This window comes from Lepisma saccharinum, chromosome 21 (genome assembly GCF_977018435.1).
Source record: "Lepisma saccharinum chromosome 21, izLepSacc3.1, whole genome shotgun sequence".
NCBI lineage: Eukaryota > Metazoa > Arthropoda > Insecta > Zygentoma > Lepismatidae > Lepisma > Lepisma saccharinum.
Window position 1 is genome coordinate 31121961 of NC_139249.1, and position 243793 is coordinate 31365753.

A 243793-nucleotide genomic window follows, 5' to 3' on the forward strand; every position below is an offset into this window, starting at 1 on the left:
GTATGTAAATTTGTGTATATATTACTAGTCAGTAAGCTAAACTATTTCCTTGTGGTTCGAAGTACCTTCGAACATTGGTTGTAACCTAGGTCATTAAATATTATGAGAACATTAGAAGTAATTTAGTAACAGTCACTATATTTACATTATAAGAAAATCGTAACTCGTACACGAAATAAGCTATCGGACTAGCAACACCGAAAACTTGACTAAATTTCTATTGCCAGGTTCAAAAATTTCCATTTAATCTACCTACAAGTCTCTTGTGAACACTTTAATACTGTAAAATCACTATGCCATGAAAACAAATGGAAATCAGCCTGCTGTTGCCTCGATTCAGCGAGGTTGGTCTGTTGCTGCATACTTTTCGGCAGGGAAATCTTTGATGACTAAACCGTTAATGGACACGTATGATCTTTCAGTTGTGTTTGCTACATACCTAGGTAAGAAATGGTATTCTGTTACATACCTAGGTAAGAAATGGAAACCTTAAAAGTTAAATAAACATTGTAGGGAAGACTGTATGTATGCAGCTCAAATTTAGATGAGATATCAACTGTTAATTGCAAAACGACCTCAAGGCTTCAACACTAACCAAGCGAGCTTCAAAACGTAATTTTTGTTATTTTAAAGATGGCGCCTACCATATTCACCTGCATCACTGAAGAGGGGTGGTTCCTTGCTCTCTGTCAGCCTAAAACTTACTGAAATTTCTCTGGAAATGAGAATTCAATATCTCTGTACATGCTTACCACTCCAGCAAGTCTACTAACGAAGGAGAAAGTTCGACAATGGCCTCAGTTTGCAGGTGGCTCATAACTGATTGTACATGAATCCCAAAGACTTATATTCTTCTTAACGTATACAGGCACTAACTGAAAGTTAAAATTAGTGTAGATCAGCAGTGTGCAGTGGCGTGCCAAGGATTTTCGAAAGGGAGGGGTTATGTATACTTTTTCTTGGTAGTCAGCCCTCATTTTGTCATTTTCCTACTTTGACGTTCTTTTTTTTTTAGGAATACTGGGCGATTTGATTTGATTTGATTTGGTGTTTTAAGTCCACTTTATGCACAGTAAGGCTAATCGGGACTGGATCTACAGTTTAAAGTGGGATCCGAACCACTTGTGCCTCTACCGGGTATCGAACCCGGGGCCCCTTCATTACAAGGCGACGACAAAACACTAGGCGAAACCGGGGGGAGGGGTTATAACCCCCATCAACCCACCCTCCCTTGGGCACGCCACTGGGTATGTGCTAAGATGCAGAAACTTGCGCAACCCCATGGGCGTCCGGAAGGGGGGCAAGGGGGGGCCGTGGCCCCCGCTGGAAAATGAAAGTCAACCAAAAATTATGTATTTCACACATATAATTTAATTTTAGCCAAAATAATATGTGTTAATTATTGCATTAACACCATAAATTCAAATTTAAGCAATGTTTTTTTAGGGTATTGCACTCTTTTGGGGAAAAATGTGACTTCTTTGCCCCCCCTGGAAAAGAAATACCTTCCTTGCCCCTCCCTGGAAAAAATCCTGCGGACGTCCATGCGCAATCCTACATACAGAAATTGACTAGACAAGGAACAAAAGCAAATTAAGGTTTTCATTGACTCTCCCTTGTATATGCTTTTAATTTCATTTTCTTTGAAGGGTATAAAAACATTCCTGGGGGAATCCCCGGCGTCCCTCTTCCCCCCGTTAATTCAGATATTTCTGTACATACACGTATAAGAAAAGAGTACAGAGAAGTTTCACATTGTATGTTTATGGTTCCAGGGCATCAGCCTCACAAGATACTTGACCGCTTCACACATAGCAGAAATGAGATCACTTATGGCTCTCATCAACACGCGATTGGTAAATGCAGAGGCAAGTATACGTTTTATCTTTCTTAATTGGAAAGAAACATTGTTATAGTTATAAGAATATGCATTAGGGAATCCTCTGTTTTGGCTCCAAGATTTCAGCAACATGGTTAACAGCAATCATATTAATGTGTCACAATTCACCGTTTACACAGACCAACGGCAAAGATAAGAGTAGGCAAAGCGTTCATTGCTATTTAATTTATTTTTTCTTGTTCATTCTGTATTTTTAGGAAATGGAATTGTAAAGAAGGATATTCAGTGAATCAGTAGCGTACGCAGGATTTCATCAAGGGGGGTGTTATTTAGAAAACTTTCTACAAATACACATTACCATTGTTTTATTATACTTTAATTAATAATAATAATAATAAATTAATTAATAATTATTATAATTAATTAATTAATTTAATTAATTACTACTAATAATTACTACTAATGCAGCTGCTATTTATGAAAGAAATACAACCAAATTACATTTCATTTGTTTCTTTGTTACAAAATAATTGTCTAGTCAACGGTTGTATATGATAAGTGAGACATTTTAAGTGTGAAGAAAATCCATAAAAACAAGCAAATATATTAAATTTATTGAAATAATCGAAATATGAAACTCATTCAAGGAGCCGCGCTGGTCTAGTCTGACAACTTCTTGGGATATCCGGGTTCGATTCCCGGAATTGGTTGGAATTTATCCAGCCTTGTCTCCGCACCCAGCCTCATAGCAATGAGTACCTGAGAGCAACCCTGGGGGATGAAGACTACCGGAGCATGGTGCTGATCACATCACCTGCAAAATAGTTCGAGATCGAGAATCTTCGGGGCCCACCACATGGCACGGTGCTATATGCATGGGGGAATTTACATTACCTTTACCTATGGAACTCGCCCAGGATGATGATGATGATGAAGCGCGAGAATACATGTTGCCAAATTCCACTGAGTCTATGTTTTCGTTGAAAAGTAAGTTTATAGACATTCCAACACATTTATCACTTCTAGGTGATTCACAAAGCACTTCTTCAACATTATTTAATGATGTGGATGTAGACTCAGCATCACTTGAGGAGTTCACAAGGGGATGTGAAATGAAGAACGTTTGCAATGAGGTCGGCACACTGCGACGAAGCAAGGAATTTTCACAATTCTCGCGAGAGTCACTGCGCGACTTTTGGCAAAAAAAAAATTTGCAAAATTGAACTTTGCGGCCGCTTAGATTGTGTTTGGAATGTTGTGTTTTTCTTCATGCTGCATGGGAATAATAATTCAAATTATTATTATTATTATTATTATTATTATTATTATTATTATTATTATTATTATTATTATTACTGTCGCAGATCTTTGACTGTGATAAATTAGCCATTTTTAATTTTTTCTACAGCATTTTCCATAATATTTCAAAAGCTCAAGGGGGGGGTTTAAACCCGGTAACCCCCCCTTGCGTACGCCACTGCAGTGAATAACTTCCTCCACCATTCATTGCGCGAAACCACGCTCCGCTGCCATATTTCGGGCAAACAGATCAATTCTTGCGTTGAAAAATTGCCGGTTAAGCATTGTGCTTATTATCTTTGCCGAAGTCATTCAAGGTATAATTATCATGATCATATGAGGAATGTGTACGTGTATAATATAGCAAATTTTCTCGCTGTAAGAAGGCTTCTCATAAGCTTCCTTTAACAAGTGCAAATTTGTTTGCCCGACTTCATGCTGTTTCTTCCCAAAGTGCATTGTGTGATGACGCCAACTTGAATATCATCCATTACGCGGGGCCAAAGATTGTCCTGCTTATCGTCGTATTTATTTCAATTCCTGAACCTCACATTTCGGAAAACAGAGTGAATGAACAATGATGGACAATTTGCCTCCTATTAGGTATAGTTGCCGTGGGTGAACAATTCTTTACGTAACCATGCGAGTGCAGAGTTGTCTGTTGCTTCATGTAAAGTCGTAAAAAAATCTTCTTACTGTTATCTCCTATACATATAATAATGGATGGATCGATTGATTTATTTTACTTCGCTTTTCTGCCACTTTTGGCTAATTGCGAAGATGAGGATAAGTGATCATATGATGAAATGGTGAAGGGACACTCACAAAAACACCTATGTCCAAGCTGGTGCCTATGGTGTTGTAGGCTGCTGTGCGCATAATAATGGAGCTGCTAGTATGTACAGTGGTAGATTAATTTTAGTCCCATGTGGGGAGCAGGTGACCTTATGTTTTCACTAAGTTCATTGATAGTATTTTGCTTAATATTTATTTATTATTATATTTATTGACGATTTGTCATTAAGCTTTAGGCATCAGAGGGGAGGGGACGATAGCTAATTCACCCTAAAAGTCTTTAAGTGGCTGCATCCTTATAGACAGTGTTTGAATTAACTTTTTTGTGCTTTCTTGGGCGATCCATATCCACTGTTGTGAACGAAACATCGAAGTGAAGAAAGGAATTAAGATAGATCTTTAGTTTGTCTTAATGACCTCTACACGCTGTGAAAGCTTGTCCAATGACGGATGTTTATAATACAGACCAAAACGATACAGGTATGTACAAATTGGATAGAAACCGAGACAATGCAACGTATCGTCCCGTCTCGTCTCCATTCAATATCTATACAAATGTGCCTATTACCTTTGATAGCAATGGATGCTTTGGGCTATTAGGATGGGATAAAGATCCCTCACATCACCAGTAAATTCGAATCCTTTTGCATCCCATCGCATTGCACTGTCAGCAAAAACAAATAGGACAATGGGTGATATTCAACGGACAACTTCCCCCATAATTCATTGCGCGAAATCACGCCCCGCCGCCATATTTCGGGCAAGCAGATGGGATCCTGCGTTGAAAACAGACCGGGTAAGCATTGTGTGCACGATCTTTACCGACGTGATTCAAGGTATGGTTATCATGATCATATGAGGAATGTGTACGCATAGCATATCGCAAATGTCTCACTGTAAGAAGACTACTCATATATTTTCTCTAACACGTGCGAATCTGTTTGTCAGTCTTCCCAAAGTGCACTGCGTGATGACGTCAAGTTGAATATCATCCGTTGTGAAGATTTGTTTATTTGACTTCGCTTTTCTGCCACTTTTGGCTAATCGCGAAGATGAGGATGAGTGATGATGTTAGTACAGCATACAGTATATAAAATCAGGGAAAGAGAGGGATATCGATTTCTGCTTGCTATGATTAATGAACACCTCCTGAATATGGCGTCGAGAACTCGCGGAATGTAGTGCTCAGTTAACACCTAACATATAATATGTTGCATTAAAGAAAAGAGAAGCAAATATCCCCATTGCTGTTCAGAGTACATCTAAAAAAGATTTAAGTTTTAGCACTCTACAAAATATGACCCCCTTGCATAACAAAAACCGAAGTTCTTATTGTTATTCTCTCTTGATAGCTGCACATAACATGGCGTGATAAGGAAGTGTGTGATTCAATGTCTTGGCCTCTATATGGATCTCTATATCCATTTCCACTCAACTTCATTCTCCCGTACAAAAAGAGAAGCCAGATTTTGAACCGACTGAAAATTCTTGGTTGGTATGACAAGACAAAATATGAAGTAAGTACTGTTTTAAAATTATAAATGATTGAAAATTGGGGAGAGCGGGTATGGTTATAAGTAGGGCTAGGATTTTGATGAAATTGCATCTTTTTTTCTGGTGAATAAGAAACCCAAATCTTTTAATATTTATATGTTTCATGTCGTGCTGAAACTTTTAAGCACTATTTGTTGCGACATTTTTTTGCATTTTTTGCCATTATGGGTTGTATAAGTCATTTTTTGGCATTTTAAGTCATTTTTTGGTCATTTTTTTTATTTTCTTAGTTTTCCAGAGCACTTGTACGCTGCGAGTGCATGGGCAGCATTAACGTGAAAGGATTAAGATGAATAAATATCCTATTTTTTTCATATCTTCCCTAGACAATTTAAAATATATGAAACCGCAGCTACCTTCCATCCGTCTCACAAGAAAATAAACAACACGAATATAACGATTTCCTTACAATGAAATTCAATTGTTAGAAGTTCAAAACAGCTCGCAATTTTGCCCCAGGAGAAGAAAGTCGTTGCCCTGCCTAATCTTATCTTCTAATCTGCTCAGACCAATTGTTGTGTTCCTTGAAAGTGAATGGATGGAACGTGTGATCTGGCCATTGTCGAAGTTCCTGTTTATTGCGAGAATTTACTTTGGTGCAGTGTTCAGTAGAGCAGGTTTTCGAAGCATTGGACAAGATGCCAAAAACCAAGCAAAGTACACAGTACAAATTAAAACAGTTTGTGTCCCAGTATGGTGAAAATACGTTCAGTACGGACGGATCAGTATTATTCTGTCAGCTTTGTGGTGTAAGAGTTGCTGCGGAAAAGAAATTCACGGTGGAGCAACATGTCAACCGCGAGAAACACAAGGCAGCTCTGAAGCAAATTCAAGATCAGAAGAGGACGGTGCAATTGTTAATGGGTGAGTGTTCCTCCAAATCCTCTGTTATTTCTGAAGAACTGTGCGACGCTTTTATTTCTGCTGACATTCCTCTAAGTAAACTAAATAATCCTAAACTTCGAGCATTTTTGGAAAAACATACTGGGAAATCGATACCAGATTCTTCCACGCTAAGGAAAAATTATGTCAAGAAATGCTACAACCAAACAATGGATCAAATTCGGCAGAAAATTCATGGTAAAAAAATATGGGTGTCAATTGACGAAAGTACCGACTCACTCGGACGGTACATTGCAAATGTAGTGATTGGTACGATGCAGGAATCCGAGTCTACTCAAGTGTTTCTAATGTGAATGTCTAGAAAAAGTGAATTATTCAACGATCAGCAAAGTTTTCAATAACGCGATGCAGTTATTGTGGCCCGACGGCATTCAATATGACAAGGTGTTGCTTTTCGTAACAGATGGGGCACCGTACATGGTTAAAGCAGGGAATTCTCTGAAAGGTCTGTACTCGAAAATGGTACATGTAACATGTCTTGCACATGCGTGTCACCGTATTGCTGAAGAACTGCGAAGTCACTTTCCTGATGTAGACCAACTGATTGCAAACATTAAGAAGATTTTCCTCAAGTCCCCATCACGAGTGTTAGCTTTTAGGTCTCATGCACCTGATGTGCCTTTGCCACCAGCTCCTATTCTTACTAGATGGGGTACATGGTTAGAGGCTTGTGGTTACTACTGTGAAAATTATAAAGTTGTGAAAGAAGTTGTAACCTCGTTCGACAGCAGTGAAGCATTGTGTATAAGACAAGCACAGGAACTCTTGGCTGATCCCGAAATGGAGGGAAAATTATGCTATATAAAGTCCAACTTCGGCTTCCTACCTTCTGCCATAACTTCACTCGAGACATCTGGAGCTACATTGGTTGATCAAGTTAATGTCCTTAACAAAGTTCAGGATAATTTGTAAGCAGTTCCAGGTACTGTTGGAATACAAGTGAGAGAAAAGATGCAGAAAGTGCTAGGGAAAAATGCAGGATACACAATAATATGTTCTATTCGTGACGTATTTTGTGGGAAAACGTTTTCATTGCCAGACTCTGAAACAGAATTAGAACCAAGTGACATTGTATGTTTTAAATATGCCCCTATTACCTCTGTTGATGTTGAAAGGAGCTTTTCTATGTATAAAGGTGTGCTAGCTGACAATCGTCATTCATTTCTTTTTGAAAATTTACAGAAAATATTCGTTACACACTGCAACTCAAAACTGAACAGTAACCGCTCATAATTTGTCAAAAGTTGCATACTAGAGTTGCTGTAATTTGAAGTGCAAATAAAATTTTACTTTGGAATTTTTAACAGTTTTTAGGTAATTTTTAAAGTCATTTTTTGGCAATTTTTAGGTCATAAATGCATCTTTTTAAGGGCATTTTTTACGAATTTTTAGGTCATCAAAATCCTAGCCCTAGTTATAAGTTATAACAGTTTTTTTTCTCAAGTATATTGCCGATGCATACATGCCAGTACACAAGAAGAAACTATATATTTTAAAAATATGCAATAACTACCAACAAACTAAGACGTTTGTGAGAAATTAAAGAACAAACGTAGCCTTGCAATTAGGCACGTAGAATAGGTAAGAAGATGGCAAAAGAATAGAGATATAACAGCGTGTTTTCATTATCTAGCTTACGACGTGTAGTTAAGGTAGCCAAAATTTGCATTAAAACAACTGCCCTGGCAAGGACATTAATGTCAAATAGATAACAAATTGAATATTTATTGACTAACAAAAAAGGAGTTAGATGCAACTGTCAAAAGTAAAGTTCCTGATTAATATTTTATGCATATTATCATAAGTAGTAGTGTGCATAAATCCTTGGAACTGTCATTCAAAGCCCTATGATTCCAATTCCTTGAATTCCAATAAGTTCGGCGGAAATAAATAACCATCGATTATATAAGAAATGCTAAAACAATTATATTTTCATTATTTCATTTTAATACATGGTAAGTCTTTCGAGGTGGTCCGGACCCCCTGACCTTCCCTTAATACGTCCTTGCTTGCAATTCTTACAACCTGCCCAACAAGGTGGTTGGTTGTAACACTGAGTGGGGCAAGTTGTAACATTCTCCTTCATAGATTAACACACAGGAATATCTGAATGTAAATGACAAAACACAAAATATGTTAACTTTTAGTGATGCCTATGAAGTACAGTAAAACAACAGAAAAACGACATATTAGAGAAACGTACCACAATACAATACCTACCATAAGAATTGGATAACTGCTTCACAGTAACTTTTAAAATAGATAACGGGACCATCACACCTCACCTCCACACGATTAGGTTCACGATAGAAATTAAGATCTTTGTTATTGTTATTTGCCTCAAAATAAGCTAAATTGACTCAATTACAATGCTGTAACCAAACCCACGCATTTTGTTACAACCTGCTACATAGTGCAATAGCCCATTTTTATCCTTATATCGCTAACATATAGTACATCCTCGTTGGAAATGAGTATCTTACTATAGAAATTTCACTCAATCATGTTGTTATCACATATCCAACCTATCTGATACGTATTTACAAGCAACACTATTTTCGGATAAAGCAACTTTTTACCTAGTCCTCAAAAAAATACCTGTCACCTCTAACTTAAGTCGCGACGACTTCTCTCGCTGAATGGACAACTGTGGCCCTGATGATTGCTGTCACCAGGCACGTATCCAGGAATTCCTTTCGGGGGGGGCTCAACACCATTTTTTTAAGGGATATAGTAAGAACCTCACAATTGTGTGTTTAAGACCAGAGGTGGCAATTCGGTTCCAAAACAGGGGGGGGGGGGGGGGTGTGCGGAGGGCGTTGCAAGGAAAGTTTACTTTCTCTTGGTAGCCAAGGCTTAACATTAAGGTCATAATGTTGAGGCAAAAAAATAAAAAATGGGGAGCAACTATCCCTTAAATCGTTGCCACTGTAAGGCTATCATTTTAATCAGAACGTGAAATCGGAACATTTTTTACCACTCGACTCCTCTGTTTCCATGCATTAATATTGTGTGCCGGAACCATCTCAGTATGTGGGTTTGTCCATTTCTTCTCATCAGGCATAGAAACATCTATGGTGTCTTTGAGTGCTTTTACGAAGCTGTTACACATGCACGGGATGGACAATCCACTCGACAACGCGAGATTCAAATTGTGGGCTGCGAACTGGACGCAGACATCTTTCGAATATTTCTCTCTGATTAGAACCTGAACACCACTAATGTGTCTTGTCCTCCCATTTTTTCAGCTCTTATAAAAGCCGAAACCCACCAAATTGTTCAGATTCAGGCCTTAGCACTCACAAGTGTTCAAAAATGCCTGTCACAGCTTCCGCTGTCTTGTCATATATCGCCACGAAACAAAGGAAATCTTCTCGAATACAGGTGGATCACGAAACAATTAATGCACAGTGAAAACCCTTCCGTTTCCAACACACCTAATGTTTCGTCTCCCAGTATGATGAAATGCTTACTCATTTATCTCCAGTGACGTGCCCAAGGGAGGTTTGGTGAGGTAATAACCCCATTTGACCCAGTATTCCTTTTTTTTAAAAAAAAAGAAAGAAAAAAAAAGAGGAACGTCAAAGACAGGGAAAAAATGGCAAAATCAGGACTGACCACCAACAATAGTATGCGTAACCCCTCTCTCTTCCGAAAATCCTGGGCACGCCTCTCTTTATCTTGGACACATTTTTTAAAATCAACTCACCAGAAGTTTTTATCATCGTATTGGAGATTGAAGTAAGATGCGTTCTTCCTGCAAGTTTGGATATGATCCTTTAGGGTGCTGTCGTCTGCCTGCCTTCACACCTAACCTTAACAAGGCCCTAATTTTCCATCCTTGTGACTTGGATTTTCAAGACTTAGGAAGGTTTCAGACTGAAGGGACACGCGATACATGTCGATTGGAATGGGCCAATCAACGCAACGTTTCACACCGTAGCGACACAAAAGGCCGCACAAACCTAATCTTCAGGCGACACGGCGTGAAATCTCCCTTATTAGGCCACTGTCATTGTCAGCTCTTGTTGACCACAGAAAAAAATATCCTCAACCGGTGGGAATGCTCCTCAGTTTTCTTCTCTCTCCTATATTTTCGTGCTTGTTCACTATACAGGCAACACCTTACGATTTGATATACACAGGACATGTACTATGTAGACATTTTAACGAAAAATCGGTTGAAGTCAAGGATGGCTAGGTGGCTCAGTTGGTAGAGCCCTGATTTGGGTCCTGGTAGGGCCTGCAATTTCCGCCTAAAATGTCTACATATGCAACATCTTCAAGCTTTCTCTTCTCGACATTCATAAAAATTTCGACTTTCTCTTTATGGTAGTTAAGTGTTTGAATGTGTTTCGAACCCAGTAGGCTTAAACAAAAGTATTTTTTATACCATAAAATTCTGGGACTGCATATACGAAATTTAATTCTGGCAAAACTAAATCATCACTCAGAATTTGATTTTCAGTTGATCTATGCAGTTTATTTCTGTTTTAATAAACCACTCCAATATCCGGTACTGCTGAAATATTCACTTTAGAGAGAGACCTTTGACCTCTTCGGCCCTCGAACGGAACTAGCACTACACTGACGCACCGGAAGTTCTGCTGTCGTCAATGTCTTCATTTTCGAATCACTATATCTTATAAAGCAATCAGAGGACGCTGACTGATCTGATCACCAATCGACTGTATGAATTGTCACACTTACCTCTGAAATCTCATTAACCGATTCTTTGTACAGATCAACCAAAAAATTGAATCCGCGTATTTATATCCTCATTATGTTCTAGAACGTTCCGCAGATAAAACGATTCGTTAATATCGCCAGTAGTTGACTCCTTCTCTCATTCAAGAACGTACCCTCTCCCGCCTTCCATAGATTAGAAATTACAACGAATCGCCCTACGTGTGGCGCTACCTTTGTTGTGCAGCTTCCAAATGCTGACAAGTTTCTACATAGTGCTCAAGTGCGCTGCGACAACACCGAAAGCGCAAGAAAAGTGTACGTGCAATATTATCAACAACAGGGTTATAGAACATTCTCCGTCTTGCCTCGATAATTGTCTATCTCCTTAAATCATCGTCACATTATTCAAAAAGCCAAAAACCTGATTTTATCTAGTGTAAAATAAAAAAAAATCCTGGGGGGGCTCAAGCCACCTCAACTCCAGCTTGGATACGTGCTATTAACAATAACAGGGTTATAGAACATTCTCCATCTTGTCTCGATAATTATTTCTCCCAAATTATCTTCACATTATTCAAGAAGCCAAAATCCTAATTTTATCTAGTGTAAAAAGAAAAAATCCTGAAGGGGGGCTCGAGCCTCCTGATTCCCACCTTGGATACGTGCTATTGACAATAATAGGGTTATAGAGCACTCTCCGTTTTGTCTCGATAATTATTTCTCTCAGATTTATAAATTTATTATCTTCACATTATTCAAGACGCCAAAAATCTAATTTTATCTAGTGTAAATTGAAAAATTTCCTGAGGGAGGGGGGGGGGGGAGTGGGGCTCGAGCCATAAACAATAACAGGGGTATAAAACATGCTCCGTCTTGCCTCGATAATTATTTCTCTCCTTACATTATTTTCACATTATTTAAGAAGCCAAAAACCTAATTTTATCTAACTTAAACTGAAAAAAGCCCCCTGTGCTCCATCTTGGATACGTGCTATTATCAATAACAGGGTTACGGAACATTCTCCGTCTTGCCTCGATAATTATTTTTCTCCTTAAATTATTGTCACATTATTTTCTTTCACACCACAAGAAATCAAAAACCTCATTTTATCTAGTGTAAACCTAAAACTTTCGGGGGGGGGCTCGAGCCCCCTAAGCCCCCCTCTGGATACGTGCCTGGCTGTCACCACCGCTGGAATTTCAACGCCATCTACCAAATAGTACCGAAGTTATTAGATGGACGCTTTACAACCAGATTCGCTCTCCCCTACAGGATAGAAATAACGAAAAACGCTTCCAGGGTAAAAAAAACAAACGAAAAATTGTCCACTTCTCAACTTGGTCAGCAAGTGTGTAACAAGGCCTGTGCAGGGTCTCTACTTACATGCAACGTCAACACGATTTCAGTTTCTCAGTCACTCACATGAAATGACCATATTGCAATCATACATTTTGCTCATACACATTCTAGGAATAATACGTTCAAACTATACCAAAGTTCCGCTTGTTAAGCACACACTTGCGGCTGAATACTGGTATTGTTTTACGATTCATAAGCTACGAACTGCCTTGTTATAAGAATGTATTGGCTCGGCCAACTAAGCCAGAGGTCTCATATTCGACCCCTTGTCAGGCATGGATGTATCATCATTCATCGTCGCAATAACCAAAGAGGTATAAAAAGCAACGTAAAATAACAAAAATGGAAATAGTGTGTGTGTGTATTTCACCTTCAACAAGGTTGTATTTATAAAATATGCATCAAGCTACGAATATTTTAATATATTGTTTAAGTTCTGTAGTATTTCTATGCTTTTAATAATATAATTGCATAATATTTTCTAGGTGCTAAATGAAATTTGGCTTGTTTGTCACACCTTGTCAGAGAGTTTACAAAACAAACCATATTTCTTTGGAGGGTGAGTAACATTTTAAGTAACTCCAGCTGTTTTTAACTAACATGCAAGGAATCAAATTAATATTTAACATATAAATTTAAGTAGCCAGCGGTTAAACAGCGATCAGGGTAGATGATGAATAGGTTCATTAATTTATTTAGATTCAAAATCAGACCAATATGCGTTTAGAGCTTAAAGTTGTTATTAGAAGTAGCTTTTTTTTTTGTTTGGAGTTTCGTAGTGTACTTTCATTTCAATTTAGTCATTAGAATAAAAGGTTGAGAGCTGGTTAGGAGTTTAAGATTGATAAATGAACAAATAATGCCCAGAATTTGTTTCTCGTGTCGATGTAGTCCACTTTCTTCTATTGCTTCTTTACCGTAGATCAACCTCCTCACAATTGATTTCATGATTGATATGTTTTATTTTACGTCATTTTTTACCATGAGGTTGAATATTGATATATAAAAGGAGGAGAAGGACAGTCACGACTCACAGAAGATTATACTGGATGCGAGTCCAGGCGCCAAAGCCTCGTTTGCCTGCAAGAGAGATAGAGTCGTTGACATTTGAGTGCCTTCCGAAAAAATAGTCCCTTACAGCTCCTTCCTAACTTGTGGTCACCCCTACACATAAACACTGGTGCGTGCGCATAATATATATTTTTATGCATTTTGATTTCTTTTCCAGGCCCACAGAATTGGATGCTCTTGCATATGGTCATCTTTTTGCTCTCATGATTACTCCTCTGCCAGATGATGAAGTTGCAAATCTTGTCAAATCATTTGAAAATCTGGTTCTATTCTGCGAAGGAGTTGAAGATGAACTCTTTCATAAACAAGGATGTTTGACAGTGCAAGGTCATTTTTGATAAATATTTGAAAAGGTTTCTCATGTTTGAGATGCTATGTTACTTCCACATTTACCACTAATTTAATTACTGAATCCAAGTTCCCTTATCATGTATTCCACTATTATGTATGTTTATTACTTGTGGGACCCCACAGGATATATTTTTTCTGTATAACTAATATGTAGTGTAAGATCATCGGATGTGCATTTTTGCTGTAACTTGTTAAACTATCCATTTACAGCATAATACAATCGCAACTCCGGCAAAATATAACTGCTTATCAATATATAATATGAATTAATATTTATTTATAAGTTCAAGGTTAAGCTTTAAATGTAAACTAGTAATCATGGTGCAAATGTATGACAGGGTATATGTAATGGTAACTATAACTCCAGGCCTTCCCAACCCGAAATTCCATAGACCTAAAAGAAACTAATTACCACTATAGAAAGCGAATTCATGAAGGTACTAAACTGGCAAAACCTATGCTTAAATCTGGTAAGGTATTAAAAATTTACTAAATTTTCCGTTTTTCATTTGAAATGCCTTTAAAGGTTTATTTCTCAAATATGGATTTCTTAAACGTGTATTACATCCTGTTAGTATTGTAGGCATATATATATATAAAAACTGTAAGAAGTTAAACAATCTTAATTTTAGTGTAAAAATTTATGCCAAATAAGATATGCAAGTGTTTGCAAAAAAAGAAAATAAAATATGCTCTAAGCCTTAAATACTCATTCACATGTGCTATAAAAATACGCCAACTTGATCCAAACACATTGAAATGAATTTATGCGCATAAATAAAAATTAATGAAAAAAAATATACATGAATGAAAACTCTACACTTCGCAAGTACTTGGAAACTATGCTTATATTTTGATTATCAGGTGGACAGGAAAGAAAATCTAATCGTCACAGTTAGAAAAAGAAAAAAACTCTGAAGGTGCAACTGGACGTTTGACCTGTTTCAGCAAAAAGTATTTCGAAAATTTCCCTCGTTTTGAAAAACCGTTAGGATGTTCCAAATTATGAAAATTTTCATCTCTTTAGAATTCCTTCTCGAACATTCAAACAAATTTATTTACGAGTGGACGAAGTATTAGTAGATTAATGAGAAGATGATGGAAAGAAGAAACTTAATATTCAAATCAGCAAGTTTCACACTTACCCAGCGTGCCAATAACGGGCAAGGGAAAGTATCTTTTTTCAATTTGGCTGACCATTTTCCATTTTAGGGGCCTCCCCGATGGCGGAGTGCTAACATCGTCGCCTTGTAATCAGTGGGTCTCGATACTCGGTGGAGGCACATTACACAGTGGTTCGGATCCCACTTTAAACTGTAGATCCAGTCCCGATTAGCCTTTCTGTGCATAAAGTGGACTTAAAACAACAAATCAATCAATCAATCAATCAACGTCTATTGTGTTATGTGCTTTGACAATTCCTCTCCGGATGTGAATATTACCGAGATACCCCTATTTAGGCCCTAGGCAGTGGCGTATCCTGAGTTCAACATCTAGACTATCTCGCTATGACACGTGGTTCTAGGCAACGGAGGAAGGAAGCCGATTACCGATTAGGCTCTCGTAAACACCATGTTTAAGTGGTTAGAAACTTCCATTTTGATCGTTCTCTGCACCTTCAAGGAAGACATGTTGCTACACCAACGCCAGCTAGGTTACCAACTCCTAAGAAATCAGGTTGCCATCTCCTAAGAAATCAGGTTGCCAACTCCTAAGAAATCAGGTTGCCAACTCCTAAGAAATCAGGTTGCCAACTCCTAAGGAATCAGGTTGCTAACTTCAGAATCACCATCATCTTACTGATATGAACATTTTTATTCACACTTTATAGTTGATTTTCCTTCAGTACTTTAGTCTCTGGGGTTGAGTTTTCGCAGATAGCCTAGCAAGCCTAGAATATACGCTCCTGGCCCTAGGGTTCTCTAATTTAGTTTAGAGTCGCATAGTTTTTGTCGTTCGTGTCAGTTGAGACCCGGTGGTGACCGTATGACACATAGGACGGTTTACAGTTGAGGTTTGTCAGTGGTTGCGTGTTCTTTTTTCCCTTTTGCTCAACTTAGTACACGGTAATGGACAAGGATAGCATTTTGGATGAAATTTAGTTAGAAATATTTTGCTCTCCTTGGTTGTTCCAAAGTGTTCTCTATTTTCATGTCTTTATCATGCCTTGCGGATTATTCTACGTCTCTTTAAATATCGTGTGAAATTTTGTTATTGGAACATAGTGTGAGCAGATGGACTGCTTGTGCTGCTACTGCTATTGCTTCTGTGCTTCGAAGGTGAAGTTACATTTATTTACAAAAGTACCGTGCGTCCATTTCGATCTGCAGCCGAGAGATCGGGAGAAGCGTGGCGGGCGGCACTGACGGAGATGCCGACATTTGCGGCCTGAAATGCCCGCTTATTTTTATGGACATATGCAGACATTTATATAAATATTGCAAAACGAGCACTAACCTGTGTTATAAGAATATGGTTTTAATTTTAGTAGCTTAGTGACTGTATGTGCCGATGATTTTGACACGCCCACCTCTTGTGAAACACGGCGTAGAGGTTTGTTTGGAGAACGTTCTAACGCTGCACCAATATCATCGAGTTTTGCTTCGGTTAGAATCCGTCGTTTTTGCTTAGGTGTTTTAAAATTTAACGATACAGTTTCTCGTAATTTAAGGACAAGATGTCTAACCGTATCTCTGTGTGGAGTTGAAACGCATGGGAATTTCTGTACAAATTACCTACACACGTCTCGACACGAGTTTGTTTTCACGTAGGTACGTGTCATACATAAAAAAATCTTTGTTCTAACGTGAATCTTGCGGCTGGCATTCCAATCGTCTCACTGACACGTCACACATACACACTACAATAACACAAACAAGTAACTGCAAGTAACCAAGAATAACACTCTTGCGCACAGTACGAAATTAACACGCTCTTGGTTTACATTGCTATACTTACTATACTATATTTACAACTCTGTCTTCATCTAGTCGCGAAGGAACAAAAAACTCGAGCTCGGAGATTTCGGATTGCAAGGAAGCTCACGAACACTATTGACTTTTAACGGTTTCTTCTACAGCGTAATCTTGATACAGTGTTGCACATTCAAAACCTCCAAACGATCCCCATCGGCACAAAACTCTTTCAAGGATATAAACTTAAGCAGGACGTTACTGGTCAAAACTATGATTAAAATGTTTTATTATCTGTGGCTCTTAACATCGTTTCTAAAGCGTATTTTTTTGTGTATATAAGAGCAGAACTTGGATGAATTACATAAGAACTTTTGCGTGTTATAACACAGGTTAATGATCGTTTTGCAATATTTATATAAATGTCTGCATATGTCTATAAAAATAAGCGGGCATTATAACGACTTTGTCAGTATAATTCAAACTCAGTATCAGCACAATAGGTAGCTATGGTGCTATGTTGAAAAGGAAATTTAAATGTACATATACTGATAACTTTATAATTATTATATTGATAAAAATAAAAAAAAACTAGAAACAACATAAATTACAATAGCATCCAATTATGCATATGTTTACAATAACATTTATAATATATCAATGCTATACATTAAAAAAATATATCTTTGTTATCTCCTTCCAGGATAAAGCAAGTCTTTGTATCTACAATTCTGAGCTTCAATTTTGTAAATTCATCATCTGATCAGATCACCTCCAAACATAGAACATATAACTGTCACTCTATGCGACCTTCCTCCAAGCACTCATTTGAGGAACTGTAACATTTACAAGCCTGATCGTTAAGGAAGATGAAAACAGATACCTATTCACTGCTTCCAATTCAACATGGCATCTATTATACACATCAGTGTCATTTCACAACGTTCGATTCTTTATAAGATTATATCATATTCAAAGTTCATTCGAGTCATAAAAGGCTTCTATATAACTTAAACATCCAAGTTATTATAACATTGCCCAGTTTAATGCTTTAAAAGCAACAATTATTGTACAAATATATCACCATTCCATATTGCTAAATCTGTACTCATCTTTCTTACATCCTCAGATCCATTTTCAAGTCACAGACAACTAGTATTAGAGCAACTAGTTCAAGCCAGATTTTTTAGTATGAGTATCTTCAATTGTTTTTTTTTTGTTTTATATTTTTGTCCATAAGTGCTTAACAGCTTGAATGTTTGTGTAGTAAATGTACATATTTGCTCTGTTACAGCTATTTTACTATGTATATCACAATATACTTATCTAATGATTACAATTACCATTTTTTGAATGTTGATACAAAATACCAAGTATGACATCATATTATACATTGAACAATTTTAAAGAGTTGACCTTTGTATATAAACCTTGATGCCAATGCAAATGTACATAATTTCAATAAATTTAATTATAAATTTGAATGTATCATATCTTTCTTGTCTGAAAGAACACATATGATTTAAAATATTTGTTTTTTATTTTGTCAGTCAAAAATAACTGTTACGAATATGAATTCAACATATTGCACAATTTGATAATTTTGTCATTATATACAAATTGGCTTTTTAAACATCATATTTAATAAAATTAGTTTAAATAATAATTTCAGACATTTAATTGCATTATATGAATAAATTTTGAGTAATCATTTGACTAAATTATTATAAATATTGCACAAATGTGAAACTTTGAACTTAGCCTAACCATTTTCAAATGTAGTTATGACAATGTATTATTTTTATTGTCATACTGGCGCTCAACAAGGGACGAACCCACAACAGATCTGAGCACTACTGAGACTTTTAACATATAATAATTACTATAATGCCTCTATATTTACAAACTGTTTACATGTTTAGCATTATAATCAATTGAGTATAATTGAATATTTGTTTTCCAACAATACAACAAGAACTTGTTCATCATGAACCAATACAGTGCAACTATGCATAATGAATTTTTAGTACATAATAATATTGAAAAAATGAAATTCAAGTTCGACATACCAACAATTATTATCTAGTGAAGTACCACATGAATCATTTTTACATAAACAATGTACCTACCTAACATTATTATTTATTGTCAACCCATGAAGCACCATTCAGAACTTCATTTTCAACCTGAGAGCATAATTTCTATATTAATCTTTATTTAGCCAAAAAATATATTAATAATAATTTTTTACATGTAGAGTAAGTAACCTCTGATCCAACTAAGTTTCCCATTGGGAATTCATCCATTTATCTGGTAAGATCAGCTAACAAGACAAAAATCTAAGTCCCTGCATCAAGAAGCAAACATCCTCAGATTTACGGAGTGCTGAATATAAGATTTTTTACATCACAAATGAATTCATGCAAGAAATGTATAAATTATGATGTGCGCAGAAAAATTATAAATCATAAATAATTGTTGTTCCTGAACTCGCAGCGTCACGGCTCGAACTTACTATTCAGCCCTTTGTGAACGCATTTTGGAGCCATAATGCATTCTAGCATTTTTAAAGGAAACAACTACTTGACTGAAGCTTGGATCAACACGTGAATCACTTTGCTCTTTGTCAAGTTCATTCCTATTTGAGCCTACGATTCAATTCTTGGAATCTTTGTGCTCTAGTAAATATTTTTCAAGCCAAAGCTAAATCTTAGCATTCAAAATTATTATGCACATGCCATCACATTATATTATACATTTTTTGCACTCCAAAATACAAATAACAAAGAATATATGTTATATCAATTTTTTCCACCGTTCAACACAACTAAGGATCAAGAAATATGAATGAGGACCAATGTCGGATCATGAAGATCAACTTAAGGCAAACTTTACAGAGGAATACTTCACACCTGAACTAATGTTTCAAACTCAAGGAAAGAAGCACGAAAAGTGATAAAATTTTGACATTAACAGCCGACAATATATTGAAAAATTATGCTTAAAGTATTGTGACTCACAGTAAGACCTTTAACCAACAGCCTAAGAGAAGAACTCAACCAACCAACTCTCATGGGTATGGTTGTGATATGAAGCAGTATCTTTTGTCCTTCAAAACAACAAAATAAACAACATGTTAGCATAATCAATTTCATGCCAAAATTAATATATGAATAATTAAAAAAGTAAAGAACTGAGGTTTTATGTACCACCCTTGACACTCAGTCAATAAGAAACTCCCAACCAACCAACTCTTGTGGGTATGGTTGTGGAATGAAGAAGTATCTTTTGTCCTTCAAACCAACAAAATAAACAACATGTTCGCATAAGCAATTTCATAATGCTAAAATTAATATACAAAGAACGAAAAAGTAAAGAACTGAGGTCTTATATACCACCCTTGACACTCAGTCAATAAGAAACTCCCAACCAACCAACCCTTGTGGGTATGGTTGTGGAATGAAGAAGTATCTTTTGTCCTTCAAACCAACAAAATAAACAACATGTTCGCATAAGCAATTTCATAATGCTAAAATTAATATACAAAGAACGAAAAAGTAAAGAACTGAGGTCTTATATACCACCCTTGACATTCAGTCAATAAGAAACTCCCAACCAACCAACCCTTCACGCTTACTTAATCTTACATCTTCACTACAGAAATATCTGTTTCCTTTGAAGATCTGACAAGTATGTCATCTACCTTGCATCCTTGCAACAATCTCTTTATTAGCTCCTCATGTGACTTGTTGCAGTTTTGCAAAATTTCTAGCCATTTATACCTTTTGGCATTAGAACACTTCCACACTTTGATGTGTTCAATGGCCACTTGACTCACAGGATTACCAGTGTTGCATTCTAACAATGTAACTGTTGAATCATCATGATTCTCAACACACAAATAAGGTCCTTCAAACAAGAAGCAGTATTTCTTAATGGGATTATTTTCTAAATCTTTATGTCTGTTTCTAACAAACAACAAATCACCAACTAATATGGAAACTTTAGCTTGTTGTTTTTGGTTGATTTGGTTTGTTTTCTTACTTCTGGCCTCAAAACTTTTTAGATGTGCCATGTGAATTTTATTATCCCATGACATTACTTCATCTTCAGTGATATTATTGAATATGCTCATGTTAGGTTCCATATTTAATCGCAGTTCTATAGGGGCATAACCTGTTTGAGATGAAATTGCATTATTTAAATAATGAAGGGCAACATTAACCTTTTCAGGCCATAGGGTATGACTATCCTGACACAAAACTCTCATTAAGCGGTTAAGCTCTGCATGATATCTCTCAACCATATTGGAGGACGGATGATATGGAGGAGTGAACACTAACATAATGCCTAAGTGTTTCATTTTATCTGCAAACTGATGAGATCTGAATTGAGGTCCATTATCGGCAATCAATTTTTCAGGAATACCCAAATGGACAAAATAACAATTGATAAGCTTTTTGATGACTGTATTTGCATTACTGTTGACAATAGGATAAGCCAACAAGTACCGACTTGCAGCATCCAACACTGTCAACAAAAATCTCTCCCGCTTAGAACCCATGACGAATGGACCTTGCAAATCCACAAAAAGGACTTTTCCAGGTTTACTGGTCAGGTGTATTTTAACTAAATGTTTTGCAGGATGTTTATTGGGCTTTGACCTGACACAAGTATCGCAATCAGCAACATATTGTTTTATATCTTTAAACATGTTTTTCCATCGGAAATTTCTATATATTTGTGCCATTGTCCGAGATGCACCGAAATGACCACTCTCATCATGAAACTTGATGAGCATATTACCAATTAAGGAGGCAGGTAAGCATATCCTTAACTTTTCTGGTCTGTGAAAATCCCTGACACATAATATGTTCTCCCTGAGACAGTACTGTTTCCGCCAATTCCTACAGCGAGAATTATCAGTATCAACATCTCCAGAGAGATAGGAAATGATCTCATCCAATTCGATATCATTTCTCTGTGCATTCACAAGTTCCTTACAGTCACACAAAGGTTGCAGCACTAATTCCAACTCGGAGTAGTTGACATGATAATGCATGTCCAACTGCCAAGGAAAAGATCGACTTAGCAAATCAGCGATTACATTTTCCTTGCCTTTGCAATATTGAACATCAAATGAATACATCTGTAACTGGATGAACCAGCGAGTGAGGCGAGCATTCCACGTGTGGGCAGTTTCCAACCACGTGAGGGCTTTATGATCTGTAATAATGACAAAATGCCTCCCTTTTAGTATAGAAGCAAATTTGTCTATAGTATATAGGATCGCCAACACCTCCATTTCAGTAGATGTATAAGATTTCTCATAATCTTTTAACAATCTGCTGACAAATCCAAGAGGCTTGAACCCTCCTTCTATGATCTGGAAACAATAACCCGCTACTCCAATAATCGAAGCATCAGTTTGAACAAAGAAATTATGTTCAAAATCGGGAAATGCAAGCATTACTTGTTCAGCAATTTTTTCCTTCAAAAGCTGAAATGCTTCAGATGCTTCTTTATTCCAACACCATTTTTGTTTAGCTTTGAGAAGCTCATACATGGGTTGGGCAAACATTGCATAATTTTTTATGTATTTACTAATCCAATTTAAGGAACCTAATATTTTTTGCAATTGTTTAATTGAGCTAGGTTCCGGTAACTCTATTATAGACTTGACAAAAACTGGATCTTTATGATACCCTTCTGGGGTAATGATGTGACCCAAAAACTTTATCTCCCTGCAGCAAAATTTACATTTCTCTATTTTAAGGGTCATGCCTGCTTTCAGTAGACAATTAAATACACTTTCAACATGTGTCAGATGAGAATCAAAGTCTTTGGATCTTATAATGATATCATCCACATACACCACTACAAAATCCTTACAATCAGCCAAAACTCTATTCATTGCATCTACAAAGACAGCGGTGCCATTCACTGAACCAAATACAACACGTTTAAATTGATACAACACGCCTTCGAATGGAAATGCTGTATATTTTCTACTTTGTTCATCCAAAGCAATTTGCCAAAAGGCATTACCCAAATCTATAGATGAGAAATAATTACAACCTTGAAACTGTACTAATAACTCATCTATTTTTACGGGATGAATTTGCATCAACTTTACATGCTTATTTATCCCTTTTAGATCAACACACATTCTTATCCCTCCACCTGGCTTAGGTACAACCAATAGAGGGGATAAGTATTCGGAGTTGGACAATTCAATCACATCCCATTCCAACATGGTGTTGATCTGTTCTCTAACTTCATCCCGGTATGCAAATGGAATAGGATAGTTTCGACCTACCACGGGTTTGTCTGTATCCAGTTCCATTGTGTGCACATAATTTTTACATAAACCTGGTTTAATGGAAAACAATTTTTTATATTTATACAATATATTTAAAAATTTCTGTTTTTCAACTACCGACAACATCTCAGTTTGATCCAACTGACCAGAAATTTTTAATATTGTTTCATCACCCACCTTATTATCCTCAGAACTTGACACAAAAGAACATTCATAATAATGATCCACATCTACAGTATTTTCCAATGGAATGAAACGGGCAAGTACATCATATTTATCATTATCACATACAAGTGCCTTCTTAGAGAAATCTAAGGTACCTTGCAATGCATATAGAACATCTAAGCCCAAGATCATATCCACCTGCAGATTCTGAACCACTAAAAATTGTACCAACAAACTTTGCAAACCGATAACAATCATAAGCCTAGTTAAACCTAAAACTTTGTTCTTTTTAGAGCCTGTAAAATCCACTAGTCTAATGTTTTTAGTACTCAATAATCTTGGCCTACTGGCTGTAGAAGAGATATTTTTCCATACCTGATAGGAAAGCAAACTAATTTCTGCTCCACTATCACATAGAGCCAAATGTTTATGATCTAGTATATTAACCCAAATTTTTGCAGTATTCGAACCATTAGGAACATTATTGATTGGTCTGTAATTTTCTTTCATGTAATTTTGATCTTCAGTTTCTAAGCCTTTTTCCCAATCCCCAACATTAACAACTGCTATGGCAGGGTTTATAGCATACCCTCTGTCACCTGCCTCAAGGCAAAGGGAATTGACTAGTTTTTTTGATTTTCAGGAACATGAGATCTTCCCTGATTTAAGTGTCCAATCTTGTTGCGCTCTTTGTCACCTATCTCAGTTGCATGAACTGACACTTCAGTCTTAAAAGTATTATGCACACTTTTGACAGGCAACTGCATATTTCGGATGACACTCATACTATATAAAAATTGCAACAACTTGCACATGCCCGCACGATTCCAATGAATCATATCCAGACGATTTTGTATATGAGGACCAATGTACTGTTCATACAGAGTTTCATTTATCCTGTCATTATCATCATCAAAGAAAAGAGGAGCAATATTTAGCACTTTGACCTTATCCTCATCTTGAAGAGATAACAGGTGAGAATTGTACCTTTGCCATCTGACCCATTCTGGATCCCCTCTAGAATGCATAACTTTCGGAATTGGTGGTAAGGTAAGTACAATTATATTCCTTGTCTTATTTTTCATGACCTGTATCAGTCTGTTAAAGCTTTGTTTGATATCATCATCATTTCTCCGTTTCAGTAGATCATTCGTGCCAATCATTAACATTACCTGGTCTGATAACTTATTATAAGATTCCATTCTTTGTCTTAGCTGATCTATTGTTTGACCTGAAACACATAATCCAATGTGCCGTGTACCATCCTTTTCCACCTTCACAGGTTCACCTAAGATATTTTGTGAAAGTCTAAGCATCATGCTATCTCCTACTAATTGATTATTGTCAAGTATAGGAGTTAGAATGTCTGTTTCCATTGTGTTTCTATTATAGGCAAATCTATTCTTATTTGGAGGCTTTAATACATTATTAGCACCCATGTTACCTCCCCCAACATGAGTCCTCGTCAGTTTTCCGCTTGGGAAACAACACCATTAGCTACTGTGGGAATCTTATCTGTTCCGCAATTGTAGCTCTTAACTCCAAGGTTTGTTTTGTCATAGTTCCTATGAAAATTAGTTCTTGCGTAATTTGATTTGCGAGAGTATGTATTCTCTTTATCTGCACTAGATGCTTGTTCCACAGCCACTTGAGCTACTTTAGCTTTAAAGTTTCGATTTTTCACACCATATTCTGAATTGCTCATCCTAAGTGGGATGTCTCTAAGCGATTCAAAATTCTCTATGGCTTGCAATGCTCTTTGCAATGTCTCAACATTATTTACCACAAAGTGCTCTCTGATCTTAAATGGCAAAAGCGTAGCCACTTGTGCAATCAAGTGTGCTTCCTCCGCATGAGGCTGGATGGATTTGAGCAATTTATAATTCTTGTTTACAAATTTCTGTAAGTTACCATGAGCAGCTCTAGAAAATTGAGTATTCAGTATCCGAGTCAATGTGACACTCTTCCACCTAGAATTCTCATAGTGAGACAGAAAAGCCTTTTTAAAATCATGGTAAGTATTGAAGGAAGATTTATTCTGAGTGTACCAACTTTTTGCACAGTCTTTGAGTAACTTAGGTATATATTGCATGTAATCCTTTTCCTTGATATTGTAAATATCCATCATTTCCTCAACTTTCTCCAAAAATTCCGATGGCATACTGTCCATCGAGATTCCATCAAACTGTGGAAACTTGCACAATTCTTGTGGCTTTATGAAAGATTGTCGGTGCGCTAAAGAGTTGTCATATTGAGTACTAGTCACAAAAGTTGCACTTTGAGAAGGACCATTTACATCACTCTTATTTATGTACTTATTATGATGCAAACAAGAATCACCTTTTACATAATCTTGGCGATGACCAGATGGTGTTCCTCTACGGTCATTGGTAGAATCAAATAACTTTTCTTCTGAGCCAGATGACTCTGTTTCAGTATTAGTGGCTTTATCACATACCTTAGATACATGCTTGCGCACAACATCCTCATCAACACAACTATCAGAACTATTCACTACTGTAGAAACTCTTGCACGTTTTCTCTTTGTAAGAGTTCTTCTGCCAGCTGATTCTAACCGACACTGACTAATGGGTGACAACACTTCTTTAACCAATGTTAAAACTTCTAGCTTTACACCCATTATTTGTTCCTGCAGAACCTGGACCTGAGAGAGATCATTATTCACTAATTTGCAATCACTTGTCACAAGTCCTTGCATGGTTTGAATAAGTTCATTTGGCATATTTCCTGCTGAACCATCCTCTTCATTATGAAGCACTTTGTACTGAAATTGATCAGAATTCATCTCTTGGTTAGGTTGAATTTGTGGAGAAGAAGCACCATCACACACTGAAGGTTTAGGTAAACTTGAAAGAGAGGACAAAGTATTTGCTAAATGCTGTTTAGTTTCACACCATTCCTTTTGCATGTGTCTCATATCAACATGCAGTCGCTCTGCCAAATCTGCATGTGCTTCTTGTACAGCACCAACCTGCTTACCCAAATTTTCCATCTTTTGTTCCACAACACAGGATACTGCAGCAATATCAGTATCCACTTTCATGGATAATGCTTTTATATGAGATTCCACTTTCTCTGTTCTTATCAAACACTCCTTCTTATATTGAGCAAGATCAATTCTAATTTCTTTTAATTGAGCATCAGAAGTTTGCTGAAGAGTTGTCAGCCCAGATTTAAGCACTATCTGGCTAGCTTTCAGCTCTATCAATTGAGTATCAGTCTTTTCCTGATTAGCTTTGAGATCCTCCTGATTAGCTTTGAGATCCTCCTGATTAGCTTTGAGATCCTCCTGATTAGCTTTGAGCTCTGTTTGGCCATCCTTGATAGCATTGAGAGCAGCCATAACATCTGCCAAGGAGAAATCCCCCTTTGGATCTGACATATTTAAAGAAATAAACACCTAACCTCAGAAACAAGAACAAGATGCAAAACAATACAAAGATTATTATAAGCTTGAACCTTTTCAACTAATCACCTGACGTCTCATAATCTTAAATATATAACGACTTTGTCAGTATAATTCAAACTCAGTATCAGCACAATAGGTAGCTATGGTGCTATGTTGAAAAGGAAATTTAAATGTACATATACTGATAACTTTATAATTATTATATTGATAAAAATAAAAAAAAACTAGAAACAACATAAATTACAATAGCATCCAATTATGCATATGTTTACAATAACATTTATAATATATCAATGCTATACATTAAAAAAATATATCTTTGTTATCTCCTTCCAGGATAAAGCAAGTCTTTGTATCTACAATTCTGAGCTTCAATTTTGTAAATTCATCATCTGATCAGATCACCTCCAAACATAGAACATATAACTGTCACTCTATGCGACCTTCCTCCAAGCACTCATTTGAGGAACTGTAACATTTACAAGCCTGATCGTTAAGGAAGATGAAAACAGATACCTATTCACTGCTTCCAATTCAACATGGCATCTATTATACACATCAGTGTCATTTCACAACGTTCGATTCTTTATAAGATTATATCATATTCAAAGTTCATTCGAGTCATAAAAGGCTTCTATATAACTTAAACATCCAAGTTATTATAACATTGCCCAGTTTAATGCTTTAAAAGCAACAATTATTGTACAAATATATCACCATTCCATATTGCTAAATCTGTACTCATCTTTCTTACATCCTCAGATCCATTTTCAAGTCACAGACAACTAGTATTAGAGCAACTAGTTCAAGCCAGATTTTTTAGTATGAGTATCTTCAATTGTTTTTTTTTTGTTTTATATTTTTGTCCATAAGTGCTTAACAGCTTGAATGTTTGTGTAGTAAATGTACATATTTGCTCTGTTACAGCTATTTTACTATGTATATCACAATATACTTATCTAATGATTACAATTACCATTTTTTGAATGTTGATACAAAATACCAAGTATGACATCATATTATACATTGAACAATTTTAAAGAGTTGACCTTTGTATATAAACCTTGATGCCAATGCAAATGTACATAATTTCAATAAATTTAATTATAAATTTGAATGTATCATATCTTTCTTGTCTGAAAGAACACATATGATTTAAAATATTTGTTTTTTATTTTGTCAGTCAAAAATAACTGTTACGAATATGAATTCAACATATTGCACAATTTGATAATTTTGTCATTATATACAAATTGGCTTTTTAAACATCATATTTAATAAAATTAGTTTAAATAATAATTTCAGACATTTAATTGCATTATATGAATAAATTTTGAGTAATCATTTGACTAAATTATTATAAATATTGCACAAATGTGAAACTTTGAACTTAGCCTAACCATTTTCAAATGTAGTTATGACAATGTATTATTTTTATTGTCATAGCATTACAGGCCGCAAATGTCGGCATCTCCGTCAGCGCCGCCCGCCACGCTTCTCCCGATCTCTCGGCTGCAGATCGAAATGAACGCACGGTACTTGTAGTATGAGAGATCTCCACCATCATTGCACAAGGTAAGATAGAAGTTGTTACTATTACTTATAATTGCTTTACTAATGCACTATGTTTTTAAATATTATAGTAATAAATTGATATTAATTATGCTTTGTGAGTGTCCTCACGAAATGATCTGCAATTTCTGAGTCATTGCATCTACTGAAATTGCGTTCCAATGACGATTGAAAATTGGCCACATGGAGGCCAGGCTCTAGTAGGCTACGATTAGCAAAAATCGGAAATATTTGAATACGTTTTCTCCATCATTTGCAGAGCCAAATAATATTTTTTTTCAGTTAGTATATATGCGAGCTGATGGAGTTTTCGGAACTATATTCTTATTATCTGAGTGGATTCAAGTAGCTATTCGTTACAGTATTGGTGTGTTCAGTTCATTACATAGTAACATCCAGAGGCAAGAAAGAAACACCTTGCTTTTTGAATATTGCGTTAAAAAAGAAGTGGACAAAGGAAGGTAATATTTCAGGTTTTATTATTAGTATTATTATTACGAAGATATTTCGGATAGGTTTGAACCCGCTAACCCCTCGCTCGGCACAACCTTACTTGGCAGGTATGGTTCCTAATTCTAAATCCCATGTCTTAGGGGACCTGTGCTTCTTTAAATAAAAATAAAATACAATGGGTACTTACGAACTCTTTTTACACAACTTTAATTTTTAATATACTATTATATTATTACATAAATGGACACACAAACATGCATGGTAGGCTACAGTACTGTTATGTTTTAACTACAAACTAGTTCTGTATCCCACACAAAAGGAATTCACAGTAAAGCCAACTTTATTATTATTATGGTGGCTCAGTGGCGTAGTGGTTAGCACATCGCGCTACGACGCCGGGGGTCCCGGGTTCGAATCCTGGCTCGGACATGGATGTTTGTGATTGTCTGTCCTGAAAAGTCCTGAAATTGAAATATGAATGAAATGAAATGAGTGAATGAAGTGTGATGGGGAAGCTTCCGCATAGGGGCTTTCCTTTAATAATAATAATAATAATAATAATAATAATAATAATGATAATAATAATAATAATGATAATAAAAATAATATAAATAATAATAATAAAGTAGTCTGTAACGCGTCTGATTAACATGCTAAAGGTCCCGGGTTCGATCTCCGACCGGTTCAAATCCTGGAACTTTTCTAACGTTGGAAGCGGCCCCGGCGCCCACCCAGCGTCGAATGACATGGGTACCTAGGGAAAACCCTAGGGGGTAAAGGCGGTCAGGGGCGTGATGCTGATCACATCACCCCCACTCACGACCGGATCAAGAAAGTGTGGGGCGTTACCCCCGCACCCCCTAAATGCCTTCATGGCGTGGTGATAAGCACAGGGGAACACTTTACATTTTTATGGTGTTATCAATAGTTATGTACAGAAGCTTTTCATATTTTCAGCAATAATGTACCTCACCTGAAAGCTTGATTTCCTTTCTCTATGTATCTTAATCAATGAAGCTTATAGCTAATGCAAGTTTATTTTTCTTCACCCCCCCCCCTAAACACCAATGAATAAATGAACGAATCAATGAGGCCATCAGTCTTAGTTGAGCTTTCATTTTGCATTTGTTCTATAACTTTCTTTTTTTTCCCTCTGTTCATGCAGTGATTAAATTTATATTGTAATTTTGGAAGTATTTTAGTTTAAATTATTATTATTTAGGTTATTAAAATATAGCCAGGTTGATAGCGAGGCCATATAGTCAACTAGCGCCATCTAACTCTGTCACTTTAATATGTCTATAGAAAGGTATTAACTAATACAAATAGGTCTAGCTCTGTACCGTTGCAACAAAATGTTACGTCATTGCAACTGCAATGATGACTAAATTAGGAAGTAACTTTTCTTTCAAATTTATTGTTCTTTTTCGATAAAAACTCAATTAATTGTTGTAAAGTAAAATTAACTGGCTTTATTTCCATTTATAACTCCAAAAGCTGATAAGGAACGTGCAAAAGAAAGTATAACAGGTTGAACTTCTGAAGAACTGTAAAATGGCGGAAGAGGAAGCAGCAGGAGCTGGAGCAGGAGAAGGAGACGTAGTAGAAGAAGAGAAGAAGGAAGAAATTATCCGCACTAGGTCCACTCCTGAACGATGTCTTGCATCTGTAGAGGGGGGAATTATGGGGAATTTTGGAAGTAAGTGGAAGAATTATGTCAAAGCATTAGTAAAACGTTTGGCACCGTCTGCTTATGTCCCTTACACATGAGGCGAATCGGCTTGTATCGTCGTTGCCTTGCATGTATCTACATGTTTTGTGTACATGCACTGGTTTAGTGGGTTGTATTTATGTTCGCTAATTATTTATTCGTAAATACTTTGTTGTGCAGCATCAACCTTCTCAAGTCCTTACTTGTTCAAGGTTACCCGAGATAATACAACTGTTGTATTTCTATAACACACACAGACACCTCACAATATTTTGGGATGCAGTTTCAATTTGATACTTTTCTCTCTGCTTGGTGATTTTTTTTGTATATTTACCTACCTTTTCGGTAACAGTAGTATAAGCCGGAAACACATTAAACTCGTTCGTTTTCAAATAAAAATAATTGCTAATTACCTCATATGCATAGCGGAAGATTTTTCAAGCTGGAAATCACTTTTTTTTTTCATGAAAAAAGCGTTATTTTTAACATTATAATCATTTATTGGTCGTTGCTAATTCGGCGGGCAAATTTTGACTCACGTTGTCTATCGTCAGCTGATATGCAGTATCGTCAGCTGATGTGCAGTGTTTCAAAACTTATGAACCGATAAATTCCGCACAAACTATTCACAAAAGGTTTTTAAGCGAAAATTGAGGCTAGACTCTACGCCCTTATCTGCATGGTGAATGCTTCTTTGCGTTCGTGGTGCGGCACCCGGCATCTCTTCGGGTAAGTACCTTTTTCTTTTTACACTTTCTGTTCACGATAGCCCCACTATCCATTCACGGGGTCGAGGTATGCCTACGAGGTTAGGTTAGGCCTGTTAGGTTAGGTTCCATTAGCACTCATTTTACCCCTAAATATGTGCTTCATCATCTACAAAATTCCTCGGTACTTTCAATTGCGCATATCCGGACAACATCGGTTTTTCTCGATTTAATCCTTCAGGAAAGTTTTGCTCGCTTTGAGATTTAGGTTGTTGAATTCCTTATAAAATAAGCTTTCCAACGATATATGACACGTATTCCTTATGAAAAGGACGTAAACTAGAGTCTTACCTTACATTGGAAAAAAAAAACCTGCTCACACGTCATCTTGTCAAACTTCCGCGTGGTTGCTACACTGTGAGGGGGTTACATAACCGAACGCACGGAACATTTGATTCATGTAGTCGACGGTAATGGCGGTACGAGCTATCGTACAACGGAGATGCATGATTGACGAAAAATACCTTATTTACAGGCAAAATACGTTGTACGATTCTAAAAAACAATTTCCCTGGCTTCAGAAAGTCCTCAAGAACGCAATTCCGTAAGTACTTTCTCGTCTTTTCTCCTGTAAATTTTAAGAAATCCGTCTCCGGCTTATCCTACTGTTACCTGGTTTTCTATGATTGATCATTTGGAAAGGCTAGCTAGGTCAGAGAGGTATCTTGTTCGGCTATTGTTCGAAAAGTTAAAATGTGTCCTTCACACATTTTAATCTACCGTACACTTTTTAATAAATTAAGAATAATATACAATTCTGTTTCTGTTACAGAACAAGTTCAATGAATGTGAAGCTAGATAAGTTTTTAATATTTTCTTGAAGTAACAATGCATATTTATTTGCTCGTTTACATATGCATGTTATATTTCTATTTATCTGAAAAACCCTTTCCGGATTCCCCGATAGCGTGGTGTAAATCTGTCACCTTGTAATCAAGGGATCATGTGTTCTATCCCCAGTGGTGGCACATTGCACTTCACACTCTATATCCAGTTTCGATTAGCCTATCTGAGCATAAAGTGGACTTGTGGGGAAAACATTAGTGGTTGACACCCTTAAGGAATTTTCTCTTTGTAATTCTATTTCATCACGTGAGTTACGAGCGTTTTTTAGTCTGTGCATAAAGTGAACTTAAAACATAAACCTTTCTTCTCTCTATATTGCTAGTTTATTTATTTTGTCGTTCACTTCTCTATTTCTCTTCTCATTGCTATGCATCACCTTCCCCCCCCTCTCTCTCTCTGCATCCGGTTTCAGTAATACTCTTCCTTTCTCTGATTCTCCCACAGTCTTTCGATTTTGACTCCAATCGCAGAGTTTTTTGTGTGCACCCATGCTTATGAAATATACTGACGTTGTGATGTTTTATTTATTTCAGGTCCGCAATTTCCAACAGATTGTAAGCTCATCCAGCCGAGCGGAAGGACCCAGATCTTGTTCTACGAACACGCCAGTTGCTTGGCCGTGGAGACTTACCTACACATGTTGCATCTGCAATTCGATCTTGGATCAAAGAAGAATGTTGAATTTATATCACCAACAGGTAGCTTATAAATTTCAGTGTGACTTTTTTTCTATAAACTAATGAAATACACATACACAGATTAAGACACATTATTGTTAACTAGAAGTATAACTACAAGAAACCATTAAGATAATATCACTTTCACCAGGCACCGGTTTAGGAGGAGGATTTAGAGATGTATAACTCCAGACTTCAATGTACAAAAGGCGCTCGTGGGCGAGGGGGTGGGGTGTCTTGTTGTGAAAGGGTTCATAAAATGAAGAAAAATATATTTGAAATGTGGTGAAAATATTGAAAATATATTAATCATCTGGCACAACTTTATCTAAAAGTTATAGCTGAAATTGTATATAGGGAGGCCTTAAAGACAGATAAATCAGGACCTGCTTCACACAAGTATCTTTCCCAAATTCACACTGTTACTTTTGTTGATTTTCCGTATTTCATGAATTGTTATGGTATTTTTCATATGTGTGTTAGTCATGTGCACTTTCCAGAAGAGTTTAATGGGCCTCCCCGATTGCGCCCTGGTAACATCGTTGCCTTGTAATCAAGGGGTTCTAGGTTCGATACCCAGTGGAGGTACATAGTGGGTCGGATCCCATTTCAAACTGTGTCCAGTCCCGATTAGCCTTTCTGTGTATAAAGTGCACTTAAAAAACAAACTCAAAGAAACAAACAAAATAAATCATCAGCTCCGTCTATGTTATCCTTTTGGAAATTAAATAATGAATACTTAAGATATATTTCTGCAAATTCATGATATTTATTTATTTATTTATTTCAGAAATTGAACGCAACAGGTATATTTTCTATTTATGGCGTTCATTATACAATAAATTTGTGATAACATTATTGAAAAATTGCACAGGTCAATGTAGATAGACAGAAAACATTTAACAAACATACAAGTCTTAGGTTCTATTGTAATTTATGTAATTTTAGTATATTCCTTTTCAAAATTGCTGTCAGGCAAATTAAGTCTACACTGTTTTCACTTTTGATGGTATCATTAAATGTTTTACACATATTCCAAATTGAGGATATTGCCAGAGCGTTGGTTCTATTACGACGGAGGCTGTCACAAAGTGCTATGATATATTATGAATTTGTGACCGGCCTAAAAAAAAATACATTAAGCTACCATAAGTAGCAACTACATTTGCAATGTTGTGCTCTCATTTAAGTGATTGCTTACTCACTCAGTAACGACAAGGCAAGTACAGTTGTCTCTTCTTGCAGGATTCGTACCGGTTTTCAAGATTGGTACTCAGGTCATCGCAGAATTTGATCCAATCATCGCCTTCTGTCACAACAAGGTAAGGGAATACATTCAGTGAGCTTTTATCGAAATATTACTAAATTACTTTGTCTTTTAGAAATTACATAGAAGCATTCTGTCGATTACAAGTCTACCTCCCCCTTTCTCTTGGTTTCATTTCTGATTAACCACTTTTCTCTATTCTTTTTAATTTTTCTCTCATGCTTTCTTACTGTGTTCTTGCACATGCTCAAGTAACAACCTCTCATGCTTCCACTAACAAAAATTGCAATGTAACGAGGCTGTGGCGTTGGAACCATAGTCATAGCACAGACAAATGTGATCATAGTAACCATCTGTGTGCAGTTTCCATCCCCTTTAACTGCTACACTATTTTTACAAGCAGATAGACATACATGACTTAGGCAATATAGTAGCAATGTAGTTCTATGTTGTAGATATCACTAAAATAAGAAAACCAAGTCAAAAAATATTGACACCTGTCAAAATACTGTAGTTAAACATACTTGTTCACAAAGAGCATAAGTACGTACAGAGCGATATTTACCTCTGTATGAAGTTACTGACTATAAAGTGATATTATTGATTCATAAAATTATTAAATTGAATTATTTTAAAATTTTATAAAAATATAACCTTGCATATATACTAGATAATGAATTTAGAATCACAAAAACAATGAACATTATGCTTTTTAAAGATGTATACAACAATTCAAATTAAGAGTCCACACACAATACCGTGTCCAGAAATTTCGTAAGAACCGTAGATACAACTTGTCTTTTATGACAGTCAGTGCTATAGTTTATGATCTTTTCACATATCTTTTTTTTAAAAAAATTGACGATGTTTTCTTTCCAGGGTGTGAGCCTATCGACATCTCTAGATGAAAAGCAGAAGGGTGAAATGCGAAAGCACATGTCAAATATCACAAACACCTTGATGAACGCGGAGGTGAGTGCTCTGGCAACCATTGCGTCACAAAATTGACTTGTGACTTCATCACATCATCACTCATCCTCATCGACACGATTAGCCAAAAGTGGCAGAAAAGCGACGTAAAAATCCTAATTCAGCAAATCAAAAATAAGAAATCTATATCATTCGACTCAGTTTTCAAAACTTTCCTTTCCGACAGAAAAGAAATTATTGGCGAATGAAATGTCTTGCTAAAAACTACACGCTTACAAAAGAACGTTTAGATATGCACCTTCTCGTGTTGTATAACAGCTTAGTGGTAAAGACAGTAGTCTACGACTCTGTCAATTTTAGGTTCTATCCCTGACTGAGAAACTTTGGCTTTCCGATTTTTTTTTAGTTTTGTTGCGTTTCTAAAGACAATCCAACGCCGGCTCTCCACATCCATAAATTCGGGCCTTGTGTGTGTGGGTGTGTGTGTGTGTGTGTAAATGTATAACGAGTGTGCGAATTAACTGGGAGGATGCCGAGGATTCCTCCCAAAAAAAATTATCTCCGGCTAATGAAAATTATTTTTATTCCTGCCAGGAATGTTTTTATCCATCTCAAAGAAAATGGAATAAAGTGTCCAGAAGAAACTTGTACGTAGGTTAGAACTTGGCAATTGAAATTTGGACAAGTTTTCGGTGTTACTACAGTAAAACCTCGTTAATCTGGACTTATGGGGGGGGTATAAGTTGACCGGTTTAACGAAAGTCCGGATTAACTGAAATAACCTAAAAGAAGAGTAAAAAGTGCATTAAAACTCCGTTTGTAGCAACAAGACACGTTTATTATGATGTATTTAAAGGGCATAGACCTAAATACACTATACAGTACAGTACAAAGTCTGCGGGAAACATAATTTCATCAGTGGTTGACTGCCTTTTCTTTGGGAAGTTCTCTTGTTGACTTCTAGTCACATTTAAAACTATGCATTCTGCTCTTTATTTTCTTGCCTTTTGCCTGTCCGGATTAAGCGAAGTCCGGCTTATCGGGGTCCGGATTAACGACGTTTTACTGTATTTCGATAGCTCTTGTAGGAGTTTGGGTTTTCTCAGAATGTAAATACACAAAGTATTTTTAAATTACGTGTAAATGTTATCATAGTGACAGGTTAAAACCAATATATTTAGGTACTTAGAACCGCAAGGTAATAGTTTTGTTGGCATAACCCCCACCCCAAAATCTACCTCCCGAAATGAAATCACAAATACGGTATTGAATGGCCATCCTCCTCCCCCCAAAGCAAAAAAGCTTAATTCGCACAGCGTGTATAGTCAATACATTTATGGATAACCTACTTGGGAGAAGCCCGTTAGGTAAGCACCTCAGAAAAGGGAAAACAATTTTATCTACGATCACATTTACATTGGTCTGTCGCCCTTTCTCCTCAGAATTGTCCATATTCATTTTGTTCTTGCCGACATCATTTTTCTCAAGTGATTCTCACAGTGTGCTTTCCTTCTCACCAGCTCTACATATCCTGGATAGATGAAACGACGCTTGAAAACGTAACGTGGCCCCGCTATGGATCCGTTTTCCCATTCCCTCTCAATCTCATTCTCACCAGCAGGAAGAAGAGGCAGATCGAGGCTAAACTGAAGGAAGTTAAGTGGAATGAAAAGAACATAGAGGAGGTGAATATCATCTTGTATTTCCTGTCACTCGTTCACTTTGATTTGGAAGATAGGCTAAATTTAAATTAAACGTCAATGATATAATTAGTTAGCACTGTTTAAATAAAAGCAGAAACATTATATGCACACACGCGCGCGCGCATATTCATATAGGACATGGTTTCGGTAGTTTCTAGTTGTACAGCATTCAGTTTAGAAATTAAGAAAATATTTTCGAAGAATACAGTAAAAAAATTGATGTTTGATGCCGCCAACAGGAATCGAACCAACGGCCACTTGGTTACAAGGCTAGATGTTAGCGACAACACTATCTGGAAGGTCTCAGCAAAACGCTGAACAGGAAGACAACATACAACATGCAAAACAGTAATACCTTGGGCAGTCTGCAACATACACTGTATCCAGGATAGGAATATGTTTGTCTCCGTGTATTACTGGGTTGTCCGGAACATTCTAAGAGTTTTCGTCATAGAGAAGAAAACAAACATGATATTGCTAAAAAAACATCTTTATTCAGCAAAGCATTGTTAACTTTTGCGATGACATCGGTCCGTTGTTCTGGCAACTTCAAAATACCGTCAGCGCAGAACTGGGCTGGCTTGGAGGCGAAGAAATGACGATGTGCTGCTTGATAGCATTGGAGTCAAAGAATGATTTTCCGTTCAAAGAGCTCTGTACAGACTGGAATAAGTGGAATGGCGCGATATCCTGTGAACATGGTGGTTGGGGCAGCCTAACTCGTTAAATTTTGTGTGCGTGTCCAAAAACACGCGTTCTCACTAGTTCAGGTCGCTTCAGCTGGATGTTTCGATGCAGTTTTTCCAACTGGCCGTAATACAGTGAACGGCAAAGATAGGCAAATTGTCCATCACTATTTTCATTATTTTTTATTCCAAATCCTGTGTTGTTTTAAGTAATGAAAATCTTTTGATGCAAAGCAGGTGTAGCCTGCTGATTGACGATTTTATTTCAATTTATGATCATCACATTGTGGAGAACAGAATGAGTAAATACGACGGTGGACAATTCGCCTATTATTTCTTTAGCCGTTGGGTGGGCATGTCTGAGTTGATTCTTCGATTTTGTGGGAGTCGCACACAGTATACAGAATGCCCTTGAAATCCCGCCAGACACAGATTCTGATCTTCTGTGAATGAATGTTTGGCTTTGGTGATTCGTCTGCTTTGTTCTATGATCGTTCTCGCATACCTTTGTCATGCACGATCAACTTTTCTTCATCAGTCACCAGTCGCTTAAAAAAAAGGTCCGTTTTTTTTTCATTTCAGAAGCTTATCGCAGGTGGAATAACAATGAAGGTAGTTTTTCTCGTGCAGTTTACGTGTGACTTAACTGTAGCGAGATGTATGCAAATTTTAACAAATGTTCGAAAACAGTGCTCTGAGGTATGTTCAACGCCTCTACTATTAGTCTGGTCGACGACCTTAGGTTAGATACAATTTGTGCCTTAATTTGGTCGTCGTCCACTCTTAACGATCGCCCAGCACGAACCTCGCCTTCCAGGCTGAGATCCCTTGTTTGACTCTGGCAAACCATCTTCGAACAATTAATGCAGCTGCAGCATCGTCTGCGTATAGGCCTATGTCACAAATCTGTGCAGCGTTGCGTTTTCACCCTTTCTGTAGACGAATGACATAACTTCTTGTCGAAAATGCAAATTTTGACCATTCATGTTCAACACACGACACAGAAACACAGTTTCGGCCTCGCAGGTCCGTACTTCACTGACCGATACAATAGAATGTCGGCTCTTCAGTGCCACCGACGTCTCATCTGTTTTAAATATACTCGTGTCGAAAACGTTCAGAACTTCCCGGACAACCCAATACAACAAAATCATGAAATAAGCCATTTTGCAAATTTACCAAAATTGCAAGTGGAAACACTAAAATATAAACGAAATAATATTTTTCAATAAGAGCAATTAAATCTCACGTCTATATTCACAGTAGTTGGCAATTATTACTAAATAGAAATTATTACTATTACTGATTGGTTGTTTTAAGTCCACTTTATACACAGATAGGCTAATCGGGACTGGACCTACAGTTTAAAGTGGGATGCGAACCACTATGTGCCTCCAACGGGTATCGAATCCGGACCCCTTGATTACAAGGCGGCGACGTTACCACTATACCATTCGGGAGGCCCTAACACTTTAATCAAACTGGATACTAAGCAAACTGCATACAATAGATTGTGAATGTATGAACTTGTTTCATGAAACCTAACAAAATCAATTTATGGTATTCGTTTACAATTTGCAATCTTTTAGAAATTCTTATTTAAATTACCTGAAGTATAGTACATATTTCATTACGTTCTTTATACTTAAACATATTCGTAAGACATGTAATTTAGCGTTTACATGTTTTGTACTGATAGTGTTGTAAATGGAATATCTTACAAATAATACACTTTTATTTGTCATATTTACTGTAACTTCTTTTACTTCTATTCTAGGTGTTTGAAGACATGGAAGATGTTATCAGTAATCTGTCAGATGCTCTAGGGAACAAGAACTACTTCTTTGGAAAGTAAGTACTTCATAATGATCTAATCGTTCTTTATGAGACATAGACCATTAAGCCTACGTATACATGAACGTGCGTTCGTAATATTCCCATATTACTAGCAACAGTTAAGGAATTGGGAACAGAAACTTGAAGAAATATTAAAACATGTCTCCAGAACGCGCTATCTCAACATTCAATCACCTTGAATTTCCGCCGGATGCAGAGCCAAGGGGATGAGACATTTCCATTAGGTACTCTAAACTCGGCGAGTGGGAATGGCTCTTGCTAGGATTGATTGCACCTCCGTTGTAAGTTGCCATCTCAGTTGAAGGAGATTGCAGCTAGTCACCTGGAGGTGCAAAGTCCACACACCATGGCAATTTAGGAAGGATAAATACCCATGAAAATAGGAAATCGAGGGAACTTACAAAGACACGCAGAGAGATACCAAGGAACACCGAAACGTACGGAGCAGATCATCAGGCGATACCAAGAGGCGGAAGTTGAACGTCTATAGATTTCGGTAGGTCTAGTCCAACAGGATACCGATAAGTTGCAGAACCTGGGACTGGGACAATCCATCCTACAATAACACAGCGCCTGCGGTCTGGCTCAGGAGTCTGTGGAGGAACGCCGCGCATAACGGCAGAGAAGGGGTGGAAAGCGAGTGGGAGGAGCGAAGCAGTGCGCTCTCCTGCAAATGGCTGGTAGCTGCAGTCTCGTTTTCGCTCTCACACTTCTTCTCTCAAACGTTCATTGGTTGAGCCCTCTCGAGTCACTACTTGCGCACAGGACTTGTTTTCGATTGCCCATCTGACTGCCGCCTCCGTCACAGGGGGTGATGGTACTGCCCGTCACCAAGGTCTCCTATCCGGTGCTTCCTGCCAGCTCTACTCGACCCCGGAATAGCTAGTTCGAGTCCAGACGTCGCCAATCACCGCTGCAAGAATCCAAAGACGACCATGAAGCAAGTAGTGAATTAGTTTAAAACCCAACTTCCTTCATTATCCTCACTGATCAGGGCAGAGATAACCAGCGAGTCCCAAAACAGAATCTGTACCTTTATTAACTTAGCTACATCCCAGCGTGACTCAATCCCGATTCCAAAACCTGTCGTCACACTACATGATAGAGATTGCAGGCTCCACATCGTGGATTTTCAAAATGTTACGCCCCTTTCGCTGCAAAGAGCAGTGACGTCCGTAAATGTATCTTCAATCATAAATGAGTCATGCTGCAATACATATATCGTGCCATTTTCACATTCTCTAGGACACTGATGGAACACACTGTTCAAGTCACATTCATAGAGACCAGTGGCGGCGATTGGGTTTCCAAAACTGGCTGGGGGGCAAGGACAGTTTAATTTCCCTTGGTAGATAAGGTTTAGCATAGGGCGGGGACAAAAATGGCAAAAAGTGGGGGAGGGGGGCAACTGCCCCACGCCTCACCCTAATCGCCGCCACTGACAGAGGCACTGCTAGCGGTTTATGTTGTTCATTATACATGTACATTCACTTAACTACTTACTCGATTCTTATGAAACGATATGTCAGCATGGGTAACTAAAGTGAGAATCATAGAACTTCAGACCTTCTGTAAACAAAAGCACGTGTACCCTAACAGTGTTGCAAACTTATGTAAAATAATAATCCACATAGCTTACAAGGTGTAAAAACATTCCATTTGTCAACAGATGCGGAATAAGAAGTGTATCACTGATGACCTGTTGAGAGTTATTGAATGTATGTGAAAAAAAAATTAAAAATGTACATCTTGCCTGGTAGCCGACTTTCAGACTCATCACCGAAGTTCCGGCTCGGGTGTTATTTGTGAGTGGCCCTTCATCAATTTCATCTGACGATCATTCATTCTCATCGTCGGGATTAGCCAAAAGTGGAAGAAAAGCAACGCTAAATTAAAAAAATCAAATACAAAATTTACATCTTATCCCCCAGGAGTAAGACGGTTCCGTACCAAAGGATTAATTTTCTCTCATATTTTACTAAAAAAAACCTTGCTAGAAGAATGTGACACATTGAGATAAATTACGTTTTGAAACCGGGGTCTCTTCATTAAATTTATTTCATGTTTGAAAGTGTTATGATTTATTATTATAGATAATGAAAGTAAGCTAATACATATGATTTGATTGACTAAATTAATAATTATTAATTAGATAAAAATAATGGAAATAACTCATTTGGTTTGATTGATTTGCTTTATTTTACTTCCCCTCTTGTGCCACTTATGGCTAATTTGCGATGGGGATGAATGATGATGATATGATGACATCGATAAATGGACATTCACAAACATCCATGCCCAGGCCACGATTCGAACCCGGGGCCCCTGGCGTCGTAGCGCGATGTGCTAACCAGTCCGTCGCGGGGGCGGCTAACTAATTTGGAATTCAAATATCACCTATCCCTCATCGTCTCGTAACTAATGACAAGTGCGTGTCGATCTACACCTGAATGTCACACCTTCCAGTATCTTCCAGAGTGTACTTCAACATCTCTAAAGTTACTTCATCCAAAAACACACTCGTATGTCCTTTTCATCCCGTTCAAAAATGCTGGATTATGCAGCAAAGACACCAAGGGAACCTAAAACGGCAACTTAGAGAAGCATAAAAGTAGGGAAAGAAGACTGTAGAAGACATAAATATTTTGAGGCAGTCACATTTTATTGTACGCTACATATAAAATAAAATGCATATTTGGGGTTGAATTTTTAAATATTGTCACATTTTTCTTCTCTCTTGTTGAGAGGTGTTCATTTTAAATCAACCTCCCTCACCCTACGGCCTGCCCTCCTTCACCCGCAAAAGTATTCCGGAGTGTGAGGATGTCACCATGGGGATGGTAAACACCTCTGGATTATAGATCGACTCCTGTATCCCACCCCCTCCCCCATCCCCGGAGGATCGTCACTGACAATGTGAAATCACACTATCATATGCCGACATTCGACATACCACTTCCGTTTCTGTACTTGACTTAGTGAGAAGTATTGAGGTTGGCAACAGCCTAATAACGGATTTCTTCCGCATCATGTAGTCCGTTCTATGAAAGTAAGCTAATGGAAGAAGAATGTGTAAATTACATTGCATTATACATTTTAAAATATATTTTCATTAAAGGTTTCTGTCTATAATAATAATACATGGTTATTGTATAAATTACAATCGATCACGTGAACAATAAGAAAATAGCGCCAGTTTCGAACATGGCGACTTCCATGCGTGCAGGAAGGTCTCCCGTGTTTTCAGAGTAGTCTTTCGGAAATACAGCCGTTTGAAAAGTGGCAAGAAGCAGGTTGTTCTTAACGTTTATGTGACGTTGTGTCGGTGCTATCTAGAGCAAGCAGTGAAGTTGGTGTCCAAGTGTAATTGTGTGTCTGCGTCTTTGTGTTTTCGGTGTGGTGAAAGAAAGGAAAACGACCGGTCAAGTTGTGATTCCCGCGAAAAAAAACACGTTGTTGCTCGTATAAACAAGTACACCGATTTTGAGAAGCGCAATACAACGCGAGGTGCTTTCGTATTCTTTCAATCAAAGAGCCGTCCTGTCCACTGTGGGGAAGATGTTGATAGTGATGATTGATGACGATCTCCCCAATTTTAGCAGTCGACGTTAAATCGCCTCTTGTGCCACGTTGAGTTCCTTTTTGGGAAGCAAATTTGACAGACCGTACTTTGACAGGATGATGTCTAGCGCCGAAAATGCCTCAGTTCAAAAAGGAACTGCTGAATCAAGGTAAGAAAATACATTACTTGCATGAGACGTGCGTAAATAATGTGCTTATTATCGTCTTCTTGTTTTCTAGTGCACAAGAAACCGAGAGAAAGATAAACAATCTCTTTTTATTCCCCGGCTTATCTTTGTTTAGCTTCTGCTAAAACTTTCGGCATATTTGTTGCACAAAGGAGAAAACAATACTCTACATGTCAACAATGTTGGGCAATAATTTGGTGGAAGAGGAAGCAATAAAACCAAAAGGCTTGAATTTATTGAAACTCTCTTGTACGTATAACTTTGGCGCTGTCATACTGAGAGAGGAAGGGGGAAGGGGGATCTGTTAACCCAGTGTCAGATAAATGGGACTTTTGGCGTAGAAAAATAAGTTCATTCTTGAACAAGAACACGTATTTAATCACGTGTAGAAAATGTATTATACTTCAATGTGTAGATTATCAGTTAAAATAAGAATAAATTTTTCCATGTTACGTAAAATTAAAGGTTGCGAGTGAGCAGCATATGATGGCCGCGTCATTCACGAACAGCTGGCGCGGAGTGATACGTTACTCGAAGTGAGACGGTTGTTTACAGAAGGTCGGAAGGTTCGTGATTCTTACTTTAGTGCAAATAACAGTGTAAAGCAGGTTGCAAAATCCTGGGGGACAAGGGGATTTCCCCCACCAACAACCTTGTCTTGTCCCATGAAATCCCCACCACCAAACATTTCCCAGGGGAGATTTTTGTTGTAATTAAAAATATAAACAATTGCTTTTGAATTGAAATATGCCTCACCGAAAACACACAAAGCACGAAGGATAACGTCTGTCTCTGTGTGTGTTTGTGAGTATTCGTGCTCTCTCTCTCTCTCTCTCTCTCTCTTTCTCCTTCATTTAACAGGAGACCATTAAGGGCATAAGGGAAGAATATCCGCGTGGCCGTCCTCTCTCCGGCGGCTAGAGCACTGTTGCCAACTTAGCTTTTTTGAGCCAGGTCTGGCTCTTTTGTGAACTCGTTTGGCTGTGAACTGGGGCGCACGCCTCCCTGCCCCACTATGGTGCCATCACTGGCTCTGGCTTACATAGACAACTTTTGCCATAAGTATACATTTTGCACGTGATATTGTTATATTTGCTTCGTCTCCCTACCCCCTCTTACCTCCCCAGCTACTTTTTTTTTTATATAGCGCCTTGGCTGACGTGAAGTGGACGTAATATTGTTATCCGGGAATCCTTTATTTTTTATTTCATACAACCATCGGTGGATTTTTGAGATGGGTGATGCCGCTGGATATAGACGGTGAAAAATTAAGAATACATTGCCATCACTTTAAAGCTAACGGCAATAACAGCGCCCCCCGACCCCCACCACCACTCATTTGACACCTAAAATTACCCTAGGAGGCACTTTATACAGTTTCGTAAATCTAGTTCCTTGAAAGTTTTTACTCGATTTACGATGAAATTTAGCTCTTTTATGCGCATCATGTTTGGCAACACTGCTAGGATGTCCGTGGGAGGCAAGGAGAAGTGCATTGAGCTTATGGAAGTATTATTTTATTTATTCGCTTGGTAATATCAAACTTCCGATTGCATAGAAGAAGATATCAATGGAAAAAGTTCATACTGAAGTAGTAATTGACAGGCGGAAAACTCGAAACTTCTATTTGATTAGCCATAACTTACAGTTGAAGTTGATTCCCCATAAGGAATACATGGGTTTCTGAAAATTCTTATTCATCATATTTTTCGAACATCGTATCTAGCTTAATAATCAACTTTAAAAAACGCTTTCACTTGTAACATGTGGAGAAATTCATACTCTCTTCATCACCGGCGTTTTTTTTTCAGTAGCATTGCCCATTCGGACGATATTGAAATAAATGCACAACTGGTTCGAAATTGTCACTCTTCCCCTTAACATATCTACACCTATAACAATATATGCACAAAACAGTAAAAGAAGAATGCAAGGCAAATATGAAATCTAATTGGTTTAAAAATGTAAGAAATTATTTATAATAAAACCAATGCAAATATTTTGTAATTCTGTTACATTATTATCGAAATTTTTAACCAGTTGGTAAAATAATTAGTTTGCTACTACATAAATGTAAATATGTGAGATAATGCATATATATATATGAGAGAGAGTAAATATATGTATCCTATATTTGAATTATTATGTGATATTACATCCATCATGGCTTCAAGATTTCTCACTCTGGTGTTAAGTCCACTGGTGAATGGAACAGTGGCGTGCCCAAGGGAGATAGTGTGGCTCATAGCCTCCTCCCCCCCTTCTGGTCAAGAACGTTAAAGGCAGGAAAAGATGGCAAAATGCCTACACGTAACCCACCCCTGTTCGAAAATCCTGGGTAGGCCATTGGGATAGAGGTTAGCCACTGCAACATAGCACATAAGCAAAATGAAGCATTGTTGTGTTTTATTTTATAAAACACACACACACATACATTAATCATTCATACACAAGAATCCTCACTGGTTCATATTTTTAATTTTCTTTTATTTTATTACGAACTTTAGCGGACCGCTAAATTAAAAAAAAGTCTACATGTTTTTACATATATCCAGTTAAAATAAAAATTGTCTGCTTAGGCCAGCCGCACACTGGACCCGACGCGACACGACTCAACAAGTCACAAAGCGACACGACGAGTTTTTTTGTTAGCTAAAATCTGCTTGCAGATTTCGTCCATGTACGCAATAGGTCTATGTCTGTCTTTTATAATTTGGGAAGCTGGTTAACGATACATGATAACATTTTGATTTGATTTGATTTAGTTTATTTTACTTCGCGTTTTGTGCCTCTTGGCTAATTTGCGAAGATGGGGATGAGTGATGAAATGATGAAATTGATGAATGGACATTCACAAACAACCAAGCCCGACCGGGATTCGAACCCGGGACCCTTGATACATGATAACAGTTTACATGCAGAATTAATGTATCATTTTATATGTTGTATATAGATTCAGCTTTTAATATCTCAAAATATGACTTAATATCTTCATAAAGATACAAAAGGTAGGGACATCTTACTTTGGCCTTTAATAAAATCTTAATTCATAGGTCAAATAACAATACATAATCTATTTAGCTTATTTTCTAAGGAAACATTAATCTGGTCATTCAGATTTTCTGTTTCGGCGGTGTCAAAATATAATCACGTTAATTTGCAATTAAATAAAAATATCTCCGCCATGATACTGTCCCCAATTGCGGAAATTTTGGCCTGCAGTTTGCGGTCTGTAACTAGATGTCTGTTGCTGAATTGAATGGATTCGCGCATGCGCAGATCGTTTTGTCATAAGCTGCTTCTTGCGATACCAAATTCCCCAGACTTTCACTAGGGTCCCGTTCCTAAAGTCGCACGAGTTCAACGCATTAAACGAGTTATGGTAACTGGCTGTCCCATAAGTGCTTGCGTGCGTTTCGTGAGTTTCATTATGCTGTCCCAAAAGTCGCATTCCGTGCGTTTCGTGCAAGAACGAGATTCACCAAACGCACGGACCAGGAGGCTGGTTTGTTCAGTGAGAAACGTCTGCTGTCTACAGACAACGTGCGTACTGATAGATTCAAACTGCACTAGTTCGTAAAATATATTATAATTTTAACAGAAGCGATATGAAGCAACATGCACAAGATGATTATGCCTTAACCGTTCTTAGAATGTGATTAAAATGAGTAACAGTGTCCACAGTAGAGTTTATTTTTACCATAAGGACATTCCTTCCGCTGGACGCCATGTGAAAACTTTCTCTAAAGAAAACGCTGCGCCTGCACTTTCGCCTAGAGTGTTCCATAAGTCTGTAAAATAACTGGTTTCACCAGATTCACGAGCCCAGTTATTTTCGTTGAATGCGTTCGTTTCGTTAGGACTTTCGGAACGCACTCTAGGACATTTCGTCCGGTGTGCGGTTGCCCATAAGAGCCTCATGTTAAACCTTCCCCGAGTGGGTTTGCAACAAAAATGACTCGTCGCGTCGCTTCGTGTCGGATCCGGTGTGCGGCTGGCCTTATAGTGGATATTCGCCTGGGGTCAAAGAGATACTCTGCTCACCCCCGACGTGCGCTTCTCTTCAATATATTGGTAGATATAGACAGTAATAATTTACCCGTCATTAATTTTTAACACTATTATTTCAGACCAACTGAGTTGGATGCACTTGTGTTCGGCCACATGTTTGCCCTTATGACAACTCACCTGCCAGACACCGTCATATCTGACATCGTCGGATCCTATCCAAATCTAGTTGATTTCTGTCAACGAATCGAACAGGAGTATTTCCAGAATTAATGGAAAGTGACGGTTATCATGAAATTTAGCAAAGTTTGGGGAACATTTTCTGCTTTGTCACCCTCAATGGTTGGTAATTTTGTTTAATAGAGCAGAAATATAAAAGTTCATTTGCAACAAGTATTGCATGTCACAATTGTCCCCTCAAAATGTTCCCCCGACGAAATATAAGCCAGTTTCTGGCTAATTCTATATTTCTGTGTGTATTACCATTTTAATGCCCCATACATGTAATTGAATCTGTAAATAAAATTTCAATTTGTTAAGGAAGTGTTTGAATGATATCATTTACCAACTGTACTGCAAAGAATATGTGCAATTATCAAATGCCACAGACATATATACCGGGTGTCCCATAAGTCTGGAACCATAGGTATTGTTCATATTACTCTTTTTTCTGTTACAGGCAAACCATGGCACTGACTAAGGAGGAGCGAACCCAAGTTATTTTGCTGGTGGGGACTTTGAACACATTCTTGAATTGTATTGTATAATAATTTTGTTTTTCCCCTATGGTTCCAGACTTATGGGACACCCGGTATAAACTGTGCTTGAAATTAAAGAAATGCGGAGGGGTAGTTTCAAAACACTATAATTATGCTTGGAATATGGGAATACTTTTCCTTTGAATTTTGGGAAATTCAAGCATACATCGAGAGCACGGCTAATGTGTTAAGAAGGTGATTAAAATATTTTTTTCTTTTTTTCAGAGAACATTCCCCCCCTTTTCTTAAATCTATAGGAATTGAAACCGACTCACATTAAGTAGTAAGGTTAATTCTCTCACATTTAGTTTTCGTTTTTCTATTTCGTTCTGAATATTCCTTTGATCGCGAGTTCTGAAGTAAAGTACATATATACGTATATTAAATATATCTACAATTTTCCCCAAATCTTGGAGCTTCAGGTGGCCTTATTCCTCTCCAGTCGCGGCTGGGAAATGACCACTATCAATTACTATGTTTATAAACGATATAACAAATTTAGCTAATTACACCAAAGTTGCAAATAGAATGGAATTTTGAACTCAGTAGAAGCAACCTAGTGAAAGTATAAGTTCTGAACTTGCGCCGTAAAATACGGTTGTCTGCTCTTAAAGCCTACCAGTCTTCGATAATTTTTCTTTCACGGATTCCTTTCCTAAAAACTTGCAACATATAAGTGGCAAAAACTATAGATCAAATTGTCTCTATTGCAAACGATAGGGGATGTATAATAGGTTTATATAAATTGAATCTCTTTGGCTGACGGTTGTAAACTTATCAATCGATCATAATGCTTGTGTGGGCCTCCCTGATGGCGTAGTGGTAACGACATCGCCTTGTAATCAAGGGACTCCCGGTGGAAGCACATTGCACAGTGGTTTGGATCCCACTTTAAAACTGTAGATACAGTCCCGATTAGCCTATGTGTGCATAAAGTGGACTTAAAACAATAACTCAACAACATAATGCTTGTGGTTTTGTGAGTAGCGGTAGGATGGAATTAGAGAAGGAAAGACTATAATTAGTCGACTTTCAATTTCGTTTGCTTTCTGCAGTAACTTTAACATTCTGTTCATTTGAAAAATTTTGTTACAGCACCAGTGGCGGCGATTAGGGGAGGGCGAGGGGGGGTAGTTGGCTTCGCACTATGCTAAACCTTATCTACCAATGGAAAGTACGCTGTCCTTGCCCCCCTAGTTTTAGCACCTTGCCCCACCCTCAGTTTTGGAACCGAATCGCCACCACTGTACAGCGCTAACACAAAAATGAGTTTATTGAGAAATTTTCACACCGAAAGTACCCCTGAGAGGCATTGGTGCATGTACATTACAAAATACAACATGTTGACATCGCTCATAATATACATATATATCTATACATCAATTTGGCAAAAAAAAAAATTAATAATAATATAACATAATATAATAGTAAAACATACAATGACAAATTATTTCTTGAAGTGAACTAGTGCTGTAAAAGTACATATTATATAGTGTATACAATCTAAATTTATTTTATAAAGTTATTTAATTCCTGAAATTCTTGAACTGAATATAATGTGTATTCCAATAACAATTTTTTCACTTTACTTTTAAAGATTGTGGTTCTTTCAAAATTTTTGTAACTTTTTGGTAACATATTGTATAACTGGATGCCTGAGTAAAAAGGTCCTGTTTGGTATGCAGTTAGCCGCACTTTGGGAATGTGGAAGTTATCTTTTTGTCTGGTATTGTAATTCTAAGTGTCTATGTTCTTTGGAGAGGTGGACAAGAATAGAAGAAACGTACGGAAAGGCAGGCAAGAAAACAGTTACTAAGGAAACAGTTTATTTTTCTCAGATAGGTTAATTGGAACTGGACCTACAGATTCAGTTGGAATTCGAGCCACTATGCCACCAGCGAGATTGATCCCGGAACTGCTTTAATACAAATCGATTGCGTCAGCACTACGCCATCGGAGGCATCTAAGGAATAATAAAGATAGAATGGTTTTAAAAAGTAAGGGTAAAATGCAGACTATAAATACAGAAAATGAAAAGTAGTAGTAGCGAATAAAACGAAGAGACATTTGAAAATAATAAAATAAATGGAGGAATGAAATACAGACAATAAAAACGGATGGAGAGAAATTATGTGATACATATTTTAAGTGGAAAGGAAGCAGTGAGACTTTTTCTTGATCCAAAAGGGGATACGGGTAAAAGTTATTGTTTTAATTATAATAACAATATCAACATATGGGTAATATTTGATGTCTCGTTATAAAAATTTGCAATCCATTTTGCACAAAAATATTTAGTTACATGGCATTTATATTAACAGCAAATTTGTCATACAATTACCAGTGGCGTAGCGTTATATTACGCCCGTACGCCCGGCGTTCCCAGATTTAAAATTTCAAAAATGCGTAAATGCTGTGAATATAAAGTAAAACTTGACTAATTTCATATATGTTTGACCTTCATGGCATTATAATAGCTATTTTTCGCAATCCGCTTTCAACGCTCCACTCTCAACACTCGTTCTAGCATCTTTTTTCAATGTTTTTCCTGGCCGGACGCCGAGCAGGTTCGGCGTAAAAGACTCTATATTCCTTGCTGCCTTTCTGGAGGGAAAGCTCCGATGTCTACAGCACGCGCGTAAATGCTCTCTCATACGCCAGCGTACGGAGCAGCAGAGGTCGGTCTACCGTGATTGGTTCATGTGACCCTTCCAGCCTTCTGAAGCAGACGACAGCGATAGAATTCCTACCTGGTTCTTCGCGCTCATGCAACTCGTGCTGAGTGATGCTACAATACGCAATATTGACTGACGTAACTTTACCAATCTCAAATACACAGCTTCTTAATGGCCACTGCATTGTATAATTTATCGCACGAACAGCGATGTGCATTAGAAACTAAAAGATCAACACAGTTTTTGTCAAATAATTTGGTGAAGTCCTCGTGGTAGAAATTCAGCCTGTGGCTGCTCTACCACTTAACCCGCAAAACTATTATTTTTTTATTATTATTTTTTCGTTATTATCTAACTGCTTAATATTGTGTCAATGGAAATGATTAGCATTCATTTGAAAACTCTTAACATCGAATGGTCTCTGGACAAAATTATTTTAAAATGTTTATCAGCATTCTCAAGATGTAATAAACAGTGGTCTGAATTACCAATCGGCACTGTTACGTCAGTAGAGTGTACGATATTTGGATCATCCACCCACCTCCGTGTCAGAATGCTTTGGACAGTGCGCCAAGACGACAGAGGTCCCTGGTTCGAATCCCGGCGTGAGCACGAGTGTGTTTTTTGTCAGTATCCCTTCATCAATATTATCACATATTCATATTCGCGATTAACCAAAAGTGGTAGAAAAGCGAAGTAAAATAAACCAAATCAATCACTAGTTGGATCATCCACAACAATGACGTCTACTGTTGTGCAGAGGCGTTTGTGATTCAGGTAGGTTTCTTAATGACTTGCGTCATGCAGAAAGATATAAAAAAAGGTATAAAACACCAGAGTTCAAAACATTTGTGGCATAGTGAGGCATGTAATTTTCTAGCTAAAACATGCATGGATGATGTTTTATTGAAAACCCAGCTGACTTCAGGCAAATAAACAATACCTGTGGCGACTAATACCATAAGTAAATTATTAAGCAAGAAAGGGCCGACCTTTCCTTCGGACTTGGCGTTCCCACCCGAAATGTCTATGCTACGCCACTGACAATTACCGCTTCTTCTAAAGTAAACTTGTTTTTATGCATTTACTTAATAAAATATCAATAACAGAATAATAGAAAAATGATGCTAAGAGAGTGTACCAGATGAGGGAGTCACTAGTTGCCTTTAGATTTGATGGTGACTGAAATCAAGAACTGAAAAGGTTGTTGGTGCAAGCTGCACGTAGCACACTGTATCTATCATGTCCAGAAGGTCTGAACTTCATTGCATATTTATTTTCTTTGGGACCTCAGTTTGTTCAAGTAAGTATATTTTTCTTACTACTACTACTTCTTCTTTTTCATCCCCTTCTGCCATTGCATCAGGTTCCATCATTCACTTCCTGTACACTTTTTGGTTCAAGGCTAATTTTCGGACTTCCGGCATGGTTTACCTTTCTTCTTTCCTATCTTTTCCACATAATCTTCCCATTGAACTCTTGGTCGTCCTCTTCCCCTCTTGCCTTCTGGTCTGGCCTCAAGCACCTGTCTAGGTTTGCGATCCTCCTCCTCCATTCTTGTAACATGTCCAAACCATTGCAGGTTTTTGCTGTAACTGGTCTGTAATGGTGGTACTTCTAATCCTATCTCTTCAAGTCTTTCCTACTACTTCTCGTAGGTGTCTCATCTCCACTGCTTGAAATCTGCTATTCTGTTTTGGTAATATTGTCAAGCTCTCTGTTCCATACATCAATGTGGTAATGTAGATTGTCAACATCATCTTTGTTTGTTCACTTATTTCCTTTTTCCAATATATGTGTTGTTGAGTTGATAGTACACTTGACTTGCCTTCTGTACCCTATCATTCACTCTTCATCCATTCTTCCATCTGACATTATGGCTGTTCCTAGGTATGTGTATCAGCTGCTTCTTTTTCAACTGTATATTTAGGGGTACAATTTCTCTTTCTTTTGTCACCACCATCAATTTACTCTTATCCACGTTCATGCTCATTCCTTTGTCTTGTATTGTACTCGCGCATTCAATTACTGCCTTCTGTAATTCCTCTCTATTCCTCGTCACTAGGGCAATGTCATCAGCATATACAAATGATTGTTCTTGTACTGGTCTCATCTTTCGGTTTCCTACTTTATATCTCCCAGTTCTTAGTTTACATTGATGATCTGGTTCATAAGGATAATAAACAGTAGGGGCTCAGGCTGTCTCCCTGTTTTACTCCTATTTCTATCTGAGCATTTTCCTGCTAATCTGACTGTTCCTTTCACTCTCTTGTATACACTTTGTATTCTCTGTACAAGTGCAGGAGATGTTCCAATTTTCAACAGTGCATCCCATAGTTGTTCTCTCTCCAGGTTGTACCGTATTAAAAGCTGCTCTCAGATCCAGGAAGGCTACATAAGCTTCTCTTCCCTTATGTAATGCCTTTTCAATGACTTGCTTCAGTGTAAATATATGATCCTGTGCCTGACGATACTTTCTAAATGCAGATTTCTCTTCTTCTAGTCTGTTTTCCACTTCATTTCGTAATTTCATTTCCAGAATTCTTGTGTAGACCTTCATAGCTACTGAGGACAGGCATGTGGCTCTGTAATTTTTGCACTTGATTGTACTACCCTTCTTGTAAATTAAAAAAAGAGAAAAGAAAAAAAAGTTATTTAGTTTTTCAGAATGTAAGGATGAGGATGAGCCGTGATGAGAATGAAATTGAGGAAGACGCGCACAAAGAGCACCCGAGCCAAAGCCGGGATTTAAACCCGGTGGCTAGATCGGCAATGCACTTGTTTTTACTGTGTGTCTGAATGATTTTGAGTAAACAACTTTAAATTGTTACAATATTCATATTTGTGAGTGTGTAAATTTTGACATTAATGTGTTTTTATTTGTCTTGTGTAGTATCGGTGGTGTGTATGTATGTGTCTTGTGTTGTAGTTGTGCTGTCTAGTATGTTTGTGTAGTAGTTGTGCTGTCTAGTATGTTTGTTTTGCGTAGTAGTTGTGCTGTCTAATTTGTTTGTGTTTGTCTTGTGTAGTAGTTGTGGTGTGTTTGTGTTTATATTGTGTTATAGTTGTGATGTGTTTGTGTGTGTCTTGTGTAGTAGTTGTGCTGTCTAATGTGTTTGTGTTTGTCTTCTGTAGTAGTTCCTCCATTCATATTGGGGGTTAGGCGTAGAGCTGACAACTCTGCACTGTAAAAAGCCATGTCAAGAATCAGCAATATAAGGCCATGGATGTTCCCAAGGTAAAATATTCCGGAGGTAAAATAGTCCCCCGTTCGGATCTCCGGGTGGGGACTACTTTGGGAGGTCCCTGGACTAAGGATAAGATCTACGTTAGGAATAAGGATATTAAATTAGGCACCTGGAATGTTCTGAGCCTTTACCGGCCTGGGGCATTTCAGTGTACAGTTAATGAGATAGTCAAGTATAAATTAGATGTAGTAGCTGTCCAGGAAGTTAGGTGGCCAGGAGAAGGGAATTGTAAAACTAAAAATTATACTTTTTTCTATGGTGGTACTGAAAATCATAATTTTGGAACAGGCTTTTTCATAAATAATAGAATTATCTCAGCTCTTAAAACAGTAGAATTTATTAATGATAGGATATCATATGCAGTTTTACAGGGTAGGTGGTGTAAAATTATTTTAATAAACATACATGCACCAACGGAAGATAAAGATGATAATACTAAAGATGATTTTTATACAGAGTTAGAACAGGTCTTTGATAAATTTTCTCAGTATGATATGAAAATTCTGTTAGGTGACTGTAATGCACAGATTGGCAAAGAAGAGACATTTAAACCCACAATTGGTAAAGAAAGTCTTCATGAATTAAGTAATGATAATGGTATAAGATTGATTACTTTTGCAACCTCAAAGAATTTAATTGTGAAAAGTACCACTTTTAAACATAAAGATATCCATAAATATACCTGGTCTTCTCCAGATGGTAAAACTCATAATCAGATAGATCATATTCTCATTGATAAGAGAAGGCATACTAGTATAATTGACGTTCGTACACATAGAGGTGCTGACTGTGCCAGTGACCATTATTTAGTAATTGCTAAATTAAGAGAAAGACTCTCAGTGATAAATCATAAGCAACAAAATCTAAAAGTTCTAAAATTCGATACAGGAAAGTTTACTGATGAAAGAATTAAGAAAGATTACCAAATTAAACTGTCAAATAGATTTGATGTTTTGCAGGATTTAAATGATGATGAAAATATAAATGAAACAGACGTAAATAAGAATTGGGAGCACATACGTAATGCAATAGAATCAGCAGCTAAAGAAAGTATAGGATACCATAAACCGAGAAAAAGTAAGCCATGGTTTGATAATGAATGTCATAATCTAATAGAAATAAGAAATCAGGCTAGACTTAGGTGGTTAAATAACTCTGATGATACAAATCTAAACAATTATAATAGAATAAAGCGAGAAGTTAACCGCACGTTTAGAAGTAAAAAAAGAGATTACTTGAAAAGCAAAATTAACGAAATTGAAACAAACAGCAAAAATAAAAATATCAGAGATTTATATAAAGGTGTAAATGAGTTTAGAAAGGGGTGGCAACCTAAAGTAAACTTGATAAAAGATAAAGACGGTGATTTTCTAGCTGACCCAAGCGATATTCTAAATAGATGGAAGAACTACTTTAATGACCTTTTAAATGTCCATGTAGGAGATAAATCAGAAGTGAATGAAGTACACACAGCAGAACCTTTAGTTCCAGAACCTAACTTGGCTGAAGTTAAAGATGCTATTAAAAGGCTAAAGAATAACAAAGCACCTGGCATTGATTTAATACCAGCTGAGTTAATTAAATATGGTGGAAATTCATTAATATGTCAAATTCATAAATTAATTTGTTTAATATGGAATAAAGAAGAAATCCCTCAACAGTGGAAAGAATCCATAATTGTTCCTGTGTTTAAAAAAGGTGATAAAATGAACTGCAATAATTACCGTGGAATTTCTCTACTCTCAACAACATATAAAATATTATCTAACATTCTTTTAACAAGACTAACCCCATATGCTAATGAAATTATAGGTGATTATCAATGTGGATTTAAACGTAACAGATCAACTACAGATCAAATTTTTCACATCAGACAGACACTTGAAAAAAAGTGGGAATATAATCAAAATGTCCATCAGCTATTCATTGATTTCAAAAAAGCATATGATTCGGTCAAAAGAGATAAATTATATAATATATTAGTAGAGTTTGGAATACCTAAGAAGCTTGTTAGTATGATAAAAATATGCACCAGTGAAACAGAAAGTAAAATTCGTGTGGGTATTAATATGTCTGACAAATTTACAATTCATGATGGGTTAAAACAAGGAGATGCATTATCTCCATTGCTCTTTAATTTTGCCTTAGAATATGCTGTTAGGAAGGTAAACGAAACTAAAGAAGGACTAAAATTAAATGGTGTGACTCAGTTGTTAGCATATGCAGATGATGTAGACTTACTGGGGGATGATGTGAATACAATTAAGAATAATGCTAAAATATTTTTCAAAACTGCTAAAGAGATAGGTTTGGAAGTTAACAAAGAGAAAACTAAATATATGCTTACAGGCCGAAACCAAGTGTTAGGTAATAATCAAAATATAATTATTGATAACAACTCGTTTGAACCAGTTTCCAAATTCAAATACTTAGGAGTAATATTAACAAATGAAAATTATATTAAAGAGGAAATAAAAAGTAGGCTTAATTCAGGAAATGCATGTTACTTCTCTCTTCATAAACTTTTGTCTTCTCGTTTAATATCTAAGAAACTAAAAGTTAAAATATACAAAACAGTAATTTTGGCTGTAGTATTATATGGGTGTGAATCTTGGTCCCTTACATTGAAAGAGGAACATAAATTGAGAGTATTTGAAAATAAGATCCTTAGGAAAATATTTGGACCTAAAAGGGATGAGGAGACAGGTGAGTGGAGAAGGTTACATAATTTAGAACTACATAATTTGTATTCATGTCCAGATATTATTAGAATGATTAAATCAAGAAGACTTAGGTGGGCAGGCCATGTGGCACGAATGGGAGAGGAAAGAGGAGTTTACAGGATTCTTGTTGGGAAACCTGATGGTAAGAGACCTGTAGGAAGGCCAAGACGAAGATGGAGGGACAACGTTGAGGAAATCGGTAGGGATGGAAAAGAGTATATAGATCTTGCTCAAGATAGGGACAGATGGAAGGCCTGTGTTGCTGCAGCCATGAACCTTCGGGTTTAAGAAGGCTAGAGAGTTAGTTAGTTAGTTAGACGCAAGAAAGATTTGTGTCACTAACTCATAATTGCCGGTCTGAGAATAGATGTCTGTGAGATAATGATCAAATCGTGATTCCCTTCTGGTCACAGGCTGCAACTGTAATTTTTATTGTAAAATTAGTAAGCAAAGGTTCAGCAAAGAAAAGAGAAATATGTTTGTGTAATTTGATTTGTAAAACACAAACACAAAATTGATTTGTGAACAATTCTATGTATTTTTTGTACAGAATTTGGAAAATTGTGTTTTATAAAAATGAGAGACATTTTAAAAAAATACCATCGAAGTATTCCCAAGGTCGAGTGGCCAGGTATATAAGTTCACGTGATGGTCTATTTCATGACATTAATAAAGTGCATTAAGGCCTAACGTTATATGAGAAGATAGAATAGCGGCTATTTAGCTAACAATGTCGCCTTGTAAGCAATGATTCCAGTACAGTGGGATGTACAGTGGGATCCATGAGTATTACCGTGCAAATTGTCCATCACCATGTTCGTCTACTTTATTTTATCCAATAAGAGCTTCAAGAATTAAAAGAAAGCTCAAAACAAACTGTTGACAACTTCTGCACCAGCATACATAAATATCCATCGCATAAAAACACATAGGAAGTAAGAGAGAAATTAATGAAAATAGTCATGGACAATTTGTACGGTAATACTCAAGGATCCCACTGTACGTACACTTCGCAACATCTTATTTGACCGCCCTGAAAAATTTCAAAGTCCGGAATTCGTAAATTTGGCAGCATAGCGCTTCAGAGCCAACTAAGAGTAGCCAACTTTGCAACATTTCTTCTTCATGAATGAAAACGCTCGTGATTTTTTTTTCATTCTTTCACATTCCATAAAGTAAAGATACCCTAAAGCAGTAACAAAATATATGAGTAGACAAGAGAAATGTTAAGTAGAAATACGAATGTTGAAAATATTTCAAGATTCTTCGTTCTGAATTTGAAAATAGGAAAATGTATGTGCATTGTGAAACACTGAACAGGTTCTCATCCACCTGGAAAGAATTGCGGTCACATTTGAATGCAAGAAGGCAAATTTATGTTGATTTTATGCGAAATGTTTAGTAAAGATACCTTGCACAACACCAAACGATTCTGCAAAGTGTGTCTTTTCCTTGGTTCTTGGTGAAAAATGGTTCGAAACTCCGGCACAATGTTGCTTCAACTGAGATTAACGTGCTTTACTGACATTTCTGTTAGCAATCTCCTGGAGTAGTTGGTTAGATGACAGCACTTTCGTTCTTTCACTGTTTTCGTCAAGATCGAAACATCGTAGGTTCAAATCCCACCCTTTCCTTATTATTTTTTCCTTTTTATTTGCCGAGTACGAAGTGTTCCAATAACGTAATATAATATTATATGATATTACTGTAAATATTTATGCGATGCATGCTCAGTGGCGGCGATTGGGTTTCAAAACTGATGGGGCAAGGAGGGGGGAGGGCAAGGACAGTTTCTTTCCCTTGGTAGATAATGTTTAGCATAGTGCTGGGTCATCTGCCCCTCCACACTCCATAATCGTCGCCTCTGTGCATGCCTCAAGTAATGCTTCTACTAATGTTTTTAATCTTTCAGTGATTGGCAGGATTTTAGGAAATACTTTTTCTTTCATTCAGCTGTTATAAGTTAACACATATTTATGCACTCGGTTCGGATTCCACTTTAAACTGTAGGTCCAGTCCCGATTAGCCTTACTATGCATAAAGTTGACTTAAAACACCAAATCAACCAATTCTTCTCCTTTCAGAGTGGGCCTTCTATGATAATGTAGTCAGCCAGCATCCGAAAATACAGTTCTGCTTCGCGTATACCAGAGTATAATTGCATTTAATATTGAGACAAATTTTACTTTAAAACTACAGATTAAAGCGATAATAGGGTTCAGAAAAAGAACCTCAAAGTAGATCTTCACACAAAGTATTTTAATCCATTGCCAAACATTTCAGTTAAGAATAATATTATGATTTTCCATTGACCGTATTTTCGAATCATGGTGAATTTGCTAAAAGAACCATGTCAAGACATCTAAATATGTAAGTTTTACTAGTAAATGCATTTAAAATGCACGAAACAACAGGGAAGGAGAAAAATAAACCTCAAAAATAAGTAAAAATGCAACAAAAACGGTTAAAATACTGACAAATAAACTAAAAGCCAAAAAAGGCCGAAAAATGCAACAAAAAAAATGTAAAATAGAAAGTGTTTTCCGGCTCTAACTGAAGAGAAACGGACATGATATCAGGTTTAGCATTGTTTTTAAGGGTCAGAAAAAAATTTGATTTTTCATCAACTTCCGGACCCTAATTATGACCATTGAAAAACTTGCAGGTAGCTTACTTAAAATTCTCTTGCTGAGGGATCGTATCGTCCCATATCTCCACTTCATAATACAGAAAAACATCAAGTTCATATTTCGAAAATGACTTGGAGTTTTCTATCACGAAAATATGTTTTTCATAGTTTGAAGTTCGTTAGTATTATCTTTCAAGATTTCCATTGTTTTAATTTTACACATATTTTATATTTCATACGTTCCTCTCTCTTTTCATACAGTCTTTGGAAAAAAGCTGAAGTTTCTTGTCAAACGGAGTCTGGTTTAAATGACTCCTTTTCGCTCTCCTGTTCCTACTTTAAACAAACAACATACTTCGTAACTAAACGATTGCTTGTTCAAAACACGTAATTTTTACACAATTTACAAAATATGACAAAACGCCAATAGATATGTTCATCATTTCTCCCTTTCAGTGTTTCTCGATTTTATCTGAATTCGTTTCCTCATGAAAATTGCCATGAGGAAATTAATGATATGACATTATGTGTGCATTGGTTTCTTCAAACTGGTAGCAAATTTTAACATGAGCTACCTGGAGAAGTGGTAGCGTGCTTGATTCTTACGAGGGAGGTCGTAGGTTCGGTTCTCCACCTAGGCAGAGTTTTTTTTTCAGGAGTATATCGTTGGGTGTAAAGTTTATCCACCGTGCTAAGAAGTTAACATTGGTCTCTGTATTTCACGAGAGGAAAGGAAATAGTAAGAGGAAGTTATTTCGATGATAGGAGGAAGTCACATGCCACGTGGAATGCGCAGAATCAAGTTACGTAGAGCTAAGTCTGTGATGGTGGTATCGAATGTTGCAAAGTTAGTGGGAAAGTTTGTTATATCTGACACTCGTACTTTCTGTTCAAAGAAGACAAACATTTTAGATACAAAGCAGTGAGGAATTAACGATCATTATGAGGTTTTGAATTTTTTGTTTGTCACTCACTATATAAATACTTATTAGTAGTTTCTTATCGAATCGGCCTTCGTCGCAACAATAATTTATTTGCCCGACCCTGTGGCCGAGCGGTTAGCACATCGCGCTGCGACGCCAAGGGTCCCGGGTTCGAATCCTGGTCGGGCTTGGTTGTTTGTGAATGTCCATTCATCAATTTCATCCTTTCATCACTCATCCTCATCTTCGCAAATTAGCCAAGAGGCACAAAACGCGAAGTAAAATAAACTAAATCAATCAATCAATCAATAATTTATTTATGTTAATAAGCGATTTACTATTAGTTTTAGACGCATGGTAAGATGCTGGTCCGAGGATTGACAACAGTCATTACGAAGGAACGGACATAAAATTACCAATCTTAGCAATTTGAACTCATTAAACGCTCTCCTTCGTTACAGTACTGCACTACATCACTACTTAACATAACTGTGTATCTTTTTTTAGTATATCGACATCAAATAATCAATATTTTATGTATCAGTGAAGAACAAAAATACATAACTTAAATAACATTACATTTTGCATCCTGAATACATATATGTGATTTGTGAATTAATCATGATGTGTGTGTTAACACAGCATATGAACAATAACTAAAATGAAACGTTTTAACTTTAAATCCTGGAAATCTCCAACTTCTAAGGGGAAATATGCACAGAAGGGACGGGACGTCCCTCAAGTGTGCATCGGATTCATTTTTTAAATATTCTAATATCAACGGTATCTGTTCAGCAAACAAAAAAAAAGAGAGAGGAGAGGGTGGGATTTGAACCCGCGACCTTTCACGCTTGATGAAAATTAAAAATAGCAGCGCCTAACCAACTGCTCTACGTTAACTTAATGACGTTATACTCTTAAAAACATGTTGACGTTTATGAAAACTCCCACCTTCCTGTGTTTCAAGCACATTTTCTCGACAAGTCGTGTAAAATATATGTTTTTGAGAACTTTTCGATATTATGCAAGGTATTGTAAATAAAATGTCGCATAAACTCCTCACAAATTTGCTTCTTTCTGCACAAACTTGATGGCAATTTCCTCCAGGTGAAGAAAAACTCTATTCAGTGTTTCAAACCCCCCAACTTTCAAGTCGAGCAAGCAGAATCGTAAATATCTCTCAAGGTTATTTTTCCAATTTATTATATCTGTTTGATTGTGTATTATAATAGCGGTTTATAGTTTCTAAGTTCATGGAAAGTGTTAAATTGAAAACCTATCACCGCAGCGTTTATCGTCTAGTGGAAGGACCTACTCAAAGTTGGCTACTCTCACCTGAAGCTGAAGTGCTATGTTGCCAAGTTTACGATTTCGGGACTTAGAATTCTTTTGGGGCGGTCAAATAAGATGTTGCGAAGTGTACAAGTGTTGCTCTGCAAATTCTTGAAGCTCTTATTGGGTCAAATGAAGTGCACGAACATGGTGATGGACAATTTGCATGGTAATACTCACGAATCCCACTGTACACAGAAAAGAGAGAATAACCAACACAAAAACTGCAATAAATCCACTGTTAACTTTTGATCAGATAATTCCAACCGCATGATGGCGTTGGTGATTTCGGCAAACGCTCATCGCAAACGATTCATCCTTAGAGTACATAGATTGTTCCATATTAAGTTACCTTGAGATTGTTCTTGTCTTAATTTAAATTTTGTATAATTTGTGGTTTAATTTTTCCTGGCTCGGAGAAGAACTGAGCTTGAAGTCCGGGATTATCTAAAAGTTCTGGAAGAAATTATAGACGTGTTGGAAATTTCAGGCAAACTTGATAAGTAAATCGAATATTGTGAAGAGGGCATTTTTATTTAGTCGAGGCAATGAGTGAAACGACAGAGGAAACAGTAACAGTAACAGAAGATGAAACCCAATCTGTAACATCAGATCCAGATAACTTTCGACCCTTATCTGCTAACTTGACATGTATGGCTCATGTGGGAGGAGAGAAAACAGAAATGGATAGTAAGTTATTTTGGGGAAGATTCTTGTAGAAACAGTACTCAGTTTACCTACCCTGCCAGCATGTTAATACTAAGATAGAAATGTATTGAAGCACTAAGTTAGTGATGATGCCGAAACAACATAACTACGTTTCAGTAAAATACTGCGAATTTCATATTTTATGAATACAAAGCAAGTGTCCCACTTCGACTTTCAAAATGTTCTGGTTACTTTAGCCTAACAGGAAATATTACCCTGCGTGACAGTATTCACCTGCGCCCAATAAGTATACTGCCCATAATGTCGAAAATTTTAGAGCGTATTGTACACGAGCAGCTGTTCACACACGTAACAGCTACATCTAGTTTTCCAAAGCATCAATCTGGTTTTCGGCCAAATCACAGCACCACAACAGCCATTCTGAAAGTTGCTGACGATGTACAAAAAGCTATCGATGAAAGCAAAATCACCTTACTTGTATGCCTTGATTTCTCTAAAGCATTCGATTGCGTGAACCATGAAGTTCTACTCGCTAAATTACACAGCATTGGGGTAAACGGCATAACCCTTGATTGGTTTGCATCGTACCTTTCTGGCAGGAAGCAGCGTGTACAAATCAGAGGCAAAAATAACTGTTCCTCTGGGTGGTTAAACATTCGAAATGGAGTTCCCCAAGGAAGCATTCTTGGACCTCTCCTTTTCTCCATTTATGTAATGGACTTACATAAGAACCTCTCGCATGCGCAGTATCACCAATATGCTGATGATACTCAGATATACATACATACAAGGATAGAAGAGTTCTCAAATGCAGCATCACAACTACAGAAAGACCTGAACGCCATAAGTGAATGGGCACAAACTAACTTCCTAAAATTGAACCCAACCAAGTCAAAATTTGTCATAATGGGAACGAAATTTCTGGTAAAAAAGCTTAGCCAAAACACAGATAACATGATTCTCCCCAAATTGAATAGCCATCCGTTAAACTTAGAAAATACTGTAAATAACCTTGGCGTTGTCATGGATTCCCACATAGAATGGTCAGGTCATATTTCAGAGCAGATGAAAAAAGCCAACAAATCTCTTCGAGCATTACATCACTTGAAAAATATTGTAGGCATTGAGGTTAAAAAAAAATTGTGCGAGAGTCTAGTTTTATCACGATTAATCTACGGAGCCACGGTTGCTTACAATGCAAGCAGCTCCATAACTAATAAGCTACAAAAGCTACAAAATGCATGCATAAGATTCATTTACAAGCTGAAAAAAAGGGACCACATTTCAAAATACTTATTCAATTTGAATTGGCTTAACACCAAGAATCTCGCGAAATACCAATTATTAACTTTAACACATAAAGTACTAGGCAACAAACAGCCTGCATACCTCTTTGAAAAACTGAACACAAATTCGAGCAGACATGAACATGTAACACGACGAAATAAATTATTGTCAGTCCCAGTACATAATACGACCACCTATGGAAAATCATTTACTGTAACTGCCACTAAAGAATGGAATTCCCTCCCAACCTCCCTAACATCCATCAACAACCATAAGCTATTTAAAAAGAATCTAAAACAGTATCTACTGGCAAGGCAGCGAAATACTCATACTTAATCACGAGCAACTTTTCATTCATAAAAATACGCATTGTAACATTTGGCAACTGTGTGCACATAAATCTTATAATTTCATAATTTTATTTCACTTCATTATTACTATTATATTTTCTATTTTTCCAGATTACTAAATATATATGAATGTGTACTAAAACAAAAGCAAAAAAAAAAAAAAAAGATACCTATGTTCAACAATTTATAGGTAAATCTGTCTTTCTTTTTCATTATCTATATATATATCCTAAGCGTATATACCTATATATTTAATTATTCTTATTTGTATTGATATGTAATCCTTTTCATGTTTTTATTTTTATTTTTTTTCTGAATGTATTTTTTTCTCAATGTACTCTTTATTCCATTGTACTAATCTTCCAGACAAGGGTCTGTTGTAAGAACGGCCCTAGAGGCCGAAACACGCCCGCTCCAATAAAGGCGATTTTATTATTATTATTATTATTATTATTCATGTGATCAAAGTATTGAAATTTGCATTACAATATGTAAATATATTTTTAATAAACGACGCTTCTCTTGAAATAATTTATCACTCATCCCTCTCCTCACATTACGGTTACTTCCATTTATTGTTACGTTGCTGCACATGGCAAGGTCAACGATTCTCGTAGCTATTGACGTGCTGAGTTTAATATTGACAATGATTCATCACTAATTTCTTCCTGAATTCCTTTCAATTGTGGAATGTCAGTCCTAACTCTCCCTTCCATAAACGAATAGAAACCCGTGAGTCAGGTTGGCCGAGCGGTCTAAGGCGCCAGATTTAAGCTCTGGTTCCCGAGAGGGAGCGTGGGTTCGAACCCCACACCTGACAATAAGAATTTATCTTTTTATTATTTGTAATCCATAGGTGAAAATGTTCAGAAGTACTTTTGATATTACTATAAAAAAGTAACGTATGTATATCATGCTATGCGCTCTGCAGTCATAAGAAAATTGCCCTTGTTATGGATTCATAAAATCTCGACTCATTTCTGCAGATTCCTGAACAATGATTAATTTTGTTTGAGTCAGTTTTTTACATGGCATCATGTCTACCCTTAGAGTGGCGTTACTCTATAATACAAAAGTGGTAGCTATGTGATATAAATATTACAATGTAAAGAATAAAGAAAGCTGATTTCTAAAGCTTTATTATTAGTGAAATTACTCTTGAAGTTATTTCTGGAGGGTTGAATCCCCAATCCACCCCTTGGGATGCCTCTGATAGTAATAACATTTTTAATATCTGCACATTTCAGTGGCGGCCAAATGCACCGATTTGACGTTTTTCCAACCGCTTCAGGAAGAACAGATAATACTGCCTGACGTGGCCAACTGCCTAGCAGTGCATGCATTCCTCAGGATGTGTGGATTGAAATTTGACATTGAAATGAGAAGTAACGCGGAATTTATGTCACCCTCAGGTTAGTTGTACCGAGTTTAATGTCTTATTCTTTAAATTTCTAAAAGCTTCACATGCATCAGTAGTGTAATTGGCCCTACAACCAGGACCGGAAAGTATGAGCCCCCCTCTGGCAGATTTGCCTACACTTAAAACTTGCTCAACATGCCCATATGAGCTTTTTGCTCAAGTGTGGAACCCTGTCTAATCCAAGATTTTTGTAAAAATGCCCTCGGGAAGTTCCTGAGAAAGTATGACCCCCCTCAGATTGATTTGTCTACACTTACAAAAGGCACTTCTGTCAGATTGTTGTCCATAAATTTGTTAAAAATATGCCCCTCTTGATATTTTTTTTTGCCCACACCTAAAACTAAGCCAAACGTATTAACACACACACACCCACACAACCACACATATTTACCTCCGGTTTAAGTTCAATTGGGCACCAGCCTCAACTTGTATATCTAGTATTAAGATAATGTAATTCTTCTAGAATTGTTCTGTGACTCTCTCATTTCTTACATCATAAACATATGATTTTTCACCTATGAGAATAACACTACATATGGTGTCATCAGGTAATGCCTCATGGAATTCACAGATAATTTTAATATTTGTCCTATCATTAACCACAACTTGTTTTCTTTTTGAAGTGTTGATGACAAACATGGGTCTCTGTGCTTTGAATTCATCTGGTGTGTAATACATGTCAGTAGTGCCAGTAGTGACCCTTTTGTATGCTGTAAATGCTTCATATAATTTAAGGAAATCATCCTTGGACATGTCTAAATTATAATTTTCTCTAGGGAATACCTTATTTCTGCAATTTTTAAGATATATGTTCTTGATGTTGCAGCTATCAAATTTACTTGAATTGTTTTCCTGATTGTTGTGTCTTCCAGTCTGAAACAGTACCACCACAAAATCCGGCATGTCATATTGTATACTGGAGAATGAATTTGAAGCATCAAACTCATAATAAGTACCAGCGGCAGGCTTCTGTACACATTGATATGTATAAAATTGTAAAGGAATCTGTGGATTTTTTATTATATCTGCTTTGTATTTAAGAGCATAACTGGCTTCATATTCAACAACTGGGATTCTTAGCTCCATAGTCTGAATAATGCATTTGCCTTCATCAGGTAGGGTATTGGGCAGAGCTTCCCCTGTAGAGTTTAATGTGCTGTACCTCATCAAAGCATTATTATCATTGGCAGCTCTTCTAAATGTGATTCTTAAACTACCCTTCCACATAATATCTTTGTAATCTGAGAAGAATCCTGGCAACAGGCGCATAGGAAACAGCACTGTGTGGCTCTTGGATAATATTTTATCACCAGCCTCAAATCCACCTATTTTGTAGTAAGAAGCCTCGGTTTTGGATAATTTTAGTGTGGCCAAAGCTGTGGGGTAATGCCGGGATAATCCACTCTGTTTATAACAACACCATGCTTTCTGATCTCAATTTCAGAGAACAGATGCGGCACAAAATTATCCACCAATCTTATATTTGAATTTGCCGGATAATCTGTTCCATCGAGCTTTACAACATCAAATTTGATGTATAGATCTGCTCTGTGGGGGTGTATAAAGCCATCCCCTACATCAAGATCAACCTCAATTTCTGTGTTGGGTTGATTTAAATTTGCAAATGTCCTCCTGTTTGGAGGGAATGATTGTAGCTCATAACTCTCAATATTTTCCATTATTTTTTTTGTATGTATTTTTATATAAATATTAATTTCTATGATTGCAGTTGTTGTGGCTCCAGCAAAATCAACTAATTCTTCTTTTTCATTAGTGACCATCAATTCAATGTTATCTATTCTATTATGGCACACAGGAAAATATAATGTTGGGGATGGAGTGTAGATGATGGGCTCCATAAATTCAGAATTAGGTTTGAATGTTGCAATGATGCCAGTTTGTTTGTGAGTGCCTATGCCATTTGATTTGGAGATCATGCCCTCAGCCACATTACAGTGAATATTCAGAGTCTCTATGGCTAAGAATTTAGGTATATTAATAGCAGTGTGTTTGATGGCTGGTTCAAGTTTTGTGTTGTTCTCAAAGCCTAACAGCTCTCCTATAGTACCCAGATCCACTGTTTCTGTAGCAGATACAATCTCTACTCTGTGAGTGACAGAATTTTGACTTAAAACTACACCTCTGGGTAATTGAGCATTTAGAGTGGACAGATTATACTGCCCTGGAGTGATGACAATTTTTTGATCCCCTACTGCAATTGTGTTGTTGTGGTGTGTAATATTAGGGATCAAGTACATGCCATAAAATGCTCTGAGAGCTATTGTTTTGGGATACACTATGTCATCATGCAATTTGAGTTTCAATATTGAATTTTGGCTGGTGAGATGGAATACCCCCATGATGTTTCAGATACCACAAGGCTTTTTGAAAATTTTCAATTGATGGTTTATTTATTTGAGACATATATCTAAGAACAGATAAACACAAATGTCCACAATTAACATCTTTGAAGTTTTGAACACGGGCATTATTGTAATAAAGATTAGCTGATTTTAGATATTTTACTAAATTTTCAGGTGGAACACCTCCAAATGAATCAAACACAAATGCCTCATCTTTTAAATATTTAAGATAACAAATCCAGTGAGTGGCCTGATTTTTGTACTTATCCAAATTAACAATGCCACACTCTTTGTTGAGTGGTTGTTCTGGTAAAGAATCAGACATGTACACACCTCTAAAATTTTTGATGCCCAGTGGCTTGATTAAAGCTTCAATATCTTGGTTTGTAAGCGGCTCTTGTTTTTTTTAAACTTATTCATGGCTCTCTTAACACCTTTGCCTTGTTTCTCCATGGCCAGGTTATGGCGCTTCAATTCATCTAATTCTGCCCTATTTTTCTTGGCATCTATTACTGTTTTTGCTATGGCAGCTGATCCCCCAGCCAAGCTCCCAACAGCCCCAAGTGCTGCTAAGATGGCCGGGATAGTAAATATGAAACCCCCCACATGTGATTTTTTTCTGGATTGTTGTAATTTTTTTAATTGGGGGGTACTAAGCAACAATTTCATACCATGGCCCTTTGCAAGACAAGAATTTTTTTTCTTGCGCTGCTTTTTGGTTAAAAGACTATCAATAGTTTTAAGAGATTTAAGACCTGCATAAGGTATTTGATACATAACACCCTTGGCCTTCATTGTAGGTTTATTATATACATATTCACAGCCCCCACCCCAGTTTTTGTTTGGTGTTCATAGCTATGGTGGTTCCCAATGCTGCTATTTTTTCACTTAAAGAAGCATCTTTGCTTACAAATCTACCAAATGCAGCCTCTTCTAATTTCTTGTCTGCAACATGTCTCTTGTCAAGATCAGAATGTGTGTTGTATGCTATGTCATGGTCTCTACAAGCAGCATCTAGGGGATTAACACCAGGATCACCTCTGTTTAATCTATGGTCCAATTTTGTGCCTGGACCACAATACTGATAGCCTGGAATGTGTAGTTCAAATGGCAGCTTGTTTATAATGTCATTAACAAGCCCCCGGCCCTCAGAAATATTCCAAAATTTAGGTGGTAGAGTATTAATAATTTTTATAAGATATCCAATCCCCTTAGTGTCATTCACTATAAAATTAGACAATTTTGTGCTTATCATGTCCATAATTCCAACCTTTTCATTGTAAAACTTGTGGTTGCCAGCATTTTCCTCCCCAGCTATCACCAATAACCTATCTACAAGTTTCCTAACATCATCAACCCACACAAATTCTTTAGGCAGGGTGTTGTATTGTTTGATTCCACTGCCAGTCTTGATCTGTAACCATATGGGCTTGATTAAGTTGTTATATTTTGCTCCACTGCTAGACTTGACTCTTTTTTGTGTGGGATCATTGTTCTGGTATAGAGCATCTGATTTTATTAATATTTCTTTGTAGCGCTCATAATCTCGATCTGTATAGCTGCCAGGCCTTTTCCTAGTCATCAGTTCCCACAATCCAGGTGTGCCAAGATACTTAACAAAAGCACCTCTTTCTCCAAGATGAGATTCTGAATATACAATTATATCATCTCCCATAAATGTTACTCTGAAATTACCAATTCTATGTATGATGCTACCATCACGCTCTGTGTCAGCATATAAGCCAAAGACCTCATCTTTGTTGTCTTTAGGTGTGCTTAAATATTTTTGAGCAAGAAGACCCAATTCAATAGGATCCAGAGTAGCTTCAATTCTTCGAGGAGCAACAGGACTAGGTGTATGAATACTGGAAAGTGGGGTGATTGGATAATCTAATATGTTCCTTGCAGCTACAGGTACAAGCTCTGTGATCAAATTTTGATTTTGCTCTGTAACAGTTTTGATATTTTTACCCAATTCACTAATAGCATAAATAATAGGCTGTTCTGTTTGTTTGTGTTGTTCATAAATTCCTCGGTTCTCTGATTTCCATCCCTTAAATCTTTTTACAAGATAATCTTTTAATTTAAGATCATCAATGATTGGCCTTTTCATGGTTATTTATATATGTTTCAATGTCTAGAAAATTGTTGATTTTATTTCTGTATTTGCCACTATTGGGTTTTCTTGTCATATCAATTGTGACAAACCCATAACTGTCCTGGTTCCAGCACCTACTGCAAAACCTGGAAAAATCATTGTAGCTCAAGTCCCCACCTACATATTCATCATGTATGTGTTTGAGGTTGGTATGATCTTGATGAAACACACATATAAAATTGCTGTTGTCTCGGATCAGCTGCTTCGGAATTTTAGAAAAAGTCTGTGCCAGGTAGAAACAATCAATGTTTTTGTGTCGGCCCTGTGTAAAGAAGTTTCTAACCTTGTTTTGATTATCCAGTATAATGTCATCAAACACAACAACAGAGTTATCAAGACATTCATGAAGTGGCTTAACATCTGGTTCAAAAGTGGCAATATCCAATCCATCATATAGTTTCATCAGCTGCTGATATTTTAATTGTTCCAAGCTCTTAGAGAAGATATACAAGTGCCTGTTTTTCCAGTCTAACCAGCTGGGTGCCAATAAAAAATTATCAATCATTAGTGTAGTTTTACCACAAGCTGATGGCCCAACAATAAGACATCTAATATTTTCAGGCAGCAACTTGCCATTTCTCTTAATCTGCTGTTCAGGTTCTGGCAGCCTTTTATAACATCCCAGGTGCTCATATTATCACTTTGTCTGCATCGATCCAGCTGTGTTCTGGAAGTCCTAGCCATTTGACAAATAACTTGCTGCCTTTTCTGCGGATGATTTTTTCTATGAGATATGTGTCAGGCTGTTTAGTTTTGCTGAGTTCTTCTTCATAGAATCTGCCTTTGAGAATTTCTCCTCGGTGGTCTTTTATTATATATGTGTTAAGGGTCCCAGGTTTAACTTGAACCACTGTAAATAATTCAGTGCTCCAGTTTCTTGTAAAGCCTCTTTTGAATAAGTGCTTATATTTGCTGATTCTTACTTGATCTCCCACCTTGTATTTGGCCCTTCTTGTTGTTGGCTGGTATCTAGGATAATAAACAGTCCTGATGAATTTTTGCTCATCAGATGGAGTTACTTCAGAGGGTTTCATGTTGATTGTGGAATGGACGAAGTTGTTATATTTATGTAGAAGTTCTGGAAGAATATTAATCCATTTATAATTACCTTGAAGTGTAAATTGTTTATACATAAGATTTTTTAGGGTTTTGTTGAATCTCTCTACAATTGAGGCTTTGAGATCACTGTAACTCGAATAATGTTTTATTGACTGGCTTTTAATAAATTGTTGGAACACAGAATTATAAAATTCTTTGCCATTATCTGTTTGCAAATAGCGCGGTGATCTTCCACTCTGATTGATGATTGTCCTGATGGCTTCTGTAACACATTTTCCAGTCTTGGATTTGAGTGGCACAGCCCAGGCAAATTTTGAAAATGTGTCTATTACAGTGAGTAGATACTTGTAGCCCTTGTTGATTTTGTCTAAGTTTTTCAGCTGTCCACTTGCCATCTCAATCAAGTCGCTCTGCCATAAATCATCTATGCCTTTTGTGACTACTGGCAGTCTCTTAAAATTGTCTGGCTTGTCTGTGTAATTCATCAACAATAATTTCTCTAGACATAATATGAAAACAAGAATATTGCAACTATAGGGTGTTCAGCAGCTGATACTACAGGATTTTCTAAATATAATTTGTCCCCTATTTGTATTTTAAATTCCAGAGAGCCATCATCTTCAGCATAGGCTGTTTCTAATGTATTGGGGTCTGTAAAATCCTCTAACTCTACACTGGTGATTTTTGGTTTGTTGTCAGCATTTGTTATTGATAAGGTGGGGTAGTGGTGTGCCTGTGGTTGAAGCCAATATTTGATCTTGATTGGTCTCAGTGTGCCCCCAACAAAAAACTGGTAATAAAATTGTGCAGGGGACAGCATATATATTTTGCCACCTGGTGTAAATGGTGATTCATATTCTTTGTTGGGGATGCTGTACAATTCAAGAATTACTGTATGTTTTGGATTCTCAATTATGCCGGTTATTTCTTTTTCTGCTGTAAGCAATCTGCTTGTTACAGATTCAAGGTGCTCATTGATAGTCCTAACAACATCATCATGGCCTGGCTTGATTTTTATGTCCACAACAAGTTTCTTGTATTGTTGCACAATCTCTTGAAGCTGGGTGGCAAAAACAGACAGAGCATTTGCTTGATTGGATTCCATGGTCCCTAGCTGTTGCTTGATATTAGCTACAATTTGTTGCAAATTTTCAATAACTGCCAATTTTGAATTTTGAGCAGTAAGATCATGGACCTGTCTTCTGATATCCTCAAACAGGGCATGCAGTTCATTAATATGTTGATTAGTTGGTAGAGTGGCCACTGTCTGAGTAAGTTGTTTGATCTCTGTCTGGATATTCTTGATATCTTCTGATTTCAATATGCGATTCACTGCTCTCTTAATATTTTTAAGTTCCTGTGATGTAGGCAGATTTGTTACAGTATTTTGCAAAGATTCAAGTGCCAATTTTACATTGTTTAATTCAGAAGCATCAGCCACATTTTGCATAGCATTTTGGAGCAGGGCTATATCTGCCTGAGAGGGTGTTGATTGTTGTAAAATTTCAAGCTTTGTTTGGATATCATCAATCAAGTGATGAAAATAAGATAGCTCAGATTCAGTGTTGAGGTTTTGAAGTTTTGTGATCTGTTCCTGGACACTAACAAGGGTATCTACAATACCGGGCAGGCGGGATTCTAGAGATTCTTGTATATTTGTCAAATCACTTTGCACTGCTGCTATTGTACCCTCAAGATGGGTTATGGTACTTTGAATTTTTCCAAAATCTTCATATGTTTCAAGTTGCAGCTTGATGTTGGCAACACTCCGAGTTATTGCACTCAAAGCATCAGAAGATGACAAATTGTTCATAAAATTTTCAAGTGTCTCAATTTTTTCTTTAACCTCGGCTATGGCATTGTTCAGAGGGTCCAGATTAGGTATTTGGAGTGATTGAATCTGTTCTTTTAGAGTGGAAATCACTAGATCAAAATCTTCTTGTGATTTTATGCTTTTGACAATTGTTTGGAGCTGTGTCTGGACATTACTAATCTGTTCCTCCAATTGCTGTTTCAATTGCTCAGAGTTGGTGGCCTGGCTCTTAAATTTGGCTTGAAGAGCTGCTACAGCTTCTTCTAAACTTTGAAAATTATCCAATGTGGCCAGGTCAGTATATTTCTGAAGCAGCAATTTGAGTTCAGAATCAATTTTAAGAAGAGGGTCCATGCATTGTGATTGTAAATTTGTAATTTCTAGTTGAAGACTGGCATTGAGTGTGGTTTGTAAAGCTTGTAAATCACTTCTTAATTTCTTGACTGACATCAAGCATCAGAATCTCATCACTGTGATCTTCATGCCTTGTATGGCCAAATATATCATTAGGCATTTTGTTTTAGTGGTTATTTATTATTGAATATCTGATTCTTAATTCTATAAAAAAGGTATAAGCTTGTCATATGACCCAGGGACCTCAATATATAAGCAGTCACCAGCAGAAACAGTATATACAGTGCCAGAAATCATGTTTGAGTGCTTAATTCTATAAATATTTCTCCCTACTGAAATCTTGACATTACCCTCAGGGGTTGTAATAAATTGCAATTGACCACCTACAGGTAATTGGTAATGATTTAAATTATTCTTAAATATGTACAATGTTTTACCTGTTTCATCATCAACATCTGTAAGTATGCTGTTCAGATGAATAATTAACAAAGCACTTAGTTTAGATATCATATCAGAAGAGGGTTGTGGTGTTGGCAGCTCCATAATAGCCTGTTTTTTGAACTCAAATAAGTTCATAGGCATGTTTATTTATTTCAAATCATGCTCTGTAATTGGGCATTGATTGCCATTTTTCAAATCACAATGCCCCCATGGTAGAGTATGTATGCCACATGATAAAATACATCTCTTATCATCATGTGGGTCCAGAGCCACTTTTCTTACAATATTGCTAGTCAATAAGTGATCCACACTCTGAATTCTATTTTCTGATGTTCTGATTGTGCTACATGATTTGAGACAATTTTTGTAATCCTCAAATTCAAGCTCTTTGTCAACAGTTACTCTGCCAATGCCCTTGGCCTTTTTGGCAACACCACCACTACATGTTTCAAAACTGTACATCTTGGCCCTTAACCCAGCAAATGCCACAATAACATCACCAAGTGTCTCATCTTTTAACTTGCCAGGCACCTTTTTGTTGTGGGGTTTAATTTTTGAATGTTCAGTGGTATCAAAATATTTAAACAATTCAGGCTGTGCAATATCTTGATAAACATCTTCTGTTTGAATATCAAGAACAAAACTATCTGTGTCCATGTACATCAGTTTTACACAATCACCATAAAAGGGCTTCAACACATCATAATACAATTTTAACATGTGTAATTTGGCCAATTCCAATATCACAGCCCCCACATAAATAGGCTTATCAAATTTGATCTTTGTTTTTTTCATGTTGAAAAGTGCCATATTTTCATCATAAATTCTTCTGTAATTGAAGTTGGGCTTTGCAATCAATTTTTTGCTCCGGCTGGGGTCGGTAATTATTTTAACATCAATATGTTTTCTGACATTTTCAATTGTTTTGCCATACACTGAATTGACCATCAATTTAAACAAGGTCTTATCAAATTGGCTCATTGCAGATGTTTGAAGCTCTGTGTTTGTATCAATATATGGCTTCAACCATGTTGAGTGCCTGAACCTCAAAACTTTTCCAACTTTGATCACTTGAACACCATGATGCATCAGGAACTGGAGGTTTTTGTAATATAAGACATAATCCTGTTTCGGCTCTAGAGTCATCATCAATTTCTTCTGTTTAGAGCCAGGTGAACACTTAACCTCAGGAATTGGGGGCAGATCAGAAAATGTGTTGTGTAAATCATCAGGAATTGTCAGATCAACCTCTAAGAACAGGCCATAGTGACTGTCATCAAAGTCCTTAAGATCTTCAATATTAAAATCTTCAACCCACTCAAGCCCTGCATATGGCAATTTATCCATCATAGCATAACCATACAGGCTGTTTGCATCCACATACAGTATATAATTTGATGGCAGTGCTGGATCATAATCAGGAATATATTTGTTATTTGCTCTGGCATATCTCTGAGAACATTGCACCATGCCTCCTCTTAGACATTGTTCCATAAACAGATACATGTCCTGATCGTGGATCAGATCCAATTGCATTTTAGTGTTCAAAAACATTGAAGACCATGCTAGGCCCGGAGCACTGTAAAAATACATTGGATCCAGCTTATAATTTTGCATGGAAGATTTTCTGAATGCCTGCAGTATATCAGCTAAGAGGGTCACATCAAGTTTTAAATAAGCCTTGTGATAATCACCAAATGTCTGGCATTTTAAATTGTTCCACATCAATTGGGCATGGTGATAATCTTCATCAGTGATTCCAGATCCTCTGATTTTGCTGTAAAACTCTTGTTGTGGTGGCAGAGAACACTCATCAAATTTAGAAAAATCTGTAACATAATCATATGGATATACACCCTTCCGCCTAATTAATTTCAGGTCCTGATTTGGAAACAAAGCACATGTAATTTTGAATTGATCATCAGATAATTGAGTGGCCAGTGTGGCCAGGCTAGCCGATAAAATTCTGTATGAATCAAGAAATCTTAAGTGAATAGGAACACCTTTAATTATTTTGCTAATAGCAATATATTTCTCATCATTTTCAGTTAAAATATTTAAATTCTGCTTGTCAAACCCCTCGTACCTGATCATATGATGAAAATCATAATTGGATGCTCCATGGCAAAATATGGGGACAAATTTTGGTCTCTGGATCTTAATATTACAGCTATTACACAGGGCCATTAAGAATTTACCATCTGTATGAGAATGGTGATGAACCTTGTTATTTGTATCTGAAAATTCAGAATTACATACCGGGCATTTTTCTGCATTGTTGAAATCTTCAATCTGTTTCTCTGTTAAAGGCAACATGGGTTTTGATTTTAATAAAATATTAGATGCTATGTTATGGCCAGTAATTGGAACGCTACATTTAAAAAGTAGCTTCGCTACAGCTACAGCTACTTTTCCAAAATGTAGCTTCGCTACAGCTACAGCTACATTTACCTAAAAGTAGCTCGCTACGCTACTCCTGTGCGCTACTCGCTACTTCGCTACTTTTTCGCTACTTCTGCATGAACAAAAAACAAGTCATGAAGAAATTTGAAACTTCCCAGCTGTTAGTTAGATAATAGGCAGTTATCACAATACCAGTCAATTGATATATTTTTTGAGTTACCATCTGACTTGTTTTAACATTTTTGGTGGCAACAATTAATTTTTTAATGAAAAATTATGAAGGAAGGATTTTGAACAAAAAGTTTCAATTGCATCTTTTCATAAACTCCTAAGAGAATTATCAGGAGCATGAACCCAGAGAACTATGACAAGCAATATCTAAATTTCCTACACATCAATCATTTAATTAATAAATAAATCTTTAGCAATTTGAATAGTGGAAGTCCAATATCCTCAATTTGGATGTCTAGGTACCTTTGTATAGTCATTGGATTACCTGACAGCATTTCGGCACCATGAATGTATAGTAGGAATGAACTGATACAGAGTCCCATGCATTGAATGGTATCATAGATGCTGACATACTTTTTCCTGAATCTGCAGAGGGTAAATATCCAGAGACATTGGGAGTAAAATGAATGAGGTGATCAAACAATCATCTTGCGTGAAAATCAATATTCAAGACAATAGCCTAGTTCCACTGGGGCAGTATCATAAAAAATATTACACATTCTGACCTACTTTGAATTATTACATCTTTTCAAGTATCGCCATTATGATGTATGTTGGCACTGATATTGATTCCAACTAGTATTGGCTTAGCCCTAATATATAGATAATAAAATTATTCAGGTACTTGGTAAACTATACACCTGGATGTATAATATCCAAATACAGTACTTGATTATACATCCTCTACATACTTATTTGTCAATGTATCCAGATATCAAATAACTAAAGTGTGCATACATACATTATCCGTAATATCATTACATCTATCATCTGGATGTCCTTATCTTGATACTAGCCTTCAGCACAACTAAGCATTATTGTCCACTTTTTTCTCTCTACCTATTGGGCTGCACCCTCACTCATTGCATTCTATATCAACGCTCAAGTTAATGATTCTGTATTACTGTTCTATATACTAAACTTTCACAATAGATATTTGGGGAAAAAAAATAAAGTTTTAAGGAAAACCTGTCCTGAAGCTAGTTGCTGACAAACTTTTGGTATGAGACAAGATATTAATTTTATAACACTATTGAAAGTCCTATTGCGAATGTACAAATCACTTTATTAACTGTGTATAACATGCATGTTTGGTTTGTCCAATACAAGTTTTTTAAACCAAATTCAACTGTCTGTTGAACTTTAGCAACAGCTGCATTTCGAAGTTCTGGTCGGTCAGCCGTGTCCTTCTGCTGGAAAACAAGTTTCCGCCAACACTAAACAAACGCTCAACAGCTCCACTTGACGGCATAACAGTGTTCAATTTTATGAAAATTTCTTTGAACTTGCTACTGTAACTGTGCAGTGTCTCCACAGGTTTGGGACCATCCTTTAGAAATCTGCACAGTTCTTGTAGTTCTGTTTCCGATTGTGTTTGCTCAAACTTGAAAAAATCTTCAAAATCGTCTAGCTGCTTCTCTTCATTCTCACAAGCTGAACTTTCCTTCGTATCATGAGATACAGCTTTCTCCATCCATCTGCGTGCCTCACTCCTTTTTTCCGATTCAAGCCATGACAATTTGAATCTGAAATACAATAAAAGTGCTATATCAGGGTATTGGTTAACTACACTGAAGACAAAAAAAACAACAAATCTTTGATGTCCACTTTGGGGCAACAATTTCAAGTTTATTGCAGGTTTACATTGAACTAATTGATTTTGTTTATTTTCAATATGAGAGGGAGATATTTGAAAAGTACAGCATGGGACAAAATAAGTGAGACAATAAATGACATATTGAGAGAGGGAGAGAGCTAATCGCAATCGCAAAGATGAGGATGGGTGAAATTGATGAATGGACAATCACAAAAAACACACAATCCCAGGCTGGGCTTTGAACCCAAGACTCCTGGGTATCATAGTATGCTTTGATAACTACTACTGCACCATGGAAGACAGCTGGTTTACATTTGAACACTGAAAAAAATAATAAACAACCATGTTATCAAGTTCTGGAAACTATAAAAGAAAACCTCTTAGGCTATTGAGAAACTGCATAAAATAATATATTTATAAAAAGAAATGAGTATGAGACAAATGTTAAAAAAATAGTGAAAAGAAACAGCTGAAATGTATACTTCACATAACAAGGTATTATTGGCCAAGACTAGATATCCGCCTCTCAACCAAAGACAAGTTTAACATTGGCATGCACTAAATAAAATACAGGTTGCCAAGAAATTATTTTGAACATCAAATAAAGCAACTATATTCTGATTTGTGCACATATGAAAGCACGTAATTGTTATCTTATAAGAGAAGTTAACAATGTTGATGTTTTGTTATGTAAAGTAAAACATCATGCATCTTTCATGTGAATAATCAAGATATAAAAGACACTGCAGTGAATTAATTCCAGATAACTTCTTACCTTGGATGGAAACAAGCAGCTAGCACTGTATCCTTATCCCATAAAATGCCTGCAAACCGTTGATTCACACCATCAACAATAGCTCTGGCAAGGGCATCACAATGTGCTACATCCCCAGAATCCAATTTCAAACCAAGTATCCGGAGAAGTTGGTGGAGTGTGGGAAGGAGATATCCAATGGACACCTTCTTGTCTCCCTGGAGAATGTCAATTGCTTTGGCTAGTGGTTGTGTAACCTCAGCATATTCCTTCAAAAATAAAATGTATGTTACTTTAAAACATTGTAGGAATTAATTTATTCATTTGTAAATATAATGTTTGTTATAGCAATAAACAATGGGGAAAATATTAAAAACAATTCATAAGCATGATTCCTTCATGTACTTTAAATGTAGCATATCATTCAAAGGAAATCCATTTTGGAAAAACACAGCAAACAGTTTCTAATCTCCACAATAAAAATGTACGTTAATAATTTCTTCTGATTCCAGCACATAAGTGTATGCATCACTTAAAATTTATGAGAAAAATATTATGCAAATTCTGCACTTTGGAATCTTAAAAAGTACACTATAATAATTGAAGGCAAAAATTAAGAATATTATAGCAGTTTGTAAGTACAGCTTGCAATGACTGAATAAGTTAAGAGTATGAAATGAGTGCCAACTACATAAGTAATTTTATCATATCGGACCTACCTTCAAAAATTCAATCTCATGTGGAGAAAATCTGCACAGGCCAACTGCATCAGAAATTGCATGCACTTTCCCCTCATGCTTTGTAAAATGCTGACATAGTGCCGATACAGCAGAATGCACTGAATTCCACCGTGTTGCATTTGGTACAATCAGACATGCACCAAGCTGTTTTTTCACTATGTCAGCAACCTGGGAAGACTGCCTGGATTTATTCCACAATGCCTGTGCTTTAGCGAAGGCACTTCGGAAGAGCCTTTTGTAATTTGCATCTGATGATGCAGCCTTTTCTGAATCTTTCACTGCAACAAGATGTAAAGTGTGTGATGCACAGCGAATGTGTGGTGGCAAAGTGCAATCTCCTGTGGCAAGAATTTCTGTAATTTCTTCTTCCACCACATCAGACTCTTGGCTGTCCTCCGGCTCACTTGCAGAAAACTCCTTGAAGGCTTTCACGAAGTTTGATCCATTATCAGTTACCACACCCACTACTTTATTATGAATGTGGTACCTGATAAATATGTCCTGCAGCTCTTTTGCCAAAACATCGTAAGTATGGCTTCCTATGAGACGCCGACATGCAAGAGCAGCAGATTTCCTCTCTAGAGACAGTGGATCCAACCAGTGGCAGGTTACTCCTAAGAAGGACCTATGATGTGCAGTCCAACAATCTGCTGTGGCTGAGACAAAACTGACCTTTTCAAATTCGTCTAACATTGAAGATTTCATTCTTTCATATTGCTCCCCCAACTTTTTCTTTAAGGTCGCAGAGTACATCAACTTCTTCTTTGTTAAAGACTGCCATAAGTCATTGAACGATGGTCTGTCCACCTCAGAGAATGGATGCAACCCATCTACTATCCACTCAAGCAACTTATTGTCTATACTCTCTTGGTTTTCCCCTACAAATGAAAGGATATGAAATTTGATTAATGCCATGAAAGATTAAGAATTAATTAAAAGTTTCAATATATAATTATAATTATCAGTATTCAACTAACATGCATGCAATCTTTAAAAAATAAAGGGAGGGGGTGTGTGAAAAGAACAGTTTACTTTCTCTTGGTAGATAAGGTTTAGCATAGTAACTAGCATAAATAGCAAAAAGTGGGGGGCAACTACACCCCTAATCGCCTCCACTGATTAACATAAATTACTGACTGAAATGAAATTATATATCTTTAGATTCACATCCATTTTCATGAGAAGCTGTGCCCCGCTCCCCCCAGCTTGAACTCCCCCTGGACGTCCATGATGATACTTATACTCCAAGAAATTTGTCATGCAGTGTAAACATTCAGATACACGTTGCAGTCTCATTGAACTATGTAGTGAAATACAAAATGAAATTATCCTGACCTTTAAAAACACAATTCTTGAACCTTTTTAATGTAACCAGTGGAGTTACAAAATACGATTGCATAGTACATTGTACCTTCCGTCTGCCACTTCAGGATAAAATCCCACCCCCAATAACTTATTCCAAATTTTTTTCGTGAACATTGGGCCTCTTCGTAAGAGTTTCTGAAAAAGCCTGAAATGGTACGTTTACTAGACATGTAATGTGGAACAAATACATAGAATGTATTAACAAGAAAACTACCCTTCACATTACAACTTGCTTAAATAATTTCCTGATAATTTGAAAGCAGCTGCAATTTTTGCTCCAGTAAGAGGAAGAACAAGTAGGCGAAAAATAAACCATTTATCAACAATAAAAAAACAAATAAAATAAAAACATAACTCACACCAAGCTATAGGGCAGTGGTTACCAAACAGTTCACTGCAGCACACTGGATGGTTTACAGGCACACCGCGAAATGTTCTATTTTACTGAAATGACACTCCAATGTATGTGCTTATTTAGTACTTTTTATTATGTGTAATATATTTCTGAATTTGATATATGTGTTTATTTTTTTTAACTTGAGGCATGCAACCTAACCACACTAACTGAGCGTTGCCAAGTGTTAGATAGGCCTACATTCTGACTTGGGCACCTCGGAAAAATCTTGAAACACTAAGGGTGCCGTGAACCAAAAAAGTTTGGGAATCTCTGCTATAGGCGATTATCGAAAACCGCATACAGAGCACTTAATGAAAGAAAGGAAGAAAACAATCATAACAACAATGCTGACTGAAGAAAAAAATCTGCCACTGATCTTTATAGAGGCTGCCGCTGCATCTCTTTACGTGCTTGTCCATTGCATACAATAATAACGGTCTTACTTCATTCAGTACCTGACATTCGGTGCTCAATGTGACATGACATAATATACACTCTAACAGTTAGGGTTTTCAGTTGAACGTAGGGGATGCGGAAGAAAATTAAGGGGCACGCAAGCACCCCCTCGCACTGCCCATGGTTGAAGACAAAAGAATTGTACAATAAAAATTATGAAATTGCCAGTCCCTATGGTGGATTTGCTAGCATTAGCATGCTACTTCACAGGGTGGCCACTCTAAGACCATGAAAAAATTCAAGTATAATTCCCGGTTTTCAAGGCAAACCTTCCAAAAATTCAAGGATGCAAGCAGAGGTTTTCTCTATTCCAAACTTACATACTACCGCCCCTCAATAAAAATATTAACAATATGAAGAGTGTGCGATTCCAATGAATCCAAAATTCCACATAATTCCCGGAACAAAATATTCATGCATAATTCCCAGAATTTCCGGTGAGTAGCCACTGTCCTTCATCAATTGGTTTGGATCGTGGGTAAAGTATGGATGTGACTGTCTCTTTCATTCTCTCCATTCATCACAGTCACAGTTCACTCATGAGTGGTATAAGAACAATGAAAACCAAAATAGAAATCCCAAACATCAATATGCTCTCACAAATAACTCACCTGAAAAAGAGAATCTTCCATCTTTGAGGCTGCTTAATTTTAACTGCTTCTGCCGTTGGTTGCTATCGCAGATTTCTCTTTTTCTCTTTCTGCTTGATTCGATGGATTTATTCAACTCTCCCAACTTCTGCTCATGTTTTCTCTAAAGAAAAATATATTATGACTATAGGTGCACAAATGAAGGTGCAGTGATACAGTAACAAGATTTAATCTCTGAAATTTTGAACTTCTTACAAAATACTTGGGATTTAAAATAATCACAGGAAATCTTACACATGTTACCATACAGTAAAATGCCACGGGACCATTTATAAGGTCCCGTTATAAGAATAAAAGTTGCCGAGACTGTCATGAATAAATACTGTGGAATTCCATGGCAACTTTCTCCCATGTTACCTCAGAAACTAAAGACGTGAAGTTGTCTTGAGATAAATAATTCTGCAATGGAAACAATATATACAATTTTGGTCCCTAGTGTTTGTGGGAAAACACTTCCCTTAATGTGAATAGCATGTCATGAGAGAAGACATTGGGTATTGCTTCTAGGAATTAATTTGTTTTTGCCTCATGTGTGTGCCTACTAGGGCTGAGCTGATACAAGTGGTATCTGTATCAGAAAGCATCTTTTCTATTTATCAATACTGGCAGATACTTTTTTGTTGTTTGATTGTATGCAGGATCCACATAAATGGCACAAAACACTTTCGCAGAGGCTAATTATCCTGGGAATTATGCAAAATTGGAAGTTGTGCCCGATTTATGTGCAAAAACATTGAATTTTGTATTAGCATAACATAAAATATTCATGAATATTTTAAAGCAAAAACTTTGGTAAATTTATGCAAATAATTAGAGCAGTATAATTTCTGATATCAATCAATATTTCAAAAAGCTTTTATCATTCCAATTCCCAAGCATCCAAGTGATATTGGCTCAGCCTTAGTGCTTACCCAATGGCAAAGTGGTAACATAAATGTTATGTTTGTTTTTACGTTAACGTCAAGTTTTACTGGGTTTGAACACTAGAGGATATCTGTATGGATATATTCTAGCTCTATGAATGTGCACACATTCCATTTAATAACGGAACTGAAATTTGAAGAATGCACTGAAGAAACTGATTAGTCAGTTTCATTTTTTGTCTAGCTATGAATTCCATATCAAAGCAGTATGTTAAATTTTAAAATAAGTGTTTAATTACACTAGAAAGAATGAAAGCTGTGAATAAGAATAATAATTAATAATTGTTTTATTAATTTCCAACCCTTGTGGGGAGGGGGGGGACGAGGGTCAAGAATTTTGATTCATACCTTCTACAGCTCTACTCTTTCATAACTTGTCAAAACACCTTATTCCACGAATTGAAAACCCAGGACCCCAGATTCATAAAGTAATGCAAATGTCTCCAAGTTTGTGAAATCAGATAATGAGAAAATGTCACTTCAACATCATTCCAGGCTATGGCTACTCGGATACCTATCTGTACACTTTACTCACAGTCTCAACATTTCACTACAAAAAAGTTATTCTGCCCTGAGAGATATTTATTGGAGGGGCAGGAAGAATATCAACTACAAGGCAGTGATTCTTATGAGGTTATGCAGTTATGTTCAATTGCTCTCAATACATTTTTTTTTTATGGAGTAACTATTTTCACCAGGTGGTGAAGCTAGCTTTGAAGCTATTTTCACCAGAATTTAATTCTCATGTGTATGATCTCCAACCTGGCCTACTACATGTATGTGTGCATTCCTTAATTGTTGATGTGTAAGAAACTTATGTCGGCGTGCATTTATTTTCGTATGGACAAGTAATTTTTCTTCACACTATGAAGTTTGAAAAATATCACAAGGTGTTCTAATGGGAGTGGGCCTACATTTTAAAATCTGAACTACAATGTACCTCCACTGGGTATCAAACATGGATGTGGGTAACTGCTTAGATTATTTTATGCATTTTTTTTTTTTTTTCAAATTATCCTAGCAGTAAGACTAATCTTAGAATTTTGGCAATCATTATCACACAAAATTTGAACCTTTGTTTGGATTTCGGTAAAAGTTATAAATGTTGAAAAAAACACTTAAAAATTACCTTAGGCGAGCATGCGTGCTTCCCACGGACAATGCATTTTCCATCGTGAAGCAACTTAAGTATTGTAGACTAGTAGAAGTAAATCGGAAGTTTAGTAGAATGCGTTTAGGACTTTATTTTAATGCTAAGAAAACCAAACCTGGCCCACCTAACATAACTATGAAAGCATACATCTTTAAGTAATCACTAAAACTCCGCAGTATGTGTTAACAGATTTAAATCTAAGCATATAAAAATTGCATTCGTAGAATGATGAAATCGCAATGTAACAAAAGAAACTTGCGCCAAATACAATGCTATGGTCAAGTATTTACATTTGTTGGTGAAAATAGCCTCATATGCTATTCCCACCACCTGGTGAAAAGAGTCACTTCCATTTTTTTATGTCTTTTGTGGTCATATCACACGTGCATGATATTAAATGACAATGAACACCACATTGACTTAAGAACTCCACATTGTAGTAGCTCCTGATTAGTGAAAAAGGTATTAAATTCATTATAACTCTAAATTTCAATTTTCGCACTGTGAAATTCTCTGCAATCCCTTTGAAAATTCTTATTTAAGCGGGGAAAAAATAACTTCGATTGAAGACGTCGATCAAAATTCTAAGCAACAAACATTTGGTCTACAATATTTTTTGCTCTTCCAAAAGGGTTGAAATAACAGTACGTTGGACAATTTGCAAAACGGCAGATTAGGCCCAAAATATTACTATATTAATGAGAAAATGATTCGGCCAAGCAAGAAGGTTAGATAATACCGAACTTTATATTCGGGTCTCGCTATTTACGGGCGAATGTTTCAAAGTTGAGGTTAACACACACACCTCAATTTTATGGGCACGGAAATTTGGAAATTACTTTCCAGTACGAAATTGGCGCACAGTTGGAGGTTTCTTCGACTAAAACTAGGTGCACGTTCTGCACAATTTTAAAAACTTATTTCGGAAACTTTCGCATGCTTCAATTAATCCTTCCAAAGTGATACATTGGACAGAAGTCGAAAATCTAGTACTATTTAATGAAACCAACCACTTACCGACTTCGGTGAGCACTACATGCCTTTGTTCGAAAGACTGTCCAAATAGCACACAGGAGAAAAACTGTGTAAAATGTACAAATGTATGATAAATGTTAATGGTTACCAACTGGCAGGTAAACAACGTGGCATGTAATTGCATTATTTCTACATTTACACACTTTCAAGAAATTGTAATGAAACATGTGACCGAGTTTATATCTCCCCTTTCATTATTATTATATCCTTTAATTTTACACTTACCTGTAAGTGAATTTTCATATTGTATGTGCTGGTCTTCGTCACCGACAATTCGTTTCCTATGCAGCAAAGATTGCAGCTTACAATGAAATTTCCATTTTTCCCTGTCCTCTTGAAAGTAAAAAACTTATTGTATTCTTCCCATGGCAACTTCTCGCGTGGTTTGCTTCCACAATCGTCGCTGTCGATATCACTCATAATAATAACGTGGTACTATAAAACAAAGGCGACGCACAAAATTAACGGGCTCACGAGCTTCCACTACCTCCAAAACAAAATACAAATGAGATCGAGAGACCAAAGACGAAGGTATTTATACTGTTTCCTTTAGGAACAAACAACAAAGTTAACGCGCTACACAGTTGCATGGCAACCTTTCTTCTTCTTCTTCTCTGGTAAACACTGTTGCCACGTAAACATTTACCTCAAAACTCCAACAAGAAAAGTAGCGGTAGCGAGGTGATTTTCGCTACAAACTACAAGAATTTTGTAGCGACGCTACAGCTACAGCTACAATTTATAAAATGTAGCGCCGCTACAGCTACAGCTACAAATTTTGTAGCTAGCTACAGTAGCGCCGCAACAAGTAACGCGCTACTTCCGACCTCTGGTTATGGCACTCATTTTCTATTCTATGTGCAAATTCTTTGATGGCATCTGCTCCCATGTATAAATATTCTTTACTAACAACACCATCCTGTACAACCACATAATAAAAGCTGGAAGGTTCATGTAATTGATATGATGTAATTGAAGATTCCTCAGGGTCTGGGCTGCAGAATGCAAGGGGTTTGAGATTTGATTCAAAATCACAGACTATATATGCTGGGTGTTCCAACAAGGCTTCAAATTTTTTGAATTTGGCTTTTTCACTTGGATTAGGCATCACCATATGAACAGGTTTATAATTGCCACAGTATTTCAGATGCTCAATTAACTTGTTTTTAGCAATTTCTGCATTTTTTTCACGAACCCCATTTATTATTTTTCTACCATCAAAAACACTTAAACATCTTCTGCACAACTTGAATATTGTCTTAGATTTGTCTAATTGTTTTCTGACTAAAGCTTCAAGACTGTGTATCAGAGTGTAATGATATGTGCCATTCCCTTCAATTAAGAGCAGATCAATCGGAACAGCAGAATCATCATCAAATGTACTGATTCTGAGAGGATCTATCAAGCAATTGCCACGGCCAGTAGAACAAGTAAATACATTAATAGATAATTGTTTACCATTAATATCCCTGGCCTTTTTTTTCAAATTTATCAATATTCTGAACAGACATTGGATATTCTAAACCCTCCATTGCCTCATCAAAATCATTTTCATGTTGTTTATAATAAGTTATTCTCTCAGGATGGCTTGAAACTGGATACAAAGCAGCTAAAATACACCACAAAAAGCATTTCTCATCATTATTTTTTATATTAACCACGGCTGTTTTGTTTTTGATATTGGCAGGTAATGGCAGATATGTAGATCCTTGTAATGGGCTGAATTCAGAAATATTAACATATAACTTGTGTGGAGAACCGCATAGGCTCCATCCAGACTCTTTTCCAGCAAATTCAGAGTGTTTAATATTTAATTGATCTATCAAACTGCTTATTATTTTGTCTGAATTTGCATTTGAGTATACAGGTACAGTTTCTGTTATGTGGGGCTGTGTAAATTTTGTGCCATTTGGCTTCTTATATTGTGTAAACAATTTGAGGGACAGCTTATAAGAGCCATTTTGTGCATTTAGAATTGCCTGCACATCAGGATTTACACTGTTCAAAAAATTCTTAATACCACATCTTGGCTCTGATACAAACCGGTAATCCCTTAATTGGCCATTAAAACTGCTATGGATGGGTTCATAGCGTGGCTGCTTTGCCGGTGAAGCATTAACAGGTGCTTCATGCTTTCTTTTCAGACCAGATGTAGATGGTTGTGGGGGCAATGTTGATGACTGTACAGAGCAAGTACCTTTATCTGTATATGGAAGTATTGCATGCTATATTCTCTATGGCATTTAGGGCAAATTTTTGTGGGAGTTCTGCATTTGTCTGGATTACAATTCCTTTGATGCTTAGCCCAATTGGGGCTAGATATATTCTTTTTGCATTGATTACAATATTTTTGATTTGGCATTTTTGTTGTTGTTTATTATATACAATTTCTTGGGATTCAAATCAAAATTCTATGCTTAATAAAAAATATCAGTTGGGTTCAGCAGTGTGCTTTGTATATTTTGTGTGTGTGTGTATGTGTGTATGTGTGTTAATATTTTTGGCTGTGGTATTTATATAAAATTTCTTGGGGTTCAAATCAAAACTCTATACTTAATAAACCTATGACAGGTTGTTAAAAATTCTGTATATTAAATCAAATAGATTTGTAATTCAATTTACACAAATCTGCAATATTTTTGTGTTTAAAAAATATGAGCAGCACTGCAACAACACACCCTTACTCTTCAACAGCTCTCACAATACTGGCTGATATGCAATACAAAATCTCTTTATATACGCTAAGCACGGACCGCATTGAAAGCATCTGAAACAATAAGCCAATCAGAATATAACGCATCATCACTTTATGTCATAAGCAACCAATCAGAAAACAACACATGTCTAATAATTTTTTGCATAATATTAGGTAATAATTTGTTGCAAAACATGATGCAATATAAATAAACCAGAAATAGGCCACAAGTTGACCAGAAATAGGCCACAAGTTGACCGGAAGTAGGCAAACCGGAAGTGGACCGGAAGTGGATCGGAAGTGAACCGGAAGTGGACCGGAAGTGAACCGGAAGTGGACCGGAAGTAAATATGTGTGGGTGTGTGGGTGTGTGTGTGTTAATACGTTTGGCTTAGTTTTAGGTGTGGGCAAAAAAAATATCAAGAGGGGCATATTTTTAACAAATTTATGGACAACAATCTGACAGAAGTGCCTTTTGTAAGTGTAGACAAATCAATCTGAGGGGGTCATACTTTCTCAGGAACTTCCCGAGGGCATTTTTACAAAAATCTTGGATTAGACAGGGTTCCACACTTGAGCAAAAAGCTCATATGGGCATGTTGAGCAAGTTTTAAGTGTAGGCAAATCTGCCAGAGGGGGGCTCATACTTTCCGGTCCTGGTTGTAGGGCCAATTACACTACTTGCATCTACTAATTATAATTCATACAGAGCCTATATGAAGGATACACAGTGAATACAATTACATATATTTCTGTAATATACATATTATATACACATACCTACATAAAAATACATTTAAAATTATTTCCTATATATATATACACACACACACACTTGATCACATATCATTTCATTAGGAAATTATGTGTTTAAGCTTAGGTCATTGTGTTAATAGTGGCTTTACTGAGGTCCCTTAGGTTCATAGAAAAGATGTCAATGGTGTTATTCTTGATGGCACATACGCATATATACGTAGTACGAGGGTGGTTCAGCATGCTCCGCCCCTGACCCATTTCCATTGATAGTAGAGACCTGTAATTTTATATGTAACATTGTTCATTCTTTAGACTAATATCCACAAAGTTTCAAGAATTTACAACAATTTCTCTCTTTGTTACACGTTGATGATCAGTAAGAAGTGTAGCCACATGTGATACAATGGAAAAATCTGAGGTCCGAGCAGTGATAAAATATTTACTCAAGAAAAATCTAACACCGAAAGACATCCATGCAGATATGGTGGGAACTCTTGGAGACTCTAGCAACTCATATGATCCAGTGAAGAGATGATGCCGTGAATTTAAATGTGGTCGGCAGACCTGTGAAGATGAGCATGGTGGTGGCTCATCTGCAACGGTGACCACAGCAGAAATGATTACAAAAGTGCATGACATGATTTTGGCAGACCGGCAAGTGACTGTCCGCCATATAGCAGACACATGTGGCATCTCAACTGGCAGTGTGCATTCAATTTTTCATCATCATTTGTTAATGGAAAAAATCTCTGCACATTGGGTCCCGAGAATGCTGACGGTCAACCAAAAGAGGACACGTCGTGTGACAAGTCAGAACCTGTTGCGGACAATAAAGGTTGACAAGCCAAAGTTTCTGAAGAGATTTGTTACAATGGATGAAACGTGGGTTTACCACTTCGATCCCGAAAGTAAACGCCAAAGCATGCAATGGAAACACCCCCAAAGAAATTCAAGGTTCAACCATCAAAGGGCAGAGTGATGGCATCTGTGTTCTGGGATGCAGAAGGAATCGTTTTGATAGATTATCTCCAACAGGGAAAAACAATCACAGGTGTTTATTTTGCAACCCTAATTGAAGAATTACGTACTGCCATCAAGGAGAAACGCCGCGGAATGTTCGCCCGTGGTGTGTCGTTCCATTGTGACAATGCTCCCGCCCGCACCTCCCAAGTTGCGGTGGCTGCAATTCATACAGCAGGGTTTGAAATTGTCCCTCATGCCCCTTATTCTCCAGATCTGGCCCCCAGTGACTTCCACCTGTTCCCGAACATGAAGAAACACCTTTGTGGAAAACATTTTGCCAGTGATTCCGAGGTTATGGATGTTGTGAATGCTTGATTGCAGGACCAACCAAAATATTTTTTTTCTGCTGGGATTGAAGCACTGGAAGGCCGATTGGAAAAGTGTGTTAATGTTGCAGGGGACTATGTTGAAAAGTGACAGTGATTTGGTTTTCCTACGAGGGTTCCTTCTATGTCAGGGGCGGAGCATGCTGAACCACCCTCGTACATACAGTATTTACAAATCATTGAAGTTTGAAACGATGTTATAGTGTTTTTTTAAGAAGTTGGCATTGTCTAATGTTACTGGTGCTCCTTATCTTGGTCAATTATAAGAAACCTTTCTCTTTCTGTTTTAATAGGACGTGTCCCTTTCATCAAATGCGGGCCTTTCATAGTATCAGAACTTGATCCAATCGTTGCGTTCTTCCGCACAAAGGTTAGAGCAATTAACATGGATAATTTTATATTTTAAGTCAAATAATTAATTATAATATACATGCTCAAGAAGTAGTGTCTAGAGCAATATATTGATAAGGGCTTATTATGTAACGTAAACAAGGGCCTTAGCTTCGTAGCCTAGTCAACAGGAGCATTGTAAGTGTTATAAATACAATTTTTTCCTTCGTAATATTCACTGTACAAATACATTAACGTACAACAGCGTTTCCACCTTAATCGTTTTTGTTTCCTTGTATTTTTCTATAACTTATTTCATGACATCTCATCGTCACGATTTCAAAACGACTACAATACAGAGTAATTACAATGATTATTGTACATCTTCAGTTTCCATCAACCGCATGCTGAACATATGGAAAATGATAATAGAAGATCAAGTATAATTTTGAATAAAGTTTGATTAGTGTATAATAACTGGTATAAGCATTTTTGTTAACCTGCGAGCATTCACATATACACATACTTGCGGGATTGTTTATGAACTGCGTTTCTTAGTTGCTTATCGTGGTACGATGTCAAAGGTCTTAGGTTCGAATCCTCACTAACATATGGATGGGGGTTAATTTTATACTTTATTTTTTATTTATCATCTTCAAAGATTAGTTTTCGTTAATTTTTCATTTGTACTGTGAAATTTTAGTTTTATGTGGTAATATTGAATTATTCATTTTGTAGTTTTATCGTGGAATGTCTGTTGGTGCAGGTATGAAAAGTGACGAGAGGGAAATTCCTCAGGTATAAATGTGCGGTCACTGCCGAGGTGAGCTAGGTGGTGATAGCGAGAAACGGAAGGGTTGGAACAAAAATGCAGGGCAGTTATCGGAAAGGGGTGAGATCAGAGCTGATATGAGAACAATCGAGAGGGGAGAGAGAGGTGCGTCGAAGGTAGGGCCGAGATTATACACGCACATGCACGCACAGGGTAAGTTCTATCGTCCCCCTTGACTTAAGCTGCCATTCTCAGTGACACAATGATGTCAGAGCTATAAAAAAAGCATTTTCATGTATTTCAAATTTCCTCTTACCATTATTCGCCGACCCGGTGGCCGAACACATTGATAGATTGACTCACAATATTGCCACCGAAGGGGTTCAAATCTTGTCCTGGGCATGAGAGTTCCTTTGCGAGTGTCCATTCTCAGCATAGTCCAAAATGGCACCAATGTGACGTAACATAAGAAAAATAAAAATTATCATTATTAATGTATTCCCCTCGAAAGGGTAGTGTACACTCCTGCTAAATTTGTGTAGTTTGCATTTCCTGTCTACACCTGAATCCAGCAAATTGTGTCAGTCTCCGCTCTCTCTCCCCGAAAGTAAAAGGCTAAAGCACACTACTGTTAATAATAAAATTTAAGGACATTAATTTCTTAAAAATAAAGCACTTCCTCTCACTTCTTCTATTCCAGGATATTTCTCTGTCAGACTCCTTAACTTCCGATCAGAGGAAGGAGATGAGAACTTACATGACTCTAGTGAATGGTGTGTTAGGAAGTGCAGAGGTAAGTGAACTTGTAATCACTTACTCCGCTAATAGGAAAAAAATGCTGCATTGTGGATGATAACAAATTAACAACACTAACAAATTTCAGATTGGTACCAACAGTCAGGAAAATATACAATGAAAACTAACATCTAGTGAAAAGACAGAAAAACATTAGAATTGGCGACTGTGGGATTGTGCGTTTTCTCAACAACAGACAATTAACCATCTTGAAACTGATTCAACAAACTATTGAAAGGGCCTCCCCGATGGCGTTGTGGTAACGTCGTCGCCTTGTAATCAAAGGGGGTCCCGGGTTCGATAGGCACATTGCACACTTTAATCTGAAGGTCCAGTCCCGATTAGCCTATATGTGCATAAAGTGGACTTAAAACGTCAATTTAATTCAAAACTATTCAATACACAAAACAACCGTATGGGGTGTGATATAATACAAACGAGAAGCTTGTGAAACTTTACCCATTATAAAATAAAATATAATTATATACGTACAGGGTGAGTCATAAGTATCCATACAAATGGTGAAAACGGTGACTAATGTTTATTTTTACTTTTCAGGCAGGTGAACCAATGAAAAAGAGATGCCACTAACGAAGGAAGAACGGATTGACATCATTCTGTTGGCTGGGAGTGGTACCACCCAGCGTGTAGCACGTACAGTCTTAGAAAAAAATACCTGGGCCACGGGACGTAGAATTTCGTAACGTCTTAAAGCCTGTTGTTTATGCAACCCAAATAACAAAATATTCGCTTAAGTTTGCCTGGTGATTCTGAGTTCTCGGGAAGGATTGAGCTTTGATAGCATGAGTCACATGACTCGTGCCCCAGCCACAACAAACAGCTGGGTGCTACGATGCCTCCAGAAGAAAATTTCAGGAACTGGTTTCTTGACAAGACCTACTCGTAAAGAAATACTATTCTTTCAAGTGATATTAGAGTCATTGTCAAGAGGTTCGCTGAAATGATGGTTCTCATCACAGACCACATGCCACACGTTAATTGTTTAAGTCCAGTTCATGCACTGGACCTACAGATTAAAATGGGATCCGAACCAAATGCCTCTCTATTTGGTATTGAATTCGGAAGCCTTTCATTACATGGCGAAGACGTTACCACTACGACATCAGAGAGGCAATGGAACCCCTTGAGAAAGAGATAAGCGAAAATTGCTACGTGACAAACCATATTTGCCCGTAAATTTTAAAAATAAGACAATATTTTGTACTGACAGTTTCGAACCGTGGGAGAGGCATATATTTTTTTGTACCATCGTCCATTTCACGAGTTTATAATTCTTCCTCACCGACACGAGTAACGCGAGTGGTAGAAGAAAAGCGAAGTAAAATAACTGAAACAGAAATAAAAGGAAAAAGCGAAATAAATTTTATTCATAATATTCTGCAGTCACTTGAGTTGTATTCACGGGATGCTATCTTTAAAGAAAGCCGTGGTCTCTTCCTTGTCTTTTTTGCTTTCTTTGTGCTCTTGCTTCCCCCGTCACGATTGGTCTAAAACTAATTAATGCGACGTTAATTAAACAATCCAAACAACGAAACAATGCACAATCAACTGCACAAAACAACATTCCAAATGTTTTCGAATCGGAAAACAATTGAGATGCTGTAAAATGACTTAAGATGCAGTAATAAAGTGGGAATTCGGTACCGTATAGAATTAAATCGGTAGAGATGTTCGATTTGATTGGATGTTTGTTATTTAGATTTGCTATTCTTTCACTTTTGGCAAATAGCGACGATGAAGATGAGTGATGCTATGATGAAATTGATGAAGGGACACTTACCAAGGACACCCACGCCCAAGTCGAGATTCTAACCAGGGACCCATGGCATCGTAGCGCGCTGTGCTAACCACTCCTCCATGGAGTGGACATTATAGCATATTTTGTGTGCTCAATTGGGATCAATCAATGGAATGACTAGGCATATTATATGAGTAATAAATTCATATCATAATACCACGTCATATTATTCGGCACGAAGTAACATCAGAGACATTCAATCTTGCATTTTTGCCTTTGAACTAATTCTTTGAATTCAGGTTAATCACAACAATAAGATAAATTACAAAGCAAATTATAGTGAATGTGGGATATTGACAGTTATTACGAATTACCTGAGAGAAACAACATTAAGCAGGCTCGGTGGTCAAGCTCATTAAGTGATTGACATTCGATATCGTCGCCAAAGTTCCCGGGTTTGAGTACCGTCCTTGTCGCGGGTGTTTGACTATTTCGTCATCAATTTCATGTAATGGTCACTCGTCCTTATCGTCGCGATCATCGAACAGGGAATAAAAATTATAAAAATAAATACGATGGAAGAGTACTTATTTCATCTCTCACGAAATCTCCTACAAAACCGGAATATATAAAATACATGTATATTCATTCACATACATTTTCGATTTCTATATTTAACTAATCGAGACCGAGAACGGGAGAGCAATTTTCAATTCGACAAACCGAGAGACGGAGAAACTGTCAAGTCTCGTTTCTTCTTGGCACCTCCGTAATCGAGTTGTTCTGTTTGTCATTGGCTTTGTATTGGCAATTATTGCCAGTATTCTTCCCCTGCAGGTAAACCATAATGATGAATTATGATGAAATGAAGCAGATAAAAGGGCAAGAACAAGAAAGTCATGCCTGTTCGGGACTCCAACCCAGAACCTTATGTAACGAGATTTGAAATTCTGGAGAAGGCGTCCGTGTTTCGCTTGGTTTTCTCTTTCCTCTACTTCCCTTATATTATCATACATGTATAATAAAAATGGATCTGATACGATATGTTGCGATTCATAATTGTGCTGGTTAGATGCTACAGATGTGAACTCCAAACTGCAATATATTATTCCCTTGTGTTTCGTATGTGGTTGAACATGAAATTTTCTTACACTGTGACAATTTCTTTCTTAGTTTTGGTTTGGTGCACAGATATGCTAATCTGGACTCGACCTTCAGTTTAAAGTGGGATACTAACCACTATGTGCATCCACCGTGTATCAAACCCGGGATCCACTGATTACAAAGCGACGACGTTATCACTACGCCATCGAGGAGGCCCCATGACAAAATGTTATTCACTCGATCACTACCATAATTTATTTCAGCATTAACATTTTCGATTTCTTCTTCTTTTTTCCTTTTGTTAACTACTCTTATACAACTCTTTTTGCGTCTTCGAATTTCTTCTTGTTTCAGGAAAAAATAATACATGCAGGCTGTATAAAAATCCCCCGTTCAAATAGATAAAACGTTCACTCTCGAGAACTAATTTACATGTTTATCACTAACGTAACCATTAGGAAACTATTGAAATGTTAACTGATATAACTGCAGATGAAACAATACTTACAGCCACTAACGAAATATCTATTCTTGTGTAGCCTCACAGACAACAAGTATCTGGTGAGTCATTCACTCTTGCCGACTACGGCCGAAGGTCACTGAACTAAAGGGTTGTGGCAAGCAAGCAGGCTTCTGCTCTACCAAAGACGAGGTCACGTGTTCCAGTATTCAATGGCGTACGAAATAAGGAGGAACACAGATATCTGCCGTATGTTTTGGTCCCGTCATTGCACTTTATCGTCGTGGCCTTGAAGTTCCCTCAGGGCACTCCTACGTAAAGGCTTCTCAGCTAGAAGGATATCTTCCCCATTGAGTGGAGGAAAAGTGGGTGCGTATACAGGTCCTTCAACTTTCGTATTCTTTTTCATTTCAGAACCCGTGCTGTATCGTCGACTTAATCCAATCTATCCTATGTAGGTTTTAGGTTCTGTTTCTGTTCGGTTATTTCACGTTGTCTTCCTGCTTATGTTATTCGCGACGAAGGTTCTGGATTCGATAATCTGGACAATAACGGGATTGTGTTAGTTGCTTGATTTGGTGTCTTAAGTCCACTTTATGTCCTGTTAGGCTAATCGTGAATGGACCTATAATTTAAAGGGGGATCCGAACCACTATGTTCCTCCACCGAGTATCGAACCCGGGATCCCTTAATTACAAGGCGCCCACGATCCCACTGCGCCATCGGGGATTGTGTTCGAAACGAATGAATCAAATTTGAGTGATATGATATGCAACCATTGGAAGACTATTGAAAGAAAAGCTATGGGAACCTGCCAGTTTTTCTACTGCAGACAGGAAACAATAAACATGGAAGAGAAGCTTATATTCTATGAAACCTGACGCTATGTGCTCGAATACTGGCTAAATATAATCCATAGAGGCATAGCAACGTTAAACAACCTCTTATATGATACATATAGGTTTAAAAAGGTCAAAATACAAAGATTGTGTGCGCCTCACTGATGGCGTAGTGGTAAGGCCTTGTAATCAAGGGGTCTGGGGTACGATACCAGGTGATCGCACATAGTGGTTCGGGTCCCACTTTAAACTGTATGCACTTCAGATTAGTCTATCTCTGCCGGTGACTCAGTCGGTAACGCGTCTCACTACCATGCTATAGGTCCCGGGTTCGATTCCCGGCCGGTTCAAGCCCGGGAACTTTTCTAACGTTGGAAGCGGCCCCAGCGCCCACCCAGCGTCGAATGACATGGGTACCTGGGGGAAACCCTGGTGGTAAAGGCGGTCAGGGGCGTGATGCTGATCACATCACCCCCACTCACGAACGAATCAAGAAAGTGTGGGGCGGCGTGATGCTGATCACATCACCCCCACTCACGAACGAATCAAGAAAGTGTGGGGCGGCGTGATGCTGATCACATCACCCACACTCACGAACGAATCAAGAAAGTGTGGGGCGTTACCCCCACACCCCCTATACGCCTTCATGGCGTAGCGCCAAGCACAGGTGAGAACTTTACCTTTTTTTTTTTTTTGCATACAGTGGACTTACAACAAAATTTCAACTTGCGATATAGATTATGATAAGGTATTAAAGAATTGGGTCTAACACATTTTTTTATTGTTTACCAATGACATTATTAACTAACATTCTGAATTTCAGTTTCAAGATGAAATCGGCTACGAAATAAAAGGAGTGGGTTCATATTTCTGTTACGAAATTCCACTTTTGTAGTAGACCTGTGCCACACTAAGTTGTGACAATAAACAAATCTGAGACACTTTCAAAGTATTAAATTTCTATCTACGTATTTGGGAAAAATCTTTCAATATAATACTTTTTTTGGACGCGTCAAATCATAGTATTTAATTCCTGTTTTAGCATCTTTAAGAAACCTGATTTTTTGGGGGGGGGGTTACAAATGCCCTTTCTGCTCCCGTCAAGTTACGCCTATGACAAACAGGAATTCAAAGTAAAAGACTGTCCCGACTAAATCGGGAGACACGTCTGATAGATTTACAATTGGGAAAATCATAATTAAGCGTGTAGTTGAAAACAACCTATTTTCATATATTGCATGCAGCTCTACTTTTTCTGCAATGTGGATCAAGAACTGGGGACGTGGAGAAGCACAACACTCTACATTACCAATAGTCACGTGACCCTCTTTGCTTTCCTGTCATGTTGACCTTCGCGTGGAACACATTTCTCGGTGTTAAGACAGGCAAAATCACCCGATCATCGAAGGGTGCAATATGTGTTGCCTACCCTCCTGCATTACTTGCTCCTATTAAAGCCTTATGGGGAAGAACGTTTTTCCATGACTGTACATTCAATGCAACCTACAGAACGCAGATAACCCGTGACACCGTGGCACCTGCGTTACCCTCCTTTCATCTGTTGCTGTCTTTGGTCTTCCAGGCCTGCTTTCGTCGGCGACGGAACCTATCCTTCTGAATTTCTTGATAAGTTTGGCCACGGTGTCATGGGTTATCTGCGTTCTGTGGGTTGCATTGAATGTACGTGCTACATGACGGGTGGTATCACTCCCAGCCAACAGAATAATGTCAATCCGTTCTTCCTTCGATAGTGGCATCTCTTTTTCATTGGTTCACCTGCCTGAAAAGGAAAAATAAACATTATTCACCGTTTTCACCATTTGTATGGATACTTATGACTCACCCTGTATATGTAATAAAATTGATGTAAATATCATAAACCATGGTTTAAGAAACACACAAAATGTCGGTGCTTGGGGAGGGGGTGGGCTGGCGAAACTACAATCCTAGTTTTTCATGCAGAAAAATTAACGGATATGAAAACAAAGTTTTTCAAGAGATGTAAAAGAATGTGTGTCAGTACTAGGGCAACATTTCCATCTTCTGCGACAAAAGTACACGATTACTTTACTTGTAATTGTGAAATATTTCAATTAAAATAAATCTCTGCACTTGAGTTAATGGGTTAGGCTAATTTCGCCGGTAAGCGGGGTACTTCGGATTAATACGTGGCATTTACTACATCCTTGGGCGACTATGTAGTGTGTGTGTGTGTGTGTGTATGTGAAGTGATTTTTTCTTTACTGTTTTAAAGTCAGTTTGCTATGGCAACATAGATAATTACGCAAAGTTAACGATAAGAATTCGTAAATATATGATATATTTATCATCGTTCGTGCATTCGATTCGTGGATATTACAAATAACATTTCTTTCGTTAACATAAAAATTATTAGTCCTTATTCTGTTATGAAAAGAGTGCTCTTACGTGGTACAATCGGCAGCCTCAAGAACATGTTAATAAAATATTATAACATGTCAATACCATATTATTAACATGTTCCTTACTGAGACTCCCTACAAAGGCTCACAATTTATTACATAGGCATTATATCTGCCTTCACTTTTACATTTGTTTTTAATTTTGCATTTTGAAAAAATCTGGCGAGTAACATGACCCTATCTATGTCTCATGAACTGGAAATGTTATTTTATTGCACGATAGATATCTTTGTAAAATAACGTATGCGAAGACATGGCTAGATGTTTTAAAGGTGTATCACACCACGCTTTATTGTTTCATTGGCAGTTGTACTTGTCATGGTGCGTGGGTAACATCAGGCGAAGAGTGACCTTCCCTCGGTACGGAAGCCCCTACCCGTTTCCTTTGAATATGCTCGTCTGCTGCAAGAAGGACAGGGACGTTCGAAAGTTCCTCCAAAGCACGAATTGGGCTTCAAAGTCAACAACTGAGGTAAGTTGATGCATCCATTTTTGACATGAGCTCTTCAATTAATTGTTTTCCGCGAGAGTAGCCATCTTAGAAACTGACACAATTGCCAATTTATGTTAAGTGCGATGTAGGACCTACAGTTCACACACAGATAAACGTATTATACATTAAACATCCATCCCTTCAGGGCAATGGTTTCGGTGACGTCAGGCTTAGTCCTTGACAGAGTTGAAATTTAGCAGTGCCATCTCTTGTTCTTTATTATAAGAAGAAGTGGAAACACGAGTGAGAGTGGCGCCTATCAGCGGATTATTTTGAAAATTCTTGCAGAGGGCAATTCCCAGCAGGGGTTCAGTGCAGAGATTTTTCCTCCTTGAGTTCCACATCTGCCAATAATATGTTTATCTGTAGTACACATTTGCATGAGTGGTCAGGAATTTTGGAAGGAAGCTCTGATCGTTTGGAGAGAATTGATTAAGTAGCAGCAGCAGTTGATGTAATAGTAATAGTGGTACTAGTAGTATTACGATCAATATAATACGATATTATGAAGGATATTATCTACAATTTAAATTAATTAGCTTTGAAAAGTCTTAGAATAGATTTCAACTTGTGGCCCAATATTATGTTTTTGTAGAGTATATTAATGTAAGGTAACTGTAGTGCTATTATAACTATTTTACTTCATATCAAGTTATTCGGAATATGTTGCATTCTACTTTGACAACGTGCTGTATCTGGCTAGTTGACTGTTCATGGAACTCAAATAAAACATCATCATCATTTATATTATTATTATAAAATTCCCAGATATTCCCGTAGGTACATCTCAATTCTTACATGTCTAAATAAGGCAAGAGGTTTAGTAGCTGATCTTGTGGAAACCTACAATTTGAATTTATGATGATGTGTGAGATTGTAGGATCCACTGTATTATTTTATAATCATGTATTCAATACTGTAATTGTGCATAACCAATTGTGACGTAGTATCATCATCATCATATCCATGGAGATACTTCTACTCGACAAGAGTTTATTTTATGCTCACCTTATGCACATATAGATTAATCGAGACTATACCTACAGTTTAAAGTGGGATGCAAACCATAGCTACTTCAACCGGTGATTGAACACGGGACCTTTTGATTATATGAAGGCAACGTTACAACTACGCCATCGGGGATATAAAATATCACAATGAAGATACTATAACTGGGTTAATCATTCCTTAACTAATGTATGCAATCAGGTAACCGTGATACGCATCTAGTTCTTTCTGGAGCTTATTGGTCTAAAGCTTACCAATTGTGGGAGCGGACCAAGGAGACACTGCACTCGATATGCTTGATGAGCGAATATCCGATACGTTTTTCTTACAGATTTTAAATGAGTTTTTACACTGTAAAAACATCCAAGTTTGTTTTAAGCCTAATTTATGCTCAGATACGCCAATCGAAATACATAGTTTAAAATGGGATCCGAACCTCTGTGCAAGGTGTCTTCACCTGGGATTGAACCCTGATCCCCTTGAAATTATTACACTGAAATAATAGCTGTTGGAGCCACTCATATATTGTTATAAAAGATTTACACACCTCAATAAAGGAAAGTCTGAGAGTTTTTGGAAACTCTTCCTGGTAAGGTAACTATTTATTATTTTTATTAATGTGGTAGAACACGAAAACAAGTTCTGAATTGGTCTCAGCATTATACTTTTTCGAGATCAGTTTTTTTTTTTGGGGGGAGGAGGCTTATTTTGATGGAATACTAATGAATTAAAATCCATTTCTTCTATCGACTATCGCGCTGGCATCCGTGGCGGAGTGGTATGAACAGCGTGTTATGACGTCAGGGGTTCCGGGTTCGAGGGCATGGGTGTTCTTTGTGAGTGTCCCTTCATCAATTTCATCATATCGTCACTCATCCTCATCTTCGCGATTAACCAAAAGTTGCAGAAATGCGAAGTAAAATAAACCAAATCAACAACTGTCGACTATGAAATAAACTATACCAATTTCAAGGGGAAGGGGAACGGTTAATGGTTTTTTGGATCTCAACTCTCTCTCGACCCCCATGCACAGTTACATTACAGATAAACGTGTTTGTATCCTAAATGTGCTTTCTTAATCTTTCTTCTGAATTACAAAATGAGATATAATATTTTTTTATGTTTTACTGTTTTCTGTAACTAAAACATTATCTTACAACAATTGATATGAAATATTGTTAACATCAGGCATCGTTATGTGTATAAAATATAATTTACATGGCTTGGAAAAGTACTCTGTTAAGTGCTGAAACAGTTTGTAGTGTAAGTTCAACAAGCAATGTCAACAAAATGAAAATAATTATATGTTTATATTTTTCCTTTCGCAGTTTTTCGTGCCAAGATTTTAAAATGAATTTTCCTCTCTTTTCTTTGTTAATCTTTTTTTTCACTACAAAATTTCCTTCCTTTCTTCTATTGTATAAATCGTTTATTTTTTTTCCATCCTGTAGGTGTCATATAGTGTTTTAATTAGATATTGATGTTCCTAAAGCATGTCGTGTACCCATGCATGATGGATATTACATATATTAGTGATTGTTGTTTGAGAACCATTTCTTCATTATTTTTTCAAGGTATACCGTCAGATAGAAATAGCACTTCGTACTCTATCAAGATTTCTGCAGAACAGGAACTTTTTCTTTGGAAAGTAAGTATGCCTAGCACCTCTCACCGTGTTTATCTCTTCCTCTCTCTCCCTTTCTAACCCTTTTCATTTGATCGCGGATAGCTTGCAGATTGTATCGAAATACCTGAGACTGTATATAATATTCCTCACAAAGTATTTATGGTTGACCAAGGATACACAGGTAAATTACAAAACCGCTGTTTATTGAAAACGGGGTGTTCATTAACAATTATGCAGTTAAAACCCTTCTCTTTTTAATCAAATGCTTCAGCTCACACCATCGAAGAGAATCACTTGATTAAAAAGAGAAGGGTTTTAAAAAGAGTCACGGGAAACATAGATTTGAATGTCTGGGAAGCTTCGTTCATTGCAGGAGAACACTGGAATAAATTAAATAATGAAAATGGTAACATAGACCCTCTATGGAGTTTTCTTTTTCACAAATGGAGTAAGCCACCATCTTTAACATTTAATGTAACAGAAAACATCAAGAAACTTTGTGAAAGCAATGATGACTTTGAATTACCTGATTATATTTGGGATTCATCATTTTTAAATAAGAAATAATGTGATCAAATTTTTTTATCTGAATTAAAAATAAAACAGACTGCTTGTTTTCACAATTAAGTTGTTACATTACAACAATGTAACATTGACAACATCCATTGTATAACGGATTATTTTTGTTCAAAAAATTGCTAACCATTGTTATAACTGTATCTTTAGTCAAACTAAAAATAAATGTCTGATGAAGGGAGCGTGTGTTCTCCTGAAACGTCACAACGAAAAACTGTGTTCTTATGCTTGTAATAACCGTAAACTACAAGAGAAATAATTCTACAATGCAAGCAATGCGTACGTACAAGAAAAATAAAATATTTATGATTATAAACGCGCATTTACTTTTTCTGTCTGGAAAATTGTGTTTATAGTAAAGTAATCTTCTAACTATGATCAGAAAAATATTGTAATTACATGAGAATTCATCAATGAAAATGAAATAAATGAATGTCAGCCTTCAGCTTAGCCAGTCTTAAGACACGATAAAACAATTGTGCCTTGTGCTCTACGTGATTAATAATCAGGGGGGGCCACTCCGCGACTTGCACGTTATTGGCTAGAGCTTGTGACGTCACCAAGCGGACACGAGCGGTTGAAAGCTATGCGTAGAATGTAGCAGATGGCCCATGAAACGCTGTGTTTTCATGCATCTTTTGATATTATACACCAAAGCTGTTAATTTGATTTGACAGCAAGAGATCAAATACGCGATAGAAGAATACATTTATTCCAAAACAATGCATAGTTTATTTTTTGCGTGATATCTTGTCCCTGCAGGCTGTAGTCCACTGCCGGCTTTTCTTTCCAGCTAACCTATTGCATTTATTTTAAATGTCTCATTCTAAGGAAAGTTCTTGTCCGGGCATATTCTGATATGTCTTTTTACTGAATATCCTGGAATTTCCCTTTAATATTTTTACGCTACTTTTAACATTCTCCAGTTGATCGCCACGATGAGGATAAATTTGTTTTTGTTATTTATCGTCTTCTTCCACTTTTGGCTAATCGCGACGAACAGGATGAGTGATGATTAGTTTAAATTGATGAAGGGACACTCGTAGCAGGCACGTATCCAAGGGGGAGCTTAGGGGGCTCGAACCCCCCAAAAGGTTTTCTGTTTACAATAGATAAAATGAGGTATTTGGTTTCTTGTGGTCGGAAATAAAATAATGTGACGATAATTTAAGGAGAGGAATAATTATCGAGTCAAGCACGTATCCAAGGTGGGAATCAGGGGTCTCCAGCACCCCATTCAGGAAATTACGCTACATAAAATTACGTTTATGGCTTCTTAAATAATGTGATGATAATTTGAGATAAATAATTTTCGAGCCAAGACACAGAATGTTCTAGAACCCTGTTATTGTTAATAGTGCGCACCCAAGGTGGGATCAGGGGGCTGGAGCCCCCCTTAATTTTTTCAGTTTACACTACATAATTTTTTTATTTTTTTTTTGGATTTGATTTATTTTATTTTACTTCGCGTTTTGTTCCTCTTAGCTAATTTACGAAGATGGGAATGAGTGATGAAATGATGAAAATGATAAATGGACATTCACACACAACCATGGCCGAGTGGGATTCGAACCCGGGACCCTTGGCGTCGCAGCGCGATGTGCTAACCACTCAGCCACAGGGTCCGGCAAAATTAGGTTCTTGTTTTCTAAAATAGTGTGCCGATAATATATAAGGAGAGATATACTTACCAAGGCAACACGGAGAATGTTCTATAACCCTGTTGTTGATAATATTGCATTAAAACTTTTCTTGCGCTTTCGGTGTTGTCGCAACACTATGCAAAGACTTGTCAGCATTTGGAAGCTGTAAACGTAGCGCCACACGTAGGACGATTCATTATATTTTTTTAATCTCTGGAAAGCGCGAGAGGGAACGTTCTTGAATAAGAGAAGGAGTCGAACTACTGGCAACATTAACGAATCGTTTTATCTGTGGAACGTTCTAGAATATAATGAGGTTAAAATACGCGGCTTCAATTTCCAAGTTGATCTGTACAACAGAATCGGTTAATGAGTATTCAAAGGTAAGTATGACAGTTCATACTGTCGATTAGTGTACAGTCAGTGTCCATTGGTGGCTTTATAAGATCTAGTGATTCGAAGATGAAAAGGACTAAATACCGTAAAGTAACGAAGTCTACTACTAGTTCCAGTTCGGGTCCAAACCAGAAGACATTAACGACAGCGGAATTTCCGGAGCCTCAGTGTAGTGCTAGTTCGGGTCGAGGGCTGAAGAGATCGAAGGTCTCTCTCTAAAGTGAATATTTAATCAGTAACGGGTATTGGAGCGGTTAATTAAAAAAGAAATAAGCTGCACAGATCAACTGAAAATCAAAGTTTTGAGTGATGAGTTAGTTGTGCCCGGACCAAATTTTCCCAGAATTTTAGAAGAGGAGGGTTATGCATACTATTTTTGGTGGTCAGTCCTCATTTTGCCATCTTTTCCTCTCTTTGAAGTTCTTTATTTTAAGGAATACTTGGTCAAATTTGGTTATGACCTCACCAACCTTCCCTTGGGCACGTCACTGGAGATAAATGAGTAAGCATTTAATCATATTGGGAGAAGAAACACTAGATGTGTTGGGATCGGAAGGGTTTTCATTGTGAATTAATTGTTTCGAACTGTATTCGAGAAGACTTACTCTGTTTTGTGCCAATATACGACAAGACTGCGGAAGTTGTGAGTGACAGACAATTGTGAACACTTGCGAGTGCTTAGGCCTCAATATGAATAATTTGGTGGGTTTCAGCTTTTATAAGAACTGTAAACATGGGAGGACAAGACACAGTAGTGGTGTTCAGGCTCGAATCAGAGAGAAATATTCGAGAAATTTCTGCGTCCAGTTCTCAGCCCACAGTTTGAGTCTCGCGTTGTCGAGTGGATTGTCCATCCCGTGCGTGTGTAACAGCTTCGTAAAAAACACTCGAAGACGCCATAGATGTTTTGATGTCTGATGATAAGAAATGGGCAAACACACATACTGAGATGGTTCCGGCACACAATGTTAATGCATGGAAACAGAGGAGTTGAGTGGTAAAAAATGTTCCGATTTCACGTTCTGAATAATTTGGCAGCCTTGAACAGTGGCGACGATTTTGGGGATAGTTGCTCCCCATTTTTTTGCCTTCACACTATCACCTCTTTATGCTAACCCTTGCATACCAAGGGAAGAGAAAGTAAACTTTTCTTGCACCCCCCCCCCACTCCCGTTTTGAACCCAATTGCCACCATTGGCCTTAAACATACAATTGTGAGGTTCTATATATACCCCTTAAAAATATGGTGTTTAGCCCACCACGAAAGGAATTCCTGGATACGTGCCTGACTCGCAGAGAAAACCTATGCCCATGCTGGGACTTGAACCGGGAACTTCGGAGGCGAAATCGAAAGTCGACCACTTAACGCCCTCGGCTACCGAGCCGGCGAATGAATTAGATAATGGCTATTGTATAAATGGTGTATTTTCGGGAAACATTCAAATAGCAATATTTCTTCCAGGTAATATATCCTAGGAACTTCAATCTTGCGGGCTTACTAGGTTCTGGCATGTGGGCCAACAATCTGTGTAGTACTCTGTACTGTTTGTGATCCACATGGATTTGTGATCATCCATTTCATCTACTCACCATTCATTTTCATCTTTGCGATTAGCCAAGGGGTAAATTATACTTGAAATAAAACAAAAGCAATACAAATACAAAACAAAAATAATGGAACGATTATGCTGTTACGTTTTCCTGTATTTTAGGCACGTCGCATTTATCAGCCAACAGTCAGAGATTGCTTTTCGGTCGAATGATACTTCTAATAATCGGAGGTAAATGCAAGCTGAGAATTATAATTTGGTCTCTTATCCACCTAAGTTGAGGATCTAAATTTCTCGATTTTATTTGTAACAATATTTACTACTGCGAGGAATTAAAAAAAAAACTTACGGCTAATTTCGTCACTGGCTTCCTATTCTGTAATAGTTACATTTGTTGTAAGAACATAATGCGTTAATTTACTTTGTATAAATATTACATTATCCATCGCTTTTCCTAATTAAATCTCATACCATATCCAACACACACATAAAATGTGTTTTACTAATAATAGAGTGCGCAATTAGAAAATAAGTCTTGTCAAGCAACACAAATATGGCCTCCACGATGGTCTAGTGGTAGCGCCGTCGCCTTGTAGTCAAGGGGTCCCGGGTTTGATACCCGGTGTAGGCACATAGTGGTTAGGATCCCACTTTAGACTGTAGGCCCAGTCCAAATTAGCCTTTCTGTGCAAAAAGCGGACTTAAAACACCAATTCAATCAAGCAACACAAATATGAAATATTAAATCTATTTTTTTATTTGGTTTATTTTACTTCACTTTTCTGCCAGTTTTGGCTAATTGCGAAGATGAGGATGAGTCATGATGATGAAATTGATGAATGGACACTCACAAACATCCATACCCAGGCCGGGATTCGAACCTGGGATCCTTGGCGTCGTAGCGCGATGTGCTAACCACTCTGCCACGGATGCCGGCTATTAAATCTACATGGAAATAGTTTCTGCAGTATGTTTGAGTTGAGTCAAACAAATTTCATAATGTGTATTCTCGCGGCATGTATTCAACTGTGTACTAATACAGGGCTAAGGCCTACCTACCGACTGCCGGCCTCACTTCCACCTGCCGAGGCGAGAGATCATCCAACCTGTTACGAGGTGACGTGTGGTCAGCACGACGATCCCCTCAGTCATTTCTCTAAGTTTCCATGGTTTCCATGACTGGATTACGCTACTCATTCGTAGCTCTCCAATTTCTTCACAATGGTGTGTGCCCACCGGTCCCATACACAGTCCGAAACCTCAGAAGGAAAGTTGTTACGCTTCTCCTAGAAGACTCGAACCTGCGCGTTCCGTAGCCAGAGCCCAAACCATGACGTCTCAGACCGAACACCCACGGTGTGCGACTAAATATGCACTAAGTTTTAAAAGCAAAAGTACCTTCTGCGTGTTGTAACATGCCATGAATGAATTTAGGGATTATGATTCACAATCCCGGTCATTTATGAAGGTGGTGTTAGCATCACGTTCCGGCCCCCAAAATACTATTTTTTTAGACCCCTGGTGAACCTCAAAGCAGTTTTCATGCAAGGACGTTGCTGAGAAAATCCCCCTCGAGACCAACCACCCTGGGGACAGAATCCTCGCCTTCAGCGTGACAGTCAGATTATTTACCGACTGAACCAACGAGGCTTTTTAAAGCAGATATAAAATAAATTAAAGCCAGCAAAGTAGTATTATATTTGTACAATATCTTTAAATTATAATATAATAGATGTGTATACAACATATTATATTGATAATACAAAAATCATTGATAAAATTGTCCTTGCTTTGATAAGTATGCTTTACATTGAATACAGGCCCGTAGCTAGAGGGGGACAGGGGGGCAATTGCCCCCCCCTGAGAGCCTCCTTTGCCCCCTGTGAAAAATACAGAACACATCCCTACCTGAAATCCTCACTAATGTTTAAAATTATATCATGTGTTACTCTAGCAAGATTGGGTGGGGGGGGGGGGTTAATTTCTCTTCCAGATCCAGACTTCGGGAAATGATTTCTCAATTTTCAGTATCTAGAACAGTTGTGACATTTTGAGTAGTCTTGTATTAATGGTGCCGAATGTGGTCCCATGTTTTTTCTTGGATGTGTTGCTATGAACTTGGAACTGCTTAAATTTTTGTTTCAAAAGTCTACCTTTTGGTAATAGTGATTCATGTGGTAGAGGGAGGGAGTGGAATGGATATTTGATTTTTGTTACTTAGCGTTGCTTTTCTGCCACTACTAGATAATCGCAATAATGAATGATGACGTGAAATTGATGAAGAGACACTCACAGACAGTGCTGAAACCACAGGGGGCAGGGGCCATATACCCCCCCCCCTCCCGACCTTCGACGGAAGTTCATTCTAGGGGAAGCAAATATTGAAGTAAAGAAACAAGACTAGGAGAATCTAAGAATAGCAGGACAATTGGATACTCATGATGGGATGAGTTTTTACGTGTTCCTTGGATTGATTTGATATTTTAAGTCCACTTTATGCACAGTAAGGCTAATTGGGACTGGACCCACAGTTTAAAGTGGGATCCGAACCACTTTGTGCCTCCACCGGGTATCGAACCCGGGACCCCTTGATTTCAAGGCGATGACGTTACCACTGCGCCATCGGAGAGGACGTGTTTTTTGCATTTTTCTTCGAGACGGCCAAGGGTACTTGCAAGGGCCACAGAGGGGCAATTGCACCCTTCGATTTAAAATTTTATACAAATAAAAACACATTTCGTAAAATTATCTTGCTTGCTTGCTTCGCTCACAATTTCTCCTATTCTTATAGTCCAAGTTGAGAGCCATAGCTATATGGGGCGGCGGGAGTCGGCGCTGGGAGCCCCCGTAAAATTATTTGTGCCCTATTAAAACAATTTCTTTCTATGAAACTTAATATCAAATATTAATGATGACACTGTAATCCAAGAAGTCATTGGTCAATCAAGGGATTCCTATTTTTTTCAGGTGTCGAAACATGTATTTCAACTATAATATAATACAATTCACACAATATTTTGCAAAATGGTTAACGTAACCAGTAGGCAAACATTGTCTGTAGTGATACAAGAGTCTCCCCTTTGAAGGAAATAGAGTCCGTGGTGGACTAAGGAACCCATGGTTTAATTCTTTAGCAAGGTCAAAAAAAGTATTACAATTTTTTCCACAATTCATCAAAGTGCAGATCCTAACAATTATTATGTAATTAATCCGATTTTGCTTGTACAACACAACACAATGGTGTTGTTGGATTGTCGATAGATTCCTTTGTGCGTAAAAAATCTTGCATACTGGAAACTAGAGGGAATCATTATGAAGCATGATTTATAAAGGGCTCCCTTAATCAGTTCTGCAGAGAGGCCCAAAGCTGTTGTTAGTCATCAATTAACATTATCGACCTGTAAATATCAAGTAGGGTGAAGGCACATAATGGTTCGGATCCCACTTTAAACTGTAGGTCCAGTCCCAATTAGCCTTAGTGTGCACAAAGTGGACTTAAAACACCAAATCAATCAATTACGATATCAAGTAGGTACAGTCCCTATTAGCCTATTTATGTTAAACTTTATATTCTTTGGCAACCTGGAAAGGTCATTATCGAAATATTGCTATTTGATGTTGCTCGAAGTTTTTTTTTTTTTTGGTTCGTTGCAGTTTCAAGATACCATCCCTTTTCTGTTACTTATAGCTTTTGGGGGAGGGGGGCAAGTACCTCTGTGTACCCTACCATAATATGTGCCAATGCGACACAATATGTTAAAAATTTGCCCCCTCTAGGATTGACTTCGCTCCCCCCCCCCCTACAAAGAATTCCTGGCTACGGGCCTGATTGAATAGCTTCTTTGGTCATTATTTACATGACAGCTCCTCTCATTGATTGACGAGAAGATTGAAAGGATGTGCAGGGGAGAAACGCCTGTCCTGTAAGTCGTACATTATATTTTCAGCACAATTTCTCAACAAACGCACATAAAGTAAAGTAACAGTGCAATTGTTAATTAGTGTTCGCTACCTACGAGATGTTCAAAGTATTATTTTCGCGGACGATGTTTCAACTTCAAAGCTAATAAATCTTATCTTGCACTCAATATTCAATGAAGCAATACTTAGAAACTGAGTTTCGATTGTGTAAAGGTTTTTGAAAGTTGCATACGTGATGATACGGAAGGCGAGTGTGGAAGTAAGGCCAGAGGCGCAACCACGAATTTTTATCTGGAGGGAGAAAGTACCAGGATAAACGTACCAATAATAATAATAGTAATAATAATGACATTAATAATGGCATTATTATTACTAGCGGTAGTAGTAGTAGTAGTATCAAATACGTTATTATCCTCATAAATTACGCAAAAGGGAGGTAGATGTCTGTGCTAAAGCATTTATTTGGAACAAACGATTTGAAATATTTTTTCAACACCAGGAATTTTACATTAGCTAATAATTGAAAACAAGCACACAAACTGTATTTTTGAATGGCAGAAAATGAATGATAAATGCATGCCGAAGATATTTGTTTGTACATATAACATGTATAACTTTCATATGTTTTACACATATGCAACATGGAGCGACATAAAATAAGAAAATACATATGCAAGATTCTAACACTAAATTATGTACGTATTCAAAGTTTTTTCATTACATATATTATATACAAAACATATTATTTACATACATCACATTACAAAAAACAATTATATTACGAGCGAAGCGAGAAAGAAAATTTTTTGATCCAATTTTTGCAATTTAAAACAATATTGATTTAATAAGGGACAAATAATATCACATGGCGCTAAGGCATTCTCTCTTTCACATTTTTTTTAAAATTAGATTATTTGGCGCCCATGGCCGACTCCCGACGCCCCCTAGCTACGTCTCTGAACTTGACGAGACTCAGAAAAGCTGGCACTGCAAGCGAAGCGAGCAAGAAAATTTTACGAAATGTATTTTTATTTGTATAAAATTTGAAATAGAAGGGGGCAATTTCTCCTCTGTGCCCCCTGCAGGTGCCTTTGGCCATCAATGTTCCCCCCCCCCCTAGAATTCCGTCGAAGGTTGGGGGACAATGCCCCTGCCCTCCCCTGTGGTTACACCACTGAGTAAGTCCGAAATTTGGAGGAACAAATTGAATCAATCCTGCTACAGCAACTTGTTTTTTGGGAAGCGATGATGACTTTATTCCAGGCGATTTTCTTCTATTATTATTGCACGTGGCAAGAGCACAAACAGGATGATTTGTTCTCATTCTACCGGCATTCAAGAAAAAGTGTGTATAAGTAAATAATAGACCCATTTATCTCAAGCTTCCGTATACGATAACGAAGTAAGTTCCATTCTGTCCGCTTAATGACGTCATAGCGCGCACAGCATCATGGGAATAAATCTCGGAACCTCGGGAATGGCATACCTTATAAAGGTACCTTGATTAATAATGACAAGCAAAGTTACGTACTATAAATTCTGCATTCTTCTTCCACTAAATTTGTTCTATTTTATGACTGTTCTTTAGATTACGTTGTCCATTTTTTTAAATGTTGAAAATCTGCTTTGTGCAAAATTGCTAAGAGATATTTCATTTTCTAGAGTGACAGAACTAGATGCCCTGGTATTCGGCCATGTTTCTGCTCTTGCGACAACTCCTTTGTCAGATACTCGTATTGCTGAGATGGTTGGAGAATATCCTAATTTAAACGATTTTTGTCAAAAGATCAGAACCAACTACCTCGCATAAGTGATGAGCATGAAAAAAAAACTTTGTGTATATGTATGTGTGTATGTCTTTGTGAAAATGTTGAAAATCATTTATTTCCTCTTGTCTATTTTTGTTATCTTGTATTGATTTTATTTTAAGAGATTTTTTTTAAAAATAAGATCATTCCTTTTGCTATATTTTTGTTTGTTATTGTTATGTTATTATTTACTGAATAATTCACGTGGAAGACTTATCATACTTGTGCTCATTAATTCTAACTTGATTGATTGCTTTGGTTTATTTTACTTCGCTTTTCTGCCACTATTGGCTAATCGCGACGATGAGGATGAGAGATGAAATTAATGAAGGGATACTCACAAAAAACACCGATGCCGGATTCGAAACCGGGACCCCCCCTCTCCCGAGACTGTGATAACCACTCCGCCATGGTGGCCGGTTATCTAGTTGACTTTTAAAACACTTACAGTATAATACTGGGTGGCCAGAATTTAAGTTACCAAACTCAGAGCCCTCTGTAGACTGTTTGAGGCATCGTAGAACTCTGAAATTTGGTGAATCCACTGTGCAGACCATGGGGAAGAGGATGGCGATAAAAAATGGTTAAATTTTCCGCCACCAGGTTGAAATGTGGCGCTGTACTTCTATTATGGGTTGTAATAATGACGTAAACTGCTCCAATTGGTTATGGATTTGCCTTTACCTTGCAATCTTGCAATAAAAGATTATGTTTTCGCAACTTCCAGCCACTAACAAATGTTGATTTGATTTGATTTAAAATTTGATTTGATTTATTTTACTTCGCTTCTTGTGCCACTTTTGGCTAATTTGCGAAGATGAGAATGAATGATGATATGATGAAATTGATGAATGGACACTCACAAACATCCATGCCCAGGCCGGGATTCGAACCCGGAACCCCTCACTAACAAATGTCTTCTAATTAATAACTCAGCTAATTAATAACTCAGCTAAATCACTTAACGTGATTGTTTGTACAACCCATCATGGAAGTACAGCGCCATATTTCAACCTGGTGGCGGAAAATTGAACTATTTTTTTATCGCCATCCTCTTCCCCATGGTTTGCATAGTGGATTCACCAAATTTCAGAGTTCTACGATGCCTCAAACAGGCTACAGAGGGCTCTGAGTTGGGTAACTTTAATTCTTAGCCACCCGGTATGTTACAGTCCGGCTGCCTTAGCTGAAACCATGGATAAAAGTGCGCATGCGCCAACTGGACTTGTTGAGTGTCAAATCAAAATAGGGGTGACGGCAGAAATCACATACCTCTAATCGCCTGATCCGATCGGAACACTTTGGACGTCTGAACGAACTAGCGGACATTGTGTCAAGGGAAGAACAACGTCGTAGGTATATCCTAGAAATACCTAGAGAAATCCCAACACAAACCCGGCCTCGGCAACTCCAACAAGATGCTCCTGGAAGATCAGAAATGATTCCACAACGCAGAAACATTCATCCATAAAAGCAAGAGGAGGGAGAAATGAAACCCGTATCGTCCAAAGAAGCTTCCCGGAGCAAACGCTACATCATCCCAGCTGGAGGACAATTGCGGCCCAATTTACAAGAGGAATCTAATGGCAGCGCTCAATAGGATTCGAGCCCAGAAACACTTGACATAAAATAAACAATCACTTGAATGCATGTAAACAAGACCTAAAACAACTCAATAATTAACAGCAAACAAAATCTAACATCCGATTATAAAATTAAGGAACTAACGAAATAATTAACACAAATAACTAACATTAATACATAATTCCCATAATTCCCGACATCCCCAAGGAAACCCTCCCTGATGCTTACTTCCGGGAACTCACATTTCCTTGCCGAGGCCCTCCCGGTAGGATAATCATTGCTGGTTCTCAGGAAAAAAAAACAAAAAAAAACATTAAACCCCTATCACACGGAACTGGATTTCTAGTAGGAATGCCGTAGTTGGCGCTGAACTAACTTTCTAGGTAGCAACCATGGCCGCCTGGCTGACTGCTTGACTGGTTTGGAGGAATAGGACATTTTCTAATTGCTACTTGCTTTCCTCGACTGGATTCTGTGGAACAGCCAATCAGAGCAAATGTTTCGCCATGTGAAGATAATCTGTGAGTGTGCAAAGGAGCGCTTTTGTCTGTGGTTTCCGAGTATTACTCCAGCAATGTATAACGTATACAGCATGAAAGGCGCGTTGAGTTACACCATCTATGCTGTAGATGTGCACGGTGTTTAAATTTGAATCAACTAAAATATTCTTCCATACGTGTACAGTAAACGTGGTAAAGTATGTATTTAAGCAGCGCCAGTGTTTTGTACCTAATAACGTTTTATACGAAACGTTATTCCTCTCGGTTGAATATGTATCGGCTTTTAAAAATGTGAAGTGATACATTGTTTACATCTCACGCGGCCGCCATTACAACTTCCCTCGTATGGGAACAAAAGTCTATCGACAAGTACGCTGATAAGTATCGTGTGAGACGAAAACTAGCAAATTGATAGCCAGTCCAGCGCAAACTAGGGCATACCTACTGGAAATCCAGTTCCGTGTGATGCGGGCTTAAGAAATGGAAAAAAATGATCAACTACTCTCACACTTAATCTGAATCCCCAAACTGAGTGGTGTGCTCAGGATTTTCGAAAGGGAGGGGTTATGTATACTTTTTTTGGTAGAGAATCATCCTTTTGCCACCTTTTCCTGCATTTGACGTTCTCTTTTTAAGGAATTCTGGGCCAGAGGACGGGGTTATAACCCCCACCAACCCCCTTCCTTGGGCACGCCACTGCCCAAACTATAATAATTTTTACCCTCATTCTTAAATAACTTTATTCTAGTTCATCCACTTTATTTTACTTAATTTCATGAACCAAATAAATGTCACTCACAGAAGCAATTCGTATAATGTCTTTTTCATTAAACAGAACATCCATTCCTCATTTACGAATAACCTAAATGAACCTAAACACACATTTCTAGAACTGAAACAAAACTAATACCAGATACTTAGCTCATAATCTCAAATTTCAATTTAAAATTAGAATTGAGATAAAATAAAAATAGGTAGTACAAACTGTGTGATATCCGACCTGTTTTTGGATTCCAGAATAGGCCAGGAATAATTGTAGTTGTAACATATTGTATTCACTTACATGTAAGCTCAAATAAAGTTTGTGAATAAATAAACGGGGGAACCGTAATTCAGAGAAAACTGACTCCCTGGTTTTTAGATAAAGGCACCCGGACATAAAACGCATACCCCTGACTGTATGCGGGAGGAGGCGGGCTCGTCAGGGGGTTCCTTTATTTTATACCTCTAACTACAGACAGAAAACGATGAGCTTTTGTTTGAAGCCGTGCATAGTCCTGGGGCTAGAAATATGGCGGAGATGCACATTAGAGCTTGTTAAGTTTTCATTTTTGTAAAGAATTTTTTTGTACTCACTTGTGGAGTGTAATACGTAGAGTTATATACTTCTTAGAAAACTTAAAAATTACAATCTTGTGTGGTGCAATGACTCACAATCTTCAAAATAGATGTTACAAGTAAAAATATGAAGGTATCCCCCTCTCTACGAATTTTTTGGCTTAGTTGACCCATATATAAAGACTCACGTTTCGGTTCTGGTACCTGGAGGTCTGTGGCAGCAATGACATTTTGGGAAGCCAAGGGTTCCGTGAAAATCGTTTGCTGTGGAAACATCAATGAAGTAAGTATATGTTTCAAATTATGGAAGGGTTCAGAATGAAAATAAAAAGAAGCAAATCTATATAAACGAAATATCACAGTGTAGTTTGGCTGGTGCTCCTACCTGCTTCCCCTCTCGCGTTTGGAATATACCTTTCCAGGCAGTTTTGTCTTCCCTGGCTGGACTGTGCGTACAATACATAGGGCCCGTTCCGAAAGTCGCACGAGTTTAACGCGCCGTTCCATAAGTGCTTCCGTGCGTTTCGTGAGGTTCATTATGCTCAAGGAATATAGAAGTATTTTAGGAAGAGCATTCCGAGACACGGAGCTCTACCATTGGCCAGAAGCCGCAACGAGCTCTGACGTGACCAAGGGGATCTGTCAAGTGGCGAGGCTCGCGTAGCAATGGAAGCTTACGGGAAATATTTTCATTTTTAATTGTCCATATCTTGGTTCTATTGACCATTTGCAGCAGAATAATAAGCAAAACGCAAGGAATAAGACCTAGGCAATAATATGAAGAAGTTTACAGCACGCAATTACAATAAATGGCGTTATACAAATCAAGCAAAAAGTAATCACGACTATCCTCTTATATCACCGCTACATTGAAATATGAAGTTGCGTATGGGTAAATAAATACAATTTTACGTATTAAATATTTCGCTACCACACCAATACTTATTATCCTTCATACCTTCAAATTTTCACAGATGTTTGTTATTAATAATTTGTTCATTATAATTTATATATCTAGTATACATAGGATGTCGCTGTCGCTGTTGTTATATGACGTCCCTTTTCTACGTATTTAGGGTAACCGCAACAATAAAAATGAATGATGAAATGATAAATTTGATGGGAGCGTAGGCTAGATGAGTGTGGCAAGCACTGGTGTACGCAGGGGGGGGGCTTAAGGGGCTGCAGCCCGCCAAAATTCTTAGAAAATAAAAAAAATCAAATGAAGACAGTAATGAAGTAAAAAAAAAAACTTTAAAATGACCCCCGATATTTTTTTTTTGTGTTTGAATAACTTTTTAAACGAAGGATTAAAATGGTAATTGGAGCTCGTATCTAATGAAAATAAAACAGCGACAACGGGATATCAGCGAAATTGATTTTCGGCGATACATTCTATGAACCAATCTCATTCTGTTGAGTAAAGGTTAGATTCATGGCACTGAACCCGCGTACAATTTGAATTGAATTAACATAATCCTTGAGTGAGATGGAAATAGGTTTTGGATATATTTTTTTTGTAGATGTGAAAATCTTTAACTAGTGATGCACACATGCTTTCGCTTACATTAAGGTTTACGCTATGGTAAAATTGCAGAAATATTCTACCTAAAATGATTTGTGTTTAAAATACCGTAACATCAAAATATGTTTTTTAGAAATTAATAAATAAATAATAAATGGATAAAATGCAATGTCGTTGGAAAGCGTAATCCCTTAAGAAATTCAAAGAAACTCGTGCCAGCGCGATGGCGAATCTGGTCAACCGCGTGTTCGACTTTGAATCCCATCACTGAAGTTCCCGACTTCGAGTCACGTCGTGGGCATTGATGTTCTTTTGTGCCTGCCCTTTCATCAATTTTATGTGACCAACACTCATCGCCGCGATTAACCAAAAGAGGTAAAAAAGCGACGTCAAATAACAAATACATGAACAATAGGCCTGGCCTCTGTCTCGGTTTAGCAATGTGATTTGTTAATCACTATACGGTGGAGGCCGAGGAGGAAATAAATATCAGTAAGATTAAAAATTCATTACAACTTACCATTCCTGGAGACTTATGATTTTGAAGACGATGCTACCCAGTGTCGTCTTTTTCTCGCTGCACTTGCTTCCATGGACTTGAGTTTCATTAGTTTATTCAAATGTCGAATTCTAATAAAAGTTCTTGTTCTGACATACAGGGAAATAATCTTTTCGTTAACTTCAGGAAATTTTGACTGAAGTACTGTCTTTAGAGTGTCCATAACTTTATGTTGCTTGGAAACAGTTGATCCATGGAAGGATGCAAACACAATCTCAAATTGAATAACTTTTTCCATATCCGAACCACTACGTGCCTCCACCGGGTACCGAACCCGGAATCCCTCGATTATAAGGCGATGACGCCACCACTACGCCATCGGGGAGCACAAGAATGTTTACCTTTGGCACGCTTATTCATGGTACAGACACCGAATACACGTAATACGACCTAAAATTACTCGCTTTAATACTCGTATTCAAGACAAACAGCACAAGCACTTCTGTAAACGAATACCTGATCGCTACTACTGGACCTGCAGATTTTTCTGACATCTGGGAGAAATCTGTGCCTCGAAGTTGGCTTATACCGAACAATGAAAGCCATGTCGCTTTCGGAAACTGGAAGCAATTACTTTCCATTTGAATGTTCCTAACTGCAGGTATGAACCCCCTCGGTGTACGTGAAATCGTCTATCGTATATCCCTTACCTGGAGAAATCGCTAGCGTAACGCTCTATGAACTCAGAAGCGAACCTTGGTTGAGGCATGTGTGTGTGTATCATTGTGTGTCTTATCTATTTCATCTTTCATTTTCATTTCATTGTCCTAGTTTGCTCTATATGTCAAAAAGCGACATGAAATATTAAAACAGATTGATTGAATTGGCGTTTTAAGTCCAGTTTATGCACATTGAGGCTAATTGGGACTGTACCTACAGTTTAAAGTGGGATCCGAACCACTACGTGCCTCCACCGGGTACCGAATCCGGGATCCCTCGATTATAAGTCGATGACGCCACAACTACGCCATCCGGGAAGCCCTCAAAATAGGAATAGATGAGAACGTTAATTGGTTCAGTAACGATCTCGCTACCCAGCGAAGGTTTAAGGCTCGAGTCCCGCCTGGACATTGTGTCCCTTTGCGAGTGTCCATCTATTTCATCTATTCATTACTCATCCTCGCCTTCCAATTAGGTAAAGGTTACAGGAAAGCAACCCAAAAATAATAAAAAAAAAATATTTGCCTCCTAATGACGCAATTTGCCAAGGACGCCCGCAAGATTTTTTCACAGGAGAGGCAGCAGTGCTCAAAGAGGGAAAGGTTTTGGAATGCTATCTCTCTAGTTAAGAAAATCCTCTTAAAGAAAATTCCCCCACTAGGATAAATTGCATAGACATCCTCCACCCACTATATTTTTTCTATGATTTTGCAATATACTCGTACTTATTATGTTATGCAGCAGTAACTTCAATTAATTCTTGTCAACAATAAGTCGCCCCTGCAAAGAAGTTGCTGAAATTCTACTGCTGGAAATTTTTAAAATACAACACTACCTGAATATATGTACAATATATTGACATAATTTGATGCATGTTTTTTCCGTATCAAAAAAAAACAAACACTACGTGTTAAATAAAAATTAAATAAGAAGGATACTGTTATAGACATTCGTATTATTGAAACTGATGGCAATATTTGCATTCATACGGCTTAGAAGTTTATTATTGCGTAACTGTAACTTCATAATAATAATAGTTTTACTCACACACACACACAACATCGACATTTTGGAGCTTCCCGTGGATGCAACTCGACAGGACCCAAAGACTACAAAAAAGCCTAAATATAGAGTCGTTACACACACCAACACACAATATATATACACACACTAGACTCTCGCTAATCCGGCCATTCCTTGCACATATGGGTGCCGGATTCGCGGAAGTGCCGGATTATTGAGAGGGTCGGAAATTACGTACTACTATGTAGTTTAAACACATAGGGACTATACAGGCTGTACTTTACGTGTTTCCTTTTAGAAGCCATAGTATGTACTGAACTTTACTGTAAGAAAGTCACAATTTCAAATACTGTACGTATGTATAGCATTGTTTAACATTTTTAACTAACAACATTGTTGAACACGATAATTCATTGTTTTGATTTTTTTTATTTGATTTAGTTTATTTTACTTCGCGTTTTGTGCCTCTTGGCTAATTTGCGAAGATGGGGATGAGTGATGAAATGATGAAATTGATGAATGGACATTCACAAACAACCAAGCCCGACCGGGATTCGAACCCGGGACCCTTGGCGTCGCAGCGCGATGTGCTAACCACTCGGCCACAGGGTTGGGCGATAATTCATTGTTGTGCGCGTCATTTCTGCTTGATTGACTACAGGCCGGATGTGGGCTGGACTGCTGAGAGGGCGGACTATTGAGGGCCGGATTAGCGAAAGTCTAGTGTATATATATATATATATATCCTGAATGCCCAATTGCATTAATTTCCACGTTGTACACCCTGGACTGTATTTTACATACTAGTGACTAGCGAGGCTCTGGCGTCTGGACTCGTGGCCATTATAATCCTTGGTGGGGCTCGTATTGTGTTGTCCTTACATGTTTATGATTGTCTCTTCATCCGCCTCATCTTATCACGATTCATCCTCATCTTCGCGATTAGCCAGAAGTAGCAGAAAAACGAAATAACAAATCAATATGTGTGTATGTGTCGTTTATTTAAAGACGAATTTCTACCTCTTGGGTTGATCGCTACTATGAGGATGAATGATGAACTAATGAGTGGAGAATGAGACAAACATTGCTATATGCCTTACTATGGTTCAAACTGGTGCCTCTAGCTTCCTAAAGCGTTATACTGTCATGGAGACCGGTTATATACATGTAGAGGGACTTACTTAATCCTTTCCGTTCAATCTTACTCTCTCGATCCTGTTTTAGTTATGTCAATTGGTATAATTAATTAAGTTAGTAATCTATTTGCATGAAAATATGCCCACGAGACTCTACCCCCACCCCATCCAGCACACACAGGCATTTAAAATGGTTTCACTTTACGATTTTTCGGGTGTTCTATCTATTGTGCTCGTCTCAAGATGAGACTCTCGTCTAATAATCATTTAACTTCATTGCTGTGTCTCGTAATCAAGGGGTCCCGGGGTCGATACCCGGTGAAGGTACATGGTGGTTCGGATTCCACTTTAACCTGTAGGTCCAGTCCCGATTAGCCTTACTGTGCATAAAGTGGACTTAAAACACCAAATCAACCAATCAACCAACCAACCAACTTTATTGCTGCGTGTAGAAGTGTAGACAAATAGTGTTAAAGAAGCAAAGACATTGATTCCCTTTTTGCTGAATTCAGCATGAATTTGTTCGTTTGCCATCCTCAGTTAACTTGAGAAGGTACGGGAAAGCAGTGAAGAAGAACTACATGTTATAAACATTGCTTCCCAAGAGTTATAATCGCCTCCATGAGGCGATAATCTTGTATGATTTTACATGTTATTAAGCGGCCCGCAGCTGAGGGTTCCCCTTTTTGACGTCACTCTAGCAGAAGACCTTCACGTGCCGCCGCAGCGCGGGAAGCCGGAATAGCACCCCCTGCATTACGCTGTCCCAAAAGTCGCATTCCGTGCGTCTCGTGCAAGAACGAGATTCACCAAACGCACGAGCCAGGAGGTTGGTTTGTTCAGTGAGAATCGTCTGCTACCTGCAGACAACGCGGGTGCATGATGGTTCAAACTGCACTAGTTCGGGAATTGTATTATAATTTTAACAGAGAGCGTTATGAAGCAACATGCACAAGATGAATGTGCATCAACTGTTCTTTCAATGTGATTAAAATGAGTAACAGTATCCGCAGTAGAGTTTATTTCTGTCAGAAGGAAATGCCTTCCGCTGGACGCCATGCGGAAAATTTTTATAAACAAAAGGCTGCGCCTGCGCTTTCGTTTAGAGCGTCCCATAAGTCTGTAAAATAACTGGTTTCACCAGGTTCACGAGCTCAGTTACTTTCGTTCGATTCGTTCGTTTCGTTATGACTTTCGGAACGCACCCATAATTATGTGTGGACATGCGTAAGAGATGAATGTAAGTATAAATATTACCAGAGAATTTGTCCATATTTTTGCAAATTGATGATCGCTTGAAGATTTTAATATAAACACAAATACCGTATAATTCTGTTCCTTAAAAACACAACACGTGCCATGTGAGATAAAAATGGGTAGAGATGAACAATTGGCAATAGCTTGGAGAATTAGGTGCGCCCTGACCAAAGATTAATCTTTAAATTCATATGGCGATTTTGGCCGCCCATATGAATACGATGGTTTACATCAAAAAAGGTTCGCTTCATAATTTTCTATAACGAGGGGTTACTCGAGCTCCTTTTCAGTTTCAATGGGGACCCCGCCAAGACGAATGGGGGCCCCACAAATTTTCAAAATCCCACCAATCGACTCGTCCTACGGGTATTTGTTTTATGGCGTAAATTTTTACGATTTGATCACAGTCTTCAAAACATTGGTCCGTTACGATGTTGGCGACTCATTGCAAGGATAAAACCATTTTTGGGTGACCATTCGGAAACCTATGTTTGAATTTAAGATATTTATCAAGCGAGGTGTGATCCAATCCCCCTATCATTTTTAGGTAGGTCCACTGGTTAATTATTTTTTTATGTAGGACTACTGGTTAATTTATAATTGGAGTCTAAACTCGAGTATACATAATTTTTAATCCGATAGTAATCATACTCAAAGCATTTTGGAAAATGAAATTCTACTACAACCATTGATTGTAGAGTGGGATGTATACGTATTTTATAATCAAATTATCAATCACCGCATTTATCCTTTTTGTTTTAAGCAATGAAAGAGTCAGGAATCGAAATAAAACCCCAAACAAGCTGTTCACAACCTCTCCGCCTGCAGACTTAAAAATCAATTCCTTAAAAACACATAGAATCCAAGAGATAGTTCAATGAAAATAGTCACGGACAATTTGCTAAGCACGATGTGAAATGTCATAATCTAAAATTGTGATTATGAGCTGAAGCTGTTAAAGGTTAATTGATGACAAAGGAAACAAGAACTCAACAAAATCCATTACTTTCAATATATTAAGTGCGGCTGAATTTATGGGTGATAACATTAGGCATTTTTAATTTTATTTTTTTAATCGATTCATATCCTAACTTTGGTGGCACTAAATGACTCATTTGGACAATGCGCCTGTAAGTTTTAGCATTTGTTGAGTGAAGACTGTGATCTGAAGATATAATGGCCGAAGCGGGAAGTAGCAACAGAAGAAATGAAACAAATAATGCCAGACAGAGATCTCTTCAGTCGCTGTCTGCCCATTTGGATTCTTTTGCTCACCTGGAAGGAGCTAGTCTTGCAAATATTGGTAAGTCTACAATCAGAAGGTGTCTCTTTGGAAAGGGAGCAAAGCACATTCTGCCCCCAAAGTATCTCAAGAGGACAAAGTTCCTTCCCTCGCACACGCTAAGTTATACAGTTTTGTTGTAAATGGATAGAGAGAATACGATATATACATTTAAAACATTGATAAGCTGTCCTCTTCTAAATCATCCAACCGTTTAGTAGATACTTTTAAAGCACAGGAGGCAGTGATGCCATCTAAAGAAATGAGAAAACAAAGTGGGTTTTTCACAAAACTTATATTTCAAGCAGATTTAGTCGCACTTGTGTTTATACTGTTAGTATATAAATGGGTATACTACTTTCGTATAGGTGAAACACGAATAAATCATTTATTTCGCACTTTTTCACATTGCTAGCGTACTATTCTGCATTGCGGAACATTTCTTTAGGTGTAATAATGAATTTCTAACGAGAATAATGTCTATATCTTACATTTACGAGTACTTACTGTTCTTCGTTATTTCGATTCTGTAACACACATTATGGCGATAGCGTACTGGTTCATCGCGCGTTGTGCGAGTGTTTTGTCGATTTATGCAGTGTTGCAACCTTGTTCACCGAACAATAACTACTTTCGTGCCCGGATTTGAAATTATGCTAATATCCCGCAAACCATTGACGTTAGCCCCACAAACCATTGACGTTAGCCCCACAAATAATTTCCCGTAAGGTAAGGTTAGGTTAGGTTTGGTTAGGCAAGCATAGTTTAAAAAAATGTTTAAAAATTAAAAATACTCGACAAGTCATGTTATAGTGAAAACACGGCGAGTTTGAAACACTTACTGGCGGTTACCTCATGTAACACACGGAACATTGTGCTCACGTGCAGAAAGCAAATGGCGGAAGCAGCAATAACGTGTCGCAGAGATATTTTCGCAGATAAACACATGATTTCGCATTAAAATGGATCAAAACTACATTCCCGAACTTCAACAACGCTAAAGAAAATGATTTGCGTAAGTTCTTTCTTATGTAAAGATTAAGAAATCAGTTTCCGCTATACGAAAGTGTTACCTATAAATGTTTTAAACCCGTAGTAATGTTTTCATTATTTTTTTGTTTGTATTACACACATGCACATACGTATATCGAAATAAAGTTTGTTAATTATTGCCCCCAAGTCACATGAAGTAGCAACGTTGTTTGCTCAGTAGTTTTACATGATAGGCACAGCGTAACTGTTCCTAGAATATTGAGTAAGATACGGGTCACACGAACAACGCTGTAAGCAACAACACTCAAATCCCATGTACAGCGAAATACAAATATTTGCAGGTTTACCTTTTCATCTTGGAAGAAGCGTGCGTCAAGAGTAACCAAGTCAGCCATTATTAATGGTGTGGGGAGGTAAAAAGCGTTTGATACACGCTGCATGTTAACATATTAAGCAGCTCGATAATAAATGCGCTTAATTATTTTTTTTCTGTATGACAGTAATGCATTGAAAACGTTAGCAATTTCCGTGTAGTTATAGGATTTTTAATTTATTTGTAACTTTTACTTGAAATATATTATAGTATTGGCTTACAGAAGAAATCAGATTATCTTATTATTGTATCAATCACTCAGCCTCAGAGGGGGAGGGTAACACAACTCATAGCAGCTGCTCTCTTAAAAGTGAGGTTTTTATTCCAAATGCGTATCCATTGTTGACGATAATTTTCTGAACAGAATACCTTATTATTATAATATATTTGTCTACATAGGTATTTGTATGTTGGGAGGGCTCCCATGATTTTTAAATATTTGGGGGCGAGGCCCCTCCTTTTTAATTATAGGGGAGTCGAGGCCACTTCTTCTAATATTGTGGGGGCAGAAAACGCCTTGACCCCCCCCCCTCCGAAGTTGCCACCTATTAAACACCACCGTCTATTAAACACTTCTGTAAAATATTTGAACAGTTTGATATATAGCTAGCTACATTTTTCTGTTTCTGAGACTACATACGAGTATATGAGCCTACTGTGGAAATGTTTGTTGAGTGTGTAAATGAAAGTATAGTAACTTTTCTTCCAGTGAAAATAAAACATTCTGTATGTACTCTATAATTGTAACTTAAAATATTTTTTAAGATCTTTGTAGCTGAATTTTCGCAGTTTTTTTAATGATAGTTTGCAAAAATATCAGCTACCATATTTATTTACAGTTTAATGATAATGACACTATTTATAGTTTAACACGATTAGTATTTTGTATAGGGCCTCCCCCATGGCGCAGTGGTAGCGTCATTGCCTTGTAATCAAGGGGTCCCGGGTTCGATACCCGGTGGAGGCACAAGTGGTTCGGATCCCACTTTAAACTGTAGGTCCAGTCCCGATTAGCCTTACTGTGCATAAAGTGGACTTAAAACACCAACTCAAACCAAGTATTTTGTATATTTTTCTACACAAAATGTTTGCTAATTTTGCCTATAAAAATGATTTAAATTTAAGTCAAGAGAATCGCGATTTAATTCAATTCCTTGCTGTCGCTGGATTGCCTACTAGGCTCGAAATGATGGCTGCTAGGCTAACTGGCTGACTGATTTTGGCGACTAGACCATGTTGTAATTGCAACTTCCTTCTCTGCTCTATTAATATTTATTTATTGATAGAGCTCAACAGGCTGAGCCAAATTATAGTGCTCTAATTACATAATATTACTACAATCGATTCAGTGTTCCAGTAATAGTATTTTTTAAATTGTATAAACTCATTGCAAAAATAGCAATTGTGTTATTTACACATGAAATTGTGTTGAAAGAGTTGCACACTCTCCACACCTGAGAGGTAGAAAGAATTGATATTTTTGCTCTCTGGCAATGAAAGATTTTGTGCTTGGGACGTGTTTTGAAACTGGGAACATTAAATGATACGGCTGATAATAAGTTGGAATAGTCTATTATACCGTTAATTACTTTATACAGAAAGAGCAGGTCATTTACTTGTCGTCGGGAGTGCTAGTTTGCTGAAGTTGGTCTCTGAGACTAGATTATCGTATGAATCGAATGTTGGATATTCTCCACACGCTTTGAATTTAAGATATCTAAGAAACTTGGGCTGAATGCGTTCTAGATTATGAATTAAGTCTATTTGAGTGGTGGAAGGAAGAGTCCATTTACTGGTAGGTATCAAACTAACATGTGGTATAAGTGAGAACCACCGGTTCTGTTTCATGGCGTATATACAGCAGTGTTGCCACTATTAAATTTCCATAGAGAATGGAGGTTGTTATTAAAAGCGTGAAATTTGCAGCGCACTACTATTGGAACAAATATTTACATCATGCTTCATCCAAAAGTCGTTTCGTAATAGTGGATACCATTTGTGGACATTGGATTCCAGATTACTGACGCATATGCTGCGGTAACAACAATTCAGAGCAAACGTTTGGTCCAAAGTGATTTTTGTATGTGGGTCCCAGGTTCGATCTCCGGTGAAGGCAAATTACACAGTGGTACCTATCCAGGTCTAGTGCCGATTAGCCCATCCGAGCATAAGTGAACATAAACAAATATTCAGTGGTAATGTTTATGTCATGCTGTACAGTGTCAACGGGTATAGTAATACGACGTGTTTTATGCAGTACATGCTGGTACACTTATATTTCGTAACGAGGTTAGACGTTTTTTTCATCTTCATTAATAATAATAACTCGTGACGCAACAGCCCTTGATAGCCTGAACCAGTGGGACTTACGTACAGACTTCATTTAATAAGAATGAAAACTATATTACAGGAAGGTATCGAAATTATGGCTCGCAATCGCAACATGTAGGTTGAATTGTATATTTTGCAAATTCGATGTATAATGAACCAAACTGCCGGAGTACTGTAAACTGTACAACAGGGTGCGAAATCACTGCAGATTAGTGGGGGGAGCGGACACACACACACACATTGGCGTACGCAGAGGAGGGGCTGATGGGGCTACAGCCCTCCCGAAATTTATGAAAATCAAAATTTTCAAATGAAAACAATTCAAAACTCAGGAAAACCAAAGTACCAATTACCCCCTATTCCCATTTTTGTCTTCGAACAACTTTTAAATCGAAGTTAATTGCGGTTACGAAATATAACTCGGCTATGTAATATCCATCTTTTAAATTCCAGTACCCTCCGAAATAAAATCCTGCGTACCCCAGTGCACACACACACTGTATGCCAATGCTACATGCCAATGTGTCTACTATTAAATAATGAAATGGAAGATTTGAATGTGGTACTAATGTTATAAACAATGATTTGCGTCACTAATGGGAGAGGGGCACAAATTAAGAGAGATTAAGAAGATAATAGTACCATGTATAAAATTCACATCTACTAGTAAATGCTGTTACGTGTTCTATTAATACATTAACAGTGACGTGCGGTGACGTCGACACTTGGCGTAGCAATCAGTATTTAGCGCCTTTAGCGCCCAGTATTCCTAAAAAAGAACGTCAAAGACAAGAAAGGATTGCAAAATGAGAAATGACTACTAAAAAAAGTAACTTCCACCCCCTTTCGAAAATCAAAAAGAAATTGATTTGACTAGTAAGTCCCAGATCCCGGGTTCGAATCCCGGCTTGACCATGGGTGTTCTTAGTGTGTGTGCCTTGATCAATTTTTTCGTTCGTCTTCGCGATTAGCCAAAAGTGGCAGGAAAGAGATGCAAAATAAACTAAATCAAGCAATTAATCAATGATTTGGTTTGATTTTTGTTACTTAACGTCCATTTTTTGTCACATTTGGTTAATCGCGAAGATGATACAATAAAATTAATGAAGGGACAAACACAAAGAACAGGTCGGGGTTCGAACCCGGAACTCCTGTGTCGTAGCACGCTGTGATAACCACTCCCCCATGGTTGGTTGATTTTGTGTTTTAAGTCCACATTATGCACAGAAAGGCTAATCGGGACTGAACCTACAGTTTAAAGTGGGATCCGAACCACTATGTGACTTACCAAAATATATTAGGACCACTTGCACTCCCCCACGGAGGTCGGCCGACAACAAAGACGGAAGGAAAGCGCTAACCATTCGGATACGTGGGTATTGGTAAAGCAAACTGCATTTTTCCTCAGTGGTAATTTTCAATTGGATTTTTGAAACATCATCTTTGTGTATGATTAACGTTTTTTCAAAAATATTGCATTCCTTGATTTCCCTAATTTCTCCATCTCGCGATCTTCGAACCCTGGCCTGTGCATGAGTGTTTATTTGTATCCGCCCTTCACCTGTTTAATTTAATCAATGTTCATCATCATGACAGAAGTTAGGATAAGTGATGGAAGAGCAATGCTAAAAGAAAAAATACAAATAATTTCCTCCCAGTGTATCTGCAGGGCACTGTGAAATCGGGAGTCCAGAGTTCTCTGTTTATGATTGTCCCTCATGACTTCTCATTAGCTACTTATCGCGATTAAATCTATACAGCTAGAAAAAGTGATGGGAGATGGCAAAGATTGATAAACAGGTAACAATACACACCTTTTTGTAGTTTCTTCATTAATATTCAATTGGCGTTTTGAGTTCTGGAATAAATTTTTCATTCCACATTATTTCGTTACTCACTTCATATGAATAAGAATACGCGCTCGTCACGGGTTCGAATCCAGACCTGGATTGTTCTTTGTGAGCTCTCTACATAAATTCCATCATATATCACTCTCAACCTCATTTTCGCGACAACCAAAAGCGTCAGAAAAGCGAAGTAAAATGAACCAAACAACAACAACAATAAGAACGCACGTTCTCTTGCCCAAACAAATACATCCGTATCTATGACTGTTTAGCTTACCTAATTGTTTTCATTGGAGGCCAAGAGATTAGTATATTTAAATAAAACACTACTAAAACGAGAGCGAGACAGAGAGAGAGAGAGAGAGAGAGAGAGAGAGAGCGTGAGCAAATATTTGTTATTTAATCATTATATATTCCATTTTGAAAAAAAAAAGAAAGCGTAACATTTCTGTCTGCACATAATACGTTCCCATTTCATAAATAATAAAACTACATCCCATATTGTACATACACATTTTACAACGTGTAAAAGGTTGTGGTGTAAATACAGAGAACATAAGTACTGCAGAAATCCCCCCCCCGAGTTCCTTAGGGGATTTACAATGGAATCAAGGGAAAACCAATCCCTTATCTGTTCCTATAGGAGATAGACCGGGGTACCTGAGAGCACGGGCTTTCAACCATTGCAGCCGTGTGGGGGGCGAGGGGGCAAGGGAGATAGAGGCAGAAATCTCCTCTTTCCCTTCCGTCGGCTGTTTATACCTGGAACTGGTGAGGCGGAGGAAAAGCCAGCTAGAGTAGCCTTCCAGCCTTGCCCGCAGATTGTGAAAAATAGTGTTGCATGTGGACTGTGTCTTCAACAAGACAATAAATATTGTGATTTGAAAATAATTAGAAATGTGAGATTGACTAGCTACACTTCATTGCACGTCACTGTACATTTATATTCTTTGTGGTAGCTGACGAGATGAGGAGATGAGAAATGGAGAAGAAATAACAAGTCAGACTAATTTCTGTATTCAGGGGATTTCTGGTTTCAGTGTCCTTAGAGACGAGGACTTTTGTTGTCCGTTCTTTGTGTATGTTTTCGATATTATTCCAGTAAAGTATATTCGACTCCCAAACTAATTGTTTATGTTTGTTGTTAGAACAAAAGGAGCAAATTAAGAATACCGGAAGTATCTTCAATTGCTTTAAAATTCGACATACTCACTAATTTTGACCTCGTAATAACGAATCTGCAGTTAAAATTTGGCTGTCACGTCTAGAAATTGCGAAATAAGTCGAAAAAAGTGGGTCCGTGAACGGAGTAAACACCATCCATTTTTTTGCAATGATAAGCGTTTCAAAACTATGTTTACGATCACCTTTAATTTTTACTATGTTTGCCAAACCTAATCTAACCTTGCGTGAATTGTTCGTGGGGTAAACATATTTTTCAACTTTACGCAAGACGCCATTTTCTCACATGCGAGAAACATGGTTTCCATGTTATTGCATAGCTGTTATTGACAAGCTTATTTCGCAATTTCTAGACGTGACCGCCAATTTTTAACTGCAGATTCGTGATTACGAGGCCAAAATTAGTGAGTATGCCGAATTTTAAAGTAATCGGAGATACTTCCGGTATTCTTAATATATACCGAACAAAAATTCTCCCTCCTCGGAAAAATTTGGTGGTTGGGGGGGATTTCAGGACAAAAACGTTGGTAGAGGGGAATTCCCCCCGTTCCTTCCCCGGAATTTCGCACCCCGCTGTACCTTGATCCATTAGCACTCCGGCAGTTTGTTTCTTTATACAACTTCGCGGCATGCATGCTGACCGCTCGATTGCTAGTTAATTTCCACTTTAGAACTGCGATTCTGACATCATTTCCGGGAAGCTTACATTACATTTGAAGTATGCTTTTTCCATGAACGTGATATTAGTCTTCAAAGAGGTATAGTTGTCTGCATAATCTGTTCCTTTTAGTGCCTGCGATCATTTAGTTCTTGTAATCGCGTTTTACTTTCTATCAAAATGTAGCGCATTATATTGATTGTGTTGGACGTTGGAGAGACGTTTCGAACATAACCACTATTGAATGACAAGTGAAACACGTTACCGCGTCTAGATGCCTTGTTACCACGTCTTCAGTCATATCACAGAGAAGATAATGGTCATATAATTTCCAAAAGCCAGAACAGGAATTTGTAATTTTAGTACCTTTTGTAAAGAAGAGAGAATGCCATTAGTTATTTGGAATGATTCATTTGAAGTGGTGATAGAGGGTAAGTATTTTGCCTGTTTTGTTACTTGACAAAGTAGATCGTTGAAGTGAAAACGTTCTATACTTGAACGACATCCAGATCCATCGACATCGAGGAAAACGCTGCAGGGCATCGGCGCGCTCAAAGTTGCCAAGAGTACACAACCTGTTCAACGATTTACATTGAGAAATTACATCATTTTCTCCCGAATCGGAAGACGGGGCGAACTGTTATTTACGTGGTAGATACTTGATACCTTTAACAACAATGGTCATTGGAAAAGGTAGAGGTGACACTTGTTTTCCTATTTTTTTTAGGAGTTTTTTCTATTTTTTTTATCACCCCAGCCACAACCTGTTATGAACATTCACCGATTTAGCGTAAAGTTCTCGACGCAATATCATGTTCTCGCCACAATTACAAAACGGAACGAACTGTCATTTACATGGTAGATACTTGATACCTTGTACAACAATATTCAGTGAAAAAAATTGAGTTGACATACTTTTCCTATTTTTGCTTACCCTATCGACAACCTATCATGAAATTTCTATTTATTATCACCGCAGCGACAACCTGTTATGAACATTCACCGATTTACCTTTTCTCGCCGCGACTACGACCGTATTTGGTAGACGGAGCATTTCGTAATTATCAGTGGTATTCTTATTTATATTAGTTTATATTTGTGCTTTATCTTCATCTTGTATTTTCAGTTTGATAAGACACGAAACTAGGATTGTTTAAAGGAGGAGGGTGTTAGATCCGAAAATGTGTAACAAAGAGAACAAGCATGCTGTAAGGGTCATTGAATTATTTTATTTTGCGTTGCTTTTTCTTCCAAGTTTGTCTAATTGTGACGATCATGATGAGCGATGATATGAAATAGATGACGGAATACATACTCATTTATGCAAGGGCAAAATTAAAATTTTTACAAATTTCGAAATCGTAGATGTCATTTTCGTATTTTTTTATAGGGTAAAAATATAATATTTCATAGTTCGAAGGGGAGGGCCCGTGACCCCAATGGCCCCTTCCATGGGTTCGGGCCATGGGCCCTACCTTCTTTACTAGGAGATTCATCTTGATGCCAGACAGCTCAAGCCCAGGACAAAATACCTTTCTGGTTAGAAGAAATAGGTGATTTGCAATGTCAGTCTAGCTTGGTACCTGGGATTTTCAGACGCACATATTTTGATAAGATTAAACTGGAATGCTGAGGAGGGACTTTTCCAAGAATCGCTGTATCATTCACCTGAGCTGTTGTCGAGTTGGAAAGCACACATATTCAGAGGAACTTGTTTCCTATCTCAAGACACAGGAATTCATTCTGAATGCTTAAACAAAGGCATTTTTAACAGCTAAACTATAGAGTTGAGCTCTGGTGGAAGCATGAGTGGCTTCTTCTCTGTTTGAGCGTTTATGCATAAAAGGGTGGAAAATGTACTGAATCTGTTGTCGGTGCAGCAAGATGGTGATATGGCATTCCACATAGTCCATTCGTAAAACAGGAAATGAATTTAAATAAATATCTTCCAATTGTCAAATAAATCGAAGCATTTCCTTTGCTTGATTGGACAATAAGCAAGAAGTCATTAGAAACAGCTCGTTCGATAGACAGCACAGATCTGGTTACCTGACTTCTAAACCACAGTGTGATAGTTCTTTCTGATCTGGAGCCTTTGTGTGCTAATCTCCGTGTAGCGCATCAATTTACATGGATGGCTTCTTGACATGGTGCGATGCAAATACAATAGCTTTCCTTTATATTATTTATAATGAAACAATGCTACTTGCCTTGTTTCTTTGTTACAATGTATAATCCTCTACGTCTCTTGTTTCCCCTTTAATACTAAAGAAATGAGACGAGGATTGTCTTATCGGCGCAGTGGATGATCATATATTAGGTACTTAAAGTATACAATTGGAACTTAATATTCGTTAACCCAATATTTATTACAAAACATATTAGTACTTATACTTTCCAAATACAATTAATTCAACAGAAATGTCTATGGATTATCTCCCAGTTAACCTAGTTTAATTTGTCCCATTTGATAGTCAGCAGTCAGTAAGTAAAGGCTACATGAGTCAGAGCAAATCGCAACCCAGCCCAAAACCCCCCACAGCCAACATGACCCGGAGCAATCCACCTAAAAAAATCTAAACTAAAACAATTTCCTTTTCTTGCACTTTTAAGAACTCAAAATAAATCAATGGACCTTAGGTAAATTACACCCGGCCATGAGGGCCTATAAAGGGCGATAGACTGCAATGCAATATACTCAGCCTGTCCAGCCAGTGTCCAGTTCGTCAGAAGTCTCTCGTAGTCGGCAAGGATCTGCCACGGTAAACTTCTCGCTCGACCAGCGCAGAAGCCCAGCCAATGGCAGAACCTTCCAGAGTCACCTGTCTGTTGAGTCTCCATCCGTCATTCATGAGCAATATTACACTATGGGCTTACAAATGTTAAATGTGTAGGTAATGTGACAAGATCTACTTGGGATTTTTGTGATCGGCAACAACTGAAATTTATATTTTCAGTCCACCGAATTTTACTGAGATAAACTAATATGAACTGGTCCCACTGTTCAAAGTAGAATTCAAATCATCCGAGCTTCCACAGGGAATCGAACCCGAGGCTCCTTCATTGCAAGTGTTACTACTCTGTCAGAAAAAAATAACAACATTCACGATTATTCTCTTAACAGTCAAATACTTTTCTGAGGCTTTCATACGCCTCCCCGATGTCGTAGTGGTAACGTCGTCACCATGGACGTCCGCAGGATTTTTTCCAGGGAGGGGCAACGAAGGTATTTTTTTTCCAGGGGGAGGCAAGGAAGGCATATTTTCTCCAATAATAGTGTTCTTCCCTCAAAAAACATTGCTTAAATTTGAATGTATCATATTCGTGCAATAATTAACATACATTATTGCAGCTAAAATTAAATTATATGCGAAAAATATATAATTTTTGGTTGACTTTCATTTTCCAGGGGAGGGCCACGGCCCCCCCTTGCCCCCCCTTCCGGACGCCCATGGTCGTCACCTTATAGGGGGCTTGGGTTAGATATCCGGTTCGGATCCCACTTTTAAACTGTAGGCCCAGTTCCGATTAGCCTGCCTACCAGTGCATAATGTGGATTTTTTTTAAAAAAACGCCAAAACAGCGGTAATGCCATAGATAGAGACAAAAATCAATTTTCCTCGTATTTGTCGTATGTCTTAGTACGATATTTTGTCGTACCAACTTTCGGTCTCTTTCATACATTCCAAATGGGTCACTCCACGTCAATTCATACAGGCCATGTCACCCACCATCCCCGATTTTGATGAAATTCGGTATACTTATAGAACTTTTGATGCTGATTACGAAAACGACAACTTTTTAAAAATTGGTCAAGGGGATCAGAAGTTACGCGCTTTTTAAGATCTCCGTGTACACCACATGCGGCTCCACTTTGAATGACACGCATTAGGTTATAAAACGATCGATCGTATCTTCCCTCGGGTTTGCCGTAGAAACTTTAAGTTTGTTTTCTTTTGTTCAGAATAGTATAAGCTTTCATTTAAATAACGTTTCAGATGAATGCATCAATAAACATGTATTTATATATACAGGGTGATTGGTAATTCGACCTATTCCTGGAAATGGGTAATACTAGAGCACATTTGCAACAAATTTGACCCTATGCACCAGGGGTCGGAAATCAATGGGTTTCGAGTTATTACAGTTTGTAGATTTTCGTGACATATTCCGACTTGCGACCAAAAAACTACTAATTGTGAAAAAACTACTACACACTGGAGTCCAGTGTGTAGTAGTTTTTTCACAATTAGTAGTTTTTTGGTCGCAAGTCGGAATATGTCACTGGACACTTAATCGACACATTGCTAACAGCTGACGAATGAGTGACTACTGGGGAAAAAATTCATGCCCAAAATTCCCATACCCACAGAAAGAAACAGTCAGTGGTGCACACGTCATGAAGAAATTTGGAAATTATTGTTTAAATCGAAGAGGATTACTCAAAAAATTGGTAACACACTTGGCGTAAAAATTACGGAAAAAACTTCCTCGTTTCATAAGCTCTCCAAAAAGATAAAAATGTTGTCAACTGACACACGGGTTGGGGGAAAAATCTGAATAAAAAGCGGAGAAGCCGCGTTGTACACATCTTTGTAAAGTGAAAAGAAGTTGTCGGTTGTGAGAAATAAAGTAACTAACGAAAATGAATGAAATAATAATGTTATTTACCATTCACATGATTCCAGGTTGTAAGAATTAACTATTACAAAAACTACAAATCCTGCGGCGTACATCAGACACAATCACTCGCGTTGACAATCTGTCTCTTATGTCTCAATTCTCTCTCTCAACTCTTCTTGGGAATCCACTGGTATACTGTAAACTAACTCTTTCATGTGACCCCAAATGTAAAAGTCGCATGCTATTGAGGAGGGATATCCTGTCAGAAGGATGGATTTTTGTCGATTTTTACTACATACCGACACTGAAGACCCCCATCACCTGACAAGAATTCTGTGGACGGACGAATCGGAATTCGACCGCGATGGTTTTACGAATTTTCATAATGCGCATTTTTGGGCCCCTAAGGGTCATAACCCAAGAAAATCTAAAGAAAATGCTCACCAGAAAAAATTCTCACTAAATGTGTGGATGGGAATCATCCACAATCATGTGATCGGGCCATTCTTTCTGCCACAAAACCTAAACGGCATTACCTGCGAAAACTTCCTAACGGAAGAATTGACGACGCTGCTGGAGGATTTGTAGCTCGCCACAAGAAGGGGTATGATTAACCAACATGATGGCTGCCCAGTTCACTTCCCTGGCCGGCGAGGAGTCCGGATTTGACGCCATGCGACTTTTGCATTTGGGGTCACATGAAGGAGTTAGTCTACAGTACACCAGTGGATTCCCAAGAAGAGTTGAGAGAGATAATTGTGACAGCCGCCCAATACATAAGAGACAGAGTGTCAACGCGAGTGACTGTGTCTGAAGTAGGTCGCAGGCTGTGTGCTTGCATACGTAACCGGGGGAGGCAATTTTAACAGGATTTGTAGTTTTTATAATAGTTAATTCTGACAACCTGGAATCATGTGAATGGTAAATAACATTATTATTTCATTCATTTTCGTTAGTTACTTTATTTCTCACAACCGACAACTTCTTTTCACTTTACAAAGAGGTCTACAACGCGCCTTCTCCGCTTTTTATTCAGATTTTTCCCCCAACCCGTGTGTCAGTTGACAACATTTTTATCTTTTTGGAGAGCTTATGAAACGAGGAAGTTTTTTCCGTATTTTTTACGCCAAGTGTGTTACCAATTTTTTGAGTAATCCTCTTCGATTTAAACGATAATTTCCAAATTTCTTCATGACGTGTGCACCAATGATTGTTTCTTTCTGTGGGTATGGGAATTTTGGGCATGAATTTTTTCCCCAGTAGTCACTCATTCGTCAGCTGTTAGCAACGTGTCGATTAAGTGTCCAGCGTGTAGTAGTTTTTTCACAATTAGTAGTTTTTTGGTCGCAAGTCGGAATTTGTCACGAAAATCTACAAACTGCAATAACTCGAAACCCATTGATTTCCGACCCCCGGTGCATTGGGTCAAATTTGTTGCAAATGTGCTCTAGTATTACCCATTTCCAGGAATAGGTCGAATTATCAATCACCCTGTATAGTTTTATGTATTTTTTAGAAAAACAAATGACTAATTTCAAGAGCGAATTTCATGCAATACCCCCTTTCAATTTCCCCCCCCCCCAATTTTATACGTAGATAGCTCAGAGTGTGTACTAATGCCTGATGGAAAAATTGGGATGGGCAGTTCAGAGACAGGGTGATAAAAAATCATTTGCATAAAATTACATTAAAAGTAAATCTTATTAAAAATACTTATGTATTTAGCACAAAGCGTGAAGTACAATATGTTTCAAGCTAAAATATTCAAAATTTATGTTCACTATGTGTGAATGTAAGCATAGGTGTAACTTGGCGGGGGCAAAGGGAAGCATCTGCCCTCTCCCAAATTTATAGATTAATTTTAACAAAGGGAAGCACTTGCCTTCTCCCAAACTTACAGATTAATATTAAATTTGCAAGTATAAATTACAGTGGAACCCCGATTTAAGTTCCTCGATTTTACATTTTCCTTCATTTTGCATTCAATTTTGGTGGTCCCAACATAGCAAATTGTTTACAAATTTTCCTAGATTTTACATTTTCCCGCGTATTTGGTTCTTTCAGAGTTTCAACTGTCTTATTTTTTAAAATATATATATATATTATATAATTATATATATAATCATTATTAACATTCCCAAGTTTAGCAAATTTATCTTCGAGAATATTCTTTTTGTGCATTTTATCTCAATATGGAAGTTACTTTTTGGCTACTCTTCATGGGATACGTAATATGAAGTATGCACTATTTTGAACTTACAGGTTCCGTAAGTTACTTGTACTTTTTACAAGTATCTGAGTTACAGTCACTCATTTAAAAAGTTACTAAGTTATTGTTACTGATACTTTGAAAGTAACTGAGTTTCTTTTACAGTTACTGCAGCAGTAACGTACTGTTAATGATCATTCATTTGTGCAAAAGTTACACACAATCAATGATTATGAAGACTTCCGTGTTTTACTTATGTTTCTAGTACATAATATGCATTCATACATTTACATTATTACTGCTAATAAATTATGGAAAACACAGTCAGCTTTGCTTGAACGATTATAATTAAAAAATCATTTGTATGCTGACCACAGTATTTTGAATATAGTGTCATTGATTCCACTTGCACCTATTTCTTTCTCCTCCATTCCAAGTTTAACAAGATCCAAAGATCCACTCCCTCGACAATGACTTTTTCCTAACTCGACAACCACATTCCAAACGAACGCAGCAGTCTACCAAAAAAATGGAGTTTTCACATACAATTAGAAATGAATTACAGTAAAGCGTGGATGTTCTAAATTTAGCATGCAACAAAGCATAGCTTCCTTGCCAGCAATTCCAAGAAAATCCTTTCAAGTAGCATCCGGAGAAGGTACATATTTTATTTTTATAGTCTGGAACAGAATTGTCCAATTTAGCTATTTCCCTACTGCAAAAAGTAACTCTGTTACCGTTATTAACGTTACAGGTACTTACTTTTAAAAGTAGCTATAGTTACTTAGAATTCCTAAATAAAAAGTAACTGTTACTTGTAACTTTGTAACTAGTTACTTCGAAACACTAGTTGTTTAACAGTCAGAGCAAAAATAGTAAGTGCTGATGTGGAATATGTTTTGTATAACTGTATGGTTTGACTTTTGTGAAGAAGGGCTTTCCGAATTCCAACTGTAAACAGTTATGTAGTAGCGTGTGTGTACGTGACTCAAACTTGTTTGTTGGATTGCTTCAAAATTCCACGTGAAAATGGAGATGCAGCTATTAAATTCTTGCATCCACTTGGTCCACCAACTTCCTACTACTGGCCAAAAAGTATACTGTGTCCAGTGGACATTAACAACACAAATGGAAGTACATATGTACTTAGTGATAAGTCAAATACTTTAGTGTGTTTGAAATGGTCAAAATATCCATCCAAAATGTGAACGGCACAATTTATGGTACATGAAATTTTGGCAATGCATAGAGTACAAATTTTAGGTACTATTTTAATTGGTGTCACTTGGAAACTATATTTGGGTTGAGATAATCACAAAGTTTTCAATCGCATAAAAATAGTGTCCAGGATTATTTGATAAATACATTTGAAAAACCACAATTATTACTCTTTATTCGTTTGTTCCTCAAGTGCCAGGAGGATCACAAAATATATTTAACTTGTAAATTTTAATTAATCTATAAATTTGGGAGGGAGCAAGTGCTTTTGCCCCCGCCAGGTTACGCCTATGCTTACATTCACACATAGTGAACATAAATTTTGAATATTGTAGCTTGAAACATATTGTAATTCAGGCTTTGTGCTAAATACATAAGCATTTTTAATAAGATTTACTTTTAATGTCATTTTATGCAAATGATATTTTTATCACCCTGTCTCTGAACCGCCCATCCCAATTTTTCCATCAGGCATTAGTACACACTTAGGTACCTACATATAAAATCCCAATTTTTCCATCAGGAATTAGTACACACTGAGCTATCTACATATAAAATTGGGGGGAAATTGAAAGGGGGTATTGCATGAAATTCGCTTTTGAAATTAGTCATTCATTTTTCTAAAAAAATACATAAAACTATATATAAAAATACATGTTTATTAATGCATTCGTCTGAAACGTTATTTAAATGAAAGTTTATACTATTCTGAACAAAAGAAAACAAAACTTGAAGTTTCTACGGCAAACCCGAGGGAAGATACGATCGCTTATAACCTAATGCGTGTCATTCAAAGTGGAGCCACATGTGGCGTACACGGAGATCTTAAAAAGCGCGTAACTTCTGATCCCCTTGACCAATTTTTTTAAAAAAGTTGTCATTTTCGTAATCAGCATCAAAAGTTCTATAAGCATACCAAATTTCATCAAAATCGGGGATGGTGGGTGACATTTTCACAAAATTCTGGATGATTTGACATGGAATGACTCAAATGCAGAACATGTATAAAAGAGGTCCAAGTTTATCCGACAAAATGTAGCAGATAATAACAAGACAAGTTATTTCAATGCTCCTTCACATGATCTGATTAATTGTACTATCCGTTCCGAAGTTGTCACATCCATAAAAGGGTCTTAACAGTTAGGCGGAACCTTTGCCCACTTAAAGATGAAAGGGGCAATTTTCACCTTCATTACACCCCACTATAAAACTTGGCAGGAAGGCATGTTGTGCCAACAGATAAGCGCCATGGGGGTTCCAATAAGTATCAGTCCTTGCGACGGTTAAAGCTCTTTCCAACTTGCTAAAACCAGGAGAAGGTAACAAGGGAAGAGGTAGTTGTTTTCAGGTTAGAAGTTTGTTTCTATGTTAAAAAGCGATAAATTTTGAAAAAGCCACCCCAGAGGTATATCGAAATCAATATGTTGTATCATATTAGTATATCATGCCCAATTTACTACAGAGCCTCCCCGATGGCGCAGTGGTAGCGTCGCTGCCTTCTAATCAAGGGGTCCCGGGTTCAATACCCGGTGGAGCCACGTAGTGGTTCGGACCTCTCTTTTTTTAAAAAAAAAAAAACATTAGGTCCAGTCCAGATTGCCTTTTTTGTGCATAAAGCGGAGGCGGCCGCACATAAGGACGATACGGACGCCGCACTGCCGTTTGTAACCACAAGTGAACAAACATTACATTAACATTTATATATTAGCTTTTACATTGTCTGAATTGCAAATATTCCATTGCTTATAGATCGTTGGTTAGTCGGTTTGTATTCATTCTTCCACGACAATTGCGAAGTTTGCACACCACCGTGCGGGGGAATACGCAACTTGGAGAGAAATGTGGCGGGGCGCCGTCCTCCCACTTTACGAGACGTAGAACATTCTCAGGCGCTGTCGCGAGGGGTAAGAGGCGAGGGAACTGGGAGAATAACATTCACGGGATCTGTGGCTGGGAGGACGGAGGAGGGTTTGTCGTCCGAAACCCACCCCCTAGGCGAAACTGGCCCCCTCTCCGGAGAACGGTAAACAATGAAGAGTTGCCAGAAGCAATGAAATTAACATATAGAAAATTACCAACCGTTGAAAAAAAATCATTCTGTATTCCATAATCTCATTCACTTATGACATAAGAGTAGAGCAATAAATAACGCAATTTCCAATGAGGATAGAAAATATCGGTAACTGAAAAAGTACAGCCTCTTGCTTGATTTTTGTTATTTGCCGTCGCTTTCTGCTACTTTTCGGTAATCACGATGATGAGGATGAGTGATGATATAATGAAATTGATGGAGGGGCACTTACAAAGAACACTCATAACCATGCCGCGATTCTAACCCAGGAGCCCTGGCTTTGTAATGCGTTACGTTAGCCACGAAAGTCGGCTATAGATTCTTGTTACACGCAAAATTATCGTATATATGCGTTGTATTTTTTCTGAGTTTAGTGAAAAGTACATTTGGATTACAATGATTTGGAGTACATCATGTAGATTTAATTACATGTTGTGATTAGCACGTTTGAAAAAAATCGTGATAATGTGACAAAGGTGTCCAATTTCTTTTCAAGACGGATGTTAAATAAATTAGAAACTCGTCATCTAAACTCACCAAGAGCTGCTACAGGAACCTGTGAACTACAAATTTCTTAAAATTTGGCAAAATTGTCTGGCAACCCCGAAACAATAAAACGACTGGATGGGAAGACGATAGTATTGACACTTGTTGTTTCTTCGTTTTCCATGGGAAAGTGAAGCTTTCTCGGTACTTGTGTACTGTAGTTAGTTGTGCATTTGTCGCGATGAACAGTGTGGAGAAATTGTTGGTTCGAAGTTTTTCTATACCAGAAGCCTGGATGAAAAAATAACACAAAATACCTAGTCCGAATTTGAATCTAGAACAAGTGTGCAAGAAGGGAGATCGTGAGTTCACTCGCAAATTTCGCGTCGAAGGACAGAAGGATGAATTTCAGTTACAAGCATGTCTGAAGATTTCTAAGTTTGAACTTTTTACTTTAGAGCTTCTGGTAACGCAGATATCACCTTTGCAGTGAGATATTTATTTTGGTGCCCTATTTCACATATCAATTACTCATGTTGGACAGGAAACTTTTTCTGTGTAACTTTTTTACTAGAAATTTTCACGATCAATGCACGTAAATATTCGTGATTGTGCTTATCAAGTTGTGGAAAAATTAATAGGTATCCCTTCTTCTGAATTTTCCCCTCTGCTAAGCGACTAAATCTGTTAGAATTCTATTTCTTCTTCCATCTTCTTCGCATTACTGTTAAATAATTATAATAATTTATATTAATCTAAAACGTGTAAAACATGACATTCGGTAAACACGAACGTATCAATTTCTTATCACGTTGGCTGTTATACGAAATTCATCATTCAAACTCACATTACTAGTATAGCAAATTTGTGCCGGCCCCCGTGGCGGAGTGGTTAGCACATCGCGCTACGACGTCAGGGGTCCTGGGTTTGAATCCCGGCCTGTTCATGGATGCTTGTGAGTGTCCATTCATCACTTTTATCATATCACTCATCCCCATCTTCGCAAATTAGTTAAATGTGGCACAAAAGGCGAAGTAAAATAAAGCAAATCAAAAGAGCAAATTTTTTGAGATATCGCCCCTCCACTTGGAATCACCACGAACCGCCACTGGCATAAAGTGAACTTAAAACACCAAATAATCAAATCAATCAGTCAACCAATTTACTACAGATAGAACATAGATTTTTGTTCTTCCTCTGCTACTTTTCTTAGATTGTATAATTTTCGAATTATAATTATTCAATAACATTGGTTGCGTAAAATGAAAAATATACCAAAATGTACCATCGACATGTTTCATGAAGTCTTATTGTGCGCTTAAGTACTTGCAGGTTGTCAAGTTCATATCATGCATGCTTGTAAAATATTACATCGGAACAGCCCGACCCTGTGGCCGAGTGGTTAGCACATCGCGCTACGACGCCAGGGGTCCCGGGTTCGAATCCCGGTCGGGTTTGATTGTTTGTGAATGTCCATTCATCAATTTCATCATTTCATCACTCATCCCCATCTTCGCAAATTAGCCAAGAGGCACAAAACGCGAAGTAAAATAAACTAAATCAATAAATCAATCAATTACATTGGAACAATTCCTGGATTCTAGAAATGTTTATTTGTATGCAAGGAAATTCTGTTACATTTCACATTGTGTCATAGAAATGTTAGTAGATTTAGCTATTCTTATTTTTTTATACGTATATGTAAGAGATAAAGCCAAATGATTTGCGTCACTAATGGAAGAAGGACACAAATTAAGAGATATTAAGAAGAGTACCCTGTATAAAATTCACATCTACTAGTAAATGCTGTTACGTGTTTTATTAATATATTTACAGTGACGTGCGGTGACGTCGGCACTTGGCGTAGCAATCAGTGGGGTACCCAAGGGGCAACCCCCTTCCTTTAGCGCCCAGTATTCCTAAAAAAAGAACGTCAAGGACAAGAAAAGATTGCAAAATGAGAAATGACTACTAAGAAAGTACACGTAACTCCCACCCCCTTTCGAAAATCAAAAAGAAATTGAATTGACTAGTAAGTCCCAGATCCCGGGTTCGAATTCCGGCTTGACCATGGATGTTCTTTGTGTGTGTGTCTTGATCAATTTTTTCGTATCGTCTTCGCGATTAGCCAAAAGTGTCAGGAAAGAGATGCAAAATAAACTAAATCAAACAATCAATCAATGATTTGATTTTTGTTACTTAACGTCAATTTTTTGTCACTTTTGGTTAATCGCGAAGATGATACGATAAAATTAATGAAGGGACAAACACAGAGAACACCCATGCCCAGGTCTGGGACTGGACCTACAGTTTAAAGTGGGATCCGAACCACTATGTGGCTCACCGATATAGGACCACTTGCACTCCCCCACGGAGGTCGGTCGACAACGAAGACGAGGAAAGCGCTAACCATTCGGATACGTGGGTATCGGTAAAGCAAACTGCATTTTTCCTCAGTGGTAATTTTCAATTGAATTTTTGAAACACCATCTTTGTGTATGATTAACGTTTTTTTAAAAGATATTGCATTCCTTGATTTCCCTAATTTCTCCATCACAGCCCTGGCCTGTGCATGAGTGTTTCTTTGTATCCACCCTTCACCTGTTTAATTTAATCAATGTTCATCATCATGACAGAAGTTAGGATAAGTGATGGAAGAGCAATGCTAAAAGAAAAAATACAAATAATTTCCTTCCAGTGTATCTGGAGGGCACTGTGAAATCGGGAGTCCAGAGTTCTCTGTTTATGATTGTTCCTCATGACTTCTCATCAGCTATGTATCGCGATTAAATCTATACAGCTAGAAAAAGTGATGGAAGGTGGCAAGGATTGAATATTTGTGAGCGTGAGCAAATATTTGTTATTTAATCATTATATATTCCATATTTGCAAAAAAAGAAAGCATAACATTTCTGTCTGCACGTAATACGTTCCCATTTGATAAATAATAAAACTACATCCCATATTGTACATACACATTGTACAACGTGTAAAAATGTGGTGTACATACAGAGAACATAAGAACTGCAGAAAGCACATCCCCCCCCCCGAGTTCTTTAGAGGATTTACAATGGAATCAAGGGGAAACCAATCCCATATCTGTACCTATAGGAGATAGACCGGGGTACCTGAGAGCACGGGCTTTCAACCATTGCAGCCGGGGGGGGCGAGGGGGCAAGGGAGATAGAGGCAGAAATCTCCTCTTTCCCTTCCGTCGGCTGTTTATACCTGGAACTGGTGAGGCGGAGGAAAATCCAGCTAGAGTAGCCCTCCATCCTTGCCCGCAGATCGTGAAAAACAGTGTTGCATATGGACTGTGTCTTCAACAAGACAATAAATATTATGATTTGAAAATAATTAGAAATGTGAGATTGACTACCTACACTTCATTGCACGTCACTGTACATTTATATTCTTTGTGGTAGCTGACGAAAGGAGATGAGAAATGGAGAAGAAATAACGAGTCAGACTATAATTTCTGTATTCAGGGGATTGCTGGGTTCAGTGTCCTTAGAGATGAGGATTTTTGTTGTCCTTTCTTTGTGTATGTTTTCGATATTATTCCATTAAAGTATATTACACTCCCAAACTAATTGTTTATGTTTGTTGTTAGAACAAAAGGAGCAAATTAAGAATACCGGAAGTATCTTCAATTGCTTTAAAATTCGGCATACTCACTAATTTTGACCTCGTGATCACGAATCTGCAGTTAAAATTTGGCTGTCACGTCTAGAAATTGCGAAATAAGTTGAAAAAAGTGGGTCCGTGAACGGAGTAAACACCATCCATTTTTTTGCAATGATAAGCGTTTCAAAACTATATTTACGATCACCCTTAATTTTTACTATGTTTGCCAAACCTAACCTAACCTTGCGTGAATTGTTCGTGGGGTAAACATATTTTTCAACTTTACGCAAGACGCCATTTTCTCACATGCGAGAAACATGGTTTCCATGTTATTGCATAGCGGTAATTGACAAGCTTATTTCGCAATTTCTAGACGTGACCGCCAATTTTTAACTGCAGATTCGTGATTACGAGGCCAAAATTAGTGAGTATGCCGAATTTTAAAGTAATCGGAGATACTTCCGGTATTCTTAATATATACCGAACAAAAATTCTCCCTCCTCGGAAAAGATTTGGTGGTTGGGGGGGGGGGTTTCAGGACAAAAACGTTGGTAGTGGGGAATTCCCCCCGTTCCTCCCCCGGAATTTCGCACCCTGCTGTACCTTGATCCATTAGCACTCCGGCAGTTTGTTTCTTTATACAACTTCGCGGCCTTCATGCTGCTCGCTCGATTGCGCCTACATTACATTCGAAGTATGCTTTTTCCATGAACGTGATATTTGTCTTCAAAGAGGTATAGTTGTCTGCATAATCTGTTCCTTTTTGTTCCTGCGATCATTTAGTTCTTGTAATCGCGTTTTACTTTCTATCAAAATGTAGCGCATTGTATTGATTGTGTTGGACGTTGGAGAGACTTTTCGAACATAACCACTATAGAATGACATGTGAAACACGTTACCGCGTCTTTAGTCATATAATTTCCAAAAGCCAGAATAGGAATTTGAAATTTAAGTACCTTTTTGTAAAGAGGAGAGAATGCCATCCGTTCTTTTGACTGAATCAATTGCAGTGGAGATAGGTGGTAAGTATTTCACTGTTTTGTTACTTGACAAAGTAGTTCGTTGAAGTGAAATGGAAAAAGCAAAGTTCTCCCATTACTACATAGTAGGCTACCTATTTAACTTCAGATTGTATTTTCACACCCAACGAAACCAATACCAATATACAAAATGTATTTTACTTCGTATTGGTATGAGACTGTCACATACATCTTTCATACAATGAATAAATGGGAGAGTCAAGACAATACGGCACCAGTTAGATATGCCGGAGACACATTTAACTCTTTTATTTTCAAATAAAAATCATTTCTACTTACCTCATATGCATAGCGGAACATTTTTCAAGTTGGGATCAATTTTTTTTCCATGAAAAAAGCGTTATTTTTAACATTATAATTATTTATTTGTCGTTGCTAATTCGGCGGCCAAATCTTAACTCACGTTGTCTGTCGTTAGCTGGTATGCAGTATCGTCAGCTGATGTGCAGTGTTTCCAAACCTATGAACCTATAAATACCATACCAGCTATTCACAAAACGTTTTTAATCGAAAATTAGGTTAGGTTCAGTTAGGTTAGGAAAATTTAGAAAAATGAATTTAAACAAAAAAAAAAGAAAAAAACTTTTGTACACATATAGAGCCACTTTCCATCCCGTGCAATGTGTAGCTTACATATACTAGAACATTTAGGACATTCCATTTCTTCCTACACGATTCCATGTTCAATTAAAAAATCTCGTGGGTCTTCAATGTCTGGGAATATTTTCACAATGCAAACTTGACATGTCATCCTGTCAAACTACCGCGTGGTTGCTACACTGACAGGGGGTTACATAACCGAACGCACGGAACAATTGGTTCACGTAGTCGACGGCAATGGTGGCACGAGCTATCGTGCAACGGAGATGCATGAATGATGAAAAATACCCTACTTAAAGGCCAAATAAGTTGCACGATTCGAAAAAACAATTTCCCCGGCTTCAGAAAGTCCACAAGAACTCAATTCCGTAAGTACTTTCTCGTCTTTTCGGTACTATTATCGTATGAGGGAAACACCTACGAATCATATATTTCGGACTTCTTTACATTGCTAACGTAATATTTTGGAATGCGGAACATTTCTTAAGGTGAAATAATGCATTTCTAACTAAGATAATGTCTATTTCTTCTATTTATGAGTATTTACTGTTACTTGTTGTTTCGAATGTGTAACACATTATGGCCGTGAAAACATACTGGTTTAGGGGGCGTTCTGAGAGTGTTTTGTCGATTTATGCAGTGTTGCAACCTCGTTCACCAGAAAATATCTACTTTCGTGCCCGGATTTGAAATTATGCTAATACAACTATTGACGTTAGCCTCGCAAACCATTGACGTTAGCCCCACAAACCATTGACGTTAGCCCCAAAAACCATTGACTTTAGCCCCAAAAACCATTGACGTTAGCCCCAAATACCAATTTCCGTAAGGTTAGGTTAAGTTAGGTTAAGCAAGCATAGTTAAAAAAAAAATTAAAAATACTCGACACGTCATGTTCTAGTGAAAACACGGCGAGCCTGAAACACTGGTTGCATCATCTTAACACACGGAACATTGCACTCTCGTGCAGAAAGCAAATGGCGGGAGCAGAAACAGCATGTCGGACAGAGATTTTCGCAGAAAACGACACGCATTCACATTAAAATGGATGAAATCTACATTCAGGAACTTCCTCAACTCTAAAGAAAATGATTTCCGTAAGTACTTTCTCCTGTAAATGTGAGGGAATCCGTTTCCCTCATACGATAATGTTACCATCTTTTCTCCTGTAAATTTCAAGAAATGTGTTACCGGCTTATCTAATCGTTACCGACAATACCATAATTAGAAACATCATTGAGCACAGCATGATTTGTGTCCAACCAATTTTTCAACCTGTAAACAATTTTCATTCAGGTGGTATATGCACATGGAATGCATAGCCTTTATCACAGGATGATGTGATAAGTAATATGGTAACGTAAGTATATGATGGTAGAACTTAAAATTTATTTTTTGTGTTTCTCTTTTATAGCTCAGGAACCATGGCCGCAGGATGTGAAACTCTACCAGCCACATGATGTAGAGCAGATACTGTTACCTGATAATGCAAATTGTTTGGCTGTGCAGGCTTTCCTCAAGATGTGTGGGTTGGATTTCCAAATGGAAATGAGGAGCAATGCAGAAAATATGTCACCATCTGGTAATTCAGTCTTTTATATTTTGTATATAGGACATCATATACAAATAATGAGCCTACGGTAGGACATTAGTTCTAGTAAATTTTGTAACCTACATTTTAGAAAAAGTGGTCAACAGACTACATGATTTTGAGAAAGTTTGTTGGCCCAGTAAGATATGGAAATTTTGATTTCATCAGGAGTTATAGTGAAACATTCTATATGTGACTAAGTCAGGGGTGGAAAAATAGCAATTAAAGTAATATTTTTCAACTTCGTCTGCAATTTGTCAGTTTCTTAAAAAAAAAAATGTGGTTGGTGAAGCCAGTATTTTTTGTTTGTTTTTGTTTTCATTGATACAAGTTGTGATTTTTTTTCTCTTTGTTATTGAATATCAAGGGATGAAGATCCCTCTGAAAACCTAACATGTGACAAAGGTTGCTAATGAAAATAACATGATTTTGTTCACAAACAATGCACAACATATGGAAATTTTGATTTCATTAGGAGGTAGCTATAGTGAAACATACCATGTGTGAATACATATAACAAGTAATATTTTAATCCAATGGTGAAACAGTACAGTTCGGAGCTGAGAAGACTGCGAGCCTGAGGAATGCGAAACTGACCTGCCTGTTGTCGCCGTGTGCAGCCAGCTCGTCTTCCTTTCAGGGTGGCAGCGGCATAAATAAAAAAAGGCATGGTACGAAAACGCATTGCAAATGAATGGAACATATTACATAGTAACAAGTGAAAGCAATAATAATAATGGAATAAAACTTCACAAATCAAAGCAATCTGCTTCCAACGTGACTAAGAAAGTAAGGGTGTGTGCGTGCTTTTTGTGTATTTCCTAGCATCTTGTTAATGCTTCTTTCCTGGACATGGATCAATTAATTTTAACTTATGCAGGGTAGTACATTTTCTCCCTCGTTTATATTTACATTTTGGTATATTTACTTTTCCGAACGCCAGACTGCACCTCACACTGTAAGTCCCGATTCCATTATCAGATTCTCACCCTTTCCTACAGGGACTTCTGCATGTCTGGCAACACTGAAAAATTGAACACCAAGTCGAAGCTTCCCTCCCCACACTTCCTCCCCGTTCACCCCCGAACCTCACCCCGCGCTGGCAGTCTTCTCAGCTCCCAACTTGTACCTATTTTTTGGACTGTGACATGTCAAGAGTTCTTTAATCTGCACATAAATGCTTATTTATTTGGAGAAGGGGATACATAGGTACATGCCAGTGGCATATCACATTAATTCAATAATGTTATGCTATATTTTATTACTTATACCGGACCCATCCGTAATTTCTATCATACTTCTTATACTCATGAAATACGTAGTCCTGATGAAGTATCAGAGTTTAACATGTGGGGGTGACATGTTGAAATTGTTAATTGACGTGTAGAAGTTGTAAAATAAGCTTTTCAATTGCCTCAATTGTTTTCCGTATACAAGCATGGAAACCATGTTTGTTCAACGTAGCGTTCACTTGTTCAGTAATCTGCGTGATATGAGGAAGGTGGCAACTTTGAAGGTAGGAAATAGTTGTTTCTTTCGTAAGTTTTGTTTAGTAACTTTTAGTTGGGTACATATTAATAATACAGAGGATTCGTTCATATTTCGCATAGTCAATAATTTAGGACACTTTATCACGATTGTGTAGTTAAAATTTGTCGCTCAAGTGCCACGAAACTGACATTTTTTTATGGTCCCCCACAAACCATTCACGCATAGCCCCACAAACCATTCACGGTAAGGTTAGGTTAGTGAAGCATAGTTAAAATTTGGGATCGTAGTAATATCAGGAATACATAAATTTCGTTCTAAAATGTAAAATATTGCAATAAACATTGTTTTCGTGGAGAAATCCAGGGTTTCCGTTCCGATCACGGACCACTCAATTATGCTTATTTTGGAATTTCTACGCGTGACCCCCAAATTTTAACTTCACATTCGTTATTAGGAGGCCTCAATTAGCGAGTATGCGAAATATTACAAAAATCGGGGAGGGGTCCGGTATTGTAAATTTGCTCCACTTATTTACCTTACACACTCTTTTTCCCAGGCATGTCCTACATTTTGAATATCACATATTTTTTTTATTAAGAAAATGAAAACTGAAATAAACGTACATATCTGAGATGGTACTAGATGAGCAGCTCTTCCCAGTATTGGATTATCATGTTTTGCATGTTTCTCTGGGAATTAGAATAGGCCAGGTTCCCGGAAGCTACATTGCAAGAAAAAAGAACGTTGAGTGTATGAAAAAATAAAGCTAGAAACAAAACATTTTGTACAAATCCACTTCCATCCAGAATAACAGAGCTGAACTATCAGAATAATACTCCATGCCACATGGAAAGACCATAATGAGAGTAAACCCACCTACATTTTTTGAAGGCTAATCACCAGGGAATGGATTTATATGTAGCAAAAATGTGTTAAATATGTAAATAAATAGTTATTTTCACCAGAATATAGAGTTAAATGTGGACTTATTTGGGCTGCTCGACTTGGGACTCTCTTCCAACATTGCCAAAATAACGTTTGTAACAATCAGGAGAGGATGCTTGAACCCTCATTCCCTATTGTTGATAACAAACAGAAATTTCAAGTGTTTCACAATAGCATGCAACGATCCTTCGAGATCCTTACAAGGTTATACATTTTCCCTTTTTCTTGTCATTGTTGAGAATCACATTGTGTAATCTTACCTATTCTGTTATCGCTTCTGCATATGATTTCACTGCAAAGCATGGTAGACAACGAAGTTCTACTGTATCTCACTTGGGAGCGTTACTGTTGTAATAGTTCAGTGTTATCCCGTATAGATGGCACTCAGCGTTAAGCAGTGCTCTTGTAGTTCATGAAAATCCACTAGAGGTGCTGGCGCTGTGCTCAGATTTGCATATAAACAAGAACGTGGCTGCAGCCCAGTCAATCTGTGTGGGCTCTTCGGTGACTCATGGTCGAGCTCTGCTCCCACAAATAGACCAGCATAAGTAAGTACACGGGTGCTCAGGGAAGTGCCTTTTGCAGTGCGGCCTACTTGTAGATTATATATACTCCTTGTACGGTCTGCTGGTAGATTATATGCATTGTATCGGGCTCAACCTCCTACAGTGTGGCCTACATGTAGAACGAATATGCATTGTATCAGGTTACGGTTAGATTCGTGAATTGTTTTGCTGTTTGGAGACTGTCTACTAGTAGAATGAAAACAAAGGGTATCCATATTCTTCGGCCTACTAGTAGATTATACATCTCACAACAGCCGTTGTAGAACTGGCTTCATCTTTTGGCCTACTCCGGTAGAACGGAGACTATATATAGCAATATCCCTCAGCCTACCAGGTAGATTATACGAAAAATTGCTGTCACCGTTTATTAGTTTCACATTACAGGTGATTAAGCAGTTAATTAATTACTGAAGTTAGCTGAGATTAATTAATTAATTAATTAATTGAGTAAAATTAAATAAACTATAAAGATTATAAGCTTATATTAAATTCATATTGATTTGTAGTAGTATTCTTCTGTTAGTAGGAAGGCAGATTAAATGTTCCGTGAGTCGCAAACTAATGCCCTATTGCCCTCATAAGACAAATTATGATGCAACATTTAATTGATGCCCTAAGAAAATAAGGTCCCATATTTCCCCACTGGTCCTGATAAGAGGAAAAATTGAATGGTCACTGCCCTCCCTTTCCAAAAATTCAAACTGAGGAGCTTCGAACCCTATCTTCAGGGACAATGTAACGCAGTGCAGTGCAGTGAAGTTATGTAAGAAGATATAGTGAATTCGTTCTGTGTAGATATATACATTATGTGTAATAAACTTGTTAAATCTACACTAATTTTCACTGTGCATACCCAAACCCTGAGTGTACAAGATTGTCATATCTCTGGCATGTATAGGGGAAAGTCTTACAGTACCAGACAACGCTAGTTCTCGCTTCGATCGCTACAGAGCAACAGTTGCCAGGTACCAGTACGACGTGTATGTATCAATGTTCAACATAGTTTGGGCATGCCCGGTGGAGGCACATAGTGGTTCGTATCCAACTTTAAACTGTTCCAGTTCGGATTAGCCTTAGTGTGCATAAAGTGGACTTAAAACACCAAATCAATCCAATCCATAGTTTGGGCATGCAAGTCTGCACGGAGTGTCGTGGGAAAGGGAATGGCTGAAGCAGTTCGTAGGAAAAATTTGTGTCGAAAGTTATTTTCACTGTGATATTCCTCCAGTTAAGCAGGATATATTGTTTTATAGGTAAGTGTGCATATAGCCATCTAGTTCGTAATAGCTTATAAAAAATTCACGATAACATCTGCTAATAATGTAAAATTGGACGAGGTGCTATCATGTGGCGATCGTACAGTACTGGACAACGAAGAGTTCCAGTACCGGACAATAAGAAGTTCAAAACCAATCATACGGAAGGATGTTGCTGGGCTTGTTAACACCGCTTCTGTTCCATCTGCAGAATGGAACTTGCACAGTCAGCTATGTGCTGTACAGGTCTTTTTACTAGGAACCCAGAGATATTTGTTGATTTGAAAAACTCAATATGCTGACCAAGGCAGAAATTTATTTTATTTTAAAACGTAAACTATACATATCGTTTCAACCTTCTAGCAAGGTCTTCTTCAGACTCTGTACCAAGTACAAATGAAACAAGGTACCAAACAGGAAGATATGTACACACACAAAAATCACTCCCCTCTGGATTTTCTTCCCTCTGAGAACTTTACAGAGCCTAATGTGGACTATGTTTCTGTAATGCCACTGCCGAATGATCTGCCAGTTGCCACATCAACACACTCAACACAGAGCAATAGCAACTCCACAGCCTCTGAACTGGGACCCTTGTTGACTAATCTGTAAAGAAGAAAATGAAATCCTAGAATAGACTAAATGAACGAGACATGCAGGACGTTGGAAAGATGAAACGAGGAAACCCATCATGCACTTCTGAAAGGAGAGCAAAGGAGGATGAAGATTACAGAAGGAGAAGAAGACAAAACACCTGGACTTCAGTTCCAGTCAGAAAGAAACAGAATGCATCATTTGTCACGAGACATTCAATGAAGAATGGGCGCAATGCCTCTCATGTAATGCTTGGGTGCACATCCAATGTGCACACGAGGAAAGCATCTTGTACTTTACTTGTGAACATTACAAGAACATGCTAAACTGTAGGCTAATGCCTTGCCACTGCATTTAGGTTGTCAGTGGTATTTACTTTATATTTTTAACTAATCTGTAAGCTAACACATTGCCTGTCCGGTACTGTACAACAATTTTTGCTTTTCTTCAAATGTTACTATTTTTTGTTTGCAGTTTTATTTGTACTTTAGTTTCCATTTTCCCACAATGATTCCATGTTCTTATTAAAGATTATCTTGGAAGTATAATATTCATGTTTTCAAATTATATTCTGCCTACTGATTTTCTAATTATTGCCAATAAACTTAGAGTGTCCGGTACTGTAAGTCTTTCCCCTAAAGCTAGCTAGCATAATGGGTAAATCTGAATACCTGTCCCCGCAGCATGAGGAGTTGTGAATGAAACTATTTGGCATCTGGCGTGAGTTACCCCACCCAGTTATTCTGAGTGCTTAGTGAAAATACACAGTACGGTGTATCCCCTGCCCCTCCCACTATTTTCTCACCGACTTGGGGACATTTCAAGCAAAAGCAAACATTGGGGAGGTGGGGGAGGAAAATGCTTGTAATTAACGCAATTGGAGGGTATAAAAAAGGTCGTAAACTTTGTTTAACATCGCTTCGGACTTTGTCAGTTATTTGCAAGAAATTCACTCAACTCTTTCGGTCACACTGGACAATGGTTATTGCGCGAATATGGAGTATATTTTGAGAAGTGTTCTAAAATATGGAACTAATATGTAAAATATGAGCCAAAAACTAATACATGTACAAATATGGACAATAAAAACCAAATTTTTCAAGTCTACATGCCATGATGTGCAAAGATAATGGAAAATAAGATTTCAGCTTCATACTTAAATATGAATTTACATATAGATCCGTTTCTTGCTAATTACGCAAATCTTATGTTTTAAGGAATGACAGACTTGGTGGTAGCAAATTAATATACTGAGATGAAATACTCGCTTATCTGTGAAACTGTTTTTTTCCTAATAATTTTGGTACCCCCTGCTCAAGAGGTTCATGGCAATGGGAACCGGAACAAAAGACATGTTTCATTCATAATTGAGTACTTCCTTTTTGTGTACTGAAATCATATTTCTTGAAATGTTTTGTCCTCATTTGACCATTTTTGCAGTTTTATTGAATAACTCATGTTTTAAGAAATACATTTTTTTTTGTTTCAGGTCGAGTTCCATTTATAAAGTGTGGTGCTTTTGTAATATCAGAATTAGATCCAATCATTGCTTTTGTCAACAATAAGGTAAGCATACTTTCCTTCATGATACTTTGTAGGTGTTTACAGTTTGAGTATTTACTGGCAGGAATGTCAAAGAGAAATAAGCATATACAGTATATGAATGCAATCATGAGCACTGTCTAATTTTATGGTGCAACTATTGAGTAAGCATTGTTAAGCTAAAATACAATTTAGAGATTGATGATACAAAGGTAAAATGGCGATAGCGAAAAATCAGGCGAGGCCAGGCCAGCTCGGTAGCTCAGTGGTTAGAGCAATGGCATGGTATGCCAGAGTCCCGGGTTCGGGCCCTGGTCAGATTTATATATATATATATATATATATATATATATATATATATATATATATATATATATATATATTATTAATGCTATTCTCACAACTGTGTGTTTGCACTTTAAAGCATTGCTTTCTCGTGTCTTCAGGGATATGTATGAGATGAGAGCTGGTATTTTAAAGGTATAAAACGGATTTCGGATTACACCCATGCCAGGATTCGAACCCAGGAACTCTGTAGTTGTAGCTTGCTTGCTATGTTAACCACTCTGCCATGGAGGTTGGTATTTCTTATCCACCAGATCAGTTTTTCCATCCTGTTAAAGATTCAGACCTTGGCATTTCGCATGGTTCCTTGCTTGGAGACAATCCCTCGCAGCTAGAAACTGGAACATCGTGGTTGTTGATGTTCATGCAATGCCAGGTTCTTCTCTTGATGCCCAAGCCACAGGAAACTGGACCATTCCACCCAGTATGCATTTGCATACTGTACAAAACTATTATTCTGTATCGGGTGATGTATCAAATATCAGTTCTTTTCTACTTACAAGCATGGACGTCTGCAGGATATTTTCCAGGGGGCAAGGAAGGCACATTTTCCCCAATAATAGTGTTGTTCCCTCGTTAAACATTGCTTAAATTTGAATTTATCATATTCATGAGATAATTAACACATTTTTGTGGTTGATGCGCATGCTTACTAGCCCTTTGCATTACAAATGCATGAAGTTACAGTGCATTCTTTACACCGTTGGGGCAGGGGGATGTATACATCACTGCTTTTGTTCTAAATTTTTATATTAATAATAATAATAATACCATCCATGGAGAGAGACTTCTAGCTACTTGATGCACCAAATGAGGGAATATGCAGCACAACTGCATAGATATTCTCCTTTTCACTATTTTTTATGTAATACAGTAAGTGTATTGAAATATATAGTTATTATATTTTGTTATCAACTTTCACACACATCGTTCAAGAAAAAGCGTTAAAAGTAATGGGGAAAATTTAGACCCTGACATAAACCTGTTATATTTGGAATTTTTTAAAATTGTGAAACGTTCATTCTTTGGATTAATAGTAGAATATGGAAACAAACTAGTTCTGTTTTTTTACAGTTAACACTAGAACCGTGGCTGAGTCAACTGCTATTTCTTTATTTTCCCGCTTCTTTGTGTTTGAACCTGCTTGACTTTTCACAAACAAGTAATTTCACATTTCGGGGGTCAACACCTTCCCCCCCCCCCCCCCCCCCGATAAAAAATCAGATTTACCTAGAACCACGGTTGGATCACTTAAGACCCACTGCTCCCATTTTGCGATTATCAATTGAGGGATGGAAATAGCTGCATATAAAAATAATCTCTTTATGTATATTACATGTTTATATTTATTTGAAATTAAACACACACACAGTACTTTCATATGAAATATGAAGGACAACATAGAGTATTGTGTAGTTTTACAAGGTGATGTCACATAATTGAACACACACAATAGTTTTTGGTTGTGCACTTTTTGCAAATGATTTTCTTACAAGCGTGACACTTCACAAACGATTTGTTTCCTGTGCAGTTTTTCTTTACTTGACACCATGTGTGCTTAGTGTTGTGGAAGTTTGCCATCCTCGTTGCTGCATATTTCTCGGCAAGCACTTCCCCTAGTTGTAGAAGGAAGTCTCTTCGATTCAGTTTCTTCTCATTCAATGCATTGTACACAACCCATGCATTTATTCCTGCCAAATCCAACAAGTTACAGAACGTGTGAACTGGCCAGCGTCTGGGTGGTGCTTTCACGGAGTATTTGCGGGCCATCTGATCCACCACATCAACTCCATATTTGGAGTTATTATAAAATATTACTGTGTCCGGTTTCTTTTTTTTACCAGTGTCAATTTGAACATCAGGATGCATAGTGCTGAGAATGAGAACATTTTTATTGGTCTTTCCGTATCATTCTTCTTCAGCACCACTGTACTGTATAAATTATCTTTTACATTCTTTACACAAACTGGTATTTCCCTACGAGCTCTGTTCATGGTGCCAATAAGACTTGTGGCATTTGCTTTCAAAGTTTCTAAGAGAGACAAGGAGGTGAAGAAGTTGTCGCAGGTTACATTTCTTTCCTTCTTCAAATAAGGTTCCATCAACCACTTTACAACAAAAATCACCAAGGCGCTCATTATTTGGCCTAGTATCATCTTTTCCTAGGTACGAGAAAGCGTTTACTATATACTTCGATTCTTTGTCTATAGTCATCCAATATTTCTGCCCATACTTATCTGGTTTGGATGCCTTGAACTGCGTAAATCTGCAGCGGCATCTAGAAGGGAAGACCTGATCATCAATGGTTATATACACTCCATTGTGCATTTGCAATGAAATCATACCAGATTTCTGAAACCAACGCAAATTTGTCTTCTTTCAGTCTTTCCGACCTTGTGGATCTAATATCAAATCTCAAGAAACGCATTATTTCGCTGAATCTGTCACAAGACATTGTCGCCTTTATAAAAGGATTGCCCCATTACGTTGACCACAATGAGTCCAGTTCTAAGCCCCTAGCTCCTATGGCACCTTGGATGTACAGTATAGCTAAGAAAGCTTCCAACTCCTCAATGTTCAACGACCAATCTTCTGCTTCCAGTACACGATGTGCCTCTATCACGGTGCAGTTCACAATCTTGCCAGTTATCATTAGTTGCCAAGCACTGATGCAAGTCTCATTCACATTACGTTTTGCATGTGGAGTAGGTCCAACACGATCTCTGAACACATTCTGAGGTGCCCCTGACCTTGAATGACCTCATCAGAGAAAAAACAGATATGAAATACGGAATTAAAAAGCATAATTAGTTATTTTTACAGCAAATGAAAACGTACAAGACCAAATAAACACAGTGTAGATAACCTACACATGTGTCTCAGACATAAAAGTACACAGGCATGTGCAGTATTTTTCTAATGTGAGGTGCACACAAGTATAAATCACCTACTAAAAACATTGAAGTCATTTGAATGTGTATGTACCGATGTGTGGACGTGTTTTTACGTATTGTTATAGATCGACCACAAGGGAAAAACCTTGAACGAAAAGTCCCCACACAACTTTCCTTTCTTCCCTTCAGCTCGGGCCATAAGGAAGCATGGTCCACTCTCCCCCTCCCCTCGTCATGGCAGTACGGTGCACAGGAGTCCCAGGTCTGCGCAGGTTGTTTTGCTTGTGGTTCCACTATACCTTATTTGTCTCTTCGTTGTTTCGTTTTATGTTTTTGATGTCCTGATGCAAAATGTATTTATTTCTGTATTCAGAAGTTTCAAAGAAATAAATAAATTATGATGATGACAACATGGTGAAAATATTTTACTGTAAAAAGTGAGTTCTAAGTTCTGTCTGTCGGGTATACAAGTGATAACTCTTTCGGCATTTTATGTACAAAGAGTGTATTGTTGAAAATAGTGCCGAAAGCAGAAGAAAATAACAATGCGTCCCTGATAAACAATAGAAAGCATAGGATTATTTGTCAATAATTGAATAAGTTTCGGAATTGTTGATATATCTAGACAATTTTGAGCAGACAATAACTGAAAAAAAAAGGAGCACTTTCGGATAATTACAATGCAAGGGAAACAATATGAGAAAATTATGAAATTAAAAATTTCAAGTACTTAACCTGCTCTGTCGAAATTTCCTATAACTCCAACTGGCGTAGTATCGTCTTAGGATGACAAGTCAGATGGTAAGAGATGAGATTCTACGTCAGATGGAAATTCTAAGGCCTCCCCTTCAGATTCTTCTTCTGGAGTATCAAGAATATCAAGTTCAGTAGCAAGTTGTTGACGCCGGGCCATTGTCAAGTATTCACATGATATTTACACAACGATTCTGTACGACAAAACAACCTACTGCACCAAACAAAATGCAAGCAGCATTCCGATAGTGTGATTATTCAGATATGACTGAGCTGTTGCAGAACTCTGGTCACCCTCCTGCACTGCAGTCAAGGAGATGTTGCCAGATTGTGCACAAAACATGGTATTTGATGTATCTGGAGAAAAAACAGTAAATAAATCCGATGCTGCATCAAGAAAATACGTTAACACACTATTTCCAATGGTGGGTCAAATATGACCCATCCGTGGTTCTAGGGGAAGTGTTAATGTTTTCACTCTACAACAGTTTTTACTTTTCTTATTCTGTTTGAATACTAAATCGACTGAACTATATTTCTGTTATTAACAATCAAACAAGCTTTCTGCTTTCTGTTCATTTGAATGCCATACCAAAAGAAAAATGTTTTGTATAAAATTTGCATCTAATCAATATACTTATCCAACAAAGTGTAATTTAAATTGATTTCCCATTTCATAAGGTGGACCAGTGACGGCTCGTGGTCTGAACTTCTGGGTGTGCACCCAAATCGTATTAAGCAATTTTCATGCAAGAGATACAACTATGAAGTAAGAAATAAAGAAACTTACAAACATTAATAAAATTACTGTGATTTACATAAATTTCATACCTATGTTAAAACTAGATGCGTGTATTTATGCAATTGTATTTTAACTATGAAAGGATATAGTTTTCGGTGGGCACTGAAGATTTGTCTCAACTGGATAATAAACATTGATGATTCACAGGATAATTTAGCATAATCTTTAATATGCATTCTTATGACTAATATATAAAATTCCTCTGTATCAATACAATTATTTATAAAAAAACAAAAGTCTGATGGTTCTGAACAGAGTCAGTTTGAAGCAAAATTCTTACATTTCTTTCATAAGATGTCTGTACACAAAGTTCATTCTGCTTTCCTTTTTATTAGAGAATTACTTCTTCGTTAAAATTATCAATATTTCTTATGGACTGCTTTTCAATTGACAACATTGCCAAAGTACTCAGTCTTTCTTCTCCCATGACACTACGTAGAAATGTCTAGATGCGTTTTAATGTTGAAAAATGCCTTTCAGCTTCACACGTAGTCATCGGATTTGTTAGTAACACTTTCAGTAACTTGAATACCTCACTCAATGTCTTGTGTAAATTGTTCTCTATTAAGTCAAGGGCACTGGAAAAACATCTGAAGTCACTGCAAAGGTACATTACTTGCAGTTCTGTTCTAAATCTTGATTTATCAAGAAAAGGGCATGTTTCACATGTTTTATGCAAGTACTCCTCCGGAAATACACGACTGTATTCTTCAAAATGTACGAGCATGCCCCCTGCATCATCTCACCCTGGTGAAAATTTTATCTCGAGCTGCTCCTGCAAACAAGGTAGCCGATCCAAAGACCATATGCAGAGAAACAGTTGTAATCTATCTAGCAGTTCTTTATTTCTAATGATCGACTGACCAAAATAAAATCAAGAGAATAATAAATATTAAAGAAAACAACAGTACTCACTCAGTCAACACTGCCCTGCTTTGTACTTCAGAATCTCTCTTTCCCTTCCACCATATCTGTATTATTAATACAGTCGCAGCACGTATTATAGCTAACTTCCTTCCAAATATTCAACAACGTTAAATATTATGTATATGCTTTCGCTGTGTACAGTTTTCCCTTTCATCTTGAAATCACTTCGCACTATAACAGGAACGAGCTTTTGACAGTGCAACAATTTTGCAACACATGAACAAGCACACAATGAAAACAGCTGACTGGTCGACATTCCCTCCCTGCGTGTGTTGATCGACTACAGCGCCACAAGGACAGTTTATTTTGTCCAAGCTGCAGTAAAACACGCTTTTTGCTTTCGGTTGATGTCCCTCCCCCCCTCCTCCCCTTGTTGCTTGCCCCTGCAATGCTCTGAACAGGGTGGGCGAAGACGATAGAAATGTCCCTTTTCCAAAAAGAATCCCTCTATTTATGATGTGTGGGCTGCCTCTACTCCGCCACACGATCTCTAATGGAATGGGATTGCAACACTGTGTTGTGAACACAGCACCAGCAGTGTGCGTAAAGCCTATCATACTGCAAGCTACAGGCGCCAATCCTTTCTCTCACCTTGCATGCTGCAAACAGCAGCTTCTGAGTGCACTGATGTGATTGCAAAACGAGGCATATAAGGTTAGTGATGGGGCCTGGGAACGTTTGATGTTTTGAAAGAGATAGTGTTCAGTGAATAAGTATAATAAAAAATAATTACATTGCAGATTTATTTGGGGGTGCACGTGCGAATATGCTAATGGGCAGAAGCTGCTACTTAGGTGGACAAGGATTTTCCAGGTGTCCTATCCAATGCAATTTCATGTGATGTGTTAAGTTGTGATTTTTGGGTTGAAAATATTAGCTGTTACCAAACAACAGACTCACTGAAACTGTAAAGTAAGTTTTTGGTTGACCAAATTAATAAATGTTTTCCACACAAGTCATTTGGAATTAGGATAGGTGCTACACAACCATCTTTATCATTTGAAATTATTGAGATGCCGACCTTGTACGGAGGGTATCGCTTGTGTTCTAAAAATTCTACCCGCTGACTCATGTTGTGCACATTTTATCATGTGGTGCTGAAGTTTATTATCCATTAGGAAACATTTAGCCTGTTACAAAGTTACAGATTCACCCTGCATATGTGGCACTAATGTACTCTATCCCAACGGCAAGATCAAGTATGCCACTGGCAAGGTTCAAAACTGGACATTGATTTCTAGGTGCTATTTGGCACATACTGTGTAACATTAGTTATAGGTAGGGACTTTTTCAGTGTTATTTTTGCTCAAAGTTTGCATTTTGATTTTATCAAGTTTTTCTTTCAAATACACCAGAAATCATGCTTTCATTGTGTTTTTAAACTCTCGTGGTAAGGGTATAACTTTAGAAACATGATTGCTCATTTGGTGTAATTATTATCAGGGTGTCTACCAACCTGGAAATTTATTTTTTCTGGAAAAGTCCTGGAAATGTAAGGAAATTTTACTGTTATAGTGGAAAAAATCAATATTTCTGTAGCAGTGCAGTAAAAGTAGGATTTGAACGAACAAAAAAATATGACAACAGAAATTTTAAATTTGTTGAGGACAAAATACTTCATGTTTGATATATTTGGTACTGAGTATTACTACAGGGTGGCTACTCACTGGGAATTCCTTGAATTCCATGAATTATTGGCTCCAGGAATTATTCATGAATTCTGCATGAATTTTTCTCCATAGGCGTGAAAAATTGCAGCTTATATTAATCCAAGTCAATGTCCTGTCGCATGTTTTCACAATTTAGATTTTATTTTTTTTGAGGATGGAAGAGAAAGCTGCAGTGGAAGACAAAACCTAAACCTCTCAATCCCTATACTTTATTAATATTCTTTGCAGAACAATCTATCTGACAGACATAGCAAGTCATGGATGTGATGGTGCCAAGCCTAACCTTCTGGGAGCTTGGAAGCCACGAGTTCCTTTATGACCGAAATTCGACTGCATTAGCGTGCAGTTATATGTCTGTTGTTCGCTCATGCACATGTTCTTGCAGACGAAAGTGTTTTAATTTTCTTTAAAAAAAAATTGTGTAATCATCAGCATTTTGCTAATTTCTCTCTTGTAAATCTACTATAATAAGTGGTTATTGATGTTTAGCACACCACCCTACAGAGGATTATACTGGCTACAAGTCCAGTAGATCCAGAGCCTCATTGCCCTACAAGACTGGAGTAGCCAGAAATTTTACCAGTTACTATGTATAAGTGAGGTTGACTTTTGGGTGCTTTCTCAAAACGTTTACCCCCTGTTTGGCAGATATTTACCTGGAATAATATATTACTACATTTTTCTATAATTATGTATTATTTGCACTATAATTGTCAATATCTTTTGTAAAAAATAATTCTTTGTTATTCATTAGTCAATACATTTAAAGTATTACATAGAAATTCACCTCTAATTCGCAATTGATTTCCTTCCCTTTCCAATAGTCAATTACTGTTGAGTTTCTCTTCACATTATTGCCTTTACATGTGAAGTTAATATTGTAAAATTAGGTTAATTGCGATTTATAACTGGGAAAATTCTTTATTGTATTGACAATAGTAGACACCAGTCTCCTACATTAAGTGAAATTCCTTATTGTGCAGACTTTCTACCAAACAAGACACAAAGATAGCATGTCCAATATTTCCTCTAGGAAAGCTTAAAGGAAAGATACCATCTTTCCCTCTTCTTGGTAAACATCACAGTTTTGACCAACAGGGTGTGGCCTAGCAAACGCAAGTGTGAGTTATCTGTCATCAAGTGTGGCTAGGTCAGATAGCAATCGGTAGTGTCCTCAGAGACCCAAGGTCGCCACATGTGTTCACACATATCCTCCACGTGTGCATGAGATAGTGATTATCCTGATAGCTTGTCCCCTGAAGGGCAAGACAGTAGGAAATGGACTTAGGCGAAAATGGCCACTGGAATATATAGCTTGCTTGAAGGTTAGGGCAAGTATCGAGACACACCAACTAAAATGGTATAAAAACCCTCCCTTTTAGGAAACAGCATCCTGTAGTAGGGGAATTGCTGCTCAAGGATGACTGTGTTGCTTCTGCCAATACAATAAAGAATTTTGCCCGTTACATAACTCTCCACCTTAGATGGTCTTAATCTAATGTCACGCCACAAATAGCAGTCGCTAGTGTCCTCAGAGACCCAAGGTCTCCACATACACATGTGTTCATGTTCACACATTCTCTCCACGTGCATGAGATAGTGATCATCCTGATAGCTTGTCCCCTGAAGGGCAAGACAGTGGGTAATGGGCTTAGGCAACCATGGCCACTAGAAGAGAAAGGTTGTTTGAAGGTTAGAGCAAGTATCGAGAGACACTAACTAAAGAAACAGCATCCTGTACTAGGGAAATTGCTGCTCAAGGCTGACGATGCCACTTCTGCCGATACAATAAATAATTTTGCCCGTTACATAACTCCCCACCTTGTCTTAGATGGTCTCCATCTGTCAACCTTGAGCAGCAATTCCCCTAGTACAGGATGCTGTTTCACAAAAGGGAGGGTTTTTGTACAGATTCAGATTTTAAGTGTGAATCTGAATCTAGACATGCTCATGTGGGTCATACTCAAAAAAAGGGGTACAAAACATGTTCAGCAGTCATAAATATTTACGAATTTTTTCCAGTGGGAGTTAATTAGGTACTATTTACAAGATTCATAAGCTTTATTTCTTCCAGAAATAATTTTCCTTTTTTCATAATTTTACACAGAATATGTAGATTTTCCCCTCCATGGACTGTCTACATTCAAAATTTATGAATATGGATTATTTTAATGTCATTTCCTTTGTTCAAGTTAAGTTTTCATATATTGTGATTAATTTCAGTCACTTTACAACCCCCTAAGAACATATAAAAAAATATTTTAAAAGAATCTTAGGTTTTAAAATGTAAAAATATAATGTTTCAGGAAGAACTCTCCACTCCGTGGAAACTGGTAAAATAATTCCTATAAAAAAACACAGATTGCATCATTGTTCACTCCACATCAGGAAATTTGAGGGAATAGTTGCCATTGTGATTCAAGAGACCGTGCCTTTTGTGCGAGATTTTTGGTATTAAGTTCAAATGTTCCAATTTTATTCAGATCACAAGCCCTTCAAGGCGAGGAATTTTGCAAACCATTCATTAATACGATTTGAGTTCTAAACATTATGTACAGAACTCATCTGAAAATTTCTGTTTGAATAACTTGAATTTCCATGAAGTAATACAACAAAAGAAAACATTTTGTCCCCTCTGTGGACAGAGTTGTTCACGGAGGTGGAAAATTTTGTGTTTTTATCATTTGTTGAATCCCAATTAATAAAACTATTTGTAATTTTAGGCTCAGCTATCCTTTTAAAGTGAGTTTTTGTAGATTCAAATATTTTTTTTTGTTTCCTTATATCTCTTGTTTACCAAATGAATAATATATGTTATTGATAAATAAATTTGTTATTGTTATTTCTATTTAAAAAAGAAAGTGAAAGGTGCCATCCTAGTAGGCCCCTAATAACAATACTGCAATATTATGAATTACATGTAAACAATTTCTGAAAACCATGTTTGATGTAATTTATTTCTGCTCCATCTTCACTCCGTGGACAAGTCAATTTGACAAATTTTAATTTTCTGATTAACAAGGGGCAAATGATCTTGGCCAAGATTGATGTTTGATTAGGTTCCTTAAGGACAGAATATTTCATTAATTTTACAAATTTTAAACAATTTTATATTTTTATGAAATCATCATCTCGTTTCTACCCCTATTTTTGAGAAATGCCCATGTACAGTGGTGGAAAAAAGTTCTTCCCCATAAGACTTTAATGGCAGTAAATAATGCCGGAAGGGTAGGCAACACACATTGCACCATTAGGTGATCGGGTGATTCTGTCTGTCTCAAGAGCAACTCGTCTTTCGTGCAAAAGCCAACAGGCACAGGAAATGTAGGAAAGTCACGTGACTTGTCAGGTGGAATGTTTTTCGTCAGAAAATCGCCTTTTCTCAAGCCAGGTCGCAGAACCGACAAGAGCTACACGTTATATCTCCGAAAATGATTCGCCTAAAAACGTTGAACGAAACGCTAAAACAATTCTTGCCTTAATTACTGTATGTGCCGCAGTAGCACAGTGGTTAGGGCGTTTTATTACCATGCGAGAGATCTGGGTTCGATCCCCGACGGGGGATAATCGGGATTTTGTCCACCTGCTCAAGCTGCTTTGGTGCCCACCCAGCGTCGTATAAAGTGGGTACCTGGAGGAAACTCTGGGGAAGGGGGGGTAAGGCGGCCAGGGGCGTGGTGCTGATCACATCATTCCCACCTTCGGCCTGATGAAGAAAGCGTGGGGCCCTAACTCTACTAACTCCACACCCCCTATACACCTTCAAGGCTTAGTGCAAAGCTAGGACTTTGCTTTTTAATTTACTATACATCCCAATTTTGTCGTAACAAAACTTCCCAATCTCTATGTGGGCTTTCTTCCAAGTTCCGTAGGGATGTGAATAGGCTCCAATATTTCTTGACACAATTCATACATGTTATATTTCCTTATAAGAACAACAGCCGATATATTTTGTGTGCGTGTGTGTAGGGGAACGGGGTATAATCCAAACATGTGAAGTGATCCTTTTCCCACTACCCACTCCATTCTCAGAAATAAATCGCAATTCCACACACTGAAAATGAAGCACTTTCTACGTCTTAGCATGCAAATATCTACATAGTAGCAAAGTAATGTGTGGAAAGAGAAAAATTAACGATTTGTAACGGCACTCTGGAAATTTTTTAGTTTATTTTTTTTTCAATTTGAACTGACATTCATAACATTCATTAACAATCCCAATATTGACAAAAGAATGTCTTAGTCGTTCTGCTACTTTCAATTCTTCATTATCGTAGTCACCGTAACTCTCTCTCTCTCTCTCTCTCTCTCTCTCTCTCTCTCTCTCTATCTCTCTCTCTCTCTCTCTCTCTCTCTCATATCCTTCCCGATGGCGCTGTAGTAGAGGAGTCGCCTTGTAATCAAGGAGTCCCCGGTTCGATACCCGGTGGAGACACAGTGGTTAGGATCCCAATTTAAACTATAGACGCAGTCTCGATTAGCCTTTGTGTGCATAAAGTGGACTTAAAATACCAAATGAAAATAAAAATTAAAATCACCGTAACTCTCTACAAAGCCAGAGGATCCATTTTTGAAACCTGTTGAGGTTTAGATGTAGCATTGCATTTGTATCATTACTAGGGACACTGAAATTTCGCGAACGCTTTAAACGCGAAATTATTTTCAAGTTTGTATAATTTTGTTTCGAGAGAAGTGGATAGGAGTTATGACCATGTTCGGCTCCAATTTATTCACGAAGTTCTGCGAAATACAAATCAAAATGCGAAATGAAACGAAAAGTGTCGAAGTTCACGAAATAACACCGAAATTCAGTTGTCAAAACAAAAAAAACACATTAATTTATCTTCTTTCATAACATTGGACTGTTATTTTGCTCGTGAAAGTTCAACATTTCATTACAGGTGACAATGACTGCGTAAAGTAGTTTTACATCATCAGAAGCGCAATGCCGCACAGTGCAAACGGTGTCAGTGATAAGTTTTTAGCCGCTTTCTTCTCCGTTCGTTCATTTCTCCATTCCTGCAACTCAGGCTATCTCGCTCCAACGTAATGCGTAAATACGTTGATGTCATGCAGAAAATATGGAAATTAGTTTTCTGCTGTTAATGTTATGTTTTTGTAGCTAAAACGCAAATGTTTTAGTAGGACTATTTTTTTTCAGCCAAAGTTTGCGGTCCAAAAAGTTCCAATCAGAGGCCTACAGAAGATCGTGTGTAGTCTGTGTCTCCATTACGTGCCACACAAAAATACGAGTTTCAAGGATTTTCGTGTCCGTGCTTCTTGGGGGCTTACTCATAGTTTCTTTGGCGAATTACAATGCCCAAAGTTATTTCAGTATTTGAACGTGCTCGAGAGTTCAAGGCAACAAGGCTTGTACAAAATTAAATGACTGGCTCCGCGAAGATCCAGTAAAGAATTTTTTTTTGAAAATGTTAGTTTTATTCAGTATTCAAGAAATATTGTCAATGAAGACTTGTACGACATTTGCAAGAATGTGCCTATTCTAAAAACATGTTCACAATTAAATTTTTTGAGAGGGTACAAAGCTTTTCAGGATATGGTAAAGAGGGATGTGAAGGAGTCAGGTGTAACTTTGAATTGAATTAATATGCTGCTAGCACTTAAAGAAGGTAGGTGCAGACTACTTAACTTTGAATTTTATTTTCCGCTTTTCCAACGAAATGATCTTTTTTCACCGCTTTTATATACCGAAATTGTAACTTTTTAAATGCGAAATTCATTAATATTATTTACCATAAATCATTGTCCCTAATCATTACCCAACATCTTCATCGTCGCGATTATCGCAAGAGGTAAAAATGCGACACAAAATAACCCAAACAGAAGCTGGGAATCAATCTGAATATTGGTTACGTTGGATACGTGGTAGAATTGTTTTAAATATCACATCCTGTGATATAATAGGGTTTTTGATAAGAGACCATTTGTATAATACATACCATTGTGGCGAACAATAAGTAGTTTCACGTTCACTACGCTCTTTGGTTGTTTAGAAATCGTAAGGAAGAAGTTCAGTGTAGATCACAAAAGAGATTTACATATTGTTATGATATCTTTTAAACACCACGAAATCTAATTCCAATAGAATACGATACTACTCCTTACGTTCCTGTAAATGTTCACCATTAGTCTGGCGAAAAAAGATAACGAAGATTTCCGTGTTTCCTTGAGGAAAGATAAGGCCCCTGCTTGTAGCAAGCAAGCAAGCACTAACTACTTCGATCAGTGACCTTCACTGCCAGAGTGACTCACAGCAGGCCTGCGCTCGTTCCAGTGTGCGTATAAAAGAGGTATTTAATTTCGTTCCTTACAATCCACAGTTATATCAAGCTAACATTCTAATATTTTCGTAAAATATGTAGTAAACAAGTTTTATACATTATGGTCTTCCAGAGTGTTGTTGCCTGCTATTTACACGCGGGAGATGGGAGTGTTGTAAACATTTCTGAACCCAAAGGTCGAGCACGAAGGAAAAGTCGTGTAAGCATTGGAGGTAATAACAAGGTAATAGAAGTTGAAGGAAATGTTGGAATAAATTATATCAGAAATTGAGTAAAAACAGTTTCCATCACACATAGGGCTATCAGATCACTCTTCAGCGGAAAGTAGGACAAATTGTCTCAAAATGTTGGACACGATCGTATTTTCAGTAACTATAATGGGTTACTAGGACATCTTAGCATATAACGAGAATATGACACATCTTCAGTTGAAAAATTAATGTTTAAGTGAAGGGTTGAGTTCAGAATTCCTCAACTGCTAACTAATAGCACGGCTGTATGTGATTTCAACTTGTGTATGTAAGACAGAACGTTTTTCGTCGACATGGGGCCAGGAAGTGAAAACAATCCATGAATTCGGGAAGGAGAAAATTCACAATTTCGTAAATAAAGTCTGGAAGTTCTTGTTTATTAATATGTAAAAAACTACTATACACTGGGAAAAAACAGAATTGTGTGCCTTATTTCTCCAATAAGGAGAATAATTACTTGTTACTTCGAACAAATTACCGACACTTATATCGATAAAACTTCACAAAGTAAGCACTTTTATACATATATCCGGACTTTTCCGGATCTAGAAAATCGTGAAGTAATTTGTGAGCTGGGATTGTAATTGCTTTTCCGAATATCCAGTAGCAACCATGCACACTCTTTGATTTAAGCATACTTCTCCAAGGAACCACGTTATCTCAGACTCCCCTCAGATTTTCTGTTTCTCCATCTAATTTGACGTTACGTGATGCCCAAAATACGTATACGATTTCTTTCAAATTCCTTCCGGAGGCCAGACATAACTATGAAATGTAGGACACGTCCGGAAATAAGAATGATTCTTATAAGTCTTTTTATTTTCTTATTTAGCGTCGTTTTTCTTTCACCTCTTGCTAATCGCGACAACGAGGATGAGTGATATGATGAAATTGATGAAGGGGCACTCACAAAGAACACCCATACGCAGGACGGGATTCGAACCCAGGACATCAGACATCGTAGCGCACTGTGCTAACCACTCTGTCACGGACGGAATTCTTATAGCCCTAATCGTTCCTCAAGCATTTGTCCTATCTTTAACTATACACGAAACATAAAGAACAATCTAAATAAACAGGTGCCAGTTCACACTCTAACCGTAAAAAACATATGCATGTGAAAATGCAAAATAATATTTATTTTTAGGTAGTTGTGATTTATTATTGTATATTAAAGAAATATATTAGTGATAAAATGACGGAAGTAGAGGAACATCTCCAATGAAACACTCATGCCTTATGGATATTTGTATTTCTTGCCAAACAAGGTTCCGAGTTCGAGTTCCGACCAAAATGGGTTCATTGTGTATGTTCATTCATGTCTTTAATGTAATCATAAATCGTCGTCATGAATAATTTAACTTCAGAGGAAGAAAACTGAGGTAATTACTAATAAAAACAATAACAAAACAAATTTGATCTTAAAGCCCTGGCTTTGAGCTACATATTCCATCACGGGGATCATAGGCGTGCGCCCAGGGGGCCGGGGGTGGGCAGATGCCCCCCTAATCATGGACGTCTGCAGATTTTTTCCACGAAGAGACAAGGTATTTTTCCATGGGGCATATTACCCCGATAATAGTGTTGCATTATCGCATTCCTGCTTCCTCAATATAATAATTAATGTAAATTATTATGACTGAAATCAAATTATACATGGGAAAACGTACTTTTTGGTTGACATTCGTTTTCTAAGGGGAAGATGTGGCAATCCTTGCCCCCCTTCCAGACATCTATGCCCCTATATTATTATATTTTCACCTAGAAATTTAGGATAGATGAATCCTATCGCCGTTATTAAACTATATTATACTATTAAAGAAAATTAAGTATTTTCAAGCCGATGAAAGTTCAAAGCAACTACGGGGGAAGGGGTGCAGTGGCGAAACCACCCCCCACCCCCACAACCTTGAACGGAAATCAATTTTAGGGGGGCAAACATGGAAGTAAAGGAAAGGAAGAGTAGCAGAATGTAAGAGTAGCAGGACAAAAGGATACTCAAGATGGATTTTGTTTTCACGTCTTTCTTGCATTATTTCTTCCAGACTGCCAAGAGCACTTGCGCGGGGGGGGGGGGGGGGGGGAGAGGGACAGAGCTGCAATTGCCCCCTTGATTTCAAATTTTATACAAATATAAATACCTTTTGTAAAATGTTCTTGCACGCTTCGCTCGCAATGTCTGCTTTTCTTGCAGTCTAGTCAAGTTAAGAGCCGTAGCTAGGGATCGACGGGAGTTAACCCTGGACGCCAAACGATCTAAATCAAAAAAAATTGTAAAAGAGAATAATATGGCGCTCCATGAATTTTTTTCCCCATATTAAATCGACATTGTTTTCATTTTGCAAGAAAATGGATCTGAAAATTTATTGGTCGCTTCGCTCGCAATTTGTTTTCTGTAATGCATTTTAAATTACCGAGGAGAGAAGTACTGCTTCTAAAAGGTTTTCTCTTAAGTGCATGAACAATTGTTTGGAGGAAAAGGAACGCGCAGATTTGAGAGACAATGTATATGATTTTTACTGTTGGTATATATGTATATATATATGTGTGTGTGTGTGTGTGTTGTATATATATATGTATGTATGTATTTAATATTTATATGTGTGTGTGGGGCGGGGGGAGGGGTGTATATATAAACACACCCATCAATGCAATAAAATTTAAACAAGTGAGATGAAATTACGTTATTCTTTTCCGGCCTGAAATATCATCAAGGCTATCCCCCCCTAATCAGAGGGTCTGAGCACGCCTATGACGGGGACTGACACTTTACGTAGGTGTAGACACGCTTCGTACAATTTGATGATATCGCGATTACGTAATGGATGTGCAGCCACTTAACTGAAGCCCCCAAAATTCACATTTTATTACACTTTGTGGATTGTGCATTAATCAACATCAGGTTAATCGCGGCAGGCAAAGTGGAGGGAAAATGACAATGAAGCACAACGAGGGGGCCCTTGGTTCCCGATTAATGAAACTTTGTCTACATGCAACTGAGTCGCTGCGTGAAATCGCTGAAAATGTAATTTATTAATTTCTTAATTTTGCTTATTTTATATTGCTTTTCTAGCACTTGGCGTCAACAAAGGCGATGAGGATGATTAATGAAGTTATGAAATGGATGATAGGACATGATGATCCATGTCTTGCACAAAATTCTAAGTTGGGACTAATGAATATCGATTCGTCTTATCATTTGTCAAGTAGTTGTTTTTAACTCCAATCTTTTTCAAGGACTTCTGGGTTGACAGCATGTGTGTTGCGCGATGATGATTCGACAAAAACCACCATTTCAGTTAACTTTCTTGAAAATGACTCGAATATCAGTAAAGAGAACATTTTCTTACGAATAGCTGTTGTTAAGAAACCAATTCCTGAAACTCACGGCACCCAGCTGTTGTTTGTTATGGCTGGGCTTGGGGGTATGACTCACGCTGCTGTCAATACTCAATCATTCCCGAGAATCCAGGTCCGCCAGGCAAACCCAAGCGACAATTTTGTTATTTGGGTTGCATAGACAACAGGCTTTAAGATGTTACGATATCGTAGGTCTCGTGGCCCAAGAACTATTTTCCATGACTGTACACTAATTGCCATACTGATTTGGTCTGGCAAACCTGGAAAAGTCAAAAGAATTTTGTGTTTTATGAAATTGGAGACATCCTGATTATGTTAACTATTAAACAGATAAAACCTACAATTAGCTCTTATGGTCTAATGAAGCATCAATTCTTCCTCCTCATTTAAAAAGTTATGTAATAACGATAAATTTATCCAGGCCAAGGTTCCCAAATTAGGGTTACCAGATCATTATCAGGGAAAAGTAAGACATGCTGTCCAAAAATTTAGGACATCTAGTCAAAATATAGGACAAATCATTCACAGTAAATATTACACATTACTAGAACGTGTTAAAACATTAATGTAAAATAACAACTTTTTCATTATATCTTAAATATAGAATTCCTAAACTTGTATTCAGTACTGAACAATACACTTCTCACTACATGCGTTTTCAGTCATACTATTCAGAGGAACCAATTTTTATAAAAATTGCAGGTTAAGTTAAAATATGCTTGTGGAACTGTGAACAGTCAAAGTCTTTGAAATTATACCGAACCTTTTAAAGAATCTAGGAAAAATTTATTTCTCTCCCCAGTCACTTGTGCTGATATTAATGAAAAATACTCCCACAACATTTAGCCTACATTATAACTTGCAATGGAAAACAAATATTCAGCAATTAACATAACTTGAAATTAGTGGCATATGATGAGTTGAATGCCTGGACTATCTCACCTTGCTGTAGCATTTGAATTGAAAAAAATGCACTGGGAAAGAGGGTGAGGTCTTTTCTATGTTGATTTTTTGGATTTCTTTAGTAAAGGCTGTGTCCAAACGGTCCATAAAGCAGGCCTGAAGTATGGTCTTGTCTGAAGTGACATCACCTAGTGCAGTTTGAAAGTGCTAATTAAACGAGCATTCAGTCTTTTGTACTACACTAGGGACTACTGATCGTCGTGCCTCACTCGTGGAAGTCGAAAGTCTGTCAGTTGTTGGTCGTAGTTCTTCTATTATGTGGAAATGTAAGAATTTTAAAACATGCTATGTAATTTATATTAAAGAACAAGTGTGTAACGTGGGAAAAACATGTTCGTAGTTTTATCTACTGACTGTATTAGGTGCTCCAGTCAAAGTGAAATTCGAAAGATGTCTGCTTCCATCCAGTCACAGACTTCGAGACTGAACTGCAAGACCATTCTCAAAGTATGCTCACTTCAAGTATAGCCTTGCACCTCTGTACAATTTTTATCTTCATCTCAAAATCTGAAATCTGCAATTATAAAATAATAATATTATTAGCTTTGAAACTGAGAAGACACCCGTGCATGAAATGTGTTTACAACTCTGCTGAACCTCTCATTATCGTTGTAGCAATGAAAGGGTTACCACATGAAGGGAAACTGGATAGCGTGTTTCAGATGGCTAAAGTTGCAGGATGTGCAGCGAGGGCCATCATGTGTAAACCGTGGTTCTCCTAATCGAAATTAACAATTTTGTGTACATTTCCTTAATCATTTTTCTTTTGTATTTTTGTCTTCAGGTTTTGCTGTAACATAGATAACCTAGAATATATGCCCGTTTGAAATAGTTCCAGAAGTTCCATTTGGGGATGGTTTTTAGTTCAATAACTTTGTTCTGCATAGTCCCTGCTTTACAAAATAATGAATAAGAATGGTAAATACCTTGTAGGAAGGTTTCCATTGGTATAAACACCAAAGGAAGAAATTCCACTCTTGTTACCGATCAGTGGCAACTGAATGTGGCCCAAAACTTTGTTGATTTTAGCTTCAGTCTTTGTTTCTGTGATGTCTGACTCAAAATAAATTTCACTTTCGAGTTTGGGAGTGCAGTTGCATGATTTCTCTTTGTTCAATTGAAACACACATTTTCTTAATTGAAATTATGTGATGCTCAAAATGTAGGACATGTATGATTTTTTTTGATTTTTTTTTCAAATTCCTCCTGGACACAAGGCTAAAATGTAGGACATATCTGGGAAAGGAGGACGTCTGGTAACCCTATCCAAAATATATCACCCAGCATGTGGTTGAGAAGGATTAAGAAAAGAAAAACTTACTTTTGAAAAACATGCGGTGTGGACATTTGCTAATTCTGCTTTTCATAATAATTCACAATAATACATTTATATTGCATTTGTGCTAATATACAAACAAATTATACACTAGAAGCTAAGAAGTATAAATTTAAATTTGTATTGTCTAGCTTCTTAATGGAATATTTCTCTTCATATACTTTTCAGAAGAACTTACTTCCAGCTTTTGTCACTTCACTGTGTAAAATAAGCTGTTCTTGGATGCCTGCACTAAAATCTTTTATCTTTTAACTATGTTCTTATGTTTGTTTTTGGCAGTATATTTATATACACAAAGTGTTTCTGTGACTGTGTTACAGACTTGCAGGGATGATGGAAGGGAACAAACGCAACAAAATGAGATAGAAAACTCTTGACCGGAAATGCCCCAGTCAAAAGTTACAAGCCAAAGCCATCGAAGAACAGGCAACCACTCTCAACGCGGAGGGGAACCATAAAACATGTCTGCGGAAGTGGAAAACAAACACAGAAGAATCACTGTAGTGGCTTTAATGAGTAGTAACTGCAGCCATTATTACAGTAGTTGTTCAATGTGACGCCCCCTGCCTCGATACAGGCATGACAGCATCGCAGTAAGCTCTGTCGCATTCGCTCTAATATCCCAGGAGTTGTTTGAACCAGATCACAGGCTGCAAGGATTCTTGCCAAGAGTTCTCTACATTATTCACAGGTGTTTCGTAGACAACACTTTTGACATGACCGAAAAAAGGAAAAAATCAAGTGGGTCAGATCAGGTGAAGGGGTAGGCCAAGCAACAGGTCTGCCTCTCCCTATCCACCACTGTTGCAAGGTCTGCGTCAGAATAACACGAGCACCAGCTACGAAGTGGGCTGAAACCACATGCGTTGACGAACGGGAAGTGGGACATGTTCCAATAACTCTGATAGGACGTCTCGCAGAAACACAGTGTACACTGGTCCAGTTAATCGTGGCGGTAAAAGATACGGACCTATTAAATGTTCGCCGACAATGCCCGCCCATATGTTTACCTCAAATCTGTCTTGATGGCCCTTCACGATTGTGGCACAGGGATTTTTATCGACCCATACATGGCTATTGCGACTACGTATTCAGAATCCTGTCTCTCGTGAAACATGCCTCATCAGTGAAAAGCGCACAGGCATGGAACTGGGGTCGACCACACAGCGCTGCAGTAACCATTCACTAAACACGACGTGGCGTGCAAAATCAGCTGGACCCAAGGCATGGACACGCTGTGGCTGGTAAGGGTGCAACTGCTGCTCCCTCAGAACTCTCCAAACAGTACTATGAGCCACACCAATTTCATGTGCCACAGCCCGTGTACTAATGGATGGTTGTCCTTCCACCCGATCCAGCACTGCTTCAAGGTCGGGTGTCCTTGCAGTTCTTCGACCTTCTTGCTCGTGGAATGTAGGTCGCACTTGCCCAGTTTCCCGTATTCGTTGGAAACGTTTGGGAAACATGGTGTGCGCTGGATGTCTGCGCCGTGGATACGTGGTCCGATACAACCTTTCTGCTTCCCAATTGCTCGTCCATACACAAACACCATATCAGCCAGTTCCTCTACCGTATACTCCATTGCACTGATTGCAGCCGCGACACTCGTGCTTCTAGACTACACACGTCGAGTTTGACCTTATGTCTTCTCCAGGGCATGCACGGTGGATTCTTTCCCCTTTGTTTTATGGTTCCCCTCCGCGTTGTGCGTGGTTGCCTGCCCTTCGAAGGTTTTGGCTTGTAACTTTTGACTGGGTCATTTCCGGACCACGGTTCCCTGTCTCATTTTGTTGCGTTTGTTCCCTTCCATCATCCCTGCAAATCTGTAACACAGTCACAGAAACACCCTTTATAGAATGTTGTCATCTTCCCAATTAAATTGACAATTACAATATTTACACAAGAATTTTTGGATTGCTTGAATGAATCCATATTTCGAATCTTTCATGGTTATCTTACACTTCCAAAGGGTCATCACGTTGACGGCGTGCATATTGAACACTGCTTTACTGACAAACTAAAAATACAATTTTGCATGCCCAACTTCTGCTTGTTATTTCAGCACCACAGAAAAGCCATGCCAAATAACAAAAATAATTAGCAAATCAAGTGTTTACTTTAGAGAGATAAGAGAGCTGTCGAAAAAAAATACTGCCAAGCATTGTATACTAATGTATTTTCATTACTTTGAACTATTTGGCTAAAAAAGTAGAACTCTGCCAAGGAAGCTGACGGGCTCTGGTCTGACCCTTCTGAGTCCTCCCATGTTAAGAGGGCTTGGCGTCAATGACGCCTACTTCTGTGTTTAGCGTTACATCGCCAGAGGTCGTAGGTTCGAATCCTGGGCCATGCAGGTATTTGTATTACCCTAGCATTGGTTCGACGTTCATCCTCATCGTCGCGATTAAGATGTGGAGGCGGGAAAAGAAACGTAATGTAACCCACCAACATTAGAAGGCCGACAAGCCCTGTTGTGAGAGGTGAGGTTGACTATACTTTGTCTCGTATTATATCGGTGGCGAAACTGTGTTTTTTCACGTCTGATTGCGCCAGAAATGTTCATCTTGTTTCTTCTAGGAATCACTGAGCTCGTAATACCCTGTGAAAAGCCTGGATAATCTGGCCGTAAGATCTCTAAGATTAATCAGGGTGACGTCAGACCTGGAAAACCTTGAAAACCTGGAATAGTCAGGTAATTGGAGAAGTCAAAAAAAGTCAGGGAACAATTTTGTCTTGGCTGACAAACGTTTCTTCGTTGAACTGTAGATGCTATGTGATGCAATGAAACTGCCAGGCATTTGATTTTGAAGAAGTCGTAATAATCACTGCACTTATATGGGAAATCATCTTGCCATCCTTTGGTGTAAACGTTTAGGTCTCTATTATGCATTGGACACAATCACGGTGCCAGAAACAAGTGAAGGAAGGTGAGGATAAATTTCCAGTGAGGCAGACTCATTTGATGAACCTCTAAATGTCACATGTTAAATGTATTGACATATTTTTTGTCTTGTCTATGGGAGCTGTAAGAGGTCGGACCTCTCGACCAGAAGGGTGCCACCCACTCTGGCACCGTCTGAAAGATGCCTTGTGTGGACATTCTGAACGAACATTGAATCGAAGGAGGGCTTTTATCCAACCTGAATTTTTTGTCATATGCCGTGGAACGACTTGATCCGCCAAATATTTAGGCTCCATTGATGCATGTGATCTTTGTCGGATAAATCTGACTAATGAAAAGATTCTCTCTGGCTGACAGCCAGGTGAGTTGTGGAGAAGTTCCTGAGGATGAGAGTGACGTTAGCTCTCGAAAGCTTGGAATCTTTTCCACAACTCACATGGTCGATAGCCAGAGAGAATCTTGTCATCATTCGTCGCCAGGACAGCTTCGAGACTTACTTAAATCTGACTAATGTCGAATTGCAACACAATGTCTCACTATGGCATAAAATTTATGCATGGCACTCATGAATCCATTTTTTTTGTCTGATGTAGTATGACATTTCATCGGACAAACTTTCAGGCTCTCAATCATAAAAAAAACATATCACTTTCGTCAGTTCCTCTGCCAGCTCTACTGAATTTTTACTTTTCGTCTGCTGTTATTAAACAGGCTAAATCTTTATACGAGGACGGGCCAGAAAGTACATTCCAATTAGTCATAAATTAAAACACAGACCTCGGTAATAATTGACATTTTATTTTATTAATTACAGTTACCCATAACTTACTTTTAGACTCCAAAAGGCGGAACTGTCTGTGCAGCAGTGTTGCTGTCGAAACTTTTGTCCTCCCAGAAACTGCTTCAGCTGAAGGAAGAGATGAAAGTCGTAGCGTAGTTTGTGAGTGACCATTCATCAATTTCATCATGTCATCACTCATTCCCATCTTCGCAAATTAGCCAAAATTGACACAAAAAGCGAAGTAAAATAAAGCAAATCAATCAACCAAGCTAACTCCTTACATGGGACCCGTCTTTATGGCAGTGACCCGCTATTGTCACTTCTACCTATGAAGAAACTTGCAGTCAAACAGCCAATTAGGCCTACCGCTCTCCCCTCTTTGAGCAACCTTAGAATCCCCCCCCCTGCAGCGGCCAGTAGGGAAATAGAATTTTGCCAAAATAACCGTTCTGTGCTGTAAATACGAGGGCCACTATTTATATTTTGAGCCTTGGCAACACTGATTGAAGTTAGGCGCGATTTGACGTTTGCACGGAATCGTCTGGCATTATTGACCATAACGTACTTCAAATGTTTTCTCAGTAGCTTGATTTGTGTTGTTTATGTTGCCTTGGAGATTGCGCGACAACAATAAAATGGAATTAACTAGTGAACATTTTTGTGCGATGATTTTTTACGATTTTCGACGTGGATTATCAAGACAAGAGTGCATCGATCAACTTACTTCCACATTTGGCGATGAAGCCCCATCCGTTGCCACTGTGAAACGCTGGTATAACGAATTTAATCGTGGCCGCCATTCGCTCACCAACGAGATTCGCGAAGGTCGTCCAAAATCAGTTGTTGTTCAAGAAAACATTGATGCTGTGCAAAACCTAATACTGCAAGATCGTCATGTGACATACTGTGAGATTGAGGCAACCATAGGCATTAGTTCCACCAGCATATATAAAATATTACATGATCATTTAGCTGTGAGAAAGGTATGTTCTCGTTGGATCCCACACAATTTGACAAAAACTCAGAAAGACGCTCGCGTCAATTGGTGCAAACAAATGCTCAATAAATACAATCGTGATGCTTCAAAAGACGTATATAAGATTGTATTAGGTGACGAATCATGGATATATGCATATGAGCCGGAACGTAAACAGCAGTCGACTGTATGGGTGTTTCAAGATGAACCCAATCCAACAAAAGTTGTTCGCGCTCGAAGCACATCGAAACAAATGGTCGCCTGTTTTTTCGGGAAAACTGGTCATGTGGCAACTGTGCCTTTAGAGGAACGTAGAACGGTCAACTCTGAATGGTACACAACAATTTGTTTGCCAGAGGTCTTCGGTCAAATACGGAAAACAAAGAAACGCCGTCGGATCATTCTTCATCAAGACAATGCCAGCTGTCACACATCTCGTCTAACAACCGACGTTATGAACAGTCAAAAAATCGAATTGATGGGTCATCCGCCGTACAGTCCTGATTTGGCACCCAATGACTTCTTCTTGTTCCCGAATGTCAAGAATAAAATGCGTGGACAACGATTTTCGTCGGCGGAAGACGCCGTTGATGCGTTCAAAAACCATATTATGGAGGTGTCTCAAGAAGATTGGAAAAACTGCTTTGACAAATGGTTCGAACGAATGCAAAAGTTTATTGACCATAAAGGAGAATACTTCGAAAAACAATAAAGCAGTTTTCAATGCCAAATTCCTGTTTTTTCTTTGTTAGGCTCAAAATATAAATAGTGACCTCGTACAGCCAGAAATTAGCTTGTTCTCCCTTCACAACAATGTGACTCCACCACATTACAGACACATACCATCTCTTCTATCTGCATGTGCGCGTCATGCTCCAACCACTAGTTGCAGCTTTCCCATGATATAGGAACTTGCTTTCTGGACGTGCCTCATATATAAACTTAGACACTTATTAACAACTTGTTCCTATCTTATTCTGTCTGATTAGCAAAATCAGATGCCTGTGCAGTACAGTCGATTCCCCTACTATAATTTGCTTGCGATAATTTTTTAATATTATACAAGTCGTATATACACATACACACACACTTTTTGCCGGCAATATAGGTAACAGCATGTTGTCAGTGCCATGGTACTTGGCAGTAGCGAAGCGTAGTCTTACGAAGGAGGCAAGCAATGTTTCAGTACAACAAAACATGTAGTACAACGACATGCCGAGGGGAAAGATTCAAGGTTTATAGCCTCATTTACCCAGTCGCTGGATTTGTCAAAATATCGTAATAAAGTGACTGTACTAAAAATAAACCATATGATCCGCAAACGTCACATTTACTTTTTTAAAAAAATCCAGGTAACGTTATTCATATGATATTAAACGTTTTGCATATGCGAACTTTCCGCATACGACTAAAGGGAGACGGAATTTCTTACTTACTTATTAGTACCTTTATTTGTTCATTATTATTTAATATGGTCAAACGGTGACCAAACCGATTTAGATAAAAAGAAAATGGGAATCATTTGTTTATTTTACGCTGCATGATGTAATTTAGTATTTTTGGGCACCCTAAAAACCGCATTGGAGTAACTTAAACACTAAATAAAAAGTTAAACACAAACAATAAAAAAATCATTTCAAAGCAAAGAAACACATGCATAGACGATGTACTCACCACAATAAATTTCAAACTCTTGGTGTTGGTCGACCCCCTTCCACGATTTTCATTTTAACACTTAAACGAAGCAATTTTCAATTGCTCAATAATACACCCGCACTTCACATCAACCGTTCCTAAATACGCGTTCATTCCGATAAATTCACAGCACAAAACACGAAGCAACAAACACTCACACTATCCCACGCGCTTTCCACAACTGCAAATGCAAGCATCTACACAAGATCACTTTGAAAATCTCTGAAACAACAGAAAGTGATACCAACCTATTTCATTAATTTTATCCGTCACAAAGGAAAGATATATCAGTTTGGAGATAAAAATTACGCGGAGGAATCAGAATCATTTCAGCAGAACGAGTATGTACATTAATATTTAAGTAATAAAGTGTCATTCAATGGCGTGCCCGGGGTGAAGGGGGGGGTGGATGGTAGACATAACCCCCTTTTGGCCCAGTATATCTAAGAAAAAACGTCAAAGGAAGGAAAAGATGACAAAATGGGGACCGTAAAAAGACCCTGGGAACACCACTTGCGTCATAATAATAGAACTTAAAACATATTCGGGCCTCCCCGATGGCGCAGTGGTAGTGTCGTCGCCTTGTAATCAAGGGGTTCCGGGTTCGATACCCGGTGGAGGCACAAGTGTTTCAGATCCCATTTTAAACTGTAGGTCCAGTCCCGATTAGCCTTACTGTGCATAAAGTGGACTTAAAACAACAAATCAATCAATCAATCATTAAAACATATTCTTGTGCTCATAATATGCAGAATGTACGATTTACTTCTATGCCATGTACAAATGTCAGTAGATAGTTCTTTCTCAGATAGCTTTATTTTCACCCCAAGTTTTATTCAAAAGCAGTCAATTTATTGATTGTAAAATTTGTGAAAGAGCTCACTTGAATTACTGCGTAAATAATTTGGCAGTTGCAAACACTGGTAGCGGTCAACACTTCTGGCGTAATTTGAGCTGGACCGACCAGGAAGCAGGGTGCAGGACCAAGGTCCGTCCAATCTTCCCTCCCTCCCTGAGAAAACTCTTCACGGGGGTGCAGAAATTCCACTGCCCCAACTCCCAATGTCAACTTTTTTTACGCGTTTTACATTTCGCGAAATCTAAAATAATTTGTAATATAATATGATATATATGGAATTTAGAACAGTGATAATAACTTCTTTTAGTTATTTTATGACTAACAATTATTATTATATTTGCGATCTTGTTTACGTGTTCATGAAGACAAATATTCGTTACTAGTCTTTGCTGGCAACGTACCCATAGATGAATCCTTCTGCTTTCGGTTGAACTCGGCTATTTTCGGGAATCACGCAAGCTCGGAAAGCACAGCTTTTTGTAGAAGCTTTGTGGACGGGTTCCACCAGAATTCACGCTTCGCCATGTGACTCCTTCGGAGGCCTTATTTTCCCGCAGAACGGCTGCAAGCATTGAGGCTGGTGCTTGCTACAGAGCTGCTGGGGGAGTTTGCGGCCGCATTTTTTCGTGAAATCGAGTGCGATGGAAACTAAATACGGTTAGAACATTAAGTACATTAAATGATATTCGAATTATGCAAGCAGTGCTTGCATTGCTTGTACTATATCTTCGCCTCTGGTACTTGGATATACTGTGAATGTTTGTATTGAAACAGAAGTCTCATTCATAATGTTTTGTACAATTCCATTGCTTCACTTTCAGAACATTTAGTCCCGAGAAGCAGGTTTAAGATATTTTAGGGTTTTAGATGCCAAGCGGGCGCCATGTGTTGCATGTTGCCATGTTCACATAAAACAAGCTGCGAATTCACCATACCAATATCTCAATCATGTGTCCATGGATTAAGTTGTTTGTTTCCTTTATGTAGAAAAGAGACATAGGATTCAAGCATTAATGCTTCGAAAATAAGTTTGCAGTCATGGTTCTTGCAAGCAGCAGGCGAAATATCAACTTTTAATAATGAGAAGGGCTTAAAGAATGAGAAATTACAAAATGTCTTCATTATAAACAACTAATTTACTCTAATCTCATTTAGTCATAACTTTAAAAATAAGCAAATATTTTATTTAAGCCTATTTGCAAATGAGAAAAGCCCTGTAAAAGTCCCTCCCTAGCTTGTGAATTGTAATATTTTTTCAAATTCACTATTTTTCAGAATGAATATAAGTCATAGAGAAATTAAGTCAATTTCTTGTAAGCTAATACAGGGTCCGGCAGAATGAATAGTAGGATATAAAAAGGACAGAACGTCGAAACAAATCGAATAATTTATTGAAACACACATTGGAAACAAAGAATAATAGATGCAATTACATACCATATATGCCATTTTACTTGGTTTTAAAGATAACGCCCGACAGATGGTCGCCATCACGTTCAGCGCATTCTTCCAGGCGGCGAACGAAAGCTCGCATCACCCGCTCCAGCATGTCCAATGGGATCGCCTCCACAGCTGTACGTATCCTTGCCTTCAGTTCAGCCACGGTATGAGGACGTGTAGCGTACACTTGACTCTTCAGGTAGCCCTACAAGAAGAAGTCAGGGGCAGTCAAATCGGGCGACCGTGATGGCCAATGAATGTCCCCAAATCGGGAAATCAATCGACGAGGAAAATGACGCCGCAAGACAGTCATGGACCGGCGGGCCGTGTGGGCTGTTGCCCCGTCCTGTTGAAACCATATGTCGTTGTTCACCCTTGGAAGGAGGAAGTCTTGTAACATTTGGACATAGCGATCGCTATTAACCGTTACCGCACGTCCATGAAGATCCTCAAAAAATATGGACCGATCATGCCAGACGATGCCACATCGCACCACACCGTCACACGTTCACTGTGCAGGGGTTGCTCATGCAGCCAATGAGGATTAAATGGCGCCCAGTATCTATTGTTTCTATTGAGTTGGTGTTTTAAGTCCACTTTATGCACAGTAAGGCTAATCGGGACTGGACCTACAGTTTAAAGTGGGATCCGAACCACTTGTGCCTCCACCGGGTATCGAACCCGGGACCCCTTGATTACAAGGCACTGACGCTACCACTGCGCCATGTGGGGGCCCTCGCCCAGTATCTGTAATTCTGTTTATTGACACCACCGTGCAGATCAAAATGAGCCTCATCCGACATCAGTATGTTGTTTCGCATCTGCGGCTCGGCTGCTAAAAGTTCAAGCAACGCGACGCAAAAGGTTCGTCGGGCATGTTTATCTTGTTCGGTTAGTTTCTGTGCGACCTGCATTTTGTAGGGGTGGAAGTGGAGGTCTTCATGGATGATGCGCCGCAGGGAACGATGTGACATTCCTAGCGCCAAGGCATGTCTGGCAGCAGAAAGCCGAGGACTTCGGATCAGTGCTTGACGGCCTCCTCCACTCGCCCATGGGTCCGCTGTGTCTTTGGTCGCCCCGGGCTTTTCTTTTTTGCACACGATGCAGGAGTCCTGAATTGTTGCGCCCACCGTACAATCGTCCTATGATCCGGGACGTTCTGATGTCGGCCCACCTGGAAATGGCGACGAAAGAGCCGCTGCACGGTGATTGGAGACTAGTTATTTTTTAAATAGGCCTCAACGGCGAATGCTCGATGTTCCGAACTCCACAAGGCCATACTTACAAACGGCAGTCCTTATTCAATCAGCGCGCGCACACGTCGTTGCACAAGCACAACAGCGACGCCGTACTACGTGACTCAAATCAGGCTATTCATTCCGCCGGACCCTGTATATAGATGCTTAATACAGCCCATACCTGAGCTGTATGAGTTTAATTTGCATCTACAAATACGTGGATTTAGTCCAAAATTGTCAGGGAAAAAATGCAAAATTTGTCCTGGAAAAGTCAGGGAATTTCGTTTCTGCTTGTCCACAACGGGGGGCAGCAAGACCCAGAAAAGTCCAATCGTCCGATCCAACTTTCCCGTCTTGACACCTGGACTGGGCATTTGTAATTGAAGGTTGGCTACTGGGTTGTACATGTCAGCCTATTTTGTAAAGGATGCCTTTTGTTTCGCAGCACGCTGCAGTGTTAAGGGTCGTAGAATCGAATTTTTGGCTTAGGCGTGGACGCTTTATTGTCTGTTTTTTTGATTTCGTTAATTCCTTTTTCATTCGTTTGTCACGATTAATCTAGACAGGTGGTAAAGCTACGTAAAATAACAATGTTATTAACCTAAGATTCTACATCTGTATGCATGGGTGGTCATATGTAGAGAGAGAGAGAGAGGAGAGGTCACTAGAAAGGAACGAATATCTACTTAATTCTCGCTTCTCACGTATTTGTATCACCATTTTATTTTTCTTTGATCGTCTCTCGAGCTTTGTTTTATTTTCATCTCAGTATCTCTTTCGTCTTGCTTTATCCTTTTCTTTTGGTTTAATCCATCTCGATTATTTCTTTCCAAGTTTTATCCTTCGTTTTCTTCCTTACTTCCACTGTCTCGATCTTATTTCGTTGCTCTTCTACCAAGTATTTTCCTACTTTTCTCATTTTCTTCTTTACTTTCACTGTCTCGATCTTCATTTCTTGCTCTTCTTCCAAGTTTTTTATCCTGCCTTTTCTCATTTTCTTTACTTCCACTCTCTCGATCTTCTTTTGTCGTTTTCTCCCTATGTTCTCTCTCTCTCTCTCTCTCTCTTGCTTATTATGGTTTCTGTCTTTCCCTCTTATCTATTATTTTACTTATTATATATCTCTCCTTTCTTGTCCATTCTCTTTATATAATTTCCTTCTTTTCTCTCTTGTTTCTTTGTCTCTCGTTGATTCTCTCACACAACTTTTCACATCTTTTATTCTCACTCTCTCTCTCTCGCTTATTTGTTTCTTCTATTTTCTAATTCTGTAACTTCTTTTAACTATCTTATTCTCTGTAACTTTATTACTTCTTTGTTCCCAATTCTCTTATCCTCAATAACCTCTTTCAAATCTCTCCTCTGTGTCAAAACGTTTCTCCTGATAGAACAGAGACGACCTTGTAAAAAGATTTATCGAGACGGCACCGAGAACGAGACAGACCTCTGCAAAAATCGAGACATCAAAACTTTAAGTATCCGAGATCTCGGTCTAGTTCGAAACTTTGGTGCGATAGTGAAAGATTTATCTAAACCAAATTCTTCAGATTTACCAAGCGGATATCAACGTGATTATTTATGGATAAGTCCTATTTTTTTTATTTGGAGCAATTGCAGTCTATCCATTGGTGTTTTTAAAGGTTCGTATAGTCGAAAGGAGCACAAACAAACAAAAAAGTTTTAAAAAAGCTATTTGCCTCAGTGACAGACTGTAAAACGTTGTTTTCTTTATTATGTATTTCGAGACGAGACCGAGACAGTGTCCAAGTCTCGTCTAGCCTCTATAACATGTCAATTTCTGCCACTGCATAGTCTCAAGTTGAGACACGACCCATCCATTTTGACACCCGTCTCGAAAATCTGCAAGCGTCTGCATTTGTTAGAATCTCATGCAGTAAATGTGTATTGTGTATGGGTTGTGTTTTCAAAATACCGAAAGTGACTTAATTAAACGCAAAAGTAATGTACCTATAACCATAGCTTAAGACTGAGAATAAAGTCTGAACGTAGAGAAAAATCTCACCTGCATTTTCCCATGAACGCTGCGCATAACTTACGCAGGTTTTGTCATGTCATTCTTGCTTTGGAATGGACACAGAGGATTATGGCTACGATCTTTGACCTCAGTGACGCCATCTTCTCCTTATAAGGCTTTGGTTGGTGAATGCAGGACGAAAAAAAAAGAAGAGACGGTCTTTGTTGCCAAACATTTCTTAGTTTGACATTAATCGTTCGTTGGGTTTGGAAGGGCTGGTCGAGCATTTTGGCTGTCTTCTTAATGGACGTTTCCTGAAGCTCTGAGCGCGCGTGTGGAGAGAAGATGAGACAGGTAAGGTCACCGAACGAGTGACCGTTGTAATATTTGAGCGAAGTCGATTTTTCATTGGCTCGTGCAGGTATTGCAGGGTGTCTACCGGTCTGAAAATTCCTGGAAAGTCATGGAATTTAATTTTTCTGGAAATATCCTAATTTATTGTGTTTCTGGAAAAATCAACATTTTTGTAGTAGTACACCAAAAGTAGGTAATTTTGAACAAAAAAAGTCACGCTAGGTATTTTAAATTTGTTACGGACACACTATACTTCACTTAACTGAATATTAACGGTAGTTACAGTAGAAATTGATATTAAATACTCTAGGCAAATGTAATATTTTGAACTATTTTCGTGTAGAAATCTACTACAGAAAGTGGCTACTGGCAAATCCCACTTCCTCGTTTCAATTATTTGGCTTGTGTTTGGTGGATAAACTGGATATTAAAATTAATAGATATTACAAAATATTACTCTAATTATGTATGCTATAAGTGTAATGCTTTTTTATAAGAAAAATAATTCTTTGTTAATCATAGTCAGTCCTGCCGTTTACACTTCTACATGTGTAGTGAATATTCTAAAGACTTGGCTAAATAGGATTCTAAGTTTGGCGTAAGCTAAAAATATAGTGTCCTTCTTACACACACATTTAAATGTATATAGTCTGGAAAATGTTGGTTCTTAGTCTGGAAAAGTCTGGGAATTTTGTTTATACGAAATTTTAGACACCCTGTATTGGCGTAGCCAGGTCTACCGGACGCGAAGCCCCCCCCCCCCTCTCCAGAAATTTTCCCGAATTACGCTGCTCTACAGTACAATTTTTACAAAAGTAGCCAATTTTGAAATAATTTTTGGCCTGCTGAATTCGTAAACGACATTAACTGTTGTTGGTTGACTCTCTTGCTTGTTTGCATTGTATGCAAGGGAATGTACCTGAAACCACCCCTGGTTTCAGTGGCGAATCCTGGAATGGCACTTAGGAGAGGCGATTTTCCCGCGGAAGTTCGTTACAACGAATATTTACATACTTTTTTACATAAACAATTCATAACGCTACTCAGTGGCCTGTACAGATTAACGTGGACAAGGTGAAAGTAGAGATACTGTTTCCGGATAACTAAAGAATGTTTATTATTTTCTTCCATCATTATTATATCTTTCCATTGTATTGATAAACCTAACGATATAAAGATACGACAAAGAGGGGGCAAGATTACGAAGAAATAGTACATTTTCTCTCGTGTTGCTCGTGTTGAACGAGGATTGTCAAATTATACAGAAAGCATTAGGGTCGTTATTTAATTTTGATTTGAAATGCAGATTATTGCCAGAATATCAATATAAAATTAGGAACAAATAATAATAATAATAATTGACATTCAGTATGTCAATATTTACAAAATATCCATAATAATCATCCATAATGTTTTAACTAACTAACTCCCTAGCCTTCTTAAACCCGAAGGTTTATGGCTGCAGCAACACAAGCCTTCCATCTGTCCCTCTCCTGGGCAAGATCAATCCAATCTTTCCCATCATCTCAACGTTATCCCTCTATCTTCGTCTTGGTCTTCCTACTGGTCTTTTACTATCAGGTTTCCCAACAAGAATGCTGTAAACTCTTCTTTCCTCTCCCATTCGTGCCGCATGGTCTTCCCTTCTTGATTTAATTATTCTAATACTATCTGGAGATGGATACAAATTATGTAGTTCTAAAGTATGTAACCACAACCACATAGATCGCCCCCATCGCCCTCCACATGGATCCGCGCCTGCGTGGTTACATATAGGTATAATGTAATATATACATGCGATATTCGATACCCAACCAACCATCTTGTATCGTATACTCTATATACAAGGCCCTTATTTTTCACAATCGCAGTAACACTGGATAAAGTTTATCGTTAACCGAAATTGCATACAAGTGGATGTTCGATTAACCTATTGCCGAAATTGTTTATCATAGTGATTCTACGAATTCTTGTAGACGTTGCATGTTGGTGTAATCCTTATATTTGCTAAATAAAATGTTGAACGCACAGTATTAAATATGCGAACACTTTACAATCCAAAACTCTGTCTTTTGCACAACACACGCACTCACGTCTTGATGCTTTCTTGCGAATTTAGCACAGTTTGGACATATTCTGTGAAGAACACCACGAAAATGTTCTTTTAAAATGTTCGACTTCATTCTTGCAAAACGGCATTTTATGAATGCAACAGTCACAATGGATATACGTAGTGACATATACATAGCGAGGTGTTAACTTCAATACTATTTTTCCCCTCAAATTTTTGGAAAATTGGACCCCACCCTTTAAAAAATTCCGACTGCGCCTATTCCTACAGGCCAAATTAAACATGTTATGCTAGAAAAACAAGTGAAAAGGTGAGATCGGAAAGGAAAGACAGAATGCTTATTGTGCGTAAATAAATAATTTATTCACGTCCCTCGCACACGTTCACACATCTGTCAGTCAGTCAGTCATTCAGTACTTGGGCAATGGGGAACGTGGTTTGTTATCGTCGGGTTATAATCCCCTCTCCCAGCTTGAACAACCAACAACAATGAAAAACACTTAGTGTGCAAGAACACCCCCGATAACGATAATGCCCATGGCTACATGAAATCTTTTTCGAATGATGACGTTCCTTTTTTTATATAAGTGGGTCAGTTACTATTAAGAATTTGGTTTGTCAGGTTTCTCTTGTAGAGTACAAAGATAACACCTCCGCTTGAGACATGACGAAACATCTTGAAGAATGAAGCAAGCACGCCCTCAGATTTGTGGCGGTGTTAAATTTGTTGGGTGGATAGCTGTCATCGTAGAGGATTACAATAGTTACTCAGAACACGTACCTGGATACACCTTTGCGTGTGAACTCGTTTATATACATGCGTTTGGGGGAGGGGTCGGGTGCTGACAATAAGTGGACTGAAATCCACTTGGTGGGGCAAAGGTGGCACTCGCCCCCCGCCCCCAATTTTTCAGGTTTATTAAAATTTACAAGTTATGAGACCTGATGAGCAAAGTAATAAAGAGTAATATTTGTGATTTCGCAAACGTCATAGTTATTTAGCAAATATTCATGTACACTGTTTTTATTGGATGGAAAACTTTGGGAGTCTCTTCCCCCAAACTTAAAATCCCTAGGTTTGATCCTACCCCCTCAAAATTAGGCCCCCAAATCTGATTCCGTCCCCTCAAAATTAGGCCCAGTTTAATTCTGTCCCCTCAAAATTAGGCCCAAATTTAATTCTGTCCCCTCAAAATTAGGTCCAAATTTAATCCTACCTCCTCAAAATTAGGCCCAAGTTTAATTCTCCCCCACAAAATTAGGTAGCAAGTTACGCCCATTGTAAAGATATGAATGCTTTCCATGAACCCATACAGCAGCATCAGGCTCGTTTACTTTCCTACTGATTAAAGTTTTGAGGGCATTTTCTAAGATACTTTTTATGCATACTCACTATAAAATACATTTATCTAACTAAGATAAATTAATTTGATATCGATTAGTGCATCACATTACCGATGTTAAGAATTATAGAAAACGCATTCATAAATTGACTCTATTTCAAGTACAGTGGTGGAAAAAAGTTCTTCCTCATAAGACTTTAATGGCAGTAAATAATGCCAGAAGGGTAGGCAACACACATTGCACCTTTAGGTGATCGGGTGATTCCGTCTGTCTCAAGAGCAACTCGTCTTTCATGCAATAGCCAACAGACACAGGAAATGTAGGAAAGTCACGTGACTTGTTAAGTGGAATGTTGTTCGTCAGAAAATCGCCTGTCCTCAAGGCAAGTCGCAGAACCGACTTGAGCTACACGTTACATGTCCGAAAATGATTCGTCTAAAAGCGTTGAACGAAACGCTAAAATAATTATTGCCTTAATTACAAAGGCTACTATACTATATGTGCCGCGGTAGCTCGGTCGTTAGGGCGTTTGATTACGATTCGAGAGATCTGAGTTCGATCCCCGGCTGGAGAGAATTGGAATTTTGTCCATCTGTTCAAGTGGCTCCGGCGCCCGCCCAGTGTCGTACAAAGTGAGTACCTGTAAGGAACTCAGGGGGGGGGGTGTAAAGGGGCCAGGGTCGTGGTGCTGATCACATTATCCTTCGGTCGTAACAAGAAAGTGTGGGGCCCTAACTCCACACCCCCTACACGTCTTCATGACTTGGTGCAAAGCACAAGTTAGCACTTTGCTTTTTCATTTACTATACAGATTTTGTCGGAACAGAACTTTCTAATCTCTACCTGAACTTTCGTGGCTTCCCTGATGGCGCAGTGGTAGCGTCGTCGCCTTGTACTCAAGGGGTCCCGGGTTCGATACCCGGTGGAAGCACATAGTGGTTCGGATCCCACTTTAAACTGTAGGTCCAGTCCCAATTAGCCTTACTGTGCATAAAGTGGACTTAAAACAACAATTCAATCAATCAATCAAGTTTCGTTGGGATGTAAATATACTCCAGTTTTTATTGACACAATTCATCCATGTTATATTTCGTTATAAAAGCCACGGTCGATATCCTGTGTGTGTGTGCTGGGGGGGGGGGGGATATAACTCGTTATTGTCCAGATTATCGAAATCAGAACCTTCGCCGCGACGAACACAAACAGAGCTTAAAACCTACAACGGGTAGATTGAATTAAGTCGACGATACAGCACGCGTTCTGAAATGAAAAAGAATACGAAAGTTGAAGGATCTCGACACACACACACACACTTTTCCTCCTCTCAATGGTAAGCTATACTTCTTGCTGCAGAGAAGCCTTTACGTAGGCCTTCAAGGCCACGACGAGAAAGTGTTCTTCATGCAATGACGGGACCAAACACACGTCTAGTTTGATATGAAAGCTGTGTTCCTCCCTATTTCGTACGTCATTGATAGGAAGACGGGCCTCGTCTGCTAACCCTAGTTTCGTAGAGCAGACGCCTGTTTGGCACCGTTTGGTTCAGTGACCTTCGCTCGTAGTTAGCAAGAGTGAATGACTCACCAGATACCTGTTGCCTGTGAGGTTATACAAGAATAGATATTTCGTTAGCGTCTGTAAGTATTGTTTCATCTGCAGTATATCAGTTAACGTTCGAATAGTTTCCTAATGGTTACGTTATTTATAAATTAGTTCTCGAGAGTGAGCTTTCTATCTATTTGCACGGGGGGGGGGGTTATACAGCCTGCATGTATTATTTTATTTTCTGAAGGTAAAAAAGGTAAAGTGTTCCCCTGTGCATAGCACCACGCCATGAAGGTATATAGGGGGTGTGGGGGTAACGCCCCACACTTTCTTTATCCGGTCGTGAGTGGGGGTGATGTGATCAGCATCACGCCCCTGACCGCCTTTACACCCCAGGGTTTCACCCAGGTACCCATGTTATTCGACGCTGGGTGGTCGCCGGGGCCGCTTCCACCGTTAGAAAAGTTCCCGGATTTGAACCGGCCGGGGATCGAACCCGGGACCTTTAGCATGGTAGTCAGACGCGTTACCGACTGAGCCACCGCGGCCACTGTTTTATTTTCTGAAACAAGAAAAAATCGAAGACGCAAAAAGAGTCGTTCGTATAAGAGTAGTTAACAAAAAGAAAGAAGAAATAAATTATTGTAATATAGATCGAGTGAATAACGTTCTGTTACGGGGCCTCCTCGATGGCGTAATGATAACGTCGTCACCTTGTAATCAAGGGATCCCGGGTTAGATACACGGTGGAGGCACGTAGTTGTTTGTATCCCATTTTAAACTAAAGGTCCAGTCCCGATTGGCTTATCTGTGCACAAAACAAAAACTATAATAAATTGTCACAGCGTAAGAAAATTTCATGTTCAACAAAATACGAAACAAAAAATAATATTTTATTCCATGTTGGAATTCACATCTGTAGCATCTAACCAACACAATAATGGATCACAACATATTTTCTCAGATCCATTTTAATTATACGTGTATGATAAAATAACAGAAGTAGAGTAAAGAGAAAGCCAAACGAAACACGGACACCTTCTCCAGATTTTCAAATCTCGTAACGTAAGGTTCTGGGTTGAAGTCCCGGGCAGGGACGACTCTCTTGTTCTTGCCCTTTTATCTGCTCTATTTCATCATAAATCGTCGTAAATGGTTTACCTACAGGGGAAGAATAATGACAATAATTGCCAATACAAGGCAAATAACAAACAAAACAACAACTCAATTAGGGAGATGTCAAGAAAGAAACAAGGTTTCTCGAATTGAAAATTGCTCTCCCGTTCTCGGTCTCTGCTAGTTAAATTTAGAAATCGAAAACGTATGTGAACATACATATATTTCATATATGCCGGTTTTGTGGGAGATTTCGTGAGAGATGAAATATGTACTCTTCGATCATGTTTATTTTTATTATTTTTGTTACGTAACATCACTTTTCTTCCCAGCCGTGGACGAGTGATCATTACATAAAATTAATGACGAAATACTCAAACACCTGTGACAAGGACGGTACTCAAACCCGGGAACTTTGTTGACGAGATCGAATGTCGACCACTTAATGAGCTTGCCCACCGAGTCTGCTTAATGTTGCTTGTGTCAGGTAATTCGTAATAACCTACAATATCCCACATTCATTATTATTTGTTTCATAATTTATCTTATTGATGTGATTAACCTGAAGTCGAACAATTAGTTGAAAGGCAAAAATGCAAGATTGAATGTTTCTGATGTTACTTCGTGCCGAATAATATGACGTGATATTATGATATGAATATTGAATATATTAATATAATATGCCTAGTCATTCCATTCATTGATCCCAATTACGCCCACAAAATACGGTATAATGTCCACTCCTAACCGACCTCCATGGTGAAGTGGTTAGCACAACGCGTACGACAGCATGGGCCCCTGGTTCGAATCTCGGTTTGGTCATGGGTGTTGTTAATCAATGCCATCATATCATCACTCATTACTCATCTTCATCGTCGCTATTTGTCAAAAGTGAAAGAATAGCGACACTAAATAACAAACATCCAATCAAATCGAACATCTTCACCAATTTAATTCTATACCGTACCAAATTCCCACTTTATTACTGCATCTTGCTTCATTTTACAGCATCTCAATTGTTTTCCGATTCGAAAACAATTGGAATTTTGTTTTGTGCAGTTGATTGTGCATTGTTTCGTTGTTTGAATTGTTAAATTAACGTCGAATTAATTAGTTTTAGACCAATCGTGACAGAGAGAATCGATAACCCAAAGGAAGGGGAAAAGACAAGTTAGAGACCACGGCTCTCTTTAAAGGTAGCATTCCGTGAATACGACTGAAGTGGCTGCAGAATATTATGGATAAAATTTGTTTCGCTTTTTCCTTTTATTTCTGTTTCAGTTATTTTACTTCGCTTTTCTTCTACTACTCGTGCTAATCGTGTGCGAGAGAAATAATTATAAACTCGTGAAATGGAGGATGGGATAATAAAAAATTATGCGTCTCCCACGGTTCGAACCTGTGACCACAAAATATTGTCTTATTTTTAAAATTTACGCCAAATATGGTTTCACTCGTGTCTTTCTCAAAGCGTTCCATTGCCTCTCCGATGGCATAGAGGTAACGTCTTCGCCATGTAATCAAAGGCTTCCGAATTCAATACCAGATAGAGGAACATTTGGTTCGGATCCCACTTTAATCTGTAGGTCCAGTGTATAAACTAGACTTAAACAATTAAAGTGTGGCATGTGGTCGGTGATGAGAACCATCATTTCAGTGAACCTTCTTGACAATGACTCTAGTATCACTCGAAAGAATATTTCCTTACGAGAAGCTCTTGTTAAGAAACAGTTCCTGAAATTTTCTTCTTGAGGCCATGTAGCACCCAGCTGTTGTTTGTTGTGGCTGGGGCATGAGTCATGTGACTCATGCTATCAATGCTCAATCCTTCCCGAGAACTCAGATCCTCCAGGCAAACTTAAGCGAATATTTTGTTATTTGGGTTGCATAAACAGCAGGCTTTAAGACGTTACGAAATTCTAGGTCCCGTGGCCCAGGTAATTCTTTCTTTGACTGTACAGCTGTGCTCGAGGTGGGGGGAACGCGGAAGATACTACCCCTTCCATTAATAATATTTGTTAAAAAAGTTTCTCCCTAGCTAGGATAATTTGCCTAAGCATCCCCCACTTAAGAATTTTCATTTGGAGCAATGCAGTACAACCTTGGCCAGCTTTGTTGTGAATGTAAATAGTTGATAAATTTCATTTGCAGTCTCCCGACCAAAGAAGACATGATTGTAATCTATTTTTTTTATCTTTCAAGAATGTGGTACTGAAACGTAAGGAATTTTGAACCCCATTCTTAAAAAAATATATACAGGGTGTATCATAAGTAATAACGCAAACTGACACAGTTGAAAGTACATGATAATAATAGAAGCAAAAAAGTCTCGGTTAACATGGGTCCGCAAACGAGCCCTTTTCGATATACTGTAATTGCGAATGTGTGGTTACAAGCCCCCACTGACTTCATTGTTTGTGAACGTCGCCCTAGTTGGTAAAATGCTAATAATACAGTATGAAAGGTCATTGGAGATCTCATTACTTTTGTTGAACATTCTACTTACTTTAACAAACGTTAGTATGTTATTTTACAGTTAATAATTCACATATAAGTTCATAAATATTATATTAATGCCTTCAGCCAATTTTCCAATATGGCCGCCTTTATAATCGTTAACTTTATATACTAATGTATCTAGATATATAAATAGCGTCAAGTTTAAGCAATTTTTATATACTCAACACCAATAGTTTGATTTGCTTTTAAACGTTCTAAAGATTGCCGTAAGTTTCATTTCAATCAGTTTAAGTGAAGCCGAAGTTATTAATTTTTAAGTTAAATTTCTTATATTTATTCGTAGTTTCATGTTTTTTGGCAGACGCCATTGTTTTCTCTCATTATTTCGAATGCCCTTGTTGATTTGTTTAAATTTTTGTGGAATAGAAGATCCCCCGTTGCCGTTTGCATTGTTGCCACCACATGATCAAAATTCACTGTTCCATATGAATGTGCATTTTCAATATATTACTGCTCAAACATATACATTATTTTTATGCACTTTCTGGTATTGAAATTTTATTGTCTGGTACCACTGTGTCAGTGCAGAGGTGTAACCGTTTTCCAGAGAGCCGTTAGCAGTTTTTTTGCGAGATTTTCAGAAGCAAGAGTTGCTTCGCATAGCGGTAAATTACGCTTACGAATCTCGCGTTGTAAATGATCGACATTGTTTTATTTTTATTTTGTATTGCGCGATATACGTGCATGACTGGATAATCTCTAATTAGAACATATTGCTTTTTTTTTTTATTTTAAAAATTTAATACTTGTGGAATACCAGAATCGGGAGAACAACCACGTGAACCTCAATGGACTTCACAAAAAAAGGGGGGGAAGGAACGCAGTATTTCTGCCCGTACCCTGGGATGTTACCAGCATGCTCTGCTGAGATAGTAAGGTAAGTTTTACCAGTGAAGTGCAACGCTACGGCGCGATTGTATAAAGCAGTTGATCCTCGATGAGCCAGTAAAATTGATCTGCGTCACGCTGAACTCTGATTTTGTGTTATATAAAAGTTGAACTGCGATTAAGTCCCTGCGATCTGCGGTCAAAGTTGACCTGAGATTTTTCTCCGATCAGCAGACATTGACCGTAGTTCAGCTGTTGTAACATGGCTGTACTAACGAATATTTGCTTGTAAAACGTGTTGCAAGTGAACGTATACGGTAAGACAGGAGAATCAATTCATAAAATCCTATTTTCATAATAATAAAGAAGAAACATGTACAACGAGGTGGACAATGATAAATTTTTCTTCCATTTTTCTTTCCACATATGGTGTGCCATTGTTATTTATTTCAAATACCATGTATTTTTTTCTTGAAATTTGCCTTAAATGACTGCAAGAGCATATTGTAACATTGTTTAATTTCACGATCACAGAAAGGTAACTTAAGAACAATCAAGTGTTGATACAAACAGAAAATATGACCCGATTGCTTTTTCTTGTTCATATCATTGTAAAACTTGCGTTGGGAAAAAATATCATTTCGCTTTACTGCATCCAGCCAAGTGTCATTGGAATTCAATTTTGTCCGCAGAATGGAACAGTAACTTTGGCTGTAGTGTATGTATCTACTGCTTTATGAACCAAGCACGTTGCATTTTAGTTGGTAAAGCTTTCTCTCCTCTTGAAATATAAATAACACATATATTATTTCGAATATTATTTGTTTTGGGCATAATTTACATCCGAGAGGACAAACGCAATTGTTGTTTCAATATTTATTTTCATTCGGGAAAACGCATACACATTTTACATTTCCTATACTACTTACAGGAACTAATGCTCCACCTGTAACACGTTATCGTGTAATCACAAAACAAATATAACAAAGATCTCCTCACATGAACAAGTGCTCTAAATCCGAGCATAAGAAAGTTTAGCATTAAAAAGAAATACAGATTAAAAAAATCCACTTATGCAAGCATATTTTCTCCCCTTTGCAACCGAGAACCGATAGTTGATTTCGCTATCAATGACAAATCATCCACGTGGAACCGCACAAGCAATAAATGGGCGTTTAGTATCTAATTTACGTGATTTTACTAAATTTGCAACATGTTCGAATATTTACTACTACGTCCAGCACCTCAGATTTATTCTTTATTCAAATATTAAATACATGCATTTTCCGAAACCGATTTTAAAATGTTCGCTGTTCAGTGTTGGACAATTGGCAACATGACAAGCACACTAGCGACATGTCTGGATTTGCCACGTTGCCAAACATATTTCTTTGACCCAAGATCAGGATTTGATGTAAGATCGACAAATCGACAGTTAGCTTTATACAACATGATAGAAGCTTCATCTTAGTTCATTCCCGGATCGTAGGTCAAATCTGATCTCCAGTTAGTGATGTTTATACAACCGGCCCTACGAGGTTTGTAGCACCTTGCATCTGGATGCAATACTGTACGCGATTCCGTATTGAGTTTCGAATTCTTTCGAACACCCCCGGTTCATTTCGGAATTCTACTGATTGTATCCATCCTGTTTGATTACAACGCCACTTCTCGGGAATGTTCCGTTTTGTAAACAAAGAGCAAACCTCGGAACGCGCAAGGAGTAGAGCACTCGGTGTTTACAAAATGCATCAGTGGCGGCTTCTAACCACACATTATTAACATTTTACCAACTAGGATAACGTTTACAAACAATGAAGTCAGTGGCGGCTTGTAAAACCACACATTAGCAATTATCTCGAAAACGGCTCGTTTGCGGTACCATGTTTACTGAGAATTTTTTGCTTCTATTATCGTGTACTTTCAACTTTGTCAGTTTGCGCTATTACTTATGATACACCCTGTATGTATATATATATATACAGGGTGTTTCTAAAGGTCGTTTACAACGCTTGGGAGGTGATTCCTCACACGAAAACAAGCAAAAAGTCTAAGTTCCATTTTTACGACTGAGGCTTCGTTTCCGAGATAGGAGCCTCGCAAAAGGTGACAAAGTGAACGTCACACCTAACTGGGACGAATACTATAACAGATAGAGAGGCGGTTCCAAGGGAATCATAAAGGAATCGTATGTGCTCAGTCCGGAAGTCACTATGAAAAGTTCACTGCACGCATGCGCAATGGAGTCCTCAAAGGAATTGGGGATTTCCAGCAAGAGCAATACATGGAAAAGGTATGTAACGCAGCAAGAAGGACCGTGACAATGAGAAATGCGTTCAAGACAACACATCCCGACCTCAAACATCAAAACATGAGCACCGAACACAAAATCCGAAAAGTTGAGCACGGTTGCATACCCCAGTTACACGCGAGGAATGAACGAATCATGTCATGTGGCATACGAGAGACACATTACTCCACCAGGAGGAGGGAAAGAAAAACACAATATCAGATGATTGCGACAACGTGTATTTTTACACGCGACAACTACGTAATATCCCGCCCCCCCCCCACACACAACAAACAACAAATGCTACAATGTCTTATGCACACAGTGCGTGTCACTGTACACCAACTGAAGATGTCACTTTCACCACACAAAGGGAGTGGGGAGCAATACCAAGAGTGTTCTCACTGAGATTTGCCGAGGGCAATAATCACAGACGGTTTTCAAAATGTCTGCCGTATACTTCTACGCAGAGATGACAGCGACGAATCAAGGATTGTCGAGTACGAGCAAACAAGCCAGGTGTATCTGCTACCGTCGCGGCGGCGACGTTGATGCGAGCAACGAGGTCCTCAGCTGATGTGACAGGTGTGTCGTATACGAGGGTTTTCATTTCTCCCCAGAAGAAAAAATCGAGAGGGTTGAGATCTGGCGACCTCGGTGGCCAAGGCACAGGCTCATCCCTACCAATGAACCTATTGCGAAACACGTTGTGCAGGAAATATCGTACATTACAATCGAAATGAACTGATGCACCATCGTGTTGGTACCACATTTCTTGCCGCAGTGCCAAAGGTACGGTCTCCAACAGGTCATGCAGAACCTCACTAAAAAATGCATGATACGTGCGACCATTCAGGCGAACAGGGAGAATGTATGGTCCAATTAAATGATCATGTACTATCGCGCACCACACATTCACTTAAAAACTGTGCTGGTGATGGGCCACAAAAAGTGCATGTGGGTTGTCAAAGTCCAATACATGACTGTTTCTACTATTGAAGACATCCATCCTGGTAAAAATGGCTTCATCTGTCCACAATACGTTTGCCCCGAAGTGAGGGTTTGTGTCTAGCTGATGCAACAACCATTGGCAAAACTCCATAGGAGGGCGAAAGTCACGAGGTAACAGTTCTTGTACTTTCTGCAGTTTAAAAGGGTGCATTCCTTCCTCTGACAACACTCGCCAAACATTCACATGAGACGTGTTTCGTGCCCGAGCGAGCACTCGCGAACTGGTGCCAGGATGTTCTGCGACCGCTGTTAACACATCTTCTGCAAACTGATGTGTGCGTACACTTCGGGGTCTTCCAACTTCTTGCCGCGGTGGTAACACTGACCCTGTTTCACGCAGTCGACTGTTCACTACCTGAAAGAAGGTGTGAGACGGTAAACGTCTATGTGGAAAGCGTTCTCCATAAAGACGCCTTGCCTCGCGGCTATTACCACGTGCCTCCCCATACATGAGATGCATGTCTGCTAGCTGCTGGGTCGTATACGCAGCCATCTGTGTAATAGGGAGCTGGAACTGCAAAGTATTGTTTTTGTTTAACACTGGCACACTGCACAAATTGGCCGTATCACCGTACGAACACCACAGACCAATTGTTGCGATACTTGACTTGTCCAATCCACCACGTCAACTTCTTTCAATACAACATACTAGTACTCTTCAATGCGTATGACAACCTAGAGCGAACTGCTGATCATATCCCAGCACCTGCAACACGACTGGGACGACTGCCGGAGAGAACCAAACCTTCGAGCTCCTCTCGCGGGAACAGCAGTCATGAACGTCAAACGTAGACTACGAGAGCCAGACTTGCCTGTGCAGCGCTTCCAAAACTGGTCTCTTTTACGTCACAATGATCGCGTGCGAACACTTTTGGTATTGCTCCCCACCCCCTTTGTGTGGTGAAAGTGACATCTTCAGTTGGTGTACAGTGACACGCACTGTCTGTGCATAAGACATTGTAGCATTTGTTGTTTGTTGTGTGTGTGGGGGGGGGGGGGGCGGGATATTACGTAGTTGTCGCGTGTAAAAATACACGTTGTCGCAATCATCTGATATTGTGTTTTTCTTTCCCTCCTCCTGGTGGAGTAATGTGTCTCTCGTATGCCACATGACATGATTCGTTCATTCCTCGCGTGTAACTGGGGTATGCAACCGTGCTCAACTTTTCGGATTTTGTGTTCGGTGCTCATGTTTTGATGTTTGAGGTTGGGATGTGTTGTCTTGAACGCATTTCTCATTGTCACGGTCCTTCTTGCTGCGTTACATACCTTTTCCATGCATTGTTCTTGCTGGAAATCCCCAATTCCTTTGAGGACTCCATTGCGCATGCGTGCAGTGAACTTTTCATAGTGACTTCCGGACTGAGCACATACGATTCCTTTATGATTCCCTTGGAACCGCCTCTCTATATGTGATAGTATTCGTCCCAGTTAGGTGTGACGATCACTTTGTCACCTTTTGCGAGGCTCCTATCTCGGAAACGAAGCCTCAGTCGTAAAAATGGAACTTAGACTTTTTGCTTGTTTTCGTGTGAGGAATCACCTCCCAAGCGTTGTAAACGACCTTTAGAAACACCCTGTATATATATATATATATATATATATATATATATATATATATATATATACAGGGTGTGTATATATATATTTTTCTAAGAATGTATATATGAGCTTGTTCGGAAATATAATCAAACGCGGGTTAGAATCCCGACCTGGGCATGGACCTTCTTTATGAGTATATTTTCATCAATTTAATCATATCATCACTCATCATGATTGCAATTAACCAGAAGTGGCAGAAAAGCGAAGTAAAATAAACCAAATCAGACCAAATGCCTCTTTTTTTTTTTCCTTTTTGAGATTTTAATTTTTATAAATTCTTTTTCATAGTCTATTTTTATCCAAGTATGTAATTTTAATAGTTACCTGGTAATTTTATAATCAATTCATGTAGCTAATATAGAAATCTAAACTTCCATTCTTTCATTTTGATAATATTACAGTGTTATACTTGTAAACTTTCGCCAGCACTATAATTAGCTGATATACAAGGAAAGAAATAATAATTAACCAATGGTACATAGCATGTCCCGTTGACTTTTCAGTATCTCTGCGATTATAACAATTTGTAAAGATGCATAATGTTGCCTGTGAAAAGTGTCTCCAGCTAAGGTTCAATATCTGTCACCAGGTTTACTCTTGGAAGCATCTTCAGGAGTGCCCTTATAATGTATTTTTAGAGAACACGATATTTATGACAACTCATAGGTAACTTTGCAGCTCTAATATATTAATTTAACCTCTCCCTTCAAATAACTTTACAGAAGCTTTTAATTGTTCTTTCTTTTCTTTACAGTGCATAAGCCTTACTGATGATTTGGACAGTTCTCAGAAGGCGGATATGCGAGCCTACATGTCTCTCGTGAACAACGTGCTGGTTAATGCAGAGGTGAGTACATAACATGCATATTTTGTAGATCTGTAATCAGTGCTCTGTGTACAATAATATATCAGTCATAAGAAGTACCTATTTTGCATTGGTGTTTAATGTAGCGAGCTGCCTATAATAACAGTGAAAAGTACATGCCATAAGTTGACTTCCTGTTTCACATTGTATAAGTCGATGTTGAAAGATGCAAATTAGGGGACTTTTTCTAACTGAATGTTTTATAAGAAGATTAAATGAAAATTTGTAGAATATTAATACAAATTGCTTTCAAAATGAAGCTTCACTGAAATACATAAATTATTCACCAAATGAAAAGTGGAAACTTTAAAATTAATAATTTCGATGAAGTCCTGTTGCAAGACAATCGACAGGAATCAAATTTCCTTTACAAAACTGCATGTATGGTAAACTGAAGATGAAAAGGGGCGTATTCAGCTGTACGTTTGGAACATAAAAAATTGGCAATAGCCAAATGGGCCCCCTTCTTTCTCCCTTAAACTTTGATATAGTTACTCTGGAGTGAGAGATGGATGTATTGGTCGCTTTGTGCGACGTAGGTTACAGAGTGCTTTGTGTACTATATCAGTCAAAAGAAGTCATAAGAAACTATGATTTGCACAATCCGATAGTTTCGGAATGTCCTTTCCCTCTTTGAGGCTTTCCAAGGTTCAATATAAGGTAATTCATACGCAGGGAACTAATTCCATTAAACTATTACAATTATGTTATTCTTGTGATGTTATTTTTTAAATTCATACGCAGGAAACTAATTCCATTAAATTGTTAAAATATCTCACTAATATTCTCAAACAGACCCGCTTGTATACATATATCACTTCAAATGGTCAGATGTAATATGAAGAAAGAGAAACCTTTAACTGGTGCAACCGCAGTTAAATATCACAATTAACAACTCCAAGAAGTCATGATAAGTGTCGACAGTTCATACAGTCGTTGACAAACAAGTTATTTTGTGAATAGTGCCAATGAACTGATGTTATGCGCAGGATTTGAAGTTTATCTGGTCCACTTTATGCACACATAGCCTAACCGATACTGGACCTGCAGTTTAAGGTGGAATCCAAACTACTGTCCAATGTTTCTCCACCAGAGATCAAGCCCAGTACCCATTGAATGCAAGGTGACGACCACTATGCCATCGGAAGGGCCTTTTGAAGCCAATGATATTCCCAGATGTATTTTTCACTTTCGTTCAATAAAATAATACTCTCTCATAGAAAAATGACTGAATATTATATTTTCTTTTGTTGCATTTGAATAGTTTTATATACGGTATTACAATGAAAAGTCAGTAAATTGGTCAAACAGTTATGGGATAGTTGATAATTGTAATTGGGAGTTCGATTCGATATACGGCAGTACAATACAGCTTAATAATTGGTTAAGTAGTACACCTCGACATGCTCGAAGAATTTATAACCAAATAGCAACATGCTCTTTTCGTGGACAAGAAATATACTATCTGATCAAAAGTATCCGGACACCTCATTGCAATAGTGACTAGGGATGGCCTGATCCGGATCCTGGCGGATCCGGATCCTAAAATTTTTCGGATCCGGAATTTTCAGATCCGGATCCGGATCCAGAATTTTCGGATCCGGATCCAGAATTTTCGGATCCGGATCCAAAACTTTCGGATCCGGATCCGTTTTGCCATCCCACATGCGCTTCTTTGGAAAGTAAGAATGTGCTTATAACATATTGTTACCTGCTAATATACATATATATATAATATACATACATACACACACATATATATAGTGTGTGTGTGCGCGCGTGCACGATTTGTAATTAATTAATACACTTACAAGGAAGGTCTAAATCTCCCCCTCCGATTTCCATGAAACTTGGAAGGTGTATAGAGCCTCCCCCCACTCAAATGTCAAGATGAGGAGAAATTGAAGTGGGGATCTGACCCTGAAACCACGTAAATATGGCATAGGAAAAAACAGGGGGCATAGGGCCTCTATACACCTGTCAAATTCCATGGGAATCGGAGGGGGACACAGGGGTCAGATATTCCCCACGTCAATTTGTCCTCATCTTGACATTTGAGTGCCGGACCCTGTGGCTGAGTGGTTAGCAAATCGCGCTGCAACTTCAGGGGCCCCGGGTTCGAATCCCGCTCGGGCACGGTTGTTTGTGAATGTCCATTCATCACTTTCATCATATCATCACTCATACCCATGTTCGCAAATTAGCCAAGAGGCACAAAACGCGAAGTAAGATAAAAAAAATAAAATCAATCAATTGACATTTGAGGGGATTTTGCCCCCTAAAACAGTTTTTAGCTGAAACAAAAAACACTTATTTCTTCCTTTGGGCCCCTCTATACACCTACCACGTTTCATGGAAATCGGAGGGGAACACAGGGGTCAGATCCCCACTTCAATTTGTCCTCATCTTGACATTTAAGGGGGTTTTGCCCCCTTTTTTTTTAGAAGAAACAAAAAACACGCATTTCTTCCATTGGGCCCCACTATACACCTGCCAAGTTTCATGGAAATCGGAGGGACACCGGGGTCAGATCCTCACTTCAATTTGTCCTCATCTTGACATTTGAGGGGGTTTTGCCCCCTAAAACAGTTTTTTAGCTGAAACAAAAAAGCACGTATTTCTTTCTTTGGGCCCGTTTATACACACACCTGCCAAGTATCATGGAAATCGGAGGGGGACACAGGAGTCAGATCCTCACTTCAATTTGTTCTCATCTTGACATTTGAGGGGTTTTTGTCCCCTAAAACAGTTTTTTAGCTGAAACAAAAAGACACGTATTTCTTCCATTGGGCCCCACTATACACCTGCCAAGTTTCATGGAAATCGGAGGAACGCAGGGGTCAGATCCTCACTTCAATTTGTCCTCATCTTGACATTTGAGGGGGTTTTTGCCCCCTAAAACAGTTTTTTAGCTGGAACAAAAAACACGTATTTCTTCCTTTGGGCCCCACTATACGCCTGTCAAGTTTCATGGAAATCGGAGGGGGACACTTAGATAACCTCCCTTGTTAGTCTTACAATTTGTAATTATATAACACTGCATATATTATAATGTTTTATTTTAAGTTGTAAAACTGTAACTGTAGAAGAATTGTATAATTCTTGTATAACATTTCTATCTTGTTATATGTGTTAAAGGTTTCATCCTGGAATGGAATGTCTCACATTTATGTGTGTTTTCATTTCCAATACATTCGAATGAATACATATTCGTTTCAATGGCATTTACAAAATCACCTCTGACATTTTATGTTTAACAAGTAAGATTATTTTTGTGCACGAGTGTGTTAGCCGATGCGTATAGCAAAGTATTTTAGGAACAACACTTGAAAAAAATTCTTGTAGGACTAACTAATGAAAAATTTCTTTGTAAAGCTGGAGATTGCAGTGAAAAACCTGCCAATTAGGCAGAAAACAATGAATGAATGAATGAATCCAAGATCATAATACCTTTTAAGGTGTGGTAATATTATAATGGGATTAAGATACGAAACTCTGGGATCCCGATCTAGATTCGAAACTTTCGGACCCGGATCCGGATCCGGAATTTTCGCACCTGGATCCGGATCCAGATCCGGAATTTTCGGATCCGGATCCAGATCCGTAACTTTTGGATCCGGATCCGAATGGATCCGGATTCGTTTGGCCATCCCTAATAGTGACCTGAAGCCTAGACACGACAACGATGTCATAGTCCGGTATAAAATAAGGCAGGGCATCACGTGGTGTTTGTATTACGAACTACCAGCAGATTGGGGTGGTGACTTAGTAGGATTTGTCGAAAGCGGACTGGTCGTTGGTTGCCACGCGAGTAAAAATCCTGTCAGGGACATTCAAACCCTTAGTATCATGTTCAAACCCTTCTGCAGGAGTACCTGCTGTGATCAACCCCATAATAATGTCCATCCTACTCCATAATAGCGTCCAGTGCTTGGGAGTGTGTCGCAGGGAAAGTGCGACTACGGTTTAGTGCAAGTGTCAGAATACTTTTGATCAGGTAGTGTATATTCGTAAAGATAATATTCCTGTTTACGTTAGAAGTGTTTGCCAAAGCCGTACACCATCCTGTGGATAAATTCGTTCAAAGTAACAGGGAAGTAGCAATAGCATGTAGCAATCGCAGTAGGGTTTTCTCGTGGTTCAGCCATAAGATAATAGATGATAATGGTCAATTTCCAAAAAGTGTGCTCCTGGTGGATGCCCAGAGAAACAAAGAAAAATGAAGCAGTAAGACATGCTTTTGAAACATCTTTCTTGAAAGGCTCAATGTCGCTGTTTGTGAAACACTCATGAAATGATGGGTAAGTGTATGAATATTGGCACAAATTATGTTGAGAGATGTGAAGTTGGTATCTCACATGGTCTTGTTCTATAACAATTTGTGACCTGTTTTCCTTACTGACTTACAATTCGGAGAACATGTTGAAAACATTGTAATATCACCTGTATTTCTGAACAGTTGTACCTGTCATGGTGCGAGAAATACACCCTGCGAGAGGTAACCTATCCTCGATATGGCTCCGTATACCCGTGGCCCCTGAATCACGTCATCTGTTGGCAGAAGAGGAAGCAGATACTCAAGCGACTTAGTGTCCTCAACTGGAGTCAGAAATCTCTGGATGAGGTGAGTACTTGAACTTTGTTTCTACCTGAATGCTGTTAATGGTTTTCAGCCGTCCTCTGCAAGACTTATAGTTTCATTTACATCATTATATAGCACATGGGAGTAAACATGTTGTGGAGGAAAATTATTAGCTCTTGTTATGTACCAAGTGTCGAAATGAATCGACTCTTCTCCTATGGGGCGTGTAAGAGCATAAGAATGACAGTACTGACTGTTTCAAAAGCCAAAAAGGGGATGTATTTTGAGGAAATCTGTAAGAATGATGAAGATTGGATTCATCTTGCCCAGAACAGGGAGAGATTATAACATTAAAAGTTGTTTCTGGAATTTTTGTGTCGCAGTTTCGTTTTCGCTAGAACATATTTTTGGTTTTACATTTCTAATTTACACTTTAAAACTGCTTAAGAAAACCCAAGGATTCTTTACTGTTTTTTTATTACAAACTTTTAAAATAAACTAGCGGTTAATAAATTTTTAATTTGCCCTGGAAAGCTGTAGGGCTTTGTTTTACATAGTTAAAACTAATACAAAAATTACCTCCAGTTCCCTTAGATTAATCTTAGGTTATAAACTAAAAGTACACATCTCGAGAGCTCTCGACACTAGGTGGGGGGGGGGGAACACTATTGGCAGAAGCTCCTTGATGTCTTCTTTCCACCGCTTCTTCATTCCCTCGAAGATCTTCGACGATCTTCGAAGTAATTCACCGCCGAATTCATAGTTCAAAGGTCGAACTTGGTATCAACGTCCTCACCTCGATTCGCAATTCTCAGTTCACAACTACACACTTGCAGTGTTCTTTTCACTTCTCGCGCTATGAAAGTTGCCACGAGAAAAACAGTCTGTATTTAAATAAAATTCCGCGCTCTTTTCTCAATCGCGCGAACGTTCAAATGTCCGGAACACAGGTCACTGTTAACTGTCCACTAGGCAAACGACATCTACAAAAACAGTCCACAGTAGACCTAGTGGCCGGGTACTGAGTCATCATTTGAGGCTCGAATCATCATTTGAGGCTCGTCGTAGCCTTTTATGATGTATATTTTGAGGGGCAGAGTTGGCAACACTGTGGGGGCACTGTAGCTTTTTATGAGGGGGGTCTATTGCCCTCTGTTTACATCTGGCAACACTACCGTAGTTTGACAGTGTTGTTAACCTACTGGGTTTTTTTTCACTGAGGCTCGAATCATCATTTGAGGCTCGTCGTAGCTTTTTATGATGTATATTTTGAGGGCACAGAGTTGGCGACACTGTGGGTTTTTACTGTAGCTTTTATGAGGGGGGGGGGGTTTATTGCCCTCTGTTTACATCTGGCAACACTACCGTAGATTTTTTGACAGTGTTGTTAACCTACTGGGTTTTTCACTGTAAATTTTCATCAAAGGGTCTGAGGGGTCCATGTATTTTTTATGTCTGGCAATACTGTTGGGGGCACAGAGTTGGCAACACTGTGGGTTTTTACTGTAGCCTTTTATGAGGGGGGGGGATCTATTGCCCTCTGTTTACATCTGGCAACACTACCCGTAGATTTTTTGACAGTGTTGTTAACCTACTGGGTTTTTCACTGTAAATTTTCATCAAAGGGCCTGAGGGGTCCATGTACTCTTTATGTCTGGCAATACTGTTGGGGGCCTAGTGTTGGCGACACTGTGGGTTTTTACTGTAGCCTTTTATGAGTGGTACCTATTGCCCTCTGTTTACATCTGGCAACTCTATTGGATGTTTTGTTTGAGGCTTGGGGTTTTACCAACCCATCCGAAGAAAATTCCACTATGTGATCTTTTACTGGCTAAGCTAACCTACAAATAGAAATTGCCAACACCGACGAGTCTTGAATTATTATTTGAGGCTCGTCGGTGTTGCCTACCCACTCTACAAAAATTCTACTATATGATTTTTCACAGGTTAAGCTAACCTACAAATAGGAGTTGGCAGCACTGACTTATAAACCCACTGGGTTCTCTTGGCATGTTTTTTTTTCATGATGTGTTGCTAGGCTATTGAGCATCTTGGCGTATACAATGTATATATTTTGAGAGGGGGGTTATAGCTTTTTATGCTGTACGAATACTGGAAGCTTGACAGTGACAACCAACAGAGTAGGTAAACCTACATCCAGGAACTGGCAACACTAGTTTCTGACAGTGAATTTGAAATAAAATATTAAACAAAATACATGAGTAAGCACTGTGATTACAAATAGTACCAGTGTTATGCCCCCAACTCCAACTGGACAACTGGGGAAAATAATTGTACAACAATTTGTACCTAATTGTACAATACTTGTACCTAATTGTACAACATATACACAGACATAAAAGAAAGAGTCTTCCCGTAACTTACTTCACGTACAATTTATATGATTTTACAACTGTGAAAAGAAAGCATATGTGTTCTGTATGCACACATTCATTCTTATTTTTCGAAGTTGAATGAAAGCACATGTTTTTACGCTCTCGTAATACTAACCTTGCTCCACTGATTTTAAATTGCTTCCATCCGCTTTTTTTTTTCTGTGTTATTTCCGTATGCACGCAACATTCGCTTTCAATAGTTTAATGAAACACAGGAGTGTTAGTATAGCAGGTTTCGAGTTTACAATTTATTAAATTAAACAATAATTTATGTAAGAATATACTTGTACTTACCGAACACAAAATAATAAAAAGCACATGTGAATATTTGCGTGTGTTCATGTTATATGACGACTGAGTAAAAAAATAATGTTGACTCCCCGAAAGATAAAAGTTCCTAGTTCGACATCAGATGCATGCAAATTTTATGTTTTGCTCTCCAAAATCTTGATTTTTATGTTTGTGCTATTTGTCATACAGCAGAGGAGAAGAGGGGAGAGGGAGGGGAGGGGGTACTATTAGCGCCATCTATTAGCAAACAATAGAAATAAAAAGTAGGGTCAAACTTTTTCAACACCCAAACATTTTAAACGTCTTCACGTAGTAATACGATAGCTGAAGATGTTTAAAAGAGTACTCTTAGTCGACGAAGCTAATTGCTAGGGCCCTTATATTACTAAAATATTCTTTAATTTACATATTTCTCATACCGCCATATGTTGTTCTATTTGACTTCTTCCAAAAAAATGCTAATTAGCGAGAGTTAATTAAGCAAGGCAAGTAAAAGAAGCAAAATAGAACAACATATTGCGGCGTGAAAATATGTAAAAAATTCGATTCAGAGGTGGATCGAATTAAAGTTGGGGGATATTTTGCATTTTTTCCCTATAATGTACAAAACATTTACCGTACATAATCTTTTCCATTTACAACAGTATAAAATAAGAGGAATGTGTGACAATATCCATATTAATTAGGAAGGTATGTTGTATGCTAGGTTAGCTAATTGTGTCTTCTACAGCTTCACTGTATAGAGGAAAGATGGAAAAAGAGAGCTCTACAAAAACTGGTGCTCTTAACAATATTGTACGCCCGTGAAAATTATATATAAATAAGGCATAAGCGTATTATCTGCTTTCATGTCAGATTTTACCAACCTGTGAGCTGTAGTGTTTAGGTGACAAACGACCTGCTCAAATATGATACTGTTGACAAATATTGTACGTCCGTGAAAATTACATATAAATAAGGCATAAGCGTATTATCTGCTTTCATGTCAGATTTTACCAACCTGTGAGCTGTAGTGTTTAGGTGACAAACGACCTGCTCAAATATGATACTGTTGACAAATATTGTACGTCCGTGAAAATTACATATAAATAAGGCATAAGCGTATTATCTGCTTTCATGTCAGATTTTGCCAACCTGTGAGCTGTAGTGTTTAGGTGACAAACGACCTGCTCAAATATGATACTGTTGACAAATATTGTACGCCCGTGAAAATTACATATAAATAAGGCATAAGCGTATTATCTGCTTTCATGTCAGATTTTACCAACCTGTGAGCTGTAGTGTTTAGGTGACAAACGACCTGCTCAAATATGATACTGTTGACAAATATTGTACGCCCGTGAAAATTACATATAAATAAGGCATAAGCGTATTATCTGCTTTCATGTCAGATTTTCCCAACCTGTGAGCTGTAGTGTTTAGGTGACAAACGACCTGCTCAAATATGATACTGTTGACAAATATTGTACGCCCGTGAAAATTACATATAAATAAGGCATAAGCGTATTATCTGCTTTCATGTCAGATTTTACCAACCTGTGAGCTGTAGTGTTTAGGTGACAAACGACCTGCTCAAATATGATACTGTTGACAATATTGTACGTATATTGTATTGTATAGGAGACTAGAAGCATATAATTTGGCGGAAAAAAAAACCCAAGTAAGGTCATAGAAAATAGTTAAAAAAAAAATTAACAATTATATTTTGCATTGCACAGCATTAGGTATTAAATAACATACCCCCAAAAAATCTCTGCATTATGCGTTCTGAAAAAAATTGCCCTACGTGCCAAATTGCTGTGTCAAGTAAAAATTTTCAAAGACACTGTCGTACTTGTGTGCCGGGAAAGCGAATATGTGCAACCAAACTGTGCTCTAAGTGTGTAAAAAAATTTTCTATTGCCAACTTCAAGCGACACCAGCTTACTTGCAAGAGCACTGGAACATCTCTACCGCAACCTTCCAAGCGAAAGGTAGAAGTAACCTCCCTCGATGCATCGCCACCTGCCAAACGCGTCAAGCTGGCGAAGAAAGCAGACCGATTTGCGTTTGAGCATTTATTAGAAGACTTTAACATGACATCAGACAGCTTCTGCGATGTGCGTAGTTTTCTGGAGAGCGAGCGAGCTAAGATAATATCCATCCTCAACGATGCATTGGCTACATACTCCACTAAATTCTATGCTGTGCTATGCTGCAAGTATAAGAAACCGTCTGATGAAATATATAAATTCTTCCATGCCACAAAAGCAAAAACACTACATCAGGCAGATGTCACTGACCTCGACAGCATCTACGACAAGTTTGTCGAGAAGTTTGTGGCAAAGCACGAGGAGCATAAGACTAAAGGCTCGGGCGGTTCGCTGTGTGGCGACCCCCACGAACTTCGTCTGAAACTTAGCAAGTCCCTGCCACTGGCAGGGTCTAGCTATATTGCCCTGCCACCCGAGGTTGAAGCAAGGAAAGCTGTTCTCAATATTCAGAACAAAGACACTAAATGCTTCCTCTGGTCGGTGCTGGCAGCATTGCATCCTATACCTAGGGAAAACAGTCCACGCCGTGTTAACCACTACACGCAGTATGAGTCGGAACTGGAGGATGCAATGGCCGGGATTGCCTACCCTGTAGAAGTCTCGCATATTCGCAAGTTTGAGGTTCGTGCTCGTGACTTGTTGGGCCTGCAATTAGCCATCAATGTTTACGGTCTCACCGAGAACGAAAATGAGGTCCACCCCATCCGGGTGGGCAACGTGAGCAACAACAACGAGGTACGAGAAATCAACCTCCTGCTCATCAAGGACGAGACCCATCACCATTACACCCTTATCCGTTCCCTCTCTCGGCTTGTTTCGAGCCAACGGAGCAAAGACAAAACCCACGTCGAGGTGTGTCGCAGGTGCTTGTTTATATTTCATAATCGAGAACAGCAGGATTACCGGCGCATCAGAGGACCCAACATTGCTGCTGAGAAGCTAGCTTGCCACATGCTCTATTGTGGTACCAACAAGCCTGCACGAATTATCCTGCCCGAACCTGGTGCAGTAGAGTGCTTTCGCATGCACAGTGCTATGGTGAAGCATCCTGCCTATATTGTAGCAGACTTCGAGGCCTTTCTTCAACCTCTGTCTAACTGCGAGCCCAACCCCGAAACATCCTCTACCATTCCTTTCCAAATCCACGAGGCCTCGAGTTACTCCTATGTTGTGGTGTGGCGAGACCAACATATTGCCTCCGAGCCCTATGTGTATCGCGGTCCCGACCCGGTCAAACACTTCCTGGAGAGAATGCAACAGGAAGCCATCAAGATAGGGAAGGTGCTGTTGGCCCCCAAGCCCATGCTGCCTCTGTCTCCGGAAGACAAGCATCAGCACGAAATAGCTCTAAATTGTCCTGTTTGCAACTCGGTCTTCACTGACGATAACAAAAAGGTCCACCACCATGACCATTATGGGACCGGAAGCTACATTGGCCCGTGGTGCAACAGATGTAACTTGAGAGCCAGGGACCCGCGCTTCATACCGGTCTTTTTTCACAATGGCTCGGGATATGATTTCCATCACTTGGTTACACATCTAGGGTACGACAATGCGAGAATCAATGTCCTGGCACAGAACGAGGAGCGTTATATTAGCATCAGCAAGTGGGTGCCGATCCCCGACTCAAGCAGCAGCATCGAGCTTCGGTTCCTCGACTCTCTGAGGTTCCTCCAGGCAAGCCTCGATGCTCTTGCTGGGAAGCTCAGAGACGACCAACTAGCCATTACCACATCAAGTTTCCCGAACTTAGATGTCGCACTCATCAGACGTAAAGGGGTCTACCCCTACGAATACGTCACAGACCCTTCCAAGTTCGAAGAAGAGTTGCTGCCTCCCCAGAATAAGTTCTACAGCCAGCTGAGAGGTTCAGGTATTACCGACGAGGAGTACAAGCATGCTCAGTCTATGTGGGTCGAGTTGGGTTGCCGAACTTTCGGTGATTACCACGATGCATACCTGAAGCTTGATGTGACGCTTCTTGCCGATGTGTTCCAGGCGTTTCGGGCGACTGCGATAAACATTTACAACCTGGACCCTGTATATTTTTACAGCCTTCCTGGACTGGCATGGTCGGCCATGCTCCTGCTGACTAAAGTTAAACTTTCACTTATCTCCGATAATAATATCATGCTTTTCATCGAGAGAGCTATCCGGGGCGGCATGGTCCAAGTGTCGCAACGCTTCGCACACGCCAACAATCACCACATGGCTACTGGTTACGACCCCTCCCAACCATCAAGCTACATCATGTACACTGACGTGAATAATCTTTACGGGCACTCCATGATGCAGCCACTCCCAACAGGACAGTTTAAGTGGGTTGATCCTTTATACCACGACATCGAAAAAGAGTGCGACGAGTTTGGGTTTTTTGCCGAGGTGGACCTTGACTTCCCCGAGAAGCTGCAGGATACATTCTGTGACCTTTCGCCTGCTCCGGAAGTCAAGTGTCCACCTGGCTCGGATCAACCGAAGCTCGTCATGGACTTGGAGCCCAAAAAGCGTTATGTGCTACACTACCGGAACCTCCAGTGGTTAATGCAGCAAGGGGTCTCGGTCAAAGCAGTTTACCGCGTGCTCTTGTTCAGGCAGTCTCCATGGTTGAAGCCGTACATCGAACTGAACACCAAACATCGCACTGATGCCACTTCGGAACTTGATCGCGATTTTTTCAAATTAATGAACAATGCGGTATTTGGGAAGACCATGGAGAATGTGCGAAATCGCGTTGATGTGAGGTTGGTGACGAAGAAAACACAGTGTCGTCGACTTGTTGCAAGCCCGCTGTTCAGGTCTCGAACAATTTACAACGAACAGATGTCTCTGATTCACATGAACCGGGGCAAGGTGCTACTCAACAAGCCCATCTATGTGGGAGCTGCAGTTTTGGATCTGAGCAAGTTGTGCATGTTCGAGACATATTACGACATACTACGTGCACACTACAACCACAATATCTCGCTCCTCTACACAGACACAGACAGCTTGGTGTACCATGTTCGCACGGCCGATGAGTATGGTGATATAGCCAAAGTTCCAGCTCTTGTCAAGCTCTTCGACACATCGGGCTATCCCCAGCTAAACCGGTATGGAATTCTGCCCCGGAACAAAAAAATACCCGGCAAACTCAAGGACGAGAAAGACGGGGATGTGATTGTGGAGTTTGCTGGACTTCGTGCCAAAGCCTATGCGATCCGGGCTGAGGGTTCTGTAACAAAAAAGGCAAAGGGTGTAAGCAGGCAAGTGGTTCGGGAGCACCTCAAGTTTGAGGATTACCTCGAGTGCCTCAGAACAAAATCGCCCATTCTACAAAAAGAGCATCGTATCCAAAGCGTCGATCATGTGCTTACAACTAATATTGTCAGGAAAGTTGCTCTGGATGCACACGACGACAAGAGGTGTATTCTTGAATGTGGGGTCCATACACTTCCGTGGGGCCACTATCGCCTCCAAACTAGTAAGGCCTGCCCAGAGTGTAACAAAAAGTAATAGGCAATGCGAAAAAAAACAATTTTAATTTACTTCCACTTCCTCGATTACATGCATGCATGGCACAGCAAAATTAAACTTCTGGAAACTGCTAATTGCAATTTGTACTTATATATATAAAATTCCACATTTCTTATTGTGTGCTATTTTTTTTTATTTATTTAAAACTGTTCAGTCACTCTTTCATTCTTGACGTCATACACAAATGTTTTCTCTGCAATAAGAATGACACTGCACAGAGTATCTGCAGGCAAGGCATCGTGGAACTCGCATACAATCTTGATGTTGGTACGATCGTTGACCACCACTTGCTTCCTCTTAGATGTGTTGATGACGGTCATGGGTCTCCGTGCTTTGAATTCGCTGGGCGCGTAGTACACGTCCACGCTTCCCTCGGTCACGCGTTTGTAAGCCGTGTAAGCTTCGTAAAGTTTGAGGTAATCGTCTTTGGTCATGTCGAGGTTGTAATTCTCGCGCGGGAACACTTCGTTTCTACCGTTCTTCAGATAAACGTTCTTGATCTTGCAGTCGTCGAACTTGCTGGAATCTTTTTCCTGATCGTTATCGCGTCCGGTCTGAAAAAGCACTACGACGAAATCTGGCATGTCGAACTGTATGTTGTTGAACTGCGTCGTCACGTCGAATTCCATGTGACTTCCCGACGCCATCTTCTGCACGCACTGGTAACCGTGAAAGTGAATCGGCACCTGCGGACTTTTCAAGATCTCCGCTTTGTACTTGAGGGCGTAGTTCGTTTCGTATTCCACCACCGGCATTCTCAATTCCATGCTCCGGATGACGCATTTCGCTGCTTCGGGTAAAGTGTTGGCTATCGGCGTGGTGCCGTCCGGACCCAAAGTAGCGTATCGCATCAGTGCGTCGTTGTCGTTGGCCGCTCTTCGAAACGTGATCCTCAGTCCTCCCTTCCACATGATCTCCTTGTAGTCCGAGAAGAAACCAGGCAGCAGACGCATGGGAAAGAGCACCGTGTGACTTTTCGTCGATATTTTGGTCCCGGCTTCGAATCCCCCGGCCTGGTAGTACGCTGCGTCCGTTTTGGATAATTTCAACGTTCCCACTGCCGTCGACGTGATGCCTGGATAATCTATTCTGTCGATGACGGTGTTGTGTTTCCTCACCTCCACCTGCGAGAACAGGTGAGGCACGAAGTTGTCCACGAGTATCAAGTTTGCTGCTGCGGGAAACGCGTCTCCGCTTTCTTTCTTCACCACGTCGAATTGAAGGTAGAGGTCCGCTCTGTGAGGATGAATGAACCCGTCGCCTACGTCCACGTCGTATTCGATCTCCCTGTTCGCTTCGTTCAGATTGGCGAACGTGCGACGGTTGGGAGGGAAAGATTGCAATTCGTAACTTTCGATTTGCTCCATTCTACATGTGTGGTTATTTATTATACGTTGATCTCCACGATGGCCGTCGTAGTGGCACCTGCGAAATCCACCACGTCTCCTTTCTCGTTCGTTACCACCAACTCTATGTCGTCTATGCGGTTGCGACATACTGGAAAATAGATCGGCGAAGAGGGCGTGTAGATGATCGGTTCCATGAACTCGGAACTTGGTTTGAAAGTAGCTATGATTCCCGTCTGCTTGTGACTTCCTAATAATCCGTCCGAAGATTTCGTGATCATACCTTCCGCCACGTTGCAGTGTACGTTCAGAGTCTCTATGGCCAAGAATTTAGGAATGTTGGTTGCTACGTGCTTGATGCCAGCTTCGAGTTTTGGGTGGTTGTTCTCGAAACCTAAAAGTTCTCCCATGGTGCCCAGGTCCACGGTCTCCGTCGCGGATAGGATTTCCACTCTGTGCGTGACCGAATTTTGAGAAAGGTATGTGCCTTTGGGTAATTGATCTTGCAAAGTGGAAAGATTGTATTGTCCTGGCGTGACGACGATGTGTTCTCTTCCGACGCTAATTTTGTTGTTGTGCTGCGTGACGTTAGGTATGAGGTACATGCTGTAGAATGCACGCAGAGCCACGGATTTAGGATAGACGATGTCGTCGTGCAGCGTGAGTTTCAAGATTGAAGATTCGCTCGTGAGATGGAACACGCCCATCCTAGTGATGCTGTTTGAGGTTCCACAATGCTTTCTGGAAATCCTCGATCGTAGGGTTATTTATTTTAGAGAGAAACGCGAGCACGGAGAGGCAGAGATGGCCGCAGTTCACGTCTCCGAAATTTTGAATGCGTTCGTCGTTGTAGTATATAGAGGTTTTGTTCGTTTTCAGGTAATGAATTAAATTTGTAGGTGGAACACCTCCGAAAGAATCGAAAACGAATGCTTTATCATCATTTTTGTGGTAACATATCCAATGCGTGCCTGGATTTTCTTGACCGTCCAAGTTGACTACTCCGCATTCTCTTCTTTTAACGCTTGAAGGTAACGAGTCGGACATGAAAACTCCTCTGAAGTGTTTGATTTGTAACGGTCCGATCAGAGATTCAATATCTCGGTTGGTGAGTGCTGTTGTTTTTTTTTTTAAACTTCTTCATCACGCCCTTCCCCCTTTTCTTCTCCATGGCCAGGTTGTGACGTTTCTGTTCTTCCAATTCCGCTTTGTTCTTCTTCGAGTCGATGACGGTTTTCGCGATGGCGGCACTTCCGCCGGCCAAACTTCCAACGGCCCCCAATGCTGCTAGGATGGCCGGGATGCTGAATATGAAACCTCCGATCTTTTGCTGTTTCCGCGAACGCTGCAATCTTTTCAATTGAGGTGTGCTGAGCAGCAATTTCATTCCGTGTCCTTTCGACAAGCAAGAACGTTTCTTCTCGCGTTGTTTCTTGGTGAGTAACCCATCGAGAGCACCTAGATTTTTTAGATTGGAGTATGGTATCTGGTACACGACACCCTTGGGCTTCATGTTGATGCTCTATGTGTTATTTTCACGGTATGTTATTTATATATATATTCTGAGATTTTTTCTTGTGTAGTTTTTTTTACGGTATGTTATTTATATACCCCACCCCAATTTTTGTTTCGTGTTCATGGCGATGGTGGTACCCAGTGCGGCGACCCGTTCACCCAGCGATGCGTCTCTGCTCACGAACCTTTCGAAAGCTGCATGTTCCAATTTTTTGTCTGCTTCGTGACGTGCGTCCAGATCCGTCTGCGTGGTGTTGTAGGCGATGTCGTGATCTTTGCATGCCGCGTCCAACGGATTCACACCCTTGTCTCCTCTCTCGAATCTTTTCTCGAGTTTGGTACCCGGTCCGCAGTACTGGTAGCCAGGTAGATGCATCTCGAAAGGTAACTTGTTGATGATGTCGTTCACGAGTCCCTTTCCTTCGGCCACGTTCCAAAATTTCGGAGGCAGCGTGTTGATGATTTTGATCAGGTAACCTATGCCCTTGTCGTCGTTCACGATGAAGTTGGAAAGTTTCGTGCTGATCATGTCCACGATGCCAACCTTCTCGTTGTAGAAATTACGATTGCCTGCATTCTCTTCGCCGGCTATCACCAACAATCGGTCCACGAGTTTCCTAACGTCGTCCACCCAAACGAATTCTTTGGGTAACGTGTTGTAGCGTTTGACGCCGCTGCCTGTTTTGACCTGGTTCCAAATCGGTTTGATGAGATTCCTGTACTTCTCGCCGCTGCTCGATTTCACCCTATTCTGCGAGGCGTCGTTGTTCTGGTACAAGGCATCCGTCATGATCAGAATTTCCTTGTAACTTTGGTAATCTTCGTCGGTGTAATCTTTCGGCTGCTTTTTGGCAACGAGTTCCCACAGTCCCACCGTACCCGGATACCTGTTCCAACTATCCTTGTCGCCTAAATTGACTTTAATGTCGTTGCCTTCGAAGGTCACCTTCGATTTCCCAATCTTCCACACCACACCACCGCCTTCGCTGGTTTCCATGCTGGGATACAATCCGAACACTTCATCCTTGTCGAATTTCCCCGTGCTCAGGTAGTCTCGTGCCAAAGGTCCCAACTCGATTTTATCCGAAGACGTGCTGCCTATGGCTCGACGTCGTGCCGGTGCATCCTTCAGTTCGAACGGCGTCGAAGGAATGCTCGAAATGGGTGTGGGTACGGCGTAACTTTTAGCTGCGAGCGGTACGAGTTCGTTAATCAAATTTTTATTTTGTTCCGTGACACTTTTAATTTCTTTACCTAGACTGCTGATGGCATCGATCACGGGTTGATCCTGACGTTTCTTCTCTTCGTAGAATCCGCGATTCTCGGATTTCCAACCTTTGAAGCGTTTCGCGAGGTAATCGCGAAGCTTGAGATTTTCGTCTTCGATTTTTCGTTTCGTCATGACGTTATTTATACACGTCGTTTCTCACAACGTTGCAACGTTTAGAAAGTCGTTGATTTTGTTTCTGTATTTTCCGTCGTTGGGTTTCCTCGTCATGTCGATCGTCGCGAATCCGAAATCGTCACCGTTCCAGCAAGTAGAGCAGCAGCGTTCCGAAAATTGATTGTAGTTCATGTCTCCGCCTACGTAGTCATCGTACGCGTGCTTGAGGTTGGTGTGATCTTGACGAAACAAACATATGAAATTAGCGTTGTCGCGTACTAACTGTTTTGGAATTTTGGAAAACGTTTGAGCTAGGTAAAAGCAATCCATTTCTTTGTGACGACCTTGCGTGAAAAAGTTGCGAATTTCATTTTGATTTTCCAGGATGGCGTCGTCGAACACAACGACTGAATTTTCACGACAATCGTCGAGTGGTTTTATTTCCGAGGCGAACGTTGCAATGTCCAGACCATCGTACAGTTTCATCAGTTGCTGGTATTTGGATTGCTCCAAACTTTTCGAGAACACGTACAGGTGCCTGTTCTTCCAATCTAACCAATTCGGTGCGAGGAGAAAATTGTCCACGAGCAGTGTCGTTTTCCCACACCCCGAAGGACCTACGATCAGACAGCGGATGCTGTCGGGAAGCAACTCGCCGTTCTTTTTTTTTCTCGTTTGACTTTCCGGATCCGGTAGACGCTTCACCACGTTCCACGTACTCACAAGATCACTTCGTCCGCGTCGATCCAACTCTTTTCCGGAAGTCCCAGCCATTTGACAAACAGTTTGTCACCTTTCCTACGCAATACTTTCTCGATGAGGTACGTGTCGGGGTGTTTTGTTTTAGAGAGTTCCTCTTCGTAAAATCTTCCTTTCAAAATCTCGCCGCTACTATCTTTTATTATATACGTGTGTCGGTTTCCGGGTAGAACTCGAACCACCGTAAAGAGTTCCGTGCTCCAATTTTTTGTGAATCCCTTCTCGAAGGTGCGTTTGAATTTGCTGATCCTCACCTGGTCTCCAATTTTGTATTTAGCTTTTTTTGTCGTGGGTGTGTACTTTGGACAGTAAACTGTAGAAATTAAACGCTGCTCGTCAGATTTCGTAACGTCGGCTGGCTTCATGCCTATCGTTCTGTGTACCGTATCATTATAGGTGTCGACGAGTTCCGGCAGGATGTCGACCCATTTGTAATTTCCCCGAAGCGTGAATCGTTTCCACATGTGTGTTTTCAAGGTTCGATTGAATCTTTCCACGATGCTGGCTTTGATGTGACTGAAGGTCGAATAATGTTGAATCTTGTGTTTTTGAATAAACTTTTGGAATACGGCGTTGTAAAATTCCTTCCCCTTGTCCGTGGTCGTCTGCCGCCGCTTTCGCGAAAAATTAATTTGAATGCTTCCGTGACGCACGATCCCGTTTTCGCCTTCAAAGGTAGAGCCCATGCGAATTTCGAGAATGTGTCTATGACGGTGAGGAGGTACTTGTTGCCCTTGTTCAATTTATGTACGTTTTTCAAATTGCCGCTACTCATCTCCACGAGGTCGCTTTGCCAGAGGTCGTCGATGCCCTTGGTTACCACAGCCAAACGTTCGTAGTTACGGCGTGCAGGTTTATGCAATTCTTCGACGATGGCTTGCCTAGACATTTTTTCTTAGAGATTACGTTTCAAGAGAAGCACAAGCGTGATGGGATTCAAAGAGGGTGTCACTTCGCTCGTGTTTTGAATGATCAGCTTATCGCCGGCACTCACGTCGAAAACGGTAAGATCTTCGTCTTCGTGTATTTCATATATGTTGCGCGTTTCGTTCCAACGTGCCAGAGGAATGTTTCCTGCTTTCTGGACACCACGATTCGATATCAAAGTCATGGTGGGAACGCTAGCTTTTCTGCCGTGAGACCAGTACGAAAATTCGTTTATCTGAATCGTGCCATCGAGGAGAAACTTGTAGTACGGATGATAAGGATGCAACATGTACAGTTTGTTACCTTCGACGAACGTGGAGATTCTCTGTTGATTGGGAACGCTGTTGATTTCGATGGCTTGCAAGGTGAACAATTTGGCGAATTTAGTGTCGAAGGTGACGAGATTACTGTGAACTTGTCCGAGTTTATTTTCGATGGGCAGCAAATGCTCGATTATGGTATCCGTTACGGCAGAAAACGACGGTTTGATTTTCACTTCCACGTTCAACTGCTTGTAGTTTTCGTTGAGTTCTTGCAACTTGGCACCGAAAGAGGCCAGCGTCGATTCCTGCGTGGATTCCAGCACTCCAACTTGATCTCTGATGTTGACGACAATGTTCTGAAGGTTCTCGACTTGATTCAATTTCGAGCTCTTCTCGGTAAGATCGTTCACGATCCTTCGCATCTCTGTAAACTGCGTGTGAAGGTCGGCGACGCTCTGCGAAGTGGGCAGCGTCGACACCAGCGAACTAATTTCGTCTTGAATCTGTTCCACGTTCGCCGTTTCCGTTTCTAGTCGTTTCAGCATTCGAGATATGTTTCTTTTCAAAGCGTGCAATTCTTTGGAGGTGGGGAGATTGGCCACCCTACTCTCGAGATCGCTCAATGAACTTTTGATGTCGTTCGAATCGGATAGTGCCGTCACCGCCGTTTTCAATTTTTCCAAATCTTCGCTCGAAGGCACGCTCGTCCGTAACGATTCCAAGTCACCCTGTATGTTGTCGAGTACGTGATGAAAATGAGCGAGATTCGTTTCGACGTTCAAATTTTCTAAATATTCGATCTTCTGCTGAACCGTGCTTAACGTGTCTTGAATGCTCGTCAACGCTCTCGCTTCAGCGTGAATATTTTTAATTTCTTCGTTGATCAATTCCAAGGACGCCTGAAGCGTAGCGATGGTGGTTTGAATGTGTTCGAAATCTTGATAGGCCTCCAATTGAATTTTTATGTTCGCGACGCTTTTACCGATGACCTGCAGTTCGTCCGACGATGGTAGGTTCGTCATTGTATCTTCCAAAGTCTGCAACTTGGATTTAATTTCTTCCAACGTGCTGGTGAATTCTTCTTGTAATTTGGAAACGACGACATGTAAGCGTTCTGCGTCTATATCGTTCACGACGGTTTGAAGTTCAGAGAAATTCTTTTCTATTGCGGAAGTTCGTTCTTCGATTTCGAGTTTCAATTTTTCCAAATCTTCATTTTTCAATTGAAATTGCTGTAATTTGGCCAAATCATTTTGAAGCGAATCCACGCTCAACTGTATATTTTGAACGTTGTCGTAAGAAGGTACGTCGACATAATTTTTTATCAGCGTCTTCAGTTCGGAATCGAATTTCAGAATGGGGTCGAGACATTGCGTTTGGAGCGTAGCGATTTCCGACTCTAAACTTTTGTTTAAGGTCTCCTGCAAAGCAATCAAATCGGTCCTCAACTTCTTAACTCGAATGTCCAACATGAGAATCTCTTCTGCGTGGTCTACACGCTTGGTGTTGCCGAAAATGTCGTTAGGCATTTTTGGTTAACGGTTATTTATAATAGGATAAACGATTCGTAATTCTACAAAAAGAGGAATGAGTTTGTCGTAATCTCCGAGAAGTTCCATGTAAAGATAATCTCCTGCAGAAACATCGTACGTAATGTTAGAAAGCATCTTGTCGTGCTTGATTCGAAAAATATTCTTGCCGGTAGAAATTTTGATTTCGCCTGCGTTTTCCGGATTCACGGTGATTTGAAGTTTCCCGTCGATCGGAATTTCGTAGAAATGTAAATTGTTATTAAAAACATAAAACATCTTGCCCACATCGTCATTCAGTTTCGTCCAAATGCTGTTGAGATGAACAATCAGTAAACCATTGAGTTTAGATTATACGGAAGGTAAGAGGTTATTGAAATTTGGCGGTGCAGTCTCCATGTTGATCTGTTTGCGGAAGCCAAAAAGATTCATTGTCCTTGTTAGTTATTTAAGAATACGGTCAAAGTTTTTTTTTGTAATGACACGCAAAGTTTTTTTTTGTTTGCTTGCGTCACAATACAGGCACGTGCGCGTGCGTGTGTGTGTGCGACACATTGTTCCCGAAAGAGATTTACAAAAGTCACGATATATAAACATTTGGTCCCACAGTTGGAAAATTACGATAAGTTGCATTCATCCTTCAAGGATGAAGGATGAGAGAGTGCATTCGTCACAATACACGCGCGCGCGTGTAAAAATTATACACCGTAAAAAGCTACGACGAGTTGGAAACACTGCTGGTAGGGTTAACATACACCATAAAAGGCTACGCCTCGCCCCCGAGTTGGCAACACTGCTTGTGAGGTTAACATACACCGTGAAAAGCTTCAAAATATCATATAGTGGAATTTTTGTAGAGTGGGTACGCAACACCGACGAGTCTTGAATTATTATTTGAGGCTCGAATCATCATTTGATGCTCGAAATCATCATTTGAGGCTCGAAATCATCATTTGATGCTCGTCGGTGTTGGCAATTTCTATTTGTAGGTTAGCTTAGCCAGTAAAAGATCACATAGTGGAATTTTCTTCGGATGGGTTGGTAAAACCCCAAGCCTCAAACAAAACATCCAATAGAGTTGCCAGATGTAAACAGAGGGCAATAGGTACCACTCATAAAAGGCTACAGTAAAAACCCACAGTGTCGCCAACACTAGGCCCCCAACAGTATTGCCAGACATAAAGAGTACATGGACCCCTCAGGCCCTTTGATGAAAATTTACAGTGAAAAACCCAGTAGGTTAACAACACTGTCAAAAAATCTACGGTAGTGTTGCCAGATGTAAACAGAGGGCAATAGACCCCCCCCTCATAAAAGGCTACAGTAAAAACCCACAGTGTTGCCAACTCTGTGCCCCCAACAGTATTGCCAGACATAAAAAATACATGGACCCCTCAGACCCTTTGATGAAAATTTACAGTGAAAAACCCAGTAGGTTAACAACACTGTCAAAAAATCTACGGTAGTGTTGCCAGATGTAAACAGAGGGCAATAAACCCCCCCCTCATAAAAGCTACAGTAAAAACCCACAGTGTCGCCAACTCTGTGCCCTCAAAATATACATCATAAAAAGCTACGACGAGCCTCAAATGATGATTCGAGCCTCAGTGAAAAAAAACCCAGTAGGTTAACAACACTGTCAAACTACGGTAGTGTTGCCAGATGTAAACAGAGGGCAATAGACCCCCCTCATAAAAAGCTACAGTGCCCCCACAGTGTTGCCAACTCTGCCCCTCAAAATATACATCATAAAAGGCTACGACGAGCCTCAAATGATGATTCGAGCCTCAAATGATGACTCAGTACCCGGCCACTAGGTCTACTGTCCACGAATATATAACTGCAACTTGCTGTCGATAGCACTATCAAATTCGCGAATTCTCCATACCCAGAGATCTCGACGCCAACTGCTTCATGGAAACTTCTGCAGCCAACGCGCGAAGCAACGCGGCTTTTCACTCGAAGGGTCTACAAACACTGCTCGAAAAACTTCACCGCGTTTTTCTTTGTCCCTTTACACAATGCATATTAAGGACAGTTCATTTTGCCCGAGGGGTGTTAATATCTCTATCCTTCTTCTCGGAAGAAATAATCAGTCCTCAAAATATCTGTTATAAGATTGGAGACATATGTTGCTGCAGCAAGAAATCTTCGGTTTATGAATGCCGCAGTAGTAGACTAGTAGTCAGAGGCGCAACCACGATTTTTTTTATCTGGGGGGGCAAGTACCGGGATGAACGGACCAATAATAATAATAATAACAATAATGATAATAATAATAATATTATTATATTATTACTTCTACAACGACTACTACTACTAGTGCTAGTGGTAGTAGTATCATCAAATTCGTGATTATTCTCATAAATTACGCAAAAAGGGGATAGAAGTCTGCGCTAAAGCATTTGTTTGGAACAAATGATTTGAAATATTTTTTCAACACGTCCAATTTCACATTAGCTAATAATGGAAAACAAACGCACAAACTGTATTTTTGAATGGCAGAAAATGAATGATAAATGCATTCCGTTTGCTCGCAAGAAAATATTTAGATCCAATTTTTGCAACAGAAAACAATATTGATTTAATAGGGCGCAAATAATTTCACGAGCCGCCATGGCATTCTCTCTTTTACATTTTATTTTTCATTTAGATCGGCGTCCATGGCCGACTCCCGTCGCTCCCTAGCTACAACTCTGAACTTTACAAGACCGAGAAATGCAGGTATTGCGAGGAAGCAAGCAAAAAAAAATTACGAAATGTGTTTTTATTTGCATAAAATTTGAAATCGAGGGGGGCAATTACTCCTCTGTGCTCCCCTGCAGGTGCCCTTGGCCGTCAACGTTTGTCCCCCCTAGAATTGACTTCTGTCGAATGTTGGAGGCAATGTCCGTCTACCCCCCCCCCCCCGCGTGGTTGCGCCACTGCTAGTAGTTAGTTGGAAATTAAGTGCAGGACCATTATAAATACTTCTGAATGTAGTCAGTCTGATTCTTTCCCGGAAGTGAGCAGATTTGCATTGCACATTCGATCCGATCCCAAACAAGATAGTTCATTGCTCGCACCGCCATTGTCATTGGCTCAGACGAATTAGTACCGAACCATTTTAGATAGTGATTTTAAGCTGTTTCTAACATTAACTTCATTATCCGGTAACTGACAGACCTGAATCTTGGACTCCAAGGTATTTTTTCGCCCACTGCTAAGGATGGCAACACTGATGTAAGTAACAAATCCTGGTACGTCACTGTACATGGAATCTTTCCGGTCCTCTGGCCAATGTACGTGTCGGAGTCGTTAACATAGCTCGTAACACGCCAGGGTTCCTGGGTTGGAATCCCGGTCTGGGCATAGATGTTCGTTGTGAGTGTCCATTCATCAGTTTCATCATATCACTCATCTTCATCGTCGTGATTAGCCAAAGGTTGAAAAAAGAACGTGAAATATCCTAATTCAATCAATCAATCGATCTTTGCGGTCTTCTATTTCTTAAACTATGAAGTCAGCTGCCCTGAGTTCGACTATTAGACCGACGGATAAAGAATTGTTCAACTCGACTAGCAAGAAAACAAATTCTACGAACAGCTCGATTCAGTTGAACGAATCATTTAACCGAAGAATCTAAATGAGATTAGTGTTTGAGTTTGAACCGAAGGATGGAGAATTATACTGTTTGATTCTGTTTGAGGAGTCGTGAGTCATGAAAATCAACTCTTCAGGGCAAATAGTTTTTACTGTTGTGAACCTCACATGCAGTTGCAGTGATGATTATCTTCGTCCCGTATGCCTGCCACACCATTTATGAATGAAACAGGCAACTTTCGTGCGTTTTATTTTAATTACCGAGAACGAAGAAGGAAGTTGTCGTCAGCAACATGTTCGGAGCAGTATAATTGAACTGTCCATCTTGGTGAATTACATCGTGCTTCCCGCTGGTTCAGAACAAAGAAGACCCCTTGATGGGTGCCATGGCGCTCGTATGTAGAACTTGACGCAATTTCGCCTGTGGTTCAATTTTCGTTCTCTTGTTAGCTTTTATTACCTTCCTGCGTCTTTGCCCGCATTGACCGGAAGTTGGTGCACGTAAAAAGTGTTTAATGATTCCAGCATTGTTGATGACCCATACGGCTCATTTTCAAATACACGACTTCTTTTGTCATAAGCGGAAGTCCATTTTCGCTAGACATACTGATGGTGATTTTTAATAGCTTGTCCTGGTGGAGATGGAGAGGTGAATGAACCTAGCGCTGTTACAGGAAAAGTAATGGAATAGTCCTCAGATTCTGTTACATACACTTTGTTGAGATTTTTGGTTTGTTAGGAGCAACACTGCACAATTGTAATGCTTAGGATAAAGGGTGGACAGATGGCGCACATTTTCAGTCAACGCAATAAAGATGTTTATTTATCTTTTTATTTATCTTCAATGTACTTTACATCAATTTCCAGTTCTTGAGGAATAATAAAAATGTACGATGGCTAAGTTCTGTACCACCATGTAGCGGCAATATGCACGCAAAAAAATAGTAGCTTTTAGCCATATGTTCCACCCAGGGAATGCGATCTGAATAGAACAGTTTAGCGCCTCATAACTTCTTCTTGGCATCCCGTGCGTGGTTCCATTTTTTCACTCTTCCACACGCAGAGCACTTGTCAGGATAAACTGAACACGTTTCATGGAACCAGCTTGTGTATTTGATACATTGTATCTAATCTGCTGTGGACGTTAACTCTCGGTACAGTTGTAGGCACTCATTCATTTTCCTTGTCGGTAATAGATTCGTTGCAGTCACAGAACATAAGCGAAGATGAGTTCAATAGCGAGTGGAGGTAAGTGGTTCGAATAGCACTTTAAACTGTAGGTCCAGTCCCAATTAGCCTTCCTGTGCATAACGTGGACCTGAAACCAAAATTCAAGCTCAATTAGCGAAGGTGAACATTAGCCGGTAGCCTTAAATCCGGCAATTCTTTAAGTTCTTGGAAAGAAGTCGCCTTCAAAGGTAGACTCTGATTTGTGGAATTGTCGACTCGCTTCCCGCACTTTCATCTTCTTGTTAATCATACGCTGTGCAACTTTCTGATGTCTTTCTCCCTGATGTCTTTCTCCGTCCAAGATGCTCGTTCCGTTGTTTATTTCTGTAAAAAAGTGGAAAGAGTAAAGGCTGAGGTAATGGAACGAGTAGAACATTTGGTTTATGAGTAATAAAACTATAAAATCAGACTCCGTATCACATTACTGACCTTGTAAATATATTGTAAATAAAAGAGGTGCCGCCATCTGTCCCACTCAACATTGCGCCATCTTACCCCACAACATCCAGATGAATGTTTTTACAAAACCTCACCAGATGGTAACACTGACTTGAACATACAAAACAACTATGGAAGTGCAACAGACAAGCTTCCCGAAAATGCGTTTGAAAATTTCTTAATTGCTTCCTATGTAAGATCTACGATGCTTACAAAATAGTGGTAATAAATTTATTTCAATTACAAGCTATGTTCTGACGACGTAAAAGCCTTGTAATATCTCTTCATTCTATCTGATCTAACGGTAACACAAGGCTCGCTCGTTCGTCCTGTTGTCTCTTCTTCAAAACTGTGGAAAAGTGGCGCCAACGGCCTGCTCCTTCTCTGCTAGTCACGTGATGAGCCACGCTCTCTACCCTATACAGTGGAACCCCGATTTTACGTAGCCGGATTTTACATTTTCTCGCATTATACAGTCAGTCTCGATGGTCCGAACACAGTAAAATTTTAGAAAATTATCATCAATTTTACGTTCCAGTATTTTAAGTTTTTTCATCTTGGTTCCCTCAAAGGCGTAATATCGAAGTTCCACTGTATACTAAAATGAATGAAAGTGAAATGGAGGATTCGTGTCTGAGAAATGAACAAAAGTATATTTTTGCTGCGTGGTTGTGGTGGAGTCACTCGTGGATGTTGGAAAGGTATATTTTCCTTGAAGGGCACGAATTCATCCTTACATTTCCTTCCCCTTTCCTTTCACACACCTGTTGTGGACAGCACTCGTCCTCATTTTCATGATTAACCAAAAGTGACAGAAAAGCAAAGTAAAATAAACTAAATCAGTCAATCAATCAACCGACGACATAATTTTCTCCAGTATGCCGGCATCCCGTTTCATCCTAAGGTGTGTGCAATGTCAGACATTCGGAAGTAAAATGGGTTGCTTAATACGTTTATTTATTTATTTATTTATTTATTGAACTCAACAGGTACATACCTAATTACAGAGCCCATATGAAGGATACATAGTCATTACAATTACATATATTTCTGTAATATAGAGATAGAAATTATATATATATATATATATATATATATATATATATATAAATATTGAAAATATTTTTATATATACACACTTTATCACACAATTTAAATACGAACTTATGTGTTTAAGCTTAGGCCATTGTGTTAATACTGGCTTTACTGAAGTCCCTTAGGTTCATAGAAAAGATGTCAATGGTGTTATTCTTGATTAGCAAGTTATTGTAACTGGTGCACATTCTCCACAATGGAGATTTCTTTTTAATTTCGGATCTAGCCTTCTTTATAAGAAAAACTTCATTCTTTAGTCTAGTTTTCGACGACGGGATTCGAAAATTAATCTGGCAGAGTAGATGTTCAGCATCTATTTCGTGATTTAACAATTTCCACAAGAATACTATTTCATGCAACCTTCTTCTGTGACACAGCTTTGTAAACCGACATTCATATATTAGGTTGTCGTAGTGTTCAAATGTGGGGTAAACTTTCTGAAATTTGTATTTTAAAAATCTAAGAAATCTCGATTGGACTCTTTCAATTGCTACACTGTACTTTGCTGTGTCTGTATTCCATATAACAGATGCATATTCGAGTTTGGGTCTTACATATGAATAATACAAAACTTTTAGTGTCTCTATACTCTTGAAATCCTTCCCCATTCTAAGAATAAACCCAAGGTTCTTGAACGCTCCACTAATTATTTGTTCTACATGTTTATTAAAAGTAAGATTTGAATCAAAAATAACCCCTAAATCCTTGACTGTAAAATTTCTTGCTAGAGTATTGTTGTATATTTGATACTGAAATTCAACTGGGTTTTTCTTTCGAGTATATATTACATAATGACATTTACTGATATTTAGTGTTAAATCATTGATTTTTGTCCACGTTTCTAACTTTGTAACATCATTTTGAAGTTGCACACTGTCATCTTGTTTGCTTATTTTCCTGTAAAATTTCAGGTCATCTGCAAACAGCAATTTGTGTGAGTTTTCAAATGAATCCGGCAAATCGTTAATAAGTAATGTGAAAAGAAGTGGCCCAAGGTTAGACCCCTGAGGTACTCCTGAGGTGACTCTTATCTCGTCGGATGTGTGGCCTTTATACGTTACGTACTGCTTACGGTTCTGCAAATAGGAAGCGAACAGTTGACGCAGTGGTTCAGAAATATTGAAGCATGCTAATTTACTTAATAGAATATCGTGGTTAACCAGGTCGAACGCTTTGCAAAAGTCGGTATATATTACGTCAACCTGACCTCCTTCGTCCAATGTTGAACTAATAAAATTGGTAATATCGGAGAGATTGGTCAACACCGATCTACGTGGTACAAAGCCATGCTGAAACGATGATATTACAGGTTTTACGTGGGTAAATATGTAACGGTGCATGATTTTTTCGAATATTTTTGCTGGGGCTGATAATATACTTATTGGTCGGTAGTTTTGTACGTCATTAGTGTTATTGCTTTTGGGAAGTGGACAAATTGCCGTGGCTTTCCATTTTTCAGGAAATTTGTGTTTTGCAAGAATTAAATTGAAAATGAGATATAACGGGTATTTTAATATATTACTGCAACCTTTGACTACATAGGGCGGTATCTTGTCCGGTCCGGCTGATTTCTTAGGTTTTAAGTTTTTAATTGCTTTTTCTACGTCTTCAATTTGTATCTCTGTAATATTAAGATTATCCAAAGTTTCATATTGTTTATGGTTAGGCAATACTTTCATGTCATATGTTCAGTCGTCATATCTGACCAGATCCCAGACCATAACTTTTTAGTAATCGTTTTATTGTGAAATAACATTTTTGGACAAAGTCAACATATTTATTTATTTATTTATTTTTTATTTATCTGTGCTTACACTCAAAAGCTAAGTAAGGAACGTATCTGTGGGTGCCAGAAATGTCTGAATTAGGAAAATGCAAATTAAAATATACCCACGTCTCTCTCTTTCTCTCTCTCTCTCTCTCTCTCTGTCTGTTTTCCACACTTCCATTTCCCCCTTCGTTAGCGAATAGAAGAGAGGAGAAAAGGTGGGGTGAAAAAATCCACTTCCTTCTTTCCTGAGTTGTCTCTGGAGAGAGGCAGAGTTTTTCTCCTCTTCTTTCTCTCTTCTCTTTCTCAATGACAACAGACAATGACAATCTCTCTTCCTAAGAGAGATTGGGTAACCTTCTGTTGAGTTCCCTCCTGACATCCCGGTGCCAATGTGGGGGTGCCCCGTCCTGCTGCAAAATGACATTTTCACAGGGTGTCTACCAAAATAACAAATCAAAGATAATTTAAACATATAAAAGGTCTATTCTTCCGATTTTTATAATAGCGGAACACTAGTGTCACTGTATTCTTGAAGCTCTTATTGGGTCAAATAAAGTGCACGAACATGGTGATGTACAATTTGCACAGTAATACTCATGGATCCCCTGCAGTAACTAATTCTTCAGCAGTCTGACGTAATCCTTTTGGCCAAGTACCTTCATACGTACATAACATTTAAAATTCCAATTTCAACAATACAAGACTTTTGTAATGTTACAATCTGGCAATGTTGCCGATCTACAGCAGTGGGAGAGTAATGGTGGTGGATGAACTGCTATCGGGTTAAAAATTATGGTTACTCGAATTTTGACTCCGATTAAAAATTAACCAGTAGGCCTATACAAAAACGAGTTACACCAAAATTGAGCTTTTTTTTTGTTACAAGGAAAAGAGGGTTATACTCGTAGATACAAAAATAAGTTTCCATTTCCGCAGTTATTGCTTTAAACTTTTGCTTGTACAGTCAACGGCTAAGAAAATAGTAGACAAATTGTCCATCGCTAATTTCATTGCATTTTATTCCATATTCTGTGTTGTTTAAAGAAATGGAATTTTGTTTATTCGAAGCAGGTGTTGCCCTGTATTTCCTGACGAGTTTATTTCAATTTCTTGTTATCTCTGTGTGGAGAAGAAACAATGAAAATGGTGGTGGGCAATTCGCCTACTGTTTCTTTTGCTGTTCGGTGTACAATTAATGGACGACCCTGCCCTCTGTAAGAATTTCTAAGCTTAAAACAAGAAATATGAGAAAAAATAATTTCCTGTGGCTGGTTACAGTACATCTTGCCAAAGAAAAGAAAAACCCTCTGACGCTACCGTCAATTTTCAACCCTAAGCATTAAGCAAGCAGAGGGAGCTGTTGAAGGTTTTCGCAACGAAGCAAGGGAAGGGATCCATAAATATGGCAACACGTGTCACTCCGATACTAGCGCGAGAAAAGAAAACAAAGGAATGTCCACTTTAGCTCGCGAGTTTCCCGGGGTTCTTCTTGTCTTAGTCAAATTTTACACATTCACTCTTGACTCAACATTAGGGGTGTGCGGGACAGAATTTTTTGGGTCGGGACGGGAATAAAAATCGCAATTCTCGGGACGGAAAATGTTCGAAATTTCCCGAAACTCGGGAAATTTCGAATTCTACAGAAACTTACAATGCAGAAAACGTCGAGAATTAACGACTTCTTATAATGACCATTCGGTATTTCCCGACTGCTCGGAATCCCGAAAAGTCGGGAAGTCATTTCCCGAAGTCGGGATCGGGACGGGAAATGTTTTAGTCGGGATCCAGCACACCCCTACTCAACATTGACCATGTGCATCTTGTAGTAAAGCCGTAATTTATAAGCACGCTACATCTTTGTCGATTCTCCTGAATTTTGGTTCTCACAGCTTCCAGGCACGTAGTCCAGGAGGCATTGTCCGTTGTGTATGTGTCGAACATCGCCGTGGATTGACCAGAATTGTTCATCAGGTGTCTGGAAAATAGACTTTTCCATAGGATCGTGCCAGATCATCCCAGCAATCAGCGCCGAGGACAATGGCCCATCATCCATCAGCACCTGCTTCATTGTCACGTGTATTCCCTCCCCTCTCTCTTTACCCTTTGTATTTGTCGCCTGTTGTGTGACGTTCGTCTGCAGCGTGATGCTGTGGTAGATGCAAGCAGTGTTCTCCTATGGAAGGGAAAAATCCCGCATAAAGGAAAATTTTCGTTCTGTGAACAAGTATTTTGGGAAGCTGTGGACGAGTGAATAAGCAAAAAGGCTCGAGAGCAGGAGCGCATCTAGTCTACTCTTTTCATTGCTTTACAGAGTACGATAGAATTTATTTCAAGTATGATGAGCCTTTTCAGCTGTTTGCCTTCTCCCCTTCTTCGCGTATTACGAGTTCACAACAACTATCTTTAACTTTCCTCTCGTTCACTACACTTTTACTGCTAGAACTAGTTCATTAGAATGAGCCAAGGTGGTCTAGTGGGTATGACGTCTGACTGCCACGCGGGGACCCGGATTCGATTCCCAGGATGGGTGGTCTATGGTAGTTTTTTTGTCTGGCCTTGTCCCTGCATAAAGCGGCTACGAGGCTCATCCAGCCTGCTGCGGAGCGCAGTGCTGATCACATCACCTCCAAAATGGCAGAGATCGAGAATGTTTGGGGTCCTACTTACTCCCACATCCGCTAAATGTGCCTTCATGGCACGGTGCTTATGCATGGGCAACTTTACCTTTGCTACGTACTTTATTAAATATTTGTTCTTGGAAGAAAACCTTTCACTCATTTTCGTTCTCCTCTCCTGTGGCCTCTCTGTCCAGACATGGTATAAGAGAATTCTCACATTCCTTATTTGTGTATCTCTTTCCTCATGACGATTTTCATTATTACTCTCCATGTTAGATTCATTTATTTCCGTAATACGGTTTTGTCTAGCCTTCTCTGTTATTTTGCACTGAAGGAGAATTTGAAATTTCGTCTCATCTTTCCCACACATTGGACATTCTGCACTCCCGTCCTCCCTCACGCGCTTGAATTGTGCCCACTCCCTAGAATGAACCATGCCAAACCCGTCTTCCCCATTGCCTATCCCCATCCACGATTTGTGCCGTTAGCGACAATACCTGGGTGTGACACGGGTGTCACGGCCGGCGTCTAAGGATTATATGTTTATCATCTAATCGGCAGGACTAATTCCCACAGTGAGTGAGGGCGCGCTTTTTGTCACGTATAGGAGAGATACTGGCTGTAGTTGGTAGAGTAGATATAGGGAAGATTTTCTTCAAATGTTGTGAGCAGGGGTAGAAAAATGCATGGTTCTCGGTCGACATGGAGCTTGAATTTTCACCGGCTGCCTGAATTTTTAAATTTAGTTCATTTTTTTAAAAAAATATTTTGAGTTCGTCTACAGAAATTTCCATTATCTTATTTTTAAAATAACGAGTACGGTATGTGTTTTCTAAATATAACTTGTCTTATAAATTTTTTGCACCCTTGCTAGCAGAATTTTAAATTGCAGCGATATGGTCGAGTCTGCCATGTATTAGAATGTATTGCATAGTTAGGAATGCTCTTACCGGTTGAGCCCTCTTTAGGAAGGCCACTTCGGTGATTGAATTAATTACTTTTAATCCAATCTTATAGTAATTATTAATTTAAATCAGTGGCAACGATTAGGGGGCAGTTGCCCTTCCTTTTTGCCACTTTTGCCCCCGCATTATGCTAACAAGGTAAAGTTAACTGTCCTTGCCCCCTCCCCCAGTTTGGAACCTTTCCCCCCTTCTTTTGGAACCCAATCGTTACCACTGATTAAAATGTTTTAAGATCACATTTCATAGCTTATCTTAAATTCATGGCTTTCTTACACGTATCCCCCCCCCCAAAAAAAAAAGAGCTGGCTCCTGAGGATAACTGCTTGGCCCCTGAATTATTTTTAGTTTTGTCTGCCCATTGACTTCCTTTCCTACGAAATTTCATCTCCTTTTCTTTTTCTCGTCGTTTTTGGATACTCAAGTTTGTTGTGTTCAAGGTTTAGTGGCTCACCGTAAATAAAGCTTCTTACAGACACACGAAGCCGCATCCTGTTTCGCTCACACTGAATCGACCTGCCTTGTTGCAATGTTGGAAAATTGTTTTGCAAATGACGTTACCCTGATATATTCCATTGCGTGTAGACACCCAAATGTCTACCTAACTTCCACATAGTACCTGATACAACCTTAGACTGCATTTTGCAGGCTAAGTATGTTTATATTTCCCCTTCAGCCTCAACGTCGCGATTAGCCAAAAGTGGCAAAAGCGACGAAAAATAAACTCATCAATCAGTTAATCGCGCGTGCGTGTTTGTGTGAGAGAGAAATTTTGTACATTCTTTAAAATTTCTTGGTTAATAAAACAAGAGAGCAAAAACATTGCAGAACCACGAGTATCATCAGGATCAGTTGAATTTGACAAGGTGAAACTTTAATCAGAATTCAGAATCGCTACTTCCCGGTAGATATGAAACTATTCCAGTCTCTGTTCGAAGAAAGGCATCTCCGTTATTGGCGGGGTGCAGCGGGAGGACAAGTCCCCTAATGATACAGAAATATGTATCATGTGTAGAGCTGAGCCTGTGCCGATGTATGGGCGATACCTTTCCGGCGTTTTGATTGATCCTGGGGTCTCCAAAAAATGCCGCCCAGCACTTTCACGGAGTCTTAATTAATTATCCTGGAAGTTATGCAAAAATCAAGGTTTTCATTGTATTTTTCGATATTATGTGAAAGAAAAACTTCATTTTGTGATCACATAACAAATATTTTTATATTCTGATGTAATTTTTGAATATTTTAAGGCAATACTCTGGTAAAGTGATGCTTTTAATTGGATATATTAATATTAATCACTATTTTCAACAACTTTTAATTGTTACAATTTTCAAGCATCTGTGATAATATCCGTATCGGTTCAAAACTTCAGCCCTAATTATGTCTATATAAGATGTTGGTGTATTATACAGCATCCTCTCCATATATCTCAGAGGTAGTCCATGAATCCAGAGATCCTAGGTTGACCACCTGGCTAAGGCAAGGGCGTTTCGTTGTATTTGTTCCTTCGTGTATTTCATCATTTCACCATTCATCTTCTATTCGCGATAAATGTGAAGAGATAGAAAAGAGTCGTAAATAATAACCAGAACAAATGTTTATTGGAGCAGTGTTGCACAGTGGAAAATGCTCTGTGTCCGATTCACCACCTATAGTTCCAGGTTCGAATCCCAACATGGGGATGTATGTTTCTTTGAGTGTCCTTTCATGAATTTTATTTACCACCATTCATCTCCATCTCAATTAGTGAAAGTGGCAGAACAGCGACGTCAAATAGGAGAAGTACTATACATAGACCGCACGTCCAGGTAAACTGGCCTATCTACTGCACGTCACTGGTGTCAAGCGGGAGCGTTGACACTACTGTGGAGGCTGTGCGAAAAGTGAGTGCAACAATGCCACTATCACAACATCTTCCTTTGAGTGCTTGCAAGACGTGAAAGGTCTTCCGTGATTTCCACCGCGGCAGAAGTCAAGACGTGTGGAGCTAATCGGTGATAGGTAGGTTGTTCTCTGAGATTGGTATCGGGTTCTTTCGCCTCGCCCTTTTTTGTCACCCGTCAGAGTCGGATTTCGGCTGCGGTAGGTGACGATCTTCATTGTCTCCGGAAGATTCGCCTGCCTCCGGGGAGGTCGTTTGGCCGAGTATTTTTGAGCGTTCGGGAGGAAAGGGTGAACGACATGCTGCAAATGCGGCGTGCAAATTTGCTTCCGTCGTTGCGGGAATCCGGGATTTTCAGTTCCCGTAAGCCTTTTGTCAGACTGACGGGGAAATAAATTGAGTTTTCGTGGATTCTCCATCTCTTTTATGGCCGCTGGCCTCGCTTCAACTTTTCATGCAGATACTTGGCGTTGGACGCCTGGCAGGGTCATTGGACGTGAGAACTTTTCAGTTTCGGTGACTTCCGCCCTATTGAAGAAGCAATTTTGTGCAAGCCATAGGCAGGTTAAGGAGGATACCGGTGGCGACAACCCATCCATCTGGACGTCTAAGACTTATAATTAGAACCGGGAAGTTTGGCAAAATGCCTCTTTTTATCTACTGCATATATTGATAATTTTTCCGGATATACGTTTTTTATGTTGTTTCGAATGTTTTAGAAGCCTTTTCATTTTGCCTATTTGGGACCCCACTGCCTATTTGTAATTATAATGCCTTTTTTTTGCCTTTTTCAATGAAATTTGACCATTTTTTAAAAAAAATGTGTATATAAATTATTTTTCTCCCAAAAAACGTTGTTGGCATTTATTTTTCTTCCGTTTATTATGTGAATAATTTTCGCCTTATTTAAGTAATATTGAACTCATGCTTGTTTCAACATTGCTGAAGGAGAAAAGTGTGCGAAAAAAATGTATTTCATGCTCAGTTAGGATATTGCCTTTCGGTTAACATTTCCTTGTGCATGATTGACTGCTGAAGTGGACAGGTTGATATTTCTGAAATCTCCCTCTCGAACCCGAAAATTTAAGGAAGTTGCATCTGAGCTTAGTTTACCTCTGCAATCAGTCTTGACCAGATGTGGAACCTGGATATCAGCAGCTATATATTATGCTAACAACCTTGAAAAAATCAGTGAGGTGATAGATGCTCTTCCAGAAAATGAAGCGGCTTCAATTCGTGAAGTGAAAAAACTCCTGTGCTATTCAAGTTTATTTTTGCACATTATGGTGCATTGCCAGAGACAATTACAATTATAGCATCCATGAAAATCTTCGAGGAATCTATGCAGCAGATGATGGAAGTGCCAGGATAAAAAAGGTCAGCTGTTGCGGAAAAGTGCAAACGGGTAGTGAGTGCAAATGAGTACTTGAAACAATTAAAAACAATTTGTGATATTCTAAAGGTGAAAATGCTGTTACCAAAATGAGTCCAGCTACATTAGCTTGTTTTATGTATGCTCCAATAACTTCTGTCGAAGTAGAAATATAATTTTCTATTATGAAAAACAATCTCTCTGACAGACTACTATCAATGAAAGTTGAGAACTTTAAAAAACACCTTGTAGTTATGTGCAATCAAGACGGAGAAAATTGAAATGCTCTTCCCAATGTAGATTTTAACATGTTGCCAGAAATTATAGATAAAAGTAAGTGACTTCCAAATGTGCCTTTTTTCGGTTTATTTTGCCTTTTTTCGGTTTATTTTGCCTTTTTTCATTTTTAGTGCCTATTTTCAACATTATAAATGCCTTTTTGCCTGCCTATTTTAACGAAAATAAATGCCTGAACTTCCGGGCTCTAGTTATAATAAAACATCTCTTGATACAAAAGTAAATGGTAATAACCCTTTGATGTCTAAAATTAAGCGATTAACCCAGCAAAGATCAAACTAACACGAAGTCGTCAATTAATATAATAATTATTAATATAAACTTACAATATTGAACTAGTATATATATATTTATTGGCAATATATTTTTATGTATTTGAAAAGACTATTGTACTAGATGCACCAGATGAGTGAATATCTGACACAATTCCCCCCCCACCTTATTTTTAAAATTCCAAACCAATAACATACTGAAATGAATAGTTATTCTATTTTGTTATTAACTTTTGCACAGCTTGTTGAACAAGATTTTGGAAAGTTGGCCAGGGCGATTTCAGTAGTGAAGTTTACGTTGTGTGAGTTCTCATGTAAACATCTCATTATTGCAATTTTAAAAGAAAAACTCATGGAACCATTTATTTATTGGACTAATTGATTGAATACAAAATTTGACTTTCTGATCTGATTCTTGCACCTTACACTCATAATTTCAAGCCCATGTTTTCCTTTTTAGTAGGCTATTCTGCTAGACCTAAATTTCTGAATTTTTCTGTTATCTACTATTCAAATAAACATTTAAGATTTAATATTTTTTCTAGTTTGAAATACATTTTGCCAATTTTCAGGGGATAAGGATTTAACTGTAAGTTTATAAACATGTTTCTTGACTCTTTCAACAACGCTTGGGTGCTGGTAGATATCATAAATGCACGACTTGAAAACAACAACTTGGGAGACTTGCCTGAGCAAAATCCAAAACATTAATGATACTAGCGATGTTGTAAGAGGCATTGACAATATTTATAAACTGACCAAGACAAATAATGGACAGACTGAAATTCAAGATTACTCATTCTAAAATATCTCCATAATTGATTGATTGATTTGGTTTATTTTAATTCGCTTTTCTGCCACCTTTGGCTAATCGCGAAGATGAGGATGATATGATGAAATAAGAAATGACACCAATGTCTAGACACCTGGGGCCGTAGCGAGCTGTGATAACCACACCACCACGGAGTGTTTTGTGTTCCATGCAATATCAACAATTGCAAGGGACACGTGATAGGGGATATCCACGAACGAACAAATATAAACATGATGTTTGCTGTCTCGTTTCGATCACGCTGACTGTAATGTTATTACAATTTATTTGAAAATTATTCCTATCTGTGCTAGCGTTATTGCTAATCGTGTTCGTCTCATAAGGAAATAATTGCGAGGCTCTTTTCATTTAATGATTGATTGATTTGCTTTATTTTACTTCGTTTTTGTGTCACTTTTGGCTAATTTGTGAAGATGGGGATGAGTGATGGTATGATGAAATTGATGAATGGACACTCACAAACATCCATACCCAACCCGGGATTCAAACCCAAGACCTCTGGCATCGTAACGCGATGTTCTAACCACTCCGCCACGTAGACCGACCTTCAATTTAATGAAAAACGTCGTTTAGACATGAATACATTCACACATTAAAACTAGTGCTTATTTAATACCAAAGCCAAGAAATGCATACTTATATCATGCGCTGAACTATAAAGGTCACTCGTATTGCACATTTGCGTATTATTTACATTTGTTCGTTAGTGGATTTCCCCTATCTCACGTGTCCCGTGCAATTGTTGATATTGCATGATACACGAAACACTCCGTGGTTATGTGGTTAGCACAGCTCGCTACGGCGCCAGGTGTATCGGGTTCAAATCCTGGTCTAGACATTGGTGTCATTTATTACTTCATCATATCATCCTCATCTTCGCGATTAGCCAAAGGTGGCAGAAATGCGAATTATAATAAACCAAATCAATCAATCAATTATGGAGATATTTTAGAATGAGTAATCTTGAATTTCAGTCTGTCCATTATTTGTCTTGGTCAGTTTATAAATACTGTCAATGCTTCTTACAACATCGCTAGTATCATTAATGTTTTGGATTTTGCTCAGGCAAGAATCCCAAGTTGTTGTTTTCAAGTCATCTCTCTTAACGAGGAACGCTAGTGGCAACCCTGCCACGCGCCCCTGGTAGTTATGCCAGAGCAAGCGTTTGCTGTGTTGGGTTGCATACGTAGAGGATATATTTTAAGCACTTATAGTGCAGAAACTAAGCACTTTCGAGGTAAACTTTATAGGGAAAAGTTACTTGTTTTTATGATATCTACCAGCACCCAAGCGTTGGTGAAAGAGTTTTGCGACACCCTATAATATATATAGCCTTATTTACAAAACAAAACAAAAGCAGTGTGGCTACTCCGTTCATTTCACTTTATTGTATAACATAATGCATTTTTTGCGTTAGTCAATTTTTCCAGATCTGTCTGTGATGTGTTGTGTAACCTCTCCTACATGGCAATGTTACACACCACACTACAGTATTTTCATGGTACTCAAAACTGCATGAAATACTATTATAAAGAAAGAACTGATGGAGAAACTTTTTTTCTGTGAATTTACGCTATAGAAATAAAGACTATATTCCTGAAACTTCAAATGCAAGTACCTTGAATATTGTACTTGATCTTACTATCTTCTTCATGCTTACATCCTCCAGTACTGATCAGATGATGTTAGTTTTTATGGTTCCTTTTTGGTATGTTTTGCTCCAATGGTGACAACTTCCACTATTTACATTACACTATTGTTTTCTTATATTTGATATTTGTGTAAGGTATAAATGTATTTGAATATTATATGTTGGTTTTTAACATTGTAAATATCTCTCATTGAAATTATTGTTCAGATGTTTTAGCAATATGTTTAAACTTGTTAATAATCTTGTGTTTAATGTGTGGCATCAAGAGCATGACACACTCTCTATGCAGAAATTTTAAAAAGTATGATCGTAATCAACTAATTAATAATAATCTTAACATATAGATTTAGTTGGTCAACATTGTGTACATACCATCTACTGTACATTTTGATTTCTCTAATGTATCTTGCAAAGTAGTTCGATAGTATATTAGTCTATTAACTTTTTTCTAACGATACAAAAGCCACTTATCACTTATCCTCATTGTTGATAAAATTTCTTTTTTCTTCTTCTCAGAACTTCAGAATTATTGTTGCTATGCTTTTAATTATTCACTCATCGGGGTGTAGTCTTTTTGATTGTAGTTTAATTATGAAATTCTCTCATTTGCTTGTAGTAATTTGCAGTAGTTTTGCCAAATTTACCATGTATTTCTCTTTTTAAGGTTTACGGTGAAGTAGAGAATACGTGCCTAACATTGTCCGAACGGTTGGAATCTCGACCATTCTTCTTTGGTGCCAAGTAAGTGTTTTGGGTATGTGGGATTCTGTAGCCCTTGGATATTGGGAAAGCTTTGTAATGTCTGTTTGGTTAGTCAAAACATGTAGAATATTGTAGTTGTAGCTGTAATCTTTTTAGGAGCATAGATTGTAGATTCATCATATTTATCACCTCTTCTGAATTTAGGTTCACTATTGAAAGTGATCAAATGCATTGTGCACCAGTGGAATGGCAACTTGTATATTACTGATAAAAAGTCGGTAATTTGAATTGTATTTTGATATGTCAACAATTTGTTATAGATTTTGAAATTCTCATGAACAGTAAGTGGCAAAACCTTTTCTCTTTCATTTCCAAAAGCGAAAGAACATACACATGCATGCAAATGTACAATGCTATAAACTATCTCATTAATAAAAAATAAAAAAAAATACTAGGTAAGTCAAAAAGAATGAAACCACTTTACACAGTTATTAGGACATAACTATTTATGATAGAAAATCAAACAAGGCATCAATTATAAAGAAAATGGAAAATCAAACAAGGCATCATTTATATAGAAAATATAAAATCAAACAAGGCATCAATTATAAAGAAAAACTCTGAAAGTTTTAATCCCACTTGGCATGGATATGCTGCTTTTCTGCTTCTCCTCCAGGATCGCTAGTGTGACAAAATGGCGAGTGACCAGGAGAAGGCATATAATGCATTGAAGTTAGCGAAGACCTATTCGATCACATTGGTGCAAAGACATTTCCACATGCATTTCAGTAGTAATGTGTATGTTCCACCCCTTCTGAAAGACCTACCAGAGTTGCAATGGCGAATTATTACACCTTTGAAATCGTAGATGATGACATGCTGTCTCGTGTATGGCAAGAGCTTGATTATTCTTTGCTGCCAGGTTTGCTGTGTGACATGTGGTTCCAATATTGAATCTTTGTAATGTGAGTCATGTGAGTAAAACTTCCAGAGTTTTACTTTATATTGATGCCTTTTTTGGTTGTATTGCAGTTGCGAGGAGATGCTGATGGCAATTGATGTTATAATTATGCATTTTATTGAAGAGTTTGGAATATGCTCGTTGCATAACTTCAATTACATTTTCATACATGTTTCATATATCAGTAGGAAATCATGTAAGATGTTAGGTTTGGTTCTCAGTCAGGTGATATATTTTGGGGAGGAGGGAGGGGACCTTCAGTTTCAAGGATTCTGGGATATTCAGGTGGATGTAGAAAAATTGAACAGATGAGCAGTGAACATCTCAAAGGTATTTTCTCTTTGAATTGTCAATCGTGTCCTACAGAAATTTTCCAATGCTTTGTTTCTTGAATTTGTAAGTCTTCAATGGGGAGAAATGCGTGTTTCTGATCGTATCCAAATACAAGTTTCTTTTCTTCAGTTTGAGATGGAATACATAAATCACAGACTTATGTGCAAGAGATATTTGATTTTTTTATCTGCAAAAGATACTGTGATAGAAATAACAGCATTGAACATCCTTGCCTTGATATCATCAGGATGAGTGGCTTCCCGATGGCATCATCAACTTGTAATCAAGCAGTCTCAGGTTTGATATCTGGTGGAGGCACATTATGGTTCGGATCACATTTTAAACTGTAGGTCCAGTCTCGATCTCTGTATTTGTGCACAAAGTGGACTTAAAACAAGAACTGAAAATTCTATATTCTGTGGAACACTGGTTGTGACCTCTGGAATTTTTTAAAAGTTGTTGAGGTGTGAAATCTAAAATTATCTTTGTGTGGAACAGCTTGTACTTGCACCATTTTGTATATGATCTAGATTTTCATGAGCCACCCTATAAAGTCAAAATACAGTACACCAATAAATCAACTTTAGTTTCAACTACCTTACGATCAAGAACTTGCCTGAATGTTGTTTCCATTTCTTTCACTCTAGCAGTGACATCAAATTGTGTTTACCTTTTTTTGTTTCTTCACCTGTATTTTCTCACTATAAACTTTTAAGATTTGTAAATCTTTGAGATGTTGAATTGTGATTCCTTGAAGGTCGTGATTAGCATGTGTTGCAGCCATGTGGGAACTGCAGATATTTAGATATATATATAAATTCTATGAAGGAACATGCGGCACGAAATACAGTAGTTTGGAAGTATGTGGTTTAGACCGTAATTTTAAAGCCAGTGGTGTTTTGATGCATTAGAAAGTTTAGAAAATAGATGCGTGGATTGCCTTCTATGATGAATTCGTCTTCTTTCCAACTTTAGAAAAAAAGTGGATGGAGGGGATTGTTTTACTGTGAAAGCAGCACTTAGACTTTATGTGAGGGTTTATCCAAAGTTGTGAAACTACATGACAAGTGTCTCAGCATTATTGGGTACTGAGTTGTAAATACTAACACATTTGGTCTCCAGAATAAAAACTGCTGGGCCTGGCAGACTCTGGTATGTAAGATATCTTATTGGTGTAACATTACAGACATTGTAAAATATAATTTTCATTTTATTCGCAGGCCTACAGAACTAGATGCTCTTGTGTTTGGCCATCTCTTTACCATTTTGACAACTCCATTGCCAGACAACAGGTTCGCTGCTGTGGTTCGGGGTTATCCCAATTTGATCGAGTTATGTAAACGGATAGAGAAGGATTATTTTGAAAGAACAATCTGAGTCTAGGCAGTACAGTCATTGAGCATTGAGAACTATGTGTGTGCGTGGGCAAGTGATTCGCAGGTGCAATAGCATCTTCTGCTGCATCTTGAAGTTGGTGGGGAGACATTTTGTCCTGCTGGAAGTTGGTTCATAGTTTTGTATATGATTATGATTGTAGTCCACCAAACGTTTGTTGAAGTAAGTTCCGTAGGTACTGAATTTATTTTGTCAGTGGTTGATAAAATGGTATGAACTTACCTGTTAGTAAACTTCTGTTTATAACAACAGTTGTAAGTTATTAAATTAAGTTTGAAACGGTATATGCATTTGAGATTTTCTTTACTTAATTCTATACTCTAAAAAGTAAATGTGAATTGCTGAAAATATTTAAAATGGGTTGTGTATAAGGACATGGATATCCAGAAGGGGGGAAAAGGGTGCCACGCAACCCCTTCATTTGTGCCCCTTAGAAAAACACCTTGCTTGCCCCTCCCTGGAAAAAATCCTGCAGACACCCATGAATAGAGAACAGATGAAAGAAAGTGAGGGCCTGTGGAAATGATTTCCAGAATAGAGAATAATTGGAATTAGAATTTTACTTTAATTCTTTGTGTATTTACTTCACAACAGCTGAAACTACTATCACTAATAACTGTCCCCTGATTTCATGTAATGCTGTTTATATGACTGCACAGGCAATACCCATGTTCTAATCATTGAAATGTCTTCTCTTCAGTTCTATATGAATATATTTCTTCATGCAAGTATGTGTTCAGATAGTTAATTAATAAAATTTATTAAAAATGAATTCTAAAACCCGTTTTTGATGAACCTGGGCATGTTCCCTGAGGCACAACATATAGGTGAGTTCTTTCTCTACAACCAAGAACATTTTCATTGTTTAACAGTGAATACTTTTCACATACTAAGGTGAAAACTCAGACACTCTAATATCTTATATGAAATTGAATATTCTGAATCTGAAAAATAGAAAAATAGAAATCTTTTATTAATTTAATTTTCAATACTTCCAGCTGCTTCTGCATTCCCAAGTTATGAGAAAGTACTTCCTTGGAGTGCATTTATTTTCATAAGTGGAGTAAAGTTCATGGTTTTAAAAGCAAGTATATATTTTGGAATGAAGAAACAGCAAAGCGTAGGAAACTGATTAGCTAAGCAGTGTCTCAGAAATATAAATAAAAGGACAGTAAAGCAGTTCACAAAGACACAGTATTATGTGCTTGTTATTCCAGAAAAATAGTTTGTTAAATAATTAAATGAATTTAAGTATCTGACATCCGAACTTCCCAACAATAGATCATTTGATTTCTGAAATTGAAAACTTCACCCACCAAATACAAAAAGCTAAGAGAACTTTTTTGATCTTTCATTAGAAATTTTGTCTCAATTAACAACAGAATAATGCTATTTTCAATGCTACTAATGAGTACTGATGAAAACAACTTATTTATGTAATAAAGATATATTTAACAAGTTATATTTTAAACAAACAATGCTGAATTAAACTGTTTTAAATTTTAGTGAAACAGGCAATCCATTAAAATGCTGTGACCATGAAGATACAATTAAAGAATATTATAACAACTGGCAACAGAAAAGCAAACTGAAATA

The 243793-nt window shown here is 38.4% G+C and overlaps 5 protein-coding genes and 1 non-coding gene across 11 annotated transcripts in view; 5 read left to right on the forward strand and 1 right to left on the reverse strand.

The window, feature by feature from the left end:
* The window catches only part of LOC146004505 (metaxin-2-like), a 26905-nt gene extending 12818 nt beyond the window's left edge, over positions 1-14087 (forward strand). For 2 of the 3 annotated variants that reach the window (XM_083143371.1, XM_083143369.1), the window contains exons 4-7: positions 1776-1868; positions 5287-5451; positions 12925-12998; positions 13668-14087. In XM_083143371.1, the coding sequence (XP_082999497.1) occupies positions 1776-1868; positions 5287-5451; positions 12925-12998; positions 13668-13848 (513 nt within the window). In that variant the 3' untranslated portion in view covers positions 13849-14087. The remainder of the gene's footprint in view (positions 1-1775; positions 1869-5286; positions 5452-12924; positions 12999-13667) is intronic. The other variant, XM_083143372.1, reaches the window with a different exon arrangement.
* A 15991-nt stretch (positions 14088-30078) lies between these two features.
* LOC146004099 (metaxin-2-like) lies at positions 30079-47407 on the forward strand. Its single transcript, XM_083142743.1, has 7 exons — positions 30079-30414; positions 32573-32737; positions 33962-34038; positions 34863-34955; positions 36434-36598; positions 39080-39153; positions 47039-47407. Exons 1-7 carry the CDS (start codon positions 30270-30272, stop codon positions 47187-47189), a joined length of 870 nt encoding a protein of 289 aa, XP_082998869.1. The 5' UTR covers positions 30079-30269; the 3' UTR covers positions 47190-47407.
* A 14138-nt stretch (positions 47408-61545) lies between these two features.
* LOC146004234 (metaxin-2-like) lies at positions 61546-111298 on the forward strand. 2 transcript variants are annotated; one of them, XM_083142910.1, is made up of 7 exons: positions 61546-61894; positions 64758-64922; positions 89916-89992; positions 91425-91517; positions 98430-98594; positions 101198-101271; positions 110999-111298. In XM_083142910.1, the coding sequence occupies exons 1-7, from the start codon at positions 61753-61755 to the stop codon at positions 111144-111146; spliced, it is 864 nt and encodes a 287-aa protein (XP_082999036.1). In that variant the 5' UTR covers positions 61546-61752; the 3' UTR covers positions 111147-111298. The 2 variants fall into 2 exon arrangements, with proteins under 2 accessions (XP_082999036.1, XP_082999037.1); XM_083142911.1 differs by lacking the exon at positions 64758-64922.
* On the forward strand, positions 64247-64330 carry TRNAL-UAA (transfer RNA leucine (anticodon UAA)). Its single transcript has one exon. It is a non-coding gene; the product is annotated as a tRNA-Leu (tRNA).
* On the reverse strand, positions 76820-81067 carry LOC146004424 (uncharacterized). Its single transcript, XM_083143279.1, has 4 exons — positions 81061-81067; positions 78823-79721; positions 78125-78372; positions 76820-77278 (listed from the first exon to the last, which is right to left on the reverse strand). Exons 1-4 carry the CDS (start codon positions 81065-81067, stop codon positions 76867-76869), a joined length of 1566 nt encoding a protein of 521 aa, XP_082999405.1. The 3' UTR covers positions 76820-76866.
* Positions 111299-121729: 10431 nt separating the features above from the next.
* LOC146004089 (metaxin-2-like) lies at positions 121730-242481 on the forward strand. 3 transcript variants are annotated; one of them, XM_083142718.1, is made up of 7 exons: positions 121730-122029; positions 146681-146848; positions 153199-153275; positions 200156-200248; positions 204726-204890; positions 239471-239547; positions 242023-242481. In XM_083142718.1, exons 1-7 carry the CDS (start codon positions 121903-121905, stop codon positions 242177-242179), a joined length of 864 nt encoding a protein of 287 aa, XP_082998844.1. In that variant the 5' UTR covers positions 121730-121902; the 3' UTR covers positions 242180-242481. The 3 variants fall into 3 exon arrangements, with proteins under 3 accessions (XP_082998844.1, XP_082998847.1, XP_082998846.1); XM_083142721.1 differs by lacking the exon at positions 121730-122029 and adding an exon at positions 129685-129823; XM_083142720.1 differs by lacking the exon at positions 121730-122029 and adding an exon at positions 144413-144648.
* The last annotated feature ends 1312 nt before the right edge of the window (positions 242482-243793 follow it).

What these genes read in the sequence shown, in the direction of transcription:
- LOC146004099 (XM_083142743.1), top strand. Translation starts at nt 30,270, where the DNA reads ATGGCGGAAGAGGAAGCAGCAGGAGCTGGAGCAGGAGAAGGAGACGTA. An exon ending in TGAATTTATATCACCAACAG is followed by an intron (nt 32,738 to 33,961) that starts GTAGCTTATAAA and finishes CTCTTCTTGCAG; the next exon opens with GATTCGTACCGGTTTTCAAG. An exon ending in ACACCTTGATGAACGCGGAG is followed by an intron (nt 34,956 to 36,433) that starts GTGAGTGCTCTG and finishes CCTTCTCACCAG; the next exon opens with CTCTACATATCCTGGATAGA.
- LOC146004234 (XM_083142910.1), top strand. Translation starts at nt 61,753, where the DNA reads ATGAGTGAAACGACAGAGGAAACAGTAACAGTAACAGAAGATGAAACC. An exon ending in AGAGAAAACAGAAATGGATA is followed by an intron (nt 61,895 to 64,757) that starts GTAAGTTATTTT and finishes TGCACATTTCAG; the next exon opens with TGGCGGCCAAATGCACCGAT. An exon ending in GTGTGTTAGGAAGTGCAGAG is followed by an intron (nt 91,518 to 98,429) that starts GTAAGTGAACTT and finishes TTTCATTGGCAG; the next exon opens with TTGTACTTGTCATGGTGCGT.
- LOC146004424 (XM_083143279.1), bottom strand. An exon ending in ATGAGATTGAATTTTTGAAG is followed by an intron (nt 78,373 to 78,822) that starts GTAGGTCCGATA and finishes TTATTTTTGAAG; the next exon opens with GAATATGCTGAGGTTACACA. An exon ending in GCTGCTTGTTTCCATCCAAG is followed by an intron (nt 77,279 to 78,124) that starts GTAAGAAGTTAT and finishes ATTGTATTTCAG; the next exon opens with ATTCAAATTGTCATGGCTTG.
- LOC146004089 (XM_083142718.1), top strand. Translation starts at nt 121,903, where the DNA reads ATGGCCGAAGCGGGAAGTAGCAACAGAAGAAATGAAACAAATAATGCC. An exon ending in AGCTAGTCTTGCAAATATTG is followed by an intron (nt 122,030 to 146,680) that starts GTAAGTCTACAA and finishes TCTCTTTTATAG; the next exon opens with CTCAGGAACCATGGCCGCAG. An exon ending in ACGTGCTGGTTAATGCAGAG is followed by an intron (nt 200,249 to 204,725) that starts GTGAGTACATAA and finishes ATTTCTGAACAG; the next exon opens with TTGTACCTGTCATGGTGCGA.